General features: G+C 36.0%; 1 protein-coding gene across 5 annotated transcripts; it reads left to right on the forward strand.

Annotated features, from left to right (window-relative positions):
- The first annotated feature begins 59,175 nt into the window (after nucleotides 1-59,175).
- On the forward strand, nucleotides 59,176-180,878 carry LOC131077964 (serine/threonine-protein kinase BLUS1). Of its 5 annotated transcripts, XR_009113689.2 has the most exons (24): nucleotides 59,180-60,108; nucleotides 63,972-64,226; nucleotides 64,375-64,499; nucleotides 64,788-64,832; nucleotides 68,745-68,826; nucleotides 69,135-69,203; nucleotides 69,537-69,707; nucleotides 69,873-69,938; nucleotides 111,453-111,521; nucleotides 111,876-111,992; nucleotides 112,121-112,182; nucleotides 112,444-112,485; nucleotides 112,667-112,933; nucleotides 120,859-120,992; nucleotides 121,168-121,262; nucleotides 121,369-121,407; nucleotides 121,522-121,578; nucleotides 133,699-133,800; nucleotides 134,036-134,087; nucleotides 134,207-134,265; nucleotides 137,423-137,484; nucleotides 137,607-137,658; nucleotides 179,920-180,497; nucleotides 180,632-180,838. XR_009113689.2 is itself a non-coding variant. In XM_058015570.2 (23 exons), exons 1-23 carry the CDS (start codon nucleotides 59,944-59,946, stop codon nucleotides 180,001-180,003), a joined length of 2,271 nt encoding a protein of 756 aa, XP_057871553.2. In that variant the 5' UTR covers nucleotides 59,180-59,943; the 3' UTR covers nucleotides 180,004-180,838. The 5 variants fall into 5 exon arrangements, 3 of the variants coding, with proteins under 3 accessions (XP_057871555.2, XP_057871553.2, XP_057871554.2); XM_058015570.2 differs by having other exon boundaries at nucleotides 179,920-180,838; XM_058015571.2 differs by lacking the exon at nucleotides 121,522-121,578 and having other exon boundaries at nucleotides 179,920-180,838.
- The last annotated feature ends 107,480 nt before the right edge of the window (nucleotides 180,879-288,358 follow it).

Genomic DNA, 288,358 nt, shown 5'->3' on the forward strand with positions numbered 1-288,358 from the left:
TGTCCTTAAGGAATTGGTACAAGATCCCATGCATGATTCTTTTTCAAATATGATATTTCTTTTTCCATAACAACCTTCCAGGATTATGTATCATTCATACCTAATGCCTCTTCTACACATCTAGGTTAATCCATATTAGTATTAAAAGAAATAATACATCTCCAATCATCATGTGAATACCTTTCAAGTGGTTTTCTATGTCTTGTAGACCTTTGAAAAAGTAGAGTTGGAGGTTCTTCCTCGTATTTTGAAGATTCGGAGATAGACAAGCTCTCCTCAACTTCTTGCCTATCTAGGGGGCTTGATTCAACTCTTTCAAGCATAAAAAAAAATTGAATCACATCTAGTTTAGTTTTTTCTAGTAGCAATGTACTATAAGGAGTCTTAGTTTCTCTAAAAATAACACTTCTACTATGTATTACCTTCTATGCAATAGGGTCCCAAAGCTTGTAGCCTTTCACACCATAATTGTATCCAATGGAGATACATTTCACAATCTTGTTCTCCAACTTTATTTTCTTCTCCTTTGGCACATATGCATATGTCTCACAACTAAAAAATCTAAGACGTCTCAATGAAGGTTTATGTCTCAACCATGCCTCCATAATCATTTTGTCAACAAGTGCTGATGTAGGAGACCTATTAATCAGGTAGCAAGTAGTCGCAATAGCTTCAACTCAAAAAATTTATTCTAAGTTAGTACCATTCAACATACTCCTAGGCTTCTCCATCAGTGTCCTCTATATTCTTTTTGTAACTCCATTCTATTGTGGAGAAATAGAGTTATCTTATATTTATTTATACCACAATCTTTACATAATCTATCAAAATCATTAGAGAAAAATTCATTGTCATTATCAATCCTCAAACATTTTATTTTTTTCCCATTCAACAACTCAACCATTGTTTTAAATTCTTTAAATTGACTGAAAACTTCATATTTACTCATTCAAAAATATACTCATGTTCTTTTGCTATAATCATTAGTAAATGAAACATAATATGTGGATTTTAAAATGAAAGGAACATCTACATGACCAAACACATCAGAATGAATAAGATCCAGCACACCACAAGATTTATGAGAACTCAAGTAAAATTGAATGTGATTTTGTTTTCCATAAATGCAATGGTCATAGAAATCAAAATCAAGATTACAATCTTTCAAACCTTCAACATTTTTTTTCTTTTTCAAGGTCCTTAAACTGTTTTCTCCAATGTGGCGAAGTGTCTAGTTCCATAACATAGTCTTATATGTAGGTAACTTCGATTCAAAAGAAAAAGCACCATTAGGTACCCAAAATCCATGACCATCTGCTGAAGCTGAGATCTTCACCTCTTCAAATGAAGTATTCACTGATTTACTTTTCACAAAAGTTATATACACTCAATAGTGTATGCATCTAGCTTAAATACAATGTGCCAAAATTGATACCCCTAGCAATCACCATAGCACCTCTAACCATTTTGCTTCCTACATCTAAAAAGACTACTTGCACATCCACATATATTAGTTTTCTCACAAACAATAGGTTTCAAGGTAGTCTAGTGATATGAAAAACACCACTAATTTGTTTCATTCTACCACCAAGAAACCCAATTCTAACTTTACCACTACCAAAAATACATAAATACTGCCCATACCATGGCTGAGTTTTCCACAATTTTCACTTCACTTAGCATTCAGTCAAACAACTCATAGAACTCCTTGTTCTCCTTATCTAAACCTTCCACATATCTGCATTTCACGGCATGGTGGCAGATGTCAACATTCCTTTCATAGCTTCCATTTTGCTTTCATGCTTCCAGGGCAGCTGCATTTTCAACATCTGGTGAAACCATCTATCTTCAGTGCATTGATGAATGTTCATAACCTACTATTTGAAGCTCTTTTTGTTTTTAAAACTCTTATGAAAAAGGTTAAGAATGCTCTTTTTTTAGCATTTCTAACCTTCTTGACAAAGTGGGACCTGCAAGGTTAAGAAATGAGGTTAGAAATGCTCAAAAAGTGAGCATTTCTAACCTTCTTGGCAAAAGGTCAAGAAATGAGGTTAAGAATGCTCAAAAAGCGAGCATTTCTAACCTTGTGCTTCAACAAGCTATCCTTTACACCTTGGAAACCATTTTTCATTGAGAATGAATCAAGGAAGAATGCCACCAATATCTGAAGACGATTTTCTTATTGCAAATGACCAAACATATTGAAATAATTTAAAATATTAAATTATCATTTAAGAAATAATTTAAATATTTTAAATATATCGCTTTGGCTGGAGAAAAATGGCATAAATTTCAAATGGTAGGGAGTTAGGTCCTGAAATTCAAAAAAAGCGTCAATGGAAGGGAAATAGGTCCACACAATTATTTACACCTCATGAAGAATCCTAGAATGAGATACTTTAATCATTTTGGGGTAACAGACACCAAAAATTGAAAGTTTAAAATATGACAAAGTATGAAAAGGGTTCAAGTGAAATTTGGCCACATGACACAAAATGATGCTAATGACATGCCTATCAAATGGTTTCCCTTAGTTCTTGGTAATTTCCAAAATTCATCCACTTTTCATATTCTGACTGGTAAGGACCTTGGATTGTGTGTTCACTGTTTACACATAAACACCTATTGGATCTTCATTCAACATGGAGATCGATTTGAAATTAAAATTTTAGGTATGCCAAATATGGGGGCAACACATTTACTATTTTTTCATAAGCATTGAGCAAATAAGTCCATGTTCGGTGAAAACCCTACATTCATAAGAAATAAAATATTACAAATATATTAAAAATTATACTATTTTGAAAGCTTATAATAAGGGCTAAATACTAAAAAAAATAAAACTCATAAATGAATTCATTTGACCCCCCAAAAGCTAATGTAAAATTGGTTTTTATCAACATTTGATAGATGCAAAGGAGACTCCATTGCAAGTATGATTTAGAAGTAGAGAGGTTCTATCCAAGAAATTTTGATCTAAGAGCCTTTGATCTAACTCTCTTCAATTAATTACTTCAAATGGGACCTCTTAAACCTTTAATCGTTATAATTTCTAAAAAATATATGATTTCAACAAAAATCATGATGTACAAAAAAGTGGGAACCAGCATTGTGAGTTCACCCAATAAGATTTGAAGGTCATTATATATTCACATTAACAACATCCAACAGATCTTGATCTATTAGCAAATCCTCCATCTTCAACTTCCACATCCCAAAATTACTTCCAATAAATTTCTCCACCTCTATTATCCCTGATGAACTTGCCATCTAAAAAATTCCTACAATAAGATCAAAAAGTATATTTTGCAAAAGGTCGCACTCTAAATTGTATTAGTTCAAAAAACCTAACAACCCACAACTGAAACCATGATCAAGCTTTGATACCACTTGTAAGGAAATTAAATAGCAAAAAAAAATCCTACACTAACCTTCAAAAGAGGGTAATGCAAAAAATTCTACAGATCCTTACAACAGTCATAGAAACTTAACATAAATAAACATAAATAAACATAAATAGCATGCATACCACAACACAATGATTTACGTGGAGAAAAGCCTTTCGAGAGAAAAACCTCACTCCAAAAACCACTCAATATATTATTCAAAAATCAATAACATATTACAATATACTTGCATAAAATTATTTTAATAGGAGTATCACCAATAAGAGATTCAGAGGTAACAAAATAGCTATAAGACTCTTACACACAACCTCCATCTCACACACCTCATATATACGAGATACAATACATGAAATTGTTAAACAATATTACAAAATTATTGGCTAAAACCACCCAATAAAGTGACACCCATATTATCTCTAATTATAGATACCCTATAATGTGTCAAAACACACCTCAACATGTGTACTTACCTTTTATAGCTCATTTATGTGTCTAACACATTTTTATATTTCCTATTTCAAGAGATCCAACTTTCGAAGACCATAACTATAGAACTGGGTGTCTGATTGATGAATTGTTTGAAGCGTCGAAAAGATTGTAAAATTCTCTATCAAGCTAAATATGTCCATATTTATTATGGACACTTTCAAACCATTTTGGAGCCTCTAAAGCCCTCAAAATTGACTTTGAAACTTTTGTTCACAACTTTTGAAGATGAAAACTTTAATATCTTAAAATCTATACATGATCTTGCAACAAAAATATACCAACATGCTTATCTAACCAATCCAAAGCTTTGGGGAAAATTTTGGACCAATTTGTACTCAAACAAAAACTTCCATAAATAGTAACATTATGTAAATGCAAGGTTGAGACACCATATTCTCAACATTCTCCCACTAGTCGAACACCTTGCATGAGAAAAGGGAGTATCTACACCATAAATTAATTACTCGGGGCCATGATGCTCATAGACTTTGAACACCACCTGAACTTCTCTATGCTCATAGCCTTACTTAAAGAATCTACAACATTCATCAAAGTCTCTACTTTAACAAACTTCACCCTGCCATATTTGACCATATCAGTGAAAAATGATACTAAACATCAATGTGCTTGGTTTAGGCATGAAATGTCGAGTTCTTAACTATGAAGACCACAATTTAACTGTCACTATAGCTTGTTTTATTCTAATATTTGAACACGATCTCTTAAGACAAATGGCTTGTTTACAAGCATGAGTGATTGTCATGTACTCTACTTCAGTAGTGGACAAAGCAACCATAGCTTGACTCTTACTCATCTAACTAATTGCACCACCAAATAAAGTAAACATATTAGCACTAGAGGATATTTTTCTATCAACATCACTCGCCCTGTCTGAATCCACATAACCATGGATATCAATGAAAATCTTGTCTCTTATCAAATTACCATTATAAAACAAATAATATTCTGAGGTTCCCTTTAAATATCTAAAGACCCTTTTAATTGCATCCCAATGAATTCTACCAGGGTTAGACATATATCTAGAAAAAACTCCCACTACTTGGGTAATGTCTAGTCTACTACAGACCATGTCATACATCAAACTTCCAACTACACTCTAGTAAGACACTCTACTCATGTATTTCATCTTTTATGGAGATGTAGGATAGTCTAAAATATATAACTTTCTTTCAATTGTAAAAGTAACACATAATGGTCTACAATCCTACATATTGAACCGCCATAGAACTGAATTGACATACTTACTTTGGCCTAGTCATAGCTTTCTATTCACTCTATCTCTTCTAATCTCCATCCTAAGAATGTGTTTTCTCACACCAATATTTTTCATTGCAAATTTAGCAGCGAGTTGAGACTTTAGATCTAAAATTATATGTTTCCCTTTACCAGTGATTAACATATCATCAACATATAATGTAATGTATAAGAAGTGATTGTCATCAGATTTATAATAAATATAATGATCAGATTTAGAACATTCAAATCCCAAACTCAACATATATGTATCAAATTTTTGGTACCACATCCTGGGACTCTATTTGAGGCCATACAAACATTTCCTCAATTTACAGGCCAAATTAATTTTACCTCTAAATACATAGTGCTCTAGTTGTGTCATATAAATATCCTCATCCAAATCACCATGCAGGAAAGCAATTTTCACATCCATTTGCTTAACCTCTGAATCAGAAGCAACCGAGATAGAAAGAAAAAAATCTAATGGATGTCATTTTTGCAATAAGAGAAAATATCTCACTGTAATCAACACCCTCAACCTAAGAGTAGCCTTTCACAACCAACCTTGCTTTATACTTCTCAATATCTCAATTTGAACCAATATTTTTCTTGAACACTCATTTGAAACCAATAGGTTTACCTCCTTCAAGAAATGGTGCAAGATCCCATGTATGATTGTTTTCCAAAGCTTTCATTTCTTCTTTCATAGCAACCTTCCAGGATTATGCATCATTCATACCTAATGCCTCTTTTATAGATCTAGGTTCATTTACATTAGTATTCAAAGGAAAAATACATCTTCAATCATGAAGTGAATAAATTTCAAGTGGTTGTCTATGTCTTGTAGATCTTCAAACAAATTGACTTGGAGGTTCTTCCCCCTATTCTAAAGATTTAGAGCTAGATGAGCTCCCCTCAAATTCTTTCCTATCCAGGTGTATCGATTCAATTCTTTTAGGCATGGAAGGAAATTGAATCACATCTTCTTGTTTAGTCTGTTTTGGATACAATGTAACAAAAGGAGGCTTATTTTTTATAAAAATAACACTTCTATTATATATTACCTTCTATGTAATATAGTCCCAAAGATTGTAGCCTTCACACCATAACTATATTCGATGGAGATACATTTCACAACCTTGTTCTCCAATTGTGTTTTCTTCTCCTTTGACACATACACATATGTCTCACAAACCAAAAACTCTAAGATGTCTCAATGAAGGCTTATGTCTTGACCATTCCTCCTTAGGCATTTTGTCAAGAAGAGTATAATGACACACCCAAAAAAATACACTAGGGGCATGCATTGCATTAGAGTCCATCCTACATCACCACATGGTTAGTATAACATCTATAAGCATTGCATTAGAATCCATCCTACATCATCACATGGTTAGGACTGCATCTATAAGCATATCATATAGTATCACATCCTACATACACATAGGTTATATCATGATCATCATAATTCATCATCATCCATATACATTACATCATAGGTCAATGCACATATATCCACATAAGATCATTTTATATCCATCATGATAATACATGCACATGACATCTTAAGACATCAAAACAATAAAGATCATTATACATCATAGGAAGCATTATAAGCATCATAGAATCATCTCATATCATACATGTATCTCACCATAAGAATCATACCACTTAAGGCATAACTGCATCACATATAATACATTATGAATACTCCATAACATAATCACATAAGTATCATAAAAATCATTATATAGAATCATTAATGAGGATAGAACAACATATGGAGCATCACATAAGAACATATGCATATAGTTGTTTCCAAAATAGATCTCATCTCATATATAATAAAAAATGATAATGTGTCATATAAAATGATGTCAAAATCACAATGGCTACTAGGAGCCCCAAAATCACCCTATACATCTACATATCATCATACAAATATTGATAGAAAATTTGGACTAGATAGAGCTATAATGAACTTCTACCATCAAAACCCTCTAGTTTTGAAGGTCTTTGAGTCCTGGAAGGTCCTACCCCTCCTATTTCAGATGGTGGAACCCCTTCTGTTAACACTATAGCTGATACTATTCATGGTGGCCCATGACCCTCCACTCTTTATACTCTACCTCCATGCCCTAACCTATGAGATCATAGTAAAACTCCTATCTCTCTATCTTTTTGGTAGTGTAGTCATATAGCGCTCTCCAGTTGCTTTCTCTTCGGCAGCTCTAAAAATAATGTATATCCATGCTCCAATATCTCCCTACTGAGTGGCTCTCACTCACTCAATGGCTTCCTCTACTTTTCCATATCGTTGAATATAAATATCTCTCTCTCTCTCCCATGATCATTTGTACCTATTGCCTCAACATGGGTATCTACACAACCTATGCCTATATTTGCACATACGAGGTGGCTATCTATGAATCGCACCTATATTCATGCTCATGGTCCTACCACCTCCTCTTGTCTTCTTTATCTCTGCTCATCCCCTCCTCCCTAAGGATCATGTTTTCCTTATGGTTGTACTAGTACTTGTACCTATACTGGGACTTGTGCACGTACCTATTCTCTCGTATCCTATCCTCCTCTCCCTCTAGGTGGCCTAGGTGGTTATCCTCCTCATCTTCCATCCCCCTCATCATCTCCCTCTCCTCCATGCCATCCCCCCCATCCTCCTCTCATGTGTCTCCTCCTCCTAGCTTGAGGTGCCTCTCCATCTGTGTCGTCATCAATCCATGGATGAAGTTCACCTACACCTACTAGTCATCAAAAGGGATGTGTCCTAAACCAAGCCTCAAAATCTTGAATCATCCCAACATTTGCCACATATCACTATAAGTCTCATTCTACTACCAAAGCCCTATACTCCACCACTTCCACCTCATTAGATATTGTTAAGCCCCATCATGACATCTCTCATTGTGTCCTAGCAAACTTAACTGAACCCATGGGCTATCCATGAATATGGCCAAACTGTTTAGATACCATGTTTGGCAGATGTCACTCAATAATATATGGAGTATTACCAATCAATCATCAAGTCTAATAATAATAAGGTAACTCCTCATCCTCCTCCTCCCATAACTTGCAATCCAAGTATGGTCTTTGTATCGCTATGTCTTGTTGTGCCTTGCATACCCATCCTTGCATATTGCTTGATAAGATTTGGGTCCCCTTGTCTTTTTGGTTTCTGGATGTCTTTCCTTGTTCTCTCATTTTCTTATTTGTTTCCTTTATGTCCCAGACTCCTGGACTTCAGGGTCCCAAAGGTTTCATTCAGAACCTCAAATTTTGGGCATCCTTCATGTTGTTGGTTTTTTGGAGTCTCGAGTTCTCGAAACACTTCAATTGGTGCACTAAAATTAAACTAGTGTCTTTTGTGTCTTGAGCGATAGGCTCTTTTTGTTTAATCTCTAGAGGGCATGTCTCGCCATGTGGTCATTAGGACTACTAGTGAGGAGAGAATAACCCAAGTGGTAGTGAGGAAAACCCACCTCTTCTGAACCACTATAAATAATTGTATCCATGGTGAAAGCCATGCGTAACGTGTGTTGATTAGTTCATACCGACACTATGTCTCCCCATAAACCTGTTTGATCAAATTTATTTGATCAATAGTAGGGCATAACCCCTACTGGCTAGGAGCCTTCTGTATTTACAAAGCTAAAAGTGTCGCATGTATGGCCACACGAGCGGATGCCCTTACTAGCACCTTTTCATTTTAGAAAGCCAAAATGCTTCTAGTTGTCGTGGCAGGAGGTCGAACCTCTGGAGCAGCCCACACACATACAGTTCTTAGTAGAGATACAAAGTTCACCACGGGGAGTTTTCATGGGGACTAGTGCTTGGCTGCCCCAGAGAAGTGAGTGTCGAGGGTGGAGCCAGTGGGGTCAAACATTCAAGTATCTGCTCTGAATAGCATAGCCTCGGGGGAAACCCCATGTGGGATCAACAACTATTGTCTTGGCCATCCATAAGAATTGTGATTGTCTTCTTTTGAACATTCAAACATTCAAGATCAAACATCAAAACATTGTATCTTTTGTGTCTTCAAGTGTATGCAAAACATTTTTACATCAAACAACACACTTTCTTTTGAGTCATTTTTTTTTATTCTACACGCTTGCAAACATAGAGTCCTCATCAACATTGTGTCATCTTGTCATGAAAAATAGTAAAAAAAATCAGATTTGGTCACAACAACAACTTCACAAATTGGAAAAATTGCACTCAGATTTTAGAAATGTGTCTGTGAAGTATACAGTCACGTTTGTGTTCAGTATTGGAAAAACACTTACATTCCAGCAAATAAGAGCAATCCGTTTCAGAATTCTTGAGCTTCCTAAGTTATTTCTCTGGGTTTTCATCTAGCATTCAACCTATCTTTGGGTCTCACAAAGTTCATCACTGCTTTACACCTTGCATTACATTCACATTTGTCTAAACTTGAGTCAAAAGTCACTTGCTTGTGCTCATCATACTTTGTCAACACAATATATACAACAACATTTTCTAAGTGGTCCCTCATAAAGGTCTATCACCTTTGGGTCTTATTTGGTCTTACTTAGAGTCAAGGTCAATTTACCTCATCAAGAGAAACTATCATCTCTTTGGAAGCCACACCTACTCTACTACATACATACTTGGTCTACTCTACTACATACATACTTGGTCTTACAATTTGGACATTGCAAATACACCTCAGATTCATTACATTCCATCCAACTCTCGATCTTCCATACTCTTTCCATTTTCATCTAGTCTCACACATCTTGGTCAAGACCTAGTTCATGGTTGAAATCTGTTCTCAAAAATCTAGGAGAGAAGCTAAAGAGGCTCCAGAGTCTACAAACATGAGTGCCTATGAGTATGACAATGATATCTTCTTAAATTCTGATCATACCACATTACCTAACATGGACACTTATAGAAACACTCAAAATGTTGAGAACCTGGAAAATACAAACAACAATGATACACACAATGACAATGTAAATAACATTTCAGTACATTTAGTAGAAGTGGAAGACTATTATGGATCCCCATTTTGATAGATTGGTTGAGGAAATCATGAGAAGAGAGAGAAAATATTTCTTACAAGTGATGGCACAAAGTGGAACTAAGATACCTCATGATTTTGACATGTCTCAAATAGTGGAAAATCGACCTATGCAAGAACCTCAACTCAACATGGATCAAAGGAGGCCTAATAGTGGAGGAAATAGAGGACCACATCTTGTGCCTCAATCACCATCATCTTTGTTTCAAAAACCTGAGGTCCCACATACACATGGTCAAGCTTATGATACTCATGAAAGAGCATCTCACGAACAACTCCATCTACGCAGACCATTATGGAAGTCTTATGCAAAAAAATATACTCAATCGCATACCAATGCTAAGGACCAATCATCAAAGCAATTGGATATCCAAAGGCATGCTCAAAATTTGGACACAAGGAAACCCCGTGTCAAATTTGGGGGAAACACATTAGAACAAACTCATGAAATGCTTGTAGAGTATGGTATACATGGACAAAACAGATATTCCATTCCTCATCATGGCTCTATACCAAGTGGTCCCTATACGCAGCATCATTATAGACCTCCTCCATATGAACATGTTTATGATCAATATCATCCATATATGCAACATGCTCCTCCTCCACCCAGTGGCTCAGGCATGGGATATGGTCCAAGAAGTCGATCTCCACCTAAGAACAATTTGGAACAACAAATAAAGGATTTACAAAATAAAATGGAGGACATAAATACACCAAAGCCAGCTTACACAATGAGAGACATATGTCCCTATCCATTTGACAAAAGAATTCCAATATCTCCTTTTCCTACATATTTCATGATGCCTAAGTTTGATAAGTACAGAGGCAAAGGAGACCCTAAGGCACATATAAGACAGTTTTTCATGGCTTGCATTGAGGTAGCAGTAGAAGAGACATATTTGATGAGATTATTCCCACAAAGCTTAGGTGATCAAGCTATGGAATGGTTCTCTCAACTCCCCCCTGGAATTAAGTCACGGTGTGATTTAGAAGAGGCTTTTATCCAATATTTCTCATACAACATAGAGACAGACATATCAGTCACCACTTTGTGCAACACCAAACAAAAGGATCAGGAGTCTTTTTCATCATTCTTGTAACGATGGAGGAATTTAGCCAACAGATGCTCTTGTGAAATTCCACAAAAATAGATGGTAGAGATATTCACACAGAATGTCCATAGAGAAATTAGTTATGATCTAAGAAAAGCTTGCTTGTCCACTTTCAAGGACATCATTGAAAAAGGCTTAGTAACAGAGAAGGTCCTAATTGAAGAAGGAGTAATTAAGATATTCAAAGAAAACAAAGAGAACTTTAAAGGAAAAGACAAGCCAAGATTTTGGAACAAAAACAAGAACACAGTAAATGATGGTGTTGTTGATGCTAATATAGTGCAACCCAAAATCATTCTTTCTGGATCAAATTCTATAAATAATCAATTAAATACTCAAACAACTTCCAAACCACAAAGGAAATATACCCCATTGGGAGAACCACTTGAATCAGCTTTCAAGAAGCTAGTGACAAACAAGATCATAAAAATTCCTGACAATCCTCCATATGAACCAAAGGTCAAACCAAACTGGTGGAATGATGAGTGTTGTGAATTTCACAAGAAAAAAGGACATAAAACAGGAAATTGTCATCGTTTGAAGAACATCATACAATATCTTATTGATAGAGGTGACATTGAGATCGAAGGACATTCATCCAATCAAGAACATGAGATGTTTAAGGAACCATTCCCAAAACATGACAAGGGAAAAGCCAAAGTCACAGATGAGCAAACCAACTATACCAGAGCATCCTATAACTATGATTCAACTATTAACCACATTTTGATGGACAATTATGTCTCTACAATTATCATCAAGGACAAAAGGCCTGAAAATTCTACCCAAAGACCTAAAGTTGTCCTAAAAGGCATTGGATCTTCTTCTGAACCTACCTTTGAATGTAATGTTACAACTCGTCAAGGTAAGGTCACTTTGCAAGGTGCTCTAGCTAAAAATACCACTTCCTCATCATCCAAACCTGAGTACAATCTGGTAGAACAGTTAGGGAAGACACCCGCGCTTATCTCCATCCTTGAGTTTTTATGCATATCCCCTGCACATAAAGCCATTCTTGAAAAAACTTTGAGAGACACTATTGTCCCCACTGATCTGAACGTGGACCAATTTCAAGCCATGGTGGGATACCTTTCCATTCCACATCCCCTTACATTTACTGAAGTTGACGATGCCTCTACGAGCCAACCACATAATGCACCTTTACACATTGAAGCCTTCCTACACAAACATTGAATAAAACGAGTCCTGATAGATGGAGGAGTTGGTCTTAATATATATACTTTAAACACAATAATACAATTGGAATATTTAGATAAAGTTGTGAATGCTATGAACAAAATTACCATCAAGGCATATGATGACGAAGAGCGTTCATCCAAAGGCACAGTCACCTTACCTCTCAGAGTAGGCCCAGTTATAAAGGATGTGGTTTGTTAAGTCTTAGACCTTGATCTCACATACAACATATTGGTAGGACATCCATGGATTCATGAGATGAGGGCAGTCCCATCTACATACCACCAATGCATTAAGTTTCCTCACAATGGAGTTAAAGTAACAGTTAATGGTGATCCTAATCCATTTATATACTGCAGTAACTTGAAGCCAAAAGCTGAGACAATCATTCCAATTAATAGAGAAGCTATCCCTTCTTCTACATACATTGACTCGGAATCATTAAAACCTTCAACATCAAAGCAAGGTGAGCTTAAAGGGAAATATCAGGACAAAGACATGGGTGAATACACTTTGAATCAAACCATGTGCATACGAAAAGTTATGAGTTCACCAAAAGAATATGGATGACCACATCCTTCTAAACGGGTATCTATCATTACACTAAAATGGGATCCTACTATCTTCTAGAAGTGGGGTGAAATGGAAGAAGAAGACTTATACAAAATGCTTTACAAAGACCCTAAAGATGGTACACAAGATCACATCAACATACCATGTGAATAATATGGCAAAGGATTCAAGATCCTACAAAAGTTTGGGTATGATGGTAAAAGTCCTCTTGGCTTAAGAAAAGAAGGTATCACTCAACCTTTGCAACTAGAATTAACATTTAAAAATCAGCGCTTGAAAGGGCTTGGTTTCATCTCTTCCAGGGTAAACACTCACAAACCAAAATAAGCATTACAAATCATGATGTCCAATGATCAACAAGAGAACCGCTATTCCACCGACCCTAATGAATGGGAATGGGGTTCAGACAAATCCTCTAGTGACTATGAACTCATCGAGACATTAAGAGTACCGAGTGAACCCACAGAAGAAGAAGAATTTCATAGAAAATTCAAAGTTGGTCAAGAAACAACCCCTGAGGATCCCACGTAGTCTTTGTCTTTAGGTTCTAGGTCAAGATCACGAAGAATGAGAACACCTATTCCGGAATGCGCTTTTAGTAATGACAATTTGGACTTGTTCACAATCGAGACAGATGAGGAGAGTGCCAACGATGATCTCGACAACTACCTTGACATACCTGAATATAACTGTATCTGCACCCTAACACCCATTGACTTCAAAAACATTGAAGGCCTTCCCCTTGTTCACCACCAACTTATTGACTGGGACCATGAAGGACATGTACAGTTTGACACATTCCAAAATGATGAAGCCTTTATAGACTATCTAGGAATACAAGATGATCTTCTGCTTGGGGACCATAAGGTGAGATACACTAGAGAACTCAACAACGTGGCATATTTTGGTGAGGGTGTTGGGCCTTTCGGTTGCAAAAATGTAAAAATAAAAACAATCAAGGGTTTTACGATGAAAACCACATTGTGGCATTGTCTGACCCCAAAAAAGTAAAAAGAATGGACGTATCTGAGGGTGAAAACCTCTCTGAGGCACCCGAAGATGGAAGGCTCGACATTCTCCCAACATCATATGAAGAAAAATCATCTATGTTAGTAGAGGAGACCATCAAAACAAACATTGGTACAGAAGAGATTCCACATAACATATTCCTAGCACAATCTCTGACAGAGGGAGAAAGATCAAAGTTCATAAATTTCTTCATAGAGCGACAAATAAATTTTGCATGGTCATGTCGATATACCTAGACTAGATCCGGATTTAGTAATGAATCATTTGACAATTAAACAGGGGGTAAAGCTAGTAAAACAAAAATTAAGAAAGATGCTTCCACGGGTGGCATTATTAGTCAAGGCAGAGCTTGAAAAATTATTGGATGTAGGATTCATATGCCCAATTGATTATCCTAAATGGATCTCCAACTTGGTACCAGTCAGTAAGCTAGATCGCAACATCAGAATATGTACAGATTTCAGAGACATAAACAAAGCTTGTCCTAAAGATGACTTTTCATTACCAAACATAAACCTGATTGTGGATCTCACAGTAGGTCATGCAATGTTATCTTTGATGGACGAATTCTTTGGCTACAATCAAATCAAAATTGCATCTGAGGATCAGCACAAAACAACATTTACTTGTCCCTAGGGAACTTTCTGGTAGAATGTCATGCCCTTCGGGCTAAAGAATGCAAGCGCTACATACCAACGAGCCATGACTACTATTTTTCATGACCTCATGCACCTAACTGTAGAAGAATATGTTGATGACCTCTAAGGAAAATCAATAGATAGAGATACACATTTGGACATCCTTACAGTTGTTTTTGATTGGTTGGAAAAATACAAAGTAAGACTAAACCCCAAGAAATGTGTCTTTAGAGTAACCTTTGGGAAGCTCCTGGGATTCATTGTTTCAAAAAGAGGAATTGAAGCCGATCCAGCAAAAGTCAAAGCGATCTTAGAAATGCCACCACCAAGAAATATCAGTCAACTTCGATCTTTACAAGGAAGACTCTAGTCCATACGATGATTCATAGCACAACTTGTAGATAAATATCATCCTTTTCAGCACTTGCTACACAAAAACATCAAATTCAAATGGGATGATAATTGTCAACAGGGTTTTCAGATACTCAAACATTATCTTCAAAATCCACCAGTCTTGATGCCACCAGTCCCAGAACAACCCCTGTTCCTCTAATATTAGCTACATCAACAACACTGGGGGCACTCTTAGCGCAACAAGATGTTGAGGACAAAGAAAAGGCAGTCTACTACATTAGTCGTATTTTGGTCGGTTATGAGCTAAACTACACACCAATTGAGCGTGCGTGTCTCGCTATGGTTTTTGCTTCGCAAAAATTACAACATTACATGCTAACTCATAAAACTAAGTTGGTCACAAGGATTGATCCATTAAAATATCTTCTCAATAAGGAAACACTTACGGGCCAACTAGCCAAATGGGTGATGCTCTTGAGTGAATTCAACATTGAATATGTGGACAAAAAAGCAATAAAAGGACAAGATATTGCAGATCAGTTAGCAGATGCACCCATGATAGATGATGCTCCTTTAATATCAGAATTTCCAAATGAATCCATCTTGACGGTATCACACACAAAGCCTTGGCAACTATACTTTGACGGCTCATACACGCAGCATGGTGCAGGAGCTGGCATCCTCTTTATCACACCTCAAGGGGATTCCATTCCAAAATCATATCATTTTTCATTTCCTTTCACTAATAACATAGCAGAATATGAGGCATTAACAACTAGATTACAGATTGTAGTTCAGTGGAAGATCTAGGAACTTCATGTTTTTGGGGACTCTCAACTTGTAATTTGTCAAGCAACTAATGACTACCAAACAAAGGATGAAAAATTAATGCCTTACAAGAAAATGGTAGATGACTTCAAGCAACATTTCATGAAGCTAACCTTTGAGAAGATACCAAGAGAGCATAATCGAGCTGCAAATGCCATGGCTACTATTGCTTCACTGATCGATCTACCACATAATGAAACCCGCTATGAGTTCTTGGTGGATAACCTTTTGGTTCCCTTGTATGAGATTACTCCTACTAAGATGATATGTATCGTTGGTCTCGATTCCCAATTATACGATTCCATTTTCACATACCTTCGTAACAACACCCTTCCTCCTGACTTATCCAACAACCAACGTCACACTTTCATTCGCCAATCTTCTCAATACGTCATTTTAGTTGATATCCTATACTGTCAAGGTCTAGATGGCACTCTCCTTAGATGTTTAGAAAGGGATGAAGCTCGGATTGCATGACGTGGAGTTCATGAAGGGATATGTGGTCCACATTCTAGTGGTCCTACCTTAGCCAAGAAACTCATCAGGACTGGATACTACTGGCCCAACATGGAAAAATATTCATATTAGTTTGTCAAGAAATGTAAGCAATGTCAAATTCATTGAGACCTTATTCATGCACCAACACAAGAACTTCAACCGATTGTGACTCCTTGGCCCTTTTGTTAGTGGGGACTCGATCTCATAGGCAAGATTCACCCTCCCTCCTCCAATGGCCACAAATTCATTATCACTACCACAGAGTATTTCACAAAATGGATCGAAGTTGTTCCTCTCACACAAGTCACTGGAAAACAGATCGCTACATTCATTCTCAACTATATCATTTGTCGGTACGGTATTCCTCTTTCCATCATCACTGATAATGGACGCCCCTTCAAAAACCAAGATGTTTGTGAACTTTGTGATCAATTCCATATTACCCATCATTTCTCCACTCGCTATTACCCCCAAGGTAATGGTCAAGCTGAGGCATCTAATAAAACTATTCTTAAAATCCTCAAAAAGACAGTCGATGATGCTAGCCGAAATTGGCATATCCAACTTAATCCCGCACTTTGGGCTTATCGCACAAGTGTCCGCACACCTACAAGAGCCACACCTTATTCACTTATCTATGGCGCTGAAGCTATCTAGCCTATTGAGGTCGAGTTACCATCTTTATGAGTCTCTTTGCACAACATTATTAGTGATGAAGACTACAGGATCTCTCGATTACAAGAACTAGAACTATTGGATGAACGAAGACAAAATGCTTTTAATCATCTCAAGGATTATCAACAACAAATGAGTCACAGTTACAATCACAAGGTAAAGCCTCATACATTTGAGGTAGGTGATTTAGTTCTCAAAGAAAACCCCAAAAATCAGCAAGACAAAGAGAAGGACAAGTTCGAATCAAATTGTCTTGGTCTTTACCTCCTTACAGCAACCTATGGATTCGATGCATATCAGCTCTCAACCATAGAGGGCGAACCTTTGGAGGATCCTATCAATAACATGCACCTTCACAGGTTTTACACATAGCTCTTCAGAATATCCTAATTCAAAAATACAAAAAAAATCATAAAAATAAAAATAAAAATAAAATCGTTACTTGGTGAAAACTTGGCAAACAGGTGCCTTGCGACACAAATAAATGAAAAATCCAAAAAATTAAAGAGAAATATTTCGTCCAACAGTGAAAACCACTTCGGTGTGCCCTGGGAAAGTACCATGGTGAAAACCGGGTCACCGACACCATGTGTAGAGACATTGCTCCTCCCTTCTTTAGGATTTAAATTCCATTTCCATCCTTTCACTTTGCACACACTCACAACCTTTCCATCCATGATAAATCGGCAATAAAGTTCCATCTCTGCAATAAAGTATTGGTTTCATGGATTTAGTCAGTTTCAGATGAGACACAAGCAACAATGGGCTTCCATAAATCAAATCTTTCAACAGACTCGGACAACATTATGGTTTAGTGCTATCTATCCCTCTATGAAAGTAAACATTGTGACCACAATCAAATAGACTTATACAAGTGACAAGAGACACTAAACTTGAGGAGTACAGTGGATTTTGGTGTTGAGTCTTGGTTTTCTTTTGATTTTATCTTTTTGGTGACATGTCTTTTAGCTTTTCTAGGATGTCTCTGACTAGAGATTTTATCTCCAGGATGTCTTTGACTAGAAAGGCAAGGATGGGGTATCGTCACCTATTTTTCTTTTCTATTTGTGGATCGTCTCTTAGTAATTCTATGACTTGTCCAAGGATATGAGGACACTGTGAGTCTAGTATGAACTAGGGCATTCCTTGTTTGCGACTGTCTGATCTCCATGCAAACAGGTATAATGACTTTCTGGGTCGAACATGTACCTCGATTGTCTTAACCTATTTGTCATAATAAATCTCAATGATGATAATGCACAAGAAGCTCTTTCACTTCCATATCTTCTACCTTCCATCCCCCTTTCTTGATTGACCTCCATTGTCCTTCCTAAGTCTGTGTAGCCCGCTATCACATGACTAAGTATAATGACACACTAAAAAATATCTGCATTTCATGTAGTTTGCACCTGCATTTCCACATATCTCATTTCATATGTACATATTGATATCACAATTACAACACATCCTGCACACAGCACATGTTAGCACATTTTACATTCTCAACATGTTCATCTGCATTTAATACATTCACATTCACATTTTCATAATATATAAAAACATAAAAGAACAAAAATATTGCATTTCATCATGTACATATTTGCATCCATATCATAAGCATCATATAGAAACATGCATCACATAGAAGAAACATCACATAGGCACACATGCATATAGCTTCCGCAAGGATGAATCATCTCATATATATATCAAAAATCATGAGTTGCATGATACAATGATGTCAAAATAATATGCTAAAATCACCCGAAGGTGTCTACATCATCATACAATAAACTATTACATAGGGAGCCCTCTAAGGCTATGATGAACTCCCTCCCTCGGAGCCAGCTAGCCTCAACAAAGTCTGATCCCTGGAAGGTCGTGCCCCAAGATCATCTCTCCTACCCCCTCTATTTGGTGGTGGTGGAGGACCCATGACCCCACCACTAGATGCTTGTCTCTTGTCTCTCCCTCCAGTGGTCGTCGTAGTCTGCGATGGTCTCCAAAAGCTCCTAGCCTATTGATCTAGTGGCACCACTGCATAGTATAGGTCTCTCCAGTAGGCTATCTCCTCCCTTTCCTACAGAACATAGGTGTATCTGGCCCCTTTGTCCTCTTCTTCCTGTCTCCCTTCCCTCAGTGTTGTCTCAGCCTTCGTATAGCATTGAATAGCCTGATCCCTCTCCCGCTCAGTATCCCTCAGTTGTCTCCTGAGCCTAGTTGTATCCCTCTCCAGATCCTGGATCTCATCTACCTGTCCCTAGAAGATCTCTCTCAAGGATAGTAGCTCATCCTCCTCCTCTCTCCCCTCACCCTATCCCTATGGATGCTCATGTGGCTGCTCCTTTCCCTGTCTTCGTCCCTGTACCTATTTGGGAACCTATATTGCTGGCACCTGTAATGACAATCCGCCTCTTCCCCTCACTACATGAGCCTATTGGGCCTATCTCTCCTCTGCTCCACTCTCCTCTCTACCAGTACGCCCGACCTCCATCGTCGGCCTCTGCCTCCACCATCTCCACTATCATCTCCATCACCTCCACCATCTCCATCTATCGGCTCCCCTGGATCCGTCAACCGTGGAAATGGATGCTCTGCCCAATATGCAGTGTACTTTGCATCTGTCCCTGCATCCTCCACATTTGCCCATATATCCCAAGGCATGGGAACCATCTCCTACAGTTGTGTCACTACTTGATCATAAGATAACAACGGACCCAAATGCACTTGATCCCTCACTGTCCATGCATACATCCCTGAACCTCGTGGCATCCATTGTATCCTACCAAACTGCTTGCATACCTTGTCAATCAACTACCGCTTAATGATATACGATGTTTGACCAATCAGATACCTGCTCCGGAATACATATGGCAGCTCTACTGCATCATCCTCCCACTCCTCACAGTCCCGGTATGACCTCCATATCACACTGTCTATCTTGTCCATAACCCGACACCAATACTCTAGCCTCCTAATCCATAGCTGAGATGTAATCATACAAATGAACATAGCTACACCCATGTCCTCTGCCCCTAAAGTGTATCAATCGTGTAACTGATAGATGCTCATAAGCCCATACCTACAACAAGGTCACTCTACATCCTAATCCTGCTGATCCATGATAGACAAAGTGATGTAGCTCATAGTACAAGTGTGCCAGCAGACACGGTCCCCATGCAAACCTGGTGTGCTCAGTCACCAATGTCTCCAAAGTCCTCCCCCATCCCACAACCAACCCTCGTGTCGCCCTGTCTAGACAGAGGAACCCACTAATCATTCATGCCAGCACTGCCGGTAGCGCCAATCCTATCTATGTCATGGTGTCCCAAGCCACATGTTCTACCCTCATCTCTAGTCCTGGATCCTAAAACACTCGTCTCAGTGCATCCTTGTCTCTGTCTCGATCGTAAGGAACTAACTCCCCATCAATCGGTATCAGCAGTATCCTGTACACATCCTCCAAGGTGACTGTCATCTCACCCATCGGCAAATGAAATGTACATGTATCCAAGTGCCATCTCTAAGCTAAAGCAGTCAGCAATCCCATGTTAGCTCAAAACTCAGGCACATACAAAATATATCGCAGTCCCATGACCTCAACTACTGCTTTATCCTCGAATGTCAATTCTGGTCATAAACTATGAGTCGAAGGGAATCTCTCCCATGACTCCAGCATCGGTAGGTCCTCTTGCAGTCAAGCAAATCAACCATGTCAATCCTAGTGGCATTCCCTGTTCATCACAAAGTGATGCTTTCTATCCTATTGGTACTCCATGTTCATCACAAAGTGCTTCTTTTTGTCCTAGTGCTTATATCTATCACATGGCACTCTATTCTAGTAGTACTCCCTGTTCATCACAAAGTGTTGCTCTTTTATCCTAGTGGTACTCCCTGTTCATCACAAAGTGCTACTTTTATCCTATCTTTTAGGGCACCTACTTGAGTGTATCCTCTTGAGTATCTAATCCAATTGGCAATGTATGTTCTATCACAGAATTGTCAATTTTAGCCTGATCCAATTGGCAACGTATGCTCTATCACAGAATTGTCAATTTATTTGTTACTCCCTATTCATCACAAAATGCCTCGATCTATCCTATTCTAGGGCCTCTACTTGAGTGTATCCTCTTGATTAGTTTCATTATTGGCAACATATGTTCTATCATAGAATTGTCAATCCTAGCCCTATCTGCTATCCTAGTCTTCCCTAGAGGACTTGTTTAAGTGTATCCTCTCAACAGCTTATCCAATCGACAACATATGTTTATCACAGAATTGCCAATTTGGCCTTGAATACATAAATGCACATTTATGACACAAATGTACTTGCATACTTCCTAAACGTGCCTGCTCTGCATAGACACGCCTGAATCACATAGACATGCCTCTGTTCAGCACAGACGAGCCTGTCCTACACAAATGTGCCTGCAAGACACAAACGCGCTTGCACAAATGCTACTAAAATCATAGACACACCTGGCACAAATGCAGACGCGCCTAGCCTACCTAGACGTGCTTGGAACCAACATAGATGTGCCTTAACATTTTTCCCCCCACTTGACATTTTTTGCAACTTACCTAAAGCACATTTATTGCACTTCCTAGCATGCATTTATGACAAAAATTAATGCAACAAAGTACAAGGAGGTTTTGTGGTACTTACCGACTCTCCTACATCTGCTGGCCTCTGATATCGGCGAATGCGATAGAATCTGTGAACCAATGCCATCGCTGCTAACTGCTCTCTACTCTCTCTGCACTCTGATCTCTTAGATGTGTGGATGACAATGAGGATGTTTTCCCTCGTAGTCTATCTTATAGACTACCCTAGCCCTCATCTTCTGAGTCAGTCTTCTTTATCCTGTGACTCTGTCACTCTATCCTATCTTGTCAGTTCTTTCTTGCCTTTCTCTCTTATCGAGAGATTGTCTGCGATCCTTTCAGAAATTTTCATCCAATCTCTCGAGGGGGCATATCATTCCCATCTTGGGGCAACCTTGTATCAGTTTATCTTATCTTCTTTGAGCCAACGCGACAAGTTGCATTGTCTCAAAGAGGGGCAAAATATAGACACCTAAAATTGTCCTATCTAATTAATTATTTAAGCTTAATTATTCTATTAATTAAATGAATCTTTCTTTATTTAATTAATTCATTTATCTTCTTCTAGCCTTATTTCTCATTTAAATAAATACTTCTATTTATTTAAATAGCCCTTTTCTTAAATTAAATAAATACTTTTATTTATTTAATTGATCCCATTTCCTCTATTAATTAAATAAATCTTTATTTATTTAATTAATTCATTAGCCTTTTCCACCCATGACACATGGCATTCATCTCTTAATTCCTACACTACCTACCCTCTCATAATTTTCTTATTTTCTCTACCTACCCTACAATCCTAGCCGACCATTTATATTTTACACCTCTCAATCTTATTCCTCCATTTCTTACAGTGTCTTCTATATAAGGAGATACTTCCTTCATTATCAACCCCCAACTATACTTTTGAACTTTCATATGCGATCAAGCCTACTTGCAACCACGTTTTCGTTCTTTATTGAGCTATTGTGCACACATAAAATATGAGAGCAAATATATCAAGCAATATCAATGGAGATAGGAAGAATGGAAATCCAAACCCTAGTGGACGTGTGATGGTATAATCTTTGTGATTTCATTTGATTTGCATTGTCTTAGGTAATCTTCATATGTTATGGTGGATCTTTGTTGTTGTTAGGCTAGGGTTTTGTGGTTGAATTCATTTAGTCTTTCAATATTGTTGTTTCCATTTTTACCATAAACACCCGGAACCTCGAACTCTGGTGTGTCGACTTCCGAAGACTCGGACCTTAAGGTTCTTATTGGTGAAGAATTTATTGCACTTAAAAGAGAAGCTATATAAAGTTTTGTAGCTCATTTTCTTCATTTGAAAAGTGAAGACTGAGCTATGCAACCTCTCGACCCCCATTGGTGATTATGCTCTTGAATTCTTTCATGCATCAATCATTCCCAATTTGCAATCCCTCAAAGTTTTCTACTTGCTTGTGTGCTTGCCAAGGTAGGGTTCTTCCTTTTCTTACTTATTTCTGGTGTCTTGTTTGTTTTCTTTCCTACTTTGTTTTTCATTTAGTTCTTTTGTTTTTCTTGCTTTCGTAGGTTAGAGTTTTAGGTAATAAAAGATTCCCATAAAAAATCTGCTTGAGGTCTTAAAGTCAGTTGGATTTGCCCCCTTGGTTTTTCCTATGAATTTTGAATTTTTACATTTCCCGCGCTCAATAACTGCATTCCCTAGTTCTATATAGAAATTACTAAGTTGTTCATAAATGTGGAAACCCCGTCCCACTCTTCCTCCATGAATTTTCGACTAAGTGTGTGAAAACCTTTCACTTCGAATTCATGAACTTCGAAGTCTTTTGTTGCCTTTAGGTTGTTTTCGTTTCTTTCCATCAGACAACCCCGGACATTAGAGTTTCTTTATTTGTAGCCTTAAGGATGAATTTTGGAACTTTGGAATCTCGGGGAAGCCTTTTCTAAATTTACCCTATAGAGAAAATGACCCTAGACCTCGCTTTCTAAAGTCACTTGCTTGAATGATATTGTACCTCAGAGCTTTGAAACTTCAGAATTAGAAGAACTAGGAAATTCTTTTCAGAATTGACAACCTACGCCTATAACCCTAGACCTTGGAGTTGAGAGCCTTTTCAACAATGAAGGCCCTTTCAAAGTTTTCGACTTTTAGACTCTAGAGTGTTGGACAACCCTTTACCATTTTTACTTTCCAAGTTCAGTATCCTCGAACCCTAGACTCTGAAGTGTTTTATAGAGGTAATCCTTCAGACTTATGGACTTCAAAGGTTTGGTCCATCCTTTTCTATTTGGCATAGCAGAGTTGAGAACCCTAAACCCTGGACTCTAAAATGTTTTATCTAGGTAATCCTTCAGACTTACAAACATCGACGGTTTGGTCATTCCTTTTCTATTTGGCATGGTAGAGTCAGGAACCCCAAACCTCAAACTTTGATTTATGTTTTATAGAGGTAAACATTGTAGATGTTCGAACCCCAGGGAATATTGGTGTTGAACTCCTATGCTTAAAATTTTAAACCTCGAGAGTCCAGAATCCCAAAGAGTTTGTGCATTACATTGAATCTTCCAGGCCTAGTATTTTCATCATCCTTAGCTTGGACCCCTTGATAATTTAGCAATAGAATAATCATATTGGGATCCTAGACCCTCAAGTGCTCAAGTACCATTTGGAAATAAAGTTCCAGGAATCCCGAAACCCCGAAGTCTAGAGTTTCGGAGTTCCTATTTTAAACTATTTTAAGAAAAATTACATATGTAAAGGGGGTTTAAAATGATTTCATAAGAAAGTGTTATGGTTGTAACTTTGAGATAACTATGTAAGGTTGATTGCAATGTCTTTTGTTGAGGATAAGATCAAGGTTCCTGAGGTGAGGAAGAAGACCAAAGATGAAGATAAATTAGAGAAGGCACCTATAATAATGAAATATATGTACCAAGGGTAGGTGCACCTATCTAAGTTTGAGAATGAAATGAAATGGGTCATTGATACAGAGATAAATCATGTTTATTTAGGGGCAATGAAGACTTTAGTATGAGACTAGGATACTACTGCGTCTTTTAGAAAGATTCAAAAGTGAGAATTGGCCCATGCAACCAACTTTCCCCAATCACTGCAAACACCTGGGCTGATAATGGCAGTGGACCAACACTGCAATGAGGTTACTAAGCAAAGTATTGGTGACAAAGGGAATGTAATTGTAGATGTATCCCCTAAGATGGCAGTCAAGGCATTCAAGATACCTCAATATGATCAGGTTATGGTGGTAGATGAGGGTGAGTCATTGATTGAATATGAAAAGAAGGTTGATAAGAACAAGGAGTATTTGAATAAGACATGGTTGAAATGTCCTTGAAAGTCCAGTACCAAGGTAACTGACATAATTAACATAATAGACTTCTAGGATGCTTTCATTTATTTGGTCAAAATGTCAAGTAGAGCCTTTGGAAAGGAGTCCAAGCATTATTCTCCATGGATGTACTACTATATCTACACTATACTAAAGGGAGGATTGTACTTTGACTGGGCACAATTAATCTCAGATAACATTCACAGTTAGATCACTACCGTGGTCAAGATCAAGAAATTCTTCATGAACTCTTATGTGTTATGGATGGTAGCTCGAGGAGGAGTATATCCAAAACTAAACATAGAAGATAAAATGGGAGAAGGCCCAGTAACAATTATAGTATGGAGGCACACAATTATAGTATGGATGCACCTTCCTCAATTGACCTTCAAAAAGGCTGATAACCATTATAGGAGGGTCAATGATGCATTCATTTATGATATTGTCAATAGATTAAATGAAAATGTTGGGTTTAGGTTAACAAAGGAGGTTATGGCTTTGGTTGACAAATGGGGTACATGGTTTATTCAAAACCCCAAATCCACATACATAAGAACATCTGGTTATCATGGAAAGCCTTTCCTTCTTCCCAAGTGTTGCAGTAATAAGATTATTTTGTTGGAGTTTTCTAGATAAATGGTTAAAGTGTAGGCATCGATGACCCTCAAACACAAGTCCAAGGTTGGTTTCCCTTTCAAACTAGGATTTTATGAATGCCCAAATTTGGTAGTGGGTAAAACTATTGTTCATGAATTTCAGAGCTTGAACATAAAATAATTGGATTATGTGAGGTCTTTCTATGACCCAAGGGGTAAAATAAAGGCCATGATGCCTCATGAGCTTGATCTAGAGGATTTTAAGGCCGATTTACAAGACAGTTTTCAAGTTGGTCAAAGGAAATATTGTAGATTAATTTCATATTAGATGAACGCCTTCAAAGTGAAGGAGGACATTCCTAAAAAATTCTCTAATGACGATGAAATACTAGATCCTCTTTATGGGGAACATAAGGTTGCACAAAGGCCTCTTTCTCTAATCAAATGGCTAGAGAAAGAAAATACAAATATTAAAGTAGTTTTTTATAGAAGTTATAGATCGAAGCTTGCAATGGAATAATCTTAGGCTCTGCAATGTGCAAAGTAAGAAGAAAGATAAAGGCAAGCCTATTGATAATCCTCAATCTAAGGCCACTTGAGAGTATACAAGAAGTAAGAAGATGGAAAAGAAAGAAAGTTGTAAAATAGATGAGGATCTAGTAGCTCCTAAAGAAGTAATGAAGAAGCTTGATGAGAAAATGTGAAAGAGTAAATTCCTAAAGACAACCCTAGAAGTAGGAGTCACCATGGGATTGGTGGCTATGGCTTAGGCATTAGTGGCACCTCCAAGGGTTTCGAAAGGATTAGCTCTCGAAGAAGGAACACCTGGTCTAATGGAGGGTCATTCTAATACTGTTGATGCACCCCCTCAACTTACAACAACCACTCACACATAGGTTAAAATTCATGAGATTGGTGACGATGATAGTGAAATAGAGATAGATGAAGAGGTCACCAAAGTAAAGGTAGCCAAGGTTCTCACAAAGCCACAAGAGCCATTGACAAATAAAAGGCCAGTGATTCAGAATATTGTGCAATCACCTACAAATCCTACTCTATCTTCAATGGATACCACCAACAATGAACCTATGATAGTTCCTATTCAATTGAATAGGATGAACAAGCAATGAAGGTGAATGTGGAACTAGGCAATTCTAGGATGGTCTTAATGGCTAAGGACTAGAAAAAACTATTTAAGGAGGCTAAGGCCAAAATGAAAAAGGATAAGTTGAGAGAAGAATTAGCATCTTAGGAAGAACAAGAGAATGAAGAACTTTCTAGGCCTTCACCAAAGAAGAAGACTCCTTAAAAGGCTCAGGTAGAGGAACCTAAAGTCCAAGAAGAAGAGAAGGTATCACAACAAGAGGCAACTACTAATAGTATGTCTCTCTAAGGGGGAGACAATCCAAATGTACCCAAGTGGTTACAATTCAATTTTGAGCAAAAGAGGAAAACCATTGTAAAGAAGGACCCTTCAATATATGATTGTTGAGGTTGAAACCCCTAGGAAACCTAAGAGAGCCAAAACATTGTATACCACCTCAAAGTATGAGAGGGGGGAAATAGTTGCAGATGTAGCAATCATGGCTAAGGATAAAGATGATCATGAACTAGGCCCTATTGACTATCAAATCTCTAGAGTGAAGTTAGGAAAATAGACAAAGTGGGGAGAAGTGGTGACCTTGGATTCAACCATAGAGACTATTAAAGTCAGAATGTAAAAAGAGTATCAGGCTAAACAAGAATGGAAAAAAAAAGTGGCTTAATATGAGCAACTCTTGAAAGAATTGGTCGCTCCTCTGACTTCTTTGGCATCGGGAACTCTAGCACCTACCTCGCTTCCTCAAGTTGAGGTTGATACTTTATATGCAATGAAAGGTAAAGCCACAATCACAGACACATGGATCTTAGACCAAATGAAAAAAATCAAAGATTTATTTATTAAGTCTTATGGTGCATATGACGAAGATGCCCAATTGAAGAAGGTGTCATTAGCATGTGCAGATAAGTGGGATAAAGATGCAAAGAAGCACCAAGGTGAGATTGAAATGATGAAGGGAATAAAAAATATGGGAGAATTGAAAGCAAAAGTGGCTGATATCCTTGGTGATTGGGAGTATGAATTTGTTCAAGATAGTTTAGAGAAGTTGTTATTCAAGTTAGACATCACAGAGGGATAAAGGAATGAAATGATGAAGTATCAACCGCCCTTGATTGATCGAATCAAAACTTATAGACAATACATCATGGTCAATATTGGACATCATCTCTTCTTGATATTTCTTGTTTGGATACATTAGATGCCATCTTGGCCGAATGGGAGAAGAAGGTAAAGGAAATATTCAAGGCTAATACTAAATTTGATAAGAAAATACTAAATGAGTGCATGAGTTTGATTTTTTCCACCTCCCATGTCGTCCAGTTAGTTGATGACTTGTAAGAGTTCGTTGTCAAGCTGAGTGAAGTTGTTAGGGTGACTAATTTTAGAATAAGCTGGATAGATGGACTTGATGAAAGGATCTTGAGACAATTCTTTGACAATATTAAAGAGTAACAAGAGAGGCAAGGGAAGGACTCTTCTGCGTAATCCCAGTTCCTCAAGGATTCCCTTGTAGAATGCTAGTAAGACTGAGAAGGGGAATAGTGTGGTCGGATAATTGTCAGTCATGAATTAGTCCTTGGGAGGAACTATTGGCAAAATTAGAAAGTTTTCAAAAGGTACGAGCATTTAAAATACCCCTTCTTCAACATGCAGAAGTGACAACTTCAACGAGTTCCAATTCTTAAGGAAAATATGAGTTGTCAGTTGGAGTTCAAGTATGGATATTGTATCTTCCTTGGAAACCCATTCTCTTATTTTAGAAGGTTTCGGGCTAGAAATGAAGTAAAAAACTTACATGTTGGCTGATCTTCCTCTTTTGTAATGGGAATGTAGTTGGATTTAGGAGGTCTCCTATAAATTATAATTTTTTTAGCTTGCCCAAGGTCGTAAAATTGCCTCTAGATAGTTTCTTTAAGTAAATTATGTTATTTCTCTTTCATTTTTAAATGAATACTTTATCAAAATTGTGGATTCAAGTGTTGGTGATTTGCTAGCGCTTCTTTCAATACAATGCAACTTGTGGATTCACTATCTTGCTGATGTGTTCTTCGCTATTCTGGTGTTCTCTAAGATTATGCAGCTTCTGTGATTGAAAGATTGATCTAAGTATTTAATATTAAGCTTATTTACTTCATAAATCATTCTATGAATGTTAATGGTGTATAAGGTCAGAGTAAATTTGTGAAAAGAAATTTGAAAGTTGCATGTTTGCTTCACTGACATGTAGAATTTGATAGATTTAATGTGTTATATGAATTTGTGTTCTTAATGCCTTCTTAAATCATGTTGCTAATGCATGTTTTGGTGAATATTAGTATTGCTTTTTCTCTCATTTCCCTGATCTATCTTTTGTCTTTTATTTTAAGAAGTTAAGTTTGTCCTTAAATCTCATCTCAACAGGCTCACCCCTTTATGTGGATAGTTTCATCAACACTGAGTTACCTGGCATAGTTGAGATCCAGCTTTAGATGACCTTGGGAGGTCAGGGATTCTCATTCCTACCTCTTTCAAGAGAATTTTGTTAGCAATTTCAAACTCGTGTTGTTTTAACCATCAACATGTGTATGTCGTCGATTACTCATCACCTGTACTCCATCTTCCCTAGTCATGACTAGGAGACAATCGTGTTTTACATGTGTACATACAATTGTCTTGCACCACAAAACCTATAACACATTGGCCTTAATACCACAATGTGCTCATATGCCCAAATGTGTAACAAAGTAACTCCCATTGATAGTCCACATCTACCTAGATATACAAACTAATGTAGAACTTGGTACAGGTGTGCCAATAGACATAGACCCCATGCAAACTGTGTCCCTTTTGTCATCATCTCCATCACTTTCCCCCACCCAGCTAATAGTTCACGTGTCATCCTGTCATGCCAGACACATCTACTAATAACCCCTCCCACCACCGTTGGTAGCACTACACTAGACTCTACCATCTCATCCCAACTAGCATAGCCTCCTTGGATCTCCAAATAATCGTCGTAGATCATCCACATCTCCATCCTTGTTATTCATAACAAACTCCCCATGAATCAGAATGCAGAGTGACAAACATCTCTCCTATTGGTAAGTGAAATGAGTTGTGCCCATTGTACGACTGCTCAACCAACGCAAAAAGCAATCCTAGGTTCACCCTAATCTTGGGCATGAATATTGCATTATATAGTCCTAATTTCCCTAATGCAACATGATCATCCTTGAACAATTTTCTTAATCTCTGCATCCATGGAAATCTCTCACATGAGTCTAAAGGCTCCAAATCTATCAAAAATCACAAATACAATCGCACCAAAACCAACATTATTAGCTTACTTAGTCCTACAAAGCTTTATCATCTTTATCATGTCTAGCAACTTTATCAACTTTATCATCTTCATTAGCCGCTACTTAGTTTATTCTACTAAGGCAACCACCAGATTCTATCAATCTAATTGGTCATCCTATCCACTACATTTTTTTATCACATATGTTGCTTACTTGGCCCCCAAAATTGCACTTTGAGCATACACACATTGATATTTATCATACACATGTTAGAAATCTATAAACACAGTTTCACATCACATACATGCGAAATCAACCGCACATGTGCTTACATTGATCATGTACATGACCAAACACCATATACATGCCATCTTACCATGTACACAATTTTATATTATGCAAACACATCCATCCCAATACCTAGCATAGACGTATTATTGTGCCATACATGCACCCTAAATTACCCTTCATTTGTTTTTAGCAAAACCTACATATGTTATCTTTCTGGCTATCTAACATTTCTACCCTTTAACAATGCAATAAATGCACAACATGGGGAAAGGAAAGGTGTACTTACCAACTCTCCATACTCCTATGGTTGCTCATGTCTCCACACCTCCTCGAACTAGTGGAATTGGTTTGCCATCTTACCGAATGCTCTGCTCTCCTTTGACACTTTTCTTTGTAACCTTTCTCTTTGAAAGTGATGGATGCAAATGAGGATATTCTTCCTCCAAGATCCTATCTATAGGCATTGTAACCTTAATTGCTCTTGGTAACCCTCTATGTTTCCCCTACCCCTCCATGACCTTATTTTGGTCTATTCTTCACCAAAACAACCCCATTTTTTCCCTTCTCTCGTGTAGCTTATTCTCTCTCTTGTCAAGAGATTATCTAATCCCTTTTTCTATTTTTTCACCCAATATGTATGTATCAGTTAAATCTATTTTCTTTGAAACAGTGTGTGAGGAGCAAAGAGGGGCAAAATGTAGAAACCTAAAATTGTCATACCCTGATTAAATAACTATATTATTTATTTAATTTTCTCCTTCTTCTATTTATTAAATGAATATTTATTTGTTTAATTAATTCAATAAGCCTTTTCTAACCACTTTTCTATCCTAATTTAAATAAATAATTTATTTAATTAATTTATGTGGTCCTTTCCTTTATTAATTAAAAAAATTCTTTTAATTTATTTAATTAATTCATTTACCTTTTTCCTCTTTGCATTATCCAAATGACAAGTGGCCCCTTTTTCATAATCCATCTTAACCATCTCCTTTATTTTATTATTTCCTCTACCTACCCTTCAATCTTAGCTAACCACTTTTATTTCACCTCTTAATCCTAACCCTCCATTCTTAGGATGCTCTCTATAAAAGAGGCTTCATGCTCTCATCTTTCGTATATTGAATCTTGAAGCAAACTTACACTTTGCTAAAATCATGCTTACATCAAGTCTACATCATCACAACCACATCCATTCTTCATTGAGCTCTTGTGCAAGCATAAAAAACTTAGAGCAACCCATCAAAACAAGATCAATGGAGATGTGAGAACAATTAAGATCAAACCCATTTGAATGTGTGAAAGTATCATTGATTTATTTCATGATTTTGCATGTTTGATTGTTCTTCATTGATGTTTTATTGAATTTTGTGTAGATCTAGGGTTTTGTGGTTGGATATATAAGGTTTGCAATATGGTTCAAATTCAAAATAGATAGTATTCACAAAATTCATTATCATTCCACCATGAAAGTTTGACTATAGGTTCAAAAGGTCCGCCCTCGGGAAGTGTAATTAGCTTGGATGCAACAAGTTTTTGCAAGGTAGATTCTATAGGTACACCCAAAGGTATGAATTTTCATCGTGATTGAAGCATAGGTTTTGATGTTGTCCTTTGGGTATTGACTTGGTTGTTTGAAGTGCTAGGTGTGCATGTGGCTTGTTGGTTGGGTAGAATGTTGTTTTGGCAAATGTAGTTTGGATGTGTGACTTGGGGGTTTGACCTAGATGTTTTAACTTCTAGAATTATTTTTTTAAACTAATCCCTAAAGTATGAATTTGGGTTATATGTGTTTGTGGAGAAAGTGTTTGGTTGTGGTTGTTGTTGAGGTATGCAATTTTGGTGCAAGTTTTGGGACATGTGTAAGTCAGATTGATACGATTGATAGGTTGGTTGGAGGAAAAATGATAAGCTCTCATATGCTCTTTCAATTGGACATATAAATTCTTCTTCCCTACGAAATGTGTAATGCCACTCCATGATGATTGGGATGAACAAATAAGGGTATGGTAGAGGCTCCACAAAGCCCAAATTTCCACTAGTTTATCACAGTAGAAGACACTTCAAGTAGTCTTCACAACCTAAAATGCAAGGCATATTGCAGCAGAATTAGGCCCACACTTGGTACTTCATAAACTCAAATGCACAACACCTTAAGGGTTTTTTTTACAATCTTATTTTGTTAGAGAAGTACATATAGGGGGTCCCAAAACTAGAGGCATAACTCAATCACCCTCTTTCTAGAAGACATAATTGGCTTATACAACCCAAAAAGATTGTCTCAACTCAAGGAAGTACAAATTGTTAGTAACTTCAGTGTGCGATGTGCATCCCTTGCAATGAAATTACCATAACATTCAATCAAAAGGGATAGCTACTAAAACAAGGTTTCTAGTCCCAATTCAAGGACACCTATGTACGTACATTTAGGGTGAGACATTTAAGCCCCTAGTCAACCACTTCAGGGCCCATACATCTACACAATTGACACACTTGATACGTAATCACAAGTTTGAGCTCTGACTTTTTCTTTTGTTCTTTTTATATAGTGGCCCAAAGGAAATACCACTTTAGGGAATTCCCCTTGGAGTGATCACTTGTCCAAAGGTAGGCCCTCTAAAAAGGAAAGGAAAAAATTATGATTTCTCTTACACCTAAGATTTGTGAAGGAGAGGGGAGATGATACACTCATAAACACCTTAGGTTTCAATGTAAACACAAATCATGCAAGGACACAAGGCATGACAAAAAAAATGATTCTTTTTAAGCACCAAATCCAAATGTGAGCTATTCTAAGAAAGGCACAAGTACAACTAGCTACCCCTACAAAACCACAAGTTAGTAGTTGCAAAAAAACCCCTTTTCCAAGTTAGGTCCTACAAGAAAGGTGTTAGTAGTTAGGGAGCCTTCTACAACCAAAAGCAAGTTGCACCACTTTGTTAGTACCAAGGGTTAGCTGAAAATATACAAATGCGAAAAGAAAATATAAGCTCATCACAAAATTACAATTTTTTTTTTTTTTTTTTTTTTGACCTAGTTAACAAGATCTAATTTTTTTGCAACGATTTTGACTCCAAAAATTAAAATGCAAAGAAGATATCCCTACTAAAACTTTGAGATATTTTTAGAAAAATTGCTTGTTTGAGCCCAAAAGAGTAGATTTAAGGAAAAACCCTAATTTTTAAAGATTTGATTTTTTGCTAATTATTTTTTGTCAACATTAAAAATACAAAGAGTAGACCCCTTTTAGAGTTATGAGAGTTTTCCAAATATGTAAGAAGTTCCCAAAAAATTATTGATTTGCAACAATATATTTTTATGAAAATTATAAAAAATTATAACTCTCCCAAAACTAATCCAAAAAATTTGGTTTTTGGAATAAAAGCTCGTTATACCATCCCCAACCTACAGCTAATTTTTTGTAGAAAAGTTCATAGTTGTTTGAGAGATATGATCAAATCTTTGCAAAACCCTAATTTTCAAAGATCTATATTTTGCTAATTATTTTTCGTCAAAGTTAAAAATATAAAGAACAAACCCCCTTTAGAATTCCGAGAGCTTTTTGGAAATATAATATTTTCTAAAAAAATTATTGATTTACACCTAGAATTTAATTTTCATGGAAAATCATAAAAAAATTATAATTCGCTCAAAATGACGAGAAAATTTTGATTTTTGGACCAAGAGCTTCTTATACCACCCCTAACTTGCAATAAAAAAATTGTACAAAAATTCATAGCCATTTGACTGATATAATCAAATTTTTCCAAACCCTAATAGCTACAAAAGGTTAGTCGCTATTTTTTTTCACAAAATAGCAATATAAGGTTAGGAAAACCTGCAACAATATAGATCCAATAGAGATCCAAGTCCCATCGGGTGTTCCAAAATATTTATGTTGAGTTTGAACCTATTTGTAAACCATAACTAAGATCAACCACTAACCCTAGATCTACAAACTAATTCAACAAAACTCAGTAGAGAACTACCATGCGATGTAGATAAAACATAAAGCCATAAAGGTTATACCTTCACATCCATGATGGGCTTGTGTACATTATTCTTCTATCCTCCATGATCTTGTATTTGATAGTGTTTCTTATCAAATTTGTGTTACACTTGCACAAGAGCTCAAGGAGGAATGAATGTGGTTGTGATGATGTATCTTAGAATGATTTTTTATTGAATGTAGCTATGATTGGGGGTAGATGTTATGTGATCAAAATGGAAAGAAGAATCCTCTTTTATAAAGATCATCTTAAAAATTGAGGGTTTAGATTAAGAGGTTAAACTATGAATGGTCATTGATCATATAGATGAAAGAGACTCAATAAGATTTGAGGGTAGGTAAATATGAAGGGAGTATTTTAAGAGGTGTGCTGCCTTTTGAGAAAACAAAAAGTGAAGAGGTGATTGACACTTGTCACATGCCTATGAATTTAGATTATGATCCATGTAAACAAGTTGGAGGGCTAGGATTAAAGAGGAAAAAGGTAAATGAATTAATTAATTAAATAAAAATATTTATTTAATTAATAGAGAAATGGGCTAGATAAATTAATTAAATAAAAATATTTATTAAATTTAGGAAAGAGGGGTCTAAATAAATAATAAATATTTATTTAAATTAGAAAGAATAAGCTAATGAATTATTTAATTAAATAAAAAATATTTATTTAATTAATAGAAGACATTAAGATAGAATAATTAAATAAATAATAAATATTTATTTAATTGAAGGACAATTTTACATGTCTAGAGTTATCTACTTATCAATCAAATCTCAAATATTATTTTTGGTTTCCTTTCTTGGAAAATGTGCAAATTGGGTTTCTATTTATGTTGAGGGTATATATTTTTGAGCCACTTTGGAAAATATTTTGAGTGAATAATGTAAAGGGTTGCAAATGTAAATATTGTAGGGTTGAACAAATAAATCCAACATGGTATCCTCAACATGGGCATGAATGATGTCTACATGTCTCACATAACACTATTCAACTCTGGCTTGAGAGTGCATTTGGTCCAACATATGATACCACTTCAATATCTCAAGTTTCTCCTTCTCCACCTCTATAGATAGTTGTTATATCTTCAATGGTTGAGATTCTTAATCCTGTTAAGTAGGATAATTCATCTTTTGTTGATGATTAATTGAGTACTACCAGAGAGTCATTACAACTTGTATCTATTTATCTTCCTAGTTATTATTCCTATTTGACAATTATTGCTTCATTGTTTTTTGGAGTCACATATTTCAATTTTGGAGAACATTTTTTAGGGTTTATCTCTCCTATTTGATGACAGTCATGGGACAACTATTGTTGCATCATGTTTGTCTTTCTAGAGCTTGTTCAAAATTAGTTTTCATTGGTTCCTTATTTGCCACCTTCTCTCATGATTGGGCATGTACTTGATTAGCTTGTGGCATCATCCTTCTTTACAGACATAGCAACATTTGAGCAGTTTCCAAAGACATAATATTTGGATTTGGATTTTCTTCTAGTTTATGGGAGTTGCTTCTCATTACTCTGGTGGATTTGTTTCTTCCTAAGGGAATAAATGTTGTTTGTAGGTAGTGGATTGTGTTATGTCTTTAGACTTTCATCACCGACATAGGAGCTACTTCTTCATTGATAGGATCCCTTTTCTCATTTTATCTCTCACTGGGGACATTCATTGTACTATAATGACAAAATAAGTCCTTGGGGGGTCACATCAAGTCCTCCTTTCCTTCTTTCACTAGTACAATTGTTTCATTTTCTCTCTTTTGGAGAGAGGTTTCTCCCACTAGGTTTTTCTCTTTTTCTCTATTTGTGAGAGTTGTATTTGTTTGTACATGGGTACCTAATAAGGACCTTGTTGTCATGACCCATTTTTTTACATTTTGCATTCCTATTATCTCCTTAGATTCTCCCCATGTTAATCGTAAGAGGGGGTGTTGTAGTAATTAGGACATTGTCCAATTGGATCTATAATTAGGCCCTTTTATTACTTTATTTACTTAAGATAGACTTAGGTTCTTTTTTCTTTTATTAGATTGGGCTAATAATGGCTTCAATTAGTTGAGATAATATTTAGTTCTTTAAGCTAATTTTAGTTTCTTAATTTTAGATTAGGTTTCTCTTGCTTTATATAAAAGCAAGTCTTTATTTTTTAATAATTATCCAATTTCATTGCAAGTTAATCTCAATATCATATTCATCTTTGGATCATTTATCTCTTAAAGTTGTATAGAATTAATCACGGCTTCTTCTCTTTAGATGCGATAGGTGTTTTGCTTGTAGGTGATTCATGAGCTTTTGGGGTTGAACAAATAACTTTAACACAATATTGTTCCCGTGAGGAAGAGGAATGGGGAGATAAGGTTATGTGTAGACTTTGGATCCACTTCAACAGAGTCTCTCTTTAGTATCATTATCTCCTTCCTTTTATGGAATAAATTTTGCAAAGAGTGAGTGGTTCAAAAAGGTTCTCTTTTATGGATAACTATTTAGTCTATAACTAGATTCTAGTTCAAGAGTTAGACCAATAAAAAACAACATTCACCACCAAATGGGGCACCTGTGCCAATTGAAAGATACATTCTGAGTTAAAAAATAATGGTGCTACCTTCCAAAGGGCAATGGATATGGCTTTCAAGGGTGTGTTAGGAGTGTTTGTGCACATCTACCTCGACCACATAACCATTTTTTCAAAGCATGCAAGTGTTCATTTTAACCATTTTGAATAGACATTTAAGAAATGTACAAAGTATGTTGTATCCTTGTGTGCAAATAAATGTGTGTTTTTCACAAACCAATGAAAGCTATTGGGACACACTAGTATCTAGAGAGGGTCTAGTCATTGATTCAAAGAGAGTAGAGGTTATTTTGTCTCTTCCACTTCCTAGTCACGAGAAAGAAATATAGATCTTCCTTGGGATAATTAATTTTGTGAGAAGTTTCATCTCATCGTAAAACCTCTCACATATATGTTTTGAGGAATGCATGTGATTCCCTCCATATATATTTGCTAATATAATCATTATTCTTGCCTGTTTGATCATCATAAAGATTATAAAATTCTAGTGGATCCTCTCTTAAGAAATATTTTCAATGTAAAATACAAATATTATTTGTTTGTTGATGGAGTCTTGAAGTATGTTTAATCTTTAATATGTGTATATCTCATCTCCCTTGAGTAGCTTTTTCTCTTGTTTCCAAACTATTTTTTCTCTTGACTTGAAACTCAATTCTATCACCCAATATAGATCAAGGAGACAATCTCGTTTTTAGCTCCTCCATCATACCATATTTAAAATACAACAAGAACATATTTACATAAGTTTTATAAACAAGTATTCTAGATCAAATTTACAAATGCCTATAACATTTTAAGTATACATCATAATGAATTATAATGGTTAACCAATTATTTCATGGCTTTATATTATTATTTCTCTTTGAAGTGTGCATGAAGCAGGCCTTCACTAGTATACCTCTTAAGGGAAAACATTTAGATATCTTAAGTAACATCAACACTATGTTTTTCTGCTTGAAGGACATTATGATATAAACTTACATAGAGACTTCTAAGTAACGTCTATAAGAGTCTCTCATTGTAATAGTGTAGGTTTGTTGGTAAGGAGTAGCTATTTGAGATATTTATTTTTAATTTTCACGTGTTATATTCCCCTTGGCTTTGTTGGGCCAAAAGAAGAAGGCATTTCTTTTCATGTTATGCATTGACCCATTTTTTCCATAATTTAACCATGAGTCCAAGTCACTAACCTTTGTTGATTTTTGTTGGCCTTTGGTTTTGGTGTTTGTCTTTAGGATTTGTGAATACACAAGTTTGAGAGATGATAAGTGGTATTAGTTGGTTTGTCATACTTAAAATTGAAATTGGAAACCTTGGTTTAATATTTAAATTTTTATCAAGTGGTCATGTATCTTTAACTTTCCTTTATTATTCCAATGAGTAATGTTCAAGAAAGAAGGAATTTATCATGTATAATATTCTTTAGAAGTTAAACCACAAAAAGAAATCCAAAAGATTAATCTATATCCCATGCCCATGGAATATACTGCTTGGAATATCTTAACCATGTGCATGCCCATGATAAATGATGCTTTTAAGAATATCTTAATCATGTCCATGTGAATGTAATAAGTTTGAATCTCTATTTAGCATGCTAGAAACCAATAGAATCTTGAGAAAATTTCATTGTATTCCAACGTAATAGTATGTCCCATCAATCCTAGATAGTTTTGGTTAATGAGGTTTGTACGTGGGTTGCATGTATGTTGATAGATACCTACATCATAAAAATGATTCATAATTTTGGGGGATTATGAAAATGAATCTTTTTATTCTCTATATTATCCATGTCTTCCCCATACTAGTAGCTTTGTGTAAAAAAAAAGCCTATATTCATATTATTGTTGAGCTTTCCATGGACTAGCTAGGACTCAAATCTAGGACCTTCCATTTGTTGTTGGAGTGCTAGATGCCATTGAGCTACTAGTCCCTATAGGACCAATTCATCTTTGGTTTAAAAGTGTCCTATTTTTTATGCCCTCCTTAAGCCAATCTATAGAATGCTTGGGGCTCTTGGCTTGGCCTAGCTTTGATACCATGTTGAATTTTGCATGGACTAGATAAGATTCGAACCAAGGAAGTTCTCTACCATTGAGCTATTAACCTTTATAGAACCATCCCATATTTGGTTCAAATGTGGCTTAGGTCCAACAATTATCTTTGGTGTGAGCCCTTCTCTCAAGTAGTGATGGTGAAATGAAACAAAATTAGGAGAAATGTGTAGGTTTTATATGGTCAATGATGTACAATAATATTATTTAAATGTCTAGGATAATTTATCAAGTGTTTGTACTTGCCTTTATTTATCTCATGTCTTATTTGTACTTGTGATCAAAAGATTGGTCAGTGATTAAAGGCCACAACTTTCGTAATATAAGTACTTTTTTACTTTTTTACTAGCATCTTTTAACAAAAAATGTACAAATTATGGGGATTTTATTGCCATGGTCAACCATAGGACTGTAGTCTAATGAACTCAATGAATGATTTGTATTTTTAGCTTCTAAGTTGATTTTAAAGCTATTTTAGGAATTATCAATATTGTTAAATTTTGATTACAAATTATAAATTTTTTCCCTAGTATCAAATTACATTGGGTATAACATTCCAAATTTAGAGCCTAAGATGGTGAGCATAGGAGAAGACAAGCGAAAAAAGGCATGTGATTTGGAAGGCAGAGGATGCAACGACGTTGCAAACATAGAACTTCCAATTGAAAACCACAATTGACAAAGGCACGAGGCAACAGATCATGGGCATATCCCACAATGGGTTTACAAATAGGGGTGATGGGTGGACACATGTATACCATGGAACCAATCACAAAATGGAAAGGCAATTGGAGATAAAAGAGGGCACCACAATTGAGGGAACTTTCAACTCAACATGCTGAGGCAACAAGGGTTTGCTCAAGGAAATAGAAGGAATCTACAATGGGATAGACCTAGTGTGTCGACTTGAATTTCATCCTCAGAATGTTACCTGCAATAAGTTAGTTTCACAAAATACAAATGAAAATACTACAAGAAATCCAAATTCAACCAATGAAACTACATGAAGTACGTATGAAATAAAATACTAATATTACCTTCATGGCTTATGTCTCATTGTGTCCTAACTCCACTATTCCTGGTTGTAGATGGTGTGCTCTCAGATAATGCATTGATAGCCTCCAAGATGGCATATGAAGAATGGATTGATAACTGATAGTTAATTGATACTATGATATGCAAATACTGCATGATTATGCTAAAATTATTATGCTATATGATAATTGTTATATGATTATGCTATTACTATTTGCTTCAAAATTAAAACTCACGGATGCATATGATTAGCTTGCAAATGCACTTGAAGTCTCTTGAAGTCTAACTCTCTCTCAACTGAAGCTCTTGATTTTATAGACCTTGAGAGGATGAGATGATGTGACTCAGATCAATGATCATGATTGGATCTACAGATTTGGATGGTTGTGAGCAAAGGTGGAGGTTGAGAGAAAGGGGGAAGGAGAAGACAAGTGTCACTCATCTCACCTTGACTGGGTTGCTGACTGAGAGAATTTAGGGATGGTTGGAGGAAATTTAGGCATGATAGGACAAGTGGACTCAAGTCCTTCCTAAGATGTAGGGGGTGCTAGAGAGAATATAGGAAATGGTTATGAAATATGTGTACGTACACAATATTCATTAAATTTGGAAGTTGGAGATAAATGATGAATTAATATTTAAGAAATATTAATTTCCTTAGCCACATGTTTGATGAGTTGGCAAAGGGAAGATGAAGTGGAGATGGAAGGTGAGTTGGAAAAGGGATTAAATAATTTAGAAATTATTTAATATTTGAGACTATAGGATAGGAGAATAACTATTAGATATTAGATATTTAATTGTTTGGAGAAGATAATCAAATATTAGATATTTAATTAACTTGGTTAAAAGGATAATTAAATATTAGATATTTAATTAATTAGAGGAATAGGATAGATGAATTAATTAATAAAATATTAATTAATAGAAAGATACGAAAAATGAATTAAATAAATTAATCTTTTCAAATTAACTATTTAATAGAAGAAAAATTATTTATTTGCCCATAGCCATTTTTATGTGTATATATTTTGCCCCTATTTGAAATGATGTCGAGACAACATTGTTTCAAAGATTAAATCAAGTCTCGATAATGCGCCCGATGGAGATTGAAAATCCTGATTGTGTGCCCCCTCTGGAGATTGATCGTGAAATTGTTGAAAACTCTGGTTTGAACGATTAATCTCATGATATTTGATAAAAAAAAATTAGTGAATTAAATTCATTTGTAAAAAACAAATTAAATTACCTCATTGAATAGTATTAATTACACTTCCAAAGAATAAATATAAAATTAACCAAGGTTAATTTTTATTTCATTGTTATCCTTGTCAGCTTGTGAAGAAAATATTCTTGCTGAGGTGGCGAAATGGTGATTCCTGTGGAGAACCATCGATTTGAGCGTGTGCGACGATATCAGTGACCTCCCGAGTATGGGTATCTAGTATGTATCTTATCCTGAGCTTTGTTTTCAACTTGTCATGCAAATTTTCATGTTTTTAGGCGCATTTTTGAATTTTTTGAATTTTTTGCGATTTTCGGTTTTAAATTAGCACTTTTGCATTTTGTTTTAGCGCATATGCAATTAGGTTTTGCGCATTTGCATAGATTAGCGCAAATGATCTTTTTGTTAGTGCATATGTTAAGTATTTTAGTGCATATGCATAAAATAGCGCAAATGTTTTGTTTGTTAGCGCATATGCATAGGATAGCGCAAATGTTTTGTTTGTTAGTGCTTTTGTAGCCAAAGTTAGCACTTTTGCTTTGTTTTGTGCATATGTTCATAGGTTTAGCGCGTTTGCTCAAAAAGATGGTGTATTTGCATTTAGATTTAGCTCATATGTTGTAGTTTAGCGCTTTTGCTCAATAGGATAGCACAAATTCTCAAAATTGATGTTTTTGATAAGTGCAAAAGCTAAAAATCACTTTGATGATTAGATTTAACGTATGTAATATGCATTGATGATGAAATAGGGACTTGATTGATTGTTTGATATTGTTGGATAGATAAATTGATTGCTTGATTGATAATTTTGAGTAATTAGCGCTAAGAAACCGATTTAGTTTCTAATGCAAGAGCTTAGCAGAGTTTTGATTTAACTTAGTGATTGATAAGTTTTAAAATGATTTGATAGCTTAATTTGCTTCACTTTGATTTGATAGATAGATAGCGTAGGTTGCTTCAGTTTGATTTGATAGATTTGATAGCATAGATTGCTTCAGTGTGATTTGATAGATTTGATAGTTGATTGCGTCAATTTGATTTGATAGATTTGATAGCATAGATTGCTTCAGTTTGATTTGATAGATTTGATAGTTGATTGATTAATTTAATTCTCTTGATAAATAGAAAACACTTGATGTTCTCCAGTGTCAGGAGAAATTACCGACAGTACATCATTTAGTGCCAGAGCTGACACAAGCAGAGGTTAGACATATAGATACTTGTGGTTTGCGCCATTTGTTGTATATGTTTGAGATTACGCATAATAGAGGATTGTTGATGACGTTAGCCGAGAGATGGCACAGTGAGCATAACACTTTCCACTTGCCCACTAGTGAGATTAGTGTGACGCTTGAGGATGTCTATAGGATTCTGCACATCCTAGTGACTGGCGAGTTAGTGCAGTATGATTTTCAAGATCGTGTTGGGAAAGAGGCTTGCAGGGTCATGTTTGTTGATGATAACATTAGTAGAGGAGAGATCCGATGGGAGGATATGGTGATGTATTACGAGACTCTTCCTGTGATTCTTGCTGGTTTGATTGGAGGAATTATTTGTCTTGATAGGCGATCGTAAGGTTTTTCTGTTGGATGGGGTGAGATTCTCCTGAGTATGATGCAACATCATACTCAATATGCGTGGGGTGTTTGTATGCTCACACATTTATATAATGATCTTCACCAGGTGGTGTATGATGGGAGTGCTAGTTTGTCTACAAGATGCACTTTATTGCAGATCTGGTGCTGGGAGCACATTGTTGTTACTCGGCCTATCCATCACAGAGTTTGTGGAGAGAGACAACCATATGTATATTTTTATGCAGGTATCCTTACTCAGCATAAGCTGGGTAAGATGGAGTATTGGCGTTGGGTGAGCATTACTTGGAGACCATATGTTGATTGTGAGCCATGGATGGATGATGCACGAACCTTACCATTTATCATGCAGAGTAGATATCTCATTGGTCGGACTCCTTACATTGTTGAGCGACAGTTGATTAGTCGCATTCTTAGATAGTTTGGGATGATTCAACCTATGCCTACTGGTGTGACGATATATGCTCGGTGGTACAGAGATAGGCGAGATTGGGGACCTTCATTATCATTTGAGATTGCTCGCGCAAAGTTTCTTGCTAATCCGAGAGTGGCTTATGATATGAGATTGCACATTCTTGATCCTGGGGTTATTACAGAGTATGCTCAGTACATATTAGCTCATCCATTTCCTTGCATCACTAATCCAGCAGATCCTCCTCCCAACTCAGGAGATGAGGATGATGATTCAGATGATCTAGTTTTCAAGAGACAGAGACGGAGACGAGAGCTCAGAGCTTCTCAGGAGGCTGGGGGAGATGGAGATGAGGGTGGGGATGGAGGTGGTGGTGGTAAGAGACCTGGATGGAGGGGAGATTGACTGAGAGTCCGTGGAGGACCATTTGGACTGATTGGCGGGATTGGGAGACCACGTCCTATGGGTGGGAGGGATGTTGGACAGATTGGGAGGGAGCATGGCAGGGCAGGTATGAGATCACCGAGAGGGTTGCCATCGACAGGAGGAGGCAGGGTGACTGGACTGGATGGGGGTTGTGGGAGAGGCATTGATTTTGGATAGATTCAGCCATACCCTAGGATTATTGTAGCGCATGGTGGAGATGATGAGGATCCTAAGGATCATGTTCCCCTCATTAGATGACGCGTTCAGAGAGTTACTATGACTAAGATTCCAGTAGTTGGATAGGTTGGTGGTGAGGAGGTGAATGTGATTCATGCACCACAATAGGATTTGTCAGAGCAGGATGCACTGGTGCATGATATGCTAGAGCAGGATGCACCAGAGCATGATTTGCCAGAGAAGGAGACCATTGATAGTCTAAGAGCACAGATTGATCAGCTTCGAGCATAGGTGCAGACTCTTATGGCTGAGAGGGATAGAGCTATTAGGATACAACAGGATACTCAAGGCCTTCTTGATCATATTTAGCAGGTTGGATCAGGTACTCTCTCGACTGACACTATTAGAGCACTAGTTCGGGCTGGGAAGGAGACTTCCCACTGGCGACGATGATATGAGGAGGTAGTTGTAGAGAGCCAAAGAGCAGGTAGTTATCATACCACCGTGTTGATGGATACTAGCAGTGGTGGGGTCATGGGACCTCCTCAAAGGAGTGGTGAGCATGGGAGACAGACATCTAGAGGATCTTCTCGCCCACAGCCACAAAGATGTACAAAGTCAAGCAGTAGTAATACAAGACAACCGTGACTTGATTTGGAGGCACTTGTATCGTTTATTTGATATCATTGTATACTTGGACTTTTATTGTTTTATGATGATCTATATGCAGACATGGATTCTATATGATGATGATTTTTATTATGCATGTTACTCTATTTGATGATGATGCTTTATATGGATGCAGTGATTAGATGGATGATGATATCTATGCATGTTTCTCTATTTGATGATGATGCTTTATATGGATGATGCAATGATAAATACTTTTGTTGATTTTCAATTTTGATGATTCTTGGATGCAAATGAAAATGATTACTAAGTTAATTGATATGTAAATGATGCAAAATGCAATGATTGATATGGAAATGCAAATGAATGATTGATTTGAAATGATTTATGATGATGTAAATGCAAATGATCTGCATGAAGTGTTTTTTATTTTATATGTAATACTTATAATGATTATGAATCTAAGTGCAAAGATGTAACTAAATGATCTTTAATGAACTTTTAATGATAATGCAAAATACTATTGATGATACACTAATTGATGAATGAAATACACTTAATGATGAATGCAAGTTAATGCAATGATTTAAATGCAACTAAATGAAATGGATGATGATTAAAATGATTCTAAGAAATGAATGCACCTATAATGAGCAAATGCAAATTATTTTTGTTTGTCCAAGTATACTCAATCTCTATTTATGACCGTTGATCTGTTAATGAAATGATATGCTTATAATGTAACTGACAAATGAATGCTTATAATGCAGACGAATAATGAGCTAATAAAATGATCTAACTAAAAAAAATTGTACTGCCATTTTTCATATGCTATCTTGTAACAGTGCTTGATTTCATCATTGAGCTTTAAAATGTTGTAAGAAAATACAAGCAACTTGACATAATGATTCAAGATGACCTGGGTATTCCTTACATGGATTTCGATATAGTAAGTTAATACAAGCAACTCGATATAATGGACCAAGTTGACCTGAGTATTGCTTGCAGAACAGACAAGGATTATCTCGTTTTATGCATGCCTTGGAACATCCTCCTTGATCTTTTGTCGATCGTATCCTTAGACAAGTACATACCGTAGTAAGAGATAAACCACAGACAACAATCAAAGAAAATAATCATGCCTCATCATAGCTTCTCTAGTCATGGACATCATTGAGTTGCATAGAGTACATGATTAGCAATAAAATCAAGATATAAACACTAAATCTTGCATGTCATTCACATGTTCTTATGGTCATTAACTGATATAATCATCTTAATGAATGATCTTTGATAATCCTTTATTACTTGCTGATTGATTCTTCGGTTTCTGAGTTTCATGATTCAGTTGTTGATGAAATGCCTTGATTTTTGTTTCTTTGTTGCTCGCTATCTGTTTCAAAATCCTAGGTGTTTTTGGTTTTTTCCTAAGTTTTTCGAATGTTTTGGGATTTTCAAAGATTCAAAAGATCACCTTAGCAAAGGGAATTAGGATTTTGCCCCTAGTGGAAATAAAAATTATTATGGATATATGAATTGATCAAGATCCAAACCATGGCGGAATAGTAATGCAAATATGATTGATTTTGATAAGATTTAAGACAGTGACTACGACAAGTATGTCAAAGATTGATAACTGTTGGTAAGCTGCATATTTCTGTTGATGGTTCAGAGCAATGGATGCAAAGAATGGAATGGATAAGCTAAGATAGATGGAAGTGATAGATGTGGTAGGATGGAGTGGATAGGTGCACAAAGTAATCTCATAGATGGAGGAACCTACTTCTTAGATAGCGCCTATTTACCAGGTTTTCACCATCTAAATTTATTGCTTTTTTTTTTTTGGATGTTATATGTTTTTTATTGATTTTTTTAGGACTTTATATACGCGGCTTGACTTTGTGGTTATAGCTTCTTGCCATTCTTTGTTGGTATACTTTCAAATGTTCTGTTGCATTTTGGCGACGTTCCTGGATCAGTTCTAGTTCCTAGAGTCGAGAGACTCGTTGTTCTTCTTCTAGTATAAGACCTTGCAAGGATACTCGTAGAGAAGGTATCTCTACTTCTATAGGTAATATGGCTTCTGATCCATAGACCAAACAATATGGAGTTGCCCCTGTTGGAGTGCAGACACTAGTTCGGTATGCCCAAAGAGCAGGATTTAGCTAAATGTGCCAATCTTTTCCAGCTTCATTGACTGTTTTCTTCAAGATTTTCAAGATAGTTTTGTTTAATGCCTCAACTTGACCATTACCTTGTGGATAATATGGAGTAGAGAACCTATGTTGGATATGAAATTATTCACATAGCTCTTTCACATCTTGATTTTTGAATGGTCTTCCATTATCAGTGATAATGGTCATAGGAACTCCATAGCGACAGATTATATAATTCAAAATGAATGATGATATTTGTTTTCATGTCACTATTGTTAAAGGCATTGCTTCAATCCACTTAGTAAAATAATCAGTAGCAATCAAAATAAACTTATGTCCATTAGAAGATGAGGGATTGATCTTTCCTACCAAATCAAGGCCCCATTGTGAAAATGGCCATGATCCTGTCATAGGATATAACTCTTGTGTTGGTGCATGAATACGATTTCCATGGATTTGACATTGTTTACATTTTCTAGCATATGTGAATGAATCTCTTTCCATAGTAGGCCAAAAGTAACCCATACTAAGAAGTTTCTTAGCCAATGTTAAACCACTTGAGTGTGTCCCACAAATACCTGCATGAATGTCATTAAGAACTCTCTTAGATTTGTCTTTTTCAAGACATCTCAACAAAGTACCATCTAGACCACGCCTATACAGGATATCAACAATAATAGTATAGCGAGAGCACTGACGGATAAAATTCCTTCTCTGATTACGAGATAAGTCAAGAGGAAGGATATGATATTTTAAATACTGATAAGTTTGACCGTATAAGGATTGACTGGTTCCTGATACATGGCAAATTCGATCAGTATGTTGGGATTGAATGGTAGGGGTTAAAATATCTTCCACAAGAAATTCGTAACGTTGTTGATTCTCCTTATTTTGCAAGAGAGATGCTATTGTAGCCATTGCATCTGCTACTCTATTCTCATTTCTTGGAATCTCGGTGAATGTTATTTCTTTAAAGTTTTCTTTAAATTTCTCTACCAGTTGTTTGTATGGCATAAGCTTATCATCCTTTGTTTGATATTCATCATTTACTTGATTTATGATAAGTTGAGAATTACCATAGGCATGTAGTTCTTTGACAATCCATTCAATGGCTATTTTAAGCCCTATAGCCAATGCTTCATACTCTGCAATATTATTGGTGCATGGAAATCGCAGTCTATATGATTTCAGAATTGTGTGTCCTTGAGGTGTGATGAAAAAGATTCCCATGCCTAATCCATATTGTGTATAAGAACCATCAAAGTACAATTCCCAAAAGTTTGTACTTACTGTCAAGATATCTGCATCAGGAAATTTGATGTGCAAAGGCATGTCATTTTGTAAAGGTGCATCAGCCAATTGATCAGCAATAACTTGTCCCTTGATAGCTTTCTGGTCAACATACTCTATATCAAATTCACTCAGTATCATAACCCATTTGGCTAGTCTCCCTGTCAATGTTGACTTGCTTAATAAATATTTGAGAGGGTCTATCTTTGCTATTAGTTTCACATAATGAATCAACATATAATGTCGCAGCTTCTGAGTTGCAAATACAATTGCTAGACATGTCTTTTCTATTGAGGAATAATTTAATTCATAGCCAACAAGCATTCTACTTATATAATAAACTGCTCTTTCTTTTCCTTCATCATCATGTTGAGCCAGGAGAGCGCCTAATGATACACTTGTTGCTGAGACAGAGTAACAATGGTTTCCCTTTGGTTGGTGATATTAGTACTGGAGGACTCATAAGATATTATTTTATTTGCAAAAAAGATTCTTCACATTTTAGATCCCATTTGAATAAAACATTTTTATGTAGAAGATGGGTAAATGGAAGGCATTTATCAACCAACTGAGAAATGAATCTCCTGATTGATTGCAACCTTCCTTATAAAGATCGCAATTGACTTATGTTCTTAGGTGACTCCATCTCCATGATAGCTTTGACTTTTTCAGGATCTACTTCAATGCCACGAGCTGATATAATGTACCCAAGGAGCTTTCCAGAGGTTACCCCGAATGCACATTTCTTTGGATTTAATCTCAATTGATATCTTTCCAGCCTATCAAAAATCTTGCTTAAAATGTTCAAATGTTCTTGTCTTGTATGAGATTTTGCAAGTATGTCATCGACATAGTCTTCCATAAATGTATGCATCATATCATGGAAAATTGTCGTCATAGCCCTTTGATAAGTCACTCCTACATTCTTAACCCCAAATGGCATAACATTCCAGCAATATGTTCCCCATGTACAAGTGAAAGCTATCTTCTCTTGATCTTTAGGTGTGATTCTTATTTGATTATATCTTGAGAATCTATCCATTAATGAAAACATCTCATGTCCTACTGATAAGTCCACTATGATATCAATGTTTGGTAGCGGGAAATCATCTTTTGGACATGCTTTATTTAGATCTCTGAAATCTATACAGACTCTTATGCTTTTATCTAGCTTTGACACTGGTACATTACTTGAAACCCATTCTGGATAAGCAACTAGTCTTATGAAACCCACTTCTAATAATTTCTTCAGCTCAGTTTTTACAAGAAGAGCAATGTACGAATGCATCTTTATTAGTTTCTTCTTAATGGGTTTTGCTTTTAAATCCACATTAAGATGATGCATGATAATATCTAGATTAAGTCCTGGCATATCTGCATAAGACCAAGCAAAATTTATTTGTCTTTGCGTAAAGAATTCCATGTATTCTTTCCTCTCTTTTTCTGACAATGAGGTAGCAAAATGAAGTATCTTAGGATCTTTTGATGTACCAATGTTTACTGCTTCTGTTGGTTCTATCAGGATAGCAGATCTCTCTTGAAAATATGCAGGAAGAATGTCAAACTTTCCATCTTCTGGCGCCTCAAGGAGGTTTTCACCATTAGATACGTCCTTTGTTTTCTCTTTTGATTGATCCAGTGTTGTCATGAAATGGTTTTCAACAATAGGTCTCTTTCCTTGTTTTATTTTGCTTTTGCGACTGGGAAGTTTGGCATTCTCCTGACTACGAGAAACATCACTTGATTTTGCAATGGAAGATATCTTAGGATGGATGGGTTCAACAATGTTAAGGTACATAGCTAAGTCATGATCATTGGAAAAGACATTCAGTTCGGGGTTGTTTAAATTATCCCAATCAATTAGTTCAGGATGAAGAAGGGGTAAATCATAATCACTGTCATCATTAGGTGTTTCAACGTTCATGACATAATGATCATAATTTGGCATAAAATAGGTACTGTCACAGATTAAATGTTTTTGAGAATTGTCTTTCTCAAGCATTTCTGAATTAGTCTTAACAAAATCAATATTATCATTTTTTAGTTCACACTCAAGTGGTTCTTCAACTGACGTTTGTCCCTTAAATGAATGGATTATATCAACACACACATCTTTAATACTACAAATTCCTTCTTGATTGACTTCATTTGCATTTTGGAGTTGACATACTTGTGTATATGATAAAGAGGATTCTTTTGCTAGATTTTGTCTCCTTTCAAACTCAACTTCTTCTGGACTAATAGTCAATCCAACTTGACTATCTCTTAATTCTTCTATGGTTCTACCATATCTGGATACATCTTGTTCCTCTTTTGATGAAAATCTTGTATTTCTAGATGCTTGATCTATCTTTGTTTATGCTTCTTGTGGCCTTACTTATTTGTCTTTGTCATTTCCTTTCCTTTTTGCATACACCTCTTTTCTCCAAATACTGAGTTTTTCTTGCCTTCTTTCTAATTTCATATTTTGTTTTGCAATAGACAAGTCTTGTTTTGTGATAGTTTCTTGGTCTTCATTGTGTTCCTTACTTGATGTAGTAGATAAGACATCTGGAACCCATTCATACTCATTGGAATCTGTCTCTTAATCTTGATCTAAGATTACTCCACTATACCATACTGGAATGTTGTATGGTGCAAAAAGTTCTCTAATTTCTGCCATCTCTATTTTTACTGCTTCTGGAATATCTTGTTCAGATTTTGCATTTGTTTGTATTTTCAGAACTTGTTGACAAGATTTTTCTTCACCTTTGATGGTAATCTCCTCTTCTTTCTTTTCATGTTCTTCTTGCTTCTTTTGTTTATTGGTTACTATTTTGATCGCTTGATGCAGTTTTTCTTACCAATTTTCTTCTTTAAAAACAAATTTCTTCTTCCATTTGTGTTGTTGATGATTATGTCGCCTTTGATTGGATTTTAGATGTCCCAGCCCGGATTTATCTTCTGTGGATTGTGAGTGCGAACAAATAGGTTCTGAAATACCTTGATGTTGCTTACCAATTGTTCCTTTTCCTTCATATCCTGTTTTTTGCATGATTTCATATCCTTTGCCATATTGTTTTATGGGAATATTGACTTCTGTTGTTGTTGCTATAGTTTTATCTTCATCCTTGTACAACCAACCAAGAATGTCTTTGTCTTCATTTTCCTCTTCAAGAGTTCTAGCACTAACAAATGTTCCTTTAAACATATGTTTTGATCTTTTTGATGACATTGATTGAATATCGGTAGGCTTTCCATATGACTTAGGGGAAAGTGGAAAATTATTCAAAGAATACTTTCCCATTCCTTCATCATTTAACTTGAGTTTTTCTTCAAAAGTTTCCCATAACTTTGCTTGAATTTCTTTGGTAGGATATACTGATTCTCTGTTATGTGGAACTCTTGTATCTTGTGTTGGCTTCAAATTATTGCAATATTGACTCGAATCTGCAATTATAGTGACCTCTTTTCCTTCATGAGGAAATTTCACACATTGATGATATGTAGAAGGAACTGCTTGCATCTTGTGACTCCAGGGTCATCCTAGAAGAATGTTGTAAGAGAGGTTCAAATCTAAAACCAAACACAATGTATCCCTTTCCACGGGTCCTATTCTTATTGGTAGTACAATAGTTCCTCTAGAAGAACGTTCTACTTCATCATAAGCCTTGATGGTTATTTTCTTTTTCGGGTCTACTGCATCCCAAAGCTTTTATCAAACTTAATGCACAAATGTTTAAGCCAGCTCCTCCATCTATGAGTATACGTTTAACATGAGTTTTATTAATGGAGACTTCAACATGTAAGGGAGAATTGTGAGGATATTGTAAGGATGCGTCATCATTTTCAAAAAAATGATAAGCAATGAGGAGCTACAAGGTGTCCTACCATGTTTTGGAACTGATCTACAAGTCTTTTGAAACTATTTTTTCCACTAAAGCTTTCTCCAAAATTTCCTTATGCATAGGTGAAACCTTGAGAAGTTCCAGAATTGATATTTGAGTAGGTATTCTTTGTAATTGCTCTACTAAATTGTATTGTTGTGAAGTGGATGTTGGGTCTTTTGCTATACCTGGAAAGGTAACTTTTGCTTTGCTTCTCGTGATAACATTGATTGGTTCTAAAGATGAATTATCTTTAACAATGATCACATTTACCACATCATCATATGTATAAGTATAATTCACTTTGGCTTTTCCTTTGTCATCTTTTAATTAGGATGATTCACCTTTGTCATAATTCGGAAGCGGGGTTTTGAAAGCTAGGTGTGATTCATTTGTCTTATGGCTATCCATTGTGATGGTTCCATTATCGATTAGATCTTGAACAAGGTGTTTCAATCTCTGACAATCATTTGTTAGGTGTCCTTTATTCTGATGATAATTGCAAAAATGTTTGTCATTCCACCAATTGGGCTTGATCGATGGTTCATAACTTTTTGCTTCTGGTAAAACAATCAATTTGTTGGCAAGCAGAGTTTTTAGAGTTGATTCTAAAGGTTCTCCAATGTTTGTGAATTTCCTCTGAGGATTGGAGAAAAAGGAGTTGGCTTTATTGTTTTCTGGATTGTTATTGCTTGGGATTTGACTTGATAGATTAAAAATTGGTTGTCGTTGTTGTTGTTGTAGTACTATTATCATCATTTCCTTCATTGCTGACATTCCTATCTTTTGACGAGAACTTGGGTTTGTCATTGTTGTTGTTGTTGTGGTTGTTGTTATTGTTGTAAAGTTTCAACTCTACTTTCTTTACCATTGTGTTCTCTATTTTCAGACCATTCTCGATCATTTTGGAAAAAGAGGGAGGACATTGCATTCTTAGTCGATAACTCATTTCACTGATAAGATTATCAATGAATATATCCATTCTTTCTTGATCAGGTACATCTCGGGGATACCTATTAAACATGCATTTCCATCATTGCAAGAAGATCATAAAGGATTCACCATTCTTTTGTTTAACATTGCAGAGATCCAACGTTATTATTTCATTCCTTATATTGTAGGAGTATTGTGAAATAAATCTATTCACAAGTTCTTCAAAAGATTTGATTCTAGATGGTAATCTTGAAAACCACTCCATTGATTGTCCATTTAGACTCCTAGGAAAAATATGCATAAGGTAAGTTTCATCATGAGCAAATTCCATGCTCATAGTTCAAAACTCCCTAATGTGATCTTGAGGATCAAATTTTCCATCGTATTTGTCATATTTAGGAATCTCGCAATGTTGCTGAAATGGTATCATATTAAGATTTTTATCAAAAGGATATGGATATATATCTTCTAATGAATACTTCTTGGAGCTTGTCCCATTTTGCATGTCTTGTATTTATTGTTGTAGAGTTTGTATTTGTTGAGTAAGGTTTGACAATGGATTATCCACATAGTTTCTCCTTGTTTCTTTGTGAGTTCTCTTATCACTACACTCTTTTCTTTTGTCATCCCTTTCTTTCCTTGTTTCTTCATTGCTTTCTTTGTTCACATCTTCGTTATTTGGCTCATTTGTGTTTTGGGTGTTACTTGCCTCTGCATCTTGTTTCAGGCTTTCTATGGTAAAGTCTTGTGGTAGTTTAGCTCCAGATTTTGCCAACATCAAGAGATAATTCTCTTTCTGCTTTACCAACAATTTTTCCATTAGCCAATCAAATTTGAAATCTTACTCAAGGTCTCTAATGGTGCTATTGACTGCTTCTTCATAAAAAATGGTAAATCCAAAAGTTTGGAATACAAGATTATCTTCTTCCTCCATTTGTTTTTGTTTTCTAAGTTGTTCGTGTTGGGCTCTAGTCCAAACTGGCATGCGATTATTTCAAAGTTATTGAAATTTCCAAAGGACAAAGTCAATAGGTGATTATTGGTTTAGGAAGACATGCCTTGTTGATTTTACCAATATTGTTTATTCGTTGGGATAAAGCGTCTCTTTATTGAAAAGCACGTCTTTGCAAAATTTCACCGTCAAATTTAGTACCGCAACCACGTAAGTAGTGATGAAAACGGTGTAGGAATGTCCTATGTTTCAATAAGATCTTGTGATTGATATACAAGAATCTTATCCTTTTCTAAGTAGCTTTATAACTGGGTTTTCTTAAGGTGATACTTAAAAGTCATATAAGCATTTGACAATTTACAAGTTTATTTGATTCCAATGTTGATGCAATTCTGGTTTTGATATAGCCTAGGTTCAAAATAAGAAAGACATATCCAAGATTATGAACCTAGTATAGATTGATCAAGCTTCGTGATAGAGGATTTGATTATCCTGATGAGAAACTTGATAATGATGTTGATTTGTTTTGCACTTAAGATGTTTGAATCAATAGCTTGTTGAATGTTGATGTTTATAGGACTTTTTGGGAATAACTTGTGGGATTAGTGCCCTAGTTTGTTGAGCTAGTTTAAAAAATACGTGATGGTTTAGAGACAAACCTACTTCGAGAATTATTTTGATACTGATGTTTTGACACTTTGGTTTTGATCCAGTGTTTCAAGTATTGGAAAGCTTTTGTATTACTCTTTTGATCAAACTTTTTCAACAATTTGTTGGATTTTTGCTCACTTGTATATGATCATTTTCTTCAATTTTTGACCATTTGGAACATGTTACAGACATAGAAGACACAATGTTTAATAAACAAAATGCACAAGCAAGTACAAATCCTATGGCAGGCTGAGACAATAGTTGTTGAATCTCACGTGGGGTTTCCCTTGAGGCTACGCTATTCAAAGCGGATATTTAGATGCTTGACCCCACTGGCTCCACCCTCAGCACTCACTTCTTCGGGGTAGCCAAGGACTAGTTTCCATGAAAACTCCCCATGACAAACTTTATATCTCTACTAGGAACCGTATGTATGTGAGCCACTTCAGAGGTCCGACCTCCTGCGCCAACAATTAGAAGGATTTTGGCAACTAGTACAAGTGGTTTTTAGTAAAGGCTTCCGGTCATGTGGCCATACATGCGACACTTTCAGCTTTGTAAATACAAAAGATTCCCAACCTATAGAGGTTACACTCCATAGGGTTTATGGGGAAACATAGTGTCGGTATGAACTTATCAGCACATGTTGTTTGGGACTTTCGTCACAAACATGATTTATTTATAGTGGATTGGAAGGACTCGATATTAGCCCGTTTCCACTTTAGGTCATTCCCCTCTCGCTGGCCCCCTCAAGACAGCTCGGGAAGGCAGACCCTCTAAAGGATTTAATTGCTTGAAAGTAACGAAAGCATAAAAGAGTGGGTTTGGCTTTTTGGTCACCCAATTAAGGGGAGAGAATATACCTACCACTTTCGAGACACAAAATATAAGTGTTCTTTTTAATTCTTTCAAAGCAACTGTTGGCTAAGTCCTATTTGGAGATGTTGCTCCAACAAGAATGGTGTTTATTTTAGCCCCCTTTTTTAAAAAAGTCCACATGCAACTATTTTTAGAGAAAATACTAAAAATGCAAGTTGCATGCTGTCAATTGGCCCTCCTAGTTAGACTAAATGAACAAAATATGATATGTAACTTCCCAAAGTAAGACCTTTAATTAACTAGATGAGGAAATGCATAAAATTTGCCTTAATCACCATCCAACACATGCATGTTAGTAGTCTGAAGAATCTGATTTCTTGGACATTCAGACCTGCAAGAAATTATTTGTTAGTTTATAAATAGAAGTGCTAATCTAACATATGCGCTATCTTCTTGCTCAAAAGTGCTAACCTGTAGGTCAAAAGTGCTAACCTAGACTGCAAAAGTGCTGCTCTATGGATACAAAAGCGTGTTTTCTTTGACAAATGCGCTAACCTAGGACACAAATGTGCGAACCTGTGATGCAAATGTGTAGACTTTAAGACAAAAGCGCTAACCTAAAATGCTTATGCACTAACCTATGGTGCAAATGCGCTAACCTAGAATGCAAATGCGCTAACCTACAGAACAAAAACGTTGTCAGAATTCACACATGTGTGAATCTGCATTACAAATTTGTTAATTTTGCTTTTTGCAAGATTTTTAAAGGTATATGCGAGGTCCATGAACCCCATGGTGGGCACCAAAATGTGTCGACTTGAATTTCATCCTTAGAATGTTACCTGCAATAAGTTAGTTTCACAAAATACAAATGGAAATACTACAGAAAATCCAAATTCAACCAATGAAACTACATGAAGTACGCATGAAATAAAATACTAATAATACCTTCATGGCTTATGTCCCATTGTGTCCTAACTCCACTGTTCCTGGTTGCAGATGGTGTGCTCTCAGACAATGCACTGATAGCTTCCAAGATGACATATGAAGAATGGACTGATAACTGATACTATGATATGCAAATACTACATGATTATGCTAAAATAATTATGCTATATGATTATGCTATTACTATTTGCTTCAAAATTAAAACTCACAGATGCATATGATTAGCTTGCAAATGCACTTGAAGTCTCTTGAAGTCTAACTCTCTCTCAACTAAAGCTCTTGATTTTATAGACCTTGAGAGGATGAGATGATGTGACTCAAATCAAGGGTCATGATCAGATCTGCAGATTTGGATGGCTGTGAGCAAAGGTGAAGGTTGAGAGAAAGGGGGAAGGAGAAGACAAGTGTCACTCATCTCACCTTGACTGGGTTGCTGACTAAGAGAATCTAGGGATGGTTGGAGGAAATTTAGGCATGATAGGACAAGTGGACTCAAGTCCTTCCTAAGATGTAGGGGGTGTTGGAGAGAATATAGGAAATGGTTATGAAATATGTGTACGTACACAATATTCATTAAATTTGGAAGTTGGAGATAAATGATGAATTAATATTTAAGAAATATTAATTTCCTTAGCCACATGTTTGATGAATTGGCAAAGGGAAGATGAAGTGGAGATGGAAGGTGAGTTGGAAAAAGGATTAAATAATTTAGGAATAATATAATATTTGAGACTATAGGATAGGAGAATAACTATTAAATATTAAATATTTAATTGTTTGGAGAAGATAATTAAATATTAGATATTTAATTAACTTGGTTAAAAGAATAATTAAATATTAGATATTTAATTAATTAGAGGAATAGGATAGATGAATTAATTAATAGAAAGATACGAAAAATGAATTAAATAAATTAATCTTTTCAAATTAACTATTTAATAGAAGAAAAATCATTAAATAAATATAAAATATTTATTTAATTGCTCATAGCCATTTTTATGTGTATACACCTAGACTCACAAATAGCCAGCTAACATAGCTGTAAGGATGGAGAACCATAGGTATGGTTAGTTAGGGAAAAAGGATCAAATTAATGTAGATTAATAAAAAAATTGGTGGATGAAGACCCAAAATAACCTAGGAGAAGAAAAAAATAAGAGGTCTTAGAAAGGAAAGGCACCTCTACATTTGATTGTAGTTCCGTAATCAAATTTGGGGCAACAAAAAGGTGAGTCAAATTCAACACAAAAACCCCTAGATAAGATCATTTCAATTTTCTTAGAAAAGGATTGAATAAGGAATACTATACATAGATTGAAAGAAGTAGGGCTCTTTGTCAAATGGGGTGGGGGCTGGCCAACATATGGAAAGATGAAAATTTGGCATGGAAAACATTGGGATCTAATATTCAATTGAAAACACTGCCCAACGATTTTTTCCTATCAGAATTCCCATCACAAAATGATAGATGGTTAGTCCACAATCATGGACCCTATATGTTGGACGACATAGGAATTTCTTGGATATCTTTTTAAATATTGAGATTTAGTAACTATAATTTAACTCCTAAAATGCGCATTCATTCTTGAAATTTATAGAATTGTGAAGCTATCTTATGGTTGAATTATTTGATAGCCAATTATATTAAGCCAAAATAGAAGATTGAAAACAAGCACATAAAGATAGATAATTGTAAGAGGCAAATCTTAAAACTCTTTAAAAAAAAAATTGTTAATTAATTTAGAAGAAATATGTGACATTCGATTGTATTGTGTAGTATTTTCTTACTATAGTTCTTTATGGATTCATATTACTATGTTGACTAGAGATGCATTTACTTTCTTTAATGATTATATGGTTTATTATTCATCTAAAAGGAATATGTGATTTACAATTGGCTCCGTTATAGACTTATCATGTTGACTTAGCACAAGAGATGTTTTAAATTAATTGTGATGGATGTGAACATGATACAACTCTTGTAACATTGGATTCATCTTCAATTATTTTTTATGATTAAATTAACTTAAACTCTAGTTGTTATCACTTTGTTTACCAATACTCTTACATTTTATATCATTGAAAAATTACCTATAAATACATTAAAAAATTAATTACAAGCAAATACTTATTGCAATTACAAAACTATTGACATACCTATTAAACTTATACATATAATTATGAATACCATATTTAACAAAATTGTAAAATTTCTTTACAAAAATAAAAATCTTACCTAGAAATAATTTCAAATTCTTAATTTGCCGAAAAACATGAAATACGAGCACAACTACCGAGCACCAACATTTTAAACATCATGTCACCACTCTAACCTAGAATAATAATAAAAAAAAAGGTGATAGGGATAGAGACTATAACAAGGTGGGATTGATATGTACATGCCGAGTCACAAAGTCTCTAGTTTCTCCCTCCCACGAGACTATGCATCTAATGCTATATAAAGAAAATAGTTGCTTTTGGATATTAAAGTTGAACAATGCATGTTATAAATTTGTTTCGTTGAACTTAGAAACTATGTACATTATCTTACATAACATTTGCTAGAAGCTCTTTATCAAAAATTCATATTGTATTATCTAAATTATCCTCCTTTGTTGACTACTTCCTATTCACTATTTGTTCATTTTATTTTTATATTATTTAAATAATAATAATAACAATAATTCTACTTTGTCCCTTTGTTATATGTCACCCAATATTACGTAGTTGAAGCCTTTTATGTAGAAACCTCTACTCCATTGTTGTGAATCATTTGGTGAGACCCCATTGTACCGCGTAAAACCTAGCACTTTCTACCATTTTTTGAATTCCCTTTCCAACTCCCCTGCAATAAATTTTTTTAAAATTATATTTTCTCTATATACATCATTAAAAGAATGCAAGGTCGTTTCATTTCCAAAAGCTTTTAAAGTCAACACCCAATTTCTTCATTTATAGTTTAAAAAACTCAGTTTTATTAATTGTAAAATATTTAATTATTATTATAATTACGTGTAAAATTATGTTGCCTTCCATGTGCACAGGTCATTACATTCCTGTATGATATCGTCTGTGCAACTCTGCTACAAGCAAGAATCTTCGTGGGAGACATCGACGACGGAGATGACGCCAATTAAAGTCACGGGAGCACAGCAGCCCTCAGATTCGCTATAAACTTTCTCGATTTAAGGACTTCTTTCACTATTTATTTATTTTTCCCAGAAAGATTTTTTTGTTAAGCTCGATTTTTTTGTCTTCGAATTTGGGAAGATAAATTGCCAAAGCTTATTTGGTGGATTTAGCGGCGTGTGTTACCTTTTTGGTGTGTTTTTGGCGGTTTTGGGGTTAGCACAGTATTTGGGCTGAATTTAGAGGTTTTTCCCCAGGTGTTTTTGTTAAATTTGGAAGTTTTCTCACAATATTTTGGCTGAATTTGGAATTTTTTCGTAGTATTTGGGCTGGCTTTGGAGTTTAGTCCCAGCATTTGTATGACATTTGAAGTTTTTTGTGGTATCTGAATTAATACGGAGGTTTTTCACGGTATTTCGATCAATTTAGAACTTTTCCGCCGTCTTTGAGTTAAATTTAGACTTGTTTTGCGGCATCTAGGATCAGTTTTGAGGTTTTTCGCAGTATTTGGGTCGAATTTGAAGGTTTTCACATCATATTCATCAACTTGGAGCATTATCAGAGTGTTTGTGCTAAACTTGGATCCTTTTAGCTGTATCTGCGTTGAATTTGGATGTTTTCTGCGCTACTCAATCAGGAGTCTTTTTTAAACTGTATTTGGCCTGGGATTGGCTGTTTTTAAGGTTGATATAAAATCTTGTTAGGTTTGAATGAATTGAGGGGATTTTCTGATGAAAATGGGGAGGAAAAGTTACCCTGCATCGGATTCCGATTATAAGCTTCTTGAGGAGGTTGGATATGGAGCAAGTGCGACTGTGTACAGGGCAATTTGTTTGCCTTTCAATGAGGTTGTGGCTGTCAAATGCCTGGATCTTGACAGATGTAACAGTAATCTGGTAGGCGATTTCCTCAGCCTTCTGCCTGCCTCAATTTGCAAATTTTGATGTTTTTTGGGCATATGTAGTAATGGGATTTTAAGATAAATGAGGTCAGAACACCATTCAAGATGAAATTTGTACTGGATTTCTATTTCAGTCAATGCTATTTTATTTTCTGGACAATTTTGGTCAGAATTTTGTATTTATTGAAGTGCTAGAAAGTTAGAACAAGTTTTATGGTTTGACATCTTCTGTACAAGGTCAACAGAATTTAACATGGTGTGAGTCTTCTGGAATCGTCTGTGTGGAATTTTAGTTTACCGATGTTTTGGTTTTCTCTGCAAAAAGTCATTCAGAAACATAATTTTACATTTTTAAGTAGAAAAGAAACATAATTCAACATTTTTTTTGTTGAAGTCCATATGCTTTGAGAATGTTAATTTACCAGTCCTTGTCAAAAAGAATAAAATTCAAAGTAGCTTGTTGTGTTGATTTTTAAACAATTTTGGTTCAAGGGTGTACATAATTTCTCGCAATCGCAATCCTCATCAGGGAAAATCATTTTAAGGATCGAATGGGCTTTTACATGTACATGATTTCTAAAAGATATTATAACGCACAGTAATTAATATGCTAATATTTTGAAAGAACAAAGGCTTACTATTTGGCCTATTTTCGAAAATCTAATAACCTTGTAGATATGTTGTGCATAAGATGGCTGTTTATTTCTTATAAAATTTACATATCAGCAAATAGATTCTGTGAAAATTAGCCAATTGATGAAAAAGTAGATTAAAAATTGAAAAATGCCCTGGTTATGTTACCGAGTATTTCTTTGGCCATCTTATTTGTTTTGATTGGGCTAATAAAACCAGGGACCTCCATTATGTCATCTTTTTTCTTTTCTAGCTGAAGAAAACATTTTAAATTTTTAGAATCTACAAATTTTGCAAATCCTGCAGACTGGTCAACTACATTATGAACTACAGTGGATATAGTGACATGATATGTTAATAACTTATTTTAACCAGACAATACCAGAATGGTCGGTTGATAGCTAAAAGTTTTGTAGAAGGTGGAAGCACTGTGAAAACGTTATATAAAGGGCAAAACATAGACAAACATGTAATTAACAATCTGGAAATTAATAGGTGGCAAGTCATTATTCACTATCTTCATTTATCCTCCAAAACAATTGAAACGTTTAGTGCATCTGACAGATCCCAAATGGATCCTTTTGCTGTTGCTGCTGTAAATTCTTAATTAAACATACTATATTTTTGTAATTTTCCGGTGATGTTATAGAATAGACAGAAGTTTCAGAAAGGGATTGTTTCTTTTTGGGTTTTGATGTTATAAATAAAGTAATTGATAAATAGCAACAACTGTGAAATAAAACAGTAAACAATGTTCATATGTAAGAACACTTAAGCAATTTGAAAATACTGCAAATCATACTAGGCAAATAACCTAGTTTTGTATTCAGCAAGAATCCATACATTTATTTGGAGCTGTTCTCAATCTGGATTGATGCCAGATGGAGGAATATTACTGGCAACGAACAAGGAAGACCAAATAAGCTGAATACAACCCTTCAAGCCAACATACAAACAAGGCATGGTTGCAAAGGAGGCATGGAAGCTGCTGCAGATCACGTGCCAGCTGAAATAGACCAACCGCCCTGTTGAAACCCCCAATATGCACGCTGAATTTTCAGGACAAGAAGATGTGTCTTCTACCTCTGACAATCTTTGTGCAATCCTGGATAAATCCACTGTCAACTCCTGTTGAGGGCTACATCCCAGCAAGCTCAGACCTGGGGTTTGCGTCCCAGACCAAAATCACTCTTCCAGAGCAATTCCCAAATTCGCAAGTTTCAAAATGATCAAAGATGCTATCTATTAGGTTTTCATCTCCTTATAACTCCTTTCCCTTTGCAAGTCGAACCCTAAAGAATAATAAAGCTTGCGCTTTATAATTAAAGTGACACTTTCCCAATTATGGCATCAAACTATAGAAAAATATCACTTTATTGCGAATAAATAGCTTCAAGCATCCAAAAAGACTCTGGGAGGTGAGAATCATGTAGCAAAGTTCAAGACCTTTCCAACGAGCTATAACACATAGGCATATCAAACCAGATGAAGCCAAAAACCCCATATTACTCCGAAATGGCTATATACATAGCCTTATTTTAATTTATTTAATCGCTAACTTAGGAAATATTAAAATATATTAAAATATTTCCATAGATCCAATAATAGCCCAAAATAACCAACCAAACATGAATCTGACTTTGTCACCTATCTGTGATTGATGTCGGACAAGATGGGCCAACTAGCAGTCCCATCCCTAAAATCTAGGGATGCTCCTAGAAACTAGGAAACACACCCAATCTTCCTAAAACTGAAACCGTGGTATGGTCCCGTGGAACCTCCAATATGGAAACTGCCACACCCTCCTAAAAAGTAGGGAATCGCTCTAAAAGTAGGAACCTCTCTCCAAACACCTGTAACTGCTCAAAAGGATCCTGCTCTACTCCTTGGTCCCCCAGGTGGTCATTCAGTAAACTGCCAGTTCTCCCTAAAAAATAGGAGACCTCCCTAAAATGTAGGAATTGTCGTTTGAAGGTCCAAAACAGCTCATAGAGCCCCTGCAAAGCTCCATGACCCTCAGAATGAGTCCCCTAACCATGTCATTGACCTACGGGAACTCGAATGGTAGGTCAATCCTTGCTCATCTCATGTCATCTAGAAAAGGGGACATTACAGCATCATGCAGTCAAATACCTGAATACTCTGACTACAAAAGGACTTCTTTCAGTGAAAACAGGGGCTTTGTTGGCCCAATTGGACCCACACACAATCAATGAGCTTTCCTTGTCTCTGCTACTCGCTAGACCCCCTGTGACACCTGCAGTAGCTTCATCTCGGACATACTGACAATAAGGGGTTGAAAAAGACAGGATTAAGGGGGCCTATCTGTACACAAAAGTGGGCCTAGGGCCATCCAGGGATTGGCACAATTGCTGGCAATTAGGGGTCTGCTCAATCCCAGCATTGGTGAGGAGTTTGGCAGTGTTGTTACATTCTTGAAAGTATTGGGTGAAGAATATATCATTATCACACTTGCAAAGGACAAGAGCTTCTTCCAAGCGACTTCTGCATTTCCAATTCGGACAAAACATTCTATTCAAACCTGTGATCACAATCAAGGAATCATCTTCCACTATGAGTTTCTTGCAACTAGCCGGGGCAGCCAGGGAAAGCCCTTTAACCATTACTATCTGCTCAGCTTCAATATTGGTTTTGGAGCTGAGAAATAAAGAACCCCATTTAACCAACTGTCCTTGGGAGTCTCATAAAACACAATCTGCCCTGCAAGGCTGATATTCCCGTGCAAAGGTTTGTCAAAATTAATCATGAGAAACTTGTCAGGAGGTTTCATCCAATTTTGATTTTTTCAAGCAGCTTGCTTGATGTTACCCCATGAATGGATTTTTATGTAAATGTTTTTGTATTTTTCCGTGATGCAGGTGTTCAGCATGATCAATTCTTAATTTTCCTTACCAACTCTTCATTCTTCCATTACTGATAAAAATATTTATCTTTCTCACCCCTCTTCCCAACACACACACACACACATCATTTTGTTACTATTATCAAATCAAAATATATATTTCAAGTTTCCAACATAGAAATATGTGTGTTGTATATCCTGTTTGGAAATATATATCATTTCTTTCATTTATAGTCAAAGCAACATGATGCGACTAGTTAGCTATTGTAGTGCTGAAACCAAAATATATATTTTTTCATTTCTAGCTTTAGAACGCTCTGAAAACAAACAGGGACTAAGAAATTGTTATTATTTTTTTGCAGGATGACATTCGTCGTGAGGCTCAAACAATGAGCTTAATAGATCATCCAAATGTAATAAGGGCATATTGTTCGTTTGTTGTTGATCGCTACCTTTGGGTAGTAATGCCTTTTATGGCAGAAGGTTCCTGCCTGCACATTATGAAAATAGCTTATCCAGACGGATTTGAAGAATCTGTCATTGCTACAGTTTTGAAGGAAACACTTAAAGCTCTGGAATATCTTCATAGACATGGGCATATTCATCGAGATGTGAAGGTAATGGAACTTAAAATGGACACTACTGGATATTTATGAAATGATTACTGACTTTAATGAACAACTAGAAGCATCTTCAGTAACAAAAGTTCCATGATTTTTCTCAAAAAATGTCTTGGCTAGTTTAATATGTTTTAAATTTTTACAGGCTGGAAACATTCTTGTTGATAGTAGTGGTACAGTAAAGCTGGGTGACTTTGGTGTGTCAGCTTGCATGTTTGACACTGGTGACAGGCAGCGGTCAAGAAACACTTTTGTGGGAACACCATGTTGGTGTGTATACATTGTTCAACTGCTTTGGCTTTCACCTGCTGATAAAATTTATGGAAACATATGTTGTGTTTATCTTTAATTCTCAGAAAATTGTTTTTTCCCCTTATTTTATTACTTTTTAAGAGGCATACCAATAATGTTGTTTGTGTATTGGTCACCTATCAGATTCTTTGAAGGAAATCACTCTTTACTTAAAACCAATATTTGTAACTCTAATAGCATTAAATAGAGTTCATAGGATTAATGTGATTAATGTGATTAATGTGAAATATCATTTGTATTGTGTAGGATGGCACCTGAGGTCTTACAGCCAGGCGGTGGATATGATTTCAAGTAAGAACCTAATGTTACAGAAAGTATTTTGTTTGGAATTATAGTTCACACTCAGATTGAAGGTTTTAAAATTTGTTCATGATATCAAAATACATTAATGTGGAAGTTACAAATAGCTATTTAACCAAACCTGGTGATCCGTAAAGAGATAAAATTATAGGAATCAATAAAATGTGCTAATATACAATGCTACTTGTTAGGGAGAGAAAGTTATTGATCAAAGAAAGAAGAAAACATACTCCGACAAAAGAACTCAGATTTATCCTAGAAACCCCCAATATGATGGAAAAACCAAACTGAATGGTGGTGGAAAATGCCACACTACCTTTATTAAAGTAGCAAAATTACCAACTATAATAGACTACTTAGATGCAAGCTTCCCTTGCTCCTCTAATCATATTCTATTGTCTCAGATCTTTAATGAACAACTGAATCCTTCTTTACTCTTATCTCTTCTCTTTTCTTCACCTCCTTCCAAATGCTGGCATCTACCTCCTTTTAAATTTGTGCAAACTAGAAGGTTCCCCGGAGTCTTGGAAGCTTTTCCATATGCACCAGAAGGTGAAATAGTGCCTGTTTGGTTCATATTTCAAATTTCTTGGCTGTACAATCAAGAGTTGCTACATGTCTTGCACACTATCACAAATGTGGGCCCATCCTAAATGTTTCTTTTGACCAATCTCTTGATCAACCTTTTTTGTTATCTGTCTAATTAAGGAACTCACCTTTCTGTTCATAGAAATACACACCTCCTTTATTAGAGAGCTTTTGGTCCCCAGAAGCTTATATAATCTTAACCTGCGTATGTAGTATGTACCAACGTAACAACACTTTTTGTGTTGCAACTCCAATAGTTACAATCCTCTTGTGATACTCTTGGCACTTTTACAATGGCTGCAATGGGTTTGGAATGAAAACTTCCCCACATACAACTCAGTGGTACCAATTACATTTTGTATTACCATGCCTACAATTCTTTTGTATACCCAATGATGCTTATTTTCAAATCCCCAGTGATGCATTCCACGTGCAACAATATTTGTCTTTTGTAAGCCCTTATGCATGACAGTGATTATTATTTTTACAGATTTTTTTCTTGTACCAACTTCCTGTGACGAATTCAACATGCTATAGTGATTACCATGCCACAACATACTCTGCTGCTGTTCATGACCCTCGTTATAAATGGAGGTCATTTTACAATGCTTATAAAGCTATTGCAAAATTGTCTTTATAGTACAATGAAGGCCATACTTTTTAACAATGTTTACAATGAATTTTGGAAGACTTATTATCCTACAATTATTCACAAGCTACATTGGCAACAAGATTTTGCGCACAATACAATAATGAATTATGATCTGTTATGTTCTTGGTTGTCCTCATGTTCATCTGTGTTATGCTAAGTGCCTCCAGAACTCACCCATACAAGCAGATATTGTGTCCACGCTTTGCCATATCATCCAACAAATGAGATAAACTGCATGCTACAATGTCTATTTTGCTATGGAATGAAAATATGCATGCTTAAAAGATAAAGATAAAAGATTAAATTTATTAATGTCCAACAAATTGTTGTTTATAACTAGGTAAGATGGGTTCGGACTGCCTTAAGGCAACATCCGAATCCATATAGGACTGGGTCCTATCTTAAAGGGGTAGCGTGCCCCCAAGACAAGTCCGGCCCCATCCTCCACGCCACACTAAAAGCACCATGCCTCAATAAAGTAAATTGGCGCCAAAAAGGATTAAGGCCGACCTAGGATATATGGGTTAAAGACTCATATAAATAAAGGTAAATTGCAAACACATTTAATCACTTCATCTCTCATGCAATCAGCGAACTAGCTTTGCAACTAAAGGTGCGAAATTACTAAAGAGGATTGTGCGAACTTGTCCAAGAGGATATAAGGCATTTTGGTGCATACTTGAAGTATTTAGAAAGGCAGATTTGATATACAAAAAGGGATCAGATCTGGAGAAGCAAGCTAAGTATTGTATTTGTGCAATTAAGATTGAATACATAATCTGACCTGTGGGTCTTTAATGCTGGGTTTTTCCTCCTTGGAGGTTTTCCCAGGGTATTTGTGTTTGTCTCTTGCTTTCTTGGTTCATTCTTGAATTTACTTGATTATGGTTTACTAAATGACAACAAATAATTAAATGTTACAAATCTGATTACTGAACTAGGGCACAAATTTAACATGGTATCAGAGCTAAGGTGTCACTAACTTCAGATTTTAGTAAGTCATTTGTTGCATATAGTTGCTGTTTGTTTTCAGATTAAAATGTCAGGTTTGAGGGTTGAAGATAGACTTGATGGAGCCCTTGATTTTGCTGCTTGGAAAGTTCGTATTCTATTGATCCTTGAAGAGAATGATTTGCTGAAATTCGTAGAAGAAGAAAGACTGTCCCCTCCAGAAGATGCTGAAGAGCTGAAGCAGTTCAAGAAAGACTCCCTCAAGGCTAGGAAGATCATAATTGAATCTGTTTGTGAGAGATTGCATTGCATAGGTTTGCTTGCATTTGCATATTGTGCATGGGTACCTATCATGGCCTAGTAGCCGGGACCCATCTTGCATTGTTGATTAGAGTCTGCATTCCCCTAAGTTGCACTTAAGGGGGGGTGTTGGTGTAAATAGTTATTCATCATGGATATTATTACATTTTACTTAAGTTAACTTAGGATAATGCATCTCATTGTAGTTTGGATATGAGACACTTAGAGAAGTGTGCACACAGGGATGTAGCTTGTAGGAGAAATTCCACCTTTTGTGGTCTTATCTTGCTGTTACACTCCACATTCGGTGGGTCATCCTCCTCTTGTGGAATATTATATTATTTCTCCTACCTACCCCTACTTTTTCTTACCTACCCTTGTTTCTCATTGAGCCACATGTCATGATTGTGTGCTCACATATCCATATGGCCTTGCCTATATAAGCATACCCATATTCATTGTATTGGTTAATCTAGTTGATTATTTGCATATTGATGAGAGTACAGTTTTGTTCTTGTCATACTATTGTCTCTCTTTTGTGCTTTTCATTGTGCCCTTGATCTTGGCAAATTCTCACATTGTATCAGAGCCATTGGGGCTTCATTGATTGGTTTTGGGAGAGAGTTATTCATCTAAAGAAGAAGAAAACATGTTGCAACAAAAGAACTCAGATTTATCCTTGAAATCCTCAATATGAAGGAAAAACCAGACTAAATGGTAGTGGCGAATGCCATAATACCTTTATTAAAGTCGCAAAATTACCAAAGTGCAAAAAAATACTTGGATGCAAGCTTGCCTTGTTCCTTTAATGATATTCTATTGTCTCAAATCTTCTACGAACAACTGAATCGTCCTTTATTTTGACCTCTTCTCTATTCTCTCCTTCCGAATGCTAGCTTCTATCTTTTATTAAATTTGTGCAAACAGGAAGGTTCTCCCAAACGTTTTTTTAACCTATCTTACTGTTCACAGAAATACATCTCTATACATAAGTTTCATGATTTATATGGGTCACCTAGTTGATGATCATGAAATAAGATATAAATATAAGATGAAGCTCTTTAGGTGATCACTGCATTAAAAATTAGTGAGGATTTGACACCAAAATGACTAAAAAATGGCATGGCTTTGTATTAACATACATAGCTTCAGGAATCAACTGTGTGAATTTTTTTAGCTATGCATGTTAACGCTATGGTCTGTGTAAATCATATATCTACAATGGCTTTGTATTGATACAAGGATTATGCCAATTAATTCCTATGACCTATTTATATTGAGAAATTGTAGTTTGCTAGGTTTGTTCGCAAGTGTTCTTGGAATGGTCAAAAGAAATAAATGTTTGAATTTATACGGCACAGAAATTGAATGGGTGGTATATTTAATATGTACTTGCTTTTAAACTCTGACAGGGCTGACATATGGTCACTTGGAATAACAGCATTGGAACTGGCACATGGTCACGCTCCATTCTCCAAATATCCTCCAATGAAGGTGAATAATGCACTTTTATGTAATCTGAAAGTTCATATATTTGTATGTCATTTGAAGCTATTATTTGAACACTACAAAAAGTGAATAGAATGGAGACATGTGAAATTCCTTTTTCTACTGGATTTTTCTTTGGTCTTCGTTATGTAGGGGACAAGCTTTTTTAATTACTATTTTGAAACATTACCAGTATAAAGTTAGAATTGTTTTGTTATTTTTGGGCAACTTTTTAAGTTTATTTCTGAGCAACTTTTAATTCCATTCCTATTAAAATTATTTTTTCTGTACATTTTGTTTTATTCTTGTGCCAGGTTCTTCTTATGACAATTCAAAATGCACCACCCGGGCTTGATTATGACAGAGACAAGAAATTTTCAAAGGTATCCAACAATTTTAGTTTTTATAAATTGATTCTAATGCAGTGTTGTGTACGCTATTATTTATTTATTTATTTCCTCTGCACTGTCAAGATAGCATTACAGATTCCTTGTAATCATCAGGAAAAATAAAAAAACTGGTTGAAGAAATATCTTTTATGGTTGTTGTGATCTTATATTCTTTCTTTGCTTTGGAGAACAATGTCCAAAACTATGTGTAGGAATCATTTTAATTTCCTGGGCTGCTGTGGTTTTATTTAATGTAACTTACTTTAAAATTGTAAGTATCTAGTGTTAGAAAAAGATTCACTAATAGTGAAATTTGTTAAATGCCAGTCTTTCAAAGAAATGATTGCAATGTGCCTAGTGAAAGATCAAACAAAACGCCCAACAGCGGAGAAGCTGTTAAAGCATTCCTTCTTCAAGCAAGGAAAATCTCCAGAATATGTGGTGCGCAATCTTTTGCAAGGTCTTCCTCCCCTTTGGGATCGTGTCAGAGCTCTTCAAGTGAGTGTTGAGAAATTTTAAATGCTTTTAGGAAAACTGTTGTGCATGGATTTAATTCATTTGTTCTTTGTCTAAAGACTCTAAACAATTTAACAAGCTTTTGCAGGAATGTTCGTTTCTGTGTTCTCATAGTTTGCAAACATGTATTTTGTTTTACCTTAACAGCTTAAAGATTCAGCACAACTTGCTTTGAAGAAAATGCCTTCCGCAGAGCAAGAAGCATTATCACAGGTTTGAAAATGGGAATCTAATAATTGATTGTGATGGATAAAGTTTTTATATTGTAAAACTATGCAAGGGTTTGTCTTATAAATTATATGCTGTGATAGCATTTATGGAATGAGAGAGTTTATTCTTAAAGCCATAGACTTTCTGGAAGATTTTGCAATCTCAATGCTATCCTGGAATTTATTTTTGCAATAGTTTGTACTGTAATATAATCTGAATGTCTGCATGCAATTTCTGGTTTCTTTGAGATTGAGAACATTGTTACTCTATACAATTTATTAAATTTTCTCTATTCTTTCTTTCATGAATAAAATCTCATTGGTTTCTGCTCCTGAACTAACTGCTAATGGAATTGAAGTCAATTTTAGGTCTACACCTTTGATATACCTGTGGTTTAGGAGAAATATCATCTAGAGGCTGACACACTAGTAACTATAATGGAGTATAAGAAGAGCCGAGCCTTCATCTTTCAAAGGAACTAACTACAACACTAGTTTCAGATTGATCATTGGCAACTTGCTGGTTAGGGTTACAATCAAAGAAATGTTTTGTTTCTTTTATATTAACATCTCAACTGACTATGACTTTGTTAGTGGAAATATTATCAGTGCTTTCATTTGTCTCTTGTGAGACAACACAAAACAGAATAGCATGCGAGGTAAAACTGCATTTGAAATTATACGGGGAAGTTTTTAAGATTGAAATAAACCAAACTAAATTCACTCTAGCCTAAAACTATAGACAAGATATGTGGGTATGCATACTATACAAGATTTTATTGAGGGTTTTTTTTTGCATAAATGAAAGTGATTGAGTGCCAATGTTTTTGGCATTGGATACATATCCTAGATTGTCAACAATCAAGCCTTGTAGATGAGATTTTCAGACGTGGAAAAGAAACTATCGAAACACAAACAAACATGACGACTACTACTAACTAAAATAGAGACTAGTAGTTTGCTGCAAACAAGGTTTGAAGGAATACCAGTTTGAACAACACACAATTTTAGGAATTGAAAGGCTATGTTGCATGCATAGGTACAGCCTAGATAGGCACATGATATCATTACAAAACTTGACTCAATATGATCTAATTTTGATTTAAATCATGAAATTACAAAGTAAAACAATAATTTCAGCTTGGGTAACAAATTCTGCACCATAAGCATAGGGTTAACTTCCATTAAGAATATCTTGTGCCCAAGGCACTTATTTATAGGTTACATTGCACAGCTTTTAGGGGTTTTGAGAATAGTAGTTAAATATCTTGAAAGTAAAAGTTTTAGGTCATCCTCTCCAAAAGCTGCAGAAAAGTAGAAAGAAAGAAATCTATCTGAAACAACTTATAAAATACAACTAACTAAAGTGGCCTAGAAATAGGCTCTCATCTCATCTCATCTTATCTTATCTTATCTCATCTCAATCATTGTTTAGAAATAAAAAACCGGAAAAAGCCACTGCCAAATATGGCCACTACTAAAAGTAGCAATTCGTAGATGAGCATTCTAAATTTTTGAAGTGGCATTGTATCTAGTGAATACTAAAACCGTAGCTTGACGGTATGCCAAACATTTGAATTTGAAACTCTATTTGTCTGTTCTGATTAGAAAACTGTAAGGGTTTTGACAAGGTTGGAAATAGTGGTTGAATACTCTTTTATTCCTCATTGAAGACCTTTGTTCTTGCTGTCTTAAGTATTCATAAACACTGATATAAGTTCAAGGATGGGGGTATGGTAAAGCATGCAGCATATATATCTTTTATCAATCAAAGATCTGCAAAGCTGTAATAAACTGTTTACATCATTATTGGAGGTTGGAAACTCCTTGCCACTACAAGCCCAAGCACCGATTTTGGTCATGTTTTGTCAATCCAGCTTATACAAATTGCTCAACTTGTTACTTGAACACCATTCACTTACTAGGTGTGCCTATGGGATGCATATAACACTTTTACCACTTGGCAAAGATAACATAGACAACCCGCTTACACTATCCCTGCCACTTTTGTTGGACATGTTAAAGCTTTGAAACGCTAGTTACAACTAAGGCATGTGCATCTCTCACCATTGCCACTTTATGAAAAACCTCTAAAATGGCAATTATAGAATAGGGTTGTGCTTTGTCTAATTTTGCCGAGTTTTTCACTTGCCTTAAAACATTAAAATGTTAATGATGTTTCAAGTGCAAGGCTCCTTTACATTTCCCACTTTTTATCAAATGAAGACAACTTTGGAAGGCTAAGTTACACTAAGTGCGTGCTTATGCTACTCTTGCCATGTTTTTATCATATGAGTAGGGATTTTCTTATAGCCAAGCTACTCCTAAAATATACCTAGCTATTGTTGCCACTTTTGGGTGGAAATTTTGATCACTTTTGCCAATTTTCCTCGGAATGCAGGGACAGGGGAGGGACATCCCCTTGCTGCACTGCCGCCACCATCGGTTCTCTGGGGATTGCAGAGACACCTGGGGATGCCTAGGCATCCCTCAACCGTCTTGGGAACACGTAGGCATCCCCCATCTTGGGCTGACAAACAGTCAACAAAAATAAAAAAAATCTTTTTTTATTGATTATTGTGCCAATGGTCGAATCCTAATGGGAAGTGGGCCCCCTCCATGCCCTCTAAACTCAAACCCAAAAAAATCCTTACATTCACTCACAATTTCTTATCTTGAGCTAGGTTGAAGAGGAGCTGCAAGGGCAAGAGAGGTGAGGAGTGTGACTGGAATGCTGCAAGTGGAAGAGAGGTGAGAAGGAGCAAGAAGAAGAGGAAGAAAAGGATCCTACACCAAGTTGGAAGGATTTATCTATCACAAGGTAGGATTCTATGATTGATTTTTCAATTTTTTTTGGTAAGTTTCAACTTTCTTTTTCAAAATATAATTTTCATAGATTCATTGCAATGTTGATTGTTGATTGTTCATATTGTAATCAAGATTCAACATTGAAAATTTAAATTTTATTTTCAGATTTGTCGAACTAGGCTGAAACTTATAAAATTTGAATTTATATTGTTTATTGCAGTGTCACAATGTGCTCTCATGGCATAGTGAATCTGAATATGCACTTGAGGTTGAGGGGGTGACCATGGGGCTGACCCTGAACTTGAAACCCAAACTAGTTCCATGGCAAGTGTAGCTGCAAGTATAGAGTGCCCCTTTGCTTTACTGGCAGAGTATGGTAAGGGTCCTTTTGATCGTAAGTCTCCTCTCATACAGTTTGCAGCAAAATTACTAAGCAGGCTAGAGACTTCTGGTGGCACAAGTGGAAGTGCCACTCTTGTGATCTACAATGTTATGGCAGCATTACTAGAGTTAATGAACACCTTTTTGTTCGAGGGAAAGGTGTGGATACATGTCCTTTTTTAGTGCACGCGGCAAACCTCAAATACAAAGTTGAGATAAACAAGCTATGGGGTGTTCTTGATGTTAGTGCAGCTACACCTATGCCTATTACTTTGTCTCATAGGATTCAAGTTTAGTAGAGCCAGCCACAAAGTTCTAGTCATACTTTGTAGACGAGAGTAGGAGTGATGCCGGGTTCTTCCAATTCCCATGTAGGAGAAGGTAGGAGGAAACACAAATTGACAAGTAACCCATAGCTGATTTGTTCAATGTGCAGCTTAAGGATGATATAGATGATGCCATTGGCAACAAGCTATGGGGTGTTCTTGATGTTAGTGCAGCTACACCTATGCCTATTACTTTGTCTCATAGGATTCAAGTTTAGTAGAGCCAGCCACATAGTTCTAGTCATAATTTGTAGACGAGAGTAGGAGTGATGCTGGGTTCTTCCAATTCCCATGTAGGAGAAGGTAGGAGGAAACACAAATTGACAAGTAACCCATAGCTGATTTGTTCAATGTGCAGCTTAAGGATGATATAGATGATGCCATTGGCAAGTTCTCCCATTTCATGTAGCTCGATCTCCTTATTATCAGGAGATGATGTCAATGGTAGCAAGGGGAGGAACATCATATGTGTCACTAGGTGAGATACAATTGAGGACCAAGATCTTGTATAAGAATTTTTCCATGATCAATGTGTTGATGGAGAAAATGAAGGAATGTTGGGTGAAGAATGGATGTAGTACGGAGTCATGGATGGATGGACGAACATTAGGCATTATCCACTCATCAATATCATGGTTACATGTATAGAGGGCCCATATTTTCTTAAGGTAGTTGATTGTTGAGGGCATTGCAAAGATGGTCATTTTTAGTTTTAGGTCCTCAAGGATTCTATTGAAGAGGTTGGGTCACAAAATGTGGTCCAAGTAGTGACAATTGACATATGTGCAAAGCTGCAGGAAACTTGTTGAGGCAGCTTATAGACATATTTGGTGGACTCCATGCTTTGTGCATGTCATGAACAATGTACTCAAGGACATGGGAAGATTGAGTGGATTAGAGTAGTTGTCAATGATGCTAGAGATGTGTAGAGGTTTATTTGCAACCACCATGCATCACATGCATGTTGAAGATAGCTTCGGGAAGACAAACCAGAAGATGTCAAGTAGGATTCCTCCCTAGCTAAGAGGGAGTGTTGATTTTATTGTAGCCGTGGTCGGAATCCACATGCCTACATAAATAACACAAAGCTTGTGATTATATTGATAATAATTATACTGATAATATAATTATTATATTATTAGTTGTGAGATAATTTAATTATATTATGTTAAATATAATTATATTAGTCATTGTGATAATATAATTATAGTTATAATTATTAATAATACAATAATATATTAATATTATATTAATATATAATCATTAATATTTAATTATTTAATATTATAATAAAGTATGGTGTGTCTTGGTGAAAGGGCACCTCTTGCATATATATTATGAGATGTGTGATCTCATTGAGTGTAGAAGATAATAATAATAATAATAATAATAAAAAGAATTTAAAGGCAATACCTGGGACTTTAACATGGTATCAGAGCCAGCGAATATTTCGAACATTTGCTTCCTATTTCTTGCCCGTTGAAATTAATGATGCAAAGATTGTGTGAGCATTGCTGGTAATGATACAGGATGGTGACATTTGATGTACACAGTATTGTACATATATTATACAGTGTATATGCAGAAGTGAACCTACAGCTGATACAGTGTAATACTCAGAATGTATACATCATAAGTAAACATTTATATATCCGCAATCCAGCATACAGATATATAAATACGGTTTGAGTATGCAGCAATTCCAAACAGAGACAAGAACAACAATTTGCACAGTCGAAAGATTGAAGAGTTTGTATCATCAAATAATCTATAAGGCCTTTGTTTAGTATTACCAGGAGTTGGCGACGTAAGAAGAAATAGTGCGATTTTATTTTAATAATGGTGTGATTCAAACTGAAGATTTAAATCTTATCAAATCGACTTCCATTCAGATCAGAATACATAGTGATTGTGTCACATATTAAAAATATTAATATCGTGTTAGTTTGTTACGGAGCCGATATGTTTAGTCAACATTTGAAGACAGCGATTCCATAATACAAGGACAATTGTCACTGAGCATTATTGATAACAGTACGTGGTAAGGAACATATATTATATATCTGTCTGATAGGAGTCATCATCAAACAGCAATCGTGTGAAGAGCAGCTGTTATAAGAACATCGACCATGTATACGGAAGACAAAAGTCTTTGTTCAGAGCGGCCATTGTTTTTATTCAAATCAGCGACTGCATTCTATAAGACAAGAGTAGGTGTGATATTACACAATGGTCTGTAGAAAGAACTGAATTGAAGTATATTCTATCACATTTACAAAAGGCAACGTGATTGAAGACGCAAATATCTCCTTGAGCATACTTATCGAATACTTTCCTGAACCATAGCGATCTTGTATAATGAAGTAACCGCGTAGCCAATACAGACAACGCATAAGAAGACTTGTTCCACGGGAGATAGGGAGGCTCGATGATATAATAAAATTGAAAGATATAATTTAAAATTAGTTGTCATTCAAATCGACACACACAAAAAAGAGGGAAATACATGGCGGCAGGATCTTCTAGATTAATCATGATCGAAGGAAGATGTACTTGAATAAAGTCAAAATGTGTTGTGAACGCATCGTATTACATATGTGTTGACGTGTATTTTGTACACTATCAAACACAGAATAAAATACCTAAAGGTACCTTATCCTCTCTTGAGTAAAGCCTCCGAATGCTGAAGATGTCGCGAAAAAGGATCAATCAGGATGACTTCAAGGTTCTTGTATGTAGGGTCTCTACGTGTGGATAAGCTCTTTGTGGTATGATGTGATTTGCTGGAATCACAAGGGGACTTACATTTGATGCCTGAACTTCTGATTTGCTTTGAATATTGCTGGAACATAGGATTTTCACTAGCTTAGATTTGAAAAAAGGAAAAAAGACGAGGGCGAGGAGAGGATCTAATCCTAACACTAAGAATGTAAGAGCAATGAATGATCTTTGATGAAATTCTAACTAAGTCTTGTTTTGACATCATAGGAACATCTCCACAAGGTTAGTGCGATCTTCGAAGGAAAGCTTTATGATGTTCAAATCATCACTGCAGGCATAGACACCATCAGGTTGATGCATATCGATGAAGAAGCAACAATTGAAGTTAAGCTTAAGCTGAATGATTCCAGTTGACTACGCAAGGCAAGTCTGCAATCAACAAACTGCTAGTAGTATGGATATACGAATTTCACCATCAATCAAGCACATTTCTTCCACTCATCTAATCATAAAATCAAACATGAGAAGTATAAAGACCATGCAAATTGTCGAATCGACCCATAAATTTCACCATTTCTTCAATGAAGTTACAAGTCTTTTACAACAACATCTTGGCAACAATCTTTGCCTTCTCTCTCTACTCTACTCTAATTACTATTCTCTCTCTATCTTCTAACTGCTTCCAACTATTCCTAACTATTTTAACTATTGCTAATTACCTTTACAAAATGAAATTCCAGGGCTTATATAGTGCCCTCAATACAATTCGATGGCTTCGATCAATTCGAGATCAATGGCCAAGATTCAACAATGAAAACCCTAATTAGGGTTTGTTACAACCATTACATAACATTTAATGCTCGACCAATGATAAAATTGTATTGCTTGGACACATGTCCTCTCTGGAAAAATCGACCAATGGATAGCCGGGGTAGGTACATCGGAGTTTGTGCCACCTTCCATGAGTTAGGTACATTGAATCTGGAAATGCTGAGGTGGACCACACTGATTGGAGAAGTGATGACTAGGATGCCACCTCGTCTGACACTTGTAACTTGGTAGATATTCAACTTGATGTTGTTGAGAAGCTAGCTTTAATTAATTCATCTAGAACTATTTGCTTCCTCAACGAACCCTTGTTCTAACTTCTTGTGTCCTTGATTTGCAGGATGATGATGTACCTCGCCTTGGAATGCTGGATTGGAAGAGGTCGCCCTTGATGATGATAGTCCAAAGAAGGCCGTCCTTGTCGATGCTAGGATGGATCGAAGAAGGTCGTCCTTGTCCTCGCTTGATCGTCCTTGTCCTTGCTTGATCGTCCTGGAGGAGACCGTCCTTGATCTGGCTTGATTTTCCTTGAGGAGAGTCTTCCAACTTGTAGATCTTTCGAGCTTGGAGTTGCCATCTTGATACCTACACAACATTTCAAAATTAGTAACATGTTTTGCAACGTGGAAATATAGACTAGAAAGAGGATTTAAGTTTTAAATGAGGAAACCTCATGATAAATCTTTGAATTATCATTTCCTAAATTTAACTAAGCCACTTGAAATTGAAAATTGAAAATTCAAAATTGAGACTAGGAGAATCTCGCCATACCTCCACTTGAGAACTAAATCTAAGAAAAGATGCAAAATTAAGCAAGTTTGCTAGGCAAAATGTGGATCGTAGTCCTCAAAATGTGCTTCTTTTATCAACTTCACCACCTCTAGCCTTCAATATGAATTTCGCCCTTCTTAGTCTCCACTCCTGGTAGAAATTCGCTCCTTCAAATTGCTCTTCCAAATCGCACTTGAAATGATGAGTGAATGATTTGAATAATGAAAAAACATGCCTCAAATATATAGAGCGCTCACCATTTTATTTTCACAAAGGCCGACTTTTAGAAATAAGGCAAATAATAAGCAAATTTAAATAAAATGGAGGCCGACTTTATAAAAATATAAAAATATAACCCCAAGCGCTCTCCCTTTTTATTTAATTTAATAATTAATCAATTTAAATGCCTTTGTATTTAATAATTTCAATTTTTAAAAAGGCCCAATCAATTATTAAATGCCTTATGCGCTATTTTTCAAATGCCATTTTAATCAAATAATTCAAAGTTTTTATCGAATTTTAGCATTTAATGTATTTCAACATTTATTGGCACCAAAACATGAGAGATGTAAGGGATACAAACCACATCGCTCTGGTCCCTGGGAGAGGGACAGGAGCGATTATACATTTAGGTCCTCCATCTTGCATTTTTCACGTTTGAAACTTCATCTCCTACGTCCAAACTGGGATCTTCATTCGTAACTTTGAGTTTGATCAATTCAATCTTTGGAATGAATGCTCCTTAGAACCATTTTCGCCCTGGTCCTTGAGTGAGGGACAGGAGCGATTTCACCTTTTGCCCTTGGTTTTTGTCTTTCAAATCGCCACTTCAAGTTTGGAGGCAAACAATGATCTTCGTTCGTCCTTTAATGCATGTTCAACCTGCTTCTTCAAGGCAAAAACGTGCTTTCCCAAGATTTTCGCCCTGGTCCTTGAGTGAAGGACAGGAGCGCCTTTTGCCAATTGTCATCAAAATTCGTGGTCCTTGTAACTCCTTTCCACCTCGAGGCATTTTAAACATCATTTCAAATTCGCGCCTTGGCTTAGATTTGTCCAAACTTGGCGAGAAGGACTGGATATTAAGTTTTTCGCCCTGGTCCCTTGGAGAGGGACAGGAGCTATTTTGCAAATCCAAGCTTATCCGTCCTTTGTTAGCCTTCCAAATTATATTCAATGGATAAATCATGTTTTCCTTGGTCTCTTCAAATCATAAAATTTGTCTTGATCCTGCAAGAACAGTGCAAATTTGAAATTCAAGCTCCAGTCCTTCAGTGAGGGACGGGAGCACTTTTGCAATTACAAGCCAATTCGTCCTTTGCTAGCTTCGAAAATTATCTTCAACGGATCGATTGTGTCTTCCTCCACCCACCTCAAACGCGAAACTTGCTTTCCTTTTGCCAAAAACTTGCCTTGAGGGAAAATCGCTCTGGTCCCTTGGAGAGGGACAGGAGCGCCCTTTGAAAATAGCCCTGGTCGCTGGGTGAGGGACAGGAGCGAACTTGTCATTTAGGTTGGTTTTCTCCTTTGTGGCCCACTTAAATTATATTCAACGGACAGAGTACACTCCCCTTGGCCTCTTCCAATCGCAAAATTATTTAAGTCTTGTGAGGATAATGCAAATTTGGGATTCAAGCTCCGGTCCTTCAGTGAGGGACAGGAGCGAATTTTGCTCTCTAGGCCAAATCGTTACAATTTTCATCAAAAAATGTCTTGGCTAAGGAAGATATCATCTTACTTCATGCTATGAATAAAAGTTAATGTCCAAAAAAGGTCTAAAATTGTGCATATAAAGAAAAGCGCTCTGGTCCTTCAGTGAGGGACAGGAGCGAATTTGACCTTCTAGGCAAAAACTTCATCATTTCATTGTTTTTGATCAAGTTTGGATGCTCTATCATGCTCATTTCGTCCTTCACCATGCTTTTGATGTCTCAATTTAACCAAACAAGGCCAGGAATGGCTCAAATAAGTATTTTCGCCCTGGTCCCTTGGTGAGGGACAGGAGCGCTTTGCCTTAAAGTTATATTCCATTTCCTTCTATGTTTCTTCTTTCTTATACTTTAAGTTATATTCCATATATACTTTCAGGATGTTTGAGAGTGGTTTCAGACCTCCAGGAGTTATATTGCAAAATCTAGTTTTTTGAGGTTTTTCAGTTTCTAGACTCAGTCAAATTCAGGATCAGGACATTCCAGACTTAGCCAAATTTCAGGATCAGGACTTTCAGACTTAGCCAAATTTCAGGACATTCCAGACTTAGCCAAATTTCAGGATCAAGACATCACTCAAGCCGGACTTGCTTATCCATGTGATCACCTGGGCGACACTCAAAATGCAAAGGCTAACTAACAAAACCCTAAAAGACCTAGAAAACAAACCCTAAAAAGCAAAAAACATGGGTCCCCATTTGCAATGGGGCGATGTGTGAAAACGTCACAACAATATGGAAATACGATTAGTAAAGAGTTAATTAGAAGATTATGTATTATAATATTCATAAAAAATTCAAAACAATGTAATGAAGAATCGTGCCTTCTGAAGATTTTTATCCTCTCAAAACAAAGATACGATGTATATATGTGTGTGGTTGTTGATGGAGAGTGTAAAAAAATCGTGAGAGAATCATACACAGACAGTGTATATTTTGAAAAATGCGTGATGAGCATCCGACTGTGTGACGGGATGAGCATTCAGCTAGGCTGTGGGATGGCTGCTGAGAACACCATTGGGTTGGTATACGTGAGCTGCAGGTGTGTCGAGCGAAGCTTCGGGCGCGAAGGGTCGAGCGGAAGGCTCAAGCTCGACTATAGACTGAGCTGCTGTGGAGGTTGAGGCATGTTGAACACGCAGAGCCTCCAGATGAGCTGTCATATACGAATCTCATTAGGATTGCAGTTGATGTTGTTATGATATTGCAAGCGAGCATTTTGCTTTGGTAGGCTTTAGAAACTTGGAAGCAAATATGCTTAGCAGGGCAGCGCCATAAACCTCTAGCAGCATACTCATGCCTCACGTAAAATGGGAGCTTCGGAATAGAGTATCAACATCCATCAAAGCATCATGTGAACTGTTTGGGAGAGTGCCTCAAAGAAGATGCCATCTCAAGAATGGATTACAATAATCGCAGGATATGCATTTAATAGAACATGGTCTCTACTTGCGCAAATAACAGGAGAACTATTATGGTGTATGGACAACCATCTAATCATAAGGAAGTGAGGAATTTTGTCGAAATTGCAGTTGCAGGTTCGTGTAGACGTGCGTGCAAAATGTGGGAGCATAGATAACACACAAACTAATTGATTCTCATGGTGCTTATCTTGACGACACCCAAAATCTTATTATTAAGATACCAATTAGACCCGTCGCTATTGTGTGAACGTGTTTTTTCAGCAATTGAAGATGTTGGAACTTTTTTTTCATTGGGAAGTGTGTGTATGGTTTAAGGTTGGCCAGTTGCATAGCTTTATGCACATTGGTGATTATTGTGCTCTACAAGAATTGCGAAACAATTATGACTTGATCATCATTTGATTTTCTCTAAGATGGCTTCTTTTGATGGAGATTAATCGGTGAGAGAAGATTGTGTATACGTGTGAAGGATTTGTCGTATATGATACTCTTTGAATAGATAGAGAGGAGACATATGCTGTTCTTGAACATGTGATACTTGCGAATAAACAACAGAAGATAAAGAAGCAAAAGAGATTGCATTCAAGAAAGGAAGAACTCGATAAATTGCTACTATGAGACTGAGTTGGTAGCTGGGGACATTTCTTCAAAAGAGGGAGTCTGACAATCCATTAGAGGCAACCTTAGACGAAGAGGTCAGGAGGTTGATGTTAGAATTTGAGCTTTAGAGGGAGTAGCTAGAGGATCTGCTTTATTTGATTTCCAAGGATCTTGTTCATATTGATTTAGAGGGAGTAGTGTTGACGTGTTTTTTGACAGCGTTGAACACAATAAAGTTACCAACAGTCACCTAACCCTATCTTGATCAAAATTAATCCGTATGCTAAGATTGCATAAAGTTCAAACAGCTAATTACAAGGTTCCTCCAATGCGTGGATGTGACTCAGTTGTTTGATGGGTTTGCTGTTAACCCAAGGGGCCTTACGAATGTTCAATTGAAGAAGATGATAAACTCATGCAAGCTCGAGGATTTCTATATGGATGATTTGCAATGAAAGCCCTAGTTTTAGATTTTTTGATTTTTGAATTATGTAGAAAGTAAATGAGAGTAGGGTAGAGAGAACTATGCTAAAGCTAATCTAATCCTAAGAACAGGAGACATGATCACTCATGCAAAATCAAACCACGCTTCGCTTCGCCAGCAGAGCACAACTACGCGAAGGCAGTGCAATCTTCAAAGGGTGTGTAGAGGTTTTTCATATCACCAATATGGACCATCGGATCGAATAGTCTTCACTGATGATCGAAGTTAAGCGTACACACATAACAAAAGGCCCAGGCTAACTTTGCACGATATACAACAATCAGCTGCACACCAAAAGTATGAGCTCAGATTCTGCAACAAGTACTCCTATCAAATCCGGTTCTCCTAACAACATGTAAGCAAATCTAATCTAATTGAAGAGAGCAAGACCATGCAGATTGCTAAAATAGAACAAGAATACACCATCAAAATCGAACAATGTATTAAGTTGGCTACTTCAACAATCCTGATGCAACAATCTCAGATAATAATCTCTCCTCCCTTACAAATGAGGGGGGTCACCCCTTTATATAGGCCTCAGGCCATGATTACATGCAAAACCCTAATTAGGGTTTCACCCTAGAAGATTCTCCACTCAAGATGCAACAAGGTGGGAATCGACAATTAATAACCCATCATACCCATATACAATTGATTACATTCCTGCCAAAAATGGCGTCCATTGTTGCATTGAATTCACCATCATCCATCAAGCTCGCCTAATAAATCATAAATGCAATAAATATGCCTCGATGCAAAATTGCTCCATGATGCCATAAATGCACCATCATCTCTACATGCGGCGACTGCATGCAAATGGAATCTGCCATAAATTCAACATTCAATGATTGGGTCGCCATTTGGTCAAATATTCCAGCAATGAATGCACCACCATACTGCCATGCGTTCAATAGATCCTCGCCATGCAAGTGGACCCTGCCGTCGTATATCCGCTCTTGCACATCTAGAATTGTTGGAGAGAGAAACTTTGATTTAGAAAGAATTTTCTTGAAGTCTCTTCAACTTTCCTTGCTTGGAGAAGGTTTTCCATCAATTTTCACCATCTCCTATTTTTTAGGAATTTTGCACAAATTAGGGTTTCAAGACCAGGAGGAAGAGAATTCTCCTACGAGTCCAAATCTGTAAAATTTTTGAAATTTGGATGTGATTTGGAAGAGAATTCTTTCCGCTGGCCGATCCATCCTCTTCAATAATTCTTCTAACTCCTGAGCAGGATTGGTTCCTCCTTTTGCTTCATTCCCCAGCCTGCCTATCAACCAGTCTGGAGCGGGGATGGAGTGCCTATGATATTCTACATGCTCCTGTTCGTGAGATTCTTCCTCCATCTCACCAAGGATAGTCTCCATGAAGCTATCTTGGCAAGCTTCCTCCTGGTGTGGGGGACTTTCTTGCCTTTGACTTATCGGTTGACGATGTGCTTGCGAAGCATTGATGTTGAGTATATCGGCTGCTAGAATGTTCCCTGGAAGCGAGCCCGTGGTATGTGGAAACATTTCAACTTCCTGCACACTCGAGGAACTAACTGGCGAATGTTCCCTTTTGGTCCTTGCCCCTCTTTTGTGGAGGTTCTTCTTGCTAGGCTTCCTGTTGAACCTCCTGTGGGATTACCTGTTGGATATCTTTCTTCTTTGTTGTCCTTGGCCTCTTTGGGGCATTTTTCCCTTTGTCCATCCGGGCTTCCCTTCCTGCTTGAACTTGTGAAGAGCTTTCGGCTGCCTCAATGTGGGAATCCAGACTTCCCTTACGTGCAACTTCTTCTGCATGAGCCGCGTCAAGTACATGGTGAAGGTGTCATTCGCCAACCTGTAAGAATTAATATTGTGGAGATGCAGTTGGGGATAACATTCATGTACTTTTAACTAAGTTGGTTCACAACCCATGATTCCTCTTGCTGGCAGCCCATCGAATCCTCCTCTTCGCGCAAGCATATAGAACAGGTAGGAGCTCATAAAAAAGGACTGGGATCTTTTCTCTTTTAAGCTCTTCAATTGCTCATGCAAGTAGTGACTGATCAATCTAGCCCAGTCGATCAGCGTATTTGAATTCATGATCTCGCCTATGTAGAAGAACATCCAGGCCTCAAAGTTCACAGAATGTGGGCATCCCATTACTTTGCTTAGCATTTTTATCAAGTCTACATACTCCTGCTTGAACTCGAAGATGGTGAGAGTCTTTGGCATCTTGGAAACGTGCACTCTAGGCTTCAACAACCACTGTTTATTAATCAAATCAGCACACTTGGCAGGACCTGCTTCATATATTGCCTGAGCTCCGCTGCTGGTCCTGTACGTCATGGAATGATGTGAAGGAATTCCGAAAGCCTCACCAATTGACTCCGAAGTCAATGTTGCCAGCAACTTGCCATCTGGCGTTGAGATTGTTTTTCGCACCAGATTGTAATGTGTTGCACATTCCAAGACTAGGTATGGGCATTGAATAGGAGGAGGAAAACCAGTTGCCGCAACAATTCCACTTTTCACAATTCTGATAGCTGTCGGGGATGGATTGTGCCCTGCTGTTCCGGACATTCGGATCTTGAATGCAGTCAGGTTGAATGTGCCTAGATCTTGAATTCAACCGAGAATGAGGGAGAAAACTTTTCATTTCCGCCTTGATCAATGCCTGCCTGGAGACAATGGCTGCCTTGCTTGATTCCGCCATCCTGGAAGCACCTTGCAAATGATAAAAACAGAGACTAAGTATGACTATTCTTCACCGCAGTATTTTTTGACTGCGACCCTGCAACTGGCTTTTCACGTGATCCACGATTTCCAACGACAAGTTATTCAAGGTTGGGCATTTTCCAACGACAAGTTATTCAAGGCTGGGCGTTTTCCAACGACAAGTTATTCAGTTTTTTTTTAAATTGTCGGAAAAAATCATGGGGTTTTTATAATATTTTTTTCTAAAAAAAAAATATTTGCGAGCTTTATAATTTTTCTCCTAAAAATTTATTTATGGGTTTTGATAATTTTTTCCAAAAAAATTATTTATGGGTTTTATTAATTTTTTCCACAAAAATTATCTTTTTGGGTTTTCTGATTTTTTACCCCAAAAAATCATGGGAGGGTTTTGCTTGATTATTTCCTAAAAAATCAGGGTCGCGTGATGTTTGGTGCTTTTCTGCGCGACATTTTAGGGTTTTCACAAATTTTTCTTGAAAAAAATTGTCCGTCAATTTTCATGATTTTTTTATTACGGGATCATAATTGGTAAAAAATGATTGTGTTGTATTAACAATGAGCAAATATGCTCAATAAAAAGATTTACAAAATGTACAAAATAACAAGTTTCTAAAAAGAAACTGCGAATAAGATCGGAAAGATCTTATTAGAAATATTTACATAATATTACATAATTGAGCATTAAATAAATAATAAAGTATTATTCTAATACCCTCCCTTAATGCTCAATCTATCAACTATACCAATAGGCCCCCTGAATTTTACAAACTTATTTGACTGAGGGGCTTGGTGAGATATTTGCTGGCTGCTCTGCTGTAGGAACATACAGCAACTGAATGGATCCGTCTTCAACCAATTGTCGAATGTAATGACAATGAAGCTCTACATGTTTGGTTCTTTCATGGAAGACTAGATTCTTGGCAAGGTTGAGAACTCCCTAATTGTCAGAGAACAAGGGAGTCGGACCTGCTTGAGATATTTGCATATCCGCAAGCATCCGGTGAAGCCAAACTGCCTCACAAGTTGCCTTAACTGCTCCCCGATATTCTGCTTTTGTCGAGGAGAGAGCCACTACCTGCTGCTTCTTACTAGTCCAAGTGACTAAGCCGGATCCCAAACTGAACTCATATCTAGAGGTTGACTTCCTGTCATCAACCGAACCTACCCAATCTTAATCTGTGAACCCACTGCAAAATTGAGATCAAGTCTAGTAGTAGTAAGATAGATGAGACTGCCCACTAGTTGCCTGAATTGTTGTTCATCTACATGAGGAGAATCAGACTTAGTTGACAACTTCAAGCCAGTCTCCATAGGTGTGGAAGTAGGTTTGCAATCCTGCATTCGAAACCTGTCAAGCAAGTTCTGGAATACTTAGACTGAGAAATAAAAATGCTACCATTAGTTTGCTAAACCTCAACACCTAAACAATAATGGAGAAGCCCCAAATTTGTCATATCAAAATCCTTGCACAGATCCTGTTTGATTTCTGCAATCAAATGTGTTGAACTGCCAGTAATGATTAAGTCATCCACATAGACAACAAGAAAGAGAATATCATCACTAGATGGTTTGATATACAAATTATTGTCAGAAGGGCAACACTGAAAACCATGAGCAACCAAGTACTGATCAATCTTAATGTACCAAGCTCGAGGTGCCTGTTTAAGTCCATAGAGTACTTTAACAAGTCTACATACTTGATGTTCTTTGCTAGCAACCTTGAAACCAGGAGGCTGCGTCATGTAGACTTCTTCCTGCAATGTACTATTGAGGAAGGCACTCTTAACATCCATCTGATGGACTTTCCATCGAAATTGAGCTGCAATAGTGAGAAGAAGACGGATGGTACTCATCTTGGTAGTAGGAGCAAATCTCTCCTCATAATCAATGCCCTCCCGCTGTGTGAATCCTCAAGCAACTAATCTGGCCTTGTATTTATCTAAGGTACCATTTGCATGATACTTGACCTTATAGACCCATTTGCAGCTAATGGGTTTCTTCCCTGGAGGAAGATCAGAGAGAACCCAGGTGTTGTTCTTCAGAAGGCTTTGGTATTTTGCATCCATTGCCTGTTCCCACTCTGGAACTCCTTTTGCTTTGGTATAAGTCAAAGGCTCATAAATGTTGTGAATGTTGGCCATGAGAGCAAAGTTAACTGTATTTTGCTGCTTGCCCTTATTTTTGGAAGATCTATCTACCCTCAATGAGCTCATCAGGACGAAGATCATTGATGGTCTTAGCCCACCACTTAGGCCGGAGAGTAGATGTGCCAACATCAGATGGAAGAGGAAGAACTGGAACTGGAGGTGGAAGAGGATCTGGAATAGGTGGAAGATTAGCATCATCCGGAGGAAATTTAGGTAGTGCATCATCAAATACAGAATCTGCATCATCCCTCCCATCAGGTGAACCAAATGGAAGACGAACACCTAAATCAGGAGCCTTCAAAGGCTGATCCTCTGAATTTTGCTAAGACGAGGAAAGCTGAAATAGTCCTCGATCTTCATCAAAGACAACATCGCGACTGAAGATTAGACGATCAGTGTTTACATCAATCAGCCGGTAGGCCTTATGGTTGTCACTGTAACCTGTAAACATGAGCTTCTGACTCTTGGAATCCAACTTAGAGCGCTTGGCATTTGGAATCCAAACATATGCAAGAGAGCCAAAAACTTTCAAATGGCTGATCTTGGGTTTGCGACCAATCCAGGCTTCCTTAGGAGTCTTCCCTTTAACAACATGAGTGGGAGACCTATTAAGGAGATAGACTGCAGTAAACACTGCTTCTGCCCAATACTTCTTAGGAACATTTTTGTGTTCCAACATAGACCTAGCCATTTTTGTAACGGTGCGGTTACAACGTTCTACAACATTGTTCTGCTGAGGGGTGTATGGTGTGGTTAATTGACGTTTTATGCCATGTGTATCACAAAAAGTAGAGAAAGCAATAGAACAAAACTCCTCCCCATTATCAGACCTAAGAGTAATAATAGAACAACCAGACTCTTTTTCTACCAAGGCCTTAAATTTTCGAAATACAGGAAACACATCTAATTTCTGTCTAAGAAAGTACACCCACATCTTACGACTGTAATCATCAACAAAAAGTAATACATACCTGCACCTAGTAACAAAAGTAGTATTCATTGGACCACATACATTAGCGTGGACCAACTATAGTACCTTAGAGGCTCGCCATGAGTCACCATCCTTGAATGGTATCCTGTGTAGTTTCTCAACCTGACAAGCTTCACAAACTCATTGATTCTGAGTTTGAATTTCAGGTAGGCCATGTACTAAATCTTCTCGAACTAGCTGAGCAAGATGATGAATGTTTAGGTGACCATATCGCTGATGCCATAGACGGGAGATAGAGGAGGATTTTGCTGTGAAGGCATGCTCAAGAGAATCACCTGTATCCACAAGTCTATAAAGACCATGATCCTCAATACCAACAACAACTGTAGTGCGTGTCGTATGATCAACAATAGAACACTTATGTGCACTGAAAATGACATCAAGGTGAGGAGAATGCCGCATAATCTAACTCATAGAGAGAAGGTTTAGTTCCATGCTAGGAACATAGTACACATTGAGAGATTCCTCCCACCAGATTGTATCTGAATGTTGCCCTTGCCGACAACGGTGTACTCCTCACCTCCTCCAAAAATAACTGAATCAGTATAGGGAGTGAATTCTGCAAACCAATCATGCCTGTGAATGAAATGCCGAGAAGCACCAGAATCGATATACCAAGAAGAAGATTTCACATGGTTTGCAGGTCTTTTAGCCATGAAGGCATAAAAGGCAGATTCTTTCTGCTCTATGTGCTCAGCGACATTGGCTTTAGGCAGAGACCCTCCCTGCTTCAGCTGTTCGTAAGCTATTCGAGTGCGACAATCCTTAATCAGATGGCCATATTTGTGACAATAATTGCATTGAACCTTCATCTTTTTTGAGCCTTCCTGTGATTGACTAGAGCCCTTCGACTACTGAGATGACTAAAATTTGCCTTTATCCTTGTGAAAGGATTTGGCTGCAAATGCTTGCTTAGAGGAGGATGAAGTGGCACCGCTACTAAACTGTTGTTTCCAGCGATCTTGCTGCAGAAGTTTGGTGCATAACTCTAGAAATTTCAGATCAACATTCGTAGACGTAATGTTGAGAGTCTTTATGAAGTGCTCGTAGGATTTAGGTAGACTTTTGAGGGTTATGACTACCATATCCTCTTCCTCCATTTTCTGACCAAGAGCGTCGAGCTGATCTCGAATGTCCTTAATCTTCGTGAGATGCTCCTGTAAGGACATGCGTTCATCCATCATGATGGAGAACAACTGGTTCTTCAAGAAGAACACTCGACTTTTGTCAGATGTCTCATGCAACTCCTTCAGATGCTTCCAAATTTCTGAGGCTGATTGACCAGAAGGAATCTGAGGTAGTTGGTCATTTGTGACAGAGAGCTTGAGAAGCATGACAACTTCCCTATTGCGGCCATCAAATTTGTCTTGATCGGCTCGGGCTACAGAAGGACGAGATTCTTTTCCCAAGACAAGATCATCTAAGTGGCGATATTCGAAGATTGTCAGCATGCGCTGCTTCCAGGTGTTATAATTTTTGCCGTTGAATCACTGACTGCCTTCCAACATCAAGTTGTTAGTGATGCCATCTTGCACATTTCCTAATGCACAGAAAACGAAAATCAAAGAAGAGGCAATAGCATGGAATACAAAGCACAAATCCCAATTTAGAAAACAGAGGCAGGTACAAGTACAAACTTAAAAAAAAGATGAAGTAGGACTGACACGGATTTCGAGAAAATTTTCTGACCTAGAAAAATACTAAGACAACCCAGAAATCCTTGCGAAAAACCCAAAAAGAATCTGAAATCAGAATTGAAATCCGCTAGCACGAAATTCGAGGCACAGAAAACGATGCACCCAAAAATTTTTGATGACAACCTAGTTGAGATCTCAAAAAACCCAGAAGGAATCTGTAATTAAAAAAAATTTCCGACTTAATCTGAAGGGTAAAAAACTTAGCCGAAAAATGCAGAAACCCTAGGCGCTAAAGGTCAAATGATTTTGTCACGAGACAGGGTAGAAAATAGCCAGAAAATTGTGCAGAAGCTGAAAACCCTAGTAGCCGCAGCCAAAACGATCTGCCAAAAAACAAAATCGCGAAAATAGACTGTAGAAGATAAAACGCGATTTTAAATCACGTCACTGTTCATGAGCAGAAAGAATGACGCGAACACAGAGACAAACACGTCGGAGAATGATCGGGATTTATAGAACGAATGCGTCAAAGAAGAACGCGAAAAAACCCTCAACCAATCCATACAAAACCAGTAGCAATCTCAAATAATCAAAGAAATTTTCAAAAAAACTGTTAAAAAATTTGTGACGAATTTTTAATTGAAAAATTATTTTGAAAATAACAAATGCTCTGATACCATATTACGGGATCGTAATTGGTAAAAAATGATTGTGCTGTATTAACAATGAGCAAATACGCTCAATAAAAAGATTTACAAAATGTACAAAACAACAAGTTTCTAAAAAGAAACTGCGAATAAGATCGGAAAGATCAAACACATCGGAAAATGATCGGGATTTACAGAAGGAACGCGTCAAAGAAGAACGCGAAAAAACCCTCGACCAATCCACACAAACCAGTAGCAATCTCGAATAATCAAAGAAATTTTTCAAAAAAACTGTTAAAAAATTTGTGACGAATTTTTAATTGAAAAATTATTTCGAAAATAACCAGTGCTCTGATACCATATTACGGGATCGTAATTGGTAAAAAATGATTGTGCTGTATTAACAATGAGAAAATACGCTCAATAAAAAGATTTACAAAATGTACAAAACAACAAGTTTCTAAAAAGAAACTGCGAATAAGATTGGAAAGATCAAACACATTGGAGAATGATCGGGATTTACAGAACGAACGCGTCAAAGAAGAACTCGAAAAAACCCTCGACCAATCCACACAAACCAATAGCAATCTCGAATAATCAAAGAAATTTTTCAAAAAAACTGTTAAAAAATTTGTGATGAATTTTTAATTGAAAAATTATTTCGAAAATAACCAGTGCTCTGATACCATATAACGGGATCTTAATTGGTAAAAAATGATTGTGCTGTATTAACAATGAGCAAATACGCTCAATAAAAAGATTTACAAAATGTACAAAACAACAAGTTTCTAAAAAGAAACTGCGAAAAAGATCGGAAAGATCTTTTTAGAAATAGTTACATAATATTACATAATTGAGCATTAAATAAATAATAAAGTATTATTCTAATATTTTTCCTCAAAAATTGTATGTAGGTTTTCATGATTTTTACTTGAAAAATTGTTTGAGGGTTTTCACAATTTTTTCTTGAAAATTTTTCCGTAGGTTTTCACGGTTTTTTCCTCAAAAATAGTTTGTTGGTTTTTGGATGTTTTCCTAAAAAATCATCCGTAATTCGTGAAGTTCGCATGGGATTTTATTTTAGTGTTTGACTATTTTTTCCACAAAAATCGTGCTTTGTTGCAGTCCATTTTGGGTCGCACCTGGAGTTGTTGGGGCGAACATCTACAACTGTGGTATCTTGTAGTTTGTTTAGGAGTTGCTAGAGCGAACAATGCTCAATGCTCTTTTGCAAAAGCTTTTGTGTTTTTTATCAAAATCGTGTTTGTTGCTCATTGGAGGGTTTGCCAATTTTGTTTCAAAATCATGGTCTTAGGTTTTTTCGCTTCTATAATTCTCATGTGACAGTTCTATAATTTGCGTGTGAAGATTACATCAAGTTGGACGACTTTTGGTACTCTTGGTCATTAACATTCTGCAGATCCTAGGAGGGTCTTCGTAGCAACAAAGTGTTCTTTGCATTTCTGATTAAAATACCTGCAGTGTTTTCTATAGGGTATTGAGTACGATGACCATTAGGGAGGGTATAAAAATAATATTATATTTGTTCTATAATGGTCATCTTAGTTGTCAACTTATTTAGCTTTTTAGTTCGTCAACTTATGGTCATCTATATTTAGCTTTTTAGTTCATTTAGACTTTCAAGTGCAACTATTGCTTCTTTTATAAGAACGCATAGTTTTCTTTTTAGTTTTTAAGCTTTTTAGCTTTATTTAGCATTTTAAGCATTTTTAAGCTTTAGTTGAACAATTCGTTCTTTTTAGAACATCGTCTTATAATTCTCTTTATATACGTTGTATATTCGTAAATATATTTATCCAATTATTTTTCGGATCCACTGTGAGAATTTGAAACTTTTCCCCCCCCACAATGAAGATATTGCACTTCATCTAACTATGCTCCTTCATTGACTTCTAGATGAGAACTATTGACCTTTGTTAGCAAACTATCCATCTCTAGTGAGGACATGATTTGAAATTGAGGTCTCTTTTCTTCAATATTGATAGGATTTCCTGAACTTGAATCTACAATCCTTTATCCAATTTTGTCTTGTGGAGGCTCTCAAACAATCCATTAGAGGAAAATAAAAGTTTATTCTATGCCTTTTCATCCATGACAATCATCCTTTTGCTCAGTCAAAATAGTTGAATTATCATTTTGCTTTATGGACACTTGAGAGATTTTGTCTACCTCAAAAAACATATCATATGCAGTCATTTCTGGATCCAGTATAGAAGGTTGTTCTTCTCCATAGAAATTAAGCAAGACTTATGATGTAGACAGGAAATCTAACTCATCATTCTAATTTGCTGATAAAGAGATAAAGATAGGCTTTTGAAAATAAGCAACCATTGGTGTAGCTTTCCTTAAACTCTCTTCGTGTACTCACATCTTCTCAGTCCTAGGTTCTTCCACTACTTTTTTCAGTCCACGAACATGTGTAAATATTGAATATATTTAATTTTCTAGCACAAATGGATGGGTCTAGATTGAATATATCTTGTCATAGAGTCGCCATTGGGCTCATCTTGATAATGTTGAAGGTTACTTAAAAAGCTTTGATGGGTTGACTTGGATATTGTTGCATTGAAACATTTTGTTGAAACAATCTTTTCATGTTGGTCACTTTGGTCACCACTCTTTGCAATAAAAGATAAGTAGAATGTGGGTTCATGGGCTTAACCACTTGCTCTACAGCTTTCTTCAAGCTCATTAGGCTCATTGGATTTGATCATGAAAGTAATTTTTGATGGAAGCACCTTAATAAAACAACTTAGGAGAATCTTCATAGGTGTTAAAGTAGCATTAATTGTTCAATAAATTCTCTCATGGTTTTGTTGCTTTCCTTCTTTGCATTTGACAGTTGGGAAAGAAGAATATGACTGTCCTCAATAGTTTTGAATTGTGCCAAGAACTTCTCATGCATGTTTTTCCAATTAGTGATTTATCCTATAGGTAGATGATGGAAACATTTTGCTATGCCTTCAACTAATGTCTCAACAGAAAGTTTGATTGCAACATCATCATAGGCTACTCCCAAAATATTGTACATTGTTATGAAGGCTACGTTGTGCTTGTTAGGATGTTGTGTTGTCACCATGAGACTTCATAATTTGTTTGAGCCTTGAAATTATTATTTCACTTTGCAAGAGCCAAGGAACCATTGTGTGGTCTTTATGACAATGGAAGCAGAGGTAGACCATTATTGTTATTAGCATTGTCACGAATAATTTAAAAAGGTTCTTTATTGAATGCCACAAATATGTTAGTGAGTTCAGGAACCATCAGTGAAGATGAGCCTTCACTTGAATGGGCTTGATTTGAATGTTTGAAAGATAAGATCAGGAATACTTGCCTCCTCTGTGATATAATGTAAACCTTATCAACCAAGATGAAATCAGTTCAATTGGACGTAATAAGATCGATTTCCAGCTGCAAGCTTGTCTTGTTGTATATTACTCCCATGTAGAGTCACAAAAAATGTTCGTGTTTTACTTTGTCTCTTGTGAGACAGTTTCCCTCAATTTGGTCAAGTTTTATTTTCAAACTTTTCTGTCATCCTTGGTTTAGTTAGGATCACATTTTGGCTGGAAACGGATAAGCAATAAGTCTCAGAAGCTTCAAAGTGTTTTGGCAAAGTAAGACTTTTTGAAACCTTGGTGCTAAGACTTTTTGAAACCTTGGTGCCAAGTTGTAAACTTCTATAACCCATACCTTCATTGTTGAGACTGTCTTGTGAGATTTTCATATTGTTTCTTTAAGTTTGAGTGAGGCATATGACTTCATCTTTATTGGAAAAGGAAGTTTTGGCAATAAGTTATGGAGTCATGAAACTTGCCGCTTTGCCTCCAAGCGATTCAGAAAACTTTTAAGGAGTGAACTATGAACTTACAAAACTTTTTGCATCATTGTTGGAGTTTAGAAATTAATGAAAATATCAACACTGATTGTCTTTGATGAAAGCAACCAGTTAAAAGATTAACAAACCCTCCATTTTGTCACTATAGTCAAAATATGACATCATCCAAAATGGGCACATTTCCATTAATTGATGACACTTGTTTAAAGTTCCATAACCCTTCAAATCACCAATGGAGATAAATGAAGCATCAAAACAATTAAGAGAATATAAGTCTTTAGAAAAGGGAGTTTTATTCATTATTGTTGAGCATTTAAACAATATCGGAGTGCTATTCCTTGATCAAGTTTGTGCCTTTGCTACAATCTCCCTACAAAGTTGATCGCTAGTATTGAATCTTACTCATCACCATCCACGTTGAGAGTAGAAGTCAAAGCTGATGAGCACATACTTATACTGAGAGTGGGGGGGGTGGGAGGGTGAATCAATATAAGCCAATTCTTTTACTTTTTTAAATTAACAACCACAATAATATCAATTGCACAACATCAACAATCAAGAACACAAGAGCAACACAAGATGTAAGATTCCAATAAATTTCACCCTTCCCAATAGATTTCACCTTGTTGGGTAAAAATTTTGTAAACTCGGGGAGGTTTACAAAAGTTGGTTTTCACCACAGTATGCAAGACAGTATCTCTCAGAAGGCAAGATACAGTCTCTTCTATTTATAAGGGAAGGTTCCCCCTTTCTATTGCAATTTATATCTACTCTTAATCTACCTTCTAACCTTAAACTAATTTTAGAATGATACAATAACTTAGTTCTCTTTTTTTTTAGAACCAGTGTTTATCCAATTCTCTAACCTTACACTAATTTTAGAATGATACAATAACTTAGTTCTCTTTTTTTTTAGAACAAGTGTTTATTTAATTCTCTATCTAGAATGGATTTTCTCTTTTCACAACAATACAATTCTAACTTGCAGTAACTTAAAAAACTTATGCTAATTGGAAGCAAAGTGTCTGTGAAAGTACAAAGCCTTCCCTGTTGCTTCCTTTTCTGAAAATGACATAAGGGAGGGGTTTGTTGTATATAGGAAGCTCAAAGCCTCCTTCAAATGCATAAATCCTATCATCCACTGTAACCCAAATAATGATTATTGCTGACACTGAAATAAGATTCACAATATACAGTAAGCACAAAGTTTTCCAAATATATCACAAAACTTTCTACCTTAATAAGATAACTCAACAAAGCACAAAGTCTTCGCCTTGTTATTCACTTAATACAAATTTTTTAGTAAGATATTATAACACAAAGTCTACAATATTTTAGTTTATCTCTTTCAACTCAAATACTTCTCACAAAGCAAGATTTAATCTCAAAGAAAGTAGAAAAGAATGACATATGAACATTCCCTCTCACAATAAATCAAAGCAAGATTGGATGCAACTTCTTTTCTTCTTTGATCAAACTTCTTGAATACACTACAAGTTCAATGTCTTAGATAGCTTTTCAATTCTGCAGAGTTTTGATGTATTAGCCACAAGATATCTATTACAAAAAGATCCCTCACATTTATGGAAGAGGGCCAATGCACAAAAATAGGGAGAAGTTACAACTAATTGTGACTAAGTCAAAAGTAGAAACCTATTTGACTTAGGACACGTGCAGTCCTATATGTGTACAAGTGCATATATGGAATGACACCTGAGGTGTCAATAGCTTATTACAAAATGACACTAAGAAAACATAAAATAATCTAAGTAGCTTCATCTTCACACCGATCTTGTTTTTGGAATTCTTTAAACTTTTGTAGAGCAATTTTCATTTGGGCTTCATCCTGTCCTTGAGTATGACTGATGATGATTTTGACTCGTGTAATGGAATCTCCCAAATCAATGCAACATTTATGTTTCTTCAAGAGAGAATCCTAAAAATCCAGAATGAATTGAATATCTACCAATCTGTCAATAGAGGTCAAAGAGAAGTCCTCTTTCTCAATTTCAGCGGTTAGCAACAAACTAAACTCTTTGATGATCACATCCACATCAAGAGCTTTCTGATTTTCATCTAAGAAAGTGCAGGGAATCTTTGGTACTTTATCTACATTTTCTTTCCTTTTATCCATACACTCCTTCTGAGCCTTTCTCATGTCCTTGATAAGCCACTCCAGTGTTTCATTTGATGCTCTAATGCTTCATATCCCAAGAAGGAATAACTCCATCATCTACAAGAACATTTTAAGTCAAAATCTTCAAGTTTCAACCAAGTATCAAAATCCTTCTCTTGTGTTTCCAACTCTTGAGAGAAGAGCTCTATAGTATTATCCACCTCAATTTTCACAACTTCAAGATTCTTGACTATAGTGACAGCTAAACTCAGTAGTTGTGCTCCCTGACTGAGCATCCTGCTCATCCATTCACCCACTGCCCTACTCCGTGAAGCTGCTTGCTTGGCTCGTTTCATGAATTGTTCATCTAGTGATGGAGTCACTGGTTCAATTGTCTCCGAGGATTTAGTCACTTTGATTAGAACAGTAGTAAGCTGTTCTACCTGTGCTTTAAGCTTATCTTTCTTGATTTTGTCCTCATCATATCTAGCAATGAGAGAATCTAAGGTCATTTGAGCATCTCCTTTGGCAGTGTCATGAGATTGTTTGCCCAAATCAACTCTGCTAATAGTATAATCTGTGTCTTGAATTTGGTCAATGTCCTTATCAATAGGGGGGATAACAATCTTTGCATATTTGTTATTTGCTTTGTATACCTTAATCCTTGAAAAAGGTCTTAGCTTTCTTGGTGGCCTTGGGCTTAGTGGAGATAAGTTGACTTAAGTCAAAGTTGTCTGGGGAGATGACTTGTTTCTTCCTCTTAGGAGCATTAGAAAACAACCATGGTGGTAAGGGAGAATCATCATCAACACTTGCAACTAAGGCTTGAGATGGATTTGCTTGTTCTTGAGTAGTAGTAGCCACAATAGGTGAAGTTGTTGTAACAATGACAAGAATATTTTTCGAGAGATGACTCATTAGGTCTAGGACCGGTTTCTGTCATGAATTTATCAAAGTCATCTAACATAGTAGCTAACACTTCTCACAAATTTGGAAAAGTAGAGAAAATATTCTCAATGTTATCATGAGGGGTATCCAAAGCAGACTCATTGGTACTAGTGGAAGAAACATGAACAATTGTACTAGTAATACAAGTGATAGCAGATCCAAAAGGTTCTAACTCAACAGTTGAAATAGGAACAAGAACCATGGTCGAAAAAGAATGAGATACTCGAGGATGAGACTCATGAGACTTATTTGACTGAGAAGTCTTGGAGGATTATGATAATTCCTCTTCATCATATTCATCATCATGTTCTTCATTATCTCTCCTCACCTTCAAGTTGCTCCACATCAATAGGCTCTAGATTAGGAGGTTCATAATCCAAATGCTCACCTTGTACCTTAGGTTCCTTTGCCTCCTAAGTGTTTGGAGTAGATGACTCTCCCTGGGCTTTTCCTTTGTTAATCCCAACTGTAAATTTCAACTTCGAAGCTTTTTGGGGAGTAGCAAGATCTTGTTTGTTCTTTGTCCTAATTCCCAACAGGTCCACCAGTATTATCTTCGGAACCAGTGGAAAAGGGCTTCAACTGGATCCCTTTGCTAGTAAGCCAAACATTAGTATTTGCAAGAATACTTTGGAATCTAGCCCTTATGGAGGTTGCTTCTTTTTGTGACCACTGAATAAGTGGTAAGGGTGTTCCTGAAACTTTGTTTTCTACATACACGAGATCTAGGACATCTTCATCATCATCAAGATCATATGGAATATCTGGAAGATGAAGCTCTCGAATCTGCTCCACTGCGAGTCGACAGTAATCCAATTTCCTAATATCATGCTTTGTCATACAGTCAATTCAAATGTCTTCAATGCGATGTACATGGACATATATTTTCTTCAATTTATTCCTCATCCCCCTATAATCTAAGTCCCTCCTTGACTTGAAGAATTTAATGGTCCCTCTTCTCATTTCCTCTTCCATTCCCCTTGCTTTGAAAATTGAATTGATGGAGTATTTGCCGATAGTCAATGAGAACTTGAAACCTGCCTTGTGTGAACTAGACTGTGCCTCATGCACTGCCACCATTTGACGAACCAATTCCATCAAGACAATTTTATCCGATGGGTACCTTGGGAGCATGAAAGGTTCACCATTAAAGCATCCCACCCTAATAGGTGAAGGTAGGGAATTGTAGGAACATACATCAACATTGGTTCACCACATCCCATGTGTCATCAGACACTCTTTTGTTGTATAAATCTTTGTTTAGCATGCACATATAGTAGCGAAAGAATGCATCATTCACCCTTCAAAAATGATGGAAACTATTCTTCAATACCAATTGGGAATAGTATTCATACACATCAACCTGTTTTCTGTCTCCTGATGTAGACAAACCTGGGATGTCATATAGAACTTGAGGGTAGTTGGTACCTTAGTGAGTTGCTCGCACAAAGCATCACTTATTTGCTTACCCCAATATATTCTATCCTTGTTTTGTCTAATGATATGGATGTATTGATACATAAATTCATAATAGGTATCTAAAGTAGGAAGTCCCTTAACCCTGCTTAGAAGAGTAACCAAGTCACTGACTTCCTCAATAAGATCACTCCTGTGAAAGGTTTTTGGCTACCTGGCAATTGAAGGTCTTGAAGACTTCAACCAATTATCATTCATGTTTCTTTTGCACTTATTAGAATTCCTGTCATAGTAACTCTGCATTGATTGCATGGTGATATTAGGATACTTTTCAATGTTTGGACACTTGAAGATAGTGTTAAAAAAGTCCTCATCAAGTCTGATAAGCTTTTTGCCACTAGCATCTTTCATACTTATGCTAACAGGAACAAAGTGGTTTGCCGCTGCAAGAACGAATTCAGGGTTCTGAGCCGACATTGGAAATGCTGAGACCAAATGAATACTATTGTTGATGGTAGGCTCCATCTTATAGTATGAAGGTGGCTGCTCAATTCTTTTGAGAAATTCTACCAGGTCCACATGACCTACTTCAGTATCCCTTAATCCCTTATATTATCAATATTCAAAGATACTGAAGAAGGCGAGAAGGCTAGATTTGGATCTTGTTTTTTGAACTTCATTGTCTTCTTGCTTGGAGATAGTTCCGTCATTTGTATAAGAATGGCACTGTAGCATGGAGAAAACATCAATACTTGTGAAGAACAATCACCAACCATCTTGATCATTTGAACTGAACAGGATCATGTATGTGTTGAATTTGATGCTATTAGGGTTTCCAAAACCCTCATTGTATCATAGTAGAACAAGTGTAAATCAAGTCTACAAACCCTATTTACATGTGTTTGCATTTGGTGTAATTCGGGTTTGTAGACCCAATTTACACTAAAAGTCTAAGTGTAAACAATATGTGTAGTTTAGGTATGTAAGTCCGAACTGCACATTAAAAATGGGGAGGACAAACTAGGTGTAGTTCAAACCTATAGACTCGAACTACACTTGGGTAAAACAAAGTAGCGATGTAGGCGGGGTCGGTAGACCTGAACTACACTAAAAAAAGTGTAAAGGTGGGATAAGTGTAGTCTACCAATCTACACCAAGAATGAGATTGTGGTGTAGGTCAGATCTACAAACCTGACCGACACCAAATAAAACATTTGTAGTGCAACATGGTGGTGTTCGGGTTAATAAACGCGAAACCTGAACACCACCATATGAAAGATATTGTGCATGGATCGAAACATGGTGTTATTTGGGTTTACAGGCCTGAACACCACCATTAGAATGGTGTTGTTCGGGTCGGTAAACCCGAACAACACTGAAAGGATAGTGCTCAATGATAATGATCATAACATTCATACATTGATGTGATTCGGGTTCATCAATCCGACATAACATTCATACATTGGTGTGATTCGGATTCATCAACCCGAACACACCATTCATATATTGGTGTGATTTGGATTCATCAACCCGAACACACCAAGGTTAACAAAGATAAAACAGTGAGAGAGTATGGTGTGTTCGGGATTTACAAACCTGAATAACACTATACAAATGGCAATGTGATTCAGGTTTGTAAACCCCGAACCGTACTACAAAAAGAGAGATTCAAATCAAGGGTAAGATGGCCCAGCTAGGGCATGAAAACAAAACCGAAAAGATGAGATAAAGCACGAAAACGACAAAGAAAGCGATGAAAAATGAAACTTACTCCAAAAATATTTGGAATCACTGCAATTTCGGAAGAAACATGAGCCCTAATGAACTCGCCTCCAAGCAAATCGAAAAACCAACAAGAGATAATGCAGAATGATTAAACGAGAATTAAAAGACTCCTAAATCAAAATGATAAAGGAGACATTTACTTCGAACAACAAGTGCAATAAATTAGTGCAGATTGGATCCATTAACCCGATTTTCACTTGAGATGGCAAGGCCAAGTTGCATTTTGGGTTTATGAACCCGAATTGCACCTAAATGTGCAAAGGGAAGGTGCAAATCAGGTCTACGAATCCGATCTGCACCTGAAGACCAAAATGGTTTAAATCATGTCTGTGAACCTGAAATACACCTGAAACTTGACAAAATAAAAACAGTAAGAAATTTCAAAGGATTCCAAAATGACAGTCACGAGTGTGAGGTGACAAAATCATCTCGAAATGCGTGTACAGAGCATTTAAATTACAAATGGGCCAAAAATTTGTAGGGTTACCCCGATTTTTCCTAAGTCCAAATTGGGGATAACACACCTCAAATTTTCAACTTTCCACTCAAAGATATTTTATCAGTCAGTTTGTTTGCAGGTGAGAATGCATTTATTCAGTTTTGTGAGAGAAAGCTGGTTTGCTTTGAAATGGATTGCCTAACTCAGAAAAAAGTGATAAGCAAGATTCAATGACTGAAATAAAATTACTAATAGCTTTCCTAATTAGATATAGACTGAAAATGGCAGAGCTTTTCATTAATCAATAATAGCAGAATTAAAACTGGGACACAGTTCCTGACCTTTACACACTTAGGCAGTGCTGAAGTTGCAATATGTAATGTCCCCTATTGGGATATTACTCGATTTTACCCTAGAATTTGCCCATAAGAGTAATTGTTAAGATTATTAGATATTTGATATAACAGGTCTGAATTGGATTGGTTAGAGTCTGATCTTGTTGTTGTATCTGCTGCTTACACATGTCTTTTCTGATCTGGATATTATTTCCTTTCGCTAATTGCTGTATTTCTTGGAGCTGATGATGCTAATATTTTCAGATGTCTGCTGTAATAATATGTTTAGGTCTGCTGTAAATATATTTTAATCTGCTCTCTTAAAATAATATTTCTTTTTATTGTCTGCTGTGACTCTGCTCTTGAATAGGAATGATTTTCCCTTATTCTATGCCCCCTTGAACGACGCTCCAAAAACTCCTATGTATACCCATGAAATGCCTCTTCAAACGAATGGTTATCTTTCTTCAATGCTGGTCGGCCAAGCATGAATAAACCCTTTTTTATTTATAAATTTCCTTGCCCAAGGTGGGCACTAGAGCCAAGGAAGGTCGGCCAACATAAGGTTTTTATTTTAAAACAATTTGACACTCAGACTGGGCGCAGCACTTCATAGGATTGTCCCTCTTTGAGACCCAAATAAAAGCCAGCAAAAATAAATTTATTGCCTTAAGAGAAGGTCGGCTCATAGGAGAGAGTTTTGCATCTCTTTTTAATCCATAATTGCACCAGACATGGGTCAGCCCATGTGTCAAGAGATATAGGACTGTCTGAAAATGAACTTGTAGCTCCTCACACCTTCACAGCAGCAACCAGACTACATTGAATCAGTGATAAAATGTTCCATAACTCTTCCCAGCAGTAGAATGATTGAACTGGCCGAAATCCTTTTATTGCAATACCAAGAACTTTGAACATTAGAAGTGTATGGCAAATTGCTCAGATATACAATTAATTCTGTATATAAATAACTGCATACAAATTCTTTGAATAACCAATCTTCTTTACCATGACCAGCACAGTTATGGAATTCCTCGTTTCGTAAGGCACTGCTAGCAAATGCAATGACAACTGTTGAAGCAGGGAAATGGAGACACCATATATAAATTTTGGTTGCTGTTATAATTGTGTCCCCTTAATGCCCAGCTGAAAGCTCCATGGTCAAGGTGGTTCAAATGGGACCAATGACCACACCTTACGCTGCTTCCCTCATAACACAAATGAAGTAATATTGTATAGCTGCCACACAAGGATATTGAAATAAGTGTGAATCGCTTAGTATGAAGTTGCTAATGTTAAAGGAAATCACCTTTGTCACATCTACCAACACAACATATTTATTTCATCGTTACGAAAGTGCATACACCCTACTCTTGATTTACCACACGATACTCTGCATCGTCTCATGGCTCCAAGACCAGCCGCGTCATATTCTTCACGTCCAACATCTATACAAGATAGCATATATCTGAATATATGTTCCCAAATATTTAATAAACCTACGCTTGCCCAAGTCCACGATTAATGAAAAGTAATCTCCAGCGATTGCCTTATCACCCAAAATTCCTTTAACGTTTGAATATACCTTGCCCAAAGCAAAAGTAAATCCTTGCCCACTTTAAGAAGAAACCGACCAAATAGGAGGGTCACTGAAATTCCAGAAGATTTAGCAAGTTATTATCCATGAAAATTGTCATCCATAAAATACTTTATTCCGAACATTGAATAAATACCTCTATCGCCAAATCTTTTTCTGAATAATAAAAATATTTCCCCGTGAATACCTTGTTTTGCAAATTTGTCTCAAATTGAGATTTTACAAATTTGAATCCTGTGTAGTCTCAATGTGAGAAATGGGTTTTCATCCACTTCTTCAAATTCCAAGGGTTTCTGTCCTCAGAGTCTGAACCTGTAACCAAGTTTTCTGAACTTGATAAAATGTTTTCCCTAATGATTCCTTTGCTACTCCAAAGCCTCCCTTTAATAATAACCTTTTGCAACCATTTTTAATTAAATAATTGTCATAAAATGACTTATTAATATTGTAATTTATTTCCCTCCAAAATCACTTAATTTTAAATAATTATTAATCAATTATTAGTTTCCTTAAATAATTTAGGACATCATAATAAATAATTAATCAATGATTTAATTTTTCATTGTTGCCAAAAATGGGACATTACACAAGATTTACATGCAAACCTTTTTGGGATAAAACCATGGCAACATATTGCTTAAGAAAATTCTCTTACAAAGACTTTGTAGGCACCAACCTACTGGAGACACCAAACCCCGCCTATCTTTGTAGGCACCGACCCACTGGAGACATGAAACCCCACTTATCAACTAAGCAAGAGACACCAATTTCTTCTATTGAGAAGCACCAACTTCTAACACAACAAAATCTTAGTCTTCTTTAGAATAATTCTCCTTAAAATCTGCCTTAAATCTGCTATAAATCACTTTATAAGGTCAGATCCAAATCTACTATAATTCTCCTCTTAGATCTGCTATAACTCCTTCACAAAATCTGCTTTGAATGATCTTCTACAATTTTCTTCCATCAAAAATCTGCTGGCGTACATATGATATATCTTCTATTCTCCATTCACACCTTCTCCACAAAATCTTATTTTTTATAATCTTATGCCTCCATGAAGAGAGGCACCTCTTTGAATAGAGGTAACTCTTTAAAAAGACATCACCTTTCGTTAACAATTCATTTATGCTGATTGCCATTTAAAATACTTTTATTTTTCTTCAAAATGCTATCATATGTCCTTTTATATAGAGTTCGCCGCCTTCATGAACTCAAGTGCTGCCTTAACACATTTAAAGATTGCTACCTATTGTTTCACCTTAATAGCTGCTCATTATCATTAAGCGCTTCATCCTTTTTCATTATTTAGTATTATTCTTGGGTGATATAAAATATATTTATGTATGTGTTTTCTACATAAGCACCAAAGGAAGTCAGCCAAATATGAGTTAAAGGTTTAGTTTATTTTATATTTCATAAAGTAGAGAGAGTGCCAAAGTATGGATCGGCTAGCACGAACAAATAATATAATGAAGTTGAATTGCTTCCATGTGAAGGTAAATTATTAAACTTATGATCTCAAGGAGTGGATTGGTTAGTGGCCTTTGGCAATAACCAAAATCAGCGATTTTCTTCTTGAACCGATGGTTTCCTGATCAAAGACATTCTTCTTGAACCAATGATTTCCTCATCAAACTTCTTGGACAACGAATTCTGTCTTGTCATCAATGACAACATTTGGAAGAATCTCGTCCATACACCTTTGACATCAATGACAATATTTACAAAAGACACCCTGCACACCATTTTCGTTGCAATTTCATGAATGCTTGTTAAATAGATTCAAATTCTGCTGTCACTGGTTGGAGATGAAATTTTCCCCAAGCTCCTGCCTGTGTATTCACAAATAGCAGTTGCTTTAGCCATTCTGCATACCAGCGTAGCATTATGTTCCTTGCCATTCACTAAAACCCCCTGCAACTTCTAGCTCATCTTATTTGGCTATTTTTTCAAACCTCACAGAATGAAACAGAGATATTAGGGCTAGGAATATGCAACCTTGATTGGTAGTTCCCTCTCCAAGGTAGGGGATAGTAGGTTACGGCATATCAACTTGAATGATTTTTTTGGGAGAGAATGGGCAAAACTACATGGAGTCCAATTGAAGAATCAAGGAGTTAGCTCATGTTTCAGGTTTCCCTCCTTCAATACAATGCCACATACCTCGTTCTAGCTTGTGTTAAACATTACCAAGTTGAAACAAGGGAAACCAAGTCTGTTGATGACAAGTTGATAGCTAGACTTGATGTCCCTTTTGTTGGAATCACATTCAGGTTGCTAGTAATCGAAAGTACATGTAGAAGTAGATCCAGTCCTTGCTGAGTGCTTCTTCTAAGATAAGAAAGACTTGAGCCTCAATAACATAGCAAAATGTTGGCCCAAAGTACTGAGAAGGGTAAGTCATGATTACCAAAGAATCTGCAGAGGATGCATTTTTACGAGGACATATCTAATATGACCACCCTATTGAACAAGGTGATGGGAAAGGAAGATATAGGTGAGTTCGGTTGCTAGATGTGCTAGTATATAACAGTCATTTGTTGTGGACATGAATATATTAATAGGGGCAAAATAATCAGCAATTACGAGGACATATCTGATATGATCACCCTTTTGAATAAGGTCATGGGAAAGGAAGATATAGGCAAATTTTGTTAACAGATGTGCCAATATATATGAGTCATTTGTTAGAACATGAATATATTAATTGGGGTAAAGTAATCAGCAATAAATTTGCATGTGCAATTGTTAAAATTCCCTACAAATCAATTCTTTTATATGTCTTAATATTTGTTCTACATGATTGTGGGCGTGAAAGTGTGGTCATGAGTGTGTACACAAGGTGTTCACTGTTTATGATAACATGATGCAAAAATATGATCATTATCCTCACCTCCGGTTGTAAATTAGCAATAAACATTTAAGAAGGTTAAATGTTGCTTTCAACATCCTGATTATTAGGGAATTGGAGGGCAACCACAAAGTCAGAATCTTCCAAGAAGTAGCTAGTTTGATAACTCAGTTTGGGAGTTGCAACATACAATATCCTAAATTTACTTATATTCTGACTGGAGGATTCAGTGGATCTCCATATAGACTTTGTTGGTACGTGAGTGATCATTTGGTTCTTATAGAGATATGTAGACAAATGGGAGAGGTCAATAAAGTGTGCAAAGAAAGAAAGAGTGTAATGTTCCCTACTCAGTACCCCTGAAAGAATACAAAGGTTGGTGAACTAGGACAATAGAGTTACCTTTTTTACTTAATACCTTGATAAATTCCCTATAAAATACCCTACAGAAAACATTAAGATTATCATATTTATTTGGCATATTGAATTAGAATTTTTATAGTAGTTTTTCATTATAAATAGTTCTGTTGCAGATTAATGTTTTAGGAAATGGAGTTATGATTGGGTTGCCCGGCCAACCCTTGCTAAGCCCATGGGCTCTTACTAACATGGTGTGGGTCTTATTCCCCTAATCATACTCTGTTTGGGAATGGAGTCATGATGGGGTTGCCCAGCCAAACCATCCTAAGCCCACCGGGTCTTACCAACATCATGTGGGTCTTATTCCCCTAATCATACTCTGTACCACTTCCAATTATCATATTTGATCAGATATTAATTAAATGATACCATTATTTGAATTACTATTCATTGATTATATATTCTGATATTTGTTATGCTATTCGATACCATTGCTTACTTAACAGATTGTATTGAGTATATACCGTAGTATTAACATCTTACTGATTTATTATAGTACTGGATTATATTGCTGTTATTCAAATTTTATGCTTACTGTTCCAGCTATACAGTGTGAATTTATTATAATTATACACTGAATTAAGATGTGTTTAATTTCCTTATTATTATTATTATAAATATCATCTGATTTACACTATGTGTTTCAGAAGTTATTAGCAGATTTAACAGTCTGATGCAATGTATATATAATCAGAAAATTACTGATTGTCTACTTGTATTAAATAAACTGTCTTATTGTTATTTCATTGTTTTTTTTTCTATTCTTGAGAGTGGACGATTGTAATGCCCCCTACTAGGAGGCTGCCAATTCCTGTCACTTAATAACAGTTCTGATCTGATCTGATCGATGGTCCAGTCCCTGGATGCTTTTGATTCCTTTCCTTTATATCTCTCAATATGAGGGAGGGGTCACACCTCTTCATTATGGATGCCCTTTGGCAAGAGACACACCCTTTCACCATTAGCAGCCTTTGAAAGAGTGCAACTCTTCATTACTTCTGCCCTTTGAAAGGAACACAACCTTTCACAATCAGATCTGCATTTCTTATTTAAATCAGATCTTCACTTCTGATTCCCAAATTATCCCCCTTTCAAATGAAGTTCTCTTCTCCCTTTTATATGTCATGTTTGAGGGAGTCACAACTTTTCATCTTATGCCTTTTGACCATTCATTAAACTTCACTAAATTTTAGTTATGGTTATGTTTAATTTGATTCTTTTATATTTATAATTTAATTTTTTTAATTTTTTATTCTTTTACATTTTAATTTTATAATTATTGTTTATTATTAAATCCTATTTTAAAAAGGGGATATTACAGTCCACCCTTCCCAAAATTGCTTGTCCTCAAGCAATGAGGGTCCCCAAACCTATCCTTGGGGGTTTAAAATTTTAAATTCCTTATTTAATTTGGTTGCCCCAATGTTTGCTCAATATCTTGGATATCTCTTTGCACCATATATTAAAATGAGGATTATAAGCATGACACACATCTATGACCTCAAATGCATTTCATATCTTTCTAGTTATTCTCACATCTATGACATATTAGGTATGAACCAAACATAGAGCATACACATAGAAACACAAAGTATGCACATGAATATATAAAGACACAGAGCATACATATCAAAACACAAAGTATACACACAAATTTGCAGACACGGAGTATACAAACAAATGCACATGTTGTTAGATCCCTTCCTTTTTTAAAGCCAGAAAGTGGGCCTAACCCCAATCTTTCTTCTTGAGCCAAAAAGTGGGTCTAACCCCATCTTTCCTTTTGAGCAAGAAAGTGGGCCTAACCCTAATCTTTCTTCTTGAGCCTGAAAGTGGGCCTAACTCCAATCTTTCTTCTTGAGCCAGAAAGTGGGCCTAACCCCAATCTTTTTGCTTCTATTCCAATTTGAACTAGAAAGTGGGCCTAACCCCATCCTTCCTCTTGAGCCAGAAAGTGGGCCTACCCCAATCTTTCTACTCCTATTCCAATTTGAACTAGAAAATGGGCCTAACCCCATCCTTTCTCTTGAGCCAAAAAGTGGTCCTAACCCCAATCTTTCTGCTCCTATTCCAATTTGAACCAGAAAGTGGGCCTAACCCCAATCCTTTTGTTCCTAATTCATTTCGAGTCAGAAAGTGGGCCTAACCCCATCTCTCCATTTGAACTAGAAAGTGGGCCTAACCCCAATCCTTTTGCTCCTAAATCCATTCCGAGTCAGAAAGTGGGCCTAACCCCAATCCTTTTGCTCCTAAATCCATTTCGAGTCAAAAAGTGGGCCTAACCCCAATCTTTCTACTCTTGTACGTTCATTGATGTGTCGTAAACTTTCTCCAATATTCTTATGTCCCATAGATCTTGAGGATGTAAGGGCGCCATAATTATTAGATTGGCTCCACCACAAAGCTCCATTTATTTATTGTCCTTCTTTCAATAGCCCTAAAAGCTTGTTGACTTAATTGCATTAATTGATTTTCCTCAGGCTGGCAGGAACATGCTTTGATACCACTTGTAATGTCCCCTACTAGGAGGCTGCCAATTTCTGTCACTTAATAACAGTTCTGATCTGATCTGATCGATGGTCCAGTCCCTGGATGCTTTTGATTCCTTTCCTTTATATCTCTCAATGTGAGGGAGGGGTCACACCTCTTCATTATGGATGCCCTTTGGCAAGAGACACACCCTTTCACCATTAGCAGCCTTTGAAAGAGTGCAACTCTTCATTACTTCTGTCCTTTGAAAGGGACACAACCTTTCACAATCAGATCTGCATTTCTTATTTAAATCAGATCTTCACTTCTGATTCCCAAATTATCCCCCTTTCAAATGAAGTTCTCTTCTCCCTTTTATATCTCATGTTTGATTGAGTCACAACTTTTCATCTTATGCCTTTTGACCATTCATTAAACTTAACTAAATTTTAGTTATGGTTATGTTTAATTTGATTCTTTTATATTTATAATTTAAATTTTATATTTTTTATTATTTTACATTTTAATTTTATTATTATTGTTTATTATTAAATCCTATTTCAAAAACAGGATATTACAATGATTCGTACCTGGTCAGCGCCTTTGTTTGAATTCCCTTTGATTGCTTATTACCACTATTGGGTTGATTAGGAAGCAGACGTGGCTGAGGCTTACGCGGTCTCTTCCTAAAGAATCTGAGTCTTAATGTATTTTTCCTCCCATAAACTTGTCTCTGTTTTTCTCCCCCCCTTGGGAACGATTTCAATCCTCACTAAATATCCTTGGGTATCGAAGGGTTCCATCTTATTGGGAGCAGACGCATCCTTTCCCAATGATCAATTAATAATTCTGAATATTGCACCCTTTGGAGAATATGTTCTTTAATCACAATATATCTCTTAATCGCACCTCTTAATTATTTATGATATCAATCCCTTGTTTGCCTCCTAGACTAAGTCAAATCTGATTAGTTTTGATTACATTACTGAATATCACTGTCTATTGTGAGGGGACAATCTCTGACACCAGCAGTTTACTTATATTTGATTTAATAATCAACTTTATTTGTTGATTAGGATGGTATTTGATTTAATAGTCAACTTTATTTGTTGATTAAGATGGTATTTGATTTAATAGTCAACTTTATTTGTTGATTAGGATGAGTGCTATTCTATTAAATATTGTTTTTATTGAATATTTGTTTTTCTGAATTTATTTATTATTATATTTGTTTTCTAATTACTTTGTTATGATAATGAATGTTTACTTATTAATTTATTATTGATCAATTACAGTTACACACTATTACCGATCAAACATTTAAATATCATTATTTTATTAATTTGTAATATTTCAAATATAATATTAATTTATTTTATTTAAATATTTCAGAAATATTAATCAAATAATAATAACATTTAGTAAATAAATAAATATTTAGTAATCATTTGTTGATAATTTTTATATTAATTAATAATAATTACTTTATTTAGGTTATATATAATGATGAAGGAGGGGACATGACAAAGAGACCAAGATATCCTAATGCCTAGAGCATAGAGAGGTCCTTGGCCAAAATTATGTTGCACTTCAATGGAGCAATATTCCCCTTTGATAACTTAAATATGGGTCTAAGTTATCATTATACCCATCATCTGGAAGATTATTAGGAAGATTATGAAAACAATTTTGAAGAAGGTGAGAATGGATGAGATTGACAATCGATATATTGACAAATATGTGAGTCTAATTCTCTAACAACAGATGCAAAGACTCCACAAAATTATCAAATGATGGGTTGCAACCTATTGATGACCAGAGCAATCATATTATCTTCATCAATTGATGAATTGACAAAAGAGTTGATTTCTCATGTCCTTCATTGTAAGCAGAGGCTTTGACAGTGATCTGAATTCACTCATTTGTTGAAAATAGATTTTTCAAATACATGACTTCAAATTTTTCACAGGTTTTATTTTGCATTCTCCTAAAGGTCACCAATGAAAGTGGCTTTTTAAATTCTGGGATCAAGTCATCAGAAATGGACAATTTTAATAACAAGGAATATTCTATAAGACGTTTATCAAAACCTGCAAGATTTGAAGCCGTCTTTTTTTTGAATAATTCTATTGCAATTTATACACTTCACAATGTTGAGTATTTTGCGACTTCAGATTTTTAAGTTTTGGCCTGTCAATTTTTGCTGTTTAGGCAAAATAAGATTTGGATATTGGCCACGATTAGGTTGGGGGAAAAACATTCAGACCAAACAATTTCACACTAATTCAGGTTTTTTCACAAAAAAAAATTATAAAATATGCATGTTTGCAGCAAACGATTGCAAAGGATTTTGAAATAATTTAGTACTTATGCACTTGTGAAAATCATCCCTTGACCCTGGTCTCTTTTTCTTTGATCAGCATTGACAGAAAACAATCAGCCCTTAACAGCAGATTTAAACAGTAAATCACGACTGGCCTTGAAACGGGGAAAATGCAGCAAACCATATTTAAGTTTTTGTAGAAAAAAGTACCAGATATATTGTTTATCCGTACCATAACGTTCTGTGCTGTTCATCTGTACCTTCATTGTTTATCTGCATGATTAATGTTTTCCTTTCTGGACAATGATAAGATGGTGATTGGACATACTTCCTTTGACAACATTTCTCTTCAACTTCCAATCTTCTTTTTGATCAGTGCACCCTCTTCAAGGGTTTCCTCCATGTGGATGATCAGCATACCCTTCCTAGGGCCTAGTTGCTTTCATACCAAATGTTGGAAGAATGAACACATGAAGTGTGACACTTATTGGATGGCAGCCACTTCAATGAGTGTGGCTTCTATTTATTATTAAATGGGGAAGTCACTAGATTGCTGTAACTTAATTGTAAGTTACTTGTAGTTGTTAGACATGATTAATCTAGATTTATTCATCAGTAACATAAATCATAAATGCACATGTTTACAAAGTGTATTCTAACATTATATTGTGTCTAATATTGTTTGCATATATTTCTTATTTGGGTTATATTTTGTAAGATTGATTACATTTTTCACTGCATATATTTTTGGATTTCACTAAGTATCAGTGTTTGTACCACAGAGTGAATATAAGCGTGGAGTAAGCGCATGGAATTTTGACATTGAGGATCTGAAAGCCCAGGCAGCATTGGTATGCAACTATCTTGCTTATTGAGTATATTTAAAAAAATGTGTTTCAATACAAGTGGTGTAGTATGTATATAATTATCATATAAGCAGTTATTTATCTTATTCACCATGAGGCTTGGATTGATTGACAGGATTGACAGTGTGCACATATCTTTATCTACATCTCCTATAGACTATATTTAAATTTAACAGAATCTTTCCCTTATTCACATGCTCTTGTGTACTATTGAAAAATTATCTCCCTGTTCTGCTACCTGTATCCATAATCCCATATCTCTGGTTACCATGGTATTTATCATTTTTTGTTCTTAACAAAATAAATAATCTGTACTCTTGAATGCTTGTTTTTAAACAGATGCAAGATGATGATGAATTGTCAGGTGGTAAAGAAGAAGATGACACTTCAGGATCAACAAGGCATAAGAGTCTATCTATGTCTCTTGAGACTTCTATAAACAGTGATTCTGAAAAGGTTCAGCTCAGTGGAATAACAAACTCTTGTAGATTATATTTTAGTACATTGATACAGATTAATGCTGAAATTTAAGAATGTTGTTTGTTTTATATGACATATAAGATGTTGGTAGCATTTGTTTGCAGGTCAAGACCGAACAAAGTCTTCCTCTACTGCAATCAAGTTCAATAAATGACTTGAGTAACCTGTACGTTTAATTAATGGTTCTCTTTATCATTTGTTGAAATAGCAACCCTTATTTGTTTGAAGCAACATTAGTACAGATAAGTGTATTTCGTTGAAAGAAGCAGGATACATTCATCTTTTCCTTTTCTAGAATTGTTTGAATGTTTTCTTTCCAATTTAATGCAATCAGTATCCTAGGGGAAAACAGTTGTCAAGACTCAAGATGCATGTGTAGATTTCGTACAGTGCTTTGGTAGGTGACTATTTTCTTGTTTTCTTGCAGTTCGGACTTTAAGAACCAGGGTAGAAAAGAAACAAAAGACATGTAAGAAAATTGCGTTAGCTTGATTATGTATAGTGTAAATTGTTGTTTAATGAATTTGAGCTTCTGTTTTGCATGCAATTTGTTTTTGCTTGTTGGATTCAATTTGATCTATAGACTTATCCTCAACATTTTTTTGTTTTAGCATGCATTTGAATTTAGCTGATTGATATTTGATTTGCAGAGGATGTGTTGATCTTTCCAATGGGGAAACAAATATCACCAACACTAATAGACTTGAAGACTTGAGATTATTGGATTCATCCAAAATTGATGATAGAGAACAACAAAAGAAATCCTTGAAGGACAGACAAAACAACAATGGAACAAGTGTACGAAAAACTTTTGAGCTGGAACAGGTTGAGGTCACAGCTGAAAGAAGCCATGCACGTCCAAGTCATCAAGCTCATAGTGGGCCTCTAATGGTTGATCGCGTGCTTGGCTATGAAAGGTTAATTGTCTACCCTATTTGTTGCATTTGATATATTTGAAGTGTTCTATTTTGAATTTATATTTCTGTATGTACTACTTGTTGATGGTGTTTTTATGCACAATCGAACATAGAATAAAGTATTGAATACTCTATCCTCTCTTGAACAAAGACTTCTCAAATGCTGAAGATTAGCAAAAAGGATCACTTGAGATGACTCCAAGGTTCTCGATGTCAGGTATTGACTTGTTGGATTAGCGTCAATGGCATGATGTGATTTGCTGTACCTGTGAGGGGACTTGCGTAGTTATTCTATGATTGACTCAATTCAAGCGTAATGGAATGACGTTCCTTGAATGATGTTGCAATATTGCTCTCTTCTACTACTACTGATCTTAGATTAAAAAAATGGAAAAAGGAGTAAGGTTTAGGGATGCTATGCTAATACTAGGAATGCAAGACAATGGATAATTTCAAGTGAGCTCAACTAGGTTTGCTTTGACATGCCATGAACATCTCCACAAAGCTAGTGCAATCTTCTAGGGATAGCTTGGTGATTTTCAAATCACTACCACAAACATAGATACCTTCAAGATGAAGCATATCAATGATGGAATAGTAATTGAAGTTAAGCTTTGGCTGAAATGGGTTCGGTTGACTATGCAAGATACTTCACCATCGATGGAGTACTAGTAGTATGAACAACGAGCTTCACTCTCAATCATGCACATACATCTTTCATTCATCTAAAATACTTAAAGCAAATTCTATTCTAATTTTTTTTGTCCTTTCAAATATTAAGTTCTCTCATAAAAGGATGAAGAAACAAGCAAATGCTTCAAAACTCTATATCTCACCAACACTTCAATGATTGTATTAATTTTTGCAACATCGAGCAACAATTCTTCAAAATTCTTCTAATCGTTCCTTTACAAATGAAATGAGTTGAGCTTATATAGAGCTCTCAATTAAAATGAATGGCCAAGATTAAACTAGAGTCGAGGGCCCAGATTTTGCCACCTAAACCCTAATTAGGGTTTGTAACAACCAAAATACCTAAACTCTCTTATGAATGCCTTTGCTCTTTTGTAAGTCTTATTGATCCAAGCATCCATCAGCTCTGCCAAGGCTTTCATCTTTTCAAAATCATCAATTGCATCTAGAGGAGGTAATGGTGGAGGCGTAGTTGAAGGATCATGCTGCCTCAGCGGTATCTTGAACTGCTGGAGGTGACTTCTCAATATACTATTTTCTTTCTCCAACTTCTTATTTTTTTGTACTTCTAGCTTAAGCATGTTATGGATTATCTTCACTGTGTCATTCATATCTTCTAATGCATGATCGATGATAGGGGGACCTAAATTAATAGTCTCCAAGTCATACTCTTCTGCTGTGATCTCATCTTTAGGCTTATCTACTCTTGGAGTGGCAATCTGAATTATTTTCGATCCTTCACCATCTCTTGTCATCTTTGACATCTTGGTTGCTTTCTTCTTTTCAGTCTCTTGAGTTCTATCCAAGTAGCTGCCTAGATCAACGGGATCAGCTTCTTCTAGTATCACTTCTTTTGTTAATCTTTCTCTAAGCCATGTAGGGATAGGTGATTTCTCTTCTCCGACTTGCACTTCATTCAATTGTTAGTCTTCTCAAGGTGGAGATGTAACTTCTTGATCTTCATTTTCAATGCTTATGTAAGCATCATTACCCACCCTGTCATTGACTGGCTTAGGTTAGACTGTCTTGGCATTTGTTATTCTAAGCTGTGGATTCCATGGATTCATTCACCCCATGATCAATGTTTTCCCTTGGTTGATGATCTTCTTGAGTGGCTGTTTGATTCATTTCCATCTCGTGGATGGAAGGGGTACTGGTAGAAGGATATCCCAAACTTGACTTATGTTTCTTCGTTGGAAGCTCCCCTTTGTTGGTATCTTTCTTCTTGGATCCCTTAGAATGAGTTGACTGAGTAGCACTTCCACTTTGGGTTTCACTTGCTGTATCATCATCGGAAGACTCTGCTTCTCCCATCAATTCATATGTCATTTGAGTACCTTGATCGTTCAACTTGTGGATTTGAGCATCTACCCACCGTTTGGTATATGTTAAAACTGGCTTCATTAGTTCTTTCAAATCAGTCATCTCCACTTTAATCCAATTCACTTTTACCTCTTTATCTTTCTCCTGTTCATATATTAGCAAGAGACGTCTTCCACTGTCTTGTGCTTGATCAGGAATATCGAAGATCCTAGATGCTCCGACGATGTCAATAGGTAGCCTTGAACACATTCTTCTTCTTATGTCTAGATCATCTTGGGTGTTCATGAAGTAATCTTTCAATTGTACCTTGTGCTTATGTCTCTCCCACTAGATTTTGGATGTTGCCATAAGGATCAAAGCTATCTCTAGAAAAGTGTGGAATAAGAAGAAGAGACTTCAATTCCTCTTCTACAGTCTCTGCTGCCTATAAGGATGGACACACTTCCAATGAACGTCCAACGTGAGATGGGAAATGGAATTCTTGACTTGTGTTTATTATTTTGCACTTTTTTGTATGCCATCAACTGCCTCACCAACTCGAGCAATATTAGCTTGTCAGCAGGGTATCTTGGTAACATGTAGGGCAGACAAGAGCATCCTTGCACTCTTATGTAGGTGAACTTGGGAAACTGAATAGCATCGAATTTCTCTATTAGCTCTTTCGCTTGTGGGGATATTCTTTGATGGATGCCACCTTGCAACGTTCTTGTGATGTGCATGGTGAAAGCATCATTCACCCTCCTGTAGTGTGCCTTGCTAGGATGCTGTAATTGCGTGTACGATTCACATGCTCTCAACTCTCCAGTTCTTGTGCTGACTAGACCTCTATAGATTAATCCTGCATATTCATGAGCTCTAGCAAGTGAATATATGATGTATGAGCTCATGTAGAATGTCCTGGTTCACATAATTCTCTTGATTTGTGTATCAATGTTATTGCTTATAATTCGTGCCCAATTGATTCTCTCTTTTCTAGTTGATATAATCTCCATGAAGTAGAACATCCAATTTTCGAACTGGGAAGCATGAGGGGTTCCCATAATTCAATTGAGCATAGTGATCAAGTCATTGAATTCTTCCTTGAAATCAATTCTATGGAGTTTGGTGGGTAGCTTGGATATGTTGGGCCTACTCTTCAATAACCAGTACTTGTTGATTATGCCTAGGCATTTGTCAGGATCATCATCATAAAATGTCTGGGCTGCTTCCTTGTTCTTGTAGATCATGCCATTGAATTTAGGTATATGGAACGATTCACTGATAGCTTCCTTGGAAAGGTAGGCGAGCTCTTTAATCATAATGCTTGACACACTTGACAATCAACTCATTGCAGTGTACTGCCGAAGGGAAGCCTGGGACTTTCACTAGCCCACTCTCAATCATCATCTTTGAATGTCCAGAAGGATTGGTGGTGTATAAAGGTCCTTGGAATTTCTTCATGTGGATCTGGCCGAGGTTGGTGTCTCCTACACTACCCCAAAATGATGTAATCTTAGATTCCATCATCTCTCCCTTCGAGTCCTCTTTGATGAGAGCTAGTCATGCTTCCGCCATCCTCTATTGTGAGTTGTCTAAATTAGTCTTATGATATGGTAATAAGTGGAAATCAATTGCTTAAGCTAACAATTTCAACTCTAGGGCCGATAATTCATCTTAATCATCAACGTTGCTATAAACCCTAGGTGCATATATAAAAAATCCTAACCTTGTAAAACTTGATTCTAACTGAACATAACTATCTAAATTAATGAATTATGCCTTGAAATATGTTAGATGATTAGAATGTCATATATCACAACTTCCCTTCGATTAGAATCAGTAAGCAATAAGGTATTCCAGCACTAAATAAAGGTCAGATTTTTACTAGTTAATTCGGACCTGCAAATCAATTGAAATGAGCTGGTAATCTTTAAACAAATCATTCTTTTAACAAAATCACCCCTCTTAAGGCCTGGCTGATGTGAAAGTGATATTCTTGCTTCCAAATTCATTGTTTGATCAGTGATAGATCACTGAGATTTGCTGGATGTAATGCCGATGTCCTTGATGACAAATCTGCTGATCAAAGAGGTCAGTTGGCTGTGAAAAGTGATCAAGTTTGATACCTCCAGTGACTTCACCTTAGTCCAGATAAAAGTTGCCACCCATAAAGAAAGAATTTGCCTTCTAGCAATGATAATCTTGATTGATATGTATGATCAGAATCGCTGCTTTCATGAGCTGGCAATATTGATTGTGTATTTGATCAAATGAAATGATCAAACACAACTTTATAGTCGCTTGATAGGGTGTGATATCTCAGCACAAGGCCGACTTGTGATCTGACATTAAATGATTTGCAATTAAAACAAGAGGCCGACTGGAATCTTTAATTTGAAATTTGAATAAAAACGCCTCTTTGATATCATCGGGAACATTCAATGTATCTCACAACAATTTGCCTTAGGTCGCACATCTTTGGGGGTAACGATAATTGCATACTTCTTAAAATGGCCTACTTCCTTTGCTAAAGGAAGTCCTTCATGTCTTGGTCACTCATTTCCTTAGCCTAAGGAAGTATTTGTCTTAGCCTAAGGAAGGCACTCTCATCCTTGTTGCTAATTTCCTTAGTCTAAGGAAGGATTTCCAATGCTTGATCGCTCATTTCCTTAGCCTAAGGAAGGATTTCCAACTATGTTCCACGGGGACGCATCCCCTTCCCTTTTTCCCTCGTACCCGTACCGGGGACGAAACGGGGACGAGAATTTGCCATTTCCTAAGTGTCCCCTTTTTGGCAAAAACACAGGGGAGGTTTTGGGGACGGCTGTTGGGTAGTAGGGGACGACCAGGGACGACCAGCTGTCCCTAGGACAGCCCCTGACTGTTCCCGGGACAGCTGGCCATCTTCTATGGCCCAGAATTTTTATAAGTCCAAAATAAATAAAAAAACACATTTTTAATTTGCAATAGAGGTTCTGCTGGCCTCATTAAGACCCCAAATAAACATTAAAATATAACAAACCCTAATCTAATGCATAAAACAAACAAAAGGAAGAAAAAGACACTCATTTTGACATTTGCAAAATAGGAAAAGAGCAACAAGAAGAGAAGAAGCAGCTGGTTAAGGAGTGAACAGCATGTGAAAGAGGAATTGGTCCAGTTCCTCTGTTGTAGAGAGGAATTGGTCCACATATAGCTTCATCCAATCAGTCAAGAGGAACCACCTTACCTCTAGACAATCAGAGAAGTTAGTGGCTATTCACAATGCATTGCAGCTACAGGATGGCTAGACTCCAGCCTTATGTTGGGATGTCAATCCTGAAGATGCTATGCCAGTTGAGGAGGACAACTCACCTCTAGGATTGCTTGGGGTTCCATTGGTTGAGGATGCAGCCCCTCATATTGATAGTGACTTAGTCAAAGACTAGCTTTGATCTTGATTTAGACTCTTAGTCTTAGACCTACCATGTGCTGATTATGGACAACCATATATTTTCTTAGTTTATCTTGAGTCTTGACATTATGATAGATAGCTGATTATGGACTTCTATGTTTTAACTTTTCTATTAACAGTTTATGTCATTGCATAGTTATGGATGTTTATGACATATGTTTGTTGGCAATGATTGATAAAAGCATTTGAATTTTGGTAAAATTTTTGTCGATTCTCTTGTGAAATCTCAATTCAAGTCTAATGCAATGTATTAATGTCTATGATGAATGCTTTACCATTTTTATGATATGCATATTTGAAATTTCTCTATATTTGTAAAAACCCCCCTATTTTTTTTAACAACCGTCCCTTGCCGTCCCCCCGAAAATGACCCAAAAGTACCCCTGTACCGGAAACACATTTCGGCGTACCCTGCCATCCTCGTCCCTGAAACTCCGTGGAACATAGATTTCCAATGCTTGAATGCTCATTTCCTTAGCCTAAGGAAGGAGTTGTCTTGGCAATCAAAGTAAAAGAATGAAATATCAAATTGCTGATTTAGCTCTTCATTGGAAATGACCGATTTCTCTCCTTGCCTACCATGAATTGAGCTTCTTGAAATCCCTTGCCTTAGGCCGAATTTTCACTTTATTTCAATTAAGCAATCAAAAGGTAAGTTGTTGACTCTCAAAATGCAAGTATGAGCTTCGCCTTACACTCATTTATTCTAAAGGAAGACACCAAGCAATCTAATCTAAAAGCTAAACCGAAAGCAAAAGAGGGGTCCCCGTTTGTGACGGGGCAGTGTGTGAAATGGTCACAACACTATTCAGTGCAAAATATCAGAAATGTACATTTAGTATGTCTGTACTGGACCTAGAAAATTCTTGTGAATTTCTTTAAGCAGTTCTAATAGATTCTCATTTTGGGAAAAATTCAATGGCTTTAAGACCTAAGTAGGAATTCCATGACATTGCTTAATGCAAATTATAGAAACAACCAGAAATTAGATGAGCATAAATCCTCTGGTAAAAACTGAACATGTTTATTTTTGTCAATGTTTTGGATCACACTTATGGATCACAGAGTGTGATCTGAAATGTTGATGAAAATAAACATATACAGGTTTTTTATGAGAAGCTTTTTACTCATTATCATTTATGGGGAAAACTAAACTGAACATACAGATAAAAAGAATGTTCTACTAACCAAACTTAAGAATGTTGAAGACAAACATATGGCTGAATTTAAAAAAATAAAGAAACTTTAAAACATAAATGCTAACTGTGTTTGACTAGGTTTATGATATGATTTCTCATTTCTCACTGCAGAAAGACAGGAAACTAAGTTAGCAGTTTATGGGTATTATACAGTTATGGGGGCTGACTGTTTTGTTTGGGAGCCTAGGTTTGATACAGCTTGGGCACTTCTGCAGAGAACAAAACAAAAACTAAAGTTATAGAATAAATTTAACCATGATAGAATATAATGTACAAAGTTAACCACAGAACTCTACTAATAATTGATAATTCAATGATAAATAACAAATCCAAATGGTTTAACTTTATATCATCTGCTGAAAATAGGAAAATAGCCAATGGTCATACAACATGGTACAGAGGAAAACTTTGATAACATGAACAAATTATCAAATTGCTTTTCATTGAGAGCATTAAAACCAGCATTTGTTTCAGGAGAACCAGATGCATTCGACTAGTGGCAGCAGCACTCCCACTAGCTCTGTTATGCAGATCATGCATAGAAGTCTCTCGCCCCTCAATGGTGATGATGGCTATTGAGAGTTGGGCAATGGAAGTAATCAAGTTGGGATGCATTCACTCTAGTTCCCAATGCAATGTTGCCCCTAGCTCGTAGTTTTGTAAGTTTCAGTTTTATGGATTCATGAAAAGTGAGTGGAAAATGAAAGGTGGGTTTGACCATTTGGCTTTTGTATAGTGTCTTTTACAGTTATTTTTAAAAATATTCTTTAATTTTTTCATAATTTGCTGCTAAAAGCAGCATAACTATGCATATTCATCCTGGGTAGTTGGGACCCTGCAAAGGTATGCCCCAGCTTTGGAATGAGCCTGGCCATCTGGCCGGGTAACGGTATTTAGACCATACCGGTATGGGTATGAAGGCTTAGGGAAGGGAGCCTGACAATGTATTTAAGAAAAATATGAAAACAAAAAATAAAACTGAAATAGAGCAACAAAATTGATGATTCTTACACTCTTCATTACTGTTGGTAAAATACATCCTTAAGACAAAGATGTGCTGGCTGGATATGGCCAAGCACATACTAAAATCTAATTAGAAAGAAATATTCACAAGATTATTTCTCATAGTGTTGCCTCTGCTGAGAGGAAGTTGGCCCCAGCTTCTGCATTGGATTAAGGTTTATATGGTTGGATTTATTATCACTATATATTCCAAATTTAGCATGCATTTTTATGAAGTTGAGTTGAACTCATAGTTGTTCATGCTTTTTTACCAGGGAGAGGAATGGACGAAACCTGGCAGAGCCATTTAAACAAGATTTGCGCAAGGACCCTATTTTGAGTGGGCCACTGGGCTTACCTAATCGGGCATCTGCAAATAGTTTGTCAGCTCCATTACGATCATCAGGAGGTGTATTTTAAAGCATGCCATTTTTTGTATGTTTTCTTTTGTTTGAACTTTTTGGCATTTGTCAAAGAGCTATTTACATTATTTTCCTTGTACAGATTATGTATGAGGGTATTATACTGCATTGGGAATAGCTTATTTTTACTTGAATCATCTCCTTATAATCATTTCCTTTCAGGTTTTAAGGATTATCAGGAGGATAAATCCAAGGCAGGTGTTGTACAAAAAAAGGGCCGCTTTTCAGTTACATCAGAGGATGTAGATCTAGCGGAGGTTATCTTTCTTTTTCATTTTGAATAATTGTAAAATTTTGCAACTCATGGCACTCAAAAGTCTCATTATACTGTTTTTTTAACTGATTAAGTAATATCTGTTGCAGAATGTTCATTTGCCATCTATTTCTCGTAGACCCTCTCAGGTTTGTGGCGCAAATCATCTATGTTTATGGTCAAGTTAGTTCCATTCCTTTTGTTTTGTGTTGGGTCACAAACTTGGTTTACTTAAGGCTTTTCTGTTATTAGTGTCTTCACAGAGTTTAGCGCTTCGTAAGTCTTCAAGTGTTGGAGACTGGCTTTCTGAACAGAAACCAGTAATGTGCTTCTTTTCCTGGCTTCTTTTTTATTTCATGGCTTCTAAACATTCATGAAAATTTATAGATGACTTTTGTTTTATACAATTTTGTCTGGTTTACTCTAGTTCTTGAATGTGTTGTATTTATTGTCAACTCAACACAAGAACCAATATTAGGAGCAATATGTATGTAGCTTATGTTCCAATATCTTTCATTGCTTTGTCCTATAGTTGTTATGTTCTTTTTTACAGGTTGGTATGGTGAACCTGAATTTTGTGTAGGCTGGGTTTGATCTGGTATTTTAGCTGCTTGATCTAAATGTAAATTGCCTTTTGACTTGAATTTTTAAACAAACATGTGTGACCTTTAAAGCCTATTGATAGCATTCTAGGCTAAGTCACCAGGTTCGACCGAATTTGAACCTTGAAGTTCGAAATTCGGCAAACTTGACAAACTATTCAAAAAATCGATTAAATTCGATTAAATTCGGAAAAAAAATTAGGGTTTGTTAAAGTGTTTTTTATTTTTTTGGGTTTGCGTTTTAGGTTTTCTCGCGGATTTTATAAAAGGGTGGCCGTAGGAGTTGCAATCACACCCACGCGAGTTGCTAACAGAGCCCACTTTGCCCGACCGCCATGCGAGTTGCCAAAGGACCTTTGTCTGCCCGGCTGCAGGAGTTGCTCGGCCGCCACCAGTCGGCGACGCCACCACCAGTCCGCGACGCCACCAGCTCGCGTCGCCACCAGTATGCGACGCCACCAGCTCGCGTCGCCTCCAGTCCGCGACGCCACCTGCAGTTCGCGACGCCACCAGCTCGCGTCGCCACCAGCCCGCGACGCCACCTGCAGTCTGCAACGCCACCGGCCAGCCTTGACACGTCCGCGACCAGTCCGCGACCTGCACAGGTAGGCCGCCATTTTTTTTAATTTTATTATTTTTTTTTTTTTGTTTATAATGTTAATGTTTAAAAATTTATGATTTTATATTAATATTTTGTAATATTATATTATATATTTTTATATTTTTTTAATTTTTTTTAGGTTTAATATTTTTTATGTTTAATATTAATATGGTGTCAATTTTTTTATGTTTATAATATTGTTTATTAAATGTTTATAAATTTATAATGTTTATAATATTGTTTATTAAATGTTTATAAATTTATAATGTTGTTTATTTAATATTTTTTTAGGTTTATTATTATTTAATAATGTTGTTTATTTAATATTTTTTTAGGTTAATTAATAGTTTATACTTAATAATGTTTATTTATAAATTTATAATGTTGTTTAATATTATTATTATATAATTTATAATTTTATATTAATGGTTTTTTATTATATTGTTTAATATTATATATTTTTAAAAGGTTGAAATAAAAGTAGTGTGTTTTTTAATTTTTCTTTCCAAACATGCAGATTTTCATTTAATGGCTCCTCCCAAATCAACTTCTGAGGCATGGAAGCATGTGACCCGAAATGGAACTCACATCAAATGTAACATATGTCAGGCAAATATTATTGGAAGTTTAACAAGGCTTAGGGACCACTTCCTTGCTAATACAGGGGGTCCAGGTGGAGGTGTTCAAGCATGCATAGGTGCGACTCCAGAACTTAAAGCTATTCTAGAGAAAGAGTTAGCTGCTTCAACGGTAGGCAAAATGAAGAAGGCACAAAAGAAACAGAGAATTGAAGGAGATATATCTAGATTCACATCTGCCATGTCTTCCTCTTCTGTGCAATCCGAAGCGGCGAGTGTACCAAAACAGAGTGGAACACTGAACAACTTTTGGAAACCAGTAGAGAAACAACAGGTGGATGATGCAGTTGCTGATTTGTTTTACACAAGTGCTATTCCATTCAATGTTGTGAGAAATCCTCATTTCCGCAATGCAGTTCAGAAAATTGCAGAGTTTGGCAAAGGGTACACACCCCCAGGTTCAGAGGCTATTAGGACAACTCTTTTGCAGAGGTCAAAAGATAGAGTGACTGAAAAATTAGAAAATGTCAAAGCCACTTGGAAGGAAACAGGTTGCACTATATTGAGTGATGGATGGTCAGATATGTGTCAAAGGCCATTGATTAATGTTTTGGTGTCTTGTCCTGAAGGTGTTGTGTTTTTGAAAGTCATTGACACCATGAACCACAAAAAAACTTCAGAGTATATTTTTCAAATATTAGAGGAAGTCATTCTTGAAGTAGGGATGGAAAATGTGGTTCAAGTGGTAACTGATAGTGCAGCAAATTGTGTGGGAGCTGGGAGGCTGATTGTAGAGAAGTACCCACAGATATATTGGAGCCCATGTGCAGCCCATTGTCTCGATTTGTTGCTTCATGACTTGGCTAAATTCCCATGGGTAAATGAAGCTATTCATAGAGGGAGAGCAATTGCAAATTTCATACGGAATCATCGTCTCACATTGAGTATTTATAGGCAGCATGCATCAAAGGAATTGTTGAGGCCTTGTGAAACAAGATTTGCTTCATATTATATCACTTTGAAAAGAGTGGTTGAAGAAAAAGCAGCTTTGAGGTCTGTTATATGTTCCAATCAGTGGGAAAGTTCAGTGCTTTCTAAAGGCCCCAAGGGGAAGAACATAGAGCAAATCATCCTAAACAACAATTTCTGGGAAAGTGCAGCAAAAGTCTTGCTTGTATGTGAACCAATTATTGACGTGCTTCGTATGGTTGATGGTGACACCCCTTGCCTTGGCATGCTTTATGAAAGCATGGACCGGTGTAAGGAATCTATTCAAAAAGCACTAAACAATGAAGAAGCAGAATATATGCAGATATGGGAGACAGTTGATTGCAGATGGAAAATGATGCACACACCTTTACATGCAGCAGCTTGCTTTTTGGAGCCTAAGTTGTTTTCTATTGATAGAAGGGGTGATAATGAAATCATGGCAAGGCTTTACCAAGCCATTAGCAGGTATGTACCAAATCCAAAAATTGCAGCACTAATCAGAGATCAAAGTTGGCAATACAAGAGAGGAGAAGGGATGTTTGGAGGGGCAGAAGCCAAATATGACTCGCCACGTATGTCTGGATATAGATGGTGGATCTCTTATGGATCATCAGCTCCTGAACTGCAAGAGTTTGCTATTCGAATTGTGAGTCAGGGAGCAAGTTCATCAGCTTGTGAGAGGAACTGGAGTTGCTTTGACCACATCCATTCCAAAAAGAGGAACAAATTGCTGACTGGAAAGTTGGGAGATCTTGTCTATGTTCGCAGCAATTTGAAATTGCTGATGAACAAATCAGCAAAGAACACTTCTTTACAACAACCTCTTGAAGGCATAGCAATGCCAGATGCAAATGAGCCTGACTTTGCAGATGATGAACTGAGTAGTGATACAAATGATGATGATTTGGCATCCCAGCCAAGTGCTCTTGATGACTTAGAGTTATTTTAAAGTTCTAAAGTTTTTGACTGTTATTGTATCTTTTTGACAAAAGAACATCTTTGCAATAGTGAAAGCATATGTTTCCTACGGTTTATATTTTATAAATGTGTCATCTTTTTGTAATGATTTCAAATCTATTTATCAATGTTAAACTATTTACGCAAATTTATAGATATATTACATATATTTATTAAAAAAAAATTTAAAAATTACATATGGCGAATTTAATTCGAATTTTATACATTTCGAATTTTTTCCGCATCGAACTTCATTCGAATTTCAAAGCTGTTGAACTTCGAATTCGAATTTGAACCTGGTGACTTAGATTCTAGGTATTAATGTCACAAGTACCCAAGTACAAAAACCATTCAGTAATTCACTGCTTTGATCTACTTTGGTTCTGTTGTAATTTTACATCTTATTTTAGTTTTATATATTAAATAGTAAATAATTAGGTTAGTTTGTTGTTAGAAAAATAAAACGAAAGTTAGTTGTTGGGAAGTTTGGGTGATTGAACAAAATCACAGGCTTTAATAAAGCTCATTCTATTCAATGTAAAAAAATCATCCAAAAATCACTATCTTCTATTATGTTTTTGATATTGCTGTGCAGCAATGATGTGATCTGGTGTAGTTTGTGTTTGCCATACCATTTCAATATAATATCAGAATGCATATTCGGTGCTCTTGTTAAATGATGAAAGCCGGTCATAACTAGTGCAGACCAATGTGAAGAAGAGGCATGATGTATTGAAGTGTAGAGGATAAAATGAAGGCGGCCTGATAATTACTGTTGAAAGCCCTATCCTTTGTCAAGGGTGATGCAGAGGGATTACTGAAAGCCGTGTTGAAGACTGCCTATAGAATGAGCTCCCATATTCTTGGGCTATGATGCTTATGCAGGCTTTCCCACACACAATCTTCTGATTGCAAGATTTGTTACAGAAAATGGAGGTGTCAAGCACGTTGTGTGTTTTCACAGGATCAGTGATTCAAATGATTTTGTAGAACAGAGGCACATGTGAATGGTCCGAGTTTTTCAAATAAGCAACAACATGAAGTAGGCCTGAACAAGATAGGCATGGGTGTAAGGTGCAGATTGCATTTTCAATGTTGGAAGGGGCCATATTGGATTACACAGTAGATTGCATCGCTCTATTGATTCATTGGAAGTCATTCCTACAGGTTTGGAGTGTATCACGTGGAAGATGAAGGAGGACTAAAGCAATACAAATAATTGTAAATGGTGAGATAAGGGTATGTTTTGTATTTGAAGAAATAAGGAGGACAATTAGAGGAGTAACTCCACACAAGATGAAGCAAGAGGAATTAGTAATCACTAGGCTATAGGTTTACAAAAAGTTCCTTGTCTGTATGATAAGACAAAGAGAGTAATCATACTTGATGCATTAAAGTTTTTTTGTTTGTAATGGATGCATTATTGGTTGAGTCAGACATCCCTGTTTTTGTGTACTAATACTTTTATGCAAATATCATATTCGAATCACTTAGCTACTTCTGGATTTGAAGGTGCGTCTCTTTTTTGCATCAACATTTCGGATCACACTCTGTGATCCATCATCAGGATGAAAGAGATTGTCAAGAGAAGAATTTATTATTTTTTACATCTTGACACACTCTTTCATCCTGATGATGGATCACAGAGTGTGATCCGAAAAGTCGATGCAAAAAAGAGACACGATCAAATACAGAAGTAGCTAAGTGATTCATTTATAGATTGTGGAAATCTGATAAAATTAATATCATATTCACTAATGATATTTTAAAGCCATTAATGTTGCATTTGGTGGTTAAGATCTAAAGGTATAAATTGGACTTTGGAGGAATCGGAGAAAGGAGGTCTATTATCATCTTGAGATAGCTTCTCGCTCAAAGATGATACTTTGCACGAGAAGCTCCAATACCAATCTGTGCTCCTTCATGTAGTAAAGGGGGGCTTGGCATTTCTTGGTAGAACTTGTGGGGGTGCAGTTAGCCTATTCACCTTGGTTCAGTTTCTTTTGTGCTTCAGAGGAGGGATTAGTTCCCACAACATCAGAGGAGGGATTCGCCCCCACAACATCAGAGGCGGGATATTGACACTTTAAGAGGAAAGTGGACTCTCAGAGGAGAATTGTTCTCTGATGTGCAACGCTAGAGGATGGATTTTGACTCATGGATGAGAGTTGATCTCTCATCATGAATGGAGGATGGGAATATTCTATGTTCTCTCATGTTGTACAGAGGATTTGTAAGTTTGACAGTTAGGAGATCTGGTGGAGTTAGTTTGGTGTTTCTTGGGTCATTTTTGATTATTGGTGGTGCTCCAAAGTTTCAGAAAGGCCAGTTCTATTAGTATTTTGTCCTTCGTTTGGATTGATGTAATAAGGTGGGGAAGTGTTGGAATATTAAATCTTAGGCTAATTTTATAGACTAAATAATAAATAAATAGGTAAGTTTATTGTTAGTAAATAAAACAAAAGTTAGTTGTTGGGAAGTTTGGGTGGTTGAACAATATCATGGATTTTATAGAACCCATTGTATTCAATGTAAAAAAATCATCCAAAAATCATTATCTTATTTTATGTTTTTGATATTTGTGTGCAGCAATGATGTGATCTGGTTTTGTTTGTGTTTGCTCTACCATTTCAATAAGTTCAAACTGAGATGAGACATGATCTATTACTATCCTATATCATATTTGAGGTACTATCATATTAATGATGTTTTTCCATATACTTCTAGTCATGTTTTGCTCTCTGCTCCAATGATAGACAAATGGATGAATTGGTTTTTGAATCAAATGAAATGCCGTTGATCTTATAAAACATAGAGAAAAATGTAAATGTGTGGTTGATTTACTGGATTAAAAATCTGACTGTCCCTTTACTTAATATTTTCCATGTGCTCCTCTATGAGTAGACTAAAGATTATGTTATAATTAATGGGATGAAACTTTCTTTGTAATAGAAAACATAAAGACAAATACAAATCTTTGATTCAGAACACAATTCTGATCCATAGGGGAATATAAGGGCCACAAAGTATGGGCTAGTGAAATCAAAATAAGGTTAAGCAACAGCTTCAAGCATGCCTTCCACATGGTACGTGAGAAAGCCATAAAGCTAAAGACGAGAATACATAAAACATAAGATATCTTGTAGGAGAAAGGACATTTATATGAACCAATAGATGAAATTTATAATGAGCAAGTCTTTGCATGGAATCAGCTTCAAGTAACAATTGCTTAGCCTACTTTAAACTTGCAAAAGATGAGGGGGTCTGGTACATGTTCATGCCTTGACTCACTAGAGTTGCAAAGAGCTCCAGAAAGTGTATCAGTCATTAAAATTTGAATGTAGGATGGGGGCCAACAGGGGAATGTGGTATAAACAAAAAACCCTTTACATAAGCAGCTACTGAGCCAAAGCTACATCATAGTGTTGAACATGGTAAATCCCCACTCTTAGAGAAACAGACTGTAAGTCCAATGGGCAAAAAATAATAAAAAGGTCCAAAAAAGTTAAAAACTATTAAAAATAAATATTTTAACACTAAAAAATTAAAAGAAACCTTTAGAAGCACTCTAAACCGTAAACACACCCTTGTGTTTGTTGTTTGACAAACAACTCTATTTCACACAAATTTATTCTTCCTATGCCATTTTTGCATTTTGAAAGGGAGCTGGTTTTTTTTTTAAGCAGAAGAATTGCAAACTACTTAATTTTTGCTTTTAAGTGATAAAATTGTGAAAATGGCGTGCACCATGAAGATTTGTGTGGTTTCAAAGGCCTTAATTTGGGATTGGTGGTGGGGGCTTTGCCTCTTGGCTCCACTTTGTATTGTGATAGGGAACATGCTAGGGGCATTGCCCTTGAACACTGCGAGGGGTGCTACCTATTGATCCCGTTGGAGGCGTTGCTTCCAAACCCCCACAAAGGGCACTAACCCTCGACCCCATGGAAGTGTTCCCCCTAGACCCCACTAAGGGGTGTTACCCTTTAACTCCTTTAGGGTCTCCACTACTAGCTCCCACTTGTTATTGGGATCTCTTGTCACAAAGCAACTTGGTTACAATAAGGGGTCTAGGAGTGGAGACCTAAAGTAACAAATTAGACAATTATCTTTATGACGATCATAATATCATTGATTTTAGAGTGGGGAAGACAACAAAATGAGTTGCTGCCTAAATGGCACCAAAAGAATTTTCAAGAGGATTCCTAAGCTTTATTCTTTCTCTCAGGTCACCATGGTAAGTGGTCTCCAACCCAAGATCAAGCATTAATGTGGCTGGGCGGTGAATCAGTATAACAACAATCTTTAATTTCCCAAACTTAATACTATAAGCATATCAATTGCATAATAAGAATAACATAAGATGCAATAATAACACAAGGAGAATATGAGATTTATGTGGAAACTCTTGTGGGAGTAAACCACAACAAATTGCTTGCTTATATATAATAATCTCTTACAATAAGTTTTTAGGCTTCAACCCACAAGAGACACCAATCAATCCCCTTCACTCTTCATCGGAACCAACCTACTGGAGACACCAATCTCCACACTTGAGCACCAACTCAGTAAGAGACTCCAATCTCCTCTTCTTGGCGGCATCAACCCCCAACAAAAGTTTCCACCTTCTAAATGTTGCAACTACAATGGATGATGGAAAATTCAATCTTCTTCTCACTTCTAAATATCTTTACATACAAATCTGCCTCTCAATGATTTTGTTATCTCTTTAAATTTGCCTTTACTCTTCTTTATAGATCTGTCATAAATCTCTTTTACATCTCTGCAAGATCTTCTATGGATCTGTCATAAATCTCTTTTGTATCTCTGCAAGATTTTCTTCTATATCAGCATAGTCTTCTTTTATATTTGTATAGAACTCCCTTCACAAATCTTTTTATACCTCGCTTAAAGTCTGCATAATATACTTATAATATGCTCATAACTTCTTCATGGATCTGCTCATAAGATCTTCAAAAATATACTATAAGGCTGCTTATAAATCTTCATATAATATTGCACATTAATCTGCCTTAAATTCTGCATATATACTTCTTTAAAATCTGTTCTTAATATGTTTGGATCTGCTGAGTATAAATATGGTCTATAGATGATATCACTCTTCGTACAATCCCCACATTCCATCTCTCACATGATGCTTTCTTTATATCTTCCCAAGAGAGGCAATTTCATTTAGAGACATCTCCTTTCACCTTTAAAAACATAACTCCTAATTCCACATGCTGATTGCATCTCTTCATTAATAAATCTGATTATGTTATATATCTTCTTTTCTCCTCTCATATCTCTTATTCCTTTTTTTTTTCATTTTTATATCCTTATGCCTCCATGAAGAGAGGCATCTCTTTTGAATGGACCTAGCTCTTTAGTAACTATTGCCACCTTTATACTAATCGCTGTCTTTCAAAAAACCTTAGTCGCTACTCTTTATTTTTAATAGACACAACACTGCTTTATCAAGTCACACTAGTTTGTCTTTACAAATATAATTGCTGTCTCTTTTTTAGTCATTCATTTTTGTCCTATTCTTCTTTTGTCTTATCCATACTACCAAATGCTGACTATTTAATAAGATCAAATTACTTCTGTTTGAAATATGAATCACTACTTTTGTAAAGGTTAATTACTCCTTTATTCATCGCTGCCACTAAATATAATTACTGTTTATTATATGTTAATTCTGCTTCCTTCTTATTAATCATTGTTTTAATTCTTACCATTTATTAATTGCGTTCATTAACTCCCAATCACTGCTCATTATCATTCGCAAGTCATCTTCTCTATTAGTTTCCCTTTGATATCAATGACAAATGATGGTCTCACAATCTAACATCAATGGCAACTCCCAACAATCTTGTCCATACATCAATGATACTATGACTTTGACATCAATGACAACTAATCCAACAATCTCCTCATTCTTCCTTTGACATCAATTACAATTAATTCCAACTAAGTACTTGTAGGTCATGGCCTGTGTATGGTTTCCATTTCCAGAGTGATACCAGAAGTAAATAATCAGTTTCCTTAAGAACAAGCGTAAAAAGTGGTAACAGAAGTAAATAACAGTATCCTGAAGAACAAGCATAAAAAGTGGTAACCGAAGTAAATAATCAGTTTCCTGAAGAACAAGCGTAAGTATGAATTCGTATTTGCAGAATCTTATTTTTGATGGCTGACTAGGAGAGGAGAGATGCATTTTTGAAATGGAAGCAACCCCGCCTTCAAAGGGAATCCTTTGTACGCACTCCATAGAGGCCCAAGAAGCTCTATGGTGCTTTTCCTTCACTGTATATGTTGTGGTTTTGCGACCACTTGAATTTGATCAAATCTGTGAATTCAACAATTTTATCAAAGGATTTGATGGTAACTAAGTGAGAAAAGGGAATATGTCAACTGCAGAAGAGAAGACTGTTTGAGGAGGGCATAGGAAGGTTGAATGTTTCAAAGAATGAAAAAGTGGTTTACTAGACCAAAAATGAGAAGAACAAAGACAGCATAGAAGACAGTTGCCTAGGCAGCAATGGATACTAGCGGGCCAAGGAAAAATCAAAGCCGTAGCCAACAGTAAAATAACTGTCGGGTATCTCCAACAAATGATATAAAGTATCATTTTAAGATCTGGGCAGTTGAAGAAGTCTTCAGAGAAGTGGCAGATGCAAAGAGAGTTTGTAATAATGATAGAAATCATGTTCTCTTAGTTCGTGTATAATCTCAAATTCCACAGAAGTAATGACATCACTCAGGCTGGCAGAGAAGAAGCTAATGTACATTCCATATTTTTGTTGGCAATGTTGATTATGCATGCACTCGAGAGGAAGAATTAATGGCTAGATTATAAAGGCGACACAACAAATATAAAGGCAATGACCAATTTGATTATGTTGTTGCTTAAAAATATGAATTAACTCCAAATACTGCCAGGGGATCTCTGAAGATTTGCATGTGATTTGAGATGCTGGGATAAAGTGTCCTTTATTGTGCAAAGAATGTATCATTGATGCAGGAAAGTATATCATGCCTGGTTGAGAGGTGCAGATGCAGTTCTTTTAATGGATTGCTTTCTGTGGAATCAGAAGATATTGTTTTTTTTGTGGCTGGACTATTGACGTAAATGTTGTACTACGGATATCTGTTTTTTGATTGTATATCTTGGTTAAAACAATAGAGAGTTCTCATTATGTATTTAAACTTGCAATGTACTTGTATTGGTGTTTTGATTTGAGCAACTCATCATCCTTTGAGATTCTTCAAGATTAGTTTTCTGGAGTTGATTTTGTTCTCTCTTAGAAAGAAGCAGATCTTCTTCCTGGCTACTTTGCTCATGTAGGGTACCATCAACATGTGAGAAGTGTGGAGTATCCTCATTCAGAGGTTGGGACTATGGAATTCTTTGTGACGAGGATAACAGTTTATTGAATGAGGATGAAGAGACCATCAAATCAAAATGATATTGAATATATAGAGGCTTGTGCAATCAATGATGTCTTTGATAAATGTATATATAGATGGGGATTCCCTAGGAGCTACAAGATTCAGGAAGCTCTTTCTGCTCGCTTGGTAATGAAGTCATAGAGAAAACCCCTTGTTACACTTGTCTCTCCGAAAAATGATGACCTTTTTGATAATGATTCTGAATATACAATTGGATGCAAGCTTCTTTTGGATGGCTTAGCTCAACCTCGATAGAGTAAGAGTAGTTGTTTCAGTTGGTGAATATCTTTTCAAGCAAATTTTACTTGCACAAAAGATATGAAAAGTTAACAATGAATATCTTTTTGTTTGTAAAGTTCTTGATGTGCACCTTCATTCTGATGTCAAAATATTTCAGAATGACCAATGGAGCAGTTTTACTCAGGAGGGATGATCATTGCAAAATGTTTTTCCAGAATATAATTTCTTCAATGATAATGATGTTTGCTTGGAATACAAGGAAAAAACATTGTCCTTGGTGATTTCACTTTTAAAACTAGAAGGGAGCTAGGAAAGAGAAGACAACAAACCCTGGGTGTAGGAAGTTTGTGGAGCATCATTCTAATTTGTTGATTCCATGAGCTTTACTCAAACTGTTGAGGAGCATAAGGCAACCCATGTTCTAATTTCATGTTGAGAATGCATGAACCTTTCCATGGGCTTACAATTTGGGAATGACTTTAAGTTGCCACTTTAGTCTTTGGGTCCCACTTTGTATTTTTCAAAGTAACCTAACTGACTTAAGTGGCTTAATCCTTTTAGGCTTAGGAGTAGTAATAAAATGAGTTATAAGGTGGCTTCAAGAAGTTATGACTTGCAACCGTCCAAAAGTGTTAGAAAAGGAGGAGAGATTTGAGAACTTTTTATATTTTGTAAAAACAACGTTTGCGATAATAGAAAAGGCATCTTGCAAGGTTTTTCAAACATTGAGGATGTCTATTTTGTGAGAAAATATTTAGTCTTTATTTCAATTTATGTTAGTGCCGGTGACATCAAGTCACTAACAAGTGACCTTACTGTTCTGTGTGTGCTGACTGACTTTCTTTTCCTTATCTTAGATATATCTGTATGTATGTTGTCCCTCTTTTTTGAGTCTTAGATCAAAGCTTTAAGAAGTCATGGAAATTTTACGTACACTTCTATTTTTCAGAAAGCTAGAAATGTATCTGTTAAAGAAGCTAGTGTCATCTTTTCATGAAATCAGTTAAAATTATCTTGCAGATTGCTCTCGAGCTACCTAAGGATCCTGTCAGCACTATAATACCTGTAGCAGTTATCACCCCATATCTACAGAATCTTCTGCAGCAGACAATAACCCAGGAGGTAATGCAAAATTATTTTGGAAAGATTTATGGAAATTAATTTTCTGAAATCTTAACTAAATCAGGTTTAGGCTGATTTCGGAACTCATAGAAGAGAACAATTATCTATAGATATATAGATATAAAATTTAAAATAAAAAATAATGAAGTTTTTGGGTTCAGCTCTATCTTTCCTATGCCTTTCTTATCTTGGTTAAACAGTGGCTCTGATCTTGTTTGTGCTCGTTGTTTTCTAGGAACTGCTTTTTAGTTTGCTGACAAGCCTACAACAAACTGAAGCAAGCAATCGTAAGCATTAAGTTAGCTGTAAATTTCTCCATTGTTTGTTCTCAAATTATTAGGGAATACTGTGTGGGTTTATCTTATACTAAGATAGTTTCTTATTCTCATCTGTTTCTAATATGCAGCTGGTCAACCACCTGGAAAATGGTCATCACAAAGTCGAAATGGAGGCATTGAACCATCGGTAATTAGAATTTCTCTCTGGACTCATTAGAATTTTTGTTCATGCTAGCACTTTCATTGAAAGGAATAAATTAATAATAGGAAGAAGATTGTTATAAACATGGAGCAGTGCGCATAAGCTTTCAAAAAGAAATGTAAACACATCCTCAATAATGTTCTTAGGAAAAAGCAAAATAACAATCATTGGAGAACAGCATTTGATATTCCTACCTTATATGAACTATTTAGAATATGAAATTTAGTTCCACTGCAATTTATGCTGATGTCTCCCAGATACTCATGGGATCCTGATTGTTTTGCAAAGAAATTTTCGATAGACCATGGTCTCTTGGTATGGTTTCTGACTCCTAAAATTTCTTGGAAAACAATGAGGTAAGTCATGTGTCGAATCTGTGCATGATGTGAATTCGTTGGCAATGTCTAATATCTTACCGAGTCTTCATCATGGTCACGGATGTTCGAGCTTTGTTGCTGAAGCTACCGGCATATACGACGTATCCCAAGGTTTCTTTGTCATTTTTATCTTGCTGTTTATTGCTGCGAAGGAAAGTCTCCTTGAGGATGTGGCTTATAAGTTATAAGCCACTAATCGACAATTTACTGGATGGTCAAGAGAGACATCTCTATCTCACTTAACAATATAATCTCTAGAAATGGTAAGGTATTGAGCATCTCTTCCATATCCTAACTTAGAAGAGGCAAGTAGGAACAATTTATGAATATTGAGTGTTGCAGGTTTTCAGTTTGGCACAATATAATTAAGAGAAAATGCTATGATAATTAATAGGAAACCTAAAGTAATTGTTAAATGAAGGCCTTAATAACCGTCAGGTCCAATGGTACCTTAAAAGATGTCAAGGCAATGTTCAAAGACTTGCTTTGGGCTGAAGGCGAGTTTGAAAAACCTTTCCTGTGAGAGCTAGCATAAATTGTTGCTTCTAGTCCAAGGATTTGCATGCATCTCTTCAGCATTGGCATAAGTTACTAAATTCAAATGCATAAATTCGAGTACTGTACTTATGACTCATGTCACATGAAATATGCATCGTATAGTTAAAGGAATTGCATGAAATATGCATCATATTCTTCAAGGAATTATATTTAGATTAAATATAGCAAGATTTAAGCTGCCTATCAAATTACAACTATAAACATCATAGCAGATTTACCCACTAAAAAGTACCGAGTCTTAGCAGGACAGTACCCATCCAGTTTAAGATCAGCCATCTAAAATCAAACCTGCATCTAATAATTCAGGGAGAAGTGGTATGAAACAGATATGATCAGCCTCAAGAGTGAGTCTGATTACTTCGTGAATTTTAGAACAATGCACCCACTCATGCCTGCCTCAATGAGGGTGGTCTCTTAAATAGGTTTCCCATTAAAAAAGAAAGATAACCAGATTTAGTAGTATCAAATGATTTTGAGTGGCATTTTGGTAAATTTACAGAGACATAACTGTGGGTCTTATCAACATCTGCATCATATCCTATTGGGAGTGCAATCCACATCTGGTCCAGTTGTAATAGCAAGGCCTGTAGCATAAGTATTGTGACTTATCCAATGAGAACATCGATTATGGATTTTATGGTAGTGTAGAGCATTCTTTTGTCTTTAAGGATAGCAGATTCCATAAACACCTCTCAGACCATATTGCTAGAGGAAACTCTATTGGTGGTTGTGACCATAGTGGTTGGTAACATTATATACCCTTATTTTCTTTGTTGAAAACTAAAGACTTCATTTTCTTATGGCTGTTGGGTTTATCTCCTAAACTCCCTATTTATTTTTTATTTATTTAGTTAAGAGATTTCTATTGTGGGGAATGTTTCCAGCATGGCATTCCTTTTATCATATCTGGTTGCTTCGATTGACCTTTTAGCTATGTTACCCCGAGTTTCCGAGATGGGGACGGCAGGGGATTGCGGGATGAGTTTCCGGGACGGCAAATTTTTTTGCCAATTTTGGGGATGGTGGGGGGACGGCAAAGGGGACGGTTATATAAAATATAGGGAAAATTTAAAATATATAGTGAAATTTTAAATGTTCATATGAAAAATAGATAAAGCATGTATATATACATTATATTCATATGAAAACATGGATAAAGCAAGTATATGTACATTATAGAACCTTAACATACCACATTTGTGTTCAGAATTCATTGTCAATACTCAATATGCATTCATAATTGAAAATACATTGTCAATATGCCAACACTTGTTTGCATGTAGTTCATTGTTTATTTATGGCTGAAGGATATTTTGATAGTCTTCCATTTCTATTATGACCTACAACCGCTTCTTTATGCACTACAAAGTTCTGGATGTTTGTGAAATTCTATACCAAGCTGTTATTCATATTTCTGAGTGCTTTTGGCTATGATTCAGACCTGTTTACCTTTCATTATTGTGAAAAATCCAATATTGCAGACCTACAACCACTTTTTTACGCACTACCGCGTTCTAAGTGTTTGTGAAATTTATTACCAGGCTGCTGCTCAGTATTTCTAAGTGCTTTTGGAAGTGATTCAGACATGTTTACCCATCATATTAATGAAAATCCAATTTGATAGACCTATAATAAAAAAAAAAAATGTTTTTTTGAGCATTTGAGTCTTTTTTTGTTTTTTAAATGTGCTGGGAAAAGGGGGACGGCTGGCCGTCCCCGGGACGGTTAGGGGACGGGGGGACATCCCCTTTGAGAGTCATTGCCGTCCCCAAGTTTCCGGGACGTTTCCCACAAATTTTGCAATTTTGGGGATGGTGGGGGGACATCCCCTAGCCGTCCCCAAGTCCTTGAAACGTCCCCGGTATGGGGACGGGGGATTTTAACCCGGGGACACGTCCCCGGGTTATGTAGAATACTTGGCAAAAGAAGGAAACAGTGGAATAGGTTGAAGCATACATGAAACAATTTGTCGGTAATTGATTAATTACTTGAAGTAGGGGCATGGAGTTCAGTTATTAAACCACAGATTGTTTAAAAGAAGAAATAATTGAGCTGATTTATTTATCGTAGAAAGCACTGCTGACTTTAGGGATGTCCAAGAAAATTAGGTTTGTTTTTGTTTATTCTAAGTGCTTTGAGAGGATTATATCATCATGTATGATTCAGATATTACTCATGATCAGAGATGAATTGTGGTGTATAATTAGGTTGAAACAGCAGCAGAAAGGGAGCGGGCATTACTGGCAAAAATTGTAGAACTGCAATCCCAGTATGTTTGGTCTACCTTAGTCGGGGTCATGAAGATATTTAGTTCAAGGCTATGTTTTATCTTTTCTGATAGTAATTAGACAAAGTAAAATCTTATTTCTAATAGCATGACTCTCTTCTCAGGATACTAAGTTTAACAGAAGAATTGCATGCAGTTAGACACAAATCTACTCAGGTAAGTAATACTTGAAACTTGGTATAAGGTTTCAATGCATAAGTTTTAACATTCTAATTGTTTTTTTGTTAATCTGATTCCCATAATATTTCTAAGTTGTTCTTCTTTGTTATAATCCTTTAATATAGAAATTAAGAATGCATGTATACAAAGCGCTAATGAGAAAAAACTGTGGAAATTGTTGATGGTACTGCTAACTAGCTTTCTTTATTTCTATATCCTTTTATGTAGTGTGGTGTATGGGAAATATGACTTAAATTATTTCATAGCAGAACCTAGTCAATATGTAGAACAGAAATCATTCACATTCACATAATGGAGGCCACAATAGAACAACTAATTTAGGATAGGACCATGGCGCTTGTCCTCATTATCATGAAGAATATAATGTAGAATTATTAAGTATGAACCCAGCTGGCAAATTTGGATAAATTCAGAAACAAATTCGTGAAAGAAGCTAGCAGGTCGCGTTGCTGGTTTAGAGTTGCTCAGAATTCAAAAAGTTAATATTGTTGTAAAGCTTATGATGTGCTCTATGACATGTTGAGGAAAAATAACAACATTTTGGAATCAATGGACTTTTAAAATCTCTTGAAAGATATCCTTAAAATTGCAAATACAAAAATTTAGAAAATGCCAAAAATTTTAGACAATTCAAACTTTTGTGTTTTCATGAGTTCCATGTTGTAAATGATTCTCATCGCTCGCCCAGGGGACACTGTCACAGGGCTGGTCTGGACAGCCTCAAGATGGAAGATATATTAATTTCTCTAGCTCTAGAATAAAGGTATGTGGATGCTAGAGAGGTATGTGTCAATTATATGGATGCTATAGAGGTACGTGCCAAGGAATGCATCTGTTGAGTGGGTGATTGATAATAAAGTTGAGTTAATAAGTGAGGCAATGATTTCTCTTGTAACAGACCATTTGTTGACATTTGCCCAAACTTCATTACAAGAATATAATGTTTACGTTAACAGGTATAGCTGGTGCAAACTTAAGAGTCTGTTATGCAAATAGTTTCAATTTAGTTTGGTTTTGTACCCTTATCAAAAGGAGAGGGTTTGTCCCTTCAACAATGGACCTGCAGGTTATAGTCTACTTGTGTTTGAGAAACTTTGCATTATCAGAATTGTTAAGCAAAAAGTGTGCTTGAAGCAAGAAATACCACACATTGGGCTGACTTGGTTCCCTGATTGGTGTATTATCGTGATGGATGATTGTACCGATACACAAAACCGTTCACTTGTGAATGTAATGGTAATTTCTACAACACATGCATATTTCTAAGAGATTGATTGTTGTGTGCAAGAGAAACCATAGTTCATTAAGTATAAGATGTGTGATACCATTGCAGATGTGGGTGTTTCAAATAAATCATTACAAATGTAATCTCAGTTTGCAAAACAGCTGGTTTGTTCATGTAGAAAAGTAGAAGCATATATTTTGGATATCATATTGTATTTGTGCACTGATAGACATTGGTAAAATTCACTAGATCATGAGCTTGATAAAAAATGGAATTTTTCCTATGGAAGCATCATTGGTCAAAAGTATTTTGCCAAAGATTTGTTGAGGTGGAATTGCACAAACTTTGCAGGAAATGCTTTCTTTTTTTTTCGTACTTGTTGAGCATCTTTATAAGGTCAATGGGGCTCTATGTTCTGATATAGTTTTTTGATGCCTAGCGACTTGGAAATAATTTTTTTTGAGATCATATTTGAAGTGTTTCAGCCGATCCTTGATGACAAATTGTAGGAAGATGAGGAATTTGTGGTTGATTTCACTGAGCCTATTTTGAGATGATCACTTTTGCAGATACAAATAAGCCATTTGCAGTGAGAATTGATGAAAACATGGAATCTTTGTGTGAGAAAATCAAAACCATTATGATCGTGAGGAAACTGACATTATATCCTAAGAGGCTAAAAGAAATGGTGAATGAAACAAACTAAACGTGCCTCTCCATATGCCTGCTTATGCCCTGAATTTGGAGTGGCATGATGTCAATGTCTCCAAGAGGAGACCCCCCTCCAATGACACGGGTATTGAAATGATTTCTACTATGCTGAAGAAAAGTTGCAGTATTAGAAAGGTCTTTTATTTTTAGTCAGTCTGCACAAATTTCACTTGCATGTAGCAGGTTGATATTCTCATATCTGATAAATGGTAACACCCATACTGCACCTTTTCTTGTACCCATACTTTCACGTTGGCTTTGTTTGTTTTATAGTTTTTCTGATTCTTTTTGCAGAAGACATAAAAGAAGCTTCCTTGAGAAGTCCCTAGAGTCTACAATAGGCAAAATTTCTCTTACACATGCACAAGCACATGTGTGTGCACACAAACACACATGCATGTACACACAAACACAGTCATATCGTGCACATGCATACACACACAGATACACACTATGTAATGTCCCCTTCCTAATCAGTTCAGTATGGTGGATTGTTAGCCTATTTAGTGGGTTCTCATAGGCAATAGGCTGATGAATTAGGGTTGGGGATTTATCTCGCAAGTTTGCTAATATCAGGTGTTTATTTGAGCTCAGATGGTTATGATGTGCTTTTTGCCCTTTTGGAATGGTTTTGATTGAGTTCTCCAATACTTACTATTTTTAGTAAGTTAGTTTTAGGCACTGATTAAGCCAGTCGTCAACATTACTATTTTTAGTATAGTTGGTGGATACAATTTTTGGGGTTATTGTTGATGTGTTTTTTATGACACCTCAAACACAGAATAAAATAATAAGTATTCTATCCTCTCTTGAGTATGCTAAATAATATGATCAAGGTAACCCCAAGGTTTTTTAGTCAAGCCTTGACAATGCAAATGGATAGACTCAGTGTATATGATGCAATATGCTGGTTCATATTCCCAAATTACATCATCTTGACGATCAAGTCTCTAACTTTGGTTAACTCTTCTGAAACTATCGGCTTGAGTGATGCATTCCTTGCTATTCATCTTCTTCCTTCATCACCTTCATGATGTCAATGCTTGATCTTCATGTGTGGTCGTTGCAAGTGTATCCCCCATCTGCATTTGTTACTTGTGCATGATGTCCTTGATCGGGATTATTTTCTTGTTGTACTGACCTTGATCTTGGATTTTCGAAGGAAATTCAAGATTGTTACAGCATCTTCCATTTACAATGTTAAGATGTCTTTCATATCTTAGCTCTTGATCTTGCATTCACATTGTTGCCTTCATCTTTCATTCACCATCTGCCATTACTTGCACATGTGGATCTTAACTTCTTCATTGCATTGTAAAGTCCTTCCATTCATTGAGCTATGATCTTAGATCCTTCATCAAGTTGTAGATTCATCCTTTGTCATGAGCATTCTTGTTGTTGAGGTTGTAATGCTGGAGTTGTGAAGTCCTTCTTGGAGCAACTCTTCCTCTATCTTCATTGTCATCTTCCTGGCTTGATACCTTCTTTCCCCATCCTTTTGAGTATCACCTGAAAAGGAAAAGACATCTAGTGAATCGTGATTATAAATAAACCTTAATTAAGAAAATTGCAAGAAAATTGATAATTTAAGAAAGATCATGATAATCAAAGAAAGCTTTTACTCCCTCTTTCATGTCTTAAACATCTCATATTGTAATCCTGATTGGGCTTGTCATTTCTTCACCATTTTGTGCATTTTGGGATTTCTAAGTAATCATGTATGATTTCGAAGTATCCCATGCCTATGTTTAAAATCGGGAATACCATGTGCATATGTAAGAAATTGGGATTTTGCCATTGACATGTATAGGTTTAGAACTTTCACCTTGCTATGTTGAAACTCGGAATTGTAACACCCTCATGTAAGAATTCAGAGATTTAGCCTCTTTATGTAATCACATGTAGATTTACCATCATGTTGTGCAATACATTTGGAGTTTATGCAAGGTCTTGTAATAAATTTCGGAAACAAGAAGATATCATGCATAATATTGGAAATTTCAAGTGCCCATGCATAAAATTGGAAATTTGACCGTGTCATGTATTTTTTGATCTCCTCTGATTTTGTTTTGCATCTGCCTGCCCTTGAATTCACCTCTCCTCTTGATCAGGTCCACTCTGCTCTAAATTGATTTTTGAATCGAATGCCTTTCTACCTTTCATTTATGTGGATTTCAACCCATCTCCTTGCAAGGGTCAGCTAGGCTTATAACTTTATTGTTTTCTCATGTTTCAAGGAAGAATTTTAAATCTGTGACTAAGTCGGCCCTAATTTATCTTTATAGCTTCACGTTTCACTTAAGTCCTTTTACCTTGTCTTAAACTTGCAAACTAAATTTGGGTTGTCCCTATCCCGATTTCACACGTTTTGCTTAATGTTTTACCTCAGATGGACCTCTTTCATTTTGCACTAAGTTTCACATATTTCCGACTTGCAATTCCAAGCAAAAATTTAGCTCCGCTCTGCATTGAGAGGTAGTTATGTATTTCAAGAGCGGATATCAGAGGTTGCTGTGCAATGTAGAGCAGAATTTTGTAGGGTCTTGTTGTGACCTAATTCACACATTGCCCCATCGTAGATGGGGACCCCTTGTTTTCGCTTTTTTTAGGTTTTGTCCTAGCTCTGCATTTTCATAAAATCTTCATTTTGAGAGAGTTTAAGAGTTAGAGTTTTGAAGTCATCCCGAGCCAAATTGAGAAATATTGCTTAGAATTGCATTTGAGTGTTGTCAAAGTGTTGAGAAGGTCCGAAGGACGAGGATCACAATTGCTTTGAGTCATTTCTGACAACCTGCTATTTTTAGAATTTTTTGCTTTTTTGAAAGTGACATATGGGTTTTGTTCCTCAAGTCATTTTATTACTACCCATTTTGTCGAAATTTGAAAATCTCGCCTCTAGATATAAAAAGCAAGGCTTCAAAATTTTTGCTTTTTTCTGAGATTAGGGTTTTGTTCTTTAGGTTATTTTGTTCCTGCCCATGTCTTCAGATTTGAAATTTTTTGCTTCTAAGTGTAAAAAGCAAGGGTTTGAAATTTTTTGCTTTTTTCCGAGACTAGGGTTTCAAACCTCATGCCAAATTATTCCTACCCATGTTCTCAGATTTTGAAAATTATGTCTTAAAGGGTAAAAAGTAGAATGCAAACCCTAATTAGGGTTTTGTTCCAGAAGATCAGCCATTTTATCAATACCCATGTTCTTAGATTTCAAAAATAAAGTCTCCAAGTGCAAAAAGCAAAATGGAAGTCCAGATTAGGGTTTTTGTTCAGATGAATCAGCAAGGTATGAACATGGCATGGACACTGTTGACCAAGTCAAAAGGAAGGCAAGTGAAATGGCACACTGAAAATTTGGCCTAAGTTGAAGAAGTAAAAATGGCAGACAAATTCGACAAGGCTCAAGGTTAAGTAAGAGGAATGGTAGGTGATCAAGTCAAAATTGTCCAAGGATGTCAAGCATGGAAGATGTTTTAGTGGAATCAATATCTGCCAAGGCATAGGAGAATTGTCCAAGGAGAATTGTCCGACTAATTCATGGCGAGAGTTACTCAAACTCCTGCCTAGGGTTAAGCTTATTCATACATGAAAATGTTTGACAAATCTTCTAAGTGCACTTCATGGCCAAGCTAAAATTGTCCAACAAATGGCAAACTCCTACCGGGGGTCAACTAACTCATGGCGATAGTTAACAAACTCCTTCTCAAGGTTAAGCAAATAAGAAACCAAGGTGTAAAAATGGCTAAGTATATGTAACTTTCATCATGTCCAACACTCTTCAAAGTTCGCCTTGTCCTAGGATTGACAAAGTCCGCCTTGATGAAGGATGGCACAAGGAATATAAAGTTCGCTCAAGAAGACATGTCCAACACCCTCCAAAGTCCGCCTTGTCCTAGACTCATCCAAGTCCGCCTTAGGAAGTGTGGAAAGAAAAATTTAAAGTACGCCTAGACAAGGTTGACCATGGCACAAGAAATATGAACAAAGTTCGCTAAAACTTGAGGAAGAATGTCTAAGGCAATGTAGGGCCTACTTAGGCGAAATTGAAGATGACATGGCATTCCAAAAGGATTGAAGATGGCAAAGATGATGACTTGGCAACTAAAGCAATAAAACATATGACATGTCAAGTTCGAACTTCTATAAGGAGATTTAAAACAAATAAAACTTTCTAAACATGATGGATGCTTCCAATGAAGAGTTTGAACTTCTTTGAAGATGGAATAAAACATTAAAACTTCCTAAATTTGCAAATTCCCTTCTAGAAGAAAGCAATGAAGAGTTTAATCTTTCTAAAAGAGCACTTAAAGCATTAAAACTTTCTTAAAATCAGTTTCTTGTGTGCCAAGTAATGAAGTTCAAACTTCTAGGAGGAGGAATAAAGCTTCTAGAAGCCACTTAGGAGGTTATAAAAGAAAGTTTCATCCCATTATCACCTCTCTTTGCCAATCAAGTTCGAACTTCTCCCAAATTCGCTAAGGGAGATTAAAGTAAGCAGCTTTCAGGCATAAAAGATTATCAGATTCATGCCATATTATCTGAAGTAGAGCAAATTCGAGGGTTTGAAGGAAAGAAGTTCGAGTTTTTTCCTAAAAATCACTTAGGAAGCAGTTCCAAGATTTGATTGGATTATCAAATTTTCAGAGGAGTTCGCTATGGAGATGAGAAAAGAAATAGATTCAAGGGTTTGAAGGAAATAAATTTGATATTCTCCTCAAATTCACCATTGACAACAGTTTGAAGGTGTAAATTCCACCTTGATACTCTCCAAAATTTGCCATAGAAAGGAGAAGTAAAGCAGGTCCAAGGGGTTTGAAAAGGAGCAATCAAAAAGTTCAAAGTTTGCCATTAACAAGGTTTGCTGATAAAATTCAGAATTCACCATTAATAATCTTTGAATCCACCTTGGGAGAGAGAGATTATCCAAATCTACACACAGACTCCTCAGAAATCTTTCAAATCTGCAGGAAGATACATATCCAAAACTCATCCAAGATTCATCCTAGACAGTAAATTAAAGGTTTGCTGGAGATAAATCCTTTGACAGATTCCTTGATGATCTTCCAAGTATAAAATGAGATTGCCTAAGGAAGAATAAACTCTGCCCTGTCAAGAAGAAAGTAATCTGAATTCACATATTCAAGGGTTTGAAAGCTAAATAAAACTGTCTAACTGCTGCTATCCCAATTTGCCATGATTGGCAAAGTTGAAGATAGCAGATTGAAGCTCTAAAAGCCATCCAAATCCGCCTCGAAAGGGAAAGATTACTCAAGTTTGATCCACATGACCTTCCAAGCATAACACGAACCTGTACATAGCATGTAAATTCCGCCAAGAAAGGAGGCATTCAAGTTGGAAGTTTGTTTCACAAAACATGGCTTAACATATTCTCATCCAAGTCCGCAGGGTTGGACAAATGAAGCATCACACAAAAAAGAAATAAAAGATATGACAGGAAGAAAGACAAATTGTCTGATCCATCTTGAAATTCACCATGGGCAGCACGCACAATATCAAAACAACTCCCAAAATTCACTAAGTACAAGAAGGATGGTTCATGACAAAAAGACGTATGATTGTACAAGTTCACCAAGACATGATGGATGAAGAATCACCCAAAGATAACTGTTCAAAAGTTCTTCCAAGAACTGATCCAAGACAATCCAAGACATAAATTGGCAAGGCAAACAAGATTCAAAAAAGATGACTGTCCAATTGACATAAAGCATTCCAAAATCACAAACCCAAAGGCATGAAGAAATTGTCTAAACCCTTGCAAGACAACCATACACTGATACTTTGATCTATCCAAGCATAAATGGAATATGTGAAGACACCTAACTAGAGACTTGGAATTGAGAACAAAATTGCCATGCCAGAAACATGAAGTTCTGATCTTAATTCGCATAAAATCAGACTAGCATGATGAGAAATAAATGTCACATGAAATATTTTTGATTCTCATCAAAATTTCTAGAAAGTTCTAGAAGATTCCTAGATAAAATCGAATTTTTGAGAGAAGAAATAAAACTTTCCATTTTGGAAAGATTAAAACAAAAAAAAAACAATAAAAAAACATTTAAAAATTAAAAAAAACAACAAAAAGCATTGAAAAGAAGTTTTCTCTCAAATTTCATAAATTTTGGATTTTTGAAGAAGAATTGTCCAGAAGAACATTCTTCTAAGTCTCAAGGGTCTAGAAATTAAGCACTTTTCTTTTATTCTAAGGCAGATTTTCAGAATGAGAGGTAAATTTCAGTCATAAAGAGGATTCAAAAACTCAATTTGACTTAATTTCCTCATCTTTCTGTCTTGTTTTTAATTAATTTCTTGACCAAACCCTTAAAGACTTAGCCTTTTAACAGGCTGAAAGTAAAATTTTCAGAAAAGAATTTAAAATCAGAATTAAATTCTGAAAATAACATAGAGTTTTTATGCTTATTTATAGGAAGCATTGAAGTTCGCCAACAAGGGAGCGTAGTTGAAGTCCAAACTCAAATCCAAATGGAAGAACATCACTGACACAAATCTCGGGCACGTTGATATGGAAGAATTTAAGAAAAGAATGTATGGACGTGATGGGCATATTCCCACACCTATTTCTCGCAAGATGATGCAAAATGGAATTGTCCAGGCAGCTGGATTCCCACCAGCCAAAGAGTGTCGAGCTGATTGTCGAATGTGCCTTGCACTATAAAGCACAATCTAGAGAAATCATTGCACCAGATGGAAGGGTCTTGGCAAATCTTTCAAAATTATCCATCCAAGAGACATTTGGTATACCAAAGCACAGTAAAACCACCTATAAGACTAAGGAGCAGGCCCAAATGGTTCTATAATAGTCAGTCTGAACTTTGTGTTGCAAATGTAAACAAATCTTGGCTCGAGAAGAAAAGACCTCAAGGAAAGGTGCCGAAGTATTTATTGCGTCCATTCTTCAAGGAAGAGTATGGTGATATCATCCTACTGTTGGGTAGAGTAATGGGCAGCCCTAAGGGTCAGCTATTTGAGACATGGATGTACTATTTCATGGATGAAATCACCTCAGGAACTAAGATATTCAACTGGTCTCGCATAATCAATGATAATCTTCACAAACAGTTGATGAACATGGAAAGGACAGACATTCCACATGAGTTCCTACATAATTTATTTGCTGGCAGCAACTTACAGATATTCAGGATTGATTTGCAAAGGCATAGTAGGAGGTGGTGAGAACGAATTCCAATCATATGATTGTTATCCTCAATTGCAACTCAAGGAGAAAAGTTTCCCAGCCCATGACGGATTCTTGATGTAAATAACAAGAACACTGCAAGGAGGCACTCATAACTGACTTTCTTATGAATCCAAAAGTTTGATCAGTCGACATGGATCCTGGTTTATCTAGTTTCCGAAGTTCACCTATATCAAAATCCAAGGTTTCACTGGCCACCCTTACTGGTTGCCAATCTATCCAACCAACAAGATGGTCCTGTTGGAAGTTCTCAGACAATTGGAGACATATTAGAGTTTCAAAAGAATAAGGCAGAAGGCAGCCATATCTTTTCCATTCTTCATTGGAAACATGAAAGAATTTTGTTCAATTGCGCAGGCAACTAAGGGTGCTAGGCTTGAAATGCAGTGGTATCCTTTTACCTTCTACTAGTCCAAAACCAATTATGATACTCACAATAACCTCAGATGAGTAAAGAGGAAAGATTCAAGCATAGAGTAGATATAGAAGATTTCTGGGCAAATGCTGTTGATGAGTACGAAATCAAAAAAAGGTTACATTTCAGGCTATTTGTAAATTTCATTAGAGAAACTCAACCTTTTCTTGTACCAGATCAGTTAGAAGATAATGGAGAGCATACTCAACCTGGTTTTGATGAGCATGCACCTCTTCCTCCTATGAAGTGGTTAGAGTCGGATCATGCAGACTTAGCCACCCTAATGTGGCCACTGCTCAGTCATGAAATATACCAGGTGGTGGGTTAATCAGCAGTGTCACAGGCTGAAGCATAAGAATATAAATTTGACATATAATCTGATGGGAGTAGCAGAAGGATATTCTTCAAATGAAGAAGCAACACAAGATGCCAGACCAAGCGAGAATGCTAAAAGGAAGGGGAAGGCAATTGAGAATGAAGAACCTACTCAGAAAGGCAAAGGATAGAACCATCTCATTCCGCAACATCAAGGAATGAGAAATACATATTAAATATTGATGAACCATTGGCCGAAATAGAAATTCCTTCTTCAGTTAATGAGGAAAATGCAGAATTAGTTCATTAGGAAGATGAACAACCACCATCACCTACTGACACAGAAATCCTAGAATCAGAGCATGACACAGATATTGAAGAGGAAGAGTTCCAAGAAGGGATGATTTTTTCTCTCTGGGGGATTGCATGTGACATAGAAACAAAGGATGGCCAAGAGGTAGAAGGCATTGAGCAGTCCACTGTTCCTGAATGGCTGAAAGAAAGATTGAAGATGAACATGCCAGTAGTAGAAGAACAAGAAGAGGATGACATGATAGACTTCTGGGCTAGGTTAGAGCAAATTGCTGTGAAGAAGCCAGCCAAGAGATATTCTACCATCCAGAGAGATGAGACAGGCAACCGCATAGTGCATATAGCTGTGCCCAAGGTGAACAAAGCAAAGGGAGACATTGCCCATCATGAGTTTGAGATCACCACTTTCGACTTAGGCCCAATCACAAAGACCCAAGCAAAAGATGACTTAGATAATTCAGTTGCTTCCATAAAGGCAAAACTGGATGAGGAGACAAAAAAGAAGAATGAGCATAAGAGAGAAGTAGAGTGCTTGAAAGAGTATATTCGACAGTTAACTACTAAGCCATTTGATCAAGCCAATCTAGAAGCTCTCTTACTTTTGGATTCACAGCAGGTAGTCAAAAATTCTAAGGAAGACACAGTGACAGCCAGAGAAACTAGGGATTGGATGGAAAGTACAAAAGAAGAGGCAGCCACGTTCATGGAAGAAATATCATCGACATATGAGCAAACTTCTTCTTTGCTTACCAGGATTGAGAACATGGAAGAAATGTGGGTTGACTTCCCAAGATGTCCAGGAAAGAATCATTCCATGCCTTCGAGAACTCAAAGGAATCTCATCCCAAGAGTTGGTTAATTAGAAGATAATTGAAGTAGGGGCTGCTTATGATTTTCATAGTTGGCTCTGGACATTGGTTGTAGGGAATGAGGTCTTGGAAAAAGTGAAGATTGATGCTGATAAAATAGAAGAACAAATAAGGGCCATTCAGGATAAGATTTTCCTTATAGTTGCATAAATACTTGAGAAAGAAACCATCAAAGAAAGGGATATGCAGTTGGAGAATCTGAAGATCAAAACACAGAACATCTTCTTTGCCATTACAAGACCGGTCTTGAAGAGCAACCTGGCTAAAGCATCGAACCTCCTTTCCATCAAAGATGCCTTTTAGAAGCAGCAACTAGACTGGGAATTCACCTTTGCTCTTTGTGCAGATGACTTAGAAGGATTGGAATTCAAGGTTAACCTATTGCCACATGTCACAATGGAGGAAGTGGACCGAATTGTGTCCAAGTTCAATGAATATCAAAAGAAAGGGACACAATCCTAAAAAATAGCATCTTGCGCCACTTGTTTGTTTTGTAATTGATCTTTGATATTATTTTGGGAAACTCTATCTAGGGTTGGGTTGTTTAGATCTCAGTCGTTGATCTTAGATCGATCTCGACCATTCATTTTTCTTTCAAAACTCTATGTAAACCCCCATTGTCTCATTTCATTGTGTTGTGGAGAGATATATGAAATTGTTGCACAGAGCTATTTGAGTAATAAAATATTCATTATCAGTATTGTTTTGAAATCTTTTTATTGCTAAATGGTTTCATTGTTACATACTCCCTTCAACAATTAGATTAGATTTGCTTAAGCAATTTTTTTTCAAGTTGTTAGATGAATGATAGATCTGATAGTATTGATTGGTGAAATCTTGCTCATACTTTTGTTGGATGGATGATTTCCTTTCAATGTGCAAAGTTAGTCTGAGTTGTTTTTAATATGGATGTTTAACTTCTACTTGGAATGATATTGTTCAATTGTTGGTATTCTTCCTAAGTGTGAAAACCTTAAGCATAACCTTAGAAGATTGCACCTGCTTTGCTTAGTTGTCCAAGTGTGGTGAAACAAAGCATCGTTACCGGTTTCATCTAGTCATTACCGTCTCTTGAGTTCATAGGAATAGCTTAGAAGTAGCATAGAATTCCTAAATCCTCATCCTTTTTATCTTTTCTTTGAAGTCCTAAATTAAAAAAAACAAAAAACATAGAGCATAAATTGTCAAATCTGCCTAAATACAGTTTGTGAATGATTTGAGTTCGCATGTAAGTCCCCCTTGAGATTTTCAGCACACACTACCTAGAAGCTATTCCACTAAAGTCGCTTGTTCGCACATATAGACCTTGGAGTCGCCTTGTGGTCTTCTCACAATCTTGGCACAAGTAGTGATTTTGTCCAGGAGAGGATAGAATATCCTTGTGGTATTTTATTCTAAGTATTCGGTAGATGATAAAACGTCCACCAACAGGTTTGTGTATACAAAGCAGAAATCTGGTGTATGTATGTATAAAATGTCAAATGTAAGGTGGAATTTTATGACACATGTATAACTTGGTCAAAATTGAGATTGATTGTGCATAGCTGGGCGGAGATTGCATAACCACATGCATAGCAAGACGGGGATTCCTTATGCTCGTGTATAAGGAGGTGGAGATTTGTAGTGTACATTTTGAGCAAGGTGGAGATTGGTATTGTGTATGTATTGAAGTGGCAGAAGTTACTAGTGCTTATGAATTGAAATCAATCTTTCACTTTTTCCATGTGGTTTTACTTCTTCTCATAAGTAGGTGCATTGCAATTAAAGTTACTCTTCAAAACTTGACACAATCTTTCAGGATCTATGTTTTACTATCTCCATTCTATGTTTTCCCCTTCTTACGAACTTGATGCAATCTTTCATAACCTCATTCCCTTAATGCTTTTCAAAACTCCATCATGCTAGTTCAATGACCTTCAATAGCCTAAGAATCATGTGCATGGGGTCTCATCAACTCATATTTATGATTTTGGAATTGTCATATGCTTGTGTATGAAATCGGAAATTGAAAGCCTTCATGCACAAAATTGGGTTTGTGCAGTGGCCATGTATGGATGGCGGGTTTGAGCAATGCTCATGCACAATTTTCATCACTTCACATGCTTTTGACGTTTGGGGTTTAAGCAACCTTGCAATGCAACTCGGGGATACAAAGGCTACATGTAATATTTGGGTAAAATTGCAAGGGAATTGTTGTCAGGTAATTACGTATGTGTTAATTTGTGTGTTAAAGGTCGGCGGTTAACTTGATGGTTGCCGACAGTTGGCACAGGGTAATCGTGCCGACACCTATATAGTCGTCCTTGTTTCCAGTTTGTGGGAGGATAGTACAGGCTTGATGTTATCTGATGTACTGACACATGTTATCAATGAGAATGCAGTATTGAGTTTTTCTATTTGATGGCATCTGTGTATATTGTCATATTCAAGTTATCTGCAATGCACTAAACACACACTCACACCTGTAGGGAAAACATCTGGCGCCGTTGCCTTAATTAATTTGGAGCACGGGAATATACTACATGGCACATGGATAATGGGACAACCATTGCTCGAAGGGACGAGCAATAACCCTGACGAAGAGCCTAAAGAACTGTTCAAGGGAGAACTAGCACTTACTAAAGATTTCTCCTGCATCCTCCAGGCGGCGATCGAAACACATGTATGAAGAGAAGCCACCACCGAGGATGTTCCAGAGGATGCTGTGTGGAGTGCGCTTGGTATAAGCCCGATGGTAAATCGTTTGATGAGCAACTTGCTTAACCTTCTGTCATAGGCATTTTTGGCTCTTCAAAATTGCAGGGAAGACACCTATCGGGAGAACCAACGACAACAAATCCTACGGGAGTTTTACGAGCGCCAAGAAGAGGAGCGCGATGAAACCAAGCGAGGGGTAAATAATCCCTGAACTGTGTACGGGCGAAGGAGAATAAACAAGAACACCCCCATTGTAATGAGTATGTCAGTGACATACATTATATACGAGGGATGAATTAATAAAAGTGTTCTTTTTTAATATGATGTCTTGTTTTATTTCATAAGGAAAATTTAGAATTAATGCCCAATCTGCTAAATAAGGACAAAAACAAAAAGGAATACATAGGGGACTCTGAAGCCGCCCAACGAGCATTAATTATCGAACAACAAGCAAAACGAAGAAGAAGATTCAAGAGGATTGTCGAGGAAGGAAGCGGTGGAAATGGAAGCAATGGCTCTAGCGAGGGCCAAGATGCGGTGCTAATCGAAACCACCAGGAAACAGTTGGGGGATTTGTCCCTCACGTTGGAGGAGATCGGTGACGAGAGTGTGGTCAATCCGTACACACCATTTAGGGGAAACGAGACAAGAAGGGAGAAGGGGACCGAAACCGAGAACAGAGAGGTCGGGGATACCGGTGCGGCCGAAGGTGTCAAAGGGACACGGGGGCACGATACGAGAAACAATCTGTTTGGCTCGGCGACATCCGATCCTAAAAGTCAGAGTCACGTAGTAGGAACCAACGCACCAGTTTCTGGAGGACCAACCTCTGGAGGGTCGGGTTCGGGAGGCACAGGCATAGCGCAACCAAGAAGTGTGATGGCAAACAAACAAAAAATGCCAAAGTTCATGGGGGATGAAAAGGAAGACCCCGTACGGCATTGCCGTACATGTGAGACCATCTGGTTCGCCAATGGGGTGGTGGACCAGGTTGAGTGGGTGCTGCAATTTCTGGCCACACTGAGGGAAGTAGCCATTGATTGGTACTCCGACATAGATAAACAAATGGTGACTACATGGGCTAACTTACAAAAAGAATTTCAAGCAGAGTTTCGGCTACTACGAGACAATAATGAAATTGTAGTCGAAATCTACAGTACAAAACAAGGCAAAAAGGAGACGGTTTGTGCATATGGCCGGAGGCTGAAAGAGTTGTTGGGGAAGATGGATAGCCAGCCAACAGACGCGTTGAAGAAGAGATGGTTTGTGGAAGGATTGAGGCCTTATCATCGGAAAAAAATGAAGATTGTACTGCCCACATTATACAACGATGTGTACAATAGGGTGATGGACCTGGAGAGTGAATATAAAACATCTAAAAAGGAGGACAAATCCTTGTCCGACGAAGACGACTCCTCAGAAGAAAGCAGCAACGACGGGGAATCCAGCAAGAAGGTCCAGGCGCTCCAGAAAGACATGGAGCGAATGATGAAAGAGTTTAAAACAATGAAGGGGAGCATGAGCAAAACCGAGGAAGGCGATTTATGGTGTACTGAATGCAGAATTGATGGGCACATGAAAGGTTCTTGCCCGAAGAAGGCCTGCTGTGACATTTGCCAAATAATGGGACATTCTACGAAGGAATGCCCTTATAATATGAAGACGAGGAATCAACCGATCCTCTTTACACAAGAGCAACTGTTAGCGTCCGCAATAGCGGGCACGTCCCAACCCACCAATAACAATGCATCATTTGGCGGGTACCAGAACAACTGATGGGGAGGAAAAAACAATAACAATAACAATTGGAGCTAGATCCAGTACGACGCAAAAGGGCGACCAATGATCCAGTGTAGGGCCTGCAACCAGTGGGGGTACTTCACCAAAGACTACACAATGGAAGAAACCCCACAAAAGTTGTGTAAGTGGTGTGGACCAGGAGATCATGACGACGAAAACTACCCAAAATCCGGGGTCAAGCTACTAAACATCGAGGGAACGGGGACGGAGGAGCCGGTGTTGGCTCTCACAAGGTCGAAGACGAAGAAAGCCACCTACCCTAACCCATGTACAGAGAAACAACGAACACTGGAGGCGAAAGCCCAAGTGGAGAAAGAGATGATGGCACAACAGATTGACACCTACGAGGCGACAAGTACCTCCCGCTCAGAGGTAGAGGAAAATATTCTGAAGCAAATGTTGCAGATAGAAGTACTCGTAAAAGTGAAGGACCTTCTAGAAACAATGCCTCAACTACGTACGACACTCTTGCGTTCAGTACAAATAACCACGCAGAGTCGGATAACCTAGGGTACAGATGCCTCTGGCGGGTCGGCAACAGACCCCTTGATCCTGACATTGAACAACAGTCGGCATCCAGCAATCGTGGAAATGGGCATACTTGGGACCATCCTAACAGACACCATTGTAGATGGCGGGTCTGGGGTAAATGTCCTTCCTGAAGAAACTTGGAAGAAGCTTGGCAAACTGACACTATGGCCACCAAGTTTTAACTTGCTTAGCGCAGACCAACATGGGATAAAACCCCTGGGAACGCTTATGGCACAACAAGTGAAGATCGGAACACAACCATTTGTCTTGGATTTTGTGGTGATCCCACTTAAGAAGAAGGGCTACGACGTCATCTTAGGGAGAGGGTGGCTGGTCAAAGGAAAGGTGAATCACAATTGGAAGAAGAACACCCTCTCCATGGAGAAAGATGGATGAAAGTACGTCATTGACCTCATGAACCAGGCCGTCATTGAGGAGCTCGCATCGGACTCTGATTTAGAAGACTCAAACAGATGGGAGTGGGATTCCTACGAAGGCAGAGACAACATGGAACCAAATAACGAAGGAGTGTTTGAACTGGACGGTTGCTTAGAGGATGACATATGCTCATTGAATGGACTCTTCCATTGGCAGATGGAGGATTATGAGTTGTTCCAGTGTAACATGTTCCAGATAGAGGAGCCAGAGGAGAAGAGGTTCCCGCCAGCGGAAGAAGAGTACATGGAAGGGGACGCACAGGTAAATGAAGCATCGACACACGAGTTTGACATGGCGAAACCCATTCGGTACTCTGAGCCTTCCGTAAAAGCCATGAACCTCGGTGAAGAAACTGTGCCTAAGAATATTCTGGTTGGTGATGATTGGAACCCTATATTAAAAGCTGCCGCATTTAAAATTTTCATGGAATATAAGGACGTGCTTGCATGGAGCTATAAGGACATGAAGGGCATACCACCAGAACTATGTACACCGGATTCCTTTGGTACCGGGAGTTGTACCTGTACGGAAAAGGCCGTACAGGATGAAGAAGAATTATGTGGCAAGGGTAAATGATGAGATTGAGCGTATGCTCGAAGCGGGGATCATTTTTAAGGTGCAAACCAGCGAATGGGTATCCCCGATAGTGATATCCCTGAAGAAAGAGGCCAATCAAATCAGAATCTGTGTCGACTTCAGGTGCCTCAATGCAGTCACTATCAAGGACTCGTTCCCTATACCATTCACCGACACCATTCTGGAGGAAGTGGCCGGGCATGAAATATACTTGTTTATGGACAGATTTTCTGGTTATAACCAGATATCCATCGCAGAGGAGGATAAGTTGAAGACAACCTTCGTGGTGGAAGATGGCGTCTATGCATATAACAGAATGCCCTTCGGCCTATGCAATGCGCCAACAACCTTTCAAAGAATAATCCTCCACATCTTTGACAAAATGTCGGTGGGCAACTTCAAGGCTTTCTTAGACGACTGGTCAATTTACAACACACAGGATGCACATTTAGCAGCTCTCGGGGAATGCATGGAAAGATGCAAAAGGGCGTGACTAGCACTAAATCCCAAAAAGTGCAGATTCATGGTCCCCCAAGGGAAGTTACTGGGACACATCGTGAAAGATCCCTTGTGGATCCCCTTGCTGATCTGTTGTAATTTTTAAAATAATAAACTATATTTTTCTTGTGATTTTGCTGATGGTCTTACAGAATAGAGAGAAGTTGCAGAATGTTTGGTTTCTTTTTGTATTTTTTTGAATATATAAGAAAGTAATGAATAAAGAACAACAAATAAGGAAGGAAGCTGAAACAAGTAAGAACATTCAATTAAATCAGAATTGATACAAATCATACCAGGCAGATTTCTGATTTATAATATCCAGATTATTCCCTACGCACTGGGGATGTGCTTACATCCAATAATGGCGCCAACTGAAGGGTAGTTGATGAACACAAACCAAGAACACCAGCTATGGCTGAATGAAAGTCTTCACCACTTCCAGCGTAAAGTGTACCTATTGTAATGGTGGCATCAAGCTGAAACAATCACGCCCCAGTTGGGAAATTCAACCACCCTGTTGAAACCCTCACCAAGCAATCTGAATCTCCACAAGGAATAGCGCATACACTCTGACCAATAATGCTAATGCCAAAAGAATCCACTGCCAATCAATAGTTGAGGGCTACGTCCCAGCCAGTACCAATCATGGGGTTTGCGTCCCAGATTGAAGAATTGCTCTACCAAAGCAATATCGCACCAAACAAGTTTTCAATATGTAAAAGATAATGAGAAATTAGGTTTCCTTCTCCTTATATCTCTTTCCTTCCAAATCGAACCCTAACTATATATGAAAAGTGCGCTTTAATATAAAGTCATATTTCCCAATATTGGGCGCCCAAGTATAGAAAAACACCACTTTTTCAATATAAAATAACTCCAAGCACCAAAAGGACCCTGGCAAGTGAAAATCATTTAGAAAAGTTCAAGACCTTTCCAACGAGCTATAACACATGGGCATATGAATCCAGATGAAGCCAAAAACCCCTTATTACTCCGAAATGGCTATAGACAGCCTTATTTAAAATATTAAAACGCTAACTTAGGAAATATTTAAATATATTAAAAATATAACCCAAATAGCTACAGAAAGCTCGAAACACACCAAAAGCCTGAAACTGAACCTATCACCTGTCTGTGCCTGTTGTCGGAAATCATGTATCAACTGGCAGTCTCATCCCTAAAATCTAGGGATGCTCCTAGAAACTAGGAAACACACCCAAATCTCTTGAAACTGAAACCATCTGAAAGGTCATGAATAACCTCACGACTGACAACTGTCACGACCTCCTAAAATTTAGGGATATCCCCTAAAATCTAGGAACTGCTCCAAACTGGCTCCAAACTACCTGTAAAGACAAAATCCAGTCACTATATGCACTGAATGAGTCCCAATCAACTTCTGCTAGCCTATGAGACTCCAATGATAGGCCAACTCCTCCATCTTTGATGTCCACTCTAGAAAGGGGACATGACAATCCTCCCCTCTCGGAGTTGCTTGCCCACAAGCAACTGAAACACGAATCCTCCACCATCCCAAATAAGACGTAAACAAATCATTGCACGTAACTGTTGCTCATCTCTGATATAAACAACATGCAATACCCCGGTCTAGAATGGCTCCTCAAAACGCTGAAGCACCTGTGCTGTCAAATCAACACTGCCTGGGTCCCAGAGCGAAGCATAGCTCCCCCTGAATACCTCAAGTGAGCAATGGAAAACTATATCATCTCCATAGATCAAACATCCATAAATGCCAAGATCACTAGTGTGTTTGTGATCACCAACATGCATAACATCCGTCATAATATCCAATGAATGCCAATCCATGGAAGGCCCTCTGTGATTTGACCCCATCTGACACAAGTGACACACAACTGCCACACACTGCTGCTGATGTGCCGGAAGATCTAATGCCAACTCACTAGACAATATATAATACTAACTAAAATCATCACTATCCAGGCTGGCATCTAAAAATATGTAATCACCAACCAGCAATGAAACAATCACCCTGTCTAGAGAATCAGGTGAAACTGCCACATCAACTGGCTCAAAGTACTCACTAGGAGTAACATCACATAACTCATCCACGTCAGCTATCTGATGACAATCAACCTGTGGATCAATTGTCGTCCCACTCTACTTGATAAACTGAGATGGATAGTGGGTAAACTCCAGCTCCATCCTCGTGAAATTCCGAACATACCGACACTTAAATTCCGAACATACCGTCCAAGTGTCAACAACCACTGTACACCCACGACTACATCTATACATCTGAAGTGAAGCAACCCATGTAGGATCCACGAAAGAAAGGTACTACACATGTCTATACCATGATCCCACACAAACCACCTGTAGGACATAAACTGCTCCTGGCGCTCTCCTCTGATATAAGTTCCATATTATCTTAATATCTGGAGCAACATACTATAATCCCTATAAGATGCTGTATCAAATGAATCAACACCTGGATCCCAAATAAAACTAAATCCACATCCATCTGTCATGAAGAGACAATGATAGTAAGAGGCATCCTCGATACCGTGTCTCTCTACAACCACTATGAAACTCTCACACCTGTGATAACTATCCACAACAACACACTTGCTAATCCATGCATCATCCTTCCCCCATGATCTTGGATGAAGTCTCTGTGTCAAGGAGATGAAAAACTCTGATGGTCGCTGCTCATCATAACGGTTGATTGTTTGTTGATCCTGCAAACAATCCATCCCAAACTGCTGGATCAGGTGCTTGCAATCAATAACTCTATCCTCTGAAGATGGGAGAGCACTATCGCAACACGGATAGTATAAGTCCCGAACCAACTCATATCTGCGAGCCATCTGATCATCTACAATCGGACTAAAAGAGAAATGAAGTGCACTCCTCGCGAGGTAATCTAAATGGACTCTCGTAGGCTCACTCAATGGCTCTGTGTCATAATCTTGTCCATCAAACTCATCATGACTCCCACTGCTCTCAAACCATGAATCCGAAGACAACTCATATGTCTGAGATCCAAAATCCAAAATACACCTCAACTGAGCATTGTGGCTCTGCGGTGAAACATACTGGTTTCCCTCGTCAACTATAAGAGGTGTTGTAGACACCCAAAATTGTCATGTCTAATTAAATAAATATTTTTATTTATTTAATTATCTAAGCCTAATTCTTCTATTAATTAAATAAATCTTTATTTATTTAATTAATTCATTTATCCTCTTCTAGCCTTATTTCTCATTTAAATAAATACATTTATTTATTTAAATTATTCCTTTTCCTAAATTAAATAAATATCTTATTTATTTAATTGATCTCACTCTTTCTATTAATTAAATAAATCTTTATTTATTTAATTAATTCATTAGCTTTTTCTACCCATGACACATGTCATTCATCTCTTAATTCTTACACTACCTACCCCTTTCATTATTTTATTATTTTTTTTTACCTCCCCTCTAATCATAGCCTACCTCCTTTTACACCTCTCAATCTTATCCCTCCATTTCTTATGGTGTCTTATATATAAGGAGATACTTCCTTCATTATCAACCCTAACTAACCACTTGATCAATTGACTACTTGGCATATGCGATCCTACTTGCAACCACATTCCGTTCTTTGTTGAGCTCTTGTGCACATAAAATCTGAGAGCAAATATATCAAGCAAGATCAATGGAGATAGGAAGAATGGAGATTCAAACCCTATTGGACATGTGATGGTAGAATCTTTGTGATTTCATTTGATTTGCATTGTCTTAGGTAATCTTCATATGTTATGGTGGATCTTTGTTGTTGTTAGGCTAGGGTTTTGTGGTTGAATCCATTTAGCCTTTCAATATCGTTATTATTGTTATCCATTTTCACCATATACAGGTGTAAAAGAAGATTTGCTTTCCAGAGAAGGAAACAAGTCAACAAGAGTATCATACTCCCAACCAGCTGACAAACTGCTAGTCGCCTGTGAAAACAATGGAGTAATATCGTGAGTCAAATCACAACTCTCTGGTGAATCTCGCAGTGTCACAGTAGAACACTGTACTGTATCTGTCGCTGATGATGTCTATGCCACTCTCAATCTATCAGAAAGCTCCTCCAATCTGGAGTTCGCTTCCTAAAGGGACAACTGGGTATCCTCCCATTCAACAACAGTCGCCTCAAGCTCCTGAGAGAGGATATCAACTTCCTCCTCTTCCCTCAACAAAGCACCATAACTAATAAAATCCCTCTGAAGGAGTTAATCTCGGTCAGCCACTAACTGTAAATACTCATGCTTCAGTATCCCAATGGCTCCATAAAGAGCATGAAACTCTGGTAAGGAAAAATCACTACTGCCCTGCTCATCAATCATGAGGGTGCTCCAACTATGTGTAGCCAACAACTGGCGAGCGACATCGAAATACTCAATAACTGTGTCTATACTCCTGTCATCAACCTTGAGTTGTCCAATTAGGTGATGAGGAGTTCGAGAATGTTGGCTCTCTTGTAACTGTACAAGCTCAAAATCTACATTGTGGAAAGAAGTTGTATCTGTATCCTGTACCTCTCTGTAGTCAACATCGTGTATGCACTCGGCCATGGATACAACCTCATCCAAAGTATTGCTGCTCTGTGCCTTTGAGAACACCACATCCGTCAATGATGATACTGCTGAAAATGCACTGTCATCACTCTCTTCTGCATCCCATGTGTCCACACAACCCACTAGCTCATGATCCTGGGGTCCAGTGCTACTAAGAGAACATACTGGGCTGGATTCTAAGGTCTGATCTATAAAATCAGAATCATCATGATATGAGTTCCCAACATTCAAAGCATCATTGGTACCCAAATTTTGAATACCTTCATGTGACAACACATTGGCACAATCTTGTACAAGTGTAGATATTGATACCTCAAGCTGATGCAAAGGTACCTCATTGCTGTCATGAAAATCAGAATTGCTAACCTCTAAATCAGTTGCCTCTTGGGAAATCCCCTGCACGGAAGGTGAAGACAATTCATTATCCAAAGCTGTTCTAATGTCTCCTAGAGTTGAATCCACATGTCTAACAAAACCATCACATAAATTCTTGTCCCACTCATCGGAACTTGAGGGCACCAAAACATTCTTATGTAGAGGTATATTACCCCTAAATGAAAGTTCTCTCTCCATTCCTGATTCCTACACCCTTGATTCTTCTTTCCTTCTTTGCCACTGATCTGAAGTTGTAGCTACCAAGTTATCCTCGTCTACTCCGGGTACACCCATAAATTATGTGAAGGAAAGGAGCTCACGTATCATCTTAGGAAGAGAACAATACTGATGATAGCTGCTCATAATTGTATCATTAAATATCTTGGCAGGAGGCATCCTACTTTTACGTGTTGGAGAAGATGAAACTTTTGAGTGCCCATCGTATTTACCTGTAACTAAACTGATATCTCGACAAATCCCGGAGGTCGAAATAAAGTTTGTTCTCCACAATTTTGGGACTTTGGCCAACGTATTGTCTTACCAGCTGTCAACTGTAAGCATAAATGTGTAGGCTGACAACTACCTAGTTGCTAATATGAATTATCAAAACCTTTTATCAAATACCCAGATGCTGGAATGAATTATCAAAACTTTTTATCAACTACCTAGATGCCGAAATGAATTATCAAAACCTTTTATCCAGTACCCAGATGCTGAAATGAATTATCAAAACTTTTTATCCAGTACCCAGATGTGACAATTTCTCATAAACCCTATAGGCTGGCAGGATGTAGGCTCTGATACCACTGAAAGATCCTTAGTGGATCCCCTTGCTGATCCGCTATAATTTTTAAAATAATAAACTATATTTTTCTTGTGATTTTGCTGATGGTCTTACAGAATAGAGAGAAGTTGCAGAATGTTTGGTTTCTTTTTGTATTTTTTTGAATATATAAGCAATTAATGAATAAAGAACAACAAATAAGGAAGGAAGTTGAAACAAGTAAGAACATTCAATTAAATCAGAATTGATACAAATTGTACCAAGCAGATTTCTGATTTATAATATCCAGATCATTCCCTATGCATTGGGGATGTGCTTACATCCAAGAATGGTGCCAAATGAAGGGTAGTTGATGAACACAAACCAAGAACACCAGCTATGGCTGAATGAAAGTCTTCACCACTTCCAGCGTAAAGTGTATCTACTGTAATGGTGGCATCAAGCTGAAACAATCACGCCCCAGCTGGGAAATTCAACCACCCTGCTGAAACCCTCACCAAGCAATCTGAATCTCCACAAGGAATAGCGCATACACTCTGATCAATAATGCCAATGCCAAAAGAATCCACTGCCAATCAATAGCTGAGGGCTACGTCCCAGCCAGTACCAATCATGGGGTTTGCGTCCCAGATTGAAGAATTGCTCTACTAGAGCAATATCGCACCAAACAAGTTTTCAATATGTAAAAGATAATGAGAAATTAGGTTTACTTCTCCTTATATCTTTTTCCTTCCAAATCGAACCCTAACTATATATGAAAAGTGTGCTTTAATATAAAGTCATATTTCCCAATATTGGGTGCCCAAGTATAGAAAAAACACCACTTTTTCAATATAAAATAACTCCAAGCGCCAAAAGGACCTTGGCAAGTGAAAATCATTTAGAAAAGTTCAAGACCTTTCCAACGAGCTATAACACATGGGCATACGAATCCAGATGAAGCCAAAAACCTCTTATTACTCCGAAATGGCTATAGACATAGCCTTATTTAAAATATTAAAACGCTAACTTAGGAAATATTTAAATATATTAAAAATATAACCCAAATAGCTATAGAAAGCTCGAAACACACCAAAAGCCTGAAACTGAACCTGTCACCTGTCTGTGCCTGATGTTGGAAATCATGGATCAACTGGCAGTCTCATCCCTAAAATCTAGGGATGCTCCTAGAAACTAGGAAACACACCCAAATCTCCTGAAACTGAAACCATCTGAAAGGTATGAACAACCTCACGACTGACAACTGTCACGACCTCCTAATTTAGGGATATCCCCTAAAATATCGGAACTGCTCCAAACTGGCTCCAAACTACCTGTAAAGCCAAAATCCAGTCACTATATGCAATGAATGAGTCCCAATCAACCTCTGCTAGCCTATGAGACTCCAATGATAGGCCAACTCCTTCGTCTCTGATGTCCACTCTAGAAAGGGGACATGATACATCGTATGCAAGGTTGGATTGAAAACCAACTCGGACAAGGTTTGGGTGATCGTGGAAATGGAGGCACTAGCGGATGTCACTGGAGTGAAGTCCTTTCTCGGACACATTGGGTACTATAGGAGATTCATCAAGAACTTTGCTCGCGTGTCGTACCCACTGGACAAACTGACACGGAGAGGAGAACCATACGCGTGGGGAACGACGCAAGAAGAAGCATTTCAAGAACTAAAGACACGATTGGTGGGTGCACCAATTCTTATGTACCCGAACAGGGACAAGGAGTTCCATGTCCACGTGGACGCGTCCAACTTTGCAATCGGAGCCACATTGGCACAAGTTGGGGGCCACGGAGTGGACCACCCGGTTTACTTTGCGAGTCGGTTGCTGTCAAAGGCTGAAAAGAACTACAACACCACGGAAAGAGAAGCCTTGGGGATGGTGTATTCGGTCTAGAAATCCCGACACTATCTTTTGGCAACACCATTTACATTTTATGTGGACCGCTAGGCGTTGATGTACTTGGTCAACAAGCCGATAATCCTACGACGGATCGGCCGGTGGTTACTCTTGCAAGAGTTTACATTCAATATCATTGTCCGACCCGAGAAAAGCTATGTGATCGTTGATCAATTGTCAAGGATCAGGTCTGGTGAGCCGACCGAGGCAGTCAACGAAGACTTTCCGGATGCTCATGTATTTCAAATTGCTATCTTGCCTGCTTGGTACACTAGTGTGGGGGAGTACCTTTCAACGTAACAGTTTCCAAAGGAGATGCCGCTAGGAGAAAGAAGGAAGCTGGTGCTCCGCAGCAGGACGTTTCAATTAATCAATGGCCTCTTATATAAAATGGGACTTGACCAAGTCCTACGACGTTGTGTTGTAGAAGAAGAGGTTCAAGACGTCTCGAGGGAAGCACACGAAGGGCCAGCAGGAGGACATATGGGGCCGGATACAACTGCCAGGAAAGTGTTGTTGGCAGGACTTTGGTGGCCGACACTCTATAATGATGCTTGGGAATGGTTGATTAGTTGTGATACGTGCCAACTGGCCGGAAGGTCACTTAAGAGGGATTTCATGCCAGCACAGAGGGTTGTAGGGAGTACGCCCTCCTCTATGGAACCAACAGTACAGACCTTGGAGGGAGGTGCGGACATGGCAGAGGATGACGCCTCTATGGATACATGGTTGTGTCGCTATGCAGCTCCCCCCTGACGCCAGTAGGACCACCGCCCGTATCCCCACGACCACCTCCGAAGGCCATTGTGGACTTGGAGAGGGATAGTTCTTCTCCCCAACAGGAGAACACCAGGACACTGCATGAGACAGAGGGGTTGGGAGAGGAGGCCCCTCAGCTAAATCTGCAGATTGGGGACTCTACGGAGAGCCAGCCAAGTGGGATGGGCCAATTTTTAGCCGAGGTTGAGGCATGTGTTTGGCGGTGGGCGACTTCAGCGCAAGAGCGGACTCTCAACCCACTAGCCTTAGAGGGTCTCCTTGCATTTGCCACAGGGGGCTACGTCGAGGCATTTGGCCAATGTTTTGAGGATAGGGGTTGGCCTGAGGTTGAGCTCCCTGTGATGTTGGAGGAGTGGCAGCGCTCGGGGGTGGCTGGAGAGAGTGGGATGCAGTCCCTACTTAGGAGAGTGGAGCAGTCTATTCGAGATGGTTATTATAAGCTCAGGCAAACTCAACACAGTGCGGAGACGATGCGGGTGGCCGCCCTAGCAGCTCGAGCGGAGCTGGTCACCCGTGTTCCACCTCTTGAGTGGGAGCTTGCCCAACAGCGGGCTAGGGCCAGTAGCCTGGAGGAGGAGTTGGCAGCTGCCACGAGTGAGCAAGCATTGTTGGAGACTCGACTCACTTTTTTTCTGGATGAGCTTGACGGGAAACAAAAGGAGCTTATGTGAAAGATCCCTGATGGATCTTTTAAGCTGACAGACTGTAATTTTTAATTATTTATTTTAAAATAAATTCTTCCTGTTTATTAAATGATCTTTTAGAGAGAGACAGAAGTTGCAGAAAGGTTGTGTCTTTTGTTTTTGTTTGTATTTTTCCAGATATAGGTAAACAATGAATAACAACAGCAGCAAATATGAAATAGGCTGGAAAATAATGTGCAATAATATAATAATCAGCCAATCCAGAATAGCTACAAATCGTACCAGGCAAAATACATAAATGATATGCCAGCAAAGTATCTACCAACCAAAACAATGTTGCCGGCTGCAAAAAAGACCATCCACGCATAATGAAAAGAGATGGCTGATGAATACCAATCAGCAACCCACGTGCTAGCTGGAAGGAGGCCGTACGGCTACTGCAGTCACGTCTAGGCAGCCAAGGAACTCCCACGTGCCAAGCAATATACCCAATGTCCAAAGCCAAAGCTCTTCCAATGCTGAACTTGCACTCCAATCAAAGTCTGAAACCAAATGAAGCTGCTGAAACATTCTATTGGGGTTTGCATCCCAGTTCTCTAGAAATCGCTCCTCAGAGCAAATTCACAAATGCCAAGTTTGAAGATGTAAAAAGATAATAAAAAATGAGCCAACATCTCCTTTTATCTCCCTCTCAAAGCTACTCGAACCCTAAAGGAAGAATATGCTTTTACCTTTATTAAATAATGGCATATTCTTAATTAAAAAGGCCTTTATGTATAGGAAAAACACCCCTTTCGTCAAATAACAAAACTCAAGGTGCCAGAAGGTCTCCGGATGATGAAAATAAGTTATAATAATTCAAGACCTTTCCAACGAGCTATAACACATATGCCTGCCTGACGAGAAGAAGCCAAAATCCCCTTATTACTCCAATTAGCTATATAAATAGCTTTATTTAATTAATAAGACGCTAAATTAGGAAATATTAAAAATATATCCCAAATAGCCGTATAATGCTCATCTGACTCCACAAGTCTGAAACAGAGCCTGCCACCTGTCTGTGACTGTTGTCGGAAATCATGGATCCTCGAGCAATCTTGTCCCTAAAATCTCAGGATGCTCCTAGAAGCTAGGAAACATACCCAAATCCCCTGAAACTGAACCCAAGGAATAGTCTCATGGTAACCCATCCCTGGGTACTGTCAAATCCTCCCAAATAGTAGGAATAGCCTCCACAAAAGAAGGAAATGCCTCCTAAAATTAAGGAACTGCTCCAAACTGGTCCACTACTGCCAGAATACCAAATCCCAAACACTAAATATCCTCACTGAGTCTCTATCCACCACTGTCAGCCTACAAGACCCCAAAATAAGCTGACTCACATGTCTCTGCTAGACAGAGCTAAAGAGGGGACATGGCAATCCTCCCCTCTTGGAGATGCTTGCCCACAGGCAACTGCAAAGCTGGATGCTGCAAAATAGACTTACCCTCCCAAGTGGCATCCTCTATGGGAAGACCTCTCCAGCGTACCAAATACTCCCAAATCACCCGGTTTCTCAGCCATCGTTCCCTCACCTCAAGAATCTCCTCAGGAACCAGAGTCAATTTACCTTCCTCATCCATGGGAGGCAAATCGGGTGATGCTGTAATATGTTGTCCCAGGGCCGCCTTCAGGCATGACACGTGAAACACATTATGAATTTTACTGCTAGGTGGTAACTCAACCTCATAAGCAACCTCTTCAACTCGCCTAAATACTCTATATGGTCTGTAAAAGCGAGGTTTGAGCTTCTCAGCTCCCCATAAGCTATTGTTATAATTTAGACTAGCATCATGAATGAGGTTGTAAATGTTATTATACCAATGCCAACCAAGGATATCGATCCCGATCTCAATGTCCATCAAGTCGTCATATCTCTTCACACTCCCATGCAACTCAAGAGCTGATGTAGACCATGATAAATCTGCAAGTGCATGGGAAATCGCAGTAGGACAGCCACTAACTACCGAAGAGTCAAGGAAGATTGAATCACCAACCAACAAACACATAGCTGGCATATCACATGAAATTTGTGACACATCCAAAGAAGAATTGTAGATGCTCTTATCACCAAACAAAATTGTTTCTTGGGTAGTTGTTCCACTACGAATGATATCCATAAAGTCACTGTGCTCATCCATGATTGCATATCCTTCAAATTTGTGATCATCATGAAAATCCAATGATGCAATAGGTGACTCCTCTAAAAATGGTTTGCAATCAACATACTTACTTTGCTTATGCTCAATCTCTAAGTCTTCTTTTCTTGGAAGAAAGTGTGATCGAAGATATGCAACTCTTTGTTGTCTTGCCTAATTTAAACGTTTGTGGCGCTCCTTGATTTGTTGTAAGTGCTGCCTTGTCTAGACAAAAAACAACTTAACCTGTTGTGCTCTTATTAGGCCCCCTTCATTTAACCTTCCAGACTGTTCTATCTGAGCTGCTCCAAAACGCATAAAATCAGTCCCATGGTGAGATGCATCATCAAGCTTATCGCACAACATGAATTCACCTTGTGTAACACCCATGGTAGAATCTCTAGCACTCATCTCTTCATGCTTAGAATTTGCATTAACTTGAAAAAGAAAAGGTATTTTACTGCTGTTATAAAAATCAGAATGACTGTCATGCATCTGTGCCATGTCATCAACTCTTACGAGTACCTCTTTATTGAAAATAACACAAGCATTTTGAGTGCTATCACTTATAGAATATCCTTCATTTGTTATTCCATGTATCATGGTGGCAAACTCTCGAGAATGAGAATGTACACAACTGTTGTCTCTAATCAGAATTTTGGGCTCCTCCTTTATACTTTCTTTCGAATCATCAAACATCACCAACTCTTGACTTGTCCCATGTCTATCTTCCCAAAATTGAATGCCAACATTAGATGACTCGATAACATTGTCTTCTACATGAGTATGGGCTGCTAGCTCACTGCTATTACCTTTCCTTGTGTTTCCCTTGAAGTCTTCAACACTGAATTGTACCTGCACACTCTTGGCTGCCACATCTTCAACAATAACCATTAGCTTCCTTGGCTCTTTGTTCACTGCTGATATGCCTATTGTCGGTGTGTTATTGATTTTTCTTGTCTCAACTGAAGTACTGCTGTCAACATCAACTACAAACTTAGCATAAGATAAGTCTTGCTCCTCATTATGTATGGAGTAGTGTATGTCACAAACTTCTTTAGACTGATTTAATACTGTTGTTTTGATATAAACAAATCCAGTCCTCTTGGAAGAGACATCATCAAAATAACCATGCTTAACCAATGTATCATGTATACCAACATTTGCAAATTCAATTTCACTATGTGCTCCATGAATAGGAGCTGCAAATTCATGTAATTGAAAGAGGATGATGCTGCTGTCCTTAATCATAGACTTAGGAATGATTGTAGCCTTTCTTCCATTACCTTGGAAAACTTCAATGCAAGAGTACACTTGCATACACTTGGCAGTCCAATCAAGTAACATATCAAGACTTGAGATTAGGACATCCTTACACTCAAGCAAAGTGTCAACATCATAAAGGTGAGACATCAACATACAATCTGATTTGTGTTCTTCTCTAACTGCTACTATAAAATCAGATTGTGGGCAAATAGAAGTTCCCACCACAACGTCATGCTTATTTATCCTTTCATAAATGTCAACCATGCTATAGTTGTCTTCACTATCCTTCTTGGATTTGTGCCCATATGAAGTCAAAATATTTATGTCCCAATTTAGGAAATCAGAATTATGTTCAAACCTTCCCAAGGTGTCTTCATTGCCATTCCTTGTATTGTTCTTGAGGGTAGGGTCTCCTTTCATGAATGTTGACCTATGAAGTGTACCCTGCTGCAAGTAACATGGATTTATAGCTTCCATAGCTGCCTTTAATCTAATCCATACCTTCACCTCCATGATTGCTATGCTTTTCCTTACCAATTGTCTCCAAGGTGTGGTATGCAAAACAAACCAAACATTATCAAAATGCAAGATCTTCTTAGTAGACAATCTCTTGGACTCCATAATAAGCTCTTTAAGATAAAATGCCTCATGTGACCTTAATAACTGTCCTTTCATTGTAGATGATGCATGATTAGCCAATTTGAAATGAAATATGTTCCATTCCACACAAATGCATATGTCACTTGTGGTTAGTCCATCAAGTGTGTAAATATCAGCATTAATGTTTTGAGTCTTCAAGGGGCTCTCTAAAAGAGGGAAGTCATAGACTTCATAAGGCAAACTAGACCAAACTGAATTTCTTGAATTATACCTCCTTTCTTCTTCACACAATGTAACATGCTCTTCTTGTGGGCTTACCTCAAGAAGCTTTTCCCTTGTAAGCTCTTCATCTACACATTCTTCCCTTGGAAGAAATAACGATCTAATGTATGACTCTCTTTGTCTTCTTGCATTATCAAGCTGATTGCATCTTTCCTTGAACTCTTGCAAGTGCTGTCTTGCTTGGGTAGCAAGCATCTTTGCTTGCATAGCTCTATCTAACCAATCTCCATTCAACCTTTGGCAATGCTCTATATCTGCTGCCCCAAAGTACACAAAATCTGAGTTATGATGGGTTGTTTCATTCATGCTAACCTCTGATTTTTCTTCATGCATGGAATTGGTTTCAACAATAGAGTCAACTAATTCACTAGAGAATGCATCTGTTTCATGTAACTCAACATTCATTCCTTCAGAGCTATTTCTACCATCATACTCTCCAATGGAATCCACCTGTAAGACACCTTGCAAGGATGTAGAAGTCTCATATGAATTATTCCCTAATGCTGAGATTTTATTTTCACCAATCAAATCTTCCTGGCTATCAAAGTCATCAACTAATTTTCTGCCAATCTCATTTGCAGACATCATTTCCTTTGCTCCTCCACTACTTCCTTGGTTCTCAAATGATTCATGTTACCTCCTTGGTTGATGACGTGGACTCGAAAGCATCAAGTCCTCTTCATCGAGTATTCCCATGAATTGTGTGAAGGAAAAACAGTCACGTATCTTTTTCGGAAGGGAACAATACTTGTCATAGTTGTTCATAACTGTATCATTCAATGTCTTTGCAGGAGACCTCCTCTTTGTACTAGTTGATGAAGTCGTACCCCTAGAGTGTCTGGAACTCCCTGAAGGTGTTTGTTCAAATTTTTTCCCTGTTTGTTTATTCTTAGACAACCTTGTCATGATGACCAATTTGGTCTGCAACCAAGCTTTAATATAAAATCAAACTACTGATCTTCACCCAACAAGCTGGCAAGATCAAGGCTCTGATACCACTAAAAGATCTCTGATGGATCTTTTAAGCTGACAAGCTGTAATTTTTAATTATTTATTTTAAAATAAATTCTTCCTATTTATTAAATGATCTTTCAGAGAGAGACAAAAGTTGCAGAAAGGTTGTGTCTTTTGCTTTTGTTTGTATTTTTCCAGATATAGGTAAACAATGAATAACAACAGCAGCAAATATGAAATAGGCTGGAAAATAATGTGCAATAATATAATATTCAGCCAATCCAGAATAGCTACAAATCGTACCAGGCAAAATACATAAATGATATGCTATCAAAGTATCTACCAACCAAAATAATGTTGCCGGCTGCAAGAAAGACCATCCACACACAATGAAAAGAGATGGCTGATGAATACCAATCAGCAACCCACGTGCCAGCTGGAAGGAGGCCGTACGGCTGCTGCAATCACGTCCAGGCAGCCAAGGAACTCCCACGTGCCAAACAATATACCCCACGTCCAAAGCCAAAGCTCTTCCAATGCTGAACTTGCACTCCAATCAAAGTCTGAAACCAAATGAAGCTGCTGAAACCTTCTATTGGGGTTTGCGTCCCAATATCCAAGCCCTGGGGTTTGCGTCCCAGTTCTCTAGAAATCGCTCCTCAGAGCAAATTCACAAATGCCAAGTTTGAAGATGTAAAAAGATGATAAAAAATGAGCCAACATCTCCTTTTATCTCCCTCTCAAAGCTACTCGAACCCTAAAGGGAGAATATGCTTTTACCTTTATTAAATAATGGCATATTCTTAATTAAAAAGGCCTTTATGTATAGGAAAAACACCCCTTTCGTCAAATAACAAAACTCAAGGTGCCAGAAGGTCTCCGGATGATGAAAATAAGTTATAATAATTCAAGACCTTTCCAACGAGCTATAACACATATGCTTGCCTGACGAGAAGAAGCCAAAATCCCTTTATTACTCCAATTAGCTATATAAATAGCTTTATTTAATTAATAAGACGCTAACTTAGGAAATATTAAAAATATATCCCAAATAGCCATATAATGCTCAGCTGACTCCACAAGTCTGAAACGGAGCCTGCCACCTGTCTGTGACTGTTGTCCGAAATCATGGATCCTCGAGCAATCTTGTCCCTAAAATCTAGGGATGCTCCTAGAAGCTAGGAAACATACCCAAAGCTCCTGAAACTGAACCCAAGGAATAGTCTCATGGTAACCCAACCCTGGGTACTGTCAAATCCTCCCAAATAGTAGGAATAGCCTCCACAAAAGAAGGAAATGCCTCCTAAAATTAAGGAACTGCTCCAAACTGGTCCACTACTGCCAGAATACGAAATCCCAAACACTGAATATCCTCACTGAGTCTCTATCCACCACTGTCAGCCTACAAGACCTTAAAATAAGCCGACTCACATGTCTCTACTAGACAGAGCTAAAGAGGGGACATGACATTATGGAGGTTGTCCATATGGTGAAGCAGTCGAGGGAGCGGCAATTGGTCGCTGAGAGGGATCTTTGCCACCGTACACAACAGGTATACTAGCTGCGAGAGCAGATGGCAGCCACACCAATGGGCCCTTCTTCATCAGGGACGCCCTTTGTACCCCCTCCGTCTTGAGTTTCTTTTTTTGTATATGTTACATCATTCCCATTTTGGTTGGATGTCGTCCGGAGACGACCCTTCTTTTTGGGGGGGATGATGTCGTCGGGTAATTATATATGTGTTAATTTGTGTGTTAAAGGTCGGCGGTTAACTTGACGGTTGCTGACAGTTGGCACCGGGTAACCATGCCAACACCTATATAGTCGTCCTTGTTTCCTGTTTGTGGGAGGATAGTACAAGCTTGATGTTATTAATTAATAAAGATAATTAAAGATTTAACTTTAACGATAAGTTATTAATTTATAAAGATAAATTAAAGATTTAACTTTATCGTTATTTTAATTTATTAAATAAAAGGACAATATGTCGTCCAATATGAAGTGAATGTTTTATTTAATTGAATGGGGCCTTTTTGGGACTTGGATGCCACATGGGGGAAATTAAAGTGATTTTAAATTAAATCAAAAAGGCAAAGGCAAAGGCAAGGGGGGCATAGCCTTTTGGAGAGCTACAAAGGCAAATATGAAGAGCTCATTTTATATGCTGGATTTGATAATTTGATATTCTTCTTTGTTGGAGGAGCTGGTTCTTCTTGAAGGTTTGTGAGGACGAAACCCCTTACAAGCAAAACTTTTCACGTTGGTGAGAGATCCAATTTGGAGGATTTTGGTGGTTTTATTCAGGAATCACATTGGAGCTTTAATGGTGATTTGATTTGATCTTCTTCTTCAGTTTCAGAGTTGCTGGTTGACAGACATTATTCATAGTTGCTGATTGAGGAAGGGTTGGAGGAGTTTATTGCTGTTCATGCTTTGTATTGGCTGGCCATACCTTCCTACTTGCTGGTGTACATTTTCATTTCTGGGTGTGAGATTTCCAGAAGTGGGCGCTTGGGATTTTGGTGTGGATATTTGATATTTTATGGCACTTCGAGCATTGTTTGATCAGTCTTCATGTAATCTAAGTTGGAAGCATTTGTGATGGGCACCTAGGGTTTCTAGATACGATTTTTTCTGGTTATTGCTGCTGTAGTTGTTATTCAACATTAGCAACAAATGGTTATGTCAGATAAATGTTTGTAATAAGAAATTAATCATCTGGGTATCTTCAGTTTTACTTCTGTGTTGTACTTTTAGAATATAGCTGGTTATGTGTAAAATTCCCCAATTATAGTTTGATTGTAAAAGAAGATGTTCTACTAATACGGACAGGAAAATATTTACACAGCACAGTCAAATATGACAGAACATCTTGATTGGCTAAATTTGGATCCTTCTTGTTTATTCATAGCATGGTGTTTATGTTCTATCTTTTAATTACCTAATAAACTGTACAAGTATTATTCCAGACATTAACTCCAGTGTATAGAATATTTTGAAGGGAAAGATTTGTTGAATTGCACCTGGTTATTGGACTGCGGTTGCTATAGTGGATTTCCCGCAAAACATGAATTTATAGTGTAAGCTACTTCTTCATACGCTGGACCCATAATAGATTGCCCGTGCGAGCCAGAATATATTACTGCCGGTGCCGGGAATTTGTTGTGTTGCGCAATCAGTGAACACGTTGCAAATGATAATGTGATCCTCTTCCGTGTTTGAACTTCTAACACTCTGCAAATGATAATCTGATCCTCTTTTGTGTCTGAACTTCTAACACGTTGCAAATGATACTCTAATACTCTACCTTAACACTTGCTTGCGTAACAATCAGTCTACTCCCTGTTCGCATCCGATGGTCCTGGGCCGGAAAGCAGTGATCGTGACTTCAGACAGTTACTCGATATCGGGTGTGGTGGTTTCTATACCCCTGTGGCAATATTTATATAATCACGCTTCACACTACTTTGTTAGGCCTCTGACAATGTACACGGAGTGCTCGATCTCTGCGGAATTTAACTCGCCACATAGTCGCACAAATTGGTTGCGTCTACAATCTTTGCCAATAGGAAATGCGAAATCTCAACCAGTAGGTCAGTAAGATACTGACGAAAAGTTGGGAATTCCCTGGATGAAGCGGTACCACGCTCACATGGAAAACAGAGGATTATCGTCTTCTTTGATATCTTTGTATATATCCAATCCGTATTCTGTCGCTAATGAATGTATCTTCCTCCATGCATCTGATTCCAATAGGCCAGATTGAACCGACAAAGGGAATCCAATCTTCAATGGTTGATAACGTGTAGTTAATCAACGTCAATCTCCGGGTCTGATAATTTAAAAATTCTTCTCCACCATGATATCTTCAATATCCCGCCTATGCCTTTTTATTCTTCCCGAAGTAGTTTCATCAACTGCTTTTGTTGCATTAACAATACAAATTAATATACAAATTAATAATATTAATTACTTATATTAATCCCAAGGTAAAGTATTAGTATAAAAATAATTAATATCATGAGCTTAATTTGCATTGTTTATATCTTTATTTGGGGAACATTACAGTCTCCCCTGCCCAATGTTGCTTGCCCACAAGCAACTGTAATCCAGGATATTGAAGAATCTGCTCATTTTCCCAAGTAGCATCATCCAATGGTAAATTCTGCCATTTAATGAGGTATTCCCGGATTGTCCTGTTCCTCAATTGCCGATCTCGAGTTTCCACAATCACTTCGGGAATCATTTCTAGTTTCCCTTCTTCATTCAGTGGTGGTAAGTTCTCTGATATTGTCACCTGCTGTCCCAAAGCCTTTTTGAGACAAGATACATGGAATACATTATGTATTCTACTTTCTTCAGGTAATTCCAATTCATATGCCACTGCGCCAACTTTTCGGATCACCGGATATGGCCCATAAAATCGAGGCTTCAATTTCTCTACTCCACTTTGTTTGAGAGTTGACTGCCTATAGGGTTGCAGTTTGAGGTATATCAATTCACCAACTTCAAAATGGCGTTCAACACGCTTTTTGTTTGCATACAGTTTCTGTTGATTCTGAGAACATTGTAAGTTTTCTTTAGGTGCTTTCAATATATCTTGGCATTCCTGAAGCATGTCTTGGGATTTGGGGACATTACTCCGAACGAGGGCCAGATCAATAAAAGAAAGTGCATCATACCCATAAAGTGCTTTGAAAGGAGTCATACCGATAGATACATGATGAGTTGTGTTATAGCAATATTCACCCAAATATAGCCAACGGACCCATGCTTTCTGATTTCCTGAGGCATAATTACGAAGGTAACCCTTGATCCATTTGTTTACTATTTCCGTCTGTCCATCGGTTTCTGGATGGTAACTTGTGTTGTGATTTAACTCAGTACCTATCAATCTGAAAAGTTCCCCCCAAAATATACTCAAAAATCTTTTATCTTGGTCATTGATGATATTTTTTGGTAATCCATGTAAACGGAACGCCTCTCGGAAGAAAAGTTCTGAGAGCTGAACAACTGTGAATTCTGTAGTAATAGAGAAGAAGTGTGCAAATTTAGTCAATCTATCAACCTCAACAAAAATGCAATCTTTACCTTGAGATCGTGGTAAGCTTGTAATGAAATCCATAGATATACTTTCCCATTTCTGTTCCGGTATAGGCAAAGGCTGTAATAGACCCGCTGGAAACATATGCTCTGCTTTGTTTTGTTGACAGGTGATACATTCTTTAATATAACGAAGAACATCATATCATTTACAACCTTATATTTGTCATCTTATACATTACCATCTAGCAAATCACAGGCAAAAGGGTCCTTTGAGTATTCTACTAGCAATAAAGATTTCCAATCTGCTGTTACTACCGAGAGTGCATTGAGTTCAGGCCTTCTAGATAAAGCATCTGCAACAATATTATTTTTACCTTTTACATACTCAATCTTGAAATCATAAGCTTGAATCTTACTAATCCATTTTTGTTGCCTGTCATTTAAGTCTTTTTGTCCCAAGAAATATTTTAGACTGTTATGGTCAGTTTTCACCACAAATCTACTACCAACCAAGTATTGTCTAAATTTTGTCAATGCATGCATGATTGCCAACATTTCTTTATCATAGATAGAATACAATTTTTCAAGTTTATTAAGCTTTCTGCTTTCATAAACTATAGGGTGCTTGTTTTGCATTAAAACTGCCCCTATTCCATCACCCGAAGCATCACATTCCAACACAAAAGGCTGATTAAAATCTGGAAGAGCAAGTACTGGACAAGAACTCATTACCTCTTTAAGCTTCTCAAATACCCGTTGAGCTTCCTCAGTCCACCTGAATGCCCCCTTTTTGGTAAGATCTGTCAAGGGTGCCCCAAGCTGTGAAAAACCTTTGACAAACCTCCTGTAATAATTGCATAGACCAAAGAATCCCCTTAGCTCCGTAAGGTTCCGAGGTGGTGGCCAATCCAAAATGGCTTTTATTTTTTCTTGATGAACCTGTACCCCTGTTGCACTAATCATATGCCCTAAATACAAAATTTCAGTCATTCCAAATTCACATTTAGATGCCTTTGCACATAGTGATTGTGATTCCATAATACCTAGGACTATATCAATATGTTTCAAATGCTCTCCCCAAGTTTTGCTATAAATCAGTATGTCATCAAAAAATACTAACAAAATTTTTCTTAATTGTTTGTTAAAAATATGATTCATATAGGACTGAAATGTTGCCAGAGCATTTGTTAGACCAAACGGCATTACCAGGAATTCATAATGACCATAATGAAAACGGAAAGCAGTCTTATGAATGTCTTGTTCTCTTAATTTAATTTGATGATACCGTGATCTTAAATCAATTTTAGAAAAATAGATAGCACCATGCAATTCATCTAACAATTCATCAATTCGAGGAATTGGATACCTGTTTTTGATTGTTTTCTTGTTAAGAGCTCTGTAATCAATACACATCTGAAGTGTTCCATCCTTCTTTTTGACCAACACTACAGATGAAGCAAAAGGACTAGAACTAGGTCTGATATGTCCCATATCTAATAACTCCTTAATTGCCTTTTCTATTTCATCCCTGAATGTTTTAGGGTGTCTATAAGGAGTAGTAATCACTGGTTTAGCACCTTCTTCTAATTCAATAGTATGTTCAAAACCTCTATCAGGTGGGACTCCTGGAGGAATGTCATTAAAAACCGAATGATGTGAATCTAATACTGTTAACAAATCAGCTTGATAGGATTTAGATTCAAAACCTGATACCTTGTTGGAAATTAAACATTGTGCTGACCATGCCACATCTCCATGTCTGAAAATAGCTTCCATTCATTTCGCATTGACGATCCTGGGCCCACTATTAGACATACCACGAAGGACTACTTTCTTATCATCAATTTTGAAAGAGAATTCCATTCTTTTAAAGCTCTGTGTATATTCATCTAATGTTTCCATCCACTGTATGCCCAGAATAACATTAGTGTCAGCCAGATCAATCACATAGAAATCATCAGTAACAGTGTAATTGGCAAGAGAAATATTCAATTTAGGAACTTTAGGAGTGCTAGACAAATTAGTTCCACTTGCTACTCTAACATCAAATCCCTCATGTTTTTCTGTCTGCAAACCACGTTTTTCTACGAATGCTGCATCTATAAAATTATGAGTAGAACCGCTATCAAGCATAACAATTACCCGCTGTCCATTCAAAACTCCTCTAACCCTGAAAATATTATAATGTGGGGTTCTTGTCATGGATGCTATGACTCCTCCTCCTTGTTTAGTACCTGTTTCTGACTCAGTATTTTGATGTGTTCGTTCTATGTTAGGATCAACATCTTCATCCTCACTGTCAGACATAACCTCGATATAATGAATTTTCCCCTTCCCTAAACATTTGTGCCCCGGCTGCCATGCTTCTCTACAACTGAAAAAGATTTTTTTCCTTCTAAGTTCTTCTCTTTCCTCCTTATCTAGCTTGTTTCTAGGGACATCATCTTTGTAGAAAGGTTGTTTGTCTTTTTCCGGTTTAGGGGGTGGTCCTTTGTTAAAAAAATTTCCTTTTGAAGATGGTTCTAATTCCCTTGCTTTTTTGACAGCTGTTTGTAAAGTAAGGGGGTTTAAGGATTTAACCCACCCTTTGAGGGAATCACACAATCCGTCTATAAATATCACAATCTTGTGCCTTTCAGAAATTTCAGTGACTAAAACTGCCAATTTTTCAAATTCAGAGATATATTGTTCAACAGTTCCAGTTTGCTTAAGTTGAGTCAGATCCTTAAGGTGTAGTTCAGGATCCTTAGAATCAAACCTATCAATAAGTTTCTCAGTAAACTCAACATAAGTGCCTATCAAATTGTGGCCCAAAGTTATTTGCCCATGATGCCACCATTCATGTGCTATACCGTCAAGGTGTAATGCAGTATATTTAATTGCCTCCTCTTCCAACATAGGGTTTAATTGGAAGTAGGTATCTAATTTTTGCACCCAAGCCAGAGCAGTTGTTTTACCTGTTCCGTCAAAATAAGGAATGGACATTTTTCCAATTTTCCTTTGCAATTCACTATTATTTCCTCGCTGTCCTCGTGGCCTATGTTTCATTCTGACATCTAAATATTCTCTAAATGTCATTGTTGATCGGAATTCTTCACTGGAATCTAACCAATCCTGATGTATTTCTACCTGTATTTCTCTTATTGTTGGTTCATTTTCAGGTGGCTGGTTTCGAGCAGTAAATGTAGGCATAAATGGTCTGGCTGTTCCTGTTCTTTCTGGCTGATTATTAACTGACTGTTCATCTCTACCCCCATTATTTCTCCCATTATTTTGATGTTGATTATTCTGCCTTCCATTATTTTGGTGCTAATTCATATTATTGGCCATAAACTGGGTCATCAAATTGGTCATTTTGTTAACGTTATCTTGCATATCTTGCTGACTTCTGATTAATGCAACCAACAGATCCCTATTGTTATCTGGGTCTCCCATGTTGGTTTCAAAGATAATTTCTTCGTCAGTTTATGTGTGGCTATCCTCAATTTCAAACGGAATGGACGTACTACTTTGTGCTAAAGGAAAGTTTGTAAATCTGTTTTGACGGGCCCTAGTACTTCGGAAATAATAATTTCCTTGGTGCATACTCTGCTGTGCATTAAATTTTTCTGAAAAATACCCTACAGGCTGGCAGGATTTAAAGCTCTGATACCACTGTAAAATTCCCCAATTATAGTTTGATTGTAAAAGAAGATGTTCTACTAATACGGACAGGAAAATATTTACACAGCACAGTCAAATATGACAGAACATCTTGATTGGCTAAATTTGGATCCTTCTTGTTTATTCATAGCATGGTGTTTATGTTCTACCTTTTAATTACCTAACAAACTGTACAAGTATTATTCCAGACATTAACTCCAGTGTATAGAATATTTTGAAGGGAAAGATTTGTTGAATTGCACCTGGTTATTGGACTGCGGTTGCTATAGTGGATTTCCCGCAAAACATGAATTTATAGTGTAAGCTACTTCTTCATACGTTGGACCCATAATAGATTGCCCGTGCGAGCCAGAATATATTACTGCCGGTGCCGGGAATTTGTTGTGTTGCGCAATCAGTGAACACGTTGCAAATGATAATGTGATCCTCTTCCGTGTCTGAACTTCTAACACTCTGCAAATGATAATCTGATCCTCTTCCGTGTCTGAACTTCTAACATGTTGCAAATGATAATCTGATACTCTACCTTAACACTTGCTTGCATAACAATCAGTCTACTTGCTGTTCGCATCCGATGGTCCTGGGCCGGAAAGCAACGATCGTGACTTCAGACAGTTACCCAATATCGGGTGCGGTGGTTTCTATACCCCTGTGGCAATATTTATATAATCATGCTTCACACCACTGTGTTAGGCCTCTGACAATGTACATGGAGTGCTCGATCTCTGCGGAATTTAACTTGCCACACAGTCACACAAATTGGTTGCATCTACAATCTTTGCCAATAGGAAATGCGGAATCTCAACCAGTAGGCCAGTAAGATACTGACGAAAAGTTGGGAATTCCCTGGATGAAGCGGTACCACGCTTACGCGGAAAACAGAGGATTATCATCTTCTTCGATATCTTTGTATATATCCAATCCGTATTTTGTCGCTAATGAATGTATCTTCCTCCATGCATCTGATTCCAATAGGCCAGACTGAACCGACGAAGGGAATCCAATCTTCAATGGTTGATAACGTGTAGTTAATCAACGTCAATCTCCGGGTCTGATAATTTAAAAATTCTTCTCCACCATGATATCTTCAATATCCCGGCTATGCCTTTTTATTCTTCCCAAAGTAGTTTCATCAACTGCTTTCGTTGCATTAACAATACAAATTAATAATATTAATTATTTATATTAATCCCAAGGTAAAGTATTAATATAAAAATAATTAATATCGTGAGCTTAATTTCCATGGTTTATATCTTTATTTGGGGAACATTACATTATGAGCATTGTGATTGCAAGCTATTTCACTTCTATTTGCTGTTATGAATCTGTATATCTTGCAATATATATTTCTGGACTTTCTATCTTCTTCTATCAAACTGAAGCAAACAAACAAACGCACAAAAAAAACAAAAAAACAAGGGTGCACATTACAGACTGGCACCCGCATGCACACATTTACATCCTCACAAGCACAAATGCACACAGATATACCCATGTACATGTTACTCTATTTTTGTTGCATTCCTTTTGATTTGTTCCTTAACTTGTGTATGTGCAGTTACAACGACAATTGGATGCTGTTTACAGTCGGGAGGAAGAAGAGAGGAGCCAAAAAGGGCGAAAAGAAAAGGAAGGGAATTGATGCCTTTTTTGTTTGCTGCAGACGGTTGTAATTTTCCAAGGAAGCTACAGTGGTAGGCTGTGCTGAACATGTGGGATATAGTGGTCTTCAAGCTGAGTGCTTCGCGAATTTCGACGATCGTTCATGTTCAATGCATATCACATTGTTTTGACTTTTTGTGGTGTTTTCCTCTTTATTACATTTAATTCATTTGGAAAGTTGGACCAGAAGGCAACAAACAGCCAACAAGAGCCTCCTTTTGCATTTGTATCAGCGTAGACATCAAACAGCAGGCATTTTGTACATTATTAACCACAGGATTTCCAGGTGGACTGTTATTCATCCGTTTTGGCCTGTTTTTATCACTAGGCGTATATCTAAAGCTCATGCAGTTTCATCTCAACTGCAATCTGCACACTTACATCATTGGATATATGTTCCATTCTTCTGGGGATAGAGCATTGCAACTCAAGAATTGTTGAGATTTTTAGCAGCATATCAGCATGCCTGTAATGGTAATTCAATAGCAGTTTTGCTGGAATGAATTCATAGTCAGTTATATGTAAAATGTGCACTGTGCAGTCTATTGCAGATTTAGTGTAATTTGATTTGTATGAATAAGTTGATTATTGTCATTGCCATTGTACAGTTGCCTCATGTGCTTTCCCAGCTGTACTTTGAACTTTTGAAGGGCAGCTAGCTTTTGGGAGATTGCCAATTTGAGTCTTACGAAACTCATGAAATAAAAAAGAGTGTTTAACACCGCTCTATTTTCATTGAGAACATTATGGTCCATTGAAGCTGAATTATATTAAATGCTTTAGTCAAATGCAACAGTTTTCCATTCGAGTAGCAATGTGAATCCTTGTGGGATGTTATCTCGGATCATTTTTGAATGTGAGTGTGCTGTCACAAATAGTATTTGTATGACTTTCAATTAAATGCGAAATAGAATATTGCCCCGAGGAACTCGAAATAATATCTGAAGTATCATTTCTTCATTCAGCCTAACTTTAGAGGTGAGAAGGTGCCCTGTATTGAATGTTCTACTTAAATAGTTTGCTATAGGTTGAAATATAAGGAATTGATGGATTGACTCATGGCCCACACTTTCTACACTTAAGTAAATCTATTGCAATATTGGCTTTTAGTTGATTTGAAAGACCAAAATCTGTATCTCCAAACCTGTCTTACTCAGACCCGAATTCAATTGCAAATTTTGCTAGTTACATATGAAATAGCCTAGTATTTGCTTTGTCATGTTTCATTGAGAACAGGCTCATCAGCAGTCTCTTAGTTGTTAAAGTTCGTAAGAAATATTGCCAATCAGCTTAATTATCAATATGTTGTTATGATACTTACAGATGTTTTCATATTATGAACACTTCAACATAATTCTGTAAATGTGTGATTAATACCAGTTATAAGAGGGATACTAGAATCATAGTTACAAAGTTCTTTTAATATTAAGAGAAGTTTTTGGTTTATGAAGTGGCTCATCTTGTGTGATTGCATGGTCGGAATCACAGCTTGACATTTGATTTGTACCATTTTCAATGCCTTAGCGAAATCAGAGGGAAAGTATTTGCTGAGATGCCGACTAATTTAAACAATGGTTATACTAGGAAGCATTAAAGTATCTAAAGATGATGTCAAAAAATTTGTAGTGGCCATTTGGACACAGCTAAATTTCTTAGCATGCAATGGCCACATTGTGTTCTTTTAAATGTGTTATTATTCTTTATTCAACAAAGGCTTTGCATTGAGTACAAGCTAGTTCGAGGCAATCTTGTGTTGTTTTCAGGCACGTGGAAGTAAATCAAGATAATGATGCATTAGCTATTAGCTGGTTAAGGCACATGCAAGGGACAACAAACAAATATGCTGTTGTCTGAGCTAATTTCCGGTATCTTGCAGATATAAATATGAAAAATAGCGAATTAGCCATTTTTTGGTTTAAAAGTACACGCAAACAACGAGCAGATGAAATGCTATTATCTAATAAAGTTCTTAATGCTAGAGGAAAAAGGGTATTACTCACACAGTTGAAAAAAGCTTGTATCAATCTCTATGTGCATTCTGAGAATGGGAATTGTCGCATTCTTGGATAAAAGAAATGTTAAAGTAAGATATCATGGTCTTGTTGTCTCTGTCTAGACTTTATAAATAAGATGCCCATGGGTGTTGGATTATGATATATCTCTGGTTTCATGAGTTCCCCTACTTGGCCTTTTAGTCCGTGTTAATTTACCTTTGCAACTGATTCAATTAGGCCCAATAGATGTACAAGGAAAAAAAAATTTATTTGAGACAAACAGCATTTACGTGTATTAATTTATTGTGTGCACTTTCATTTTTATATATTTTATTTATTTTTATTGTGAAATTGATAAATTTAAAATATAATAGAATTGGTTGTACTAAGGGCCAACTGTGGATGTCACGAAACATCAAACTTGTGTGGGGAGATACGAATAATTAAGTGGTGATTAGGTTTGCTGCTTGTAGGTTTCTAATAAATACTAGATACACAACCTTACACTTTTAACATCACGGTATGATGTATCATAACACAAATAAGAACCATATATTTTAGGTTATAAAAAGCACAATGTTGTACTTGCTTGATTGTGGATATATGAGTATAGAACTATTTGGGTAGCTTGTGCACTAAAGCACGCCACTGGAGCTAGTTAAGAGCAATGGACAAGAAAAATCATGTTAAAATATTATGCTTTGTTTTAGGCATTTCACATTTCTAGAGTTCAAGGATGTCAATATGTGCAACTCGTTGGAAATCATTTTTGGGTAAATTTGAACAAAGAAGAAGTTATCTACACTTTTCTCCACAATAAAAAAATATCTCACAAGGGCCACAAAACTTTGAGGAGGATCAAATTCTCATGTTGCATGTATCTAGTTTTTTTGTGAGGAGAACATTTTCTTTTTCATGTTTAGTTTTGAAGGTGTGATAGTGAGAACTCATTTTGTTGACGTTACCTAGGCATCAAACTTGGCCTAAACTTGTGCACGGTATGGCAATCGGGCTCTTTATCAAGATGCCTTTCTTATAAAGTAGGCTTTCAACAACTTTTTTCGCTAACTAGAATCCAACCCATGGGCTCTTCAACAACTTTCTCACTAACTAGAATCCAACCCATGGGCTCTTCAGCAACTTTCTCACTAACTAGAATCCAACCCTAGGGCTCATGTATATTTAGTTTTTCAATAGAGCAAGAAAAACATGTGGCAAGTCAAACTAACTAGGCCAACTTAAGTCTTGTTGAATGTAGATTTGAACTTGCACAAGGGCAAGGCCTAGCTCAATTAATATAATCCTTCAAAATTGGATATGATTACCTTGAAGTTGCAGCCATTCTAATAGTTGTTATACGATTGAGGTGTGATGTGGCTATAAGGATATTGTGTAGCATAGCAAATCAGGGCATGGGGCTATATGCATTGAGCGCATGAAAATCTATAGATAATTCAAATAATGTGGTGAAATATGTTCCCTTGAGGATTTTAATTGGAATGAGAATTTGAGAATCACCTTTAAGATCAAAAGCCCATTATAAAAGTCGAGTAGAAGTGAAGGAAATATTGTTATAACATGGGAAAAATGAATTCCAAACCTTGTCATTATGCAATCCTTGAGGAATTTGATTACCACTACAATTGTGCATTGTTTGCAAGCAACTTTTGTCCATCTCATACAATAATTTGTTGTCATTAGTAGAAACCTATGTCTTGCGGAAGAATGGGGTTAATCATACCTATTAAATCTAGGCTACAGTGGCATTGTTGCATTTCTCTACTTAATATATAGACTACAATGGAATTGTTGCATTTGTCTACTTATGTTCACTAGTTTGGCACACAAGGCATGTCCTCACATGTTGTTGAGCATTTTGAATAAAGTGGACCGATAATAACCAACCCTCAGTACTTGATGCATTGTAGATTTAGTTGACTTGTGTCTTGTCTCGAACTTGGCATGGAATTTCGATAAGACTTGAGTGGCTTCGACTTATCCAAGCATCTTAGGTAAACCCTTTCATAGTTCTTTTTGTAGAGGACTCTAGCTTTGATCATGTATTGATTGCTTTTCATTTGCAAGGGTCTTCTTTGGGTGGCAATCAAACCATTAGGTTACTTTTTGGGAGGGGATTCATTACCCTTAAGGAAATATTTCCTCAAAAAGCAAATAACTCTCTAATACCTCTAATAGTACAAATTTAATAATTGAAGAAAATCCAAAGCAACTAGAAAGCCAAATAGTAATCTAGATGTTAAAATAATGACTTTGTAACTAAGTTTATATGAGTGTAGAATATAAAAAAGATCCAATTTAATGAAATTTATATAAATATAAAATGTAAAAGCTAAAAAAACAAAAAGAGCAGAAATAGAGGAATTTGAAACCAGTTGGAGACACACTTGGCATCAAACTCCAGTCGTTGCATGGAATAAAGGCCAACCATGTTGTTGTCTCGATAAGACCAATCAGAAGTTTCCCAACAAGTATGTTTCTAGTTTCCACAATGCCTTGACCTACACACAAAGAGATGAAAAATGTTGGGGGCTATTTAGAGGCTTGCCTTAGTCAAATTTGCATTTTGGTCTTTCGACCTCCACGGATAGTCAAATTTGCATTTTGGTCTTTCGACCTCCATGGATAGTCAAATTGGATTGAACAAATACAACTTAAATAAAGACCCAAACGTAAATAGATATAAACAGACACAAATCCAAATAGATGCTCTGTGGAGCCAACCCTACTATGGAGGAGAGCCACTACCGATAGAGATAAAATGTATGTAGACATAAATAATGTTAGACACAAAAAACAAGAAAGGGTTACCACAATTCAAACCTACCTCCTCCCTTGTGATGCTTTGGTAGATTTGACATTGATACTCAATGGAGGAGTTGACATTACCATCAACACACTTGCTATTATGGAACTTGTAATAATTAAGAGCATTTTTGTAGAGCTTCAGTAACTGGGTTTGTGGCTTGGGAGAGATTAGAGTGAGAAGTGAAAAGATATTGAGTTGAATGAAAACAAAAGGAGTTTTGTTGCTTAGACGGGTGGGAAGGGTTGTTACATTTATGTTCAAAGAGTTATTAGACGCATAACATACGAGCCATGTACAAGATGCACTTTTGAATGTCAAAAATCTTTGTGCTGCTAGTGCGTCATGTAGACGTTCGCATGAAGTGTTGTTGTCCAATAAATGTGATAACGTTCCATCCTTTTGGAACCACGACGTACATTTTTATCATAAATGCCTAGATTAACAAAGGCACAATGTATAAAGTGTGAAACTGCTGGATTTTGTCTCCACTTTAGCGAGCTGATTGCTCAAAGAAATCAGGTGCATTAAAGTAGATGATTAAAATAAAATAAAAATTAAACAAACTAGGCAAATCCAATGACGCCCCCAACGCTCGAGCTCAACAAAAATCCACAATATCTTGTTGCATGAAATTATGATTATTCAGGAAAAGTGTCCAAAAGTTTGAAACGTGTTAGTTTTGCGCCGACGTCCACCCGACACATGAAATGATTTTTTTGTGTTTATGAAATATTTAGAATGTCTGGGATGTAATGGTAGAAGAGTAAGTGTGACATATGAGATGTTTTGCATTTTTGAGTCTCCACTTACAATGTGCCATACTGTTCTTACTATGCGACCGCATAGATCAGCATTTGAGATTTGCAGGTCTATGGTGGACCTTCGCCATGTTGATAGCGCTCATGGAGAGGTGAGATGTGAACACCTCGTCATTTTATCTTCCTACAAGGGAGATGACAGATACTTTGATTCACATCTATCGTATTTTGTAACCATAGATTTATAGTGAGCATATCATCATTGAGGAGGATTGTGACCAACAGTACATAGTGGACAGAGGTATATATTCCATCAAACACATATTGGGTAGTTGGAGCAGGGTTGGGTCGTAGTACCTGTTGTACAACAGATTATGATAGTGATTGTCGACTGTGAGTACAAATTTTGGAGCCCATAGCACAGCTCAGGACTGCCTATGAAGAGGTACAGGTTCGAGAGGTGCAACAGATGATAGAACTAGCCATGATGGATAATATGTTTAATTAAATGCTATGCTGATCTAATAAAACAAAATGTATGCAATAATGCAAAATGAAATAGCTATGCTAAGAAATAACATGCTTTTTTAAACATATTTTAATGAAAAATGGTAACAAATGCTATGGATGGAAGTAACATAGTGCAAATAAATAAATAAAATTGAAATTGCTAATGTACATTGCACTATACTGATAAGAAAATGAATGGTGTCAATTATTTAAATATAATATGTTTAATTAAATAAATGTATAATGCTTTGCTGATCATTAATGAAAAGTAAAAACGATAGATGAGCTAATACATAGAATAGGATATATGTGGAGTGTAGTTTTAATAGAGAAATACATAACACAAAGAGAATGTGTTGATGCCATATTATAAGCAACATCAAATCTAATTAGGAATGAGTGTTATGTACATGTTATAGAGATAAAGATACATTGCATTTACAAAATCTTTTAAGGGTATTAATTGAAGATAGGTCATAAGCACCAAAATCATAAATAGAGGTGATTATGTGAGGACTTAAGTAGTCATTATTGAATTTTTTTTTTGACTTGGAGGTGCATTTACATCATTTACATTTATTTGGTTCTCATAGAGAATGAGATCACTTGTCTTTAAACTCTTAGAATAAATGTTTTGATTATATTGTTTAGAAAGAGATTTTTGGTAATCCTAAAGGTGCTTGAGAGCATTTAGACAATGCTCATTGAGAAGTTTAGGTTGATGCAATCATTTTTTTAAGAAAATTGTGTCATCATCAATTAACCTTTTAAAGGAAACTCATAAAGATGAAATTTCCACCTCCAAAGGTATAACAACATCAACCCATACACAAGATTGTACGGAGTAGTACTAGTAGTTGTATAATAACTTGTGTGATAGGTCTGTAATGCATAAGTTAATTGAGTATCCCAATCCTTATCATGTTTGTTTACTATTTTATGAAGGATTTGTTCAAGAGTATAATTAGAGGCTTTAACAGGACCATTAGACTGAGGATAAAAAATGAGTAGAAATATAATGTTGAATATGGAAATTTTGCAAGAATTTCTTCACATCTTTGTTCTTATATGATGTACCACTATAAAAAATAATAGTGGAAGGCAATCCAAAATGACAAATTGTGTTTCTCTAGAAATTTTCATCAACAATAGTGGATTGAAGTGGAATAGCTTCCAATGACTTCATAAAGTAATTTGTAGTTGTAGACACATAAATTTGACCACCAAATTAAATAAATATTTAATGTTTATTTAATTCACTAGCAATTCTCCTATTAATTAAATTAATATTTAATTAATTCACCTCCTTCCTCTATTAATTAAATAAATTGAATCATCTAGCCAAATTTAGACCTTTAATTAAATAAATCATGTTTATTTAATTAAATCCCCTTTTACATTTAATTAAATACCCTTCACCCATTTAAATAAATCAATATTTATTTAAAAATCCATCAAATGCAAGTTGCAACCAATAATTGAAATAAATTAATTTTATTCCAATTAAATCCTAAAAACCCTCCCACTTACATTCTCCTACAAATCCACTTAACTACTAATCATTTCTTCTAGATTCATCTAATCACTTCCAATTTAGCATAATCCCCCTTTAATCATTTGCACATTCCTTAAGAAGGAGTCACTTTTCAAAAATATGTAAAGTCTTCATAAAGCATTAAAACTTTATTTCTTCAACAAGATAACCTCCAAAGTCTTCCAAAACTTGTAAGGCTCTTACATAACCATTAATTGTTAACTCAACCTTGACCCTTGGTTAGAGACTTTCTCTCTAACTCAACCATCCATTTAACCCACAAGGTCTCTTCAAGCATTCATTGCTTTGACCATGGTTATCCCTTTAACCCTTGCACAAGACTTTATCCTTTGGATAAAAGCTTTATCCATTAGCTTAACCCTAACCAAACCCCCTAGGGTAACCACCATGTCTTCTTAGGCATTTAATGTCTCTTCTCTTTCCTCTCAAGCCTTCTCATGTTGATAATTGTCACCATTTCATTGGTGAAAATTGTAAACATCGATTGAGGATCACCAAATTCTCAAGCAATCCTGACCCTTGTTAATATTATTCAATCTTGACCATCCAATTGCTCATTTATTCTATAAATAGGCCTCATTCTCTCATTATCGTCATCACAAGTTTTTATGCATCCATATTATAGTCTATCAAATTCATCAAATCTTAGCTTTGCCTCTCTTTGTTTTAATCACAATCTTTAACATTTAGGTGCATTTTAATCATTAGTTCAACAGATATCATGTTAGCATAGAATGTTAGCATATCATGTTTAGCTTCACTATCATAGCATAAATCTTCATCTTAGCAAGCTTTGTTATCATCATATATATATCTTAGTTGCTTTGCATATAGATCATTTTTATCATATATCACTCGTTCTTGGAGTTGTCATTCCAATGGTTAGTTGCTCAATGATCTGAGAGAAACCATGAATTGAGGAATCCTATGAGATAGAGAACAATGGGACGTCTTGGAGGGATTGTGTGTTTAACTTGTTTTGTTTATAAAATCCTTCACATATAATGTTTCATTGGTATGCTTGTTTATTTGGCTCTTAATTGACAACTAACCATCTTTCAGGTATACAGTAGTTGCTACAATGAAAGCATGTCTTGTAGAAGGAGGAATTGTTTTCCAATAATATCCAAGCCCCAAATAGAAAATGGCTAAGGAGATGCTTGGGCACAATGTTCCTATGTAGGAGCTCAAATTAGATTGTTGTGTTTCTGACATCGAGGACATTTCTTAATAAAGGAAAAGGAATCTTGTTCCATTGTTTGCCAATTTTATCCTATGTGTGACAATTTTTTTACTAAGGACCTACCTCTATTTAGTATCCACTCCCAAAGCTTAAATGCGATTCTTGAAGGGAAACAAGTATAAATTTTTGTTAGTGAGATGTTGTAATAGAAGACCATTGTAAGATCTAAGATAAAAAAAAACATTAAATTTTCTTTTGTAACATGGTAAAAAATGTGTGCATGAATGTGAGTGTTTTCATAAGCATTGTTAGGAAAAATTCAAATTTTCAAGTAGTCAAAGATGTGAGAATACCATTCGCTTGAGTCTATATTTACATATATAAGATGATTAGGATTAGGGCTATCTTTAATAGTAGGAGAATAGAATACATGGATGACAAAATTATAATCATACACACTATCAACAAAGGGTATAAGGGAAGTAGTTCTTGCTATTGCATCCACATGCCAATTATCTCTCCTCATAATTCTATTGATTGTGAAAGACAAAAATATATTAAGGGAAAGGCTAGATCATGATATTGAAACAACTTATCCTACTTGGCTTGATAATTCATCATGATTTGGTTTAGAATTAACAAAGATCGCTATAGATGTGTGTTTTTAATGTTTAATGCTAACATGACACATAAGACAACAATAAGAGCTACATACTTAGCAATGCTATTTGTACAAAGAAATTTCATTCAAAAGGAAACAAGAACTAGTTTATTAGCATGCATGAGTACCACCACTCTCACTCGAAAATCAATTTGACATCTTGATCCATCAAAGTAAATCTTCCATGTGGAGTATTCTTGTAAATAAAATAGATTCTCATTAGGTAAAATATCTAAACTAGGAAATGAATAGGGTGAAGGAGTGTCAACTAATTAATCGATGACAACTTTACCTTTTATTTCTTTTTGAGATATGAAATTGAGATCAAATTTTAAAACAAAAATCATCCACTTAGCTAGTCTTCTTAAAAGACTTGTTTTAGAAAATAAGTGTTTAAGAGGGTCAAAATTTACCATGACATGGGTTTCAGCATGAAGAAGATAATGGCTTAGCTTATGTGTTGTAAAAATAAGAGCAAGTCATTGTTTCTCCAATGCTAAACAACAAGACTCATAATTGAGTAAAATTTGGTTGATGTAACAAATTGCCCTCTCTTTACCAACATCATCATGTTGAGCTAATAAAGATACTAAAGCATGAGAGGATGCATAAGTGTAGAGCAAAGGTCTATTTTGTAGAAAATAGAAGGAAAATATTATTTTTTTGGGAACAATGTAAAATTAGTATTTGGTACATCTTGATTAGGTGAGATTTAAAATGCAGTTATAGCTATTGTAGGAGGCTTGGGAGTTATTTAAGAAGGCACTTTCCATGACCAAGGTTCGGTTGAACATTGTAACTAAGCACGATTAATAAATATCTCAGTTTTACTCTACAATTTCTGAGTTCTTTAATGTTATAGACTACTATACTGGAGTTTTGCATGCCTTAATGTGCTCATTTGTTTGGAAAGGGGTAAATCCCCTACAATCTCCCTTTGGTCTCATCTCATTTCATTTTGTATTGTAAAAGTTATAACCAAATTGGTGAAAACCATCAAAACCCTAGTCTAGGATAACCCGAGGCAATCTAAAATGCATTAGGGGTCATTTCCACATTGATAAATCCATGCCACGACGTGGAATGACCCTTACAATCATGTATTTTTTTTCCTAATAATTGTAGGGTTCTATGATATGGTTGGCACGTGCTAGTGAAGACACAAAGACTGATTTTGTGTCTCAGACTAGTAAAAATAGTAAGTTGGTGGTGTGACAAGAGTTTGAATGCAAGGAGGAGCCTTGGGAAGGGTTTGGTGTGGTCTAGAAGGGTGTGGGAAAGAGTATCCAACATATCCCAAGGGTTGACAATGCCCAATGTCCAAGCCAATGGAGAAAGACAATGGTTGTCCTAATGATAATATTTAGGACTGTGATAGTGTAGCAAAGTGTTGGAGTAAACCACAATTGGAAGGGATAAGAAAGGGGGGTTTGTGTGTGTATGGAGTCAAGGGGAGAAGTAGAATGGACCCCCTACCATCTGCATTAATGTCTAGGAGTATTGAGGGGAAAGAATGGCTTGTGAGAGGGTGACTGTCCTAAGCATTCATGACTGTCACAAAAATACAGTGTTGTAGTAGTTAGTTTTCCATTGACCTTTGGGTGGTTGGGAGGGTAGAGAACCTTGATTGGGCATGTTGAGAATTTCTTATAGGAGTGTCAAGAGGTACATTGGCTTGTGAGTACCTTCTACTTGATGTGAGTTGAGTAATAGTGGATTTTAGAGATCTATTATGAGATGATCTTGAGAGAGTGGAGTTTTGTGAGTTTGGTGTGAACCAAGGGGTTGGAAGTTCTTAGTTGGCTTTAGGCAAGTTATATAAACCTAATCTAAGGTATGTCAATGGTTGTAGGAATGTTGAGAAGCATGGGTGTGTCTTTGGGGTGTTGAAGCCTTGTGAGGGGTTTTGTGAGTGAGTGAAGAGTTATCACCTAATTGGATAGGTGAGTTGGGAGAAAGATCACCCTTAGTTGGTTGAGTGTGTGGATGCTCTGCATCACTTTTGCAACATTCCTTTCATATTTGGCAAGGGATAATTGTCCTTCAATGACGACGAATTGAGTTTCATGAGTTCCTATTGCATCTTAGGAGCTAGGTCTGGCTTTATTGACCTTTGCTTCTATCTCAAATGTTTAGTTCTTGGCTTCAAAAGTATTTCATGCTGAAATAAATCCTCCCTATAAGCCTTCAAATCATCACAAGTCCATGGAAGGACATGCTTATATTTTTTTGAGCAAAACTATAAACATTGTTCTAATTTTTGGATTCAATTTCTCGCTAATATAAAACTTCTTGGGAGCAATATTAGTACAAATATTTATCTCATGTAGATCTTTGAGTATTGGTTGGAGCAGATTTTGCCACTTGCTTGTCATTATTGTCAAATGCTCTCTCCAGAGCACCTACTCCTTTCAAAATCTTATATTAGTTTTTAGTTTGATAACCTCATTTCTAAATAGTTTTTCTTTCCCATCTACAAATACTACAATGTCCTAAGAATTAATCTCTTGACCTTTGTACTAATCTATGCACTGCAATAATTTTATAAAATCCTTATCATCAAAGAAAACTTGCCAATTGCAAATATTGTCTGGGGTTGAGGGCCTTGTCTTAATCTCAACTTTAGATATGTCATCTAATGTCACATTATTTGGTCTGATACCAACATTTTCCAGAAAATCTACCATCACATTTCTACACTTTTCAATCCAATTTATCAAGAATGCATCAAGCAATTCAATTGTATTAGACATTGCATATTTGTGTTACTTCAATATTTCATGTTTTGATGTATTATTTCTACTGAGTTGTAAAATTACCAACTTTAAATCACCTAAAACTCTTAACAATTTAATCACATGTTTAACAATAACAGTCAACCCAATAAAAATGCTTCATATTTTGCTATGTTATTAGTGCATTAAACTTTATGAGACAAGAAAATATAAAGGTTTTACCACTAGGTGCAACAAATACAACCCTTGCACTAGAAACCTCTTTTGAACAAGCACCATCAAAGTATATTAGCCACAAACTGTTATCCCCATTAGATGCCTAAATTTATAGAACTATAGGCTCTTTTCTCATTGTTTCATTAGAATAATCACAATCTAACATTCAGGTTAGGTGATCTCTTTTCTCTTTTTAATCTAACATTCTTGCCATTAATGGGAATCATTGAATAAAACATGTCCAATTTCATACTTCCTTCAATTACTACTAACCACATTCTAGATATCAACATTACATATTGGGGTATATTGTCCACCAGATTGCCATTCATACTAAATTTGTTTTCTGGAAAGGCAACAAGATTGAAGTCTACATCTCTTATAATACCTATCATATGCACTTCTCTTGAATCCATGGAATAAAACCTACAATATACATTATTTACATGCATACCCAACTAATTCATGAATACTAAAGGCATAACATTAGAAGAAGCACCTAGTTCTATCATGCAATTTATTACCAACTTATCATTTATAAGAAAAGTAACATAAAAAGGTTATGCTTGAGAAGGATTTGGTTAAATTTATTCCCAAATAGATCTCTACAATTTCACCATTTAGTTCATCATCAACATCATTCACCTATTCCTTACTCTTATCACAATGATCTTCAATTTCTTTGATTTATTTGTAATGGCAATTATTAGAGCTAGTGCTTTATTTCTATGTTCTTCCATTCTCATCATTTCTGACAAGGTCATTGAAACCTTCATCTAAGAAAAAACTTATGTTAGACAAAAGTATCATAATTCTACACAAAAATAATAGATTGGTTTGTACCTAACACACTACTATTTCCCTTTTCATGAGTTTAATCTTCTTTGGAATTGACACCATATGTGGAGTTACCATCGGTTGTTGAAGAACGCTCTACTGTTTCCTTTTCATTATATGTTTATAGTTTGTGATTTTTTTAGTCTTGACTCTTTTATTCAGTGGATTTAGCAACATTATAAACTTTTAAAGAGTTATAAAATTGATTCATGAACAAGCTTCCAAGTCTTCCTATATCATCATTTTGGGGTTTACTAATGAGAATATAATTGTTCTTGAATTGGGCAACTGAAACAACAATCAAGGATCTAATTCCTTCATTTGAAGGCCTCCTCAATCTTAAATCAGAATTGTAAGAGTCAAAACTATGCACATGAAAATCACATTTTCATCATCAAATAGCAGCTATTGGGAATTACTATCATGAATTTCTTACTTCCTTATGCTCTCCAACATCCCGATGATGGATCATAAAATGTCATCCAAAATGTTGATGCTAAAAAACTTACACAATCAAATCCAAAAACAAAAATCAGCATAATCTCATAAATTGTGGAAACTTAATGGCATTGAATTCCTCTCCTTCTGATACATTTTCTCATTAATATCTATATCTATAATGTGCTCTTCTAAGGAAGAATAATAATCACTTTTCTAGCCCAAACTACTAGATAACATGTTAATTTCATCATCTTCATTATAGTGAGGATCATTATATTCATCACAAGGAGTGACATCATTTTGAAAAGATTGAACCACCATACACTACAATTGTGAATGTGACATTTGGCATACCATAGTCTATTAATTTTAATTTTTTCTTTTGGCTTAATTCAAATTGACATAATCATGTAGAATAGACTAGTCATAGTTTACAATAATACATTAAGCCAAAAGATAGATTTAAAATTAATACTAATTTGCATATATAATAATACAAATTAAACATAACATGATAAAAATTAAATATAAAATACAAGAATAAAGCTGACATATGCACTTTTCACCTCCACAACTATATCGAAAACAATTATCAAAGAAGCTTTACTCACCACACCAAAAACATTCTACCAAAAAATTGCAAATTTACAAGCCTAATGATTATAAAAATAAAAATCTCTAAACCTCTACTATACCTTAGCATAAATAGATTCCAATACATTATTTCAACTACAATAATTATTACATGCCACACGCAAGGAGAGGAAAGTAAGAAATAAGAAACAACATCATCCTCGTCATGTGAGATAAGGCGAAGAGAAACTTTATTCATATTCTATGTTTAATCATTACAAGTACATATGAAAGAGAGAAGAACATTCATGTCCAAAATTAAAGTGGATTTCAATTATTTAGGTCGGTTCTTTATAGGAGTGATGATTCGATTTGACCACCATTTACCCTTCCAGATTATAGTACTTGAAATTAAGGATTCCTTAGAATTAAGAATCTAATGGCACTATCCAAAGTACTTTAAAAGAATCAACATGTCAAAACTATTTCATCTTCATTACTTGCCCTTTTGATTTTTTTTTTTAATATTCCTTGTCTGCCCTTTGTGATGGATAAGATTGATACCTTGCCCCATTAACTCTTTTTGTTTTATATATATTTTTGTTATTGTTGTAAATACAATATTTTAATATTTGATATAATTTGTGTTATGTATCTTACTTTTAACTTAGTATTTATTATTATAATAAACATCATCATTTTTATGATATTGTGGATTAATTTAAATGGTGAGGATTTTCATGTTTTTGGATTATATTCAAAGTGAATTTTATATCATCTTATTCATAAAAAATTTCAACTAAGTTAGTCATAAACAGAGTAAACATAATTTACACAAAGTCAACCACCATGACCAACTACACTAAATGCAGTCCACTCTAGGAGATAAAGAGGACCCAAATACATCATAACATGTCTAAATAAATCGATTCCAACGAACGACACACAACAAGGCATCCTCCAAAGTCGACATCAAATGAAACATGTAGATAAAAAGTAAAGCATGTTAACTAGTCAGCTCAAAAACATTATCCAATGCAAATTACTTAATGTGGATCTTCACATGCCATGGTAAGACCCAGACCCATAACAACACTTTAATTTAACCTCCAATGCATATCTAGACCAAAAAAGTATGATCCAAATAAGATGAAACAACTAAGTCGGTCATAGAGCAACACAAATGATAATGTTGGACAGCAGAACAACATAATTTCACTTGCGAAGAAAACCAAAACTTGAATTTTGAACTGGAACTCTACACAAAAAATATGAACATATCCTCCAAGCCACAACACATGAAACAACACTACGAAGCAATGCAGAGTGCAAGAACCCTTGTCCTTTTTGCACTTATTTTTTTAGTTTGTGTGGTTTGACATTTTGTCAAACACTAGGCATGTATTCATCTTAGGACTGATTTCTGAATTTCTTATGAAGTTAATGGCTCTGACACCACTATAACATACACCCTTATACCTCCCTTATTTTTTTGCATTTGTTTGTAATGTTTGGATTGTGTTTTTGCAACTGGTTTTGATGATAAATTGCAATGTTTTTTCATAGCAATATATTGCAACAAAATAGAAGATATTGCATTAATTTAAACTCAGTAAAGTTTGAACATTACATAGGATATACACTACTAAAAATTTTAGATTTTTTTGCAAGCTTAAATATTCAATTTCTCAATTAAATATTGACAACCCAATTCATAAAATAACCCCTCTTATCTAAATCCAATGTACCAGAAAATGCAACAATATTTTGGTTTGGGTTGCTCACAAAATTCACCCGAACAACACTCTAAAAGACTAAAAATATGCAACATCATTGTAGTAAGTTACTATAGCAATGTATTGTAGCAACGAAATTTTAGCATCATACTATAGCAATGACATTGTAGCACAACACTGTAGAAAACTCTATTTTCTTTTTTTGGCTGCCACAAATGTCCTCAATCCAAAAAGTCATTAATTCTTCAAATAAATCTCCAAGAAGCTCACAGATTTAAATTTGCCTGCAAATCTTCGTAAATTTGTAAACGAGACACTTCAGCATAAAAAAGTTATCTCCTCTAATGCCAACCTGTAGATTAAACTCTTTGAAGCCCAAATAATTCCTCAAACTAATCATTGAAGAACAATGTGAATTCTGAAATAAATCCACCGATAAATGGGATTGGGTTTTTCCTCTAATCCAAAGAACCCAAGGGTTTTCGTCCTAGGGCACGAAATTGAAAGCTAGAAGCTCCCAAATTCTCCAAGAAAAAATAATAAACCAAGCATATCTAGAAAAGCATACAAATTGCACTTATATTCTTTCCCAAAGAGATCGACTCCTCTTGCCTAGCAAATGTGGGATAAATGAAGTTGTTTTTTATTTCAATCTTTTATTCTCCTCTTTATGAGCACCATGTACTTTAAGTGATAGGGGACATTTAATATTTATAACACATAACTTTATGTGTCCCACTAAAGTTATTAAATAACAATAAAGTTAATAACTTAATTTTGACTTTATAACTCAACTTTATTGTTAAATAATAAATATCACCAAATAACTATTACATCTCCAATCGGTAATAAACCATTACCACCAACATAATTGTTGTCCAAGAATTCACTGGAAATATTGAACCACTAACCTAGTCGCTGACTTACTATAACTAGTAAGTATCTCAAAAACACATCAAAATCGCTTGCAACTAAAACTGCCTAGGCCAAATATCCTCAAGATCCCTTTAATGTCCTGATTAGCCTATGAGACCATGGAGAAATAGGATAACGAAAAAATCATATAGCAAATGCTAGAAAGGGGACATTATAGTTCACCCTTCCTAAAATTGCTTGTCCTCGAGCAATTTCAATGCAATCCCAAGATCACCATGTTGCACCAAACTGAAATTGAGTATGATCCTAGGATCCCAAGTCAACCTAGGAGATCTATAGCACCAATCCCTAAAAGCACTACCCTATTGGATGTTAGCCCAACAAACCTCCTGATAACAACTAATAAGTAGAGCAATAAAAAACTGCACTATCTCTTTCAACTTCTGAGGAAATTGTTCTCCAAAAAAACTAAACTGCAACACCACGGGAGTAAACACTAGTAAGCCAACATTGGCTTCCTCATCTTCAATTGTTGAATTGCAAACCCAAGTGATCCCATGGTTCCAAATCAATCTCAAAAGGGAACCACCATGTTGATGCTACACCACTCTGATACAACCAAAATACAACAACATCCTAAGAAGCAACTGACTTCTCCACTGAATCTAAACCATAAGGTTGTTATACACCTACAAGATGAAATGAGTATCTCTCTTCCAAACCCCAAATATTGGTGTCTCATCAATGCCCCAACAGTTAAAACTAAAATTATAATCCTCTTGAGGCCAAACCACAAACTCAACTTAATTTAACAATGCAAATGCTAGAAACTGATATCCCAAAACTGAAAAATTGATTCTCATGAAGCAATCCATTCATGCACTTTTGTCAAACTAGCCATCTCACCAAATCCAAGTTATCAAAATGATATGCCCTCTTGAAATCATGAATAGCAACTTCATTACCAAAAGACATACCTAGTGAGAGCATCTTACCAACATCAACTACTAGAGTTAACATATCCTCTAAGGAAGGAAATTGAAGAGACCCATCAAGATGGGTTGCCCATGCAACCTCATTATGTCCACCTACAAACATTTCGATATCTGATTTATCATCTATCGAAGCTTTCAACACCATTTGATTGTGTTGATTTTGTGGTTGCATCCACTCAATTCCCAAAGCAAAGCTAGCATCACCAAACTCAAACACATAGAAATCTCTAATGATGATGTAAACATGCAATTGGAATCCCATCTATGATGCTAGACTGAAATCTGAAAATTGGAATGATTCATACCTCATTTGGTCAGCTCCAAAGTCTGCATTCTTCTTTTCCTCAATGTTGCTGGAATAAATCATAGTTGCAGTATTAATTCTAAATATCTAATTGTTAACCACCTCAAGAGTTCCCTTGATGTCATGGACTGGTAAGTTCTCATCCACACCCAACTCCCAATTGTTATAGATATCATTATGTGCACACAAAATCATGCAGTCAGTTGTTTTCATCACCACAAAATCTTGATTCTTCATTATTAGCAACATAGGTAAACCTTTAAACATTAAAGAGTAAAATAAAAACCAAGGAGCCAAATCTGAAAATTCATTCCTAATTTGTTTCTCATCATAATTATAAAGAGTGTTGTGTTTGTCAAGCCATGCAGTTTCTAAGCACATGAGAAGGACTTCGACTCTTGGTTAAAGTTAGAGGATTTCCAGCTAGAATATTCTTGTTGATAATGAAGTGATTCCTTCAAGGGAAATGCACATTGAGCAACAAGAGATACTAGAAAATTATATGAATGTTCTTGAGGTGCTTATCAAAGATATGAGGAAAGCACAGAAACAATGTAATGAGAAATGGAAAGACATCATCGAAAAGGTTTCATCTCTTCCTTACACTTTCCTTGATGAGAATCAAAAGCACCTCCATGAAAATTTTATTGTTAAAGAATTTAGTTTGTTGATCGGTGAAGAGGTTAGTAAACAAACTTTCTCAATGTCTTCAATAGACAAGTTGGTAGATGTCCAAGTTAATCTGGATGATCTAGCCTCACTTTTGAAGAAGCGCAAGAAATGCTACGTGAACCTCAGAGATTCATTCACCCAAGTCAAATCCATTACAAGTCAAACAAAAGAACATGATCGAGAACCAATGAAAGCAACTTTGCAAAAGTTCGAGGAATTCATAAAGCAGGATCAAAATGGAGTGTTTGGTGACACTTAGTAATTTTCATAGTAGATGCATTTTTTAATAGGACATTGACACCTTCGGTGTCAATTTTGTATTTAATTTTTGCACTTAGGTAATGCATGAGTCCAAAGTCAATTAGGACTCTTCTTTGAATTAGTCATAGTTATTTCCTAGTTTCATGCTACACCTCCCTTCTATAAATATGAGGTTGCTTTTTGTAATAGGTATCTATTATCTTTAATCTATTTGCTGAAACTTTGTTGAAGTGAAAAGCTAAGAAGTGAAACTTTGTGTTCCTTTTATAATTTTACAATTTGATGAAATAAGAACAAAGTTTTTGGCATCCAAACTTTGTGTTGGGTTCATTGGTGGTGTATGGCGAGAATGTTCTTATGTCATTTTCATTATAAATTCTTACTTTACTCTAGTGAAAGTGTGTTGAGAATATTGTTAAAGTGTAGATGCGGTCGTTAATTTGTGAACTTTCTTTCATATCTTGACAGTTGTTGATAGAATAGGAATTGGTGGGTTTGATATCAGTTTGGAGACTTTGTGCTTCATATTGATACTTTTAAATTAAGTTTAGCTGAGATACATTTAAGTAATATTTTAAAAACTTTGTGCTTTATTGTATAATCTTGAAAAAGGAAAATTATGGTTTGAAGACTTTGAGCTCTTGTCATTATTTTTAGAAAAATATTATCAAAAGTATAATCAGGAATCAATTTAAAGACTTTGTGCTTTACTTTGAATTTGTTGGCTATCACATTGGGTTACAGAAGAAATTATTTGAAGAAAGGTTAATAGGAGAGCAACGATTTTAAGACTTTAAGCTTAAGTACTCTTTCATGTCTCAGAGAAGCAATGGAGGACTTTCAGCCCTTCATAGAAACTTTGCTTCTTTCCTTATCCATATTTTACTCATTCTCGCATTTAGAGTTAATTTGTAACATCAAAAGTGTAAGAATTAGCACTGCTCTATATTATAAATTATTTCCTGAAGTAAGAGGAAAAGAATAATATCTATCTTGAAAAAGAAGATAGGATGTTGTTCCACCCATGCTTAGAATAGAAATTAAAGATTGTATTTCATTTTAGTAAAATAGAGTAGAAAATTAAAGGGGGAGCCTCCCCTTAGAAGAATAGGAGAGATTAAATCTCATGTTGCTATGATTGAAACCATAATTTTGTAAATTCACATAGTTTACAAAATTTTCAACCAACAATGTGCAAACTTTTTCTTAGTGCTAATGAAATTCATCTTTTTATCTTTATTGGCTTTGAATTCATTAGAATTTAGTGGGGAAAAAAATTACCTTGAGATCATGATCGTGTGAATACGATTCATTTATGTCCAGTAGTTTAGAAAGCAATAAAATCATACAAAGATGATTATAACACCCCCTATGTATTTCACTAATACTTCATCTTTTACCTCACCTTTACCCATTTGCATATCCCTTCTATAAAATTCACTCATGTATTTATGTATGCATTATCCCTCTTTCTATTTTAATAAATGTCATTCCATATACTTTTCCTCTTTGTCATATATTAGATATAAGTGCTTCATAATTATTCCTTACTATTCTTAATAACTCATAGATTTATTTTTTAAATTCATCGAATAAGACAATCTCAAATAAAGACAACACTTATTTTTTTAGCCTTAGTCTAGCAAATGATTTATTTTGATCTAAATTTAGAGTATGTGTATTGAAGTATATCTTAAGATATTTAATCCAATTATTCAATTTATCTAGATTTGCATCTTCTTTAAATGGTTGAATCTCAATCTTAGCATCTACCTTGCAAAAGTATTGGTTGGAAGATTTTCTCCACCTTAGGTGTTCCTCATCTTGTTTGGAATCTATTTGTTTATATAACCTCTTCAAGAGGACTTTTGGTAAGGATATTTATGGTCCATGTGGACTAAGATAAACTTATAATGACATTCTTCATCTTCAAGAACCTTGCTTCAAAATATACTTGTATCTAGGGGTAAATTAAGTGTAAATTGCATAATCATATATCAAAAAGTGAATCACAACTCTAATCTAATTAATATTACTCCTAAATTACAATGGAATGATGCAAAATCAATTGAAATGAAAGTAAGATCTATCTAAAACTCCCTCAATTGACATAGAAAGGCTTCCATTGCTCTTCTCCATTATTGTTGATGTAGGTGGCTCTCAGGTATTGCACTGATTTCCTGCATAAGATGGACAATAGCTTTGAAGACTTTGATTCTAGCTTGAATTGAGAAAATAGGTTGAATTTATAGATTTTCAACACAAAGGGGGTGAGAAATATAACTCAAGTGTTGATTGATAGATAACTGATTTAGATTGATCAGTTAACAGAGTTGATTGATTTGTTAACTCAATAGATTGGAGAGTGAACTAAATAGATTGGCTAGTGAACTCAATTGATTGATCAGTAGACTGAATTGACTAGCTAGTTGATTGGATTGATTAGGGAGAAGACTGATTAGATGGATTAGTCATAAAAAGGTGATTGAGAGTTAAAAAGGATAATTGATGAGTTAATCGAGTTAACTGAATAGACAACTGGTTTGATCAATCAGTTCTAATTTTGGCATGTGTTGTAGGATTTTGAAATTGAATTTGATTCGCATTTTCAATTTGGATTTGGATTTGGACTTTCGAATATTGAAATGCACATGAAATTAATTGAAATTCAGATTTGGTGAAATGTGAATTTGGAGGAAATGAAATTAATTGGAATTAGAATTTGGGAGAAATGAAATGAAATTAGATGGAATTATAATTTGGGGACTTGGAGGAATTTAATTAATTAATTTAAATGAAATTATTTAAACTTAGGAAATTGAATTAATTAAATGATAAAGATTATTTTATGGAAAAGGTCGCAATTAATTAAATAATTGATATTTAATTAATAATTGAGTTAGGGTTAATTAATTAGAATGATGCAGAAGTTTGGACAATTAATAATGATTTGAATTGATTAGAAGAATATGTTAGTTTAATTAAATAATTAAAGAGTTACTTAAATAGACGAATAATTAGTGTAAGATCGATGAGACATTTTTAGGTGTCTACATTTGCCCCTTTTTGACACAATGTAGAAACGACGTTGTTTCAAAGAAAACAAAAAAATTATGCCCCAGTGACACTATAAATATGCCCCCTTGGAAAAAGTGGTCGAAAAATTGTGGAATGAAGACCTTTTTTTTGGAAATATGCTAGATAGTGATAATGTGCAGTTTGGTAAGGTTTTGATCTTGTCTGGTATGTCTACAACTGCATTGAAGTTGGAGGGGTCCATGGCCATTAGGGTGGCAAAAAAAACCCTAATTGTGAGCTATAAATTAAAAATTGGTATTGATTTGAGCTCATTTGCACTGACTTGCTTTGTAAGAATTCCTTAGAGATTATAGTGCTTTTGGCGTCCTTGTAGCAAAATGGCGAGTCACAAAGCGAGGCTGCATTTTTTTTTATCGAGTGCGGTCGTATCAGAGACCTCTCGACACTGGTGGCATGGTGAGGTTTCAAAATTTATGCCATTTTTGTTTGTTTTTCCAAAATTTTACATCATTCTATGATAAGTCAACTTTCATGCATTTCGCAATTGACTGTCGATTTTTTTGCATTTTCTTTTTATGCTTTGCAATTGATTTTTAATTGTGCATTTGAAGTTCCTGGTTCGTACTTGTTTAAATCAATTCACATTTGATAGTTTTGATTCACAATTACTTAAATCATTTCGCATTTGATAGTTTAGATTCACAATTGTTTAAATCAATTCGCATTTGAAAGTTTTGATTCACAATTGATGATGATAGGCACTTATTTATGCGTCCTAATAATGCAAAGATGTAACTAATTCATTTTTTTCTGTTTTACAAACGCAGGAGCATTGTCCAGTATTTCTTGCTAGACAGACAAGGCCAGATGGTCTCGATCGACGTCATGAGTTGGAAGTAGAGGATATTGTTTTGTTGTGACAGGTGGGATTGTATCACATAGCACATTTGCCTGAGGTTACGACCAACAGGGCCATGATTATTGCTTTGATTGAGCGGTGGCATTCAGAGACATGTTCTTTTCATCTGCCCACAGGTGGGGCATCCATCACACTTGAGGATGTGTGGCGTATCTTACACATTCCGATATTTGGTACACGAGTTACTTTTGATCGTCATGATGGTGTATCTGCTTTGTGTGCACTGTTTGAGTGTTCAGAGGAGGATCTCCATAGTGGTGGTTGTTATGAGATTCATTGGGATGATTTTGATTATGATGATCTCATCGTTGTTCTTTCTTGCATCATTGTTGGATTATTGATCCCTAATAGACGTAACCATGGTTTCCCTGTTGGATGGGGACGAGTCATGCATGATATGATTATTGAAAGATGGGTGTTTGCTTAGGGTCCCTGTCTTCTTGCCACTTTATATCATCAAATGCATGGGATTGTGTATTTGCAGCAGAATTCAGTTGGATGTGGCATTACTTTGCACCAGATGTGGGCTTGGGAGCACATAGCTATATTTCGTCTTATGTTGCATGTTGATTTAGAGCCAAAGCAACCATATTCTTATAGGTACATTGATGGTGTGAGACATAGGGCATTGGTTAATATATTGTATTAGCGTCATCAGATTGATATCTTACAGTATTTCTCATGGAGACCTTATGTCACTTGCCTCGGTTGAGCTGATGATACCCAACATCTTCCTTTTTGTCGACAACAAAGATATCTTATTGGTCGAGACGTGGGTGGTCATAGGGTTATTGATATGCATCTTCCTAGTGGTGTAATCCGACAATTCGGGGAGATACAGGGTATTTCGGATGTGATATCTTATTTTGCTTGCACTACTCGAGAGGTTGGTGATTGGGGTGCTTGCGTCTAGCCTCATGTTGCTATTGTTGAGTTTGATGCTCTTGCTCCTTTTCAATGGGGATGGCAGGTTAGTGTAGTGGACCCAAGGACCACATCACAATATAGTGTATGGTGGTGTAAATTGGAAAATTGGATCCTAGTGACTCCCCACCTAGGAGAGAGAAAGGAAGCCACTAGGATGATTTTCACTTGGAGGAACTTTACATTCAAAAGAGGGTATTGAATCCACTAGATTCAAATACAAGGGAAACAAGGATGTGAATTCCAAGTGGATTGCAAGGGTTAAAGTGTGATTTACCCTCTTTTGTAAATGAGAAAGTTGATTTGTTGACTATGTGGAAAAGAGAGAAAATGAGTGAATGAGGAGCTACCAGATCGGGATCGCATTGTAACTTCAGATCTGAGCTAATTAGACTGATACAGATCTGCCCGGTAAATTTGGAGAAAGTCATCGGGACTGTGGCGGGAGTGTACATGGTCCTCCACAAAATCCGCAAAATGAAAAGGGTTCTTCCATCTTTGCAAATGAAGCCCAAACCTGCAATTACATCTGTACGCCTGCAACCTACACACAGAAAAGAGAGGGAAATGGGTTGTGGATAGGGGTTTGCCTCAGTCAAACCCTAGTTGAGGAATCAACCTTGAAAGAAAGTAATTGCAAATGCTTGAATGTAAATAATGGAAATGTATACCTTGTAGATCTGCAATTTGTCGATGATGATTGCTTTGCTTCTTGAATGTAATCGCAAGTGTTGCATGGAATGGAATGTAACATGACAAAACCCTAACACACATACATACTTGCAAATGAAAGTTTAAATGTCGCTCCAATGGATGAATGAAGAAGACTTGAATGCTTGAATGCTTGAATGCTTGATGATGTATATCTTCGCCTATGCTTGCTTATCATCCCTTTGCTTGAATTTCGCCTCCAATTCCTCCCCAACTCCCTTTTATATATGCCTCTTGAAGATTAATTCATCTCATAAAAGGGTGACATTGGGGAGATTTAGGATCCTGAAGTGCAGATGGGGCTGAGGGGCCTATCTTGGGGCCACCCTAAGAGGGTGGGATAGGGGCGCCACGCCTCTATCCTACCCTATCTTGGGGCCCGGACAGGGTCTTGAGGCTATCTCAGGCCTCAAACATGAAGGGGGCAAGGGGTGAAAATGCAGAAATAGGTCTTGGTTGGGGAAGAAGATGTCGTTGTCGAGGTGAGGACCTAAAACATGGTTAAAATTGCAGGAGGCACAATTTTTTGACACTATAGGTGGATACAACACATGCCCATACCTTTGACAGATTCAACAATTCTGATTGTTGCTCAGCAGAATAGACATGGCAAGGGTCTTTGGGGGAGAGGGAGAGATGGAGGTGGGAGAAATGGAGGAGGGAGAGATGGAGGTGGGATAGATTTGATAGCAGCGGTTGCAGAGCAAGTAGAGAGGGGAGAGGAGGATGTGGATATTAATGGAGAGACCACATCTATGAGCAGTTCTAATAAGAGTGATAGTGAGGGTGATGAATCAGCATCAGGCTCATCAAGAAGTGATAGGGGATGAGGGTGGGGATAGTGGACATGATGTTGACATGCCCTAGGTTACGGAGTTAGGAGGTGCGGAGAGAGGAGATGAGGAGGGATTGAGAGATCGGGTTAGCAGTTTAGAGGACTTGGTCGCTACTTTGCGGCAGTGGCGGATGGAGGATAGAGATCAGTATCGACGGGCAATGGAGGAGTTGACTAGCCACTGAGAGAGATCGACTATAGAGGGAGAGGGATGAGGCAATTAGGAGAGATCAGATCACCATGGATGCATACGATCAGTTATTTGGGCCGGTGACAGAGGCACAAAGCCAAGCAGATAGATATTTTGTTGCTGCACAAGAGGCTATTTAGTATAGGCAAGCTTATGAGAGAGCCATTCATGAGGGTCAAAGGGAGCCTAGTTTTAGTGCTTTCATGGGGAGGAGATCGATTTGGTCTACCTCTCGACACACTAGCAGTGGAGGAGTGATGGGTCCACCTAGGGTGTCGTCGGGATAGACTATAGTTAGGCAAGATGCACGTACTGATAGATGCAACATAGGTTGAGAGTTTTGTTAGTGATGTTGTATCATAGATACGATGTATTTTGACACATTTTTATTAGATATATGATATGCATTCTTGATGAGCTCTTTGATGATGAACTTCATGGTCTAATGTTTCTTTGTTGTTTTTATGCTTATGCTTACTTGGTAATGCAGTGATATTTCTTTATTTTGTGATCTATGAATGTATATGTGAATATTGATGAAATGCTTGTGATAATGCAATGGACATGCAACATTATGTGAAATGATATATATGAAAATGCGATTTGAATTTTTTTGTTGTGTCAAAATAGGTGTTGAAAATCATGAATTTGGAAGAATTGTTAGTTGTTAGATGGAGAATAGATTAGAAGGAATGATATGAAATGATAAATCAATCTGATCAACCTTTATTTATTCCAGAAGTGGATATGATAGAAATGATTTGATAGAATTTTGATGAGAAAGTCTTCATTGTTTTATTCGTAGTGCAATACATTATCATCATTGAGCCTTATTATTTAACAATGGAGCTTATTACACCAAGGTATGAGGAACCAAGATGTATAGATATCTCATTGCAAATAAACAAACACATAGTAGACAAGGAATGAACCCTCCATTCTGGAAATTATGCTAGGGGTCGAGGTATGTGTGGCATCCATAAGCTGAATGCTTCTATCACAAACACCCACTAGACAAATTACCCCATAACTTCATTGGTTCAAACCACAAACAACAAACAAAGAAAAAGGATCATGCCCATCATGGCTCCTCTAGTCACTCTTTGGACATCCTTAAGTAGCTAAAAGCAATTATCTTCACCAATTTGATAAAAAGAGTCAACCAAAATAGACAAAACTCGGCAGTTGGACTGACTGTGTCTTTGCTTTGATATGTTTGATGTGATTTTGATAATGTCTGGTTTCAGAAGTTTTGGACCCCGTTTAAGACTGACCTGTCTGGTTTTGAGTGTATCGATTCTGTTTAAGACAAGATGTTGATCACGTTGATAGTTTGGTAGTGATTCGATAGATTAGACAGTTGACCAGCTTGATTGCAAATATTTTGAAAAGATAGTTTTATCCTTTGTTTAACTTCGTTTGAAGAGTTTGTTGGATATCTGCTAGGGTGTTGGATTCTTGTGAGACAATTTATTGAAAGTTTTTTAATCGATATTTGAATGTTTTTGGATTGATTTATTTTTTTTGATATTTGATGTTTTTTCAGGACTTTTTTATGAATTTGAGAATTTTTTCAAGACTTTTTATGATTTTTAGGGTTTTTTCAGGACTTTTATGATTTTTAGAATTTTTTCAAGACTTTTATGATTTTTAGAATTTTTTCAGGACTTTTTATGATTTTTAGAGATTTTTTCAGTTATGCCCCCAGGTATGCAACCCTATATGATGATATGCAACATGTATGTGGAGACAATGAATTTTGACATGAGGTATACTAATGTAGTATGCAAGATGAAGATGCGGTTCCTATTTGAAAAAAGGATGATTGTGTGTTTCCTTCATTTCAACATGCACTCATTGAATTGAAGGTGTGAAACATTCCAGAGATAGGAGTTCAATCCATTCTCAGAAAATTTTATACCATCCAACCTAACACACTATGTAACCAAGATTTATGAATGGAGGTACCGAAAATTTCTCCATCAATTCTTGAAACTTTGATCTTCTTTTGCCCATGTGTGTGCATTTGGGTTCATTCTAACTCTTACAACCATCAAAGACCCTTGGAATCCTATGTGGCTAGCTACGTGAGTTTTTCTGACTTCAAAAGCATCCTGGATAGAGCCTCGTTGCCAGCAAGCTTTTAGGGCTCCAACGAGGTTATGCACTGTAATCTCTTAAATGTTGCTCCATTGCCAGCAGGCGTCCATAGCCTTGATGGAGTTACTTGCATGTTCCCATAGTTAAGATTTTATTGTCGCACTTGTATGTGTGATATTTCAGTATATTTTATTTATTTATTGCCTTGAGATGGATATTGGCATAGTATTTCTTTTCTTTTCTTTTCTTTTTCTTTTTTTTTGCCTTGACTTGTAAGTAATGAAACCTACCTAGGTATGACAATTACAACAGTGCTGAAGTAGAATATTGGATTTTTCACTAGCCACATGACCAACTAGGTATCTGTAATGACTTAGAGCTTTTGATTAATGTGTGAGATATAGAAATTGATAGATTTTGGGTAAAAAGACTTGATAGTGAAACTTCTACCCAACCAAGGATAAAGCTTAATCACAAGGTGACTTTGAAGATGAATGACTAAAGACACTAATACATTTGGTCTAGAATTATGACGGAGGTTTCCGACGGAGAAGGTATATTGTGACCAAATTTGATTTTTTTTTTGAAAAAGTGTCTGCGTTCGTCGAAATTTTGACGGCAATGAGCATTGCTTTAAAAAAAAAAAGAGGGCAAGCCATTTGTGTTGCATTCAATCTCGCACAGGCTTCTGTGTCGAGCTCAAGCCCTGGCAAGATAAAACGAAACACTCACCATTCGAGGTAAGATCTTCACCTTCATTTTGGATTTGGATAATATGATGAATTGGTGAACTTCACTTTCATTTCAGATTTGCATAATATGCGGAATTGTTTAATCTTCACCTTCATTCATTGAATCTTCACATTTGAGGAATTTCGGATTTGCATAATATTTGCATGAGGAATTTTGGATTTGCATAATGTTTAGATGAGGAATTTTGGAATTTTGGATTTGAATCTTTACCATGATAGGGGAAAGAGGTTACAATAGGTTTCCGTAGAATCCATCTCCTCTACGCCCAAGGGGAGTATGCTTTGTAACCCTTTGCCCACACAGAACCATCACCATACCACTCTTGCAAGTCTACTTCCCTTCTACCATGGTTGGAAGTACTCAATATTATGAAAGAGGAAAACTATCAAACATATATAAAATAAATAAGTTGCAAAATTTCACAAATTAGAAGGTGAACTCTGGTAACATTAGAGTAATCGACAATGAGACCTTGTGGTTTGATCGCGAGATGCTTCCCCAACAAGATCAGATTGATACTAGACTGGGTAATAACAGAACCACCAACAATGTATTTCTCAATGATTAGTGTGTAAAAGTATATTCATTAATCCAACATCCATTCTATTATATACAAAGGAATTCATACCAAATAGTATTAATTAATCAATTTGTTTTATATCCAGTGCCTTATCAAGTATTAAGTGCTTGGTTTGATGATCTTCTAACTGTTGGGAGTTTCCATGAGCCATAAAACATAAAATATTGTCAAGGCATAAATAATTTTCAAGTCCAAAACTAGATAAAACATCAAACTAGGTTACACATCTTAATCTTCTTCATTTTCTTTTTGTTGATCTCTCGTTCTTTTCTTCCTCTTCAACATCTCCCTCTTTATTAACCTTCTTCTTGCCCTTGTCTTTATCCACCTTCTTTGGCTTTATTCAGCTATCCTGATAGGAGTCAAATGGCTATCCCAATGAGGGGGAAATTCTACCCTAGCTAGTTGTGTCATAGTTCTGATGTATAATTTCAAGGTCCCTGACTTCTTCATCCCTTCTCTTTTCATATTTATGTTCCTTGCACTACTGCAACCTTAAATGATATTAAATAATATCTCTTGTTGTAAGAATTGTTTTAGTTACAACACTTGGCATAGAATTTAAAGAAATAAGATGAACTAAGCCCTAGGAGTCCTATATCTCATCTCAAATAATAAAGAGAATATAGGGTTGCATCTATGAAGAAAAAAATTGTTGGAAAAGACTATTTCCACCTACTTGGCCACCTAGGAGTGGTTTTTGAGGTGTATTCAAAGCTTTTACTCCCTTTGTTGTATTTTCACTTGAAATATGGTTGAATTGGCTTTGTAAGCTCCTAGATACTTGGTACATGTTCTAATTGAGTTAAAAGAGTCTGAAGACTACCCTATAGTCATGCTCTACCTTATCCAACTACTCAATTAGCTTCCCAAACTTATAGGACATATGGTTTTAGTCCTTACTTTGAGTTGAAATTGTCTTGGGTTAGATATAACTAAAATAATCCATTCCTTCAACTACTTCAAAAATCGTCAAAAAGACTTCATACTACTATCTACATGTGTTTATATCCTTAAGAAGTCTAATTTATGCAAGTGAAAAAATACCTACGAGGTCATAGCTACTCCTTTTGACTTGGTAATATTCATGTTTTTTCTTCATCTATTTAACTTCATTCCTTGCATCTTACCCACTATCTTATAGCATACTTTGTTTTCTTTTTTAGTGAATTGCATTTAGTGGACTGTTGTGCATCTTTAAAATCATTTGACAACTTCAGGAAATGGTTTTCCTTCTTTATTACTTGACTATATCATTTAATATGCATGGATGGTATTATCATTTAATTTTCAAGATGGACCTTATATGGATGGTCCTTGCACCTTTTCAAATTGAACTTTTGCAAAAGTCCAAATTTGGAGAGGAAATTCCTACTATTTGCGAATCCAACATTCATCTTTCAAATTTTAGGTCCAATTTCCATGAATAAGGGTTCCCAAGACCCTATTCCTATAAAAATGAGCCATGAGGAACATCATGAATAAGGGAATGAACCAAATTTATAGAAACATTGTCAAACCTAAGTACAATTAGGCATAAATAAGGCACAACCATTTAAATTGAGTCCAAACCTAGTGTATATTTTTAAAGAGATACAACTTATGATGCAATATTTAGCCCCCTCTTAGCAAGAGTATGAAATTATGCTCATGTACTCTTGGGAAAATATGGAGAAACCAAATATTCTTTCACCAAGATATTGAAGACTCAAGATGACTACAAGTTTGGAAAGGTGGTAGCTCCCAAGACTTATGATATTGTCAATCTACAATATTGAGATAAAGGGGAAGTACAAAGTGAGTAATATGAGTAACATTGGTAACACACATGGAGCATGCAAAGCACAAAGTTATGACATTTAGAACTAGTAAGATTCATATATTCTCACTAAGAACCATATCAAAAGACAAGGCATAGATCTAGGACTAGTAAGATCCTTATATAGTTAGTAGGAGTCATTTAAGAGACACATAAAAGCATGATACCCAAGTTAGTAAGATCCTCTAATACTTAGTCATAGATTGAATTCTAACAACAAATAGAGACCTAATTGTGAAAGTTTTAGGTCCATTGGCAAAAAAGTTGTCATATTGCCATGACAACTTTTGCATTTCTTGTAGAAACTTCTTAAAAACATGGTTGGAAAGTTAGTTTATGGTGGTTTGAGGTTTTAACCCACTTGGATGGGAATAAATAGGCCTTTGGCATGCCATCCAAGAGTTTTGATTAATGAAATTGGGGTTTTATGTGCATTTTTTGACATTTCGGTCCGATTCTCTTCATTTTTCATTATGAAAATCATCATAATTTGATGGGAAATTGATTGGATGTGGTAGAGAAGTGAGTTAAATTCATTTTTTATTTTTGTGGCATTGAATTTCATTGTGTTTTAAATTAGATATCATAGTTTTTCCAAAAAAATGTCAAAACCCTGCCTAGTGTTTATCGAGAGGAGTAAATAATGTATAGTTTGGTCTCCCATGCATATAAATTCACCCAAAATGTGTGGGAAGACCTTTTTGCATGCTATGTATCATATCAAGGAAGAATTTGGTGGGAAGACCAAGCGATTGGTATTTTGAAGCGGTTGATGATAGAGAGAGGGGTGAGGGGACCCTATGCAACCTTCGGAAGGGTTTGTTGATCAAAACCAAATGAAATAGATTAAATTTCTATGAATGTCCTAAGGGTATTGATTGTCGCAGTCATAGTTTTACTAGTGATATTGTTTTTGATTTGACAAAGTTGTGTTTGTAAACCCAAGTGTGGACATGTAATGGAGTCATGAGATGTCTTAAGACTACATCAATACTTAACAACATAGTGTGCAGGCACCTAAAATATGAAAGGACTACATATTGGAAGGCATGTGTGACGATGCCATGAAAGGTCTGATATCCCTATGTATCAGACTAAGAAAACCAGTGAAAGACAAAAAAAAAAATGCATTGAGAAGGCAAAAGGTTGAATTGCCTAATGTTTGTTGTTGAAGTGATGTGTGGGGACCCTGCCAAGTCAAATACCTTGTTGTAGTTTCAAAGGGTGGAAAAAGGATAAGCATTTTATTTACTGTCGTAATAGACCATCCATCATAACAATTATTACCAATATTGATGTGTGTGTTGCAAACAAAGCTCTAGAGGAAGGCTCTTTCTATTGTAATACCAAGTGAGTGTTCACAGACCTTGTCCAGGGTCCTCCTAGCCTAGAGTAAGGAGTTCAAAGCCTACATACATTGATTTGGCCTTGTGGCCATCAATGAGTGCTCACCCAATAGGAGAAGTCTTGAGACTAACAATTTTGGAAGTGTGGCATTGTTGAGAGCCAACACTTATGTGTGAACCCCGTCTTCATGTATTATGATTAGTTGCCATGATACTTGACCCTATCCTCATGGTGTTGGCTCAATTCATATTAGTGTGTTTTGTTGAAGAAACATGATGTGAGAAGTTTGATGTAGAGGCAAGGGTAGAACTCATTATTTCATATTAGGACAGCAACCACATTGATTAGGCAAGTCAAATAAGGTCTCTCCAATATTTAGGATATTGAATCCACATTAGACACTCATGGATTACCCCAATTAGACATTATTCAACTTAATATATTATACAAGGATTGCATACCACAAAACCATTAGATATGATTTGAGATGAAAAAGAAGAGTTAAATGGTTTTGTTTCAATGATGATAATTTCTATTTTCAAGTAATTTAATTTGGTATATTATATTGAAACGTGATTTCATAACTAACATTTCAACTTCTATATAACTAGTTCTATAGCCCGATTTTCTTGCATGTGAAGAAAGACCATGTCAGACAATATCAGCGAACAAAAAAATAAGGAGACAATTGCTAGATTGTGGTCTAACTTGAAAAGAAAAGGTGATGGAAAATGTTATTGTCCCTGCAAAATTTGTAAGGGGTTAAAGACTAGAAGACTTCTAATCAAAACAGCTAAGAAACATTGTAGGCTGCATGGTCACATTGAAGGTGGACATGATTATCATCCATTGGTAAGTTTTTCATTATATAGTTTTAACAATTTATATACATAATAAATCACTTGATGATGAGATCATGATCATGGTTTATTTATGTTTATCAATTTTATATATGTCGAGCACCCCAGAGCATATGGTATAGATCAACACAACCTGGAGAATATGGTTTTCGAAGTGGACGAACTTGGAGGTGTGAATATTGAAGCTGAAGATAATGATCCCATGGAAGATGGTGAAGCCAGAAAACACAATTGAAGATGATGGTACAAATACATTGATCCATGACACATTTAGTACTCGCGCAGTTGATTATGATGATGAAGATGACCTTGATGTTGTTCATGATGTCCCTCTACTTGAGAAGACATCTGAGGCCCTTTACGAAGGCTCGCAGACAACTCTTCTCTCCGATGTATTGTTGTTGGTGAACTTGAAGGTTATGAATGGTTTATTCAACATAACAATCTCACGTATGTTAAGGTATGTCATAATAAACTGTGAATCATGTTGTACCATTAATATTCTCTATATTAACAAATTATATTTTTTTGTTGTAGATTGATAGGTGAGTTTTTGTTACCACCATCAAATATTCTACCTCACTCATACCAAGAATTATTTGTCGTTATGAAAGATATTGGAATGGAGTATCATAAAATAGATGCTTGTACCAATGATCATATTATATATCACAAACAACATGAATTTCGAACTGAATGCCCTGAATGTCATATCAGTAGATATCAAATAGATCAAATAACAAAAAGGGTTCCTCGCAAGATTCTTCGCTATATTCCCATTATTCCACGTATGCAATGATTATTCAAGTGCACTAGCTTGGCACAATTTATGGATTACCATGCACACAATAGAAGTCAAGATGACATTATTCGAATGCCTGCGGATGATTCAGCATTTATGGACATAGAGGAAAAGTGGCCACACTTTAAAGAAGAACCTCGTAATCTTAGGCTTTCATTGGCAGTGGACGGTGTCAATCCATTTGGAGAGATGAGATCTGTTTACTCAGTGTGGCCTATTTTTGTTATCAACAATAACATTCCTCCATGGATGTCAATAAAGAGGGAGCACATAATGTTGGAAATGATTGTTCTAGGTAATTTATCATTTAAATATAGTCATCTAAATTTAATTATAATTATTGCAATAAAATGGTCATAATAATTATGTAATGTTTTTGTTCATTCGATTAGGTAAGTACCAAGTTAAAGATATGAATGTATATATCGAGCCTCTTATCGACGAGTTGTTGGAGTTATGGAATGGTGTCACTATGTATGACGTCTCTAGACCAATAGGACAAAGACAATTTCAATTTGATCCGATGCTTCTATGGACAATACACGATGCCCCAGGGCTAACACATTTTTGTGGTATGTTATAGTGTTTAAGTTGTGCATGAACATTATAATTTAAAAAAATATCATATTTAATCCAATTATACATTATCTTGTAGGTCTTCAAACAAAGGGAAAATTTGCATGTCTTGTTTGTGGTCCAGAGATGAAATCTCGTCATTCAAAAAGTTTAGGAAAGCAGGTGTTTGATGAGTACAGGCACTTTCTCCACAAAAATCATAAGTATCAAAATACTGAAAAACATCTTTTCAATGGGAAAGAAGAGAATACATCAAAGCCATGAATAATGACACCTCACCTATGGAAGTTGGAATATAATAGAATTAATCGTCAAGGTAATGCCATTCCATCTATTGGTTTGTCATAAAATATCTTTTCTATTTTGTTTTGTTTACTGATGATGTGATTGATGATCATGAAGGTCCTGAAGGCATAAATGACCACCTTCCTAAGGGACTAAAAAGTTATCCCCAACAATTTAGTAGGTTTCCCTACTACGAGCAGTTACAAATTGTTCATTTGTTTGATACTATGCATATTGGAAAGAATATAACAGAGACATTATGGAAAATATTGGATGGAAGGCGTGACAAAGAAAAAATTGTCAAAATATGTAGTAACATTCAGGATTCCAATCATGCAATGATAAATGTCATTCAATCAAATAGCCATGGAGACCAAATTAATATAAGTGAGCTTCCTTGGTTATTAACGGACCAGCAAAGCAATGCTATAAAATAAGTCATATGAAAAATTTGATTTCCCACAGGATTTGTTGCGAACATAAACAATATCATATCAAAGAAAAGTGAATTTGGGCCAAGGATGAAAATGCATGATTGGCATACCTTCATTAAGGTAATTCATGTTCTTGTGTTTTTACTATGTATTTAAGTATTGCGCGTACGTGTACTTTTCATTGTATTATGTTAGAAAAAACTGAAAAGATAATTTTATAATTGTTGCAGTACATTCTATCTCTATCTCTCCCATATGACTTCGACAATAATGTCAAGCAAGTCATATATGATATTGGAAAATACATGAGGTAAGTAGTGATATTTGTTCGGTTCGTTGTATAGATATTATATTTTCTATTTGTTTTACTTGTTATGTAATATATTTTTTTGCGTCTTGAATATCTTGTAGGTGGTTGTCATGTAAATAAATTTATAAAGATGATATAAAATATTGGAAGAGAAAAATTCCTCATTTAATGTGTGAAATGCAAAAGTGTCTACCTCTAGCTTTTTTCAATGCACAAGAACACTACCTCATACACCAAGTTGAGGAGATTGAATTGTGTGGACCTGTACACACTAGGTCAATGTGGATGGTTGAGAGGCACTTGAAATTTTTGAAGGCTTTGGTTCGACAAAGAGCACATATGGTATACCAGACTATGGTGTACATTTTTGAATATCTTCCTAAGTTTGCAGCAAGGATCCACATGGATCGCATTTGGGATCCCAACCCCATTAACAAATTCGAAGGGGAGTACTTGACGGGGAAAGGTAGATTGAGGAAAGTGAGAGGTAATTATAAGATGTTATTATAGTTAATTAATTCTTAATCTTCAAAATAAATTGGTTGTAAGGCGTCTATTTATTTTTTGTACAGTTGGTCGAGAGTGGGATGCACTACATTTGTATATTGCAAACAATCTTGATTGGATGACGGTATGGATTGAACGGTGTCAACATTCTGGACGCATGTTAACATGGGAAGGTGTGGCTTCATTGGTTAAAGAAGCTCATTGTAATGGAGATTCCAATGTTACACAAAGGGAAATTGATTTAGCATATGGTTTAAGAGATAAACATGTACGTATAAATTTATTAATCACCCATATGTTTATCAACTCACAATGCAATAAATTTTACATGTTTGACATATCGCAAGTCAAACACCACAACACTATGTGCTACAATGGTCATAAATTTTGCATAAAAAATTTGGATGACACGAAGAAAACTTGTGATTCTGGCATCACTGCAGTCTTTGAGGTGACAAATATTTCATCGAGAAATGACATACATCCTCAACAATCTCAAAATTGATACTATGGCATTTTGGATGATATACTTGAGTGTGACTTTAATTCCTTCAAATTAGTTTTGTTCATGGTCAAATGGTACAGGCTACGATTGAATAAAAATGATCCTAATAGAACTGTTATTGAGCATGATAATGGTTTTACAATGCTAAATACAAGGTCATTTGAACCAGTTGGGGATGAGCCCAATGTTCTTCTAAGCCAATGTGAGCAAGTATTTTACACAGAGGTTCCACATAAACCGAGTTGGTTATTTATTGTTAGACATGATCCAAGAGGAAGGTCGATAAAGTATAATGTGATGGAAGAAGAAGATATTGAAGAAGAAGATACCGAAGAAGTAGAAGATGAAGTGGATGATGATCACGATCGACAATTTCTCAATGATGAAGAAGAAGAAGAAGAAGATGATGAAGATGATGATGATGAGGATGAGGATGAGGATGAGGATGAGGATGATGATGATGATGATGATGATGATGATGATGATGATGATGATGATGATGATGATGATGATGATGATGATGATGATGATGATGATGATGTTGGCGATGATGACCTTGATGTTCATGATGATGAATGAAATGTATGAGGTATGTGATTAGTATAATATCTATTTAATATTGACTTCTTGATAGAATTTTTTTTACATAATTAATTCATTACGTTTTGAATTCTAATGCCATTACATAATCAATTCTTGATGCACCTTTTAATATGGAGATGGAGATAGGGAGAGTGACTATTTATGTGACATTTTTAAACTGTGTTTATTTAAGGAAATTGAATTGTTTATTAGCTATGTGATGGATGTTGATTTAAAATACATATGTGATGGATCACATGTTTATGATGATGCATGTGACATTTTTTAAACTTTGTGTTTATTTATAGAATGTGGGTTGTTTATTACCTATGTGATGGATGGTGATTTATGATACATATGTGATGGATTACATGTTTATGATGACACATATGTGATGCTAATTGTGATGCTCAATTACATATATGATGATACATCATGTGATGCTTATGATGCTTATGTATTTATTGTTTATCAACTTACAAATATAGTAATGCTTATGATGCTCAATTGATGGTGTTGATTTAACATATAGTCCCTATGTGATGTTGTCACCCTTGGTGGGAATAGGTCGTTGACTACAGACATCATCAACCATTTAGTTGAGGATCCTACATAGTCTATATAAAGTAAAGGTAAGGAATCAAAAAATTTACAGTGATTTTGATGACAACATCTTTTTATTATTTAGAACTCTTTTTGTCTACAAAGTTCATGTTGCTCATGTTGTGTACTATGTAATTTTTAGCTAACATAAGATAATTTAATTACAGTGTACAGGACCTTGCACAGTGTCATGGATGGACAGGTATAACTAGTCAATACACCCTATAGAAACAGTTTATTTTTAAAAAATTACTTGGAAAACAAACTTCCTCAGTTTTTCAAACCTCGACATTAGTAACAAATCTAATACAGTTATCAACACTTGAGGCCCCAGCTGGACTTATTCCAATTTTAATCCCAAAATCAACTTTAGGGCCGACTTCTTCATCAACATTACCCTCATTTGCAAAATTTCTCTCTCATTACAATTTAACTCTCTCATTTCATGGAGTGCAGGTACCCCCATATAGGTATTTATCAGATTTGTCTTTGTTGAGTGAGGAAAATGTAGGAATAGAAAATGAAAGGGACACATGTAGTAGGTCTACAATAGGGAGATCAACAAGAGGTCAAAAGATTAGAAGAAAATTCAATAAATGAATGAAATTTTTCCTTGCTCAAGGGGGGTCATGTTCTTATGATGATGAGACCAAAGGCAACATTGAGGTGCCACTAAGGTACAAATATATACAGAAACAATGGGTGCCCGAGGAACTTCCTCCAATAAACACCAATTTTTGTGTTAATGATAGAATATATCGCATAGCACCTTCGTCGTTACATGGTTTAGGCTTATTTTCCATGGACGACATAAAGGATTGTTACAATAAAGTTGTTGAATTGATGGAGTTGTTGGACCTTGTTACAATTACAATAATTGGATGCAGATTGTTAAATATAAAAAAAGTATGTGTAGGTATGCACTGTCAGCAAATTATATACAACGGAAAGATAATGATCAAAGTAAACGAGTGCATGTATACATTGATGGTCGGTCAAAAGCAACAGGAAATATTGCAGGTTTTATAAATAGTACGTGACTTGGGTCAACTAATAAACAACCCAATTGCATATTTGAGGCGCGCGAGGGAAATCATGTATTTGTATGTGCGATAAAATCAATAAGTGTAGGCGAAGAGCTTCTAATCGATTATAGTTTGAATCGTATAGATACAAACAAAGTTAATATCATGGGGGTGGTACGTACTATATACCATTTAAATTAACCAACCGCCAATTAATGAATCCAATATACCATTTTTTTATGAAGTTTTTTGCTAAGTCTATTGGTTTAATTTTGCTAACATTTTTTTATATATTTTCTTTGTCACAGGGCGACATGGATCCATCACATATCGCACACAAGGATGTAGGTTGTGACACTTCTATCGAGTAGGTAAACCTCATTGTAATTGTACAAATTAGATAGAAGCAAACTGTTACATTATTATGTTCTTTTTTTTAGTGATTTAGACTAATTTTGTAATTGTTAATGATATTCCTGACACAGACGGATGTTCAGGGAAAGGGAAAGGGAGTTGTAGTACCTGAGCACCTCTCTAGGGATGTGGAATCAATAGGGTTAAGTGATGATGACCCTGAAGATTCCACACACCCTATGGAATTCATAAAAAAACCTCTTAGAAAAATTACTAAAGAGATTGTTGTTTTGGTAGTCCTGCATCCTATTACTAATGAGATACGAGAGAGGGTGGAATTATTGATTCGGACAGTAGAAAACTTGCAAGTAAGCAGTAATGAAAGCTTTAATTATAACAAAATTTCAATAATGGTTTATAGTTTATTCTCTTTTATGTCATTAACTAAAATATGTACGTATTGTTTTCACACCAATTTATCTGCCCTCATGAAAGTTGTTGCCATGATCAGGGTGTTACAGGTTCTTCAGGTGATGATGATTTTCTTGTATTATCACTTGCTTGGCTTATCACTCTGAGTACCCAAAACACATCATACTTGATACTGTCAATCTTCAAAATAAAGGTTCATCCTTGTTTACAATTCTTGCACTTTTCATATATTTAATGTTTGATATATTTAATGTATTATTCTTTAGGTGTTGTCAATGTTCTTGTGCAAATGTCATCACCGCCTCATCAGAGGTTAGCCTCACCTGTATTGCCGACTACAATGCCGACAACACATAGCATGCAAACATCCTCTAATGCACGTCATATTGGCCCGCCCACTATTGGTAGATCCCTCTTTTGCTCTATCTTTTGTTATGTGTTTATTTCCCTTCAAGCATTCTTTCTTGAATTCTAATGCCATTTCATAATCAATTCATTTTTTGCAGGAGGAGATGCACATGAGGATGTACCAGAGGCGACTACTGTTGATAACATACCATCATTTCTTGGATCTTCTCGTATTGCTAGTACGGGAACGTTGCAGGCCACATTGGTGGTGAGCGACGAAGAAATGATTCCCTTAAAGATACAAAAGGTTCCAGGTACTTTACAATTATTATTATATATACTCTAATTGTAATTTACTTTATGATCACTCATTTTGGACTAATGATCCCATGAATTTTTTGCAGGCAATGATATTTGGGCCCACTATATGTAAAAGGCGGTACATCATATGTGAACTAACCCTCATCCACTATTTTGATTTCATATCATTTCTAGAATAGTTTTCCTTTTATCCATTTCTTGAACTGCAATAAATGTAGCTTCAGTTCATTTCTAAATCTAACAGGTTTGTTTTTTCTTTAAAAGGTGGAATGACCAAGAAAAAAGGTTAAAAGATTAATTGACAAACCAAATGGTTGAGTGGTTTGGAAAGGAAATGACACCTTTGACAAAACCAAGCTACTTGAAAAATCTGGCACATATCTAAAGTATGTGAGGGACCAATACAGGATCCATTTAGAGAGGAACCTAAAGTACGAGCATCCCCCCATGATTCCAGAGAGGGAGTGGAAGGACCTGATTTTGGATGCCAATGAGAGAATTGAAAGGAAAAAAGGAAATACACAAACCAGATGCCAGAAGAAGGTACGAGATACTATTAAGAATGTAATTATGTACTAATTAATTACTCTTTATATTTATATAATCTAACATATTTCAAACTTTTTACAGACCGAGTGACACGTCAAAGGCAACCAAGGCAAGACAAGAAAAGCACGGGCAACACAAACTCGACTCTAGTGGTTATATGAAACTTGCTGCAATATGTAAATGAAATATTGCATCAAAATATTAATAAATTGCAAATGATTTTTTTAATCAAACAATGCAAGCAAAATTCACGGTACCAAGCAAAAATGCAGGGCTCTGAATTCAATAGAGCACCCACAGAAGATGACAAGAGAATTTCCTACCAGCAAGGCTATTCAGCTATGGCTGATTGGCTACGAGAATTGAGTGGACATACACAACATTTGAGTGCATCTGTCACATAGGTAAATATGCTAAATGGAAATTGTTTCAAATTGAATACTTTACCAATAATCTAATTGATGTTGAGTTCCAACATAAATTGACTATATTTGTTTTAAATAAGCAAGCAATGATAACAATGTGCATGATATTGGAATGCAGCCTGCTAATCGTGAAACACCACCTACACATGAAGGTCCGGATGTGCATCCCATAAGTGGAGGTATTCATTTTCTATTCAAATTTATTTATTTAGCTATTGATATAATTAAACATCTTAATTTGTAATTAGAGTAGTAATTAATGTAACCTTTTTTGTTAATATTTTAGAGCATGTAGTCGGTGGTGACCAAGTGGAGCATGATTTGGGTACACAACATCAAGAACATGATGTTCCCCACTCAGGTAAAGAGGACCATTGTTATTCCTTTAAACAAATATAATTGCAATTGGTGTTCAGCATTAATGTAACCTTTAGTATTTCAACTCCAGATGATCTAGAGGGTGTTCAACATGTTGAGGTTGAGGCTAGACAAAATGATGTGTCCCCATTGGGTAAAGAGCGCAATAGTTATGTTCTCTAAATTAATGAAATACTTGTAACAATAATTTTATTTTTTTGAATTTAACCCATTTCTTTGTTATTGCAAAGGATCCCCCTTCGCTTCAATGTCCTCGTCCTCAGTATAGGACTAGGCATACATCGAGATCATGAGCAGTTGGTGGAACATATGCAGAGGGGGGAAATGATGAAGAAACTGATGTTCCACTTAGTCTTTTCATAGCTTCAAAGAAAAAACAAAAAAAGAAATGATTGTAATCTAACTTATTTGATAATGACTGATTTTTATGTGTTAGTGAATGTAATTATGTGCTAATTAATGGTTATGGATGATATGTGTTAAGTAATATTGATGAATGTTGCATGTTAATTAATGTTAATCAATGTTATGTGTTAATGAACGTTATGTGATATTAATGAATGAATGCTATATTTTATTAATGGTAGACAGAATGAATGAATGAATGTTATAAGATGTTAAAGGGAAATTTAGAGTGATGTTGGGGGGTGGAGGGGCCAAATGAGCTTCCAAATTCACGTGGTTGGCCCTGTTAAGTAGAGAATATTAAACTATTCTTGAAACCAAGCGAAGCTCAACAAGATAACACACTTTTCAATAGTTCATTATGTTGCACAGTTAATCTTATTGAATAATGTATATTGAAACTTAATTGCAGGGTCCAACAGAGCCAACACGAACAACAACAAAAACAACACAAGTTGTTGGGTATAATGAACTCCCATATTGTCTTGTATGTACACAAACAATATGAGTTGCTTCTAGTGTTGATATCCAAGGCGGGACTGCAAAAGTTATGAATATGTCGAATCCTTGTAATTTTTTTAATTACTTGTCATTTTCTTTAGCATTTTGTTACTTCATGAATGAGATGTTTTTAAATGTCTATTCCATGAATACCTCTCTATTGTATGCTTCATGATCTCACTTCTGATTCAACTCTTTATATGTCCTAAAATTGTATGAGTCTAATAGCTTCTACTCTTGTTGATAGTTTGGTGGCTCTGAACAATGGATCCTTCGAAGAAGCGTGATCCTTGTAATTTTGGCCTTCCATGATGTGAAAAAGAGGTTATGTTATGAATAATGGTCCAGATGATTTAGATATTTCTTATTATGTTGAGTATGAGTAAATTTGGGCTTCCTTGGCTATGGTCACTATTTTGTACTAACAATTGTCATTTAGTGTGATTTGAGAATGGACTTCAAGTAATCATGAGGGTGGAAACAATATTCAAGTGTAAGGGGGTATGCGACCTTGACCAAGGGATGAAAGTATCGGGAAAGTACAAGTGATTCATGTGTAGATCAATGTATCATTCACTTATTAATTCCTAGCAACATTATCAAATAAACAAGCAAAGAGGTATGTTGAGTGCATATATACATTTTATGTTGCCATGATATAAGTAAGATATCAAACACTTAGATTGATTTGCAATTTCATTCATAACTATTAGATCTTCCTTGCAATTTCATTCTTGGCATCTCTATCAATCATGTTGCTAAATGAAAATCCTAAATCTATCTCATTGATACATGGACATATAGAATGTTGTTGTTTCTACACAAAGGATTGTAGGAATTGCTTTCAAAAACTATCAAAAAATTGTTAAACCTTAATAGTCCAAGAATCCCTAAATTCATTGGTGAGAGACCTTCTCAAGTGAAAAATTCTAGTTAAGGTTGTGTAACATTATTTTGAGAATGTATGGTAGTGCATGAAGGTTGTATAATAGTGTTGGGAGAATTGACAGATGATTGACAACAATGACTGTGACAGCCAAGTCACTTAGGACAATCGGCAAGATATGATTTTTTTTCACTTATTAGGGCCTCCAAACCCCTTTAAAAGTTTCCAAGGATCACTACAACCCTATCTCAGATGTCCACCACATAATAAGATTATTCATTTCATCATACTCCCAAAAACTCAGTCTTCATTTGTTCACTATGACAACCACACACTATCTAGGGACAGTCATAAAGTTCTTGATGATTTGCCCTACCCAAGGGTCATAATAGCTTGTAAAGGGTTTGCACTAACCCTCTGCACCCCTCACTACCTTCCTCTAAACACCAAGGGGGTCTATCTTGCACTTACAACTTCAAATCTTCCCTCAATGCTGCACTAGGTCTGATACATGACCAATATCATACTAACAATCACCATTTGCATGTGCCAATGAATCTTGGAGACCTACAAAGCATGAAAACATGAAAGATAATACCAATATACATATTCTTTTACTTTGGAGAATATGAAGTGTTAGCAATCACAATGTCCACAAATTGGTTTTAGTAGTAAATCTATAAAAGTAACCTTTCAAAGTGGTGCAGTTTCATTATAGTCTAGTATGGCAATGTGAAAATCATAACCTGTATGTTTCCTGCAAAACCTCAAAAGCATAAGTTATTACGTTCAGATATTTGAAAGTTGAAAAGCTAGAAAGTGAAAACTTATGTAATAGCTATGCAGTTATATGAATTTCTATTTCAAGCTTTGGGAAGCATGTTGAAGTTACTTTCAGATACTACACATGTATTCTTTATTGTATGCCTTTACTATGATAACACAGTTGCTTCCTTATTTGAACAAAAGTTTGTTTATTCCTAAGGAAATGAATATGAACTGTATGAGAGGGCATCTATTGTTTTCTTTACTGTATTTCTAAGAAGGCGAGAAGGGGATGGTATAAATATGGGAAGATAGAATAATGGTACCGGTTACTCGATGGGATTATTGGTTCATCCGCCAATATCTCCCCACCTGGGCTAGGAAGAAACAATGCTTTCGAACTTTAGTTGCATTTTTACTAGTGTTTGTATGCTACTATTTCTTTAGAGGGGTCCTCATTGTATAGGTTCATTTGGAACTAGATTAGATTTTCTTTGGTCTTTTTGTAATATTCAGATTTTGGGTGAGTATATACTATATAGACAGTGTATTAAGAGTTAGAGACCATTTCATTCTTAGCTTCTTTTAAACAAGTTTTATGGGGGTTGAAAAGGAATTTCCACTTGACTGTAGCTTTGGAGTATAAAACTCGTGTATCAAATTAGGCCTTGTGCCAAGGGGTTTGCTAGAAATAGATATTAGCATGCAAGGATGAGAGAGCATAAATATTTTGCATATCATGTGACTATAGAGCCATTACTACTAGTTTAAATTCCCCTCTCACAACTTTAAACTTTTTTATGTCAGTAGGGCAGGATTTAATTCAAATTTGATACCTATTATTATTGACTGTCTTCCATCTACCTACATACCCACATCAAAAAGCATCAACAAGAATGATTTTATGCATCAAATCTTACTCAAGCATGAAGGTAGAAAAAGTTATTAACCATACTACTAGGAATGGAGTATGTACATCACAAAACCACTGGCACTCATGGTGGTGCTACATTTCATTTCACCCCCCTCCTTGAGAGTTCAATTCATTAGTGTATGGCTTCAACAGCCTTCTCCCTAAGCTTTCCTACTCAAAATTTAGTGATTGGAAAACTAACATTACTGGCAAAGAGATGTTTATGAACTGAGTAGATTCTTTCTTCAAGAGTAATTAATGGGAACAGAAATTGTAATTTGGGAGCACACCTATTCTCTTTCTTAGGATTTCAAAGTGGCAACAGTGGGAAGTGGGAACCTATAAGCAGTGACTTTGGCACCAACATTTTATTTTGAATTAACTAGTCTAAAAGTGGACAATAAATTATACAACAATATATAATTGTATAAAATAGTTAAGTTATGGATTAGGTAAACCTCAGTTTGGCACTCATAAATTAGAAGTCTTGTTTTACTTTTACAAGCCACTGTAAATATGACTTTGATTTTAAGGGGAGTGGTTAAGCCAGGGCCTTAAAATCTAGATTACCTAGATATGCAGTGTGTAATAGATGGGGAGAAAGTCTAATAAAAACACGCATCAATATAGCCAAATAGTTGTTTTATCATAAAATCAACAAATAATCATGTTTCATCTTTTAGAGATAGCACAGGTGAGACATTTATAAAGCATGCATTGTATCAGAAAACACTAAATGTGACTTTAAAGTCGAGGTGAAGGATGCAGTTAAGTTCAAGACCTTAAGGACTAGCTCCTCCAGATATGCAGTGTAAAAACTAGATGGGGATTAAGACTCATAAGAACACATGTATGAATTTAGCCAAATATGCAATTAAGTTCAAGACTTTAAATATTCTCTAACAAATATGCAGTTCAAGACCTTAAAGACTAGATGGGGAGCAAGATAAGGTTACAAAGATATTGAACATGCTTGGGGTAGAATTTTTGGGTATTAGTGTATTACAAAGTTTAGAAAGGGTTTTCTTTCATTTCTTAAAACCCTAGACCCGTGATAGTCATAAAATATGACATACCCATAAAGGAAAAATTAGGGTCCCTAAGTGCATGTAAAAGGGGGACAAATTTGTTGTTAAGGACAGATAAGCTCATGGTTGTTAGTGTTAAAATTCTACCATTGAAAACTAGTTTCAAAGCTAGGTACAATTAATCATACTTGTCTTCATACTTGTGAAGGATGAAGATGTGAATCTAAATAAAGTGGGAAAAAGTACAATGCAAGATCCAAATTCACATTCACACTCGTCCAATAAAGCCTAAGACCTATGCATAAAATCAAATGATAAAAATTAATACCATAGCAAAGACCGTAGATTTCTCAATTGTTTCTTGATGTTTTCTTGAATGCTTGAAATGTGGGTTGCTCTTCAAGCTAGCATAACAATGATAGCAGGATGCAGAGGTAGGGGGTAAGTCACAATGGCAAACTCAACATACACAACAACTCACTAGGGCATACTTACTAGTCTCCATCCTAAACCGTTACAAGTTTGAGCCCTCACACATAGGTTTGGAAATCCCTTGGACCTTGGATATCACCTTGGACATGTTGATTTCATTGTTTTGAGAACATGAGAGAATGCCACAAAATCAACTTTGTAATCCCAAAGTTCTCACTTGCTCTTACTTGACACAAATCAATCCCTAGCAAACTATACTGCCCATTTGATGGACAAAAGATACCACAAAATATTTCCTAAAGCCCTAAAATCCTTAGGCTTTGTTAGGATAAAATTTCACAAGGTTGACACACCCTTTATACTGGTCTCTGAACAATAAAAGACCTTTATGTGAACCCCATTTGCAACATACAGATGATTGATAACAATGACTGTGACAGCCAAGTCACTTACAACAATTGGCAAGATATGATTTGTTTCCACTTATTGGGGCCTCCAAACCCATTTAAAAGTTTCCAAGGATCACTACAACCCTATCTTAGATGTCCACCACATAATAAGATTATTCATTTCATCATACTCCCCGAATCTCAGTCTTCATATGTTCACTAGGACAGCCACGCACTATATAGGGACAGTCATAAAGTTCTTGATGATTTGCCCTACCCAAGGGCCACAATATCTTGTAAATGGTTTGCACTAACCCTCTGCACCCCTCACTACCTTTCTCCAAAAACCAAGGGGGTCTATCTTGCACTTACAACTTCAAATCTGCCCTCGATGTTGCACTAGATCTGATACATGACCAATATCATACCAACAATCACCATTTTGCACGTGCCAATGAATCTTCGAGACCTAAAAAGCATTAAAACATGAAATATAATACCAATATACATGTTCCCACCTATTGGGGTGACTTTTCACTAGTGGGGATATGATTTATACATTTATTTTTATGACTGGATACCCTAACAAGAGTTTATGACAGTTTTTAGAAAAACTATGATAACTTGCTCAAATCAAAATGAAATTAAATCAAACCAAAGAAAAAAGTTCATGGATTCATTTTTCTCTCATTCCCACTAGGTTTATAATACCAACAAAAAAAATTTCACAACAAAAAAATGATGGAAAATAGACTGTAACGTTTTGAAAAACCAGTGAAAATTGCAGAAAATCTCCAAATATTATTGACTTTTCCTTATATACCTCCAACAACTGATCCTATGGTCGATGAAACAAGTCTATTTATGTGTCGCATCAACCCTCCAACATCCATAACCGATATTTGACTATTAACTAACATTGAAACAAAACTAACACACTTTTTACAACTTTGCAACAAAAGTTGCATTGACAAATTTACAATGATCTCTTGGTGACCACACCACAATTAGGACAATGATCTCAAACACACTTTTTACTGTTCTCTAGTGATTTTGCCTAGTTGAGTATTTCTTTCTTATGTATGAATCTTGTTTGAATATACAAATCTTAAAACAAAAAGAAATTTTATTATAAATATACAAAACGTATTGCCATGTATACTAATTCATTTAGTTCAACAAATCTATTTTGACAAGTACTTCTTTATTTTGAAAAATACTTACAACCAAAGGGTTGTAGCTCAATTGGTTGAGCACAATTGGTGAGGGTGATGGTATGTTTCTTGATTATACCATCCACAAAAGACTCAAAATTAAATGAAAATCTTTTATGAATATAGAAAGCTTACTATTATATATACTAATTCAATAATCCAACAATTTTATTTTGAGAAGTAATTCATTACTTTAAATATTATTAACAACCAAAGGGTTGTAGTTCAATCAATCAAGCATAATTGGTGTAGGTGATGGCGTGTTTCTTAACTATACCATCCATAAAAAGGCTTATACTATTTTATATATATATATATATATATATATATATATATATATATATATATATATATATATATATATATATATATATATATATATATATATATATATATATATATATATATATATATATATATATATATATATATATATATATATAATTCAACAATTCTATTTTGAAAAGTACTCCCTTAATTTAAAAATTATTAACAATCAAATGGTTGTACTTAAATTAGTTGAGCATAATTGGTGAGGGTGATGATATGTTTCTTGATTATACCATCCATAAAATGCTCAAAATTAAATGAAAATCTTTAATGAATACATAAAGCTATATACATATGCATATGCATATACATATTACATATACATATGCATATGCATATGCATATACATATACATAAAGGTTTACTTGGTTTAAATGAAGGAAAGGTTGATAAATTCACGGTGATCTCTTGGTGACCACACCACAATTAGGACAATGATCTCAAACACACCTTTTATTGTTCTCTTGGTGATTGTGTCAAATTGAGTATGTCTTGCTTATTTATGAAAATGGCATTTTGTAGCTTTCCACCGACGATGTATTTGAGATGTCTTTCATTTAGATATGGCATGAGCTTAGTCCTAGAGTGAGACTAGGGAGTGGCTCCCACTCCTGTCCCTCGTCCATCATCATACTTGGTATGCTTGGCATTCATGTTTGGGGAGTTTTGTAATCAAGTGATAACATAACAATAGACTTGTGTTAAAACAAATAACAATTAAAATGGTTCCTTGAGCATGCCTTGAGGGTTATCACAACACCAAGGGTGTTGTGGGAAGGCATGCTCGCACATGGAGCATTGGGACTTGTGCGAAAAGGCATGCCCACTCACACAAGGATTATGTGATCATTGTTCTCGTTCACATGAGAGAATTCTTGGTTCCATATGGTCTATCCCCATGTAGCACATACGATGAAAGGCATGCCTGCACATGGAGCATTGGGACTTGTGCAAAGAGACATACCCGCTAATGTAGTATAGGGATTGTGTGATTGTTGTTCTTGTCCGTATGAGAGAATTCTTGGTTCCATATGGTGTGTCCCCATGAGCACATGCAATGAAAGGCAAGCCCGCACATGGAGCATTGGGACTTGTGCAAAGAGACATATGATGACACTTCCTCCACTGCACTCTAGAATCTAATGCCTTGTGTAGTTTTAAAGTAGTGACCCTAAGTGGATTCATGACTTGGTACCATCCTTCTCTATTGATGTTGCATTGTATTGTTCCATTACTTGTGTCATTTATGCATCGTGTATGGCATGTGTGAGCCTATCATCCCCCTTGTATACTTTGATTGACTATTTGGAACTATCTCCACAAGCACGATGGGGTGGACCTAAGGGTTCCACATGGTCGGGTGGAATTAAACAAAAGAAAGGTTGGAAATATTTTATATCAAGTGTTTTGTGGGTGGTCATAATGCATTTATGTTTTCTTTTAAGATGCTAGTAACATTATTTTGAGTACTATCTTTACCTATTGTACTTTGCTATTGGACTCAATCAACCCAATAACCTTGTACATGTGATTTATTTTATTAAAGAGGATATTCATGTAGTCCAGAATGCATGATCACTGTCTTTGAATATATGTTGAATATATAATAACGAGTGACTACTTAGTATGAGATATATATACACTATCTTTACCTATTGTACTTTGCTATTGGACTCGATCAACACAATAACCTTGTACATGTGATTTATTTTATTAAAGAGGATATTCATGTAGTCCAGAATGCATGATTATCATCTTTGAATATATGTTGAATCTATAATAACGAGTGATTACTTAGTATGAGATATATACATGTCATTCAATAGGTATATGTCATGTATTGACATAGGATGATACTTTATATGAGATTATCAATTTGGGAAATACTTATAAGAAATATGTGCATATATAGTAGATAAATTCATTTCATGTATATATATAGTAGATAAGTTTTGGTAGCTCCCAAGAACAACTAACTTATATAGGGTAGATAAAGTCATTTCATCTCCCTGATTGGCTTTAAAGGCTCTTATATTTGGGTTAGCTAATTCCCTATCAGCACCATTTTTAATAGGTTTACCAGTACTCAATGGTTCATATAGTCCTCTTAGGAGTTGGACCATCTCAACCATGGTGCACCTGATCATATTAGCTTGAAACCAGTGTGCCTCATATTAGCCTCAAACCTATGCCCCTTATTGGTAGGTGGTGGGGATAGAATATCATTCGCTATACATATCATTGACTGGATAATAATATTTTTTTTGATAAAAATATTATTATCATCGGAATTACGACGGATACCAAGCTTTCCACCAATGATGAAATCATTGGACATACAGTTTTCTCGTTGGTGCAAAGGTTCTGGAGTCGTCGCACTTCCAACTCAAAATACACAAACATCTGACAAGGATGTTGTACATGCGACGACACTTTGTAGTCGAACAGTCGTCGATGCATATTAATGGACTAATGACACAAGTGTCGAACAACAGCATCACCGTCGGTGCAAAGTTCCAAACTTCCGTCGACTTTCTGACGAATTCTACAGAAGCATCCAACGGGGATGCTGCATGTTCGATGACTTTTTTGACCGAAAGAGTGATCATGCCCACTGTCGGCAGAGTCCATGGGATTGTCATATTTCCGATGGTCAAAGGCATCGTCGACAAGTCCGATGATGAGTTTTTGACAGCTACTTTTGTCGGCACTCGGACGAAAATTAGTCGCAATTCCGACAATCGGCCATCGAAAATTAGCTCCGAATGTACTAGTGAGACCTCCTAAAGACTTCATGAACAAGTATCTAGGAAATGAGACAACCTTTGTTCCTTTTAGTGCAGACAGGTGAATGACTTAGACAATCTCCTTGATTTATTGATGCCACTATATGAGAAAGCAATAATGATATGCAAGCAACTATGATGCACTCTGAAACAGAGATATGCAATGCAATGCAGTAAAGAAAATGTAAATGCAGTATTGAAATTTGAAATGATCCCACCCTTAGATGTAATATCTTTTGAGGTGCATGTTGTTAATGGGATCAGAGAGTGGATATCCCTCCATTGTTTGCAAATGATAAGCATCATTTTCGATTACTTTCATTATGACAAGAGGACCTAACCAGTTAGGCTCAAATTTTCTTGGTTTTTCACATTCAACGAGGCTCCTTTGATATTCTTTAAGAACGATGTGTCCTATTTTGAAGCAATGTGGGTTAACTCTTTTGTTGTAGCTTATTCTCATTCTGTTTTGATATCCTTGTAAATGATTCAGAGCACTTTGTCTTTTTTTCGTCTAGGAATTCTAGTTCTTGCAAACGGGCTACTCTATAGTCTTCTTCTGAGAATGTTTTTCAAAGAGACCCTTAGCGATGGTAATTCTACCTCGATAGGCAAAATAGATTATGAACCATAAACCAAAGAGTACGGTGTGGTACCAGTTGCTGTGTGGACACTAGTTCGATAGGCCCAGAGAGCCGGATTCAGTTGGAGATGCCAATCTTGTCCATTGTCATTGGCAACTTTCTTTAAAATTTTCAAAATAGTTTTTTTTGTTGTCACAGCTTGACCATTGCTTTGGGGATAGTAGGGTGTTGCAAAATGTTTTTGGATGTGAAATTGTTCGCAAAGTTCACTCACTTCTTGATTTTTGAAGGGTCATTCATTATTAGTTATAATGCACATGGGTACTCCATATCTATAAATAATATAATTCAAAATGAATTTAGCTATTTGCTTTCTTGTTGTGAAGGTCATCGAGATTGCTTCAACCCATTTTGTGAGGTATTTTGTAGCTGTGAGGATAAACTTATGTTTGTTGGAGGAGGTAGGGTTTATTTTCCCTACAATGTCTCTTCCCCACTGTGAAAATGGCCATGGAGATGTTATTGGTTGAAGTTCTTGAGCAGATGCATGGATCAGGTTCCCATGCATTTGGCATTTCTTGCATCTTTGGACATACTTGCAAGCGTCCTTTTCCATTGTAGGCCTGTTCGCAACAGTGTTTTTGCTAGAGTAGGTCCAGAAGAATGTGCCCCACATATGCCATCATGAACTTCTTTCAAGGTTATTTGCGCCTCCTCAATATTAAGGCATCTAAGTAAGGTGTCATCTACACTTTTTCTATACAAAGTGTCAGCAATAATTGAATATTTTGATGATTGTCGGATGAGTGCCTTCCTTTGATTTCATGAAAGATCAAGAGGTATATATTGATCATGAAGGTATGCATATATATCTTTATACCATGGGGACTCAGGTCCTATTATCATGCATACATATTCAGTGGATGGTATTTCATAAGCTAGGACAATGAGTTGTTCCACTTGAAATTCAAAGTGAGTTCCTTCGTTTGGCATATCCAAGAGAGAACCTATTGTTGCCATTGCATCTATTGCCTTGTTTTACGCCCTTGGTATTTGTTCAAATGTTACATTGGTGAAGTGTTAGCTTATCATCTTTTGTATTATAATCATCATTGACTTGATTAATAATAAGTTGTGAGTCTCCAAAGACTTGTATAGCCATGATCTTCCATTGTAGTGCAATGTGTAGTCCTGCCATCAAGGCTTCATATTCAACAATATTATTGGTGTAAGGGAAGTTGATCCTGAATGATTTGGGAATTGAATCTCCTTGAGGATTTATTAATATATTTCCTTCTCCTGCTCCATGATTTGTGTGAGACCCATCAAAAAATATTTTCTAGTTTGTTTGTGTTGATATTGTAAATATTGACTCATCTAGAAAATCAACCACCATTGGATGATTGTCTTGTAGGGGTGCTTATGCAAGTTGATCTACTATGATTTATCCTTTTTATGGATTTTTTATTGACCTATTCAATGTCAAATTCATTAAGTATCATAACCCACTTTGCAATTATTTTGGTTAGTGATGCTCTATTCATCAGGTACTTGAGTGGATCAAATTATGCAATGAGCTGGACTTTATGACTCAATATATAGTGTCTTAGTTTTTGTGATGCAAAAACTACTACGAGACATTCTCTTTCTATGGGTGTGTAGTTGAGTTCATATCCAATGAGTTTTCTACTGATGTAGTAGACAAATCTCTCTCTTTTCCTTGTTCATCATGTTGTGCTAGGAGAGCACCTAAGCAAGAGTTTGTTGCAGGTATATACAGGAGTAATGGTTTCTCGTGCATAGGTGGAATTAAGATCGGTGTGGATAAAAGATATTCTTTTAGTGTCTCGAATGCCTATTGGCATTGTTGTGTCCATTTGAATGTGACACATTTCTTTAAAAGATGTTGAAATGGTTGACACTTTTCAGCCAATTGGGCAATGAAACACCTTATGGACTATAATCTGCCTTGCAGACTTCTGAGTTACTTGAGTGTAGTAGGTGATGGCATGTCTAAAATCGCTTTCACTTTCTCTAGATCTATCTCAATGCCACAATTGGATACAATGAAGCCCAAGAGTTTATCGGACGTTACTTCGAAGACACATTGTTTTGGATTGAGTCTTACATTGTATTGCTCAAATCTATCAAAGATCCTAGCCAATATGTCTAGATGACTATCCCTTGTGTTGGATTTTTCTAGCAAATCATCTACATAGTCCTCCATGATTGTGTGTATCATGGCATGGAATAAGGTGGTCATTGCCCTTTGATAAGTGGCGTCTACATTTTTAAGGCCAAACGACATCACATTCTAGCAATATGTTCCCCATAGACAAGTGAATGTTGTTTTAGGTTGGTCTTCTGGTGTAATTTTGATTTGATTATAACTAGAAAAACCATCCATGAGTGATAGCATTTCATATCCAGCTGTCAAGTCCACTATCATGTCTATGTTAGGGAGTGGAAAGCCATTTTTGGGAAAGCCTTGTTGAGATCTTTGAATTCAGTGCAGATCCTAATGCTTGGATATGGGGACTAGATTTGAAACCCATTCAGCATAGTCTATGGGCCTAATGAAACCCACATCTAACAATTTTGGTGGCTCAATTTTGACTAACAAGGCTATGTGAGGATGCATCTTCCTGAGCTTTTGCTTATATGGTTTTACTCCTGGAAGCAATGGAAAATGATGTAAGACCAATTCAGGATCTAATACAAGCATATATGCATAAAACCATGCAAAATTGATTGGTCTTTGCTTAAAGAATTGGATAAAATTCTCTTTTTCTATTGGATTTAGGGACTTTTCTAGGTGAATGTTACGAAGTTTCTCAGCATCGTCGATGTTTATTTACTCAATTTCTTCTACCAATAATGTTGATTGTTCTTTATCAATAGGAAGATAATCCATTATGTTATGAGAAATGTGTTCTGCTTCATTATCATTATCTTGATTAGGAGAGGAGCTTGCTTCTCCGAAATATGTAGTTACATCTAGATCTATTGCAAATCCATCCCTGTGATCATCATAAGGGAGTTCGTCCCTTGCACCCAAGAATTCAGCTATGGCTTCATCATTTTGAAACCAATCTAATTGTGGCTTTCCTTTTTGCCCCCAGTCAATCAAATATGGTTGTATAAGGGGTAATTCTTGTTCCCTTCTATTGTAGAAGATCGTGATACCATGCATACTTGGTTATGACCTGATATGTCCTCATCATAAATTGGTGGTGGGTTGTCTTAATTATCATATGGGAATTCATAGTTATGAGAAATTGTGACACTTTCTATGTATGTTTCACTTTTTGATTCTGTGTCACTCATCTCCTCTTGTTCTTGTAACTAAGTTTGTTGCAGATTAGTGGATCTTCTTTGTATGGTGGATACCCTTCTTAAGCTTGGTATCAGTCTTTGCAGTCTTTCTTCATCTGACTCAATGGGAGGAGTTGGAGTTGTTTCCCTTGGCAAAAGTATTGACAACAACCAAGGATTTGACTCATTTGTTGGTGTTAAGCCTATATCTACTACCATATTTGCTTGTACAAATGTTTTAGGTACAGTACTGCTAGATGAGTCTGTGCTAGTTTCTTGTAGAAGTTGCCTCATTTCTTCACCATCTAATTCCATAATAGGAGATATTGGTTCTCTCCTTCTTTTCTGAGATGAAGAGGAAAATACTCTTGTTGATGACTGATTATGAGGTATGTATTTTGAGGGTAACCTATGCTTGTCCAGTATATCTAATGTACGTTGCCTGGCCTCTGTTATTTGTGGTATATGTTTATATCCCAAACCTTGATTCTTTGGGTTTTCATGTGGCAAAACAAGTTCTAATCTTCCTTGCTTTTGTAGTCCCAATCCTGTGGTACCATCATACCCGCGTTTTTGTAACATCTTGAAGTCGTTACCATATTGATGTAGAGGTAATCTGGGTATGGTCGTGTCATCTTCTTCACTGTATATCCAGTGATTGACATATTCACTTAGAGATTATTCTTGTAAGTCTCCCCATAAATACTTCACTATATCATTTCCTTTATCTTGCTTCATTGTTGTGTTCTGAGGCTTCCCAAAAAACCTGGGAGAAAGAGATGATTGTTTTCCATTTGAGGTACTCGAAATAGAATATTCTCCACAACCAACTTCCTTAATCTGCAAAGAAGATGTGGTTTGTGTATTTTTCTTTGTTTCTTTGATTGATAATGATTCCATTTGTAAGTGAACTGGGGCTCTTTGATTGTTTGGTACTTGATTGTTTGTCCTTTCCCTTAAATAATTACAGTGTTGAAAAGGGTTTGGGTCATCATGGACAGTAATCTCTATGCCATTGTATGGGAACTTCACACATTGGTGAAAAGTTGATGGTACTGTTTGCATGGTATGTATCCATGGGCGACCTAATAGAATATTGTACCCCAATTATCTGTCTAAGAATTGAAAGGTGATGTCTGTTGTAACTAGTCCCTAAAGTCACCACACCCTTAGAAGGGCATTCCTCGTCGGCATAGGCTTTGATATTGATTATCTTGGTAGAATCAATCTAATGTTCAGAATATCCCAAAGCTTTGATCAAATTTAGTGTGCATATGTTAAGGCCAGCTCCACCATCTATAAGCATTCTTCGAACTTTCTTTTGGTGAACCAAAGCTTCTAAGTGCAAGGGATCATTATGCATGGGTCAGTCTATAGGTACATCTTGTTCAGTGAAAGCGACCTTTGAAGCTGCCAAGTTTCCAACCATGGATTGGAATGTGATCTCATCAATATCTCTAGCAGCAACTGAATCTTGTAAGGCTTTGTCCAGGACTACCTTATGAGCCAGCGAGATGCACAGTAACTCAAATAATAAAATTTGGGTTGGAGTTCACTTCAAATGACCCACCATAGTGTAGTTGCTAGTTGTTGAAGGGGGATTTGAAGGTACCCCTTGTAATGTGACATTTGATCTTCTAGTGATGACAACACAGTCTCTGTTTGTGGAATTTATTATGATTGTAGCCACCATTTCATCTCCTGCACTTAGTGTGTTAATGGCATAGTCGAATGCGACATTGGTATAGTTAGCAATATTGTTTTGTGCATTGGAACTAGAAGCCTTTCCTTTGTCATGTTTGACAAAAAGATCCTTGAAAATGGCATGATTTGTTTTTGTTGCCTTATTGGTATCCACAGTAATGTCACCTTGATCAATGAGATCTTAGATGAGGTTTTTCAATTTGTAGCAACTTGTTGTCTTGTGACCCTTATTACGGTGATACTCGCATAAATCATTGGCATTCCACCAAGTGGGTTTGAATGGACCTAGTTCATATGGTCTAGCTTCAGGTAAAGTTATGGCATTGTTCTATATCATTTTTTGAGTGTTGATTCAATAGGTTCACCAAGGGGTGTAAAGCTTCTTCTGGGTATGCTTGCCCTTGGTGGTCTTGGATTGCTTGACTGCAGTGCATTGGTGTTGTTTATCTGAGTTTGATGCTTATTGGTAAAATCAGTCAGTCCTTGCAGAGATAGTGTTGGTTGAGCTTTGTTTATGACACAGGCATCAACAACTCCATCATTTGTGAAATTCTTATTCCTAGGAAAAAAAATTAGCCTTTTGTTGTTTGTACTTGTGTTTGGCCCATTATCTTTGTGATGTTTCAGTGTCCCTTGTTCTAATAGGCCTCTTTCACATTCGATGCCTTTTTCTGTGATATCTTTGAAATTTTTTAGGCATTGCATTTGTAATGGATACTTAATTGGAGGTACAAGATTTTCATTGAAAATGTCTACTTGCTCAACTTCAGGGATGTGACTAAGACATCTGCGGTATAAACCTCTCCATCTTTGCAAGAATGTAGTGAAGATTTCTCCTTCCTTTTTCTTTGTTGCACATAAATCCATCAAGGTAACTAGATTATCTATATTGAATGAAAAGTTTGATATGATTAACTTAGTCAATTCACCCCATGAAGCAATCTTAGGTGGGAGGTGTGAAAACCATTCTAATGTTGTCCCTCCAAGTTTTTTGGAAAATAGCCTCATTAAGTATGTATCGTCGTGAGCTACCTTAATACATGCCATGAAGAATTATCTGACATGATATCGAGCATCACCTTTCCCTTTATATTTATCAAACCTTGGAGTTTCAAAATGCGTGGAAAAAGGTGGCATGTATAACATTTTGTCAAAAGGATATGGATGAAGGTCCTCCATTGTATAGCTCTTTTTATCATTGATTGTTTTCATACTGGTCATCTGTTTCTGAAGATTCTCTATTTGTTGAGTCAGAATCTTTGTTTGTGTCAATGGTGTATTGACTTGATGAGTATTTCCCACAAAAGGGATAGTATTGGAGTACCTTTGAGCTTGTTGAAATGTAGACTGGCCATGTAATCGTGTACCATAAGTCCCACTAGGTGGTGTAAAGTATGCAAATTGTGCATTGACATTCGGCTGAGATGAGCTAGTTATTCCTTGATTCATATTTTGGCCACTGTAGGTGGATCCACTTGAAACTGAAGGTTGAGTTATACTTATCGAAGCAGGGTTCTGAGTTGTTGTAGATTGTGTTGTTACACTGGGCATTGTCTATGATATAACATTAGTACTTGTTGATGAATTGTTGACGGTGTTGGAGTTGTAATCGCTTGATTATTTAGAGATACACCTTGGGTTAATGTAGCAAGTGTTGTTTCAGTTTGGGTAACAATAGATACTTGAGGAACATTTTGATTCAATGCCACACCTGGCAAAAATATAGTTGAAATGTCCACCCCTGGAGGTTATTTGGCCCCATTTTGGACTAATAGTGCGAGATATTTGTCTCTATCATTATTGATGAGGGTGTTGAAAATCATAAGCATCGAAGGATTTTGTTGGGCTTCTTCCAATTCTTCTTTTTTCAAATTATCTTGTATTTTATCAATGGAAGGCATTATGTTTGTATTTGTTGATAAGGTTGTGAGTCTCTGACCCAATGTTTGTTGATTTGTGGGAAAGTTCATATTCCATGTTGGGTTAACTGAAGGGTCGTTGTTAGGCTCAATCTGATGTTTCGCCTTTTGAGCATGTGTTAATGGCATGAATGTTATTCCAATGTGATCTTGACTCTTTAAGACTCTCTAAAATGTGAATGCAAGACTCAACTAAATGTAGCTAGGTATGCTTCTAAGACTTTCTAAAGACTAAAATGTAGACAATGCAATCTATGACTGAAGATTTTCTATCAAGGATTTTGGAATTCAAACACAAGATCTTCAGCGTATGGCTAAAATGCTTCAAATTCTGCCTCTTCTTTGATTTGATTTTCAAGGTCTATGCCAATTTGTACTGACTTCCAAACTTCCTCATCTATGACATCTTGGACTATGTTGAATTGGTCTTGATCAACTATCAATTTCTCAGCCAGTATGTTTAACCCATCAATTATTTCTAATTGAACGTTGTTTGACCCAAGATTGGGTTGCTCAAATGGGAATTTATCATTTCCTTTCAGACCCATACGTTGAAGACTATAATGCAGACTAAGAATGACCTAAGAATGATTGAGACTTTGCTTTGAGGAATTTTAATGAGGATTTAGAAACTCTTCTATGGTCTTTCAACCAATTGTCTAATTGCTTCCTGTTGAGTTGCCTTTTTTATCTTTTTCCACAATTTTTCATCAAGACAGATAAATTTCCGGATCTCATTATCTATGACGGTTTCAAATATATCGTACTGAGCACGATCAAATTTTAGCTTCCAAGCAAGATTGTCCAAAATATTAATTATTGCTAATTGGTCATTGTTTGGTCCAAGATTGGGTTGCTCAAATGGAAATTCACCATCTCCTTTCAGACCCATGTATTGAGGTATGTTCCTTAGACTCTAATGCAATACTGAATTCTATATGAGTGGATGCAACTTGGTTGAAGACTACTCTTTTTGTGATGTGAGGACTTGTACAAAAGATTTTGTGTAGTATGATGACACTAAAGGACTTATGCATGAACTAGATATCGGACTTAAGATCACTTGAGAATACCATGTTTTTCATCTTTGAATTTTGCAAAAGTTTTGGTTTAAAGAATAGTAACACAGAAAGAATACTTTTTTAAAGAACTTTTTCAAATTCTCATGAATGTTGGAGTCTTTTTCAAAATATCATTTTGTTTTCGTTGTATTTGGGCAATTCGATAGCATATCAAGCAGACTCTCCTAATGTCAAAAGGTCACAAGTATTATCACAGCCCACATTTTGATACTCCTTTAGCTCAAACAGCCCTGTCACACCCTAGAGTGCGCTCATTTTTTTGCCTTTTTTCCAAAAATTAGACCAAAGAAGATTTCTCCTCAATTGGCTCGTTATCCTGGGAGATATATGGTGAGTGTCTTGGGGGTAGATTCTTCCCCACACTTACACTGTGATAATCCAAGTGTTTGGTTACTTACTCGATTTGGCTTCTAATTCCTAAGGTGTTTAGAAAGGGTTATGTTCAAGTGGTCACAATCAGCAATGTTTTACACTTCGTTGAGGAAGGCCTCCCAGTCTGTAGAGGTTATGCTCTATGGATTTTGACGTACCTTATAGGCACTAGGGGAGATATAACATCATTATGACAACATGTAACACTCGTTACATATGATTTTTATCACATACACATTTATTTATAGTGGCTTGGATTACTTAGCTTTAGTCGTTTCCACTTAGGTCATTCCCCTCTCACCGACCTTAATGACGCCCTAAGGGCAACTCGGGAGGGTAGGCCTTCTAATGGATGTAAGTACAAAAATTTATTGAAAGCATAAAAGAAGAGAGTCTAGTTTTCTGATCACCCATTGAAGGGGAGAGCATAATACCTATCCTTTTGAAGACACAAAAAACAAAGTTCTTTTTATCCTTTCATTGCAATGATTTTCTATTTTAAGTGGAGATGTTGCTCCAAAAAGGCATGGGGTTTAGTTTTATCCTTCATAGAAATGTGTGAGAAAAGATAAAAGGAAATTGAGTGTGTTCTTTTTAAGAGCACCAAAAGGAAGTTTTCTATTCTAACCCTGTAGAGAAAATAACATTAGTAGACGCATGGTGGGCTATCCAGCCTAATTTTTCTCAATTACAGAGCTTTGTCTTTTCACAAACAGAGACCCATTCTGATAAAAACCAAAACAAAATGAAAAAAATATCATCTTGCAATTGCAACCTAACTACTGAGCAAATGCAAATTGATATCGGATCAATTACATATTGATATACCATCAAATGCAAATTATTCTTATAGTAATTACAGTGTGATGACTGATCAATTGCTCATCAGTAAAAAATAAATAAATAAATTGAATTTTAAAAAAACAGCAAAAAAAGACAGAAGATAGAGAAGTTATTCGACAATTATGTTATCCCACACCACCCGAGCCATCACATCAATGTCGTCGTAGAATTTGTACTTGGCTACGAAGCGGTGGATATTTCTATGATACTGGGAAATCTCCTATTTTTCCTCAATCTCACGAAGCTCCCTTTCTGCCTTTAGAAGCCTTTGATATGTTCTTTGTTCTCTCTTGTGTTGTTTTGCCCATCTTGCACCTGAAATTCTGAATGTTACCTTTCCTGCCATCAGATTAGATACATTTTATACATAGAAAATGAAATCTCCAAAATTTAATGATTTTTCTGGGTTAGGTGTGCAAGATTACACAATAAAGAAATGACAAAAGACTTTTTAATTTTGCAACCCCTTAAGGCAATTGCGATATGTTTTAGCAATTGTGGTACAACCTCTTAGCAATTGTGAAATGATGTGATAGCAATTGCGAAGTGTTATAAGCAATTGCAATTTTTTGCATATGCAAGTACGAAATTAGGATTCTTGTGCATGCACGAATCTGCAAAATCATTCAAAATAGAAAGTGAAGGTTAGCATGCTTCATGTCAGGCTCACCAAATGTATCTAGGGGTAAAATAAGTGTAAATTGCATAATCAGATATCAAAAAGCGAATCACAACTCTAATCTAATTAATATTACTCCTAAATTACAATGGAATGATGCAAAATCAATTGAAATGAAAGAAATATCTATCTAAAACTCCCTCAATTGACATAGAAAGGCTTCCATTGCTCTTCTCCATTATTGTTGATGTAGGTGGCTCTCAGGTATTGCACTGATTTCCTGCATAAGATGGACAATAGATTTGAAGACTATGATTCTAGCTTGAATTTAGAAAATAGATTGAATTTATATATTTTCAACACAAAGGGGGTGAGAAATAGAACTCAAGTGTTGATTGATAGATAACTGATTTAGATTGATCAGTTAACAGAGTTGATTGATTTGTTCACTCAATAGATTGGAGAGTGAACTAAATAGATTGGCTAGTGAACTCAATTGATTGATCAGTAGACTCAATTGACTAGCTAGTTGACTGTATTGATTAGGGAGATGACTAATTAGATGGATTATTCAGAAAAAGGTGATTGAGAGTTAAAAAGGATGATTGATGAGTTAATTGAGTTAACTGAATAGACAACTGATTTGATCAATCAGTTCTGATTTTGGCATGTGTTGTAAAAATTTTAAATTGAATTCGATTCTCATTTTCAATTTGGATTTGGATTTGGACTTTCGAATGTTGAATGCACATGAAATTAATTGAAATTCAATTTGGTGAAATGTGAACTTGGAGGAAATGAAATTAATTGGAATTAGAATTTGGGAAAAATGAAATGAAATTAGATGGAATTATAATTTGGGGAATTGGAAGAATTTAATTAATTAATTTAAATAATTTAAATGACATTATTTAAACTTAGGAAATTGAATTAATTAAATAATAAAGATTATTTAACTAAGGAAAAGGTCACAATTAATTAAATAATTGATATTTAATTAAATATTGAGATAGGGTTAATTAATTAGAATGATGTAGAAGTTTGGTAAATTTAAATTATTTGAATTGATTAGAAGAATAGGTTAGTTTAATTAAGTAATTAAAGAATTACTTAATTAAATAGATGAATAATTAGTGTAAGATCGATGAGACACTTTTAGGTGTCTACAATACTTATCCTCATTCATCCTCTATGATTCTCAACTCCCTCTTCCACTTATGATGTTATATATCTTTTTGTACTGGTATAATCTTTTTTTTCCATTTGATCTAGTTGTAAGCATGAACTTACCAAAAACTTGCAACATATCTCCCAAAGGAATTATTTTCTTATAATATCACTTAACCCATAAACACGAATTGTGACAGTATACGTAATCCATCAATAGATGGAATTTGAATAAAACCAAAATAGTTTTCTACAACTAACTTACAAGAATCAAAAAGTAATAGGAAAATTATAGAGAAATAAACACCATGAAATAGCAATACAAACATACTTTACATAAACCCACTAAAAGTGAAAAATATATTAAAAAACATGAATATATCCTAGACTTAGAATTGACCAAATATAGTATACAACTTGGTCTCAACCTCTTAGGGTTTAAGACAAATATCAAAAAATTGATACACTACCTTACCTCAATAATACATTAAGCGCCCCACAATCCTCCTTTACAACTTGCATGTTCAATAACAAGGAAACCATAAACATATAAAATGTGTTACTTTAAATCCCCTTCTTTCTCTCCTTGGTATTCAATCTAAGCTCACATTGGATATTTATATAATTAGAAAGCCTTAGAAAATCCTTGAAATTTGAAAAGAATGAAAAAGAAAAGAGAAAGTCAAAATGTATCAAAATAATTTTCTAAGCTCAAGCAAAACCATTGCTTTCAACAAAGAAACAATTTTCAAACTACACTAACACTTTCAAAATTGTCCCTACATTTCCCAAGTCACCACAATAAATTTGAAACTACCATCAACATTTATGAAACCACCCTACCTGACAACTTCTGCTCTCCAACCTTCCAAAACCCATAATTTTTGCATACAAACTTGTAGTGAGGTGTCATTTTTTTAATTTGTATTTTTATAGAGGAATTCACATATATAAAAATATTTAGGTTTTGATGCAATTAGAGACCTCTTTTTAATTTTACAATGTAAGTCCTGCTTTTCCATGTTTTGAAACTAGATCTATTTCAAATCATTTGAAATCACTAATGTTCATTCTTAATCATGATCATAATGAGTATAATATGATTAGATGTCATTTCAAGTGATACCATACCCCAAAGTGGTATCCATTGATATTATTTCTCCTCTCACTTGTCTCTTTTTTTCTTTTTTTAAATGCTTATATAATAGTACTCAATGAATTATTTTCTATTTTTTAGGTTTCTAAGATGAAGCGCTCATTTAAAGGGAGCATGTACCAAGAAGAAACATCCATATCCTTATTTGTATCCTTTTTTATGATTTTGAATAGATTTGTATTCACGTGGACTTCATTTTTCTTTGATATGCATTCTCATGGTACTCCATATATGAGTCAAAATGGGGGCAAAATATAGGGATAGAAATTGTATACCATGCACTCTTCCCCTATGTTTTAGACTCATTTGAATTGGTTATTATTACTTATGTAATGGCATGACAGGTGGACAATTTCTACATAAATTTGGCACATAGCCTAAACCATACCTAACTCCATGTACACTCATTCCTAAGGATCGGTCTTGATCCTTAATTTTAATCATTTCTCATCCAAGTTAAGATCCACAATTTGTAGAAGTGACCTAGGTTAGATCTAGGGTTCATAGAATTGAACTCAAAACTTATAGTTTTCAAACTCAATTTTAGAGATGACCTAACCCTTCCTTCTATCTATTATGTATTGACTTAAAGTAGGGAATGTTTTAGTTGCCACCTTTGAAATTACATGTAGTGATTAACTTTAGTTTATTTTTAGATCAACTAGATCCATAAGTGTATTCAAGATGCTTCATTTGCATTCTTATAGCATCAATTACAACATTAGTGTTAGCATGAACCAAGAAGGAAAACTGAGAAGTGGGGGAGGGGAGGGGTGAATCAGTTTTCACCGAATTAACAATTTAAGCACAATCTCATATCTAAACAACTACAACAAGAATAAGGATAAAAATAATAGAACCAACACACATAACACCAAGATTTTGACGTGGAAAACCCTGTTAAGAGAAAAACCATGGTGGGAACCTACCCACAATAAGATGATACTCTGTAGTAGTATGTGTAAATATTACAATGGGGAATGCAAATGCATTTATGCACACTACCTAGACATCACTTCTCAAAATAAGATGACCCAGAAGGCTCCAACCCTCAGGGAAGGTTCACTACCTTACAAAAAAGATTAGACTACAATCCAAATTACATGAATTGCAAATATAGCATCTGCTAATGCCTGATGACAGTTCCAGTTAACCATATTTGTTTGCCCTGCAACAATCTTTGCTCAATACACTACACCAAAGGATGAATTCTATTAAGAAAACATACACCACTCTCTGATAATGCGGACACAACATTGTCACCCAAATTACATGACTATACCACTTATTTATACAATTCATCAACCTTGACTACAAGGTCGGCCAAACCCTCAAACCTCAATTACAAAATTACATCATATGATACATATATGGATCACTAGACCAATATAATGATATACATGACATAACACATGGACCTAAATCAAATCTCCAAACACGCATCACCACCGAAAATCTCGCCAAGATCAACTGCAACACGCTACACCACCAAGAATATTGCATAACACTAAGAATATCACCGGATCAACAAAATCACCAAGAACATGCACAAAGATCAATTTGAACCACCAAAACAAATGGGACACAATTAGGAAATACCAACAATCATGTTAGAACCATCCGCAATAGCTGCACCAACACCACTTATTCAAATCTTCATCGATCAACATGCTAACTCACAGGAACACTCAACAGCAGCAATTCGGATTAGAAAGATAACTTGCAGAGCACCAAATCATAAACCATCTGAATTGAAGATACACATGAACATCCAAAACATTTTCCCAAATCCGTAGCCAAAGATATAATCATACCGAAGCTCACCGAATCAAACACCAAACTCTACCAACCACTGCACAGAAAGACTAAACTACAAACCGGATCAAATAATATGATCAAGCAATCTTTTGGATCACTGAAACCAATAAGGAATGAAGTAATCCAGCATCCCAAATAGATAAATCAACCAACTCAAACCAATCACCAAAACAACTCTCTGCAACACCTAAGAACGGGAATATGTTGACATCGATGACAACAACATATCATAGCAACAACAATATCCAACAATCTCCCCCTTTGGCATTGATGGAAACATTAATATGAAAAATAATCAATGTAAAGGAAATAGATCAAGACCAACAAACAACAACAAACTCCCCCAAAGATCATCCACAACAAAGCTCCAAAAATAAAGCAATTGTTCACATGCTTCTCTCCCTCTTTGACAACAATGCCAAAGACATAATACAGATTATGATTTCTCCCTCAAAACTCATCCTCTAATAAGGAAAATCTCCCCCTTAGGATAAACTCACAACTAAACATCAAAATCATACACTAACTACTCTGATTGAGTAGCAACACTAACTCATCAGCCCAGATGAAAAGATAAGACTTTGAAATCCACTGGATTGATGAAACTCAATGCATCTAGTTCTCAAGAGGAGGGGCAGAGACCCCTAACTTGACTCTCAAATAGACAAATATATGTGTATGCAAAGGCTTAGTGAAAATATCTGCAATCTGATCCTTTGTAGATACATATTCCAACCCGACTTCCTCATCACTAACTTTCTCCCTCAAAAAATGATATTTTATAGACGCATGCTTTGTTTTAGAATGCAACACTAGATTCTTTGAAATATTGATAGCACTTGAATTATCACAGTATATAATAGTAGGCTCATCATAAATCACTCTAATATCCTTCAACATCTGCTTCATCCAAACTACCTAACTACAGTTTCTAGTAGCAGCAATGTATTCAACTTCAATAGTAGATAAAGATACAACATCTTGTTTCTTATTGGACCAAGAGATCAACTTCTTTCCCAAAAAGAATGCTCCACCGGTAGTGCTCTTTTGGCCATCATCATCACCATTCCAATCAGCATCAGTATAGGCATATAGAAGGAAATCGTCATTCTTCAGATACCCTAATCCATATTCAACAGTCCCCTTCAAATATATGAAAATCCTCTTCGGATACCATAAGCCATAGTCAACAGTCCCCTTCAAATATTTGAAAATCCTCTTTACATTAGTAACACGAGTCTCTTTAGGATCTGCTTCAAATCTAGCACAAACACAAATGACATGCATAATATCTGGTCTAGTCTGAGTTAAGTACAATAATCCACGAACCATAGATCTATAAAAAGTTTGATTAACTTTTTGAGATTAATCATTCTTAGACAGTTTGCATCCAGTCACCTAGGAGTTCCAATAGGTTTAGAATCAACTAATCCAAACTTTTTCAATATTTCCTTCACATACTTAGATTGAGAAATGAAAACACCTTTACCAGTCTAAGTAATCTACAATCCTAAGAAGAGCTTCATTTCACCTATCATAGACATCTCAAATTCCTTTTGCATATCATCAGCAAAATTCATATTCAAATCATTATCTCCTCCAAAAATGATATCATCAACAAAGATCTCAACCATCAAAAAGTTATCATTCTCAACTCTAAAGTGGAAATTACTATCAGCAGTACCTTTACAGAATCCCAACTTCAACAAATACTTATCCAATCTAGCATACCAGGCTCTAGGGGCTTGCTTCAGTCCATACATAGCTTTCTTCAATTCACATACCATATCTCCTTCATCCGATAAAGAAAATCCATCTGATTACTCAATGTAGACTTCCTCTTCAAGATCACCATTCAAAAAGGCTGACTTGACATCCATCTGATATACCTTAAAGTTTTTGTAAGTAGCATATGCAAGCAGCAATCTAACAGCTTCAATTCTATCTATAGGAGAAAACGTCACCTCATAATCAATACCTTCCATCTGAGAACACCCTTTACATACCAATCTTGATTTGTTTCTGACAACTTCATTGGCTTCATTTAGTTCATTCCTGAACACCCATTTAGTACCAATCACATACTTGTCTTTAGGTCTCAGAACAAGCTCCCAAGTGTTATTCTTTTCAATCTGATTTAGCTCTTCTTCCATTGCTTTTATCCAATTTTCATCTTTACAAGCTTTTGAAACATCTTTTGGTTCAATCTTTGAAATCAAACATATCTCTTCAACAAAAATCCTTCTCCTAGTCATCACACCTTTGTTTTTATCACCAATAATTTGATTTCCAGAATAATTCAATCTTACATACCTCAAAGTCTTATGATTATTCTAGTTTCTAGGCTCTTGCACTTCTTCACGGGCAACAGCAATATCCGGATTACCTATCTCCATCGGATCAATCTGCTTTAAGATCTCAGTCTGCACGAGCTTAGGAACAATATCTTTATCATCAAAATCATAACTGCATGCTCTGATTTGCTTCCCAAGAAATTCATCTACCTTTACATTTTCACTCTCAACTATCTTCTTTAGGGTAAGTGCACCAAGATGGTGAGCAAAAAAGTGGCCACATGCAAAAAAAAAAAAAAAAAAATTCATAACCCGTGCGGGTTCTAAAAATTCAAAAACATGCTAGGCTTGGTAACACCAAGCCTAGCCAAAAATAATTAAAAAAATAAAAAAGTTCCTCAAAACCTGTACGGGTTTTTCAAGAACATTATGTTTTATAATAAAAAACAAAAAGTGTATGGGTTTTGAGGAACATTATATTTTTTGGTAGCCCATAGGTTATGGCCATTTTCAATGCCAAAACCCATGGAACGATAGCAAAAGGAAGCCACAAAACCATAGAACCCACACGGGTTTGGAATCATTTTGGATTTTTCCAGCGTTAAGAGCAATTTTCAACAATGGCACCTCGTCGAACAGGTAACATTCGATTGGTTTGATTATTTTTGTTTTCATTTTAATTGAAGTAGGGTTTTTTAATTGATTTAAGTTTTGTTTTTATTAATTTGATTTCAGATTCTTCAAACAATCCCCAAAAATGAAACAGACAACAAAGACCTCCTCTTGCACAAGCAATACAAGCAAACCCTGTAAACATTACACATGAGCAACAAGAAAACCCTCAAGATGTTGCTCCACAACCAAAAAATGCTCAAAATGTTGCTCCTCAACAAACACCGCCACCCTGAAACCCTCCACGTCCTCCATTAGATCGTGTAGATGACACACAAGAGGATCTCATCAATCGCCTTACACAAAATAGTGCCCAAATTTCTATATTGGTGAATAGGTTGAGATCCTCTAGGCTTGAGCACCACTAAACCCTCACCACAACGATAGAAACAATGGCTAATAGTACAAATGAAGTATCTAGGGAGGTTACGAAATGGGGTTCATGGAGGGATAGATGTCGAACATTTTATGTGGATGAATTGTCATATGATCAAGTGAAAAAAAAGGGCATACTTAAAGCTGACATATGTGCTATTTTCACCGATCCCCTTACCAGTAACAACTTAGAACTAAATACGACTCAGTTTCCTATACATTGTTGTGTTCATGCTATGTTGAAAGAATCTTTTTGGGATTGGTGGTATATTGTCTTTGACCAACCACCTTGTAATAATAAAGAGGTGCCTCTATATTTTTTGAGAAAGTTGTCTTGTGAGTTTATCCTCGGCGAGAAGCCGAATTACTTTGACATTCGACAATTTCAGGGTAGAGGGAGAGGCTCTGCATAGGATAGACCTGGGGCCCATAGGGTGTTACAGCCACATCATAGGAGGCGTACAACTCCTAAACCCGTGGCTCATGTCATTGTCCCTATATCCTTGAAGGAGTCTATGGAATTACATACTCTTCAGGCAACTGCATCATGGACTGATGTCATTGTTCAGCATGGCACACAATTGGTCACAGCAAAGGATGTACCAACACCTATGGCACCTCCTTCATCAGCGGTACCTCCTTCATCAATGACACCTCCTTCATCAGTGTCACCTCATGCATCATTTGGCACAGGCCAGCCCATTCAACATATGTGCACCACCTGCCAGGGTGTATGTTTTGGTGTAGACACTAATGCGAATGAGGGTGGTTCGACATCTCATTTATGTACATGTTGTGGGAGTAGATGCCATGCTTCCACTACAGAGGATGTGGCCCTCACCAATGACTTGATCAGTATGTTGTTCCCTCGCTATTAGACACTGGTGCGTTTAATTATGTTTATGACATGTTATCAATTAAGTGACTAAATCTTATAAAAAGAAATGAATTTTTATTTTTAGAACAATTTAAAGTGACATATAAATAAAATGCATTGCAGGGTGTAGCAGGTGGTGGGAGTACACCACATACTTTTCAGTCGACTCCACAGTCATGAGTAGTTTCACCACCGGAGGTAAAGATTTGTAAATTTGTTAAAAATATAATAATACATTGGTTTCAAAATATGTATCATTACTTGGTGTTTTATAGGGCTTATCAGGGGTTGAGATGTCCCAACTTGATGATATCACGCTTTCGGCCATTAACTTTGGCCAAGATAGCTATGTTGTACCATTTAGATTTGTATATTTTTTACTTAAGTGATATATTAAATACATGCTCTTTTCCCTTATGTTAATTTTTTTTTGTTAGTTTACCCCACCTGCCTTGAGGATATCTTGTGTGAGAAAGCCATCCTCTAGCACTCCAAGGCAGAAAAAGATATCCTCCCGGACACCCAAATGACAGAAGGTAATTCAATACAATTTAAATTCATTTGTTAAAATGTATTATGTTTAAACATGTATATGTAGATATTGATAAATGCACTTAATTTATTTGTTCTATATATAGAAACATATGGGGTTTACGGAATTAATGAATGCACCTGATGTCGATGAGGTTCAGCAGAGGGAAGAGGTGATATCTTCATATTCACTTTGGATTGCATTATTTCTTGTTCAGAATAACTAAATCCTTTTATGTCTATATCATATGTTATCATTTTTTATACAAGAAATGGTAATAGTTGCATTAGATTCGACTAGGCCTCCTAAGGTTATAGGAGAACTAGACGAGGCTTCGGTGTGCATTTGTTCTACATATGTTAAAAATATTTGTTCTATCTAGTTTGTAAACAACTTTGGGTTAATAACTTGTATAATTGTCTTTAACCTATTACAGCCCCCTTCCAAACTTCCTACTGATGTTCTACCATTCCATTTCACTAGAAGTCCTACACGTATAATATGGGATCTAACACGACAAAGGGAAAAGGTATGTCTATCTTAGATCAACTCCTTTTCACTAAGTGCACAACGGAGTTGAAACCCTCTTGTTAACTCCTTTTGGATCACTTGCCATGGATATAGGAAATGATCATAATTGATTCATCTGTGACTTTGCCTCCTACGACCATAGCACATCCATCTGAGGATCCAGTATGCTTTATCTTTTTAGTCTATTCATTTTTAGTTATTATGTGTTATTTGATATATATGTTATTAACTTGTATTGATATTGTTTTACCAGTTACATACCCCTTCAGGACTTCCCACGGATCCTCAACCTCACCCAGTTGCAGAAGACAAAGATGAAGTAATCAACATTTCAACTTCAAATAATTTAGAGTTCAGTATTTAGTTATTTTGATGTTATATTGAGAAAATATATTTGATTCGACATTTGAATTGTCCTTGTGCAGCCATCTGTAGTGCCACATACTACTTCGAAGAGGCTCGATTTTGATTATCCACCATAGTCATAGATACTAATAGAGACATATAGTTGTAGTTGTGGTCATTGAAGGACCAATTTTTTTATATATTCAACATTTGTATATGTATATATCGACTTTGATAGACATGGCACATGCCACATTTTTGTAACTATTATTGATTTGGCATCTATGCCATTCAACCTTGTTCATTGTGTATATGTCTTGAAATGTGATCCAATTTGTTCATTACATGTAACTCATATGGTGTATGCTTTTAAACTAGGTTTCTCATATTGTGTATACCCGCATACCAAAGTACTGACACTGGTAATGCTCATATTGTGTATTTTGATTGAGTGAATTTTCTTTGAGTCCTTTTGAGGATTGATGAAAGTAAGTTGCATGAGAACTTGAACATTTGAATGTGCAACGAAGTAGTCTTTATCTCTTTCATAATTTGCCTCACCTTTGAGTATGTCTTGAATTTCAAAGTTTTACTTCATGACTTCACCTTTGGAGTGAACTTCAAGTGTGAGGGTTTAGGAGTGAACTTCGGCTTCAAGCAACTAGGAGTGAAATGCATATTTCAGGTATCAAAAGAGTTGAGCGAAGTTTCTTGATTCATGAATTGGTGTTTATGAGTGAAGTTGATAACTTTAAGAGCTGCAAGCTTCAAATGAAATTATTTACTTCATGTTTGACCAAAGAGGAGCGAAATCATTCACTTCAAGGGTTGTCAAGGAGGAACGAAACTATTACTTCATGTGTTTGAGATAAGGAGAAAACTTTATGCATGAAGAGATTGGAGTGAAGTTATTATTTCATAAACTCATGCTTCGGAGCGAAGTTTTCATGTATTGAACAAGAAGAGCAAAGTTTTATTACTTCATGAGTTGAGAGAAAACAAGATAATTTTGGGAGTTAATATTATGGAGAGAAGTTCATCATTTCAAGAATCAATTAAGACAAGACTTGAGCACCCAAAGTAGATTTGAAATTTATCTAAGGATGAGTCGACTTAGGTAAGATTTTCATTTAAATTTTATTCCATAACAAGTCGGCCTTAGGGTAAGATACGCACCTATTCATCTAAATCGCCTATAAAAGAAAAGTTGAATCAATCATTTTAACATCAAATCAAACCAATTATCTCTTCTTTTGTCAAAAATCATCAAAAAACATCAGTGAGAGGTGGCAAAATAGTGCATCTTTTGTTCTGCTCGTTAAGGGAATGAACTGTCAGCATGAGTGCATCTGAGTGGTCAGGTTTATGCTAGGTGTTCCCTTGTCTCACTCCCCAAGAATTCGGATCATTCTGAGCCATCTTGTAGCGACGCTTTCCCTTGAGCGCTCAAAGTGGAAAAAATGATCAAACTTTGACATTGCGTACATCAGAGCCCATGGCACTTATGGATGAGTTGTTTGAACCTATGGGGTCATGTTGTCTCTTCCTAAAAAATCCTCTCTTGGTTTTGGACAACTCGATTTCATTTTCTTGTGGTGATATTTTTTCTGTTGCATAAAAAATCGTCAAAAACCGTCAGTGAGAGGTGGCAAAATAGTGCATCTTTCATTTTGCTCATCGTGGGAACAAACCATCAGCACGAGCACATCTGGGTGGCTAATTTTACACTAGGTGTTCCCTTATTTCTCTCCCCAAGACTTCTGATCATTCTGAGCCACCTCGTAGTGACGCTTTTCCTTGATTGCTCAAACTGGATAAAATGATCAAAATTTGACGTCGCATAACTCAGAGACAGTGGAACTTATGGATGATTAGTTCAAACCTATGGGGTTATTTTGTCACTGGCTAAAAAATCCTCTCTCGATTTTAGACAACTCGATTCCATTTTCTTGTGGTGATATTTTTTCTATCGCATCAAAAACCATCAAAAATTGCCAGTGAGAGGTGGCAAAATAGTGCATCTTTTGTTCTTCTCATCATGGGAATGAACCGTCAGCACGAGAACATTTGGATGGTCGGGTGTACACTAGGTGTTCCCTTTTCTTTCTCCCCAAGACGTCCAATCGCTCAAAGCCACCTCGTAGCGACGCTTTCCCTTGAGCGCTCAAAGTGGACAAAATTGTCAACCTTTGACATTGCATACATCGGAGACCATGGAACTTATGGATGATTAGTTTGAACCTATAGGGTCATTTTTTTTCTGCCTAAAAAAGCCTCTCTCGGTTTCGGACAACTAGATTCCATTTTCTTGTGATATTTTTTCTGTCGCATCAAAAATCGTTAGTGAGAGGTGGCAAAATAGTGCATCTTTTGTTATGCTCATCATGGGAATGAACTATCAGAGTGAGCGCATCCAGGTGGCTATTTCTATGCTATATGTTTCCTTGTCTTTCTCCCCAAGACATCCAATCATTCTGAGCCACCTCGTAGCGATGCTTTCCCTTGATTGCTCAAAGTGGAAATAAACTATCAAACTTTGACGTCGCGTAACTCGGAGACCGTGGAACTTATGGATGAGACATTTGAACCTATAGGGTCATGTTGTTTCTGCATAAAATATCCTCTCTCAGTTTTGGACAACTCGATTTTGTTTTCTTGTGGTGAGATTTTTTTTGTCGCATAAAAAACTGTCAAAAACCGTCAATGAGAGGTGGAAAAATAGTGCATCTTTCGTTATGCTTGTCATGGGAATGAACTGTCAGTGTGAGCATGTCTGGGTGGTCGGTTTTATGCTAGGTGTACCCTTTTCTCACTCCCCAAGATGTCATATCTTTCCGAGCCACCTCATAGCGACACTTTCCCTTGAACGCTCAAAGCGGAAAAACAGTCAAACTTTGACGTCACGTAACTTGGAGACCATGGCACTTATGGATGAGTTGTTTGAACCTATAAGGTCATGTTGTTTCTTCCTAAAAAATACACTCTCATTTTTGGACAACTCGATTCCATTTTGTTGTGGTGAGATTTTTTTTGTCACATCAAAAATCGTTAATGAGAGGTGGCAAAATAGTGCATCTTTTGTTTTGCTCGTCGTGGGAACGAACCATCAACGCGAGCACATCCGGGTGGTCAGTTTTATGCTAGGTGTTCCCTTTTCTCACTCCCCAAGATGTCTGATCATTCTGATCCACCTCGTAGTGACGCTTTCCCTTGAGCGCTCAAAGTGGAAAAATTGTCAAACTTTCATGTCGCGTAACTCAAAGACCGTGGCACTTATGGACAATTTGTTTGAACCTACAGGGTCATGTTGTCACTTCCTAAAAAATCCTCTCTCAATTTTGGACAACTCAATTCCATTTTCTTGTGGTGATATTTTTTTTGTCGCATCAAAAACCGTCAATGAGAGGTGGTAAAATAGTGCATCTTTCATTTTGCTCATTGTGGGAATGAACTGTCAGTGCGAGCACGTCCAGGTGGTTGGGTTTACGCTAAGTGTTCCCTTTTCTCTCTCCCCAAGATATCTGATCATTATGAGCCACCTCGTAGCGACGCTTTCCCTTGATTGCTCAAAGTGGAAAAAACGGTCAACCTTTGATGTCGCGTAACTCAGAGATGGTGGCACTTATGGATAATTCGTTCAAACCTATGGGGTCATTTTTTCTTTGCCTAATAAAGCCTCTCTCAGTTTCGGACAACTCGATTCCATTTTCTTGTGGTGAGATTTTCTGTCACATTAAAAACCGTCAAAAATCGTCAGTGAGAGGTGGCAAAATAGTGCATCTTTCATTGTGCTTGTCATGGGAACGAACCTTCAACGTGGGTGCATCAGGTTGGTTGGGTTTACACTAGGTGTGCCCTTGTCTCTCTCCCCAAGACGTCCGATCGTTCCGAGCCACCTCATAGCGACGCTTTCCCTTGAGTGCTCAAAGTGGAAAAAATGGTCAAACTTTAAAGAGCGTAATTCGAAGACCGTGGCACTTATGACATCAAGAAAAGCGTAGAAAATGATAAGTTTCTGATTGAATATCCTTCAATACATCAAAAATCCTTCAAATGTATTTATAATCAAATAGTACAAATTTGAGCTCTCAAAATTTGCAAATCAGCCCCATGGGCACTTTTATATATAAAATTTGGCATCTAATATAAATGATCAATCTCATTACTATTTATATATACAAAATTTTGCATCTAAATATACAAATTGCAACTTGTTGTTTTTTTATACAAAATTTAGCATCTAGATATGCACATTACAACTCCTTGTTGTTTTATATACAAAATTTAGCATCTAGATATGCACATTACAACTCATTGATGTTTATATATACAAAATTTGGCATCTACATATGCACATTATAGCTTATATGCATATTGCAACTCATATGCATGTAGAGCACATCCAAAAAAGTAAAGTTACAACGTTTCGCAAAAGATATATACAAAATTGTCAAAATTATTCTACCATATTGTAGAATTATTCTTCTAGATGACCCAAAATCAATCAAGTGAACCTTCTGGATCAGCTCTAACCCTTAGTGTCTCAAGTATTGCCTCGTGGTTAGATTCATGAACTTTCCACAAATCCTTGTTAAGATTTCTACCACAATATTTAATCAAATGAATATTTGTTGCAACAAGAAGGTTTGAGTAATGAAGAATATGTCTATGTGTCTCAAAGTCCTCAAACAACTAGGCATTAGAATTTTTGATAGGGTACCTTCATTTTATAGAAGGATAAGTTAATGCCAAAATCAATACAATGACTGATAAATAAATGAGTTTAAGAGGTCTCAATAAAACTCGACACAAAAATGGTACCTTCTAAGCCATGTCCCTGTCACAACAACGGATCTTATTGGGTACTCAATACCCTCTCCATCAACCACTGTAGAAGTCAATTTATTTTTGGCCTCAATACAACGACACAAAAATTAATATGTTCCTTCTTCATTGTTCTCATCAACAATAACTACATATGCATGACCTGCATTTAATAGAAGGATATAAGTTAATACAAAAATTAGCATAAGTTAATACTAATAAATTGAGGTTAAAATTGATTTTACCCAAGTAACAAATTGCAACCATTCATCTTGTTCAACTATGTCTGATACATGGTGAAAATCCATTGATGCTTCAATCTGGTTCATTTGTAGTGCTCTAGGAAGTTGATATGTATCTAGGGTTTGGAAAGGTCTACAAGACCATTGGTCAACTCACTCTTTTGATTCACATTCATCCCACACAAAATGCATACACGAACAACAAAAACATGCAATCTATCTAGTATAAATAACTAGTGATGTTGCATTTGAACTTCTAAATGAATGCATGTCACTTGATCCTATAAGTGTACAATAATCTAGATAGTTTTCAATGTTAGATTCACATATTAACCAAAAATATCTAGAAACCATAGATTTACCTGCATTACCTAGTCCCATCATAGATTTACACCATTGCACAATTGTTTCTACATCTATTAACATTGCACCACCTTCATACTTCAATTCCTCTCTAGTAAGAGCTCTTTTCACACATGCTCCCGCACCATCATGCTCTCCCTTTCCATGCCCTACCTCAATGAAATTCCAAAAATGTTGCACACCACTTGTCACATGCATCCTAGTCAACCAATAGAACATCCTTGCATTCTTTAATTTTGTGGTGCAATTGTCTGACCATATTAAGTGTTAGTTGTATCTTATATCTCTTTCCCTTAAACTATCATAGAAGACTATAAAGAATCCTTGCACAAACTCTAAGGAATGAGTACAATCATCACTGATATAGAAGTGATATTCTCTTATAACCTTTTTGTCCTCCTTGGTGCTATCATGTGCATGCATGAATTTTATGTGTACAAAAATCGTAACTTGTGTAGAGTGGTAATACATAGATTGTACTTCATTTTGCGACTTTAGTGTATAATTCTCAGCAAAATCAATGACAAAGACAATAGTGTTGAGGGGGAAAGTGTCCTTACACAACTTTAATTGCTCATCTAACCACCTAGCTCTACGTGTGTGACCTATGTACTCATACACTAGTTTCTCTTGAAACATCTTCATAAAATCAGCTACGCATATATCCCTTTTAACTAACTCACACCTCTTTAATTCTTTTCCATCTTTAACACCATATGTAACTGACTTGTATTTTCCAGTAGAAACTAGTTCCTTACCAATTTCATGTGTGCTATCTAGATGTAGGCATCTATGCAATTGTTGCAAACCGCCACATGTAGGACAAAAACCTCTCAAACACATCATCTTATAGTAAATGCACCCATCATCTTGTCTACATAGTACACTTGAAATAAATTCTATCGATGACTTAGGAGGTGCTTGTAGACCATACTCTTGTAAAACATCATTAGTGTGCAAAGTACAACATATATAGCGATAAATATCATAATGAATGGAAAATTCAACATGGACCCTACAACATGTAGTACGTGCATGATTAATCTTAACATAAAATGGTTTTGTCATCTCAAAAAATATTTGACTAATTTTAATCTGAGGAAAGCTTTGAAGAAACCTTTCATAAAATTGTGTTTGAGTTATACCTAAATAGCATTTTGGATGTGGCTCATGATTTCTAATTCCAATTCGCCTTCTAACTGGGTGAAACCCTTAGTGTTTTCATGCCAATATTTCTCAATTAACATTCCTAGTGCATCAACAACAACCTTGTCCTTGCGTGGGAGTTTACCAGAGAATGCCCAAAGAGAATTATTGTTAGGATCCTCGATTTTCTCTCGCCTCTCTAAGGCATAGTGTAATGTGGCTCTACTTATCCTTAATGACTTTCTTGTTTTTCTTATTAAATGATATTTTTTCATTTCCTTTTCCATTATGGTTGATGTGAGGACACGACGAGTAACATTATCATCTTTAGTGTGTGATTTCGAACCAATGGCTTGGTATGCATCAAAAATATTTCTCACAATGATTCTTTCACAATATTTTCATCAATGTCTATTAGGAACTTTGGTTTTCTACGAATTATTCTAAGAGGTGTTAAGATTGGTGCATGCTCTTCGTTTTCATTAGGTGCATTATGTGCTTGATCACATCAAATTCAAATGGTATATCTTCTTCAATTTCATTAACATGTGCATTCACCGAATCATTTTCAAATGATGTATGTTCATTGCATTCATCGTATGCATTTGAATTGGTGTATGTTGATCATTTTGATTTGGTGCATTCATCATATCAATTTCAATTGTTGAATGTTCATCACTTTCATTAGGTGCATTAAATGACGTACCTTCATGTAATCTCCTCATACTCTCCCTTTGTCTTTCCTTTGTTGCCTCTCTTTGTTCATGTGATCATCTCTTGTTCTTTCCCATTTTCCTACACATAACATCATGATGACAATCCACAATCAAATAGCAAAAAAACAACAAATGATCATCATTTTGTTATAATCTAAAGTAACAATAATAAAATAACTTAAAAAAAAAAAATCAATCATGATCAAAGAAAAAAAATAACAAATGATCATCATTTTGTTATAAACTAAAGTAACAATGATAAAATAACTTCGAAAACAATCCAATATACGAAACAAATTAATAATTTCAAAGCAAACATGACAAAAAAATATAAAAACCTGACTGTTATTGTCCCAGAAAATCATGTGCAAAAGCAGTGGGGCCTTCAAACAACTCGCAATGCTGGTTTTTAGGATGTTGGGACTAAAATATATTAAGATTTTCCCATAACCCAAATATATTTTCCCATAACCCATTTGGGTTATGGAAACCTAATGTGAACGTTCACAATTTCTCATAACCCTTACGGGTTATGTAGAACTAGAAGTTTTGGCCTTAGTTCTACATAACCTATATAGGAACCAAATAGGAGAGAGAGAGAGAGAGAGAGAGAGAGAGAGAGAGAGAGAGAGAGAGAGAGAGAGAGAGGGAGAGATTAGGATAATGAGAGAGAGAGAGAGAAGGATAAGGAGAGGGGGAGGGAGGGAGATTGGGAAAAGAAGAGAGAGAGAGAGAGAGAGAGAGAGAGAGAGAGAGAGAGAGAGAGAGAGAGAGAGAGAGAGAGAGAGAGAGAATAGGAGATAGGAAGGGAGGGAGAGAATAGGATGAGGAGAGGGGGAGAGATAGAGAAGATTGGGAGAGAGGGGGAGAGGGAGAGGGATAGGGAGGGAGGAGATGGGAGAATATGATAGAGAGAGAGGGGGGGGAGGGGGCACGAGAGAGAATAGGATAAGGAGAGAGAGAGAGGAGAGGGAGAGACAGAGAGACAGAGAGAGACAGAGAGAGAGGGAAAAGGAGAGGGAGACAGAGAGAGGGAGAGAGAGATTGAGAGACTGAGAGACAAAGACAGAGAGACAGAGAGAGAGTAGGATAAGGAAAGGGAAAGGAGGGAGATTGGGAAAAGGAGAGGAGAGAGAGAGAGGGAAAATGAGAGGGGGAGAGGGAAAGAGGGAGGGCAGAGATGGGGAGAATAGGAGGGAGGGGAAGAGAGAGAGAGAGAGAGAGAGAGAGAGAGAGAGAGAGAGAATAGGATAAGATAACGAGAGGGAGAGGGAGAGGGGGGAGAGGGAGGGAAGGGAGAGGGGGAGAGAAAGAGAGAGAAGGGGGAGAGGGTGAGAATAGGATAGGATATCGAGAGAGAGAGAGAGAGAGAATGGGATAGGGATAGAGAGTAGGAGAAGGAGGAGAGGTGGAGAGAGAATGAGAAGGAGAAAAGGGTGAGAGACTCGACAGAGAGAGAAGTGTGAGGGGGAGAGAGATGAGATAGAACTCAAGGAGGATAATTAGGGCTCAGAATAGATAGAGACGGTGATGGGGAAGGAAGACGAGAAATAAAGAGGAAAAGAAGAGAGACATGCATGTATACTAACATATATATATATATATATATATATATATATATATACACACATACATAAACACATATTACATATGTGTAGTAGATGCTAAGTTTACAAGCATACATTATTATGTCTTCATAACCCGTACGGGTTTTGTGAAACACAAAATAATGGTTTTAGCTCTACATAACTCGTACGAGTTTTGTGAAACACAAAATAATGGTTTTAGTTCTACATAACCCATACGGGTTATGTAGAACCCATGCGGGTTTTGGCTTGGTAAGAGGGTTGGAAAATGACCCTAAGGCTTGCAAGCCCATTTTCCCCCCATTTTTGTCCCTTTACATGTTGTTTCATCTTCCAACATGATTTATTGACTTCGTCGTCATTAGGTTTACAAATGATCAAGTGGGTATCTCTAAAATTACCACCATAATCTCACACTTCTTCTTAGTTTTTTGACCATATAGATTTATCTATTTTTGGACAACATTAGCATAGTAAACTTTAATTTTCTTTACCAGTGCCTTGACAGTCCTCACAGACATATGTTTACCATTTTTTTAATAACTTTTGATATACTTTACCAAATTCAAATAAATTATATATTATTGTTCTACACTAGATTCTATACACTTTAAAAAAATAAGTTTGCATCTTTTATTATTTTGATGCAAGTTATGCCCAGCGCACGAACTGGTACCAAATTTTCAGGATGCGGTCACTTCAAAAAATCATTAAAAAAATACTCAACGAAAAATTACAAAAAAATACACAAATTCTAGATCTCACTCTTACCTATAATCCTACCAAAGGGTTTTGAAAAATACTAAATCTAACTATATATTTTGTGCAACGCACGAAAATAGCTATGTTATGTTATTCTGAAAAAATCAGGAATAATTTTTCGTGCGTGAGAGGTTTGACCCTCTTAATCTTATCCAATTTTTAAAGAAATTAGTAGTTTAGAAACTAGACTCAGAATACTACAATTCTTATTCTTTTCTCAACTCCTAGTTTTGAGTGCATGACCTTCAAATATCTCTTTGAAGTTCAAGTTTACCTATTTTCAGAAGAAGAAAAAAAGTGGCCACTTATACCCTCCTTTTTGTTCACCATCTTGGTGCACTTACCCTTTAGTCTCTTATTATATCATTGGTAGGCCTTGCTCTTAGTAGGATATCCCAAGAAGATTCCTTCGTCACATCTTGCATCAAACTTTCTTATATCCTCATCTCTCTTGATATAACATTTACTTCAAAAACTCTAGAATATCTAATTGTAGGAACATGACCAAACCATAGCTCATAAGGAGTCTTACTAGAATCACCTTTAATATGCACCCGGTTGAATGTGTAAACAATGGTGCTAACAACTTCTCTCCAAAAGGTTTGTGCAACATTTCCTTCAATCAACATAGCCCTTGTGGCATCTAAGATAGTTCTGTTTTTCCTTTCAACAACTCCATTCTGTTGAGGGGTTCTAGGAGCAGATAATTGTCTTCTAGTTCCATCCTTCTCATAGAATGTATCAAACTCTCCTGATGTAAATTCCCCTCCTATGTTTGATCTCATGCACTTCAGCTTCAATCTTGTCTCGGTCTCTACTCTTATTTTAAATATCTTGAATTTCTCTAACGCTTTTGATTTCTCCCTTAAGAAGGTAACCCACATCATCCTTGAATAGTCATCATCACTCTAGTAAGACCACACAAGTCAGTATGAACAAGATCTAGCAATCCATTAAACGAATACAACTTACTCTTAAATAAAGTTTTTGTTTGCTTTCCCATCTGACATTCCTTACATACCGGATTAGCAGGCTTCACAATCTTAGGCATATCTCTAACAACTTGAGTAGAACTTATCTTTACCATGTAGTCAAAATTAACATGACACATTCTTCTATGCCAAACCAACTTTCATCAATTTGAGCAATCAAACAAATTTTCTCACCAGCATTCAAGTGAAAGATAGTACCTTTAGTCTTAGTACCTGATGCAATCTCTACACCGGAGGCATTTAGGATCTTACATTTACCATTCTTGAATTGCCAACCATATCCCTTGTCAGCCATTTGTCCAACACTCAAAATATTATGCTTCAATCCTTCAACATACAAGACATCATCAGTATTATGCTTACCATTGAAAGATACAAAAGCTCTACCATGAATCACACAATCTTTATCATCTCCAAGTCTCACTATTCTGCCATCATACCTTTCCATACTTACAAATTTTCTTTTATCACCTGTTATATGATGTGAACAACTACTGTCAATCACTCATTCATCTTTCTCCTCAATTTTAGCAGCTAAAGCTTTTTCCTCAACAATGCAACTTGTAGAATTCACAGGTACTAGATAATCTTCCTTGATAGCAATAAATACAAATTTGTATTTTGAATTTCCATTCTCTGATTCCTCATCTATCACACCTTCATCAAGAGCATAATAGCATCTCTTCTGATTTGTGTACTTTTGGTAGGTCTTATAGGGCTTATCATTCTTATCATGCTTCTCATATTTATCATACTTGTCAAACCTATCACGCCTTTCAAATTTATCATGCTTATCATATCTAGACATTCTCTCAGGGTACTTAGAAGAAAAATGTCCTATCTTATTACAAGAGAAACATTTCAAAGGCAACTTCCCATCATACTTACCGGCTCCCTTAGGAAATCTCGGATCAATAAGGGCTTCAAGGTCATCCAATTCTCTTTCTTTCTCTTCCATCTCTCTCTTCTCTCTTTCAAATCTGGATACCCAACAAGAACTTTCTCTCAGATCATACTTCTGCTTCCTAGATATAGAGGCTTTGAATGTTGTCTCAGATTTACCAGGTGATTCTCCAAATTCACTCAACTCAAACACAGTAAGCTTTCCAACCAGCATATCTCTAGTCACAATGGTCACACTTTGGATCTCATCAATAGCAAGTACCTTATGTTTGTAAGCAGGAGACAATGATCTCAACACCTAGCAACAATCTCATCTTCTTCAAGGATTCCACCGGCATCTGATATTCATGACAAGATCATTCACCTTAGCCATAAAGGTTGATATGTTTTCATCTCCTCCCATCTTCAATGCTTCATACTTCCCTTTCAAACTTTGCAACTTAGCAACTTTAACTTGCGCATCTCCTTTATACAAGGTTTCAAGCTTCTTCCAGATCTCACGTGTAGTCTTCAAATCCATCACATTAGTCATCTCTATATCAGTCAAGGCACTCAACAATGCTTCCTTCGCTCTTATGTTATGTTCAACATCTGTGATCTCAGCAAAAGCAATTGTTCCATTCTGAGGAACATTGTAGACATTCTTTGTGATCTTACAATACTCATCTCCAAGACATTTCAAATGAACTTCCATCCGGTCCTTCCAAACAATATAATTGCTTCCATCAAATCTAGGACTCTCCTTCTTGAACACATAAGTTGACATCCCAGATCGCCTCAAGCGGTCAAGCTTCTTCCGGAGGATCTAGCTCTAATACCAATTGCTAGCAACAACCAAGAAGGAAAACTGAGAGGGGGGGTGAATCAGTTTTCATCAGATTAACAATTTAAACACAATTTCAGATCTAAACAACTACAGCAAGAATAAGGATAAACACAAAGCACCAACACACATAACACCAAGATTTTGAAGTGGAAAATCCAGTTAAGGGAAAAACCACGGTGGGAACCTACCCACAATAAGATGATACTTTGCAGTAGTATGTGTAAATATTGCAATGGGGAATGCACATGCATTCAGGCACACTTCCTAGAGCTCACTTCTCAAAATAAGATGACCCTGAAGGCTCCAACCCTCAGGGAAGGTTCACTACCTTACAAAAATAATCAGACTACAATCTGGATTACATGAACCGCAAATATAGCATATGCTAATGCGTCATGACAGTTCCAATTAAGCACATTTGTCTACCCTACAACAATCTTTGCTCAATACACCACACCGAAGGATGAATTCGCTTAAGCACACATACACCACTCTCTGATAATGCAGACACAACATTGACACCCAAATTACATGACTATACCACCTATTTATACAATTTATCAACCTTGACTACAAGGTCGGCCAAACCCTCAAACCTCAATTACAAAATTACATCACATGATACATATATGAACCATTGGACCAATATAATGATATACATGGCATAACATGGACCTAAATCAAATCTACAAACATGCATCACCACCGGAAATATCGCCAAGGTCAACCGCAACATGCTACACCACCAAGAATACTGCATAACACGAAGAATATCACCAGATCAGCAAAATCACCAATAACGCACACAAAGATCAATGCGGACCATAAAAAAAAAAAGGACACAGTCAAGAAACACCAACAAGAACATTAGAACCATCTGTAATAGCTGCACCAACGCCACTTATTCAAATCTTTATCGATCAACACGCTAACTCACAAGAACACTCAACAACAACAATTCGAAATAGAAAGATAACTTGCAGAGCACCAAATCATGAACCATCTGAACTAAAGATACACATGAACATACAAAACATTTTCTCAAATCCGCAACCAAAGATATAATCATACGGGAGCTCACTGGATCAAACACCAAACTTTGTCAACCACTGCACATTTATACTAAACTACAAATCGGATCAAATAATATGATCAAGCAATCTTTCGGATCACTAAAACCAATAAAGAATGAAGTATTCCAACATCTCAAACAGATAAATCAACCAACTCAATGCAATCACCAAAACAACTCTCTGCAACACCAAAGCATAGGTATATGTTGGCATCAATGACAACAACATATCCTAGCAGCAGCAATATCCAACAATTAGCTACCTGCATTGACATTTAGTGCATCTCTTGTATGCTTTCCAACTATCTTCAATGATTCCAAAAGTTGTTAACTCAATACCCTAGGTGTTTTGTAATAACCCACCATAATTCATCCAACAAAAATTGAGTATATATATATATTTTTTTTTTATTATGTTTTATTCAATTGCATACTCTGGGCATCCATCCAAATAGGATTGGGCATTCATCCATTCGGGATGAGCTTCTAACCATACGGGTTAGGCAATTGTCCATACGGGATGTAAATTCCATCTATCCAATACGGGATAGGCATCTACCCATACGGGGTAGGCATCCATCCAAACGGGATAGGAGATGCTCTGGCCAGAGACTTAGACTCATTGGGACCATTCGGGTCCTGAGCCACTCACTAAGTACTACATTCTTCTAACAAGAATGCACCGAGGTCGCCGTCCTTAGGAGTAATAAGAAAATAATACAAGCTTGAATTCCGCCTCGGAATTTGGCTTAAAGCCTCGGGAAGTCAAGCGAATCCGTACGGGATTCCTTCCGAGTATGCATTGAATTAAGTTTGATTATCTTATCTTTCAATTGGGATTCTTACTCAACCAAGCCTAGACCCCACCCACGAACGCCTGAGTACGAGGGACAACTCCGTCCCAAGACTGCCTACATACCCGCTTCGGCACGGGATCAAGGCGTAAAGTATGTAGTTCTATTTTCTAATCTACGGTTTGATGTAAACTGATTTGTGGGTACGCAACCCTTTCTAGGGTCAGTGTCCCAGACAGTTTCTCTGCGGTTGCTACCCACGAAGGTAGCACTCAAGCGAAGGCTCAAGATGGCCTATTGCTTGTGGCCTAAACAAAATAACTAGAACCTAATACTTATCATGAACGTCACCCAATTGCAAATCACCAATATCCCTTCGAGGTGAATAAATAAATAAATAAATAAAGTAAATTTCACGAGAGCTTTTAACTTGACCATCCCTAAGAGGGGTTTACTATGGTTTATCTCAACGGATGTGAAATTCATTTAAAAGTTATCTTATTAAATTATCGATCCAAGAGGGATTACCCGCCCCTTGGATTTTTAACTTCCAAATGTCCCTTATTACTCCCCGACGATTTATAGGGACGATGCCACAGACGTCGTTAATGCAGCTTTATTAGGCGTTAAGTGCAGTAGTTCAACACGACGGCATTACCCGTAAGCGTGACCCAGAGGCACCATATATACCGAACGCTGCTAGTTTTGGTTTTCCAACTTCCTTTATTTAGTTTTCTAACTACGAATAACAAAATGAAAGCGTAAATAATTGAAGTAACTACTTGAAGTGTAATTTGCATAACAATGAAACTGGCATAATAGTAATTTCATGAAGATATAATTATTCTAAAAAAAATTCGCATGCTATGGATCCAAAATAACGATTACATTTAAGCATTTGTTTTAAAGACCAATCAAGTGTCTCAACGATTCTTAATGGGTTGAGTAACTTAAAAATAGTCTACAATTTTTTTTTAAAAAAAACTTGCTAAGGCAATTTAAATTATGAGCTTGCTACATATTAGCCCAATTTTTCTAAGTCGAAATACAATGTCTTAAGGTTAACCAAAATAATCAAAAAAAACATCATCTCCTAAATGCCATTACTATCTACTAAAAAAAAAATTTAACTAAATATCTTAGTAAATGACTTAAGTATTAATTCCTAAATGTCATTATCAACTAAAATTTAATAACTTAGCAATTAACATAAAGTATTAATCTATTTATGAAATAAAACCCCAAGAAAAAATTTCGATTAAAATTTAGAGGGAAGAAGAAACAACTTTAATTAACGCATGTTATTTTTAATATGGCATAGGGTGCGGGGTGGGGACCACGGGTCCCATCACCCCTGCGGCCCTGCATGCGCAGGTCCACAGAGATGAGGGGACCCGCGGGTTCCCCCCGTACATACTGCGACGGTTACATTGTAACCGCTGCATGCTGGCCGGCGTAAAACGCCGTGCGTTACGGAGCCCGAGGGGAGATATGGAGTTCGAATTGTTTTTTCTTTGCTTTTCTTTTTTTTTGGTTATTTATTTATATGCATATATATATATATATATATATATATATATATATATATATATATATATATATATATATATATATATATGTATATATATATATATATATGTATAGATATATATATATATATATATATATGTATATAGATATATATATATATATATGTATATAGATATATATATATATATGTTACAGTATTATCATTATCATTTTATACAGGAGTATTATAACTGTAAAAAAAAATATTTGAAGATTACTCAGAGCAGGGTAATAATAAGTAATTAACAATGTTTGTAGATTAATTTCAGGGATAGAATGAAGCAGTAACCAGAGGGATTTCCATTTCTTTGTTTTCTACTGGGAAATACATTCACAGATAAAGAGAGTTTATTTCTTTTCCTCATTTCTTTTGTTTCCTACACAGGGAAAACTTATTCACAGAGAAAGGAATTCATTCCTTTACACAGGAAGAAAAAATTTCATTCACAGAGAGAGTTATCCATTTTTATTTTTATTTTTCACAGGGAAAATTCATTCACAGAGGAAGGAGATTTATTTATACACACAGGGAGATCTAATTTTTATCAAAATAAACTGAAGATAATAATCTAATTTCCATTTACTCTAAAACTAATTTCTTATCAGAATTAAAACAATGAATCTTATTTTCAAGAAAGAATGGATTTCATTCTACAAATCTGAGACAAAATAATGAATTTTATTCTCTAAAATCTGAAACTAATGTATCTTATTTTCAAAAGAAATGAATTTCATTCTACAAAATTTAAGACAAAAACAATGAATTTTATTCTCTAAAATCTGAAACTAAAAATTTAACAATGAATCTTATTTTACAATAAATCTCATTCTTTACAAAATCTAAAAACTAAATTCATATCAAGAAATTTAACAATGAATCTTATTAAAACCAGGATTCTCATTTTCTACAAAATCTAAACTAATTCTTTAACAAAATACAATTAAAATTTCATACTCATAATTAATCCAATCAAATCTAATCTACCATAAAAATGAGATGCATGAACTAAGTTGGAGGAACCTGGATGCTTGAAGATGGTGTGGAGTCTTCCTTGATCCTCCAATTTGAAGAAAAATCCTCCAACAAAATCCTAGCTGCCAATGAAGTGGACTACCAAAGAGAATTCAACTTGCAGAAATTTCTTATCAAGATTAGCTAGCTTTTCCTTTGAAACTTGTTCCCATTTTATAAAAGAAATTACAATTTCCCACTACCTATTTTTTTTAATTCAAAAAAGAGATTCTTCTCCCAATTTGGCCTCCATGCAAATTAATTAGGCTTAGTGGGAGGAGTTACATGCAAGGAGGTGGAGAAGCCTCTAGAAGCTTCTTATTCCTCCTACAACATGTGCCTTAATTTGGGTGAGGGAAATTAAATAACAATTTAAAATATATAAGCATTTTCCATGTGTGTGTGGTTTATTAATTCATTCCCTTACAATATTCATTCAATAATTCATCCAAAGAGTATAAATAAAGTTTTGTATTTTAAATCAAAAAAAGGTGATAAAGGAGGGTTGTGACATGTTTGAGAAAGGGGAGACAAACTCTCAACCTCACAGCCAAGTTTTTACACATAAAAAGCTAGTAGCATTAAGGTGAACTTAGAATGAACATCAAATAAATTCTCGAGACTAGTTTTGTTCAAATATATTCATGATTGTGTGATCATCTTACAATCATATAAGTGACCCACAATAGAAAACATGTTTTTCGTTATATTCTAATATCATCTATGTGATCATTCTTATCAATGTCATGCAATTTCCATAATCTATAATGATGATGAATCATGAAATATGATTTGAAACGTTAATAATAAAAATATCACACATAATTCAGTCCAAAAATTTAACAAATTTGTCATTCTTGTTTTCATACATAATGACAATTTATCATCAACTATTTGATTTATATATTCATTTTGATACCAATTATTTTAATATTAAGAAAGCCACATGATTTATGGGGCTCTTCCCAACCCAAAAAAAAAAAGAAAAAGAAGAAAGGAAGGCAGGCATGGATGTACTTTATGTTATACCCACAAAGGTGCAAAGTACGGGTCTCCATAAAGGTAGTTTTTAACAATGCCGTAGCCAAACATCATGATTAATATGGATAGCTGTGGCATCCCAAATATAAAAAGGTTTTTAACATATTGGTAGGAGTTGTGCAATATACTTCAGACTATCTTCTCTCGTCAAATTATAATCCATAGCCCATTGAAATAATAATAATAATAATAATACTAGGACAAATGATAATATAATAAACAAATATCTCCTTTTTAAACGTTATAATTTAAGGTCAAAAAGGAGATAGGCCTTTTAAAATTATAATGATTGTATTTTTTATAAACATAATTAGATTATATACATATGAGTATTTTTATTTTATGTTATATTAATATTAAAAATTATTGTAAGTTAATATAAATAAAAGATTCTTTAGTAAAATTTAGTTTTTAATATATCATATAATTAAAAATATATCATTATTATTTATTATTAGTTAAATTATAATCATTTAGAAATAATTGATATATTTATTAATAATGTAAAATTTAAAAACTCATAACCATTAAATTTTTTGATTAACTATAATTTTTTTCATTCATACACACAATAAATTATAAAAAAATATAAATCTAAATTTTTAAATAAATACTTGTCTACTTAAAAACTCCCTAATTTCAAATCTATTTTCTTAGAAGACTATTATATATTCACTTTAATATATGTATACTATTGTATAAGTATAAAAAGTGTTTTCAAAAAGTATTTATCACAAACACAATGTATAATATGTTTATATAAAGAGCATAAATCACCTTTAGCAAATTTATAATATTAAAAGAACTTTAAAATTGCATGTTTAAAAATGTAATTATATTTCTATAATGTAAGATGCAATATTATTTTATTTTATTATTTTTGTAGAGGGTAAATATTATATTCTATATTATTTAAATTTTGTATTCTTTATTTTATTATTAAATTTGTTATTTTGATATTCAATCTAACAAATCTTACTATCTAAGTTGATATAAAATTCAATATTTTTTCTACATTTTACCTATTCAATCTTTGTATTATGGATATAATTCACCAAGTTAATCAATGTTTCTACTCTAATCAAAATCATGAATTTAATTCAGTCTCTCGGACAAAATCACATGTATGATCTTGTCGTTATTTGAACCCAAATTTTACTTTCCATCTTATTTGAACCCAACTTTTACTTTCCATGATATGATTTTCAGTAAAAAAAAAATGGTCATTGTCTATTGACTTACATGTGAAAACATTCAGGTTTGGTACCCATGAAGTCATACATAAAGGCAAGTCCTAGTGCACTTATCTCAATTATTAGAACAAGCAATCAAACATCGAAACATCATTCTAGAGAGCATTGAGAGTATCAAATAAGAACATTGTGTACTAGCCCTAGTAGATTTTATATTGAGTGTATTATACATCATGTATTTTTGAATATTTTTATATCATTATAAAAATAACAAGGGGACTAAATAAGTCAAAAGAAAGTCATAAACTTCAATCCTAGCATAATATTCTCGAAAAAAAGTGTTCTTCGTGTTGAGAAATAATGTGAAACTAGTACAACAAAATCTCTTACAAGTGCATGCAAATTTGAAATATAATTGTTTATTTAAGGATTACCTTATGATTATTATGTGATTGCATAAAATCAACATTAAGAATAAAATTGGCAAACCACTGAACATAAGATTTACATGGAGAAACCTTTTCAAAAAAATCTCACACAAGAAAGAGGACAAGCATGTATTAATCTTCAACAAAGAGATATAGACAACACATTAACACTCTCTTCACTTTGACAGTACTTCAAAAGCACCTATGTACCTACAAAATAAACTTGTGAAACTACTATATAATGCGTCCAATTTATAGAGAAATGACAGAGAAATACCATAAATAGTTTTCCAAAGAAATTCACCATCAAACCATGGTAAAATGTAAAAACCCTCATGTGCAAATGAAGAGGATCTTTGAAGAATAATAAATTTAACTCTCAATGAGCCACTAACATGAAACATAACCTCCATAATAATAATATACTATATGAATTCAACTCCTCTCTAATGAATTGTATCCCAAGACAAGCATCCATAATCATCGTCTAACTCATATGGAACTAACCAACAACATATAAGATGCTCCACTACTCAATTTGCATGTTGAAGTTGAGAAATTTGCTAAAAATAACTTCATAACAACCACAACCAACTCCTACTAAGATTTTTGGAGGATACTAATTATAAATCACTTTTTAATTATACGCTAGGCATCAAAGAGAACTTTCAAATAGTGTTGAAGATACATAAATTATTACATAATATTGTAAGGTAGATGGTACCTTAATCCTAACATTCTCCCCCTTGATATTATATATTACAAATAAATATATAAGAAATACAAATATAATAAGTATAAGAATCAAGGCTCATGTCTTCCTAGATCAAGAGAACTTATATTGGTCAATAGTGTCATAAGTAAACTACTACATTATCTAGAATATCAACCTTCTCTAATGAAACCTTATCATTTCCCAATAATTCCTACACAAATTGATACTAAACGGACCAATATGCTTAGTATGAGTGTGATACATGGAATTCCTAGCCAAATAAATAATAGTCTAATTAGTGCGTCAAATTCTAACAATCTTGTAATCAAAACTAATAATTGTAGAAATTTTATGTAACTAAGTTGTTTCCTTGGAGATATGCTAGTAGCCATATACTTATTTTAGTGTTGAAAAATAATCATGGATAAATTTTATCCATCTAATTCACTACACCTCCAAACAAAAAATATGTAGCCACTAATAACCTACAACTATCCAAGTCACTTGCCCAATCTACGTCAACAGATCCATGTATATCAAATGATTTTTTCTTTTCATTACTATAATGATAAAAAAAAAATAGTAATCATACATTCCTCACAAATATCTAAATTCCATCATAATAAAATTTTCATGCTATCTACAATGGTTAGACATAAACCTGCTCAAATCTCATAGTAATTAGGTAATCTAAGCAAGTGTAAACCATTGCATACTTAAAAATACCAAAAACTCTAGCATAAGGTGTTGGAGTAGCCAAGATCAAACTCTTCCACAAATAATAATATGTAAGATAACAATATTATCATGTAAAGATTAATGAAATATAAAAAAGTGTCTTGCATATAAAGGATAAGATGAGTAGGTATCAAGGTGGGATTAAAAATTTGACTACCCCTCCAAAATTGGGACATATGTGGAACACTTGAGATAATTGTGGTGTGCATGTGGATTCCTCATGAAGTGATACAAGAGGTAAAAAGTCTTTTTAAGTGAGCCTAATTGTAGCGTGGATAGGACCAACTATGTAGGTGATAATAACTAGTTTAGTAATAGTTATTTTCACAATACCGCCCCTTTAAGTGATACTTATGGAGAAACCCAAACACTATAAGCTAAGTTTTGATGAATAGGATTGATAAATTATCCCAAAAATAGAGAAAATTAGAAAACCTCATGAAAAAAAAATCTAACCAAAAGATAGAATGAGAAGGATAAATAAACCTCCCCAAATTTTATCCTTAAAGATGGGAATATGAAGAAATCCTAAATATATTAGAAGCTATAAACTTTGTTGAAGAAGAAATTATTTCTATTATAATCAACAAACCCTCCAATGAATGTAGATTAGAATAAGTGAGTCACTAAACACTACACAAGTGAGCTCAAGTACACTACTCAAGTGTATATGCATAGATAACACAAAGTAAAAAAATCGATGAAGTTAAAAATGTATATGGTATATTATCAAAGAGACACAAAAAGTTTGATAATTTTTTACATGGTGGGAAAAAGTTATGCCTTGAAAAAATATTAAAATAAAGTACAAAACTAAAGTGTGGAAGTATATATATATATATATATATATATATATATATATATATATATATAGCAAGGTGAGCAAAAAATACTTACAATACGGTAAAGTTCTCAAATGAGATTTCCAATGCTTATAAGAAGTTAAAAAAATTATCGCATACACCCAAGTTATGAAAAAAAAAACCATATTTGGGAGTATTGGACAAGCAAAGTCTAAGTAATGTTGCAATGAAGGTGATGAAGTATAGAAGTGTTGTGTGAAATGTGGAGCCTAAAGGTTAGTAGTTCTATAAATTTTCTCTAAAGTCCAAAATAATGGAATCTAGAAAAGTTGCAAATTTTGAAAGTTTAGAGTTTTGCAAACATGCTTTAGAATTTGAAGTAGATGAGATCAAACCATTCCACAAACAATAATATTCAAGGTAATGTAATATTATCATAAAAATTTTAATAAATATATAAAGGAGACTTATATATAAAGAAAAGGATGAGGAGGATGGGAAGGTAGGACTAAAATTTTGACTTCCCCTCCAAAAGTGAGACAGACATTGGGCACTTGGTACAAGTTTGGGGACACATTTAGGTTTAACTCCTTAAGTAGGTGATTATAACTAGTCGAGTAATAATGTTTTTCACACTAAGACAAAGCATGTTAAATATCCCATAAAAAATCATCTAATTTAGGACACATGTCTAAAGTAAGATTACTACCAACAAGAAATATAATAATCATCAATCTGTAACAACTATAAACAATCACAAAATGGTGTGCACATGCTTACTCTGGATCAACAAATACTTTGTGTTCTAGATCCCTGCTAATCTCTATCCCAAGAATATGCTTCATAACCCTTAATTCCTTCATATCAAATGTTTTAAAATTTTGAGTTTTTAACTCCTCGATCATAATCCTACTATTAACAATAAGAATCGTATCTTCTACATTCAATAAAATTATTAAAATATGCTCATAAATAATCTTAACATAAACACAATAACCTTTATAACTCCTGAAAAACTAGATTAATGAAAAATAATCAAACTTCTAGTACCACATCCTAGGTGACTGTTTTAGACCATACGGTAACTATTTTAACATATAAAATTAAAAAATTGTACCTTTCATAGTACAATTATCAATATGTCACATATAAATCTCCTCCTCAAGATCCCCATGCAATAAAATATTTTTGGCACCTATTTTCTCAATTGCAAAATTAGAAATTGTAGCACTGGAGGAGATGACCCAATAGTTGAGCCTCTGACCTCTTGCCTCTCAAAATTTTACAAGGAAAATTCAAGTCACTCCCAATTTTTTCTAGTAAATTACTTAGAAAATCCCCAACTTGTTACTAAGGTTTCAAGTCCATATTATTAAATATGATGCCACAGCAGCATGCTTTTTTTGAGGTCCGATAAATCCCCAAAAAGGTTAGATCGCATGTGGCATCACATGGTTTTTTAATTTTTATATCTAAGCAATACATTTCATTCAATTATGAGTACTGATGATCAATATTAACAACTTTAAAATCTCTAATTGTACTATGTCATCAAAAATATTGGGCATTAAATCAACAACTTGTATCACAACTATTAGAACATGCTCAACTATGAGATCCTCTCTCCTAAATAAAATAAATCTAATATAAGATAAATTAGCAATAGGAGAGAAAATTTTACTAAAATCAACTCCCTCTCTTTGAGAGTAGTTTCTAGACACTAGTCTAGCATTGTACCGCTTTACCAACCATCAACATTAATTTGTTTTTGTAAACCCACTTGAAACTAATGGGATTTATTCCCTCAAGACAACTAAGAAGATCCTAAGTGTTACAACTATACAAGGCCACCATCTCCTCTTATATGGACTTCATCCAAGACTTGTCGTCCTCTAAATAGAGAACCTACTTAAAAGATCTAGATTCATCATTAGTACTCAACAAAACAAATACATAATAAAAATCCAGTGAGTTATAATTTTCAATTTGATTTCATTATTTTGTAGATATCCCCAACATAAAATTAATGGTCTTTACCTATTATTTTTTGTGCTCATTCTACGCATAATCGTCTAAACCATGTTTTTCTTCTCCATCCTTTGATCTAACTAATTTTTCTTTCAAATATGTATCTTCCTTCTTTGCTATTTTTTTTATTGAAGTGTACTTGTTGACTACAGTGTTAGCACATTCAAGGCCAGGAGGTCTAAGGATAGAACTCATCACTTGAAAAGTGAAAATGCACTCCAACGTTCCTTTAGGCTAGGTCATAGTCATGCATGTTTTCACTCAATTGCTCTATGTGGTTGTTTTTTCAAAGGGTGTTTGTTTGTTCTAACTCAGTTTCATTGGGATATAATGTCAATCATCTCAATAATGATGAATTTGCAAGGCACAAGATGTAGATTTCCAATATCACAAAACTCGAGTAACATTAAACTTAAGTAAAATCTTTTTAACTAACAATCTAATCTAACATGGATTTTCCAAATAAAAAAAGAGATAGGGTAACAAGAGATTTAAATTGATATATATTCCAACTAGAAAATGATAACAAAACAATCACATTGTTAAAGATGCAATTAGATTGAATCCAATAACAACCAATAACATACATGTCAGAATTATCACAATTCATATAAAATGCTGCAATAATTAAAGGACTTATCTCAATAACATAGCATTCAAGTTTCATCGAAATCACTATGTCATACCAATGCACAACATCAAGACGAAATCATATGAAATATGCAAGATCAAAATTCAACTAAATTATCTAATTTGAATAAATTAATTATGAAGCTATCAATATCAAATGTTTAGAAAACACCAAAATATAATATAGATCACAAATACTTGAATTCAATTGATTTTTTAAAATTCACAAATACAGCAGTATATCAAATTGCAATCGCAACACATTTTCCTATATTCAATGTTGCACAAAGAGTTTCCAACCCTTAGAATGTAACATAAACATCCTTAAATAAAGTTTACATTTGAGATCTGCCAACCCTTAACTAGGGTTTATGGCACCATGATGTCTAAATTATTCAAATTGAAATAAAAGTAGAAATAAAATATGCCACACCTCATGCAAGAGGTTGGCATATTATTTATTAACTTATAAAAATTGAAACGTAGCCCTTTAAAATGCAGTCATAACTGAAGCTTCGCATGGTGGGATTTGGTGTGACTTTTGGAGCTGTAAATGCCACCCATGTGGCTCAATCTGCACAGAAGAGACTGAATTTTGATGTTTCAAGAAAGTTTCCAAAATGTTTCAAGAATTTATTGAACTTTATTACACTAATAGATTTGCATAAACACAAATTATAAGTCTACTAATACCTGTGGGAACGCCTTATTGAAGACTCTAACAAATACATTCAACTCCTCTAGGTTCGGGGTCTTGGTGTATTTAAACTTAATGGCTTGGGGTTTTCCTAACATTTCTAATTTCTTCTTCATTTCCTTGATCTAAGGGAGCCCTTCTTTCATATTTGTTAATTTGTGTTTAATCAATATTATGTGATCAATGCTTTTTTTGGTACATTATCTATATATCAGCATAAAACTCAGTTTTTCAAAATGTACATGAAAGTGATGTTATAAACTCCTCTGCTTTCTAAAAGATACATTATCTATGTATATTATCTTTGAATTCTTTTATGATAGCATAAAACTCAGTTTTTCAAAATGTACATAAAAGTGATGTTATAAACTCTTCTACCTTCTAAAAGATTGTGGTAAAAGATTGTGGTTGCAGCTTCATAATTTTGCAATTTCTTATATTTTGATTTCTTGAAGGTAGTGACAATCATTTCCATAGCCTATAGCCATTCTCTTAGCATGCCTCTATTTGATTCATCTAATACTGCATCTTGAAGTAACAATTCTAAATTAGTGGCCTTAATTATGCCTAGGATAGGGATGTAATATTCCCACATGAGAATACTCCCTTCTATGCCTATGTCTCCATCTCCTCATGCTACAAAATGTTCAACTGATCAATGAGAGCATGATAAATTTTAATAGCCCTATTTATTGTTTCTTCTCTTAAGATTTCAATGTCTTGTCTCTGTAGTAATTTAGTTGCTAGAAGACAATTTGCTTTTTGAAGCCTTGTTTTTGGAACAAGGGCATCTTAAATACTTTTAGTAGGAGCAGCAAGTCCAAGGGTTCCACAAGGTGGTTGATATATTTCTTAAGTGCTTCAACCTAAGTCCTTAACTCTTCTTTGGTGGTCTCATCCTTTTGCATTCTTCTAAATATTGCATCTACTGTCTATTGTGATGTATTATTTTCACCTACCCTTATTTGTACTTCAAGGTCAATTTATTGTATCTAGTAGTTTCCTATCTACATTTCTTCTTTGGGCTTGTCCACTAGAGGGACAACTATCTGTGCCCGTTGATAACCTTGTGCATCAATTATTATAAAAGACAATTTTCTTTCTATTTTCCTCGTGTTCTTAGTTGTCCTAAATGTTTCCTCTAAGATGAAAATGTCTTCCTCTTTCATCTATTTATGTCTTTTTATAGTTTTTGTTAACCAAATAGGAAGTTGTCCATGTCCAACACTTAATGAAGTGATTGGTTCTTGTGAGGCTTCTTCTTCAAACACATCTTCTCCAAACTCAATTGTTTCTTGGTGTTTCTTCACATCACCTTGAGGCGTATCTTCTAATTTATGTTCATTCTCAAATGATTTTATTTTTCTTCACCTTTATCCTCTACATCTTCCTACATTTTTTCTTCTTCCTCTACTCTTTGATCTTCACCTTTATCCTCTACATCTTCCTACATTTTTTCTTCTTCCTCTACTCTTTGTTCTTCACCTTTATCATTCACCTCCTCCTCATGTTCTTCTTCTTCAGTTTCTACTTCTACATTCCACTCGTTAGGCATTTCCTCTTCCTCAAGATCATTTTGATCATCAACAACCTTTTTTGGTTCAACCTGGGTGGATGAAGAGGGAGCGACATCTTTAGGTTGAGATGGTGGCTTGGAAGGAAGTAGTGTTGGCACTCTAGGAGGTGGAGAAGGTAGTTTGAGAAGAAGTGAAGGTTACTTTCCTTGTTGAGATAGTGGTTGTTCTTCAATTGGAGAAGGGGGAAGGGAAAAATAGTTTCCTACTCAAATGGGATTGTAGTCCTTGTTCTCTTTCTCCTTTGTAGTGGTACTACTGAACTTCTTCTAAAGATTCTTCAATTGTCATCTTCTTTTCCGCTCTTGTCATTTTTTAACATCCATAGTGTTGGATCCTATGGATTTTTAACTTTATGTTTACCTTTGGAAGGCCTTTCACCCACTGTAGGTGTTGTTGTAGTTGTTGTCTTCTATTGGATAAGGGTGGTAGATTTTGTAGCCTCTCAAGCTTTAGTTGCTCTCTACATCTTACCAAGTATCTTTACTATAATTGTCCTTTCATGACTAGTTGTCTTGGTACTCTTATTAGTTACCTTGGTAGATGGTGTTTTCCTTTTATTAGAGCTTGTTTCTAGTTTCTTAATAGCCTTGTCCCTTTTTTTCTAGTAGATTTAATATTGCATATGGTTGTGTTATCAAGTCTTTGGTTCTTTGAGGTATTTCTTTTTCTCTTGTATCCATATCCTTAGGTTCATCCATGGTGGGATCAACATTTCATATACCAAGATTATATACCTTAATAGTTGCATAGGATGGATGAAGCCATTTACCATCCTCCTTCAAATCCTTAGGAATATAGAGCATCACAACCAAGTTTTGTAACTAGAGGTCCATCTTGGAGTAATCTCTTACCCTTACATCATAATCATTAGTACAATTTTCCTAGTAATCTTCTATGTTAAGCTAAAGTTTGAAATATGCCCCTATGATTGGGTTGATCTTTCCAATAGGATTGAATATTTCTTTGACTGTTGACATAAGCATGAGACAATATTCTACCATGTTTATTTTTTCTATCTTAGTAATCTTTATGTCTTCATAGCTATGGGAGCCTACTTCAATGGTAAAAGTGAAGCAAGATTTGTGTTTGGTCACTATAAGTTTGTGTTCCTCTCCCACTTGTCTATAAAGCTCTAATAGAATCAACTTATCAAATAGGTATCTCGACTATTTATAGGGTACCTTATTACAACTTGCAACCCTTATGTATGTAAAATTCTTGAAGTGAATGTATTAATTACGAAATATTTAGACCTCCAAGGTTGCATCAACTGAAATCCTCTTAGCAAAATCACCTTTCAAACATCTTATGATTAAAAAAGTAAAAGGAATCATTAATAGTATAGTTATCCTTGTTACCTCTAGTCGAGACTACTTGTGGATAATGTCTATAGATCCTCATTGTTTGGTCTATCAATGATCCAATTGTAGCTAATCCTAGGAATGTTTCTTGAGCAGCAAGCATGTAAACAATATATGATGTCATGTAGAAATTAGGGTCATTCTTTATAGATATCAATTGTTCATGTAAACAATCATAGATGATTGTTCCCCACTCTATATATTCTCTTTGCAAGGATAGTTTTGATAAATAACATCCATGGGTTGAAATCTTCAAAATTGGGTAAGTCCACAATCCTTCTTAGAAGAGTCACCTAGTCTTTTGCATCCTCTTGGAGCATGCTCCTATAAATTGTTTTTGCCAAATTTTTGAGTACCTTAATTACCTTTTCTAGCGTATTTTCATGAACATATTCAATTGTTTTAATGTGTTGTGCATCATATTTTTCCCCATGGCTGATACTCATAACATAATAGTCATTATAGACTAGTATCCCAAAGACCCTTTCAATATTATTAGGTGAACTGTTCAACAACTCTTTTCCTAAGGGTCCAAAAAAATTTCTTTCATTAGCATCATAATGCTCTACATAGGCCTTTACCAAATCTGCAGATTGAAGAGATCTAGGGAATACAACTACTTGGACTAGTCTTGATTTTGTCAATGTTGTGGCACATGAGGTCCTACTGTTTTTATCCTTCACTCTTTTGATAAAGTCTTTCATATTCACATGGTCCAATTCTATATTGAGATTTCTATGTCCCTGGACAACATCTTTCATCTTTCAAGATAGCCAATATCCTTGAAATTGATAATTCATTGGTGTACCTTTCAGTTTTTTCTCTTCTATGATAGTATTTTTTGCAAAGCAAACAAGTTAAGTGAGAAAAAAACATAAATTTTAACTACCAATTATTCATCATATATTGCATTATTGGTCTTCATGAAAATAAGCCAATCAAGTTTATTTCATCATGAAAATAAGTAAAGTGCATTAATACCTCTTAAAATTACCAAATTGATCATCTTAACTCATTGCACATGTCTTTAAAACATCTTAATTAAGGTCAGGGATTAAGGTTGTCTTGTTACTTTTTACTTTAAACTTTGAATAATAAATATTGTAATCTTGATCATCGATGCTCGAGAGTATTGCATTTACTTATGTATTCCATCAGTGTTGGGATAAGGGATCCGATGGAAATTGTTTCTTTGTAATAGAACAAAGGATAATGCATCCATGATCTCCTAGGTGTGAAAGTTTTGAGATTATTATACTTATTACTAACATTAGGGATTGTATGCCCGTTGGACATTATAACCTTTTGATAGACCATCGTATAGACCACCCCCAATCCTGACATTTGATGATATTCAAATGTGTATAAGTCTGGCGAGATCAGAAATTAAAATGACCTTATTTAAAATTTAATCTATCATGAATATTGACAAGAGAACCCACCCCCAATCCATGCAACTCGATGAAGAGTTAAAGTATATTTGAAGCTTGCCAAGATCAAGGATCGAAGTTACTGTTTTTTAAGTATGATCTTTGATGAATATCAAAAGGAAAACTCCCAAAATCCAACTAGCGATGGTTCTTGGCATCGATGGTCAAGGTTATAGTATAGATTGTCAAAACTTAGCGAATAGATGAATGTCCATCCCTGGCCTCAATGTTTGAAATAGTTAGGCTTTTATTCCTTTTGCGTGGATAAGGGATCAAGATAACTTGGTTAGCATTTCAATTATAAGTAAAAAGAGGAAGGTGAAACCTAAGCATTCGATCATCGAAATGTTAGCAATGTAAATCATGTAGTTGTTAGCAGTAGTTAATTCCATTTTCCTTTGTAGTCTTCTTCGTGATTCACGGACATAACTTATGATTGCAAAATGTTTGTGTAAGGCTAACTAAATGAACACTAGTTAATTTTTCATGCTCTGCCTCTTTCACCGCAAGTTTGCTTAATGTGGTAGTTAATAATGCTTTAGTTAATAATTATTATAATTATTGCATTCATTTAATTAAAAAATTCATTGTTTTATCAGAAAAGCTCTGTATTTTTTTTCTATTTTCTATGCAAGTGTTTTGTTTCTTCACATTCCAGCTAGATCCAAGCAATCTATGTACAGGTTTTGCTAGAATTTCACATGGTATTAGAACCTTGGAGCTAGGATGGAGAAGCATAAATATTCTTTTTCGCAAGTACAAAAGATCAAAGCCTAAATAATGGAATTTCTAGTCTCTGCTATTCTCATGCCATACAACTATTTTGAATGGAAGCCAAAGATTTTGCTTCAACTCAGAAGTAGAGGCTTGTATCAAATAGTCAAATTTAAAGAGGTTGAACGCAATTTTGTTGTTGAAAAATCCAAATATTTCAACAAGATGGATGAGGCCTTTGGTCTTCTATGGTTATTTATGTCTTCATAATTGTTGTTTCATGTTGAAGCATGCACAAAACCAAACGAGGTTTGGACTAAGCTGTAAACCCTTTTTGGGAAGCAAGATGAGATGTGGAGTCACATTCTAGAAAATGAGCTCAGCTCATTAGATCCAAGTAGTTTTGAAAATATTCAAGACTTTTTCACAAGGTTCAAGGCCTTATTACTCTGACATAAAGGATGTGAAACTCTGACATAAAGGATGTGGAATTGACAAATTCAAGGAAGAAAACAAATTAATTCTTGCTATTCTGCCAAATTGGGTCTAGAATAGGGGATGACCCTACAATGTGGTGGGAAGTCATGAGCCCTATTGATAGGGTGGTGACGAGTTCAAAATTTGTGCATTTCATCCCACAGGCACCCCCAACAAGGTACACACTGGTAGTATGGAGACAAAGATGATGACGTGGAGGAGAACCACTAGTAGAAGTCGTGTGCGATGGATGAGAGTTAGAAGGAGAGGACACTACCACTATGGAGAGATAAGGAGATAACTATGTGCGGCGATGGAGAGATAAGGTTTCACTTGCGCGAGGCAAAGGAGATATAAGGATGACCTTCCATGCTTGTGCAACAGAGTCAAAAGTGTTAACGACTTCGACCCCTTACCAATAAAAAAAATGGGTCCAAAATATGCAGTATTTGTCTCATTTTTCACACAGCCAGGCTTACAACAAGAGCACCTTGGAGGATGCCCGTGCACTCGATGTCTTTATTGATTCAATGATACATGAGAAAGATAAGCTCACAAAGATAAATACATTGAAAAATTTCAAAGCTCGTACACTTGCTATGCATGCAAGTGGAAAGAACAATTCAAAGTCAAATCAGTTGCTGTAATTTATTTGTATTTTTTCTACAAGTTTTGCTCGTTCTATCTCTTCTAGATCATACTATGTGGATTATGTTTTATTTTCACATAGTATTAGAGCTTTAGGGCTAGGAAGGAGAAGCATAAACGTTCTTTTTTGCAAGTACAGAAGATTAGAGCCTAAATATTGGAATTTTCAGCCTCTACTATTCTCACTTCATACACCTATTTTGAATGGAAGCCAAAGATTCTACTTCAACTCTGAAGTAGACCAAAGGCAAAGGGGAGAAGCATCCAGATATGAAAAAAGGAAGGAAATCTCAAACCTCTAGATGGATCTACTAGCTCGAAGGAAAAGAAGGACAAAAAGGGCAAATCAAAATGCAGTTATTACAACTGTGGTTATCATCTAAAATCATAATGCATGAAGAAGACCATTGATCTAATGGTGCAAGAACTTAAATAGAATAATATTGGTAACCTTATTCCAAAAATTGTCAAGAAGAAGCAGAAAAGCACCAAAAATAAGAGATAATGCACATGCATTAATTGCTATTCATTCTTCTTCAGATGCATGGATCATTGACTCTAGAGCTTCACACCACATGACAACCATAAAAGATACTCTCTCCTATTTAAAACCATATGTTGGTCCTCCTAATCTCATGGGAGATGAATCTCCAGTAGAGGGAATTGGAATAGGGAGGGTAGAACTTGGAATTGGAAGTTTTGAGAATGTCTTGCACATTCCAAATATTCCTTTTAATATTCTCTCTATCTATCAAATGACACATATTGGAATCAAAAGGAAAGTTCAATTCACCCCAGATTTAGTGAGCATATTTGACATGCAAGACAACTCAAAGATTGTTGTTAGTAAGGTGAATCATCAATCTCATTTGTACATGTTTTCTGAATTTGTTGTTAAATTGGATTAATATTTACTACTAACATATGCAAATGATAAACTAGAATTTTGCATGAAGGATTTGGTCATTTAAACTTTAGATACACGCATCAACTTAGCAAACAGGGGATGGTGAAAGGTTTGCCTGCCATAGAATTCTGATGGAATTTGTGAAGGTTGTGCTCTCAAAAAGCATCCACAAGAAAAGTTTCCAAAAGTGAAAGCATGAAGAGCCTCTTTTCCTTTAGATCTTATTCACAGTGATATAATGGATCAATTTCTAGAACCTTCCATGAGAAAAGATAGATATGTCCTAACATTCATTGATGAGTGCATGCGATACACATGGGTGTATTTTCTCAAGTTCAAATCTGAAGTGTTTGAGAATATCATGCATAGAAGCAATTTGGAAAAATCATCAAGATCCTCTACACGGATAATGGAGGGAGTATGTCAACAATGATGTCTAGCACCTTTGTGATGAAGTTGGAATATAGTTGTAAAACACAGTTCCTTATACTCCACAACAAAATGAGGTAGCTGAGAGGAAGAACCGATCTTTGAAAGAGATGGCCAGTTGCATGTTGCATGCTAGGTCCCTTCCTTCCAAATTGTGGGTTGAGGCAATCATTTGTGCTTCACACATACATAATAGATCTCCTGACAAATATGTCACTAGAAAACACCTTTTGAAGCATGCAGAGGTATGCAACTGAAAGGTGACCAAAGGTAACATATTTCCATATTTTTGGATAATGTGCATGGGCCCACATTCCTATAGACAAGAGGAAGTCTTTGGAGCCTCAAAGCAAAGAATGCATCTTTGTTGGATATACTGATAAAGTAAAGTGATATAGACTTGTAGATCTTTCAATAGAAACTCTCTTCATTAAGAAGAGTGTTTACTTTGGTGAAAGTCCCATGCATGTATCTCAAGAGTAACATGCCACCACTTTTGTGCTTCCTCCTCTTATAGATCTCAAATATAATGCATCCATTCATTCTAATCTAATTACTGATACATCTGAATTTGATTCAAATGAACAGGAACATGAGCATGCATGTCTAGATCCACATCTAATCCTTGATTTGGATTCTAGTGATGAGTCAATATCTCCTATGAGAAATCAAAGAACAAGGATCTTAGATGATATATATGATGTCTCTCATGCACTCTCAGCTATCAATCCCATCATGTTAATGCATTCCTATGTGGTTCAATCATCAAAGCCTAAAAATTATGCAAAATTTATAGGAAATTCTCTTTGGGAAGCAGCCATGGATGAGGAATAAAACTCCCTTATTGCAAACAAAACTTGGGACTTGGATCCACTTCCATCTAATCGCAAGCTTGTCAGGTGTAAGTGGGTCTATAGGACAAACAAATCAATAGATGGACAACTAAGTAGATACAAAGCAAGATTGGTAGCCAAAGGATTTCAACAAGTTCATAGTATTGACCATGATGAGACTTTCTCTCTAGTGGTGAAAATGGACTCCATTCAATTAGCTCTTGCCATTGCAGCGACAAGAAGGTGGGAGGTACATCACATGGATGTAAAGAATGCATTTTTTCATGGTGATCTCATGGAGGAGATCTACATGGAGCAGCCACCAAGATATGTATAAAATTCCTCATTGGTATGCAGACTCGAGAACTCAATCTATGGCCTCAAGCAAGCACCTAGATCCTCGTATGCTAAAATAGATTCTTATCTTTTGTCTCAAAATATTATGTGATGCAAATCTAATCCAAATGTTTATATGGTGAGAACATTTGATTCTTTGTTTCTCATAGTACTCTATGTACATGATCTATTAATAACAAGTGATTCAACTACTACCATTGTTGCAATAAAAAATGCTTTGCATGACAAATTTTCCATGACAGACATGGGTCTCCTACACTTTTTCCTTAGCCTTGAAATCAGCCAGGATGCATCAGGAATCAAAGTTACTCAATCCAAGTATGTGAGAGGTCTCTTGGCTCGATTTCACATTACTGACTGCAATCTTGTAGCCACACCTTTCCTATCTGGGGTGAAGCTTGAGGATGGCAAGGACACACCATTGGTTGATTGCACACACTAATGTCAACTTGTGGGGAGCCTTCTGTATCTCACTCACTCTTGCCCAAATCTCTCATATGTAGTGGGGGTTATCTCTACATACATGCAAGATCCATATGAGCTACATTGGAAAGTTGCAAAGCATATCCTTTGATATGTTTGAAGAACCATTAGTTATGGGATTCATAATTCAATTGGATGCACTTTGGATCTCATTGGCTACACTGATTCTGATTGGGCTAGTGATAACATTGATCGCAAGTCCACTTTAGGATATAATATTAGTCTAGGATCTAGCCCCATTTGTTGGTCAAGCAAGAAGCAATCTATCATTTCTTTATCATCTGCAGAGGCCAAATATAAAGGTGCGGTCAATGTTACCATTCAAACTATTTGGTTGCACAATTTCCTTACTGAGCTCGGTATATTTTTCATCATCTAATTGTCATATGGTGTGACAAGTAGAGTACATTGAAGTGTTGTAGAGATCCTGTATAGCGACAACAGACTAAACACATCAAGATTCACATGCACTACATCTAAGATTTGATTCATGATGAAGTCATCAACTTGCAGTAGTGTCCTACTTGTCACTAGATTGTCAACATCTTCACGAAGATGTTCACTAAGCAGAAGTTTCACTCTCTGTGAAACCTTCTTGGGATGAAGGACACTGCAACATGATATTTTTCATGCTTAGTTATCATTTATTTTGAGGGGGGGTGATTTTCCCTCTTTTCTCTTTTCTTTCCTCTTTTTTGTCTCCTTAGTTACATTTAAGGGAAGGGGGGGGTGTTAGCAGTTTAAATGACGCAGTTGTTAGTGGTAGTTAATTCCAATCTCCTTTGTATTCTTCTCTGCATGATTCACGAGCATAACTCATGATTGCATGATGTTTGCGTAAGGCTAACTAGGCGAACACTAGTTAATTTTTCATACTCTGCCTCTTTCATGATAAGTTTGCTTGATGGGGTAGTTAATAATGCTTTAGTTAATATTCATTATAATGATTGCATTCAGTTAATTAGAAAATTCGTTGTTCTATAAAAAAAGATCTGTATTTTTTGTCTATTTTCTCTGCAAGTGTTTTGTTTCTTCACATTCCAACTAGATCTAAGCAATATGTGTGTAGTTTCTACTGAAATTTCAAATGAAACACTTATATTTTTCCATGTCTACATTCTTTGCAATATCGAGTATTTGGGTGATCTAAAACGTTTGTAACTTTGGTTGTCTTCAAACCCATTAATTAAATACCATCCTAATGTATAATTTGCAACATATTTCATAGGTTTTATTTGATTTGAAGGTTTTGGAGGGGTAAACCCTAAGTTGTTCTTTCACAAGAACAAGGGAACACACAAGATCAAAAACCCTAGCTAAGTCAAAATGAGAGGAGGATGGATAGCCATGGATTGGCCTCAAGGGATCACAACAATGCAAACTAAAGGGAGGTAAACAAAACAAATATGCAAAACCAATAACAAGTCTTTAGTTACATCCTAAGTACAACCAAAAAAAACTAACTAAAATAAAAGAAAACCAACCTACAAACTCAAGAGGTCTGATCTCGCACACCAATTGATATGAAGGAAGCTAGGGCATGAGAATTAAAGGGTGGAGGTTTTTTAGCATGACCACAACTTGCTACTATAACATAGAGAGCTTTTAGTATTGAATGAAAAATGTAACATAACAATGCCTCCATATCATGCCCTTATAAAAGTGAGATGCTTACGTGATCAGACCACCAATCATATTTAATGGGTGGGGTTGAAGATCAAAATTATAGGGACAAAGACCAAAAAATACATCGATGCCAAGGATTTGGGGTGAGATGTTCACTTGTAAACAAGTGACTATAAAACCCACAATGTCCAATAGCCAAAAGGCAAAAGGCCGTGGTTGGAGGTTGAAGATTAAGTGAATTAATTCATTTTATAACAAATAAAATTGGTAAGACCAAAATCTCACGTCAAAACTTGGGAAACTAAAAGGAGAAAGAAATCAAATATTGGGAGTCAAGGTTCCTCCTCCTCAATTAGAAAAGAAAATAAAGGAAATTGAAAGCCCAATCCCTGACAAATTTCAAAATGAAAATAAAGGAGGGAACAAAGATAACACACTAAGGGGGAAAACCCTTAGGGTGATGGAGAAGAAAAAAGAGGGCGATACTCATTTTTCCAAATGACGAAGTGGGGCATGAGTAGAGGCACAACAAATAGCCCAAAAACAAAGAGAAATTCTCTCAACGTTTCTTTATCATTAGGTATATTTTGACCAATTCACAATCTAGAAATATTATCTGGTACAAAAAAAATCATGAGTTTGACATAAAAGTTATCAAATCTATACCTAAATATTGGAACCTCATAGCACATGTACATGTGAGTTCATTCTTTTAGGTTCTAGATAGAAAAATTCAAGAGAGGACTTGGGTCAGAGTATGTTAGATTCAATTGTGTCCTTTCTACTACTTAGGCATTTCTCTACTGCTAGTCAAGTGTCCATAGCCATGACATAGTTACCTATGGTTCTCTCTTAGCATAGCTCTACTGCCAACCATGCATCCATAGCCATAATAAAGATAACTAGAATCAT

The sequence above is a fragment of the Cryptomeria japonica genome, chromosome 5 (genome assembly GCF_030272615.1).
Source record: "Cryptomeria japonica chromosome 5, Sugi_1.0, whole genome shotgun sequence".
Taxonomy (NCBI): domain Eukaryota; kingdom Viridiplantae; phylum Streptophyta; class Pinopsida; order Cupressales; family Cupressaceae; genus Cryptomeria; species Cryptomeria japonica.

Coding starts and splice junctions, on each gene's coding strand:
- LOC131077964 (XM_058015570.2), top strand. CDS start 59,944: ATGAAAATGGGGAGGAAAAGTTACCCTGCATCGGATTCCGATTATAAG. Junction 64,500..64,787: donor TTTGTGGGAACACCATGTTG/GTGTGTATACAT, acceptor TGTATTGTGTAG/GATGGCACCTGAGGTCTTAC. Junction 121,263..121,368: donor AGGATGTAGATCTAGCGGAG/GTTATCTTTCTT, acceptor TATCTGTTGCAG/AATGTTCATTTGCCATCTAT.